Source organism: Macrotis lagotis, chromosome 1 (assembly GCF_037893015.1).
Source record: "Macrotis lagotis isolate mMagLag1 chromosome 1, bilby.v1.9.chrom.fasta, whole genome shotgun sequence".
NCBI classification, from domain to species: Eukaryota; Metazoa; Chordata; class Mammalia; order Peramelemorphia; family Peramelidae; genus Macrotis; species Macrotis lagotis.
Window position 1 is genome coordinate 49,357,958 of NC_133658.1, and position 288,358 is coordinate 49,646,315.

The 288,358-nt window shown below is 40.4% G+C and overlaps 10 protein-coding genes and 1 pseudogene across 20 annotated transcripts in view; 6 read left to right on the forward strand and 5 right to left on the reverse strand.

Moving 5' to 3' along the window:
* The first annotated feature begins 14,828 nt into the window (after positions 1-14,828).
* Positions 14,829-35,401, forward strand: TERF2 (telomeric repeat binding factor 2). Of its 4 annotated transcripts, none has more exons than XM_074200438.1 (10): positions 14,829-15,099; positions 15,184-15,279; positions 16,846-16,976; positions 23,508-23,594; positions 24,151-24,297; positions 26,179-26,405; positions 27,158-27,547; positions 32,807-32,892; positions 33,371-33,414; positions 34,298-35,401. In XM_074200438.1, the coding sequence occupies exons 1-10, from the start codon at positions 14,844-14,846 to the stop codon at positions 34,454-34,456; spliced, it is 1,623 nt and encodes a 540-aa protein (XP_074056539.1). In that variant the 5' UTR covers positions 14,829-14,843; the 3' UTR covers positions 34,457-35,401. The 4 variants fall into 4 exon arrangements, with proteins under 4 accessions (XP_074056539.1, XP_074056549.1, XP_074056555.1 ...); XM_074200448.1 differs by having other exon boundaries at positions 27,158-27,582; positions 34,298-34,432; XM_074200459.1 differs by having other exon boundaries at positions 14,893-14,912; positions 34,298-35,396.
* A 151-nt stretch (positions 35,402-35,552) lies between these two features.
* Positions 35,553-46,902, forward strand: TMED6 (transmembrane p24 trafficking protein 6). The gene is made up of 4 exons (XM_074200468.1): positions 35,553-37,831; positions 42,740-42,866; positions 44,454-44,608; positions 45,279-46,902. The coding sequence occupies exons 1-4, from the start codon at positions 37,619-37,621 to the stop codon at positions 45,510-45,512; spliced, it is 729 nt and encodes a 242-aa protein (XP_074056569.1). The 5' UTR covers positions 35,553-37,618; the 3' UTR covers positions 45,513-46,902.
* On the reverse strand, positions 41,740-51,401 carry NIP7 (nucleolar pre-rRNA processing protein NIP7). The gene is made up of 5 exons (XM_074200480.1): positions 51,290-51,401; positions 50,867-50,953; positions 50,537-50,675; positions 48,207-48,347; positions 41,740-47,684 (listed from the first exon to the last, which is right to left on the reverse strand). Exons 1-5 carry the CDS (start codon positions 51,343-51,345, stop codon positions 47,565-47,567), a joined length of 543 nt encoding a protein of 180 aa, XP_074056581.1. The 5' UTR covers positions 51,346-51,401; the 3' UTR covers positions 41,740-47,564.
* A 206-nt stretch (positions 51,402-51,607) lies between these two features.
* COG8 (component of oligomeric golgi complex 8) lies at positions 51,608-62,873 on the forward strand. 2 transcript variants are annotated; one of them, XM_074200499.1, is made up of 6 exons: positions 51,608-52,011; positions 52,712-52,919; positions 54,022-54,846; positions 55,733-55,901; positions 56,788-56,964; positions 61,829-62,873. In XM_074200499.1, the coding sequence occupies exons 1-6, from the start codon at positions 51,623-51,625 to the stop codon at positions 61,984-61,986; spliced, it is 1,926 nt and encodes a 641-aa protein (XP_074056600.1). In that variant the 5' UTR covers positions 51,608-51,622; the 3' UTR covers positions 61,987-62,873. The 2 variants fall into 2 exon arrangements, with proteins under 2 accessions (XP_074056600.1, XP_074056592.1); XM_074200491.1 differs by lacking the exon at positions 61,829-62,873 and having other exon boundaries at positions 56,788-57,437.
* A 3,320-nt stretch (positions 62,874-66,193) lies between these two features.
* On the reverse strand, positions 66,194-75,997 carry VPS4A (vacuolar protein sorting 4 homolog A). 2 transcript variants are annotated; one of them, XM_074200511.1, is made up of 12 exons: positions 75,130-75,233; positions 73,872-73,983; positions 73,620-73,767; positions 72,408-72,469; positions 72,205-72,324; positions 71,622-71,778; positions 71,336-71,484; positions 70,300-70,381; positions 68,873-69,092; positions 67,558-67,698; positions 66,971-67,067; positions 66,194-66,512 (listed from the first exon to the last, which is right to left on the reverse strand). In XM_074200511.1, exons 1-12 carry the CDS (start codon positions 75,148-75,150, stop codon positions 66,502-66,504), a joined length of 1,320 nt encoding a protein of 439 aa, XP_074056612.1. In that variant the 5' UTR covers positions 75,151-75,233; the 3' UTR covers positions 66,194-66,501. The 2 variants fall into 2 exon arrangements, with proteins under 2 accessions (XP_074056612.1, XP_074056605.1); XM_074200504.1 differs by lacking the exon at positions 75,130-75,233 and adding an exon at positions 75,761-75,997 and having other exon boundaries at positions 66,194-67,067.
* An 8,475-nt stretch (positions 75,998-84,472) lies between these two features.
* Positions 84,473-211,881, reverse strand: SNTB2 (syntrophin beta 2). The gene is made up of 7 exons (XM_074200518.1): positions 211,294-211,881; positions 140,461-140,674; positions 114,020-114,230; positions 107,897-108,039; positions 98,001-98,197; positions 95,395-95,579; positions 84,473-84,671 (listed from the first exon to the last, which is right to left on the reverse strand). Exons 1-7 carry the CDS (start codon positions 211,841-211,843, stop codon positions 84,579-84,581), a joined length of 1,593 nt encoding a protein of 530 aa, XP_074056619.1. The 5' UTR covers positions 211,844-211,881; the 3' UTR covers positions 84,473-84,578.
* Positions 211,882-223,733: 11,852 nt separating this feature from the next.
* On the forward strand, positions 223,734-224,238 carry LOC141506316 (5-formyltetrahydrofolate cyclo-ligase pseudogene; annotated as a pseudogene).
* Positions 224,239-232,906: 8,668 nt separating this feature from the next.
* Positions 232,907-268,159, reverse strand: UTP4 (UTP4 small subunit processome component). 3 transcript variants are annotated; one of them, XM_074200540.1, is made up of 16 exons: positions 267,978-268,159; positions 265,871-266,031; positions 257,566-257,757; positions 256,785-256,869; positions 256,188-256,277; positions 254,983-255,194; positions 251,567-251,830; positions 249,313-249,409; positions 247,947-248,011; positions 245,662-245,784; positions 244,503-244,659; positions 238,169-238,275; positions 237,224-237,319; positions 236,348-236,533; positions 234,965-235,075; positions 232,907-233,360 (listed from the first exon to the last, which is right to left on the reverse strand). In XM_074200540.1, the coding sequence occupies exons 1-16, from the start codon at positions 268,102-268,104 to the stop codon at positions 233,244-233,246; spliced, it is 2,190 nt and encodes a 729-aa protein (XP_074056641.1). In that variant the 5' UTR covers positions 268,105-268,159; the 3' UTR covers positions 232,907-233,243. The 3 variants fall into 3 exon arrangements, with proteins under 3 accessions (XP_074056641.1, XP_074056659.1, XP_074056651.1); XM_074200558.1 differs by having other exon boundaries at positions 267,959-268,040; XM_074200550.1 differs by lacking the exon at positions 267,978-268,159 and adding an exon at positions 267,475-267,557.
* Positions 268,004-275,027, forward strand: CHTF8 (chromosome transmission fidelity factor 8). 3 transcript variants are annotated; one of them, XM_074200584.1, is made up of 6 exons: positions 268,009-268,109; positions 268,719-268,852; positions 270,175-270,283; positions 273,978-274,036; positions 274,299-274,416; positions 274,791-275,027. In XM_074200584.1, the coding sequence occupies exons 4-6, from the start codon at positions 274,014-274,016 to the stop codon at positions 275,013-275,015; spliced, it is 366 nt and encodes a 121-aa protein (XP_074056685.1). In that variant the 5' UTR covers positions 268,009-268,109; positions 268,719-268,852; positions 270,175-270,283; positions 273,978-274,013; the 3' UTR covers positions 275,016-275,027. The 3 variants fall into 3 exon arrangements, with proteins under 3 accessions (XP_074056672.1, XP_074056685.1, XP_074056682.1); XM_074200581.1 differs by lacking the exon at positions 268,719-268,852; XM_074200571.1 differs by lacking the exons at positions 268,719-268,852; positions 270,175-270,283 and having other exon boundaries at positions 268,004-268,109.
* DERPC (DERPC proline and glycine rich nuclear protein) lies at positions 275,012-280,815 on the forward strand. The gene has a single exon (XM_074200528.1). It carries the CDS (start codon positions 275,012-275,014, stop codon positions 277,364-277,366), a length of 2,355 nt encoding a protein of 784 aa, XP_074056629.1. The 3' UTR covers positions 277,367-280,815.
* Positions 280,816-280,891: 76 nt separating this feature from the next.
* Positions 280,892-288,358, reverse strand: part of HAS3 (hyaluronan synthase 3) — an 8,724-nt gene continuing 1,257 nt past the window's right edge. The window contains exons 2-4 of one of the 2 annotated variants that reach the window (XM_074200603.1): positions 287,289-287,909; positions 282,985-283,086; positions 280,892-281,915 (exon numbers count right to left, since the gene is read on the reverse strand). In XM_074200603.1, coding sequence (XP_074056704.1) covers positions 280,992-281,915; positions 282,985-283,086; positions 287,289-287,909 — 1,647 coding nt within the window. In that variant the 3' untranslated portion in view covers positions 280,892-280,991. Of the gene's footprint in view, positions 281,916-282,984; positions 283,087-287,288; positions 287,979-288,358 lie in introns of those variants that run through there. The other variant, XM_074200595.1, reaches the window with a different exon arrangement.

Here is a 288,358-nt window from a genome sequence, read left to right on the forward strand (position 1 = left end):
AAGAGTTCACAAACTAATGTGGGAAAAACAAACAAACAAATATATATGGTTATCAGTACATATATATGTATATGTAATGTATGTGTAGTGGTAAGGAATTTCATTGTTGATGCCTTAGTTCAACAGTGGCAAAAAAAACTTGTTTTAAAAGAAGTAAAACAGGGGCAGCTAGGTGTCGAAGTGGCCCTGGAGTCAGGAGGACTTGAGTTCAAATTTGACCTCAGACACTTAATACTTATTTAGCTGTATGACCTTGGGCAAGCCACATAACCCACTGTCTTGCCAAAAAAAAAAAAAGTTAAACACCCAGTGTGGTGGCACATGCCTGTAATCCCTGCTGCTAGGGAGAATGAGTTTCATACATCAGTAGACTCATTCAATCAAGTATTTGCATTACGTTCCACAAAAGTATGGTAAGTCTCTAAGGAGCCAACCAACCAATTGGTTAACAGAGGAGGCAAACTATCTGGGGTCTGAAACAGAGAAGGTCAAAGTTCTCATTAGTAGTAAGATTGGTCCATGAGTAGCCCCTTTACTAGTCTGGGTAGAGAGCTAGGGAGTCCAGTCTCAAGGAAAAGAATAGTAGTGTTGCATGCATAGATCACCAAAAATGGTGTCTTCTACATGAGGAACAAGAAATTTGAAGAATGAATACACATTCTGCATTAGTCTCTCATGAGTTGGAAGTAGCCTTTTTTTTCCCATTGGCTTCATAGCCTTAACTATCTGCATCCTAAAACTATCTGATTAAAACACAGTCTATGGGCAGCTAGGTGGCACAGTGGACAGAGCACTGTCTCTGGAGTCAGGAGTACCTGAGTTCAAATCTAGCCTCAGACACTTAATAATTACCTAGCTGTGTGGCCTTGGGCAAGCCACTTAACCCCATTTGCCTTGCAAAAATCTAAAAAAACAAACAAACAAACAAAAAAACCACAGTCTAGTTCTTTATCCAGGAATAGACATAGCTAGGAATTACATCATGAGGTAAGAAGGAAGGGCCTGAAGTCTACCTTTCCTATCCTTTTAGTTCATGTGACCCTAAGGCTTGAGTGTTAGGCCTGTTTCATATATCCTTCTCAGTTCTAGATTCAAGGAGCAGAATCTTCCATCCGAAAGCTTGAAACATGGGATGTTACAGTCATCCTAGAAGGAAAATCCTGAGAAACCAGGATCCTGGGATGTTAGTCGCAGAGAGCTTTAAACTTGAAGTTGGTGAGACAAATACTTTTTGGTGTCTTTTTTAAGTCAAATTGTATTTTATGTGACTCCATTTGAAGTTTTTTGGGTAAGATATTGATTTGCCATTTCCCTCTCCCACTAATTTTATAGATGAGAAAACTGAGGCAAACAGGGTTAAGGGATTTGCCCATGCTCACCCAGCTAGTTAGTGTCTGAGTCCAGATTAAACTCAGAAAGATGAGTCTTCTCCACTCCAGATCTAACTTGATGCTGAGGAAATTGCTGGTGCCATCATAAAGATGAGAGTTCTTGACAATCCCTGAATGTAGAAAAGCTCAAAATTTTTATTTTAGAAGCCTGCAAAATTCAGAGATTAAAATTTTTCCTGAAGAGATAAAAAACTGCTTGAAGACAGACTGAATAACAAAAGTCTAGATGAGCGTGCGTGCCTAAGGGAAAGAGCTGGCTAGGATTAGACTCCACTGAGTCTGATCACATGGAGCTGAGACCATACATAGTTCTCCAGTGGCACTGACATGAGTTCTAGCTTAGAGAGAAAAAGTGGCCATTCTGCAAAGAAGAAAAGAGAGGAAAGAAAAGAGAAAGGGCGCTCCACTCTGTAAGACCTTGCTTAAATGTATTTCCAAAGTAGGTTGGAAAAGGATGGTGCTTGGGAAATGGCTTAACACCTGGCTCCAGGTATTCTCTAATATGTATACCACAGGGGTGGCCCCCCAAAGTGCGGCTAAGACAGTACTCATTGCACATGGGTGGCATTCTATGTACTAGTGTTTCCTATCCTAAAGGGTATGACCTTCAAGTACAATATGACCATTTCCTGTGCCCTGCTTCATATTGAATCACCTAGCTGCCCTTTATTAGCTGCTTTACAATTGAGGAAGCTGAGGGAGATTAAATGACTTGAGCATGGTCACACAGCTAGTAAGTATCTGAGGTTAGTCTTGAACTCAGGTCTTTCTGACTCCTGGACCATTGCTTTGTGCATTGTAGCATCACCTAGTTCCTGCCAAGGGATACAGAATCTATAGACTTTATATAGACTATAAATACTTTTATTCACCTATTTCATGAAGTGACAAAGAGTTTTCATAAGGGACAAAATACAATTTAAATATCTAAAAATTTAATATATTTATAAACACATTTTAAGTAAAAAAGAAAGATACTTCTACAAGACAGAAGAATTACAGTTTGATAGAATGAGAAATTGACCTTAAACAAAATAAAACTGATGGAATCTCCAAACACTTTCATTAATAAAAACATTTTAAAAATTAACTAATTCAAAAAAATTCATAAACACAAATTCATCAATATGTTTCAAGTATACTCAAAAGGAACAAGAAACAGAGCTACACTATTACAGCCCAGTTATGTGCAGAAACATATCTTGCCATCTCTGCTCATATATTCAGAACTCAAGCAGACTGGAAAAACAGAGTTGATGGTTTCTGAGAATATATTCATTGCATACAGGAATCAGATAGCTTTCTACATTATTTCAGAACCTAATCTGTGTGAAAAGATCCTATCAGACCCCAAAACCTATCGAGACCTGCATATGAGATGTGGATATGAGGACAATATCATGTGAATTCTAGCCTGCTCCTGGTATGGGATCCTTCAACTACACTAAAATGAAATAAAACATAACTGCCTCTAGGAAAAGCATTCTTAATCTAAGGTCCATGGTCCCTTAGAATCCACATATAAATTTCACAGGTTCTGTGCACTTGGATGGGAAAAAACTACATCATTATTTTCATTGTCCTTTTGTTTTCTTTTGTAATCCTCTGAAATTTAGTTTTGTATATTTAACAAACTTATACTGAGAAAGAGTCCCTAGGTTTCACCAATCTACCAATGTGGTCCATGATATAAAAGGGGCCAAAAAACCTCAGATGTATGATAAAATGCATACAGTTTAGAATGACAGACTGAATTTAATAATGACATTTAATATTAAGTGCAATGTTTGTGTTCAAAGAAAAAGGTACAAACAAGATGGAAGCAGTGTGGCAAAACAAGACCATAGGAAGTAAGAGTTGGAAGAGCTCTTAGATCATCTAATTTTGGTGTTCTTAACCTAGGAATCATGGAGAAATTTCAAGGGTTCTATGAACTTGGGCAGGGAAAAAAATCTATTTTCCTTAACCTTTGGTTTCCTCTATAATCTTTTATATTTCATTTTCTGCATTCAACCACTTCTGAGAAGTGGCTCATAGGTTTCACCAATTTGGTAGTTAAGGGTTCCGTGACACGAAAAGGGTCAAGAATCCCCAATCTTGGATAAAATATAAACTCTTCACCTTGACATTTAAAACTTTCTTCATCTAGTAGCAACTGCCTACTATTCCAGGCTTATGTCATAATATTCCTCTTCCAGCCAAACTGGTCTTTACAGAAAAAGCTAGTCCCATCTCATGCCTGTATGCAATCTTGTCTTGTTCCCCATTCTTTCTAGAATCCTCGTTTATTTGTTGTGTCATTCCTACAGGAAGCCTTTCGTTACTTATTTCTTTCTCCTCAATTTGTCATTTTATAATTGTCCATAGTATAAAATTGTATCACCACCTCCACTAGAATATCAGCTCTTTGGGAGCAGAAATTGTTTTTGCTTTGGTTTAGCACCTTAACAAAGACTAGTTCGATTGAATTAATAATGGCAAAAAAAAAAAGAAAAGAAAAAAAAAGAAAAGAAAAATACCACCTTAGCTCCCTGAGAGATCCCTTCTTCTGACTTGTTTTGAAATGCAAAAAACTTGTATTTATTCATTCAACAGAGAGTTATATTGAGTGTAAATATTTGCTTAGTCCAGTCCTCCGTGCAAAAGCAGTGTATTGTGATAATATAAAGATGAACCAGACACGGTCTCTGCCCTTGAGGATCGAAGGCATAACATTTGGTACAGTACAAACTGAACTTGTGATGACTGGCTTAAGTTTGAGACTTAATGAATATATAATATTTTCCTGTCTGTTAATAGTTTTCCAAAATTATATTTAGATAATGAATGATTTTCTTAATCTTCTTTAGATTCAGAAATTTAAAAAATTTTTTTCATTAAGAAGATAGTACATTTCAGTCTTTAAATTTGTATATCTCTGTCTATCCTCAACCTTTCTCCATTCCTGGCAAAACAATTTACAAATTAGAAAAACATCTCAGAAACCACTTCTAAATTTTGAATTTTGCCAGTGGTCTATGCCAAGGTGAGATGGAAAAGTAAGTAAGGTCTCATTATATAATCCGAGGAGACCAAAGGAAGCCTTGTTGTGGCTTTTTATGTCTTTTTTTTTTTGTCCAGTCAGTAGAAGGCAATGGTGGTACATTCAGATGTTAACCCAAAATAGTTTCATTAGTGATATATTATTTTTAAAGCCACAGACTGGAAGTTGCACCATGGAATTCCAAAGATTTTTTTTGAAAGATGAAGATGCCCTTTTAAATATAAATACATATATATCTATATCTATCTATATAGATATAGATATATAATAAAAAGATCAAAATCAAACATTAAAATAAAATTTTAAAAGTAAACATTAATTTAAAGCTGTTTTTGGCAAATAGAAGCTGCTTTCCAGAGCACCTGGGCCTTTGATAGTCATGGGAAACTCCAGGTCTCCTTAATCAGAGCAGAGGGAAAGAGCTAGATTCCAGATGTCACTATCTTCACATTAATTAAAAGAATCATTTGTATCATTTATGTAAGATAAAAGAGGCATTTAGAGTAAGGAAGGAAATTAGATCAATCTTTATGCACATAAACTTTATTGTTGTTTGTAAGAGACTTACCAGCTCCTTCCTAAATCTGCATCAGTGTCATGGATTGACAGGAGAAAGTGTTTTGGGAAGTTGAATTTCCTTTCCTGAATTATTTGACCATCTCATTCTGATCAAATAAGACAGAACTCAACATTTGGAACCAAGTTGATTAAAAAGGATTCCTAAAACATAATTTTGAACTTCTTTTTCTTTCTCCTTTGGGTTGCCTTTTCATGTTATTATAATATAGAAAGTATTTGAAATTGCATACTGGTTTGTTGTTTTGCTTATTTATAGAAAAAATGGAAGGTAGCCAGGACTGTTGGAGAAAGATAGAAATTCTTTCTCCCTTAATGAAGTGAGAGAATGCCTCTTCTTCCCTGAAAGTTTTGTAGAATCCTGGATCAAATGAACTTCAGAGGCTATCTTATCTAAGTCCCTCATTTTACAGAGGAATAGACTGAGGTCCAAGTTAAGTGATTTACCCAGGGCCACACCAGCAGTAAGAAGTGGCAGAACCTGAATACTTAGATACTTCTATTCCTCCTATCAGGGCAGTTAGGTGGTACAGTGGATAGAGCACTGGCCTTGGATTCAGGAAGATGGAAGTTTGAATCTGGCCTCAGATATATGACATTTACTAACTGTGTTACTTTGGGCAAGTCACTTAACCCTGATCACCCTGAAACCTGATTTATATCTGGACACTGGACCCAAATGGCTCTGGAGGAGAAAGTAAAGTTGATGACTTAGCCAAGTATCCCTCCTCACTCAAATCTAATTCACATGCTTGTCATATTATTCTTCCTATCGTGTTCAGTCAGGTATAAATGCAACTGGTTTATAATCAATCTCTTTTATATCCTGACATGTTTTACTTTGAGATTGCTAAATCTTTGTTCTAGGGGAAAAAAATGCCTCAAACTCCCTATATCATCAGGATAAAAGGTGACATATTTTATATGAGAAAGGTGTGGGAAATTATAAAGAAAAAGTATAAATTACTATGTTTCATGTTACATTTGATGTCACAATTTATGACTTGTGTGTTTCATTGAGCAAAATAACACTTGAAATCCTGTAATCATTCAACATAAATGTGTTTCATTTTGGTATCCAACCCATAGACTTAATTCCCTCTGGCAATCTACCTAAGGTAAAGAACAAGAACCCACTAGAATTTTGTCATAATTTTCACAGTGAAACTGGTTTTAAGACTTGCTTCTGGATCTTATTAGAGGTAGAAGTACTTTTAAAATCATTTTTTGATATTTTAAATATATCTTTCTATTAAAAAGAAAAAAGAAGAACCCCTTTTGAGTCTTTGGTAACAGATTAAAAACCGGGCATTTTCTTCCAAGGTGGTGCAGTGGTTTCAGACCTGAAGTCAGGTCTTCCCCAGTTCAAACCTGGCCTAAGATACTTTTACCTGTGACCCAGCTGACCCAAGTTTTCTCATCTATACCTGCATTGGTCTGGTCAGTTACAGTTGGATACCCTGTCACATGACACTAATATAGTGAAGTCATTTTGGTCTTCTAGAACTAAGTCCAATGATCAATTGACTGATAAATATTATAGCTAATAAATGATATATTGATTTCTTGTAATTGATAATTATATGTAATATTTTTAAAGGTTCATAGACCCCAGGTTAAAAGACCCATGATCTAATCTAATTCTTCAATTAATAAAATGAGGAAATTGGAGCCCAAGTGACTTGTGCAAGGTTATCCAGTTAAGGAGTATTCTCTTCTTTATCCATTCGTATTTTCTGTTGACTTTCACTTCACCAAAGACAATTGGTTCAGGAGGGATGTCCTCAGAGGTAATCAATTGACAACCTAAAAAATTAAAATATTATCGATTTCAAATTTTATGATATTGTTTAGTGCTCCTGAAGTAGAGGAAATATTGAAAAAATATGTTGATTTCCATTCCATTGCTGCCTAGCACCTCAACTTCTAATGAAACATGAATGCTTTAAGCTTCTTTTCCAAACTCACGCCAAACTTTCCCACAGAAACTGAGTACTAAGATGGTGAGAATCACCTCAACCTCTTCTGGGATGTAAATCCATTGAGGTGATGAGAATTGTTTCAACCCTCTTTCCCCAACTCCACCCTTATCCTTTTCCCAGCATGGTACTACATATGCTGCTCTCCCATAAAACCTGGCCTTTGTCCCTGATACTGGGCTGTTATCAACGCAGTTGCAAGCATCCTGCAGCTGTTCCTAATTTCTCTTCCTTATAATGCTTTCCTTCTTTATGCTTCTTTTTTGTGGCTGATGTAGCAGCAGCTGCTGTTGCTGCTCTGTTGCTCCTGCTAACTGTCCTTTTACTCACCCTCCCCAGGAAATCAGCCCACTGCCTATATTCTCTCTCTACTTTATTTTCTGCTAACCACAATAATATGTAATTAAACCTTTTTGCCCCTAAACTCTCCTGGGCCAGAGCTGGTTCTTTAGTGAATTCATCACATATTTGAACCCCAAACTAGACTACTCCAAAACTTTTTTTTTAGGTTTGTTTTTTTTTGGCAAGGCAAATGGGGTTAAGTGGCTTGCCCAAGGCCACACAGCTAGGTAATTATTAAATGTCTGAGACCAGATTTGAACCCAGGTACTCATGACTCCAAGGCCGGTGCTTTATCCACTATGCCACCTAGCCGTCCCTACTCCAAAACCTTTTAAACAACATTTTTCATCTCATTTTAGAAAAAAGTATTTATTTTTAACATTACAATAGTCATGTGTAAAAGTAAATGTGACCCCCCCATGCAAAAAAAAAAAAGAAAAAAAGGAAAACCTCAAGGTTTCCTCTTTTAACCTGACTATTCTTTCCCAGCTTGTAACTACCAATATGGCTCCATGTGGCTGGATCTATGCTGAGCTCAGTTTCCTTCCTTCCTTTTTTCTCTTAAGCACTTTAGCCTTTTTAACCTCAACTTCTGCTAAATGGCCAGTCCTTTAGGTAGCTCACTATCTTGCTGCCTCTCTGTCGAGTTTAACCTGTGAATTATTTGTGGTCACCTGTAAACTTTATGTAGTAACTTGTGAAGTTTCTGTAATAATGTGAACTTTGCAGTAATCAATGAATTAAAATCTAAGCCTTTCTTACCTTCCTGAGTCAGATAGCTGATGAGTTATTCATCCCAAACAAAATCATAGGTCAATCTTTAAGCCCCCCCTTTCCCTAAGGGCATTATCCTGTCATAAATATCATATTGACATTCTCACTGTTAACGATACAAATTAATGGAAATAAGATTCTTATGTTCTCCCTTAGAGAGGAAAAGAGGGTCAACAAAGTGGATTTCATTGGGTGACCTGGGTTAGGAGAATGGGGAAAAACTGCAAGTGACAGAAAGACCTGGGTTCAAATTTTTCTACTCTCCTTCAGCAATGTTGCCATGGGCTAATCAACCAACAACTCTGCACCTCAGTTTCCTCATTTTTAAAGTAGAGATAATGGCAGTGTTGTGGAATGCTGATTGTTTGATTATCCACTGTGAAGAATCAGAGAGAGAGAGAGAGAGAGAGACAGAGAGAGAGAGAGAGAGACAGAGAGAGAGACAGAGAGAGAGAGAAAAGAGCAGGTAGCCATGAGGCTTGGCTTAACCAGGCCACATGGTTATGTCCATGGTGCTCCATGTGGATTAAGGGAGAGTCAGAGGAAGTCTCATCCTTCTCAATGGGGGGCCAGAAGAAGCAAGAGAGTTGAAGATTCCAGTTAAATACAGAACAGAGGGTGGTGCTTGGGGAGTGGTCTTTCACCTTGGAGCCAGGTAACCCCCCCAAGGGCAAGCCATGTATTGGTCCTTCCTGTCCTTTCAACACATCATTTCCTGTCCACAAGGTTAGGTGAAAAGGAAAATGGGGGATAAGATACAAACAACAGGGTCAAGGGGAGACCAGATACAATCAACAGTGTCCAAGGGAGGCAGACTTCACCATTTAACAAATTTTGTTTTTGCTACATTCACAATTCATTTTATCACCAGTAGTACCAACCTCAAAGGATAATGGTGAAAGTTAAATGATATTAGCTATACTTGGTGTTTTACAAACTTTAAAGCATATAAATGGCAGCTACAGTTGTTACTAAGTAGAGAAATTCTATAAAGAGTTTGGCAAGATTTTACACATCAAGTCAACATATAAATATCCAAAAGGATGTTGGAACATAGGGATTAGCCTCCATAGCCCAGTTGTCTCTGGAAAGAAGGAATGATCAGAAGGATACTGCCTTTAGTCTCCCAATAAAAAAGATTCAAGTACAGAAAAAGCCAGTGTTTCCTTTGGAAAGCCTCTATTATGGCCAGAATAATATGGATCCCTTCCACTTATGTTGGGGCTAAGTGAAGGTCCTGCAGAAACCTAGCCCTAGAAGCATACATGAAAAGAAGGATCTGGACTGTAGAGAATGAAAGGAAGTCAAAGGGTCATAGATTATTCAAACGTCTAGAACATGACTATAATTAAATATATTTCTTTGAGGAATTAAAGCAAGCATTATGGGAGAGATTTAAATATATATTTACATACACATTTATAAACATCTAAATATATTTGTATAAACATTTACAAAAATTTTCTGCTGTGGAGGAATTTATCATCTAAAGATAAAATAGCATGAAGAAGTTTAAGATATAACACACAAATATACAACCATATACAAATAATGATGAACAAATATCATGCCAACTTAGTATGAAATAGATGCTGAAAAAAGGAATGATCAGGATGGGGTAGGGTTAATCAAGGAAGAGTTTTCTGCAGGGTTTTGAACAAAAAGAAAATAGGGGCAAGCTGGACAATGCCAGGTGAGAGGAACTGCATATTTTTATAGCAAAGGCATTGGAGCAGTCATGTGTGGGGCATGTTAAATTTCCCTAACTGGAAGAGAGACTCTGTGTTAGAGAATAATAATAAACAAAATTGGGGAAAAGGGAAGTTGGTAGTAAGGCAAGAAAACATTAAATTTAAAACTGCAGCTAAAGTTTATTGAAATATTAATAAGTGAAATTCATTGAAGGGATCAAAATCCATTCCCCAGTAGAGAATAGCTCAAAGGATACTAACATACAGTTTCCAAAAGAATTACAATCAAATGAATGAATGATCCTAATTACTAATAGTAAAGGAAATGCAAATAAAAATAGCTGACTTTTCACCTTCACCTTAGTGAATTGGCTAAACTAATAGAAGCAACGTTGGAGGACCCACAGAAAGATAGGTATGCAGTGGTGTCAAACTCAGATAGAAATGGAGGCCATTAGGTCATACATAAGTAACCTTGTGAGTCAAATACTGACTTAATTTAAAAATGTATTACTATCTATGTTTCATTGTATTTTTATTTATTTATTTATTAAATGTTTCCCGATTATATCTGAGTCTGGTTCAGACCACACTTGGGAGTGTTGCAAGGGCTTCCCTTGTGCCCCATATTTGACACCTCTGCATTAATGTACTGTTTCCAGAGCTGTGAATTGACCCAACCATTCCAAAAGACAATTTGGAATTAAGATAAGAAAATAAGGAATGCCCTTTGATCAGTGATCCCACTACTAAGGAGATCAGTGATGCAAAGAAAGGTTTCATATCCACCAAATATTCAAGGCAGCGTATCTTGTAACTGAGAATCTGAATAAAACAAATAGATGTCATTTATTTGGAAATGGCTAAGTAGATTATGGTCCAAGGATATGATGGGATATTTCTGTCCTAAAAGAAAACAATAAATATAATGAATATAGACAAGTATGATAAAACATATGAACTGATACAAGAGGAAGTAAACAAAACCAGAAAAAGAATATAGGCAATGACTTCCAAGATAAAAGTGAAAAAACAATATAAAAATTGTGAAATTATAATGACCATGATTGATCCTAAAGAAGAGACAAGAGAATGTACTTCCCTCCCTCTCTTCATTATTTGCAAAGGTGGTAGACTATGAATATTGAACATTTCACCTATAATATTAGGCTTAGTTGATATTTTGGCAAAATGTGTTGAGCTGGTTTTTTCCCCTCTGACCTTTGTTATAAGCAATAACTCTCTAAGGGGAGATGAGGATAGAATAAGAAATGTATTGTAAAAGAAGAAATTAATAATTTTAAAGCAATAAATTTATAGCGTAGAAAGGAAGGAGAATATATTGAATTCAATCCCAGGGTAGAGGACACATTTGATGGAAATTTCAGTCATTTTTAGTCATGTTTGATTCTTCATAACCCCACTTAGGGTTTTCTTGGCAAAGATACTGAAGTAATTTGCCATTTCCTTCTCCATTTTATTTTACAGATGAGGAAACAGAAAAAAAACAAGGTTAAGAGATTTTTCTCAGGGTCACACAGCTAGTAAGGGTCTGAGGTCAGATTTGAATTCAAGAAAATGTCTTCTTGACTTCAGGACTAGTATCCTAACTACTGTACCACCTAGCTGCCCTATGGTAGAGAATAAGAGATATCAAGACTAGAAAAGCTGTGTGTTTGTGTGTGTGTGTGTGTGTGTGTGTGTGTGTGTGTGTGTGTGTGTGTGTGAGCTAGAGCAAGAAATACTAAAGAACAACTATTTTAACTCATTTTTCAGGCAAAAAAACAGATTCACAGATAATCAGGTGTAGGCCTAAACCTGGTTAGAATGATAGTTAATAGCATTCTCTTCAAGCTATTAAAGAATAGTTACAATGATACTTCTTTAGGAGGAAAAGTGAAAAGTGAGATCAACTGAAACACCTTTATGTGAACACCTGGACTTAGTAATTTTTGTATGATTAGTAATGAAAGTTCTGTACAATGTTGGCACTGAAAGTCAGTGGAAAACTTTATATTCTTAGAGGATTCCTGGGTCAAGATTTTCAAAAAGAAAATCAAGATTTTCAAAAAGAAAATAGGAAGAAGCCGGAAGGCCAAGAGTTCTGCATACTCCTGGATGAATCAAAGGCTTGCTGATCTACTCCAATCTTTCTGAGGAAGAACTGGGCAAACAAGAACCAGGAGAATGTCTATGGTTAAAGATTAACTTGTGCTTATTTCTCCATAACTGCGTCTTGTTTAATTTGGCTTGAGCATGGAGAGATTCTTTCGTAAGCCTCTGTGTGTAACGACTAAACAGCAGACAGTATGACCTTTACACACGAGCTAATAAACTTTTAAAACTTGGATGCTTCTTCTTTTCTCCATCCGTGAAATGAATAAGTGGTGAGATGTATTCTTCTGTTCTGTGGAGGGACACACTGACAATAACTGCCTTTCAAACAAAAATTCCATCTTGCCATAAAGAACATAGCTTTTTTTTTTTGCCCAAATGAAGTCTGCAAAGATACTGGAGGTCCTTTGAGTAGCTGGTCTACTTTGACCCTGTCTAGGATTTGTTTCTACTTGCAGAAACTTAGTAATGTTTATCAAGAAGGACAGGCAGAGGAAATACTTTGTTAAAAAACAAGAATCTGATCCCACTTAAAACTCTGTAGTCATGGCTTTCTCTCTCATCTCTGATCTTGGTATTTTGCACAGGAAGTAAAAATAACAATATTAAGTTTGCTTTACCCTAGAGAATCCATAGTTGATTTTCCATTGCCCCCTGCTGGATATTTTAGTCTTTCAGGTTAAATTTAAAAAAAAAAAATCAACGGCAAACAGTGCTCAATTTGTTTTCAATGAAATCTGGATGTCTGAATCATAAAGGCGAAGGGTTTTATTAGAAAAGGGCTCAGATGCCTATGTTTCTGTTTCCAAGTATAATCTAAATTAGACTTGACTGGAAGGACAAAAGTAACTGTATCCTAATCTACAAGCCCTCAGTCAGCAAGCAGTAGTGAAGGAGCTACTACTACAGGGCAGGAAGCTAGACAGAAGCCTAGCTCCTGTATTTAGGACAGTGCATAGGGTGTGGAAGGTAGGTGTAGACTCCCACTCCCAGGGGTGGGTAGCCAGGATATTACTGATTTGAGTTTAAATTGAAGCAAGGGCTGGGAAAGAAGTCAGGGTGTGGGTGAAACTAAAGAATCCAGCTTGTCCCAAGGGTCAGAAATAACTCGGGCCCAGCCCTAAATTCAGCAAAACAGACATATATTCCAGAGTTTAGCAAAATTTGTAGCCAGCAGTTACTGTTAGCTTTTTTCTTATCACAAACTACTTAATGTCTTATGAAAGCCCTAAACCTCAAAGACCTTGTAATTAAAGAATATTTGTTTTATTTCTTGTTCAGTCTTGGCAAAGGTAGCGAAGCGGTTTACAATCTCCTCATTTTACAGATGAGTTGAGCAAACAGGCTTAAAGAGGTAGGAAGAGTCTGAGACTGGAACTCAGGAAGATGGGGACCCCGGCTTCAGGCCGGGCGCTCTCTGGCACTATGGTGCCATCTAGCTTTCTAGTTGACAATACGAACAGTCACCACTCAGCTACTCTAAGCTAGTTTTCAGTTGGTTGTTACAGGTGCGAAGTGAATCTATCTGTCTAATTGTAGTGGGCTGTGGAGCGAGAGGTTGAAGGGGAGGGTTATTTGGTTTTTACTTCTGGCTTTATAAGAAATAAGGGGTTTGGGGCAGCTAGGTGGCACAGTGGATAGAGCACCGGCCCTGGAGTCAGGAGGACCTGAGTTCAAATGTGAGCTCAGACACTTAATTACCTAGCTGTGTGGCCTTGGGCAGCTTAACCCCATTGCCTTGCAAAAAATAATAATAATAATAATAATAAAACGACAGAAAATATAGGTTAGATAGGAAATTTTTATCATTTGCCATTCTAGCAAAGACCACCCCAAACTGAGAGAGATCAGAAAACTGATACAGCCACAAGGGGAGGGGGACAAAATATGTATGACAAGATGAGACAAAACCTTATTTGATATCAGAGAGAATCCTCATCCCTCTACCAAACTATGTGTTTTTCGGAGGCTTACTGAATAGTCTGCTTCCAGACACCCCTAGCTGTGACCCTTGGCAAGCCCCTGAATGCTTTCCTCATCTGTAAAAGGAAGTGAAGAAGGAAATGACAAGTCACTTCACTATTTTTGCCAAGAAAACCCTAAACAGAGTCGTGAAGAATTGGCCGTTACTGAGATAACTGAACCTTAAAAAAAATACACAAAACAAGGAAGGCTTTGATGCAGTAAATGTAAGACTCGAGCTGAAGCACCAGCGGATGTGCCAGGGGTGCGGAAACCCGCTCTGCCAAGGAGGAGGGGCTGCCGGGGAGGGAGGCCGCCCTGGCACGGCGGGCGCCGCCGGTGCCAGCCGCCTCTGCCCGCCGCCAAGGGCAGCTCCGACTCGGACTTGCCTAGCTTAGGAGCCAAAGGGAACCGCTCGGTTTGGGTTTAGCTTTATGCACGGCGGTGGGGCCACGCGGCTGGGGAAGCATTAAGTGTCTGAGGCCGCGTTTGAACTCGGGTCCTCCTGACTCCGGGGCCGGGGCTCTGTCTGTGCGCGGGAGGCACTCGCTGAGGGCCAAGCGGGGCCACCGGGAGCCGCAGGCCGAGGGCAGGGCCCTGGTCGCGGGCAGGACCGGGGAGGAGGCGCGCGGGCGGCCCGGAGCGTCGCACGTCTCCTAAGCGAGGAAGCGCTAGGCCTCAGGAGGCCCGAGGAGGCCGGGACTTCAAGTCCCAGCAAGCTCCGCGGCTCGGGTGACCCGGAAGGATGACGGAGCCGGGGAGGGACGCGCAGTTCTCCCCCCCCCCCGCCCCGGAAGCCGTCGGGGCCCGACGGCACTTGCGCCGCTCCCGGGGCGGGGGCGGGCCCGAGGGCGCCACTTCCGGCCCCCGGGGCGGGCGTTTTTGACGTCACTGCCGGCGGAGGCGCTGGCGGGCGGGCGGCGCGCGGGCGCGGGACCTGGCCGCATCGCCTTCGCCGGGCCGAGCCGCGATGCCAGGGGGGAGCGGGGGCAGCCACGATGGGCACGGGCAGGCCGCGAGCCGGAGGCCGTCGCGCAAGGTGGGGCGGGCCCGGCGCGGGCGCCATGAGGCGGGCCTGGGCCGAGACGCGGAGCGGGGGGCGGGCGAGGCGCGGCTGGAGGAGGCGGTGAACTCCTGGGTGCTCAAGTTCTACTTCCACGAGGCGCTGCGGGCCTTTCGGGGCGGCCGCTACGCGGACTTCCGGCAGATCCGGGACATCATGCAGGGTGAGGCGGGGGGCGGGGCGGGGGCCGGGCCGGGCCGGGCGGGGCGGGGCGGCCCCGTTAGCCCCGCACGCTCTTGTTTTGCAGCTCTGCTCGTGAGGCCCCTGGGGAAGGAGCACACCATCTCCCGGCTGCTCCGCATCATGCAGTGTCTGTCGCGGATAGAAGAGGGGGAGAATTTGGGTATGGGGAGTTTCTTCCTTCTGGGTCTTTCCTGGGAAGCGGAGCATACCGGAGACTCAGTGAGCTCTCATCTGCTCCCAGTTTTCAGATGTAGATTTTAGCCCCCCCCCCTGCTCTGTTTCTCCAGTCACCATTCTGGTGATGGTGATAAGGAGAAACAGACTTAAAATGGGTTTTGGGGGGTTTATTTTCAGATTCCCATTCTAGCCCTTCTGCCCACTCCTCCCTCCCCTGAGAAAGCAAGAAACACAAAACGCCCTTCTACCTTGTTATGAATCGTGTCCAGATTCACTTCCTCCAGGTGACCCAGGCCTACAAAAACGTCTCCACCTGCTCTGCATCTCCTGTCGAATCAGGTGGTGCAGAAATGGAAATTGAGGCACCACGTTGGAAGCAGCAATTTATTGACAAAGCGTCAATTTTGCTAGTAGTAAGTAGGGCCTAGCTTGCTCAAGTAAACTAAGACCTTGACCGGAAAATACAGCCTTCTTTTATAAACAGAAAGAGTCCCCAGAAAAAAAAAAGTGACCATTTCTTAGTTAGGAAAAACAATATGATTGGCTCCAAAGCCTGCAGTATCCTAAGTCACAAAAGTCACAATGTGGATTACTTGGTCTTTTGGTTGCTAGCAACAATGTCTCCTTCCATCCTCTGCTGTCTGGACCGCTTAATTGATAAGAGCCCATCTGCTTATTAGTGGAACCAGAGATAAGACTTCCTTGTTGAGGAGTGCTTCTCAGGAAAGCTAAATTTCTGACCCTAAGAGAGAATTTCCACTAATTGTCCAAACACAGCCGGCAGTGTACAGTTGTCAGATTTTCTTCCATTAAAGGTGATTTATAGGGAAACTGTACTCTTAGACTTAAGAAAAAAGACTTCTTCAGGTAAAGCGTTTTTAATAGGGAAAGGGAACTTTGACATTTAATTTAGAGAAGATAACTTTTGAATTTGTGAAAATCTGAACTGAAGTTAAAGTCAGTTATGCAGAAGGGAAATATAGAATCAATTATAGAATAAAAGCAGTCAGTGAAAATCAATTTGATTTTCTCAGTGTGTTTCATCTTGATTCCTTTGAAATTATGGTTGATTATTGCGTTAGTCATATAGTTTCTAAGTCTTTCAAAGTTGAATAGACCAAGTTTTGAAGTGTGATCTTAGTTTGCTGTTTTTGACACTAGCAACTGTGTGTTTTGAAATGAAATTCAGAATTTCATCGCAAACTGACTCTAGCCTCTACCTTGGGGGGCTGGGGTTCAGGTTTTACCTTTGTATAAAAAAAGTCCATATGGATACTGGAATTAACTGAAATCCTTGAGGCATGTGTTTTCAATATTTCTTTGGTATTAATGGACTGTCAACATTGAACTACGACTAAATTTTCTGAACAATCTTCTTCCAACAAATGGTTGATTTCCAGCAGTTAAATTCCATGTGTGCTTCCCATATTTATTTGCTTTGACTCTAGCACAAGCCAGCAATATAACCAGTAAATATGATTTCTTTAGAAGCTTAGTTTGCAGAGCCATAGAAAATAGCTGTAAGTGAAAATGTTTCTCTTTATCCTAGACTGTTCCTTTGATATGGAGGCTGAACTCACACCTCTGGAATCAGCTATCAATGTGCTGGAGACCATTAAAACGGAATTTACTCTCACAGAGGCAGTGGTAGAATCCAGTAGAAAACTGGTCAAGGAGGCTGTAAGGATCAATTTCTCCTTTCATTTATTTTTTTAACATGAATTTTTTTGCAAATATATTGAGATTTCATAGAGTAGATGAATTCAGTCTTTTGGAATTGGGTAGAAGAGACTTGGGTTATTTTTGGTGTAAAAATAACTCCCCTTTCCCTCCAACCTCCACCTACTCCCCATGCCAATAGTCACAGGCAGCCACCTCCTCCCCTTTCTAAGACTTAGCTTGTCCCTGACAAGGAGAGGCCCTAGACAGGTCCAAGGCATTTTGCCTGTGGAGTTGACTTTACAGAGACTAGATAAGGTGTGGCTCTTCATATAAGCTCAGATCTTGTCAGAGGGACCCTATTATTGGCAAAAGCTGCTTGATTCTCACTTCTGTGCAGAGAAAAGAGGCCAAGGATTTCTGGGACTTCAATTTTTTTGTAGCCAGGACTTGTGCTTTTCTCAGCAAAGGGAGTTCCCTCTACCATTGCAGATTGGCCTGTTCTGCAGTTTTTGAAGAATTAGCCTGGGTTCTTGTGGTTAAAGGACCCTGGCAACCTCTTAGAATTTGATCACCTGGGGGGGGGGGGGGGCTGGGAGCAGCTAGCAGCTAGAATGGTGCACTGGTCTTGGGAGTCAGGAGGATCTGAATTCAAATGTGGCCTCAGACAATTACCTAGCTGTGTGCACTGAATGCCATTGCCTTGCAAAAACCAAAATTAAAAAAAAGAATTTGATTATCCTCCCTCAAATTTTAGGGAATATTATCATTTTGACTCCCAATTTTTGGGGGTGGGGTTTGTGAGTCAATTGAGTTTAAGTGACTTGCCCAAGATCACACAAGTAAGCAAGTATCAAGTTTCTGAGGCCGGATTTGAACTTAGGTCCTCCTGACTCCAGGACCAGTGTACCATTCTAGCTGCTCCCAGCCCCAGTACTCTATCCACTGCTTCTGGCTCCCAGTTTTGATAGAAGGGTGCTCCTCTTTCACGATAGTTTATCTGAAATGAAACATTACCCTGGAGATGATAGCAGAACAAAGGAGGCTAGAGATTTGCAAAAGAACTAAGGTGAGTTGGTGAGATTGGAATTGGAGAGATGTGGGATAACCTGCCATTAGAATAATAATAATAATAATAATAATAATTTACAGATTATATAACTTTTTTAAGATTTACAAAGCACTTTATAGTAACTCATTTTTATCTTTACTATATCTCTGGAAATGAGGATCATATAAGTCACCATATATATGAAGAAAATGAAACTAGAGATTAGGTAACTTGCCTATGTCTTATGGGTAGACTCTAGGGTAGGATTTAAATCCAGGTCTTCCTCATTCCCAAGTCCATGATACTCTCTGATGAGCCATTCTACTCTTGAAACTGGTTAATAGCAGAATGGATGAAGATGGTTGAAGGGATACAGCAATCAAAGGTTAGAAAGGGACTCTAGAAAGTGAAAAAAACTCCTTTAGGCAGAGTATAGAGAGATGTCAATTTATTCAAGTGGAGTTGACCAAAGGTTAGGAACCCGTGATGAGATGGCTCAGTGGATAGAGCACTGGCCCTGGAGTCAGGAAAACCTGAGTTCAAATATGGCCTCAGACACTTAACAATTACCTAGCTGTGTGGCCTTGGGCAAGCCACTGAAACCCATTGCCTTGCAAAAAAAAAAAAACCCCTAAAAAAAGAAAAAGGAAGGAACCTATGATGATAGTTGGTTCAATGAAAGGTGAGACTCCCAAAAGAGGAAACAACATGCACTAGAACCAAGATTCATATGCTCCTCTAAAATAAGCAAGGTTTATTTTCAGGGAATGGGAAATGCCTAAGATTTTTCCCTGGTCCTCCACAATCAGTATAACTATTCACTACTCAGGTGAAGAGATATTCTAGGTACTTTTTGAGCCCACTCTACCCATCCTTTCTCCTGCTCCATAAAGTTTTAAAAGTCCCTAGATCTGATGAATTTTAACTTTCTTCAAAAACCCCCAGTAGTCCATCAAAAGCTTATAAGTAAAAAGTCAGTCTGGCTGTTACTGGTTGTTTGATCAGGTAGCACATGGGTTAAGCAGTGGAACATCTACTGCCACCACCCTGCCCCTCCCCCCATCTCTTACTGACATTTTTATATTTCATTGGACCAGAAAGGGGCCCTTCCTCCTATACTACAGTAAATAATTTTCTATTTTCCTTGCAAGTCCCCATATACCCTGCCATCCTCAGAATATTCTGAGCCTCTGCCTTCCTTGATTCCTTTGGGGAATACGATTAGAGGAGGGAGGAACCAGCACACAATTCTGACTTATCTCCAGGGAAGCTTGTTCTAGATGAACCATATGGGTCCTTCTAGTACATGAGAGACAGCTGCTGACACCAGGACTGAGACACAACAAGAGCCCACACCTTGAGAACTTTGTGTCTCTAGAAGGTTTTAATGTCAAGCCCACCCAGCCCCTGGGTACCAGTCAGGAAATCAATTTAGTGTAGATCAACCTTATATACTGAGTGGTACTCAGAGGGTCAGAAGAGATCTCAAGAGGTCAGAAAGATGACCTCATCTAACCAGAATCCCCTCTGTGGCCCAGCCAACAAGTAGTCCACTGGTCTCTGGCTTTGGGGGGGGGGGGGATCCACCAGCTCTTGAGATAGCCCATTCCATGTTCTGACAGCTCTGAATATTACAAAGGTTTTTTTCTTGCATTAAGCCAAAATTTGGGGTTTTTTGCACTTTTCATTCTTTTGTTTCTATCTTTGCTCTTGAAGGCCAAGCTAAATTTGTCTATTTTTTCCATATGCCTCATATTTAAAAAGAGTAATTTTAGATTGAAGTAGGATGGAGGTTGGGACCAAGACTGAGAATATTAAAATAGTTTAGGAAGGTAAGAATAGGATACCTGGGAAAGAGAGTGACCTAACAAATTGTTGAAGAAATGGGGAGGACAGGACACAGAAAAATTTGGAAGACCCTCATTAAGCTTAACAGATAGGTATGAAATTGTCTATATTTGACCTAATTTACCTGTTCTCGAAATAGTGTGAACCCGAAAACTTCTTTTTAGTCTATGTTGCCATCTCTTTGTGCTGTCTTACAATGGACATTGTTGGGGAAAGGGATAATGGGAATGAAAAAAGGGTTCTCTTTGATGTGACAAGGAACAGTCAGCCAAGAAAGGACCTAAGAACCCAGATAGGGAGGTTTCTGTTTAGGGATATCCAGTCGCTTTGTTCTGGATTTTAACAGCTATTACAAGAATTCAGATTTAACTTTACTTAAAAATATTCTGCGTTGACTCCCATTTTGCCTCCATTTTATGTGTTTTAAATCTAGGACTAGAATTTTTCTTTATATTGACTTTAATCTTCTCTCTGTTCTTGAATGCAGTGGGTCCACTCCTTCTAAAGCTGCCCTTTCCCATGTAGAGTCTTCGAACCAGGGATTTTGGAGGAATCCTAGAAGATAATACCTCCAGTCTCTATCTGTTAAAGGAATCCTCTCTACAGTGTCCCCAATCAAAACTGTCTCATTCTTAACAAAGTATCTTGGTAACCTGAAATCAGAGAAGCTGATGACTTGAAGGGCACTAAATGAATTGTTCTACAAGCTGCTAATCACTTTGTCCAGATTAGCTTTCTATCCTTAACCTTTCAAGGCACACTTCTCTTTATTGGGTTTTCTTTGGAGAGGGAGGATGCCACGAAGATTATTTTCCTTTTCATGAATAAAATGTTTCTGAAAGTGGAGGGATAAAAGTGAAAAAAAGAAAATTTCTGAAAAAATGCCAAATGAGAAGCAATGGCTATTTTAAGAAATTCCATTGTGGGAATTCTGATGGGGAGTGTTAACAGTTAAGTTCATAGTACACATTTTTGAGACAAGTTTCTTTCCAAAAAAAAAAAACCTGGAGTCTCTTCTGTGCTCTCAAGCTTCAGTACTGCTTGAATACTTAAAAAAAAATGATGTTTATGCTCTGCAAGAATCTGCTTTTCAGGGGTGGCTAGGTGGTGCAGTGGATAGAGCACTGGCCCTGGAGTCAGGAATACCTGAGTTCAAATCCGGACTCAGACACTTAATAATTACCTAGCTACGTGGCCTTGGGCAAGCCACTTAACCCCATTGCCTTGCAAAAACCTAAAAATAAAAAGAGAATATGCTTTTCAGTATTGGGACCTGAATATACCTAAAATTTCTTTATACCTAGACTGATTATGTCATTCACTTTGCTACCATTTGCCTTTTTACCATTTTTGCTTGGCATTTACTTTTCATTTCCATTTTTTTCTTAAACTACATCTAGAAACTTAGTCATATTTTCCTTGTTTTGACTTTTTAGATAATCTGGTAAAAGATGGCATTTTAATTATTTTTTATTTATTTTTTGGTTTTTTTAGGAGTTATGCAGAAGGTAATGAGTATTTGGAGTACTTTCCTAAGAGAAAACATTTCTTAGGTGACAATACTGCTTCAGAATACAAATCATGAAGACAATCAACAGCACATTAAATGGTTATTTCTAAAGCTGCTGCATACTGTATTCCTTTTAGTGGATGAACCTCAGCCTTCTCAAACTAGTGGCTTGCTGCTAGGTTAGCCAACTGAAGCTTGTACCATCTAATTATAGAGCTTTTCAGAAACATTGAGTGAAGTAGAGGGGAAGGAGGTTCTATAAGGAAAAATTCCTTTCAAAGTCTTTTTTTAAGCCCTCTGTAAATGAAAATGAGATAGGAATGGAACATGCATACCTAAATTATATTTTAACATAGTTGTAAAGTTGCTATAAAAATTGGGAAAAGCATCAATTTGGGGCAGCTAGATAGATCACTAGCTCTGGAGTAAGGAAGACCTGAGTCCAAAATAGGCCTCAGATGTATGCTATTTTAATCCTGATTGCCTCCTCTTCACCACCACTCCCCCCCCCAAAAAAAAGCTGCAACTTTTTTGGAATAGCTAATAAGTCCAGTAGCAGTATTGCTCTATCCTTAGTAATTGTGCTTTCATAAGCTCATATTGGTATTTGAGAAGCCACAGAGTCCTTAACTTAGCATTGCCTTTGTAGAATATGATTATGCACATGTAATAATCTGAATAAGGCAGCTTGGTGATGCAGTGGATAGAGCACTCACCTTGGAGTCATGTGGACAGGAGTTCAAATTCAGCCTCAGACACTTGTCATTTAGAAACTGTATGACCTTGGGTAAGTCACTTAAGCCTAAGTCACTTAACCCATCTAAGACCATTTCTAGTCATCTTGATTCCTATCTGGCCACTGGACTCAGATGGCTCTGGAGGAGAAAGTATGGCTGGTGACTTAGCACAGTCCGCCCTCACATCTAATTTATGTGCTTGTTATGGTATTGTCTCCCCGATGTCATGGTCTTCTTTGAAAATGAAGGACAAATATCATTATCAGTAATCTGATTGTTGTTAGTAGTTTTTATTGACAGCAAATTTTGGCATGTTTAGAATAACAAGAAGATTTGATACTACCATTTTCCTTTTGCCCCCATGTAGCTGGGCAAAGAGCCTAGAGAAGATTGAATGAACTAGGTTTTCAGAAATGACATTTCTTAAAACTTTTTCTTTTGGGGTTATATACCTCCTAGAATCAGCATGTTAGAGGGGAACTCAGTGATCTTGACTGAACTTTTCTGACTTCTTTCTTAGTTCTTTTACTTCTGGAATTTGGGGCTCATAAAACAATTCAGTGAGTTAACACAAATTCACATTTTTTAAATGTTCTCTTTCATTTTACTGGATTATCCTAGAAGCTTTAAATTTTCATCTAATTTTTAGTTTCATTGATAGATGTCAATGTACTTCTATGTACTTAGGACCTGTTCTTTAAAATAAGCACCTTTGTTTCTATTAGAGCTCCTTGGTCCTCTTAGTTTGATACTTGTGGGAATAGTCACGTTTCATGTTGATAAAACTGCATTTGTTTCATTTTTGTTCTTTGCATCTCTAGAACTGAGGTTCTTTTGGAGTTAGTATGTTCATAGAAATTTGACTCATTTTAAATAAAAATGTCTATAAGTCTTTCCTGGGTCTAACTTGTAGAAGTCTGTGACTTTTTAATAACTTTTCAAAATGATAATGGAATATCTGTTCATCACTCCAAATTATATCAAAATTTAATAAAACTTGTGGCCTTTAAAGGGAACTGAGATAATAATTTCTTGAAATTAGGAGTGAGCTACTTGAAACAACCTCCCTTAAAGGGAGGATAGATGACTCAAATTGGCCTTGTTGATAATAATCCTACGGATCAGTTTTCTCCTTTCATCCTATTAGGAAAATTCACAATAATTTGCAAAGGTACTAATGGTTAAAAGTTTAGGATGGAAGAACCTTTCCTTTGTGGATTGGATTAAGTTGCTTGCTGTGGGCTGGCAATAATTATTCATGTTATTCAGGATTTCCTTTTATAAGGAATTCATTGATCTGTGGAAAGAGCTGTTGAGTGAAAACTTTAATTTCACTTCATTATAGTATGTTCAGTTTATATTCTGATTAAATTTATTGTTATTAAAGCAGTTCATCCCTTTTCTAGGCTGTCATCATTTGTATCAAAAACAAAGAATTTGAGAAGGCTTCAAAAATTTTGAAAAAACATATGTCCAAGGATCCTACAACTCAGGTAAATTTATTCTGGATTTGCAATGACTTGAGTTCCTCTTATTTTTTTGTGAGAAGCAGATAAAGACCAACCCCTCTGCTTGGAGAGTAGCTCCTTAGTCAGTGCCTGTTATATATATGTAAAACATGGTGATCAAGGCTAGGAAATGTAAAATGAAAAATAAAGGCTGTCCAAAGGTTACCCTGTCATGTGGTAGACTTACCTCGATCCCTTACTTTCCCCTACCTTTGTAACTATTGCCTGGATATGGGGGAAGACAATTGTTTCTAATTTACTTTAGCACCACAATTTTGTTCAGATGTTGACCATAGATTTAAGACATTCATGACAGGGAAGTTTGGTGGAGGGGATGTCAGTTCAGTATTCTTTTACCAAAAATCCAAGTGATGTCATACTTTTTCTTTTATCATTTAAGGTTTTCTTTTGCCATGTGGCGAATAATATCTTTATTGTGGTTATTTTTGTTGTTATAATGTTATTTCTTCAAGTCTCTTATAATTGGATTTTTCGCTAGTTGTCCATTTTTCATTGTTGTAAATAATGGTGTCTTATTCAGAAATTGAGAAATGATCTGCTGGGCATTATCCGAGAAAGGAACGTCGCACATCCAGTGATTCAGAACTTTTCCTATGAGACCTTCCAGCAGAAAATGTTGAGATTCCTGGAAAGCCACATGGATGATGCTGAGCCTTATCTCCTCACGGTATGTAAGTCCCCTCACACAGTGGATTTGGACATAAAGATTCTAAAGTGATAGGTACTTCTTTTCCTGTTGTGTATGTTTTGTTAACTTATAAAGATTCAGAGACATAAATATAGCTTCTTTAAGTGCCCCAGAGTTATTCTTCTCAGTCTTTTTCTTATTTTGTTGTATGGAGTCTATTTGTGGTGTTTATTAAATCAAGGGTGATAGTTGAACAGAGTGTTTTGAAAAGAGATGTAATTTGGGAGAGGCTTTAGAAGAAGGATAAGAGCTTGGTAGATGTAAAATGAGAGTGTTTAAAAGCCTGTGACTGTTAAAAAGTGCAGCCCCAAGTAGAAAGCAGCCAAGTCAAGGTTTATTTTGCCAGGGGCAAAGTAAGCAGGATCAGGCCTACCGAGAGAAGTAAAATGCAAAGTAGGAACTTAGAGGACCTTGGAACTCAGAGTAAGGCAGTTGCATTTGATAAGGTGATTGTTTACAGTAGAGATAGAAGTTGAAGCTTTTCGATTTGGATTTTTACTAGATTTTTGAAATAGTAATTTTAAAAATCTTGCATTTGCTAATACAGTGTCCCAGTGTGGTTGATTTGTACATCACATGGCCAGGGTTTGTTTTTTCTTTTAGATCTTTCTAACCAATTTGAAATGTTGATAGAGCTGGCATCAGCAAATTTCTATGATAAGCCTTCCTTTCTTGCTGCCACACCACTCCTGTTTATCTTCTGTGTATTCCAGATAGCTGGAATTTTAAAAAAATAAAAATTCATAGTCATTTTTATACTATTGGTGAAATGTTGGAATGGAATGTTAACAGTATAGATGGGGTGGTTTTTTATTTATTTATTTATTTATTTTGGTTTTTGCAAGGCAATGGGGTTAAGTGGCTTGCCCAAGGCCACACAGCTAGGTAATTATTAAGTGTCTGAGGCCTGATTTGAACTCAAGTACTCCTGACTCCAGGGCCAGTTTTCTCTCCACTGTGCCACCTAGCCACCCTGATGGTTTTTCTTTTCTTTGTAATACTATACACTTTACAGATCAATGGACCCAAAATTTTAAGGCCCAAGTTATTTTGTTCTTATGGTAAATATTTAAAGCTAGATGGAAATAGAGGAAGCCATAGATTGGAGTTAGAGCAGGGGTAGCCAACCCAAGGTTTTGCCATTACCTTCATAGGTAATGCAAGTGTGAAGAAAAAGAAATTTTCAGTGAAAAAAATCAATTACAGTAAAGATAAAATATATATCCATACATACACATAGACACAGTAGTTTTTCCTTTCTCCAGTAAAACACATTCCAAATTTTGTATACAAATGAATCAATGGATGGATGATTTAAATATTTGTCAGCTCCATTCAAACTATTCCCCAGGAAACATTGTGGCCCTTTGACACTTGTGAATTCTGACTCCTATCTTGGGTTAGGTTGACTACCCCTGAGTTAGAGACTCTTCATTAGGGACATGGTTGGAAATATGGAGAGGAGAAGCAGATCGAACAGACATGGAGGAAGAGCCTATAGGATTTGGCAACCAAGAGTGAACAACATTTGAAATATAAACCCAAAGTGTAAAGGTAATTAACATCACTGAAATCGGATCCTCTTTTCTAGTATCAGAACAGTTCTACTTAGTTTTTAAAATTGTGAGCTCTTTTTATCATTATTACTTTGTTTTGTGAAGGGAAAACATAAATTTGGGCAATATCTTGAAACAGCTCTTCCCTTCTCCCCCCCCCCCCCCCCCCCCCCACTGGCTTCTACTGACTTTAAGTTTGAGGTTTTTCAAGAGAACTCTTTCCATAATGAGAGTGTTGATTGTTAGGAAACAGGAAATTAATGGAACTTTGTAGAGGACTTTCTAATTATACTCTCCTTCCAAGATCGCAAAGAGAGCTTTGAAATCTGAGTCTTCGTCATCATCTGCTTCTGCTACTGTTACTGCCATGGCTAGCACATCTGCTGTGGGCACCGTGGCCTCGGCTCCCACTGCCAGTGCCACAGCTAATGCAATTACTGCTGTTCCTGTGGGTGAAGGTCCTGGGAATAGGAAGGAAGACAAACAACCTGTCCTGGAGCCCATGGAGAAGCCACTGAGAGAGCCCACAAGGTAGGAAATATTTCCCTTTGAATGAAATGTCTGTGGAATGGTGACAGTTGGAAGTGCAATAGCAAGTGCTTATTCACTTCTCCAATAGCTTAATTAACAAATTATTTATGGAAAGGAATCTCTTCTGTTTTTGAATGAGGTAGGAGTGAATTGATTTGTTCAAAATCCTATGACTAGTTCAGTTGGAAAAGGGGGTTTAACCATGCTTTCTGAACCTTTTCCTTGCCTTTTCTGCTCTCCCGTGCCATTTCTCAGATATTCAGAGAGGGCGGAAATTAAATGTGTGTAAACTCACTGATGAAATCAGTTAATAGATTTAAGCATGTGTCACTCTAGGTTGACATATTCAGATAGTATTTAATGTTGTTTTAACATAAATCTTATTGGTGTTAAATTGGCATACAAATTTGAGTCATTTTTCTTGTGGTCTCCTCTCCATAGGGGAAGGAGCAGAAGAGGAGAAATTCTGGAAAGAAGACCACAGACTCAGTTTTTTTTTTTACTTGCTTTCCTCTTTGTTATAGTCATTCTATTTTCTCTTATCAGTTTGAAAGAAAGCCTCTGTTTTGTGATTAGGTATGGAGTGTGCAAAAACATTTTTGAAAATGTTTAGACCTCACCTTTGCTGCGGTGACTTTGTCCAGTTTGGGGCACCATTACTGGGGGAGGACATAGATGTTTGGGTTGAGAGAGTAGCAAGCATCTATGACACTGACCTTCTGTTGTCAAAGTTTTCTTTGTTTTATTTTTAGACAGTTACCTGAAAGTCCTTCCATGTTTGGGATTTCGACTCTGAAAAGAGCATTTAAGAGCCTTTCTGATTCACAAGACCCTGAAATGAGTTTCATGAAATTGGACCAGAAGGATATTACTATTCCCAGTCCAGTGTGCCCTTCATCAACCCTCAAAAACAAGAGACAGAGACAGGATGAAAGTTCTCCCTCAGAGTCTACGGATAACTCTGAACTGCAGCCCAAGAACAAGAGCATGACAATAAGCAGACTGGTTTTGGAGCATGACAGCCAGGGAAGTGAGCAGAGTGACAGCCCAGACTCCTCCCAGGAAACTGTTGTGTCTTCTGCTTCTAACTCCACAGTCCTGAAGCTGCACAACCAGCCCCTGTCTGGAGAGAAGAGTCATAAGTACGAAGATGGTCTTGGCAGTCATTGTTTGGTTGGTTGGTTGTCTTAGTGTGGTTATTACTTTAATCGATGAAGTAGCTCATCTAAATTAAGTTATGAAAACTTGGTGTTAAGCTACTCCTAGAGCAAAACTCAGAACTGGGGATCTTCACCTGTAAAAGGGGCCCAAGAGGCATCCTAGGGCAGGAATGAGAACAGATACATCCCCCAACTGATTTCCCAATGGTTTCATTTTAGTGACCCAGCTGAAGCTATTTATTTCGAACCATTTAATTTTAAAGCAGTTTGTTTTAAGGAGACTTATAATTCCATTTTTTCCCCCAAAAAAGAGAATCCTTGAAGTCCCATGCTCATTGCATATATTTGAGGCTCTTAATCTTTCAACAAAAACTAAATATTAAGCAGTGTACCTACCTAATCTGACATCTAATGACTTTTGCGGTTTACCCCAGATGCCTTTCCAGCTTGAGTACCTTCCACTGCTCTGTACTAACTCTTAGTTGCTGCTAAACTTGATTTGGTCACCTTTTCTGGAATCTCAGTCCTTTTAGGGGGTCTGTATTTTTGCTCATGCTGTTCCCTCTCTAGCCACCCTATCTTTAGATTTCAAAACCATGTATGTGGACAAGAAAATAAGAAACTATCTATCTAAGCCTTCAAAATCTGTTCAAATCCCACTCTTTCTTTGAATGCTTTCTTAAAGATAGCTTTTTTTGGGGGGGGGGGGGGGGTTGCAAGGCAAATGGCGTTAAATGGCTTGCCCAAGGCCACACAGCTAGGTAATTATTAAATGTCTGAGACCGAATTTGAAGCCAGGTACTCCTGACTCCAGGGCTGGTGCTTTATCCACTGTGCCACCTAGCTGCCCCTAAAGATAGCTCTTAACTAAAAGTGAGTTCCCCTTCTGAACTTCATTTTCAAAATGCTGTTTCCCTCTGAATCTGCTTTACATAAAACCTAAATGTCATAAAAATTGGTGTCATTTCAGTGTATATTTTTCTTTTCAGGGACATCACATTTTTAGGGTTTGCCTTGTGTAGTTACTGGTGTATAAGATCTGTTTACTTAGGGTATAAATTACTATATGTCATTCTTTTTTTTTTTTTGCAAGCCAATGGGGTTGTGACCTGCCCAAGGTCACACAGCTAGGCAATTCTTGAATGTCAGAAGTCAGATTAGAACTCAGGTCCTCCTGACTCCAGGGCCGAGGCTCTAGCCACCTTGCCACCTAGCTGCCCCATATGTCATAATTCTTAAAAGATATCTTATGATTTCTTGGTATCTTGTATAAGCAGTGGAGTCAAAATGAAATAGAAACAAATACTTGCTCCCACATATTTATATAATCATGAATTCACATTAGCTTTATTATATTTCACTTCTATTTGTTAAACATTTTCCAATTATATTTTAATTGGATTCCTGAGCATTGGGAACTACCCGATACGATTGAGCCCTCTGCTCTGCAGCACTTGTTGTAGAGATGTACCTATATTAGGGCTGCAGAATGTATTTGTTAAATGAAAGTGATTTCTATCTTCAAGTTTATTGTCTGCTTAGAGTCACCAAACATGGTGACATTACAAAAAAATAAAATAAAGATGCAAGCCAGATGTTTGACCTCACCAATAAGCCCATAAGAGGGATTACTGACTAGAGGTGACATTGGTCAGGGAAGGTTCCATGAAAAAAGTAATGAGGAAAAGTGGGCTTTTGCAGACTCCCAACATTTGAGAATTGGAAAGGGCCTCAGCAGCTGACTGCCACTGCTTGAAGACCCCACCCACCCACCCATTTGAGTCAGCCCATTCCACTCCTCTAAGCTCAAACAACATAGCTTATTTCTCCTGATCTCTCCTTCATGGCAGTTCTGTAAGTACTTTAGCTTCACTGTCCTTCTCAAAGTCTTCTTTTATCCAGTAGTCATAGGCCCAGTTCCTTCAACCAATCCTCATGTGACATAGGCTCAAAGCCCTTTGCCAACCTAGTTTCCTTTCTCCAGACATGCCTTAACCTGAAGGGAACACCACTCCAGATGAGGGCTGACCATGGCAGAGAATGCTGTGTCTACACTTTTTCCCCCTCTTTGTAAGGGATACCTTTAAGGCAGCCTGAGATAGCATTAATTTTTTTGGCTGAGGATATCATACATTTGAGTTTGGAACCCACTAAAATCCTCAGATTTGTTTTCAGATTTCCTCATTAGAAGTGGTGAAGTGGGTTCTTTTTTGTCGTTCAAGGACAAGGCTACATTTATCCTTATTGAATTTTATTCTTTACAATTCAGTCCAGTGCTCTAATCATCAAGATCTTTTTGGATTCTTCCTTCCAGTAACCCCTAACTTTGTGTTATCACTAAAATTAATAAACATAACCATGTCTGCCTTTTCCCCTATCTTTGACAAAAATGTTTAGAGCAAAGCCCAAGCATAGATGCCTGGGGTAATCTGCTGGAGATCTGTCATATCAACACTGAACAGTCAACCTCAACGTTTTGGATCTGCCTTTCAGACCTTTGCTGAATTCATCTACTGGTTTTATTGTCTAATCCACAAAGACTACTTTGAGTGTGAAATTATCAGAAGTTTTACTAGTATCTACTTTCAGCTAGATCTGCAGTATTCCTCTCTTAGTAAGAAAAAAATTGAGGTTCACCTGGCTTGCATGACTTGTTCTTGATGAAGCCATACTTCAACTGAACTAGTTCTTGAAGAGTTAGAAAATGAGATGGAAGAGCATTATTTTAGCTGAGAGAATGGCAGAAGCAAATATATTCAGACAGTAATCACATGGTCCGTTTTAGAGAAGAAGATTTAAGTAACTTGACCACCATAAATGCTGGGAGCAGTTTAACCTAAGCTACCTGATAATAAAATGTCCTAGTCAAAATGGCAGTGCTCAAAAACCAAGAGGTCAAACCATGTCTGAGCAAAAGTGCTCTTTGCCACATACCAAGGAAGTAGTCATCTAGCGTTGGAGGAAGACCTGAGAAGGGAAAGCTCAAGTCTTTCCCAAGGCAAGTCATTCCACTTGATAACTCTGATTGTCAGAAACCTTCCTCTTTGCAACTCTCTCCTACTTCTCCTATTTCTGCCTTCTGGAGTTAATCAGAACTAGTCTGAAACCCCTTTTATGTGACAACCTTTCAAAGACTTGGCAGTTATCTTTCATCTCTGAGACTTTTCTTCCTTCCCCAGGCTAAAAAAATCCCTCAACCCTTTTGCCAGTCTTAATATAGCATGAATTTGCAGTCTTGAGGTCTGTCACTCTCTGGGTTACTTCTAAAATGTGGCACCCAATAAAATATGGTTTGGCTAGGGCAGAGGACAAAGGAACCATGGTTTCCCTGTTTCTCAGTGCAGCAGTGATATCCAGTGCTATATTATACCTTTGACTGTTGAACTTACAGTCTATTAAAAAAACAAGATTTTTTTCTCCAGATAATTGCTTTCTACCTATTTCCAAATCTTTATGATTTATGAAGTTGATTTTTATGAATGTATGAATCCTGATGCAGCTGCCCTTAAGAATCAATTGATCCAAATCACTGTTAAAAATATTAAACAGCACAGGGCCATGTGCAGTTCTGAGGGAGCCCTTCACTGAAACTTTTTTAAGTTGGCATTGAATGATTGAGATAGGATCCATTCCAGATCTGTGGATAGTGGATACTACAAGTGTTAGTAGGGTTTTTTTAGTTTTTTTTGCAAGGTAATGGGATTAAGTGACTTGCCCAAGGTCACACAACTAGGTAATTATTGTCTGAGGCTGGATTTGAACTCAGGTTCTCCTGGCTGCAGGGCTAGTACTTTATTCACTGTGTCAACTAGCTTCCCCTTTGTAAGATTTTCAGTTCAAAATTTTACCGTGAATATTAGTAGTTTTATCTAACCTTCATTGACCACAAGAAGATGAGAAACTTTGTCAAATTCTTGGCATGTTTTAGATTTGCCATTGTTTCCCACATTTTGTGTTTTGTACAATCCAGATTGATTTTAGCATTCTCTTGAGTTAGCAATCTAGTAACCTTTTCAAAAAAGCACAGTAGGTTAGTCTGGCATGACTTATTTTTGGTGAAACCATGCCATGCTAGCCTGAGGTTACTGTTCCCCGCCAACATTATCCTGTAGTTTTGCAGCATCTTCCATTGGATATTTGAAAACTGCAAACTGACTTGTCAATCATTTTTGCTTAGTGTCTGAAAAAACTTTTTTTAAAAAGAATTTTAGAGGAGGAAAATAGCCAACAACTTGATTTTTGAGGGTTTAAGATACATTTTGAAGGATGGGTAGCATTGGACTATCCAAGTTTTGAATGGCAGCCTAATCAGGGAGAAGAGTATGAGCAGAAATTCCTAGTTCTGTACAAAGCATCCGTATTTCCACTGTCTTGGTAAAATTTTACTATGGACCACTCCGATCTATATAACTTCTTGAGATATTTTCATGTTTGCTTTGTAAAACAGCATCAGATGCTTTTGTAATGCAATATGATTATCCTTTTGTTTGCTGTTTATTCTCAAAGTAGTTGTGGTTAATTTAATTAGTGGTTAATTACTGACTACTTAGTAAAATAACTAAGAACTCAGGTTCCTAGAGATGATACATATTTTTTAAAAAATTGTAATTAGGAAAACACCAAATATTATTTTTCTTCAAGCATCCTTTAACATTACTCTTAACAAGAATTTCAGGTCTAGATAGTGGATCTGTTGGTAAAACTCTGGGTTTCAGAGTATGCTTTCTGTCCCTATGACTTAGGTGGGAATGCCACCTTAACAAATACTAGTTTAGAGACTCTGCTACTGAACTAAACTCCAGACCAAGGAGGTTAACCAAAGGGTAAACCATAATCCTGGCACCAGGGCACCAGTGCTTTATTTTGTTGACATCGTGAGGAGAGTAGTCTTTAATAGACTTTAAGGTTTTAATGGACATAGGTTGTGATTTGTGTTTATTTTTTTACAAAGGGTTTTTGCTTTTAGGTTTTTGCAAGGCAATGGGGTTAAGTGGCTTGCCCAAGGCCACACAGCTAGGTAATTATTAAGTGTCTGAGGTTGGATTTGAACTCAGGTCCTCCTGACTCCAGGGACGGTGCTCTATCCACTGCGCCTCCTAGCCACCCCAGCAAAGGGGTTTTTCTGTCCTTGATATATTGTCTTTAAAGTCCATTAATGTTTGTGTAATTTGCGTAGTGGATAGGTTTCTTTAGATTTAATCACTATGTTATACCTACATATATTTTTGGGCTTTCCTTCAGAGTACACAAAGACAAATGGAACAGCTCCAATGGGCTTGAAGAAAGAGATTCCTGGTTGGAGGAGGAGGAACTCTTTCATGTCCAGGGTAAGTATGCAAAAACATCCTCGCACACAGTATGTGTATCTATGATTTCTTCATGCATGAAGGATACTGACATCTTTGACTTTGATCTTCACTTCTGACTGCCATCCTTCAGGCCTGTTTTTTATACTGTGAATCATAAAACACTAATTTAGAAATTTCATTTTTTTATAACCTCTCAATAAAAATCTGCTACTTTAAATTTTCTCCTGGTCTTCTGTTAGATGGTTTTTGAATATGCTTTTGTTCGATTGATAGGACTAATAACAAAATAAAGCTTGGTGTTATTAAAAAGGACAGATGGACTTGTCCAACTCTGACAGCCTTCACTGTTTTAACAGACTTTGTAAAAGGCTCCATTTTCATCCATTTGAACTAAGGACCCCTTTTTGTTCCTTTTGGGCTCTTTATTCTGTCTGTTGGCTTTGGTTTGTATAGTGAAAACTGGATGTAAATGAGTTTCCTTTTTGTTTTGCAACAGGATCAGATGGAAACAATATTTCAGTCACTGGAGCAAAAAAGCAGGTAATATAGACTATAGAATCTTCCTTTAAAAATGTAACTGGGGGTGGCTAGGTGTTAGGATGTAGAGGATGATATGAAAAGTATCTGCAAATTTTAGTATTTCATAATTAGAAACTTTTTTGAAAAGATGAAATAACCTGACCTCAGATGATATAACTAAAGGGGCAGGTATTCTTCAGAAGGAAAATTGAGGGTCTCTTTTTTTTTTTAAGTTTTTGCAGGATGATGGGGTTAAGTGACTTGCTCAAGATCACACAGCTAAGTATTACATGTTTGAGGCCATATTTGAACTCGGGGTCTCCTGACTCCAGGACTGGTGCTCTATCCACTGCACCACCTAGTTGCCCCTCCTTGTATTTTCTGAGCCTACTGTTTTGCATAGTGCCTGTCAAAGCATAGGCACTTCATAAGTATTTATTGATTAAATATTGAGTCAGGAGGCACTATGTATATGTCACTTGGTCACAGAAAGCTCATCATGAGGTGTTTTTTTTGTTTTGACTTTTAAAATTATAGGAAGTAGAGCTGCTTAAATTTAGGGGAAGTTTGTGGCATTGTTTCAGCTTATACTGATGACTTGTTTCTTAAATGGAGAAAAGATCTTTAGAAGCTGGCAGTGCCATTGGGAAGCAATTTCTAAATAAATAATAACTGAAAATTGTTATTTCATTAATAATTTAATTTAACTGTGCTTTTAAAATACCATAGTATTGAAAGCTTTTAAAATGATTGTACATTTTGCCCTTTCTTAGTAGTTTCAGTGTCAACAAAAAAAATTTTCTAGGAGCTTTTATTTATCTTCTTTGGTGCTTTGAGCATCCTGTTAGAATTTCTCAGGAGACAGATTATGAGAAGTCTCTCTTTTTTTTTTTTTTTTTTTCAGAAATGGACTGTGCAAGAGAGTGAGTGGGTCAAGGCTGGAGTGAAAAAATATGGAGAAGGAAACTGGGCTGCTATTTCCAAAAATTTCCCTTTTGTTAACCGAACAGCTGTGATGATCAAGGACCGCTGGAGGACCATGAAAAAACTGGGAATGAACTGAAAATTTCTTTTCTTTTCTCAGAATTAATAGGGGCATGTTTTCAAATAGTTGCCCTCTATTCCATGCTTTCTTTCATAAATTGGACTGGGTTGATGAGTTTGGGGCAACTGGCTTCTTTAGTTGTAGAGGTCTTTGTCCTGTTTTATATGCTGTCAGAAAGCATCCGGAGTTAAGGAGGAGAGCCCCAACCCGGCCTTCTACATGGGAATGACTGAGATTCATAGTTTGGGGATGACCAGGAGGTTGCCAGCTACTGTGTTCTCTTGTGGCTTCAATCAGAACTGAAAACCCCCACCAGTCAGTAGAAATGGACCCCCAAGTAAGAGTGGAATTGCCATCCTGAAGTTAGAATTGTGAATATTATTTTGAATAAATTGGTCCTAGGAAGAGTTTTGAGCTGAAGCCAAGGCAAGGAGCATCCTCTATGATGAGCCCAGGTGGAAGAGAGTTGTTTGTGTCATGGAGAAAGAAAGTCTTCACCAGTTGTGATTCTCACCAGATCCTAAACTGCTCTGTTCTGTGCCAGAGAGGCTTTGAGCCTTGATTCTCACGTGACTGAACTGGTGTGGGGTTTTTCTTTTTGTAAAATTGTGTGTTGTAGGTGAGCTTAAGTCTTTTCCCTTCTACTCTGGATCCTGGAAGCTTTAAAGAAGCCTGAATATAGCCCTTAGTTCTGTTCTTAGTTTGTGAAATGTTTGCAGCTGCTTGATTCCCCTCGTTGTGCTTTTAAAGGTTGGTGTGTTGTCACGCTGGAGCTCACCACTCCTTCTGGCTCCTTCCATATTATTTTGTGCTTGCTGTCTCTCAGACACCCTTGAGGAAAGGCCTAAAAGGTCTCTTTTTAGACACAACTTTCAGTAAATGTTTTCTGTAATTTTTTTTAAAAGATGAGTATTAATTATTGTCTATTACTTGTAGCATTCTTCATTAAAATACTGTTTCCCTCACAGTTGTATGTAGATGTTCAGTAGCATAGGTTGTGGTTAAGAAACAAAGGGCTTGGGGCGGCTAGGTGGCGTAGTGGATAAAGCACCGGCCCTGGAGTCAGGAGTACCTGGGTTTAAATCCAGTCTCAGACTGTGTGGCCTTGGGCAAGCTACTTAACCCCATTTTGCCTTGCAAAAACCTGAAAAAGAAAAGAAACAAAGGGCTTGTATGAAATGATGCTCTCTGCAGTTTCTTCATTTATTCATGCCTTTGGACTGAAGAACGTACCTTTTCTCCCCTCCAAGTTTATGGAGGGAGGAATCCTATCTAAGTTAACTTCATTTTTGTGGACTCAAGAGCCTTCCTCATGCTAGGGCCTTAACAGAAGGTTTAAAGGAAGGGACTATTCCCTAACCTCTCATTCTGAGTAGATTCATTTCTTAGAATTATCTAGCTCAATTTGGCCCAGTCTCTTAGCTTTTGAATCTGCTAACTCAAATATTTTTAGATGGAAGCAGCCCTCGTTCTCCCATTTTCCATAGGGATGTGTCTTCAATGCATAGACAAGGCAGGTGTCCATTTTGCCCAAAATGTGCTTGTCATTTAACACTTTAAAAACATTTTTATTAAGTATTCACTATGTCAGCAAATTTTTATTAAGTATCTGCTATTGTTATAGGCACCATGCTAAGTAGCAAAAATTCAAAGGAAGTCAAGAAACAGTCCATGCTCTCAAGGAGCTCACAATCAAAAGAAAGAGACAATACAAAAAATGGTACTTTGGCTAAAACTTGAAGTGATAGATATGAGAAGGGAGACATCCAGGAAGAATTCACAAGGGCATGGACCAGCAAGGAGGCTGGGTGTCATTGGATCACAGTCCATAGCAAGGAGTAATGTAAATCTGGAAAGGTAGGAGGGGGCTGTATAATGAAGGGCTAAAGACAAGGAACTTGCCAAATTTTTTAAAAAAGAATCCTTGTGCTCTGGGACCTTCTAGTCTACTGGGGAGATATTACATGTGTTGTACAAATAAGTAAATAAAAAAGCCATTTCAGGAGAGCATTAACCAGGAGAATCAGGAAAGGCTTGGGGCATGGTACCTGAGTGGAGTCTCAGAGGAAGGCAGAAATTCTAAAAATTAGTGGTAGGAAAGGGGGTGCATTTTTGGCAAAGAAAGGGAAGACCCACTTATTGCTCAAAAATCCATATTGTCTAGATTTACCCTTGTTTTGAACAAGTGAAATGCTGGCATTTCCATGAGGGCTGGAGAAAGCTGACATGTTTCAGTGGCTGAAACAGAAATGAGCAGATTGAGGCTGTAAATTCTGGTTTTAGATATGAGGATGAACCGATATGAGCACATGGAAACCTTTGGTAATTAAATAGTAGACTTGTTATCTAACATAATTGCCTCCTTAGCCAATAACAGTCTTTTTTTTTTTAAGTTAGCCCAACCTGAGATATAGGTAATGCATACATTGCTACTACCCTTATTTTACAGATGAGGAAATGAGGCAAACAGGGTTAAGTAACTTGCCCAGGGATACAGCTGGTAAGAGTCTGAAACCAGATATGAACACAAGAAGATGAATCTTTCTGACTCCAAGCCAGCTTCCCTAGTCAATCATGGATATGAAGCAACTTATCTTTAAAGCCAGCCCAATTGTTATTCCCTACAGAGTACTTTCATTTACTCTAGCAGTGGGGTAGAAGCATATCACAACAATTTCAGAGATCTATACGGGGTCTCAAATCATCTTTTAGGTGTCCCAATTCCTTTAGTAGTTGAAGTTTGGACCCAGGAAAGCAAAGAAGTGGTTTGGATAAGAACTGAGGTTTGAACTCCTCTTTAAACAGGCTGTTTTAAATAGAAAGTATACGCAAAAAAAACTTATTTATTCATTTACTTAGGCATTAAACTCTAAATTTACTCATAGTTGCCCAAGTAAGTTGAAATAAAATCTTAGTTTGCAAAAGATGGATGGCAGTATCCTTTTTCCAGTATACAATACTTAAAATAATTTTCTTAAAACAAAAATTCAAAAGAACTAAGCCAGTCATTACTGTGTCTCATACTTGAGACAATATGCATAACCCAAGGTTCCTCAACATGTGGGGAACTAAAATTGGCAAAGAAGGCAAGAGTGGAGTTAATCATTACCCCAACTCTAGCCAAAACTGATTGTCCCTGCTGTTCTCCAAGCAAAGCGTTTGGATTCTGGAGGAAGCAGCATGTCTCCTTGGTTCTTTGTGGTTGTGGTAGCATTCGTGAAGCTGGTGCTGCTTGCCAGAGGACAGAAGACAGAGCCCTTAGGTGGCCTTGGTGGCCAACCACTTTTCCGTGGAGCAGATCGCTATGATTTTGCCATCATGGTCCCACCAGGAGGGACGGAATGCTTCTGGCAGTTTGCCCACCAAAGTGGATACTTTTACTTCAGTTACGAGGTAAAGAAGGAGCTTCCCTTGCAAAGTAGAGGCTTTTGTTATTCTTTTAGAGGGAGGCTACTTTCCATTCATTCCACTACTACTTACTAGCCTGGCACCTCATTCTGATTGGTGTCCTCAGTAAAAAGATTATTCATCACACCAGTAGTGAGGCTGAACATATGGCATTAAGGGTGAAGGCATAAATCTTTCTTCATAGAAAGGAATCCGATTTCCCTGTTTACTTCTTTCCTTTACCTTAGGATGTTTTTAAATGTACTCAGATATCACCAGTGGAAAGATTCAACCATACTCAATTGTTTCATGGAATGTGTCATACAGATCCCCCAGTTTCATGTAATGAAATCATCTGAGACTTGCTGATTTTAGGATGGTGCTAGCATTCAAATGGTTGGAAAGAAAAATTTGATGGAAGACTCCGATCAAGTAAGCTGAGTTACTGAAGGAACAACAGTAACAGCTGAGACTTATAATGTTTAAAGGTTCAAAAACACTTTTACACACGTTAACTCATTTAATTCTACTCTGTGAGTTGGCTCTAGCCCGAATTCCCATTTAACCTATGAGGACACTGACTCTCAGAGGTTAAATGCCTAGGACGTGTGAGTCAGAAAGCATCCAAAGCACCGGACAATTTCAACTTGAAGTAGTCTTATAAGGCCACATATACAAGGGTCTGAGTAAATTTATAATTGTCTAATCCAAGGATCTTCAAGCCAGGGCCCAGCTACCTGTTTGTACAGATGGTGAGCTAAGAAGAGATTTTTACATCTTAAAATACAACTCTTTATTTGTAGACTCCTAGTTCTATTCCAGTATAGTTACTGCTGCATTTCCTTAGTTACCTTATTTTTGAAACCTGTTGCTTCCCAACTCCTGTTTGCAAAACAACAGGCTATGTAAATCTAAATTCATGCTCACATACCTTGAGATATTCAATCTTTAGCGCATTTATCACAGATATGTGTAATCCCAAAAGATACATTACTCTGCATGGGAGCTCACCTTGTACCTCCCTAGAGCACAAGTTGTCCATGATGTACTTTCTATAGACATGGGCTATCAAACAGCAAAGTCAAATAGTGCGAGTCTCACATTTGAACTTAGATAATGTAATTCAAGAACATTCCGGCAAGGACAAAACAAAAAATTATACATCTAGCCTGATACATAGTTGCAATTTTAGTTAGGCCATTTCCTGCCCTGTTTTATATCAAGACGTGTCATAAGAGGCTAACTCAATTCCATATCCTCTTAAGACATTTCAGTGTCAGTGGAGCACTGGGCATGGAATCAGATGACCTGGATTAAAATTCCATCTCAGATATTTATAAACTGTGTGATTGAGAGGTAAGTCATTTAACTTAAGTTTTCTCATTTGTAAAATGGATCCAATAATTCCTGTCTTCCTGCATTAATGGAGAATTAGAAAGGTTCCAGGTACAAAGATCCAGTATAAGGAAACAGTAAAGCAAACCAGCTCTAGTAAAGGAATATTCAATATGAAGTATGTAGTAAGGATGGTGAAAATAAGTCAGGTCCCCTGGAACCCCAGATGTAATTGGGTACGTCCTGTTGTCCCATAAAATGGGACAACGCCCCCCCCCCCCCGAAAAAAAAAAAACTCTAGTTGGTTTTCATAGGGTTCTTTTGTGGCAAGGTTCTCATGTGTAGGAACAGGCGATGGGGGAAGGGAGCAAGGAGCCTGGATCTGGAGATTGGTGCCAATTCATACTAATGGGAAGGAAGATTCATGGGGAACTGGTAGCTAGTCGATATTCAATCTCCCTTACCTATGGTGAGAAAGGAGGTTAAGGCTAATATTTCTAACAATTTACTACTATCTGACAGTGACTGAGGGATTTTTGATATCTGGGGCTTTTTTAGGTGAGGTAAAAAGGGTACTGCTTAGGTCATAATTATTTCATGAGGGAGGTGGGTTGTGAAGAAAGCCCTCCGCAAATGTATATAGATAAATACTGTATAAATATATTACTGCCAAGAATTCTTCTGAAAGAATAACTCTTAAACACCTGACCTAATTTCTCAGTCCACTCACCCACCCACCTCAAACTCTCATATATTCCTCCACCTCAGAACTGGTCAAGATCATAGGGCGGCTAGGTGGAGTAGTGGATAAAGCACCAGCCCTGGAGTCAGGAGTACCTGGGTTCAAATCTGACCTCAGACACTTAATAATTACCTAGCCATGTGGCCTTGGGCAAGCCGCTTAACCCCCTTGCCTTGGAAAAAAAAAATCTTGACCTACAAGAATTCAACTTTGAAGATCCTCTTCCCTTCACAATCTTGACCCTATAATTAAAAGACAATCATCAGTCCTTTTACTCAAACTCCAAAGAAGTTGATCTCTTTAAGCTCCTCTCCATTACTGCTTAGTTGTGAAAAGGAAATTTAGACATGAGATGATGTGCACTCTAGATCTGAAGAAAGCAGATTTCAATGAGTCAGAATAAAGATAAATAGCATCTCATGGACTAAAGTATATAACAGGAAAAAGTTAACTGAGAAGGAAAAGAAGACATTCAGAAGACACAAGGAAAATTCCAATGAGAAAAAAAAATGAGTTTTGTCAGAAGAAAATTAAGTGATTTTTAAAAAGAAATTTATAGAAGATGTAATTAAGACCAAGTTAATTGGGTAAATATAAAGTCATGGCACAGTATTTTATAGTAGCATCAAAGTAAGTCAATCAACATTTATTAAATTACTACCTTGTGTCAGACCTGGCTATGCTGTCACCTAAGTAATTTGCATCTTCCCTAGGGAATGTGACTGCAGAGGTTAGACCAGGAAGATAGCAATCATTGTCTAGAGCCACCTCTTTAGAAATACAGAAAACTTGAAAGTTCCCCAGACTGAGATGTTCCTGAAGTCCTGTAATAACTCAATGTCCCAATAAAGCAGAAGCAGGATATATATCCAGATGTTCCCACCACCAGTGTGCATAGAACTTGACCCAACATAAACTTCAAAGCAGGAAGTTGGTTGGTAGAATAAAAGGGGGGGAAAAATGTCACCATAAAAAGCTTTAAAGTGACAAGAGATGCTCAAGATACAAACCCAGAGGAGAACGATTTCCAAATATCTACAAGAAAAGCTCCCAAAACACAATATGGGCTTAAGTGCAAATAGAATTGCTGGAAAAAGATGAAAATTTGTATTTTTTAAGTTTAAAAAAAAGCGTTTTGTTTTTTTTATTTTTTTATACAAATGAAATTAGCACTAGAGGAGGGAAATGGAAAATAAATGAGAGTTTTATAAAAAAGAATTGTAAAGGAAATAGCTTGGCACAAGGGAAGCAAAACCTTACCTGAAAATTACTTTCTGGAAATTACAATGGACTAAAAAAAAAAATGACTCCATGATTCAAAATAAATTCTTTTTTTTTTCAATTTAATATTTTCCACCCATTACATGTAAAAAATTTTAAAATTAGAATTTTTTAAATTTTGAATTCCAAATTCATTCTTGCTCCCTTCCCTCCCACTTTTCAGAGGACAAGCAATTTGATAGAGTTATGCATGTGCAGTCATGCAAAACATTTCCATATTAGTAATGTTGTGAAAGAAAACACAGACCAAACTCCCCCCCCCCCCCCGGCCAAGAAAAATAATGAAAATTTAAAAATGCTTGGATCTGTAGTCAAATGCTGTCAGGTCTTTTTCTGGAGATGGGTGGCATTTTTCATCATTAGTATTTTAGAATTGTCTTAGAGCATTGAGACAAAAGAAACATTAAAATGAAGTCAAAAGACTGAAAAAAACTAGAAAATATAAGATATTTTATTACAATCTGGAAAACAGATTAAGAAGACAATTTAAGAATGCTGTGATCAAAATGAAAAGTAATCTGGATATTTTATGTCACAAAATCATGTAAATTTTGCCCAGTTCTCTTAGAACAGAGGAAAGTATAAATAGAAATATTCCACTGCTTGCTTCCTGAAAAAAAATTCCAAATAAAAACTCACAGAAACATTATATCCAAAATTCAGTTTCCAGGTCAAAGAAAAAAAATGCTGCAAGCAGCCAGAAATAATTTAAATACTGAGGAATTACAATCAGGATCACACATGATTTAGCAGTCACCAGTATAAAAGGACTGGAGAGCTTAGAATCTGATATTTGTTTAATGCAAAAGATATGTTTACAAGAAAGAATAACTTAATCAGCAAAGAGAAGAGAGGAAAAAAGAAAGACGTTTAATGAACAGAGCAGGGGTTGGCAAACTATGGGCTCCAGGTCAAATCTATTTGGAGGCACCCTGTTTCCCAGCAAGCTGGTTGTGAGCTGAGCTTAGCAGAACAAGTCTCTAACTCTGGATGAACTCACCTTCTGGATGACCTTAGTCACAACAAAATCACAGAATTGTTTCACCCCAGCGGTCAGATGGTCTCTGAGCTTGGATCAATAGGAAGTCCTGCTATCAATCACACTTGCTACATTGTTAGTCACCTCCATTGTCAGGGCTGCCTAGTTCACTTGCACAACCCTTAAGGATAAATAGGTCTCCCCACACTACCTTGGGTCCCTCCCTTTAAGGGGCTCTGGCACATTTTTTTTACTTACAAATCATTTTCTTCACTCTGAAATTAATTCAATAAGATGGGCCCTATTTTGAAGATACCTAATGAAATTGGCCCAAATGCACAGTGTTTGTAAGTTAAAAACTACTGATCCCCTCGGAGTGGTATGCATTTGGTCATTCTGGGATCTCCACATCTTTTCACTGCTGAGTGTTATAAATCACATCAATTCAGCATTCATTTTGTGCTCATTCTACTCCAAGACTGTGCTAGGTGTTGGTGATAGAAAGCCAAAAATGAAGATTCAAAGTTTTTAAGTTTACAGCTAGATATTACTCTTCCTGTTCTACATATCTTGGCAGGTTCAGCGGACAATGGGACTTTCACACGGTCGTCATGTTGCTGCCACTGCACATACTCCAAAAGGTTTTCTCATTGATAAATCCCAGGATAACCGAGGCCAGATCAATTTTTCTACTAAAGAGACAGGTATGTGTTCAGCAATGTAGTAGCTCCCTATTCAGTTCTACAATTTATCATCTTGGTCTGTGGTTTCTAGAGTTCTGTAAACTATCTAGGAAGATATTGGATTGTCTTCCTTTTTTTCCCCTAGAATGCTAGGGAAATGGCAAGTTAATTAATTAATTAATTTATTTGTTTTTAGGTTTTTACAAGACAAATGGGGTTAAGTGGCTTACCCAAGGCCACACAGCTAGGTAATTATTAAGTGTCTGAGGCTGGATTTGAAACTCAGGTACTCCTGACTCCAGGGCAATGCTCTATTCACTGTGCCACCTAGCCAGTGCCCCACAAGTTCATTTAAACATTAAGTTTTGCAAGGCACTAGGGATAATAGTATTGAAAGCATTAGATACTTGGAAGGAAATATGGACTCCTCATGTCCATAAACCTGTGAGCAGCTGTCTCCCATGAACTAAGGTTTTTTTTCCTTATCCCTTAAAATTTCATAGATACCATTGTGAAAAGGGAGCTGTCCATTGGTCATATCTAAGTGTAGTAGAAACTAAAGCAAAGAATGAGACATCTCATTCCCCATCCTCAAGGAGCTTACATTCTATGGAGAGATTTACTGTCATGAATAAATACAAAATATACAAGGCAATTTCAGGTAAACTTGTGATTTCAGTCATTGATAACTCTGCATGACCCCATTGGGTTTTCTTGGCAAAAGTACTGGCTTGATTTGCTGTTTCCTTCTCCAGCTCATTTGTCAGAAGAGGATACTGAAGCAAACAGGGTAAGGGTGAAGTGATTTAACCAGGGTCCAATAATTAGTATGTGTTTAAGGAATGATTTGAGTCTTCCTGACTCAGGCCCTGCAGGCTAGCCACTAGGTGGATACCATAACCACTAGATAGGCCTGAGTCAGGAAGATCCAAGTTCAAATTCATGCTTCTGTAGGTAGCACTCAAAAAGGAGTCTTGAAGGAATATAGTTCTAAAAAGCTGATGTGAGGGTTTTTCCCATAGGAAAGTAGGTATAGAAGACTAGTTATGCAAATGTATGAAGATGGAGAAAGTCCATCTCTGAAATTAAGGTAAGAAACAAAAGATCTTCTTAACTCGGCAAAATGCATGGCTCAAAAAAATAGGTCAATCTATTCAAGAGACAAACTAGGACTAAAGCATTCACTTTGTGCTAATCCTCAGGATACAAAGAAACATCCTCCAGTAACTCATAATCTAAATGGAAGAGACTTGTGTGTATACCTACAAAATAAACAGGATAAATTGGAGTTAATTTCAGAGAGAAGGGAGTTTAATTAAATAAATGGTAATTATGTATTACTGAAAAAGGAGAGGTAGAAGGAAACTCTTGGTCAGAGGCAGTTACTGTAACCAGTAGAAATACTATTTCACTTTAGGGAGGTTTAGTATATGGAATTACATCAGCAAGTGAATTCGATTTTTTTTTTCTTTAGGTAACTTAAAAGAGCTTTGTATTAAGTATAGCAAATTAAGAGTCAGGGAACTGGGGGAGGTAAAGATATGAAAACCTTCCTTGAGTAGTGTTTGGGATACTGAAAATTCAATATTCATTTGGGAACTTCTACAGGTTTTTACCAGCTTTGTCTGAGCAATCAACACAACCATTTTGGTTCTGTTCAAGTGTATCTCAATTTTGGAATCTTTTATGAGGGGGCTGACATGGAGAATAATCAGAAAAATGAGGAGAGACAAAAACTGAATGATACCCTGGATGCCATTGAGGTAATGGATGCTCTATGTATTGAGAGGGAAACTGCTCATGAACTCATTTTTTCCATAAAGGAAAAAGAGATTGGAAATGAAACCTAGAGAAAGGATGACAGAAAATGATGGTTAAAGAAGCCTTGTGGACAAGGTCTAGAATAGGATAGCTACTCAATTTTGAATTCTCCCTCAACCTTAACAGTAAATGCGAAAGAGACAGCTATTTGGGAGAGAAGTCTTTGCTTTAATCAGTATAAAAAGAGTGTTATTTATTTCCAAATTCATTGGTTTCTACAAAGCAGATGCATCACAGTAAAAGTAACAAGCAAGTCAGCAGACTTAGATTGTACCCTTGGTGGGCAAATCAAATGATCTCCCTAGGTTTTGGTTTCTTCATCGATCAAATCAAGGGTGAATTCTCATGAACTGGGCCTTCGCCAGATTTAAAATTATTCATGTGAACAGTCTCCAGAAGGCAGTGTAAATATGTATTTTTGAAGTACTTAACAGAAGATTTAGGCTTTTGATATTGGTTTAACTTGTTATATAATCAGCCTAAACATTCCCTGAACAAATCGCCCCCAAAAGCCTAAAAAAATAACAATAGAGGATGTTTGCTTCACAATGGTGAATACTGAGGTACACCTATAAGAACTCTCCTTTACTTTTTCATTTTCTTTCTCCATAGGAGAGTACACGAAAAGTCCAGATAAATATCTTTCACATGTGGAGATACTACAATTTTGCCCGCATGAGGAAAGGCTCTGACTTTTTCATTCTCCAATCAAACTATAACTATGTGAATTGGTGGTCAACAGCCCAGAGTGTAGTTATAGTCCTTTCTGGGATCCTGCAATTGTATTTCCTGAAGAGGCTCTTCATTGCTCCCCAAGTCACAGAAACAAAAAAGCCAAGGTGCTAAACACTAGAACTATAGGTCTTGCCTCCCCCCCCTCTGCTTTTTTTTCCCCCAGGGCTCATCAAATCAGTTTTATGGAAGTTACAGAAATCAACCATGCATCTACACTAAATTAAAAATAAAACATTGTCATTGCTCAAAAGGACCATCAGCAGTAGTAAAAATAAATACATTCAGAATTATTATTTGACTTTAGGTGACTCCATATGTCCTTAAAAAGTTTGTTCTAAACAGAGCTAATAACTATTTCCATAAGTTCTACTGAACAAATAACTAAAGGATTTTTATCTAGGGCCTAAAGGTCTTTGGAGTTGGGGGGAGGAGGCTGATAGGAGATAGAAAAATCTTAAACAGGAGAGTTAATGATGTTTGAGAACAAAAGCTGGCAGGAGATGGATCACAGCCAATATTAAGTGAAAATAAATAAAGATCTTATCAGTCAGAAAACATTTTATACTTCTATAAATGACATCTTCTGAATTAAAGCTAAGATTTGCAAAGCAATAATCTAGCTAAAATGTGAGCCAGCCCTTCTATAGCTTTATACAAATTAAGTGCTCAAATAAAAAAATCATCAAATCCAAAGGATGAAGGGGACAGATAAGCGGATAGGAATTACTAATATCAGAGCTCTTGGCAAAGACCTTTTGTTCAGCTTAGTTAAGAATTGGCAAAGAATTTTTCTAAAATGTCACTGGAAAAAAGTCTTGGTTATACAGTAAAAGTCACAAGACCTTTATTTAGCCCAACTATTATTGTCCTGGGCATTCTAAAGATTAAAACAAACCAAAAACAGAAGTAGGATTTCTCAACAGGTGCAATATCTACTTGGCCCTTAGCTTCAAAGAAGTTTACTAGATGGAGAGACAAGCATCTCATCCTATTTTTAATACCCAATGGTGTTTGTCAGCAACACATGAATTTAATAATGCAATTACACTTAGTTTCTTTTTTTTGTTCTTGCTTTTTTGGGGTTTTTTTTGCAAGGCAATGGGGTTAAGCGACTTGCCCAAGGCCACACAGCTAGATAATTATTCAGTGTCTGAAGCCACATTTGAACACAGGTCCTCCTAACTCCAAAGCCAGTACTCTATCCACAGCGCCACCTAGCTGCATGAGATTTACACTTATTTTCAAGAAACTCCTAATCTTATTAGTAGTTTACCCTTTCCATATAAACAACCATTAGTTGGACACTAGGAGCAACAGCAGAAAAGATATCATGGAAAACAGAGACTGAAAAATAAATGTGAATTCTGCATGATCACCCTCCTCAGTGTGGTGTCTGGTGTCCTTACTTCACTGCGGGGGCAATCTGTGTGCATTGTATGTAATAAACCTTAGGGAAACATGTAGTACCTATTTTGTCTAATGCCATTAAATTCATATAAGGTTACACCGAAAAGCACTCTTCCTAGAAAGTCATGTTATGGAGGTTGTGCCCTCTTCTTGAAAAGGAAATAAAGTCTTTTTTAAAAAAAAAGACAGGAAAGTATTTAATCATCACTCGCTAAGATAAGAGCTATAAGAGTTATACTTGTCCTTAGATCTAAAAAATATCAGGATTTATATCAAGGAGTAAGAAGAGACTTCATCTGCATAAAAAAATTTAATCAGTATTAAATAAAAAAGGCTCCACTTTGTTACTAAACAAAGCATTCACCCTGCAGCTGCTTGTAATGATAGCTCCTATTTAACCTCACTTTTGCTTCAAGTCCTTTCTCTCTAATTTGATCCTCACAACAACTCTATGAGGATGAGGCAGGTGGATCCAGTGAAGTCATTTGCACAGGATCACCTTGTTACTAAGGGTCTGAGATGAGATCAATCATTCAAGGTTTATTAAGCGCCCACTATGAGGTGGGTTCTAGGCAAAGCCCTGGATTCAAACCCCTTCTGACTTCAAGTCCAGTGTTTGATGCAGGATGGCCTAGGACCTCTGCCACAGAAGAGAAATGTATTCACAGGTCATGGTGTGAGGTCAGTAAAAGTGTGTGTTTGTAGTTCAGCCACTCCAACAAGAAAAATAAACGTATCTTAAGTTCATAAAATGAATTAAATCAGAGTGTCTTCATGGCGCACATATTCCCCAATGTCCGCTTGGTGAAACACAACAATTGCCATGGGGTCCACCTTCCTGCAGTCCTGGGTGGACTTGGCTGCCACACCGAAACCCTGGAGATCCAACAGAAAGGACAATGATTCACGAGGTACTGACCATAACCAATCATCTCCCACATTTCATGTCCTAGTGTTTATTCATGTGGATATACCCTGTGAGATACAACCCTTTACATTTAGTGGTTTTATAAATGGCATTGACCCCAAAGTTCCCAATCTTGCTCCAACTGGTTGTTAAGGTTGTTAATGAGTTCTCTGAACTTAAATCAAGACAGGTCCTCAGAAAGTTTGCTGGTGGGGCCATATCGGAAGCCTTTCAAAGTCAGGAAAAACCTGCCATAAATTATGTTTCTCTGACATGGTCTCTGAGAACTCAGTGTCACTTCTATGTCACAAGAAAGCAATACTGTAGTACTTGGGTAGAAGCCAAATCCCAAATGTTGGCATTATTTTTGTCTTACATGAAAACTTAACCAGTACCGTAAGACAATACCCCTAAATTATTCTTGCATGTATAAAGGAAATAATTTTATTTCCCTTTAAAAAGAACTAATGCACTTAACTACTTCTACTCACCAAAGGGACATCTGCCATGGAGTACACCACCAGTCCCTGATATTGATTGGTATTTTCTGTGATTCGACCCAGGCCAGACTTTAACACGTGGTTCCCATACAAGAATGATTGCTCTGCTCCAGGCTTCACCCATACTTTATACTATGAGAAAGAAAATTCATCTAAATATGATAGACAACCAGTATTTATGTTTACATCCCAATAGTTGTACCAACTGCTAGCTAGGGACTTATTTTTGTTTTGATGGAATTTTAAAAAGAAAGAGGGGCACATGGAGAAGTGAAAGTCCCTACAAGCTTAATTTTCTCCTGTTTCACCAGGATTAGTAATGAGAAAATACTTTCCTTAGTTATGAGGTCAAAAGTTATTAGAACATCTGAAACCCTTGTAAAAAGATATGTCTACTAAACAATGCTCAACCCATTTGAATTCCAAGAAGTCAAATTCTTCTTGTGATTTCAGTTTTGATGATGCTTGCTGTTTATTTTTTATTTGGAGTTTTTTTTTGGCAAGGCCAAGGCCACACAGCTAGGTAATTATTAAGTGTCCGAGGCTGGATTGAACTCAGGTACTCCTGACTCCAGGGCCGGTGCTCTATCAACTGAACCACCTAGTCACCCTCCTTGCCATGTGTTCTTTTTTTTAGGTTTTTTTTTTTTGCAAGGCAAATGGGGTTAAGTGGCTTGCCCAAGGCCACACAGCTAGGTAATTATTAAGTGTCTGAGACCGGATTTGAACCCAGGTACTCCTGACTCCAAGGCCGGTACTTTATCCCCTACACCACCTAGCCGCCCCACCATTTGTTCTTGAAGAAGACTATGAAATCAGGAAGCAAGTCATGACAAGCACGTGAACTAGATTTGAGTAAAGGGAGTGATGTACTAGGTCACCAGCTCACTTTCTTCTCTGGAGTCACCTGGGTCCAGTGGTCAAATATGAATCAGGATGACTGAAAATGGCCCAGAATGTGAATCAATTCAGGGTTATAATTTCACTTATAAAAAATTAGTGTGTTTTCTCATGATGTAGGTTAAATGAGGCATTACTATCCATATTCCATAAACATTGCAATGTGACCTACCAAATTTTGGAGGAATGATCAACTATTAAAAAAAAACCTAATGTATTATTAGCTTACTACATATTAGTAGATGAAGGGAGGGGGCAGCTAGGAGGTGTAGTGGATAGAGCACCGGCCCTGGAGTCAGGAGTACCTGGGTTCAAATCCGGTCTCAGACATCTAATAATTACCTAAGTGTGTAACCTTGGGCAAGTTAATTAACCCCATTACCATGTTAAAAAATAAAAGAACTGCAAATGATTTTGATTCATTACCATTACTACTGTTTTCAAAATTTCCAGCAATAATAACGTATAAATTTTTGTAACCCTTCAAATCAGAACAGGTTTTGAATAAATTATAAAATGATTTTTAAAAAAAGGACAACAAAAAATCCTGAAAATCTGCCATGAAGAAACTCTGAAGAACAAAGGTCTGAGTATAATCTATTTATTAGCAAATCTATCAATCACCAACAGATGTTAGTGCCCTCTCAGGGACCAAAGGGACAACTGTTGGTACAAGAGTGTCACGTAATCATTCCAGGCCTCAGTTTCCTCATCTGTAAAACTAGGGGAGTTTGACTCAGTGGTCCTAAGGTCCTATGGAATGAGTTTCCCTTGTATTTATTGTGGTATTGGAGAGAACATTCAGTTGCCTGTGGACCGACCAGATGGTACCTACTGTGTCAACTACAGTCAGATCAGCTTTTTATAAAGTTTGGGGATTCTATAAGGTCAAATGCTGCAAACTAAATTAAGACTGTGATTGGTCTATAACAAAGAAAAAGGGCATAGTATTAGTCAACATTCTCTGCAAAGTCCCATGACAGATATACCAGGCCCCATATCAGAAAGACCCTGTGCTAGGAAAACTATCTCCTGATGAGTCTGAATCATCCTCTAACCATTTCCCTTATCTCCCTCAGTCTTAAGATTTAAGTTCATAACTATGCTGCTTAAAGCCTATAGTATTTGTAAGTCAATTATGATTCATAGTTATTAATTTTAGTGATTAATTAAAAACTCCTAACAATTATCAAGCAGCGATCGACAATCAGGTTCACACCAAAAGCGATCTTCCCTCCTCGTTCAGGATTTAAGGCGTCCATCAGAGATCATCTCCTCCAAGACCCTGGCTTTACAGCTTAAGGAAAGCCAAAGCCAAAGCATTTCCCAGTACACTAGGATGGCCAGGGCCGCTCATGCACTCACAGCTGGATGCTTGAGACCTCAAGTATAATCTCAAGCCTGAAACAGGCTGAGCTTACCTTTGCATAAGGGGCCAGGTAATCCAGGGCAGTGATGTGCAGTCTGAACTTCTGGGTCTTGGTGAATTTCCCAAAGCAGGTCCCCAGAGATACCAACTTCTCCCGGGCGATATTCACTGCCAGTTTAAGAATCTTTTCACTGGGAAAAAAATAATAATAATAATAATAATATTTTAAAAAAGAATCTTCTCGCTGGAAAAAATAATAATAATTAAAAGAAAAAAAAGAACCTTCTCACTGGTGGGCAAAGTATGCAAACGGGTGCTCTCAGTCTCCCAGACACCCCCCCATCCCCTACCCCAACCCAATTTTTCTTCCAGAACTACTCACCTGACATAGTAGACTCTATCTTTATGGAGTCGGAAACAGTAGGTGCCATCTGGTCGGTCCACAAGCAGCTGAATGTTCTCTCCAATACTGCAATAAATACAAAGAGAAGCTCAATCCAGAGGACCTCGGGGCCACTGAGTCAAGCTCCCCTAGTTTTACAGATGAGGAAACCGAGGCCTGGCATGATTAAGTGTTGGAACCTTCCTGACCCCTCCCCAGCACTGCAGTCCTGGGGCACCTGTTTCATTTTATAGGCAATCCGTCCATCAATCAGCATTTATGAAGTGCCTACTGTGTTCCAAGCACGTACACTAATTAAGCGTTTGCTGTGCCTGGCTACAAAGCCGGGAGAGACAGCCCCGCCCTCGGGACACCACGATGCCCAGCCCACCCCCCACCCCACCCCCAACATCCAGGGCTCACTATTTGGAGAGCTTCTGGAACAGGGTGCGGGTCTCCTCCTCGGTCAGGGGCCGCATCTCGCTGGCCCAGGTGGAAGCCAAGCCGCACGCGCCCGGCCAGCCGGAAACGGAAGTGCCTCCTCCTCCCCGTCCACGTTTTCATTGGCCGCGGCCCTAACTCGTCCCGCCTTAACCGGGGTTCCCCGGCCGCCTTCCCCCAGGAACCATAGAGGCTGGGAGGACTTCGCCCTAGACGGGCACCGAGCTGAAGGAGGAAGCATAGAGACTTCCGGAAGGAACGTTCGTTCGTCGGTACTTCCGCCGGAAGGGAGGCGGAGACCCCGGAAGCGCCGGCATGGCGGCGGTGGCGGCGGCCGGCGGAGCCGCAGGGGCCGCGGGGGCGGCGGCGGCGGCGGCGCTGGGCGAGGTGGAGGACGAGGGCCTTCTGGCCTCGCTCTTCCGAGACCGCTTCCCGGAGGGCCAGTGGCGCGAGCGGCCCGACGTGGGGCGCTACCTGCGCGAGCTGAGCGGCTCGGGGCTGGAGCGGCTGCGGCGGGAGCCCGAGCGGCTGGCGGAGGAGCGGGCGCAGCTGCTGCAGCAGACGCGGGACTTGGCCTTCGCCAACTACAAGACCTTCATCCGCGGCGCCGAGTGCACGGAGCGCATCCACCGCCTGTTCGGGGACGTGGAGGCCGCCCTGAGCCGCCTGCTGGGCCGCCTGCCCGGCTTCCAGCAGAGCTGCCGGTGCGGGGGAGGGGAGCCCGGGCCCGCCCGGCTTCCCGCGCCGCTGGGGGGGCAGCCGGGCCGTGTTTGTACAGCTCGGTTTGCCGGCTAAAGAATGTCAAATAACAGACCGGGTGCTGCCCCCCGCGCCCGTTCTGTGGGGGGTTGGGGCTCCCCGTGAGGAACGAAGCCGCGTTCTATGTTAGCGGGGCGAGGCGCTTCATTCCGCAGGACTGGAGGGAGCTGCCGAGTGCCGCCGCCCGGACCAAAGCGAAGCGAAGCGGAAGGAGCGGCGGGGGGGGAGGAGGGTTATTAGCTCTGTGAAGGGCGGGGAAACAGGGCGGCCAGGTGGTGCAGTGCGCAGAGCACCGGCCCTGGAGTCAGGAGGACCCGAGTTCAAATCCGGCCTCAGACACTTCATAATGACCTAGCCACACAGGCCTTGGGCAAGCCACCGAACCCCATTGCCTTGCAAAAACCTAAAAAAAAAGGGGGGGGAACAGAAGAGGTGGCGATTTGTCTGGCATTAGTTAGCATTTTGGTTCACCTTTCCCCAGCCTCCTGATTCCAAGAGGACCACCTCTACTAAAGCCTGTGCTGGCACTTCCTGTGGATGTTAAAAGAAAATCTGAGCTTGAGAGAAAATGTGAAGTAATTGGGCAGCCACTCGATTATCATTTGAAGCTTTGAACTCATGTATTTATCCTTTGATTTGCAATAGGAACTTTGTGAAGGATGCTGAAGAGATTGGTTCCAATCGCCATATGAATACCCTGACACTGAACAGGCACACAGAGATCTTGGAAATCTTGGAGATTCCTCAGTTAATGGACACCTGTGTTCGAAATAACTACTATGAGGAGGCTCTTGAGCTTGCAGCCTATGTGCGCAGACTGGAAAGAAAATATTCTACCATCCCTGTTATCCAGGTATCACCACTGTTTTCTTAAGCTTGCCAAATTGGGACTCAGGTGTCTGATATTCTTTCCCTACTATCTCTCTGCGCATGGAAACCCCTTAGTCTGATACTTTATATTAACGTAATTATATGTTATCATGAGAAATAATCTGGAGCACAAATTGCAATTTGGCTTTACTTGCAATCTAGTTTCAATTTAGTTTCATAATTTCACAAAGCATAGGAATCAGTCAACAAACATGTAAGTGTTGGCTGCATGCAAAATACTCTTAGAACCTGGAGTAGGTATAAGTTAAGACACAAGCTTTACTCTCAAGGTGCTTCCATAAGATGTCAGTAAGGTAACTTTTTTCCCCCCATTTTTGCAAGGCAGTGGGGTCAAGTGACTTGCCCAGGGTCACACAGCTAGGTAAGCATTAAGTGTCTGAGGGCAGATTTGAACTCAAGTCTTTCTTACTTCAGGGCCAACGTTTTATCCACTTTGCCACCTAGCTGCCCAAGATATCTCTTATTACAAGATGCATCATCAGGGACTTAAAAAAGTGAAGCCTTTCAAGGCCTGAGGAAGAAGATTGTAATTACCCTGGGAGATCAGAAGACTTCTTGACATCTTTGGACTTGAGTTTTAAAGTATAGAGAGTAGTACAGATTAGTGACCATTGACCTGACTGTGCTCCAAACATAGAAAGCCACCTTCACCAGGGCTCTGGGGCATGGGTACATCATCTTTCTTCAGGTAGTGAAGCATTTCTGATTTGGACAGAACAAAGAGCTTGTGGATGCTCAAAAGATGGGTGAGCAGGTACTAGATTGTGGAAGCCTTTGAATGCCATCCAGATAAAGAAGTTTGATAAAACTTTCCTACTTCGGCATGATCATGTTTTGTGAGGGAGAAGCAGTGTGGTGTGTGAATAGAGAGCCATCCTTGCAATTGTAAAAACCTGGGTTGAGTGACCTCTGCCCCTAGGCCACCCATTAACATAAGTAGATCTCAGTCTTTATTGTTGCTAGAAAAAGATGTTTAACAGGAGTTCCCCATTCCAATGAAATCACACATGCCCAGTCTTTTAAAAAAGTCTCATGATTCTACTCACTATTTCTACAACTTGCAGGGCATTGTTAATGAGGTCCGTCAATCTATGCAACTGATGCTCAGCCAGCTGATTCAGCAACTTCGAACCAATATCCAGCTCCCTGCCTGTCTCCGAGTCATCGGCTATCTTCGTCGAATGGATATTTTCACAGAGGCTGAATTGCGAATTAAGTTCCTACAGGCCCGAGATGCGTGGCTGCGTTCTATCCTGACCTCCATTCCCAGTGAGGATCCTTATTTTCATATCACCAAGACTATCGAGGCATGTCGTGTCCACCTTTTTGACATCATTACACAGTATCGTGCCATTTTCTCTGATGAGGATCCATTGCTGCCACCAGTTGCTGGGGAACCATCAGTGAATGAGAGTGCCATCTTTCACGGCTGGGTGTTGCAGAAGGTTTCGCAGTTTCTGCAGGTTCTGGAGAGTGACCTTCAGCGTGAAGGTGGTGGCCGCCTGGACTCACTTCTTGGCCAGTGCATGTACTTTGGGCTCTCCTTCAGCCGAGTAGGGGCTGATTTTAGGGGCCAGCTTGCACCTGTGTTCCAGCAGGTTGCTTTGAACACTTTCAAGAAAGCAGTTCAAGAAGGTGTGGAGAAGTTTCAGGATGAAATGAATTCCTATACTCTTATTTCTGCTCCTGCTGCGCTGCGGAGTGCAATTCCTCCTGCTGTCCCTGTGACTCAGCCTGGAACCTTGCAGCCCCCCATGGGACTGTTAGACTTTCCACCCCTGGCTTGTTTCCTCAACAACATTCTGGTTGCATTCAATGATTTGCGTCTCTGTTGTCCTGTGGCTCTGGCTCAGAATGTGACTACTTCTTTAGAGGATGCCCTTGTCAAGGTGGGGAAATACCAAGAATCACAGTAGAATCTTTTTTAGGGATGAATTAGGATGTTTAGCAAGTCTCTCCTCCCCTTTTCTCCTTTTACATTCCCCTTTTTTTCCAGCCATATTTTATTTGTAGATAATTTATAATTTATTTGTAGATAATAGCTTTATAAAATAGTCATGAGCAAGATTCTAATTGACATCTCTGGGCTACTGGCCAGCCCTCTGAAATGAAGGTGGTTTCTGAACTGTCATATTAACTCCTGGTTGAATACTAATTTTATTATCATGGTGGTACTGTTTCCTGGAACTTTTTTCTTTTTTTTTTTTATACATACTTTTTCTAGCACTGTACTCTTTATTTTCCTTACCCTCTTGTTTCAGTTTCGGTGTTTCCTTTTGCTCTCCAGAGTGTGAGTAACCAGAGAATACAGCCAGACCTAGGGTAATGAGTTATAGCTAAAAATAAGCTTTTCTCTAGACTACAGTAAGAGGATTTAGAGCTTAGATAGAAACTTTGACCATGGGTTGGTTCATCCCGTAGAGCCAGTTGTGGTGAGGAGGAAAAAGAAAGCAAAACTCAGTAGGAAACGTGTTTTATTCTTTCTTTCCTTCTTTGGGATCATTTTAGTTTGGGCTTCTATTTTATCTGCATACGGTTGATTGATTTCATTGGCATTTAATTCTGTGCTGCTAAGAGAGCAGCAAATCAAGGAGAGATTGGGTGATTTCAGGAATATGATGATTTGGAACTTGAATATTAAATACAGGTTTTAAAGGAATTTTCTATCTCTAAGCTTGTCTTTTGTGTTGTATCTAAGAGCACAGCAACTTAGGACTTGGCAGTACTTGGAGAATGTGCCACATATGATTAAAGAGAGCTTTGTTTGTGTTTAAGGTAACAAAAATAATATTGGCCTTTCACCGGGCAGAAGAGGCAGCCTTCAGTAGCCAGGAACAAGAGCTCTTCGTCCAGTTCTGCACCGTTTTCCTGGAAGACTTAGTTCCTTACCTAAATCGCTGCCTTCAGGTCCTTTTCCCACCAACCCAGATAGCACAGATTTTGGGTAAGAGATTGAGAACAGTGCCTTTCTATACCTGACCTGTTTTGGTTTTATTTATTCCTTTTTTGTTCTTATCTGAAGAATAGGATCCATTTCTACTGAGTGACAAGAAAACATGACTCCACTAGCAGTTTCAAGACTAGCATGTCTCTGTGTTCACTTTTTCCTTGTAATCAATTCAGTTATTCCATTCTGATCCGGCTGGATGACTGACTGGTTCAGCTCTGCCAGAGTTATTTATCATTTATAGCCCAGAGGTCATTCTTGAATTCTTATCACAAAGGATGCTTTTTTCTTATATGATACCACATAGGCAGATGGAGTGAGCCTTTATTAAGCTTTTACCATGTGCTCGGTATTGTGCTAAGATTACATATACAACCAAAAATAAATATAGTCCCTGTCAAGGAGCTTTTTTTTTTAAGATAGATTTTATTGGGGTGGCTAGGTGGCGCAGTGGATAGAGCACTGGCCCTGGAGTCAGGAGTACCTGAGTTCAAATCTGGCCTTAGACACTCGATTACCTAGCTGTGTGGCCTTGGGGCAAGCCACTTAATCCCATTTGCCTTGCAAAAACCTAAAAAAAAAAATTCTGACGAATCAAGGGCTGGTCCAGGTTTGATGAGGTACTTACTCAAATGAAGAAACTGCTGCTTGGAAAAGGAGGAGACTGCAGGTGGAGAATTGCCAGCATCAGAAGGCTACTAGGGGGTAGAGAAGTCATTCAGAGAGTCCCTGAGCTGATGTATCTAAAGATGTTAATCATGTGTCTTACAGCTTCTCTGTGGGAAGATATTCTTTGTTTAACTTTGAGTAATTTTTCTTTTTTCTTTTTTTCTCCTTTTCCCACCTCTGTCACTTTTTTTTTTGGCTCTGCCTTTTGAACCAGGTGTTCCACCCACTCAACTCTCCAAGTTTGGAAACCTTGGACATGTCAACATCCAAGTCATCCAGGAGCCCTTGGCTTTTATCTTGCCAAAGAGAGAGGCAGTTTTCCTATTGGATGACAAAGGACTGGAACAAGAGATCATAGCTCCAGCTTTGAAAGTTACAGAACAGGAACCCAGTCTGGCATCTGTTCCTGAAGCTTCCCTAGAGAATACAGAAGAAAAAAATGCCTCGGAGGAACCTTTGCCATCTGAACCTCCTTCAGCTGGGACCTAGAGCACTAGTTCTACTCCTTAAACATTTGCAGTCTCAGACCGGTGCCTGCTGGAGTCAATGATTTCTTGATGGATACACAACTGCAAGACTCAGTATGATCTCCAAGCTCTGTCTGACCCTGTCCTGCAACTTGAACCCTTTTACTCAGAATCTGGGTACAGGGATTTTATAGGAAGAAGTTGTGTCAACAGCACTTTGACTGGACCCCATTGACTTTTTAGGATTGAATTTACTCCTAAGAGGCCTGTGGTCTTTTTTTTGAGACAATCTCTGAGAAAGTGATATAAAAGTAAACACACACTAAAGGGAAGTCATGGAATAACTCTGAGTTTAAGAAAAGATAAAGATATATAATAATAAATAATGAATATTTTAGCTATCGTGACTGATTTATTCAGTACACCTTTGCTGCTCTTACTAAGAATAGCTAACATCAGGATAATGCTAGTACTTTACATACAGCATTTGAAATATCATTTGGTCTTTACAGAAGTCCTGTGAGATAGGTGGTGTTACTTTCCCTGTTCTACACCTGAAGAAAGCTTTCTGGCTCAGCTTAGGTCACTTAAGTTAGTAAGTGCCTGAGGCAGGATTTTGCCTTCTGTCCACTGGGATCCCTAGCTACCCTTTCTTAAGTGAATAAGCTTGTAAAATGAGGATGAACTAGATCAGGGATTATTAACCTTTTGTCTGTGTATCCTGGCTCTTTTTAGGAGTCAGATAACTTTTTAAATGCTTGAAAAAAGATGCATAGGATGACAAAGGAAACCAATTATATTTAAACATGTCATTAAAATAATTCTTAAAAAACGGGCACACAAATATAATCAGTGCAACCATAATTAGGATAGTGGAAAACTAAAAAACATAATAAATTGCTCTGATAAAAGTGATTACTCAAATATACAAAATAGATAAAAATAAATAACTGATAAATGGTTAAGGGATGCAAACAGGCAGTTTTCAGAGAAAAAAAATCAAAACTGGCTGTAGTCATGAATAATGATCTAAATCATGAATAGTTACAGGAACAAATTAAAACTAAAGTACCATTTTGCACCCATCAATTGAGAAACATGGTAGAAAGAAAGTGACAGATGCTACAGAACACGGAGAAACAGGTCCCCCACGGTGAATAGAGCCCTGGGCCTACATGGAGGCAGGCTTGCCTTCAGAGCTAACCGCAGACACTTAGGCAAGTCACTCAGTCTTGTTTGCTTGAGTTTCATCTTTAAAATAAATAACAAACCACTCAGCTCTCTTGTGGTGGCAAAAACTTGTAAGTTGAGATGTCAGTCCATTGGGGAATGGCTGAACAGTTGAGGTATATATGGTGATGAATCACTAAGAATTCCTATAAGAAGTGGAATTAGATTGTTTCAGGAAAATCTAGTTAGAGTTATGGTGATCCAAAAAGAAATGGGCAGTTGTATATGCAAGACAATGAGCCAAGATAATTCCAAAGGGCCCACAAGGGACAGAATGTTGACTCATTTGTGGGATAAAAATCCATTTTAAAAAAATATGGACTCCTCTGAGCAAAAAAGTTTATTTGGGCTTTTGTCGGGAAAAGGGCACCCCGAGTCTCATAAAGGTAGTGAACATCCAGGAGCCGCCCTGAGGTGACGGTCACGTGAGAGGATATGGCCCAGCGCCATTCCCTCCCCAGCCCCCTCTTGCAACCTGACTGGTTAAGGTTTTTGGAGTTACAATCTGTATGTGAAAAATCTACCCGGTGACAAAAGAGATTAAAAGGTTTTCATAAAATATATCGCAAGATTTCTAATGGCCTGTTAAACGAATTCATGTCTGAGTAGGCTGTACTAGCCCTTATCAGGCCCGAGGTCCCTCCTCCGGAAGTGTTACCCCATTTCCCTCCCCGACAGAATCAAGCAGGGTCTGTGTGGAAGCAGAGTCGGGAAGGCGGCTGACTGGCCGTGCGAGGCCTGTCCCCCGCCCCTGAGTCCAGGGGTCAGACTCGCCTCTGTTTTCATGGTTTTTAACCCGGAGAGGACTTCGCCAGGAGTATTAACTCACTAACCAACTCAAGTAAAAAATGCGGCACAATGGGGCGGCTGGGTGGCGCGGTGCGAAGAGCCCCGGCCCTGGAGTCAGGAGTCCTTGAGTTCAAATCCGACCTCAGACACTTGATGAGAGGTGTGTGGCCTTGGGCGAGCCACTGAACCCCATTGCCTTGAAAAATCTAAAAAAAAAAATATACAGCACAAGCGCACAGCGACCGGATGTAGCACCGCCCGAGTTCTCCCAGCAGCCCCAGCGCACCTCGGGGCTCCAGGCTGGGGCATCCGGAAAGCGTTGGCAAACTACAGCTCCCGGCATCCTCGGCGGCGGAAGCGGAAGCCCGGCGGCGGCGCAGGCCCGCCCGCGCGCTCACAAGGCCATGGGGCGGCCGTGGGAGAAGCTGCTGGCGCTGGCGCGGGGCTGCGGCGGCGGCGGCGGCGCGGCGCCCTGCGTCGCCGACCCCTGGATCGCCGGCCCCGCGCTGCGCCGCCCCTGGCCCCGCGCCCTGCGGCGCCGCCTGCTGGGGCCGCCGCGGCCGCCCTACGAGCACGTGTGCCAGGCCGGCGACCCCGCGCTGCGCACGCCGGCGCGGCCCCTGGAGCCGGAGCGCCTGGCCGGGCCCGACGCGCAGGCGCTGATCGCGCGGCTGGTGCGGGTGATGCGCGCGCACGGCGCCGTGGGGCTGAGCGCGCCGCAGCTGGGGCTGGCGCTGCAGGTGCTGGTCCTGGAGGTGCCCGAGCGCCTGCTCCGCGCCTGCCCGGCCGCCGTGCGCCAGGCGCGCCGCATGGCCCCCTGCCCGCTGCGCGTGCTCGTCAACCCGCGCCTGCGCGTGCTCGACCCCCGGCTCGACTCGTTCCCCGAGGGCTGCCTCAGCCTGGCGGGCTTCGTGGCCTGCGTGCCGCGCTGCCGGGAGGTGCGGGTGGAAGGTGCGGCCCGGGGGCGGCCGGGGGGTGCGGCCGTGGAAGGTGCGGCCCGGGGGCGGCGGGGGGGGCGGGGGGCGGCCGGGAGGTGCGGGTGGAAGGTGCGGCCCGGGGGGCGGCGGGGCCGGGAGGTGCGGCCCGGGGGGCGGCGGGGCCGCGGGGCCGGGTTTGAACTCGGGTCCTCCCGACCGCATTTCGTTCATGAATACCTTTGACACGCTTGAGCTTTTGGTCTTTCACATGACTTGATTTTTTTCTTAGCTCTATAAAGTCTTTTTGTTGGTAGTTTGGTGCCATGAAAACTGCGATTCCTTAGCAGCCGCACATTAGCATGAATTCAGTCAGCCGATGAGCAAGCTCTCCTTAGAAGGTCCCGAAAGATGGGGTGTTGCCTGGTGCGCTTTGGGGAAGACGCCCCCATCAGGGGCTGCCCGGCTGGGCAGCTGGACAGGGGGCTTTGCTAACGGACACCCCCGAGTACTTCGGAGCAGAGGGTCTTCAGACCTTGTGAATTATGGGCCCCTGCAGCTCTCTGAACACATTCCTCCAGGGTGTCCTTGGCTTCACAGATCGCCTGCCTGCAGGACCTGAGCCCCCGTCCTGCCCCCGCTGCGCAATGCCATGGACTTCAATAAAAGAAAAGGAAAGGGCGGCTAGGTGGCACAGTGGCTACAGCACCGGCCCTGGAGTCAGGAGGACCTGAGTTCAAATGCGACCTCAGACACTTAATCATGACCCAGCCGTGTGGCCTTGGGCAAGTCACTTAACCCCATTGCCTTGCAAAAACCTAAAAAAAAAATTAAAGGAGAAAGAAAAGCAGAAAATTTAAAAAAATGAGCTAACAAATGGCTAGAATTTCTAAGAGCACTTTAAGACCAAGGAAGTGTAATTACATGTGTAATTGCATTTGATCTCTGTGAGGTTGCAGTAGTTATTAATTCCCATTTATCAATTGAGATAATCCATGTATAGAGCACTGCAACCCTTAAAGTGGTATATAAAGGCTAGTTACTATTTATTGAAACTGAGGCAGAGAAGTGACAAGCCTGGCAGCTGACGAAAGTAATAAAGGTGAGCTGGGTCCTCCCTTGCCCCCCTCCATTTGGGGGATCACCTACTCCTGGTCAGGCACAGCCCCACTTTGGAGACTGCAGCACCTGGAAATAGAGAAGAGAAAGGAAGGCATGGAGAAAGATGAGTCGGGGTCACTCACCAAACACAGGGCTCAACCTGCTCCCTTTTGTGTACTCTTCGAGGCACGCCCTTGGCTGTTGCTCCTTGGGGTACAGCTTGCACATGGAACAGAAATCCAAACATTCTACCATTCAAGGTTCTACCTGAGGTCAAAAAAATGAAATCTTGGACCTATCTTGAACTGCTCAGTCTCAGTAGGTCAGAACATGGAGAGAAAGGAAAATATCTAAGGATTCTATAGATTAGGGTTCTAAGCTGACAGATACACCTGCCTTTAGCTCCAAATGTTGGGGTGTTGGTAGCTAGGTAGACATAGGTAGACTGGAGGAAGAACGAAAGAGAAGCTGCTTGGAAAGTGAGACAGGTAGCTTTCCCATCCCCCAACTGCTTTGAGTCCAAGAATCTCAACTATCACAGATGGGAACGGGGGCTGAATAAGGATGGGGAAGAACTGTAGCAATTCCTGTGGGCATAATGGGAACTTTTTTTTCCCCTGAATTAAAATACCACTTTAGTCAATAAAGAGAATAGGGGAGACCCTTAACTAGGATGGAAGAAAGGAGAATAAGCCTGGTGGGAGATGGAGAAATACAGTGCTTGTTTTCAACAGTGCAATGTATTTCTTTGCAGCACTGAACGAAAATGGAGAACCTGTGGTGTGGCAGGCCAGTGGGTGGCTTGCCAGGATTGTTCAGCATGAGATGGATCACTTGCAAGGTTGTCTCTTCATCGACAAAATGGACAGCAAGACTTTTACAAATGTGCGGTGGATGGAAGTCAACGACTGAAGTCCTCATCTCCAGAGTGAATTCTGAAAAAGCATCTTCCAGAAGCTAGAACTTCAGGCCATAAATGATGTGCTTGGCTTATGTTCAGCTGATCACAACAATTAGTCATTTTTGTACTGACTCTAGAAGCATGTCTACTGAAATTTGTGCCATGGGCAAAATGTTTGACCTCCACTTTGAAAAAGGATAATTATTGCTGGGAGATATATAATAAAAGAGGTAACATAGTGTATTAAAGAATTAACCTTGGACCAGGAAAACTTGGGTGTTGAGTCTTGGCTGATGAGTTTCACAGTAGCTGTTTGACCAGAAAAGAGTCTCAAACATTTAAAACCTTTAAGCTGAGAGATACATTGCCTGTAGGCTTCAGTGGAGGGACTTTCCACTTTGGGAGCTCCCCAGATATAAAATTACAATCCCAAACAAGAAAATAAAGATATTGAGTGGACAATACGTTTCCTGGAAATGAGCAGCTAAACACATACAAACACACACACACACTGCAACTATCATTGCCTATTGCATGATTTTTACAAGTACTATAAAGCCAAAGGCCCAAAATGGTAATAACCATAAACAACCTCAGAGCATATTGCAGATAACAAATGCCTGAATAACCACTTTAGCTCTCATGTTCTCCTGTGGGGAAACCTACTCTCAGTCATAGGATTTTTAAATACTTTTTACATTTATCAGAGGGGCTACCTGGGATAAGATGGAAGAGTTAACTAGTTACGATGAGATTTTACAATAAAGTTATTTTTTCCTTCTCTCAAATGGAGATGAGAAAGAAAATGTTTATAGCAGTGTTGCACAATAAGGGATAAAATCATTAGTTTGGGCATTATTCTGTAAAGCAGAATTTCTTAAGGTTACTGTTTTGGGCCCCTTTTTTTTCAGAATGCTTTTTTAAAAACTACTTGGAAAAACCAGTTCCATTGAAATAGTTATTTTTTGGTAGAGCCTTTCCCACTATTATTGGTGCTTGTTAAGCAGTTTCCTGAGAAGGGAAGGGTACTGGGACTGGAAACAGGTGATCTGCCCACCAAGATCTGCCACTTGATTGCACTCATTTTTATATTTGAGTTGAATGTAAGTTTTTTCCCAAGAAAAAGGACTCTGATATAAGATTGAACTGCTTGAGAGAAAGATAAGAGTGTGTTGGATCTACGAGTGGGGCCCACCTAGGACATGCTTGAGACACTCTCAGCTCCAGATCAAACTGCACAAAGGAAGTGGACCTTGTGGTCCTGGCTCCCAGTCGGATTCTTAACGACAAACTCCCTGCATCTTTTGTATTGGTTCCTAATTTGGCTGTTGGGCTGCTTTGTGAAGTTTTCATCCTTTAGCATCAACCCTAGGATACTAAAACTCAGAAGCCTTCCTTATTCTGCTCTTTCACTTATGGCATTTTTGTTTTTGGAGGACGAGTTGGGGGGGGGTGATCCTTTTTTTTTTCTTTTGACAAGGCAATGGGATTAAGGGCTTGCCCAAGGGCACACAGCTAGGTAATTATTGTTTGAGGCTGGATTTGAACTCAGGTACTCCTGACTCTAGGGTCAGTGCTCTATCCACTGCGCCACCTAGCCGCCCCCAAGAGGGCGATCCTTTTCCCAACAAATATGGCTTAATGTTGACTGTTCAACTAGTCAGACCTCAGGGCAGATCCCAGATCTATGTTAGTTCACTTCATAACCTCAGTTTCTTTATCTTTAGATTGAATGACATACCTCAAGATGGTTATGAAAACAATGTTTTGCAAACCTAGTACCATCTAGATGTGAAATATAATCTAGAGAGGGTCAAAGTCCAGAGAAATCAGCATTTCTCACTTCCTCCTTTAGCTTATAGAGCCTTTAGTAAATCTTGAGTAGGGACTCAAATGCTGCACTACCTTATATTAGTTGTTGGAAGCTTTTCACCATATAGGTCTATGAGGTGGGCAGTCAGGTTCGACCTAATGTTTGCAGACATGGTTTAGATAAAAGTTGGTATAGGCCGTGTGGTTCATGTTATTTTTCAGCATATAACTATGACTTGTCTTTCTCCTGGAAGATTGGCCTATATTCAAGCCATTAGAGCTTAAAGATGCCAAGCCATTGGTCAGGCAGAACTGAATCCTTTCCCCCCTCCCCCCACTGCCTTCATCCTTTCCTTAAGGAGGCTCTACAGTTTTTCTCAAGAGTGAGCAGTGACCTTAGTTGATGGCTACTCTTTTCAAGTAAATGAGCACAGCCAGTGCCCAAGTAAGAAGGGGGAACAGGTTGTACGTGCACTAGGAGCTCCCTGGAAGACTGCCATTCAATGGGTTTGTCCCTGGAGAGGTGCAGTCAGGTGCAATAAACTAGGGTGTTGCAGTGTATCACTGATTTTGGGGAAGAAAGGAAGGGTAGAGAATTTGTAATGCTCACTGGAATGTGGTGGTGTCATCATGGCCAGACAAAGATTGGTAAACTCTAATGACCAATCCAGAGGGTGGTTGAATAGGATGTGCAGGAAGGGTGGAGTGTGCTCATCTTTCATTCCATTAGGTATGGCCTTGATTTGCAAAGCTAATATTCAGAGACTGAACATTACAGAGTTAGTGCTACTACCAGAAAAGAGTTGTCACAAAGTACAAAGACACCATTCTCCTTTCCTCTGTAAGCATTCCAATAGTCCTTGCAATAATGGGTCTCCATGACCCCAAGGGCAAATATTTTCATTTGCCAAAATAGTTTTCCCCAGCTTTATGTTTGGATCTGACAGTAGTCCTAGAAACTGGAAAGGCAGCCCAATGTGGAATGCTAATTTAGAATCAAAGCCATGTCCTTGGAAGAATGGAGAATATAAGAGGAAGAGGCTATGATGTAACTGATGAATCCCAGACTATTTTATGGAATGAAATCTTTTGAATACAGAATCAGATATATTAAAGTGAGATGGCAAATGGGCAACCATTATCTTTTCCTCAAAAATGTTTAAAGGTCAGTGTTTAAGCTAAGGATTAAACAGCCAGGTTAAAGACAGGTAGCAAGAGCATCCCAAAGAAACGGTTAACCACTGGAGAATACAACTGAGATAATCCTAAAACAGATTTGCTTATGCTTTAGGAATGCCACTGGCTCAAAGTCAAAAGCAAGGAGGACTCTTCCAATCTAAGAAAGCTGCAGTAGGTGCTATCAGGAGGAGGAAACCATAGAAAGGGATTAGAACCCAAACGACAAACTTCAGGCACTGAGGAGTCCTCCAGCCCCATCTTCGGTCTCAGTGTTTACAAAAGTAAGCAGGCAGTGGCAAATCCGTGTCCCAGTGAGGCTATCTAGGACATCTGGTCCATCCGGCTGTGAGGGCTGTCTCTCAGCTGCTGCACTAGTGTCTAGTTAGAGGATTTATCAAGAGGCCATTTAAAGAGGTAAGTATCTAGTTTATAATTGTCAAGATTATTCCTCTACACTCAACCCCTGAGCCAGATTCAACTTGTAGAGGCCACGTAGCCAAACCAAGGCTTAAGAACTCCCTCTAACTAACAGATAGGTGTTAGTGATAAATTAATTTTATTACTCATAATAATATAACATCAATAAACTGATATATTATAAAATATGCATGAATAAATATTTGCTAAACTGAATTGTTTAATCTTTCACGAACCTTGACCCTTTGGGGAGACAGTCTTTTCCAAGTTTTAGATGGCTCTAATTATAAGTTTTTTTCCTTATAAAATAATGTTTCCCTGTCTCACCCACTATCTCATTTTGCCCAAAGGAACCACCAGATCTAAACTAGCTCTTTAGGATTTCATATTTGTGACAATTTCCTATTTCCATTATTTGGATTTTAAATGGAATATCGAAATCCCTTTATATAAGATCAAGAGGCTGGAAAAATACACCTTACATTTAAGACATTATACTCCCTGTAAATAAAAATCAAAAATACACCAGTGCCAGATAACATACTCTTATAATCTTTTGACTGGGGGCACCTCAGTCCAAGAATACCAAAAACAAAAAACCTAAAAACTCCAATCTGAGAATAGCAGATGTTGAAGAATGATTCTTAGCACGGAAGCTAGGGTGAGCCTCCTGACAATGATCCCAGTGCCTCCCACCCTCAACATCTATTTCGTAGAGAATTGATTACTCAACAGTTGTTTGCTGGAAGTAGAGAACAGCTTACCAGTAGCTTCAAGGAAGCGATAGAGACATGAGATCACTCAGGTGGCTCAGGACGGGAAAAAGGTTTATTAGGCCATTTCCAGGAGAGGGACTCTTAAGTGCAGCAACACTTCTGTTCCCCCAGGCAGAAGGAGGAAAAGGCATCTGTGAAAAATGGGCCAACAGTCTTCACTACAGACCTAATTTATTTTGACTTGAATAGATTTTCATTTGCAGAAGTCACATCCTTCTCCTGCACAGAAGAAACAAGTCCATGTATTCTAGCTCAAAGTGACACCGGCAAGATTCCTGACGATCTTGGGAAATTTTTTAGGTCGAGGAGCCAAAGGGCTTCAGATGGCCTTTTCTCAAGAGCCTAGGACACGGCTAAAAAGAGAAAGGAGGAGGAAAGGGCTGGCTGAGCTGACCACTGCAGGAATGGGATCATTCCACTCCCTGAAGCTTTTGGGTGATTTTATTTTTATTTATAAACAAGACAAAAATCCAAGCAGCATTAATTTAGAATAATTACAAAAAAAAAGTTAAAAAAAAACCAGAAGACAGGGAGAGTCAGGGAAAAGGAGTAGGGAGCATTTGGAAAGGAGGAAACATGTAGAACCCAGGCTCCATCATGTACCAGCTGTGTTCCAGTGTCTCTGAGGCTGTAGGAGAAGCCCATCCTCCTTGCTTCCCAGCTGGTCGCCAGACAGCAAAGTGGATTCTGTTGTGACTCTGGAATTAGCCCCATGGGGCCCTGTCTGGCTGCTGGCATGGGGAGAGGAAGTGCTGTGGACTTCCCCTGGTCAACCTCCCCCCTCACCATCACCCCAACAGAAGCTTTTAACCTTCCTGTCCAAAGTCCTCTGAGAATTTCTTCACTTTCAGAAGGTCTTCTGTATTGACAGTGGGTCGGGTGGTGGCCAGAGACCGAAGCATGTCTGACTGCAAAGGAAAAAGAGGTAGCTGGGACCAGGGCCTGAGCTAGAGAGGTCTGCCCCAGGTGCCATCTTTTATGCTGATAATGTTTTCAGGACTAAGTGAATTGGAGTTTGTCTCCTGGGATAGGAAGGTATCTTGCCTCTTACCTTCATACTATATTATGAAGTTATTCTTGGACCCAGCCATGAAATCATATGCCTGCCTGAGTGGTGACCAGGCACAGTAGGCAGTGGTAAAGCTAGCTAATCAAGCTAACAAATATTTTGTTGAATATCTACTGTAGACAAAGTCAAACCCCTCATCTCAAACTCAATATTTTTCAGACTTCTGATTATCAATAAAGAGAAAAAACTGCACTGTCTCACCACAGTGAGATCCTTTATTGCGTAAGCCAGAAGGACCTATGGGGCTAACACCACAAAAAGTGGTTTGGTGTTTTCTTAGAAGAGGGCAGTGAAATGAGGACTTTGTACTTTGGCTATCATCTATTTACCATGCACACCACAGGCTCCAACAGCTTGTCACTGGGTACATCCATCCAAGTCATCTCAATGGCTCCAGGGTCTCCTGGAGAGCAGGGGGTCAGAAGATCATCTATCATGACTCCAGGGTTGGTGCGAGAAGGGCCCCGGACCTGGAAACAACCAAAGACATAAGGGGCCTAGACCAACTGGCCCATCAAGACATAGTCTTCTGTAGATTCTGGCTGGGCAGAATAAAAAGTTCTCTGAGAAATATTTGGGGGTGGGAAGATGCTAAACAATAATTCTAAGGTAATATTGGTTGTGTTTGACATTGCTAAACTTGTCGAGTCTTTCAGAGAGATCAGATTCATGGGAAAGTTATGCTGTCTAATTAAACTAGGTGAAAGAGTAGACACTGAGGAATCTGTGAGCTAATATTTAGGGGCTGGCACAGCACAGTGGAAACAAACTCAGCACTGAGAGTCCAGAAGGGTTCAAGTATGAATTAGCTAGGTGAGCTCAGTAAATCATTTAACCTCTCTATCCACTGTGCCACCTAGCCACCCCCCAATAGTTTATTTTGTAAAAAAGTTACTTAACATTTTTTTTAATTAGTGAATATCCCTATTTTGTCTTTCCAATTTTTTTTTTTTTTTTTGCTAGGCAGTGTGGTTAAGTGGCTTGCCCAAGGCCACACAGCTAGGTAACTATTAAGTGTCTGAGTCCAGATTTGAACTCAGGTCCTCCTGACTCCAGGGCCGGTGCTCTATCCACTGTGCCACCTAGCCACCCCTCCAATTTATTTCCATTGAAAAAGAAGAACTCTTTGTAACCAAAAAACATGCCTAGTAAGCAAAATGACTTCCTGTGTCCAAAAACTGTTTCCTTCTGAAGCCTAAGTGCATCCCTCACCTCTGTTCAGTGCTGACTTCCTGAATGATCTCCTAGGTCAAAGTAAGCTGGGGTAGGGGGTAGGGGGTCTGTACTGTGGAGGGAGCCCCAGTAACTCTCAGGTTGGTAACAATTTTACTCTCCTACTCTTAAATCTTCCCTTCCCTCCCTGTTTTAATACCAGCCTCCTTCATCCCAATCCACCAAATCTCCAGACTCAGGAAGTTCCATCAGCTATTTTTCCTTAACCAATCACTGATGTCCCAGTATGTCTCTTAAAATGACAAGGAACTGAAACCCACTTCAAGATGGTTCTACTCCTGGATCTAGAGATGGGGTCATCAGACGCCTACACTCTACTCTCCTTGAAGAGCAGGAACCAAGAAGCCAAAGAGCTTACAAAAAGGAAGCTTACAAAGCTCCCCCTGCCATGTGTGCTGCTGATCACCCTACCTTTTTGAAGTGGGTTGCTGACTGCACTTTTCGCACAGGCTGCATGAGAGAATCCCGCACAATGATGCTAATGTCTGCTCCTGAGTAGCCATCTGTCTTACGGGCTAGCTCAAGGATGTTGGCCTCAGTGAGGCTATGTGGGGTATTCCCGAGATGTAGTCGAAACATCTGAGTCCGGGCTGCTTCCTCAGGCAGTGGGATGTAAATTCGTTTTTCAAACCTAGAGAGTTAAGCAAAGAGAATATGGGAGCTATATAAGTTTAAAAGACTATGGAGGTTCCATCAAGAATCTCCCCAACTCCTTAAACATAGATATCAGGGTAAAAAGGCTGGCCATTCAAGGCCATCAGTGCCACATTACTTACTACATCTAACAAAAGTATATAATTGACATTACCCCAAGAGAACCTATGTGGGGAGATGGGAAGAAAGGAGAGAGATTCTGATTGGTGGATTCATTCTAAAGGAAAGAGAACAACAAATGAATTATTCTATAGCGTAGGAGTTCTTAACATGGGCTTCACAGATCTAGTCCATAGATAGATTTCAAGGGGTTTGTGAACTGGAATATATCTTGATAATTATATTTCAATATAATTAAATTCCTCTGTAATTTTGTGCATTTAAAAATATGATTTGAGGAGCTCATCAGCTTCCCCAAACTGTGAAGGGGAACCTGACCAAAAAACAGTTATGAATCCTTACTATTGGAGCTGATGAATTCCAAGGTGTGACCCCGCCCCCCCCCATCAAGTGCTGAGCCTGGCCAAGTCAACACAGAAAAATTGCAAGCAATATATTGTGATGGAACACTATTGTTCTATTAGAAACCATGAGGGATGGGAATTCAGGGAAGCCTGGAGGGATTTGCATGAACTGATGCTCAGTGAGATGAGCAGAACCAGAAGAACACTGAACACCCTAACAGCAACATGGGGGTGATGATCAACCTTGATGGATTTGTTCATCCATCAGTACAACTATCAGGACAATTTTGGGCTGTCTGCAATGGGGAATACCATCTGTATCCAGATAAAGAACCGTGGAGTTTGAACAAAGAACAAATACTTATCTTTAATTTAAAAAAACCCTATTATCTTATTATGTAATTTTGCTATGTCTTATACTTTATTTTTTTTTCCTTTAGGATATGATTTCTCTCTCATCACATTCAGCTTAGATCAATGCATACCATGGAAACAGTGTAAAGACTAACAGACTGCCTTCTGTGGGGGGGGAGAAGGAAGCAAAATTAAGGGAAAAATTGTAAAATTCAAAATAAATAAAAAAATATTGTGATTAACTATGCAGGCTATGACCACAGAGACAAAGGTGGCTGGTTACTGTACAGCTGACAATGGAATGGACTATAAATTTAGGAGCTAGTAGTAACTAGATGGGTTATTCCAGTGAAATAGGAGTCATACCTCCTCCTAATGGCTGAATCCAACACCCATGGGATGTTTGTAGCGCCCAGGACCAAGGTGCCATCATTGTTGTTTCCGACCCCTATGTAAAAGAGACGAAAAAAGCTGACCAAGCTAACACGACCACCACTAGCCATCGTCTTTGGGAAAGGAGCCTAGGGGCTTTGAGCTGGTGTAAGCCAAAGACTCCATTGGGGAAACACCGATTACTAGGGCCTCCTGAAGTGAGAATAGGCTTGTCTGGGGTACAGGCAAAGAACAACAGAGGTCAAGCAAGGATGGTCAAGGCAAGGTCAAGGCTTCTCAGAAGGAATGCAAAAGACACAACTGGGTGTACTCTCATGTCTTCCTGAACAACCAGTCAGACAAGGTTCTACAGCTCCTTCAAAGTACTGGTAACTTTAGCCCTGCAAATTAAAGAAAACTAAGGAGCGAACAGAGAAGAGGCAGGAGAACTGGGCAAAAAGGGAAAGAAAAGATTTGTGTTAAACCATGTGGATGGCCTAGGGAGGTCTATGTGTGCTGAAAAAGCTGGCAGTGATCAACTGGCAGGTGTGGACATCCCCATGAACCAGGGTGCTGCTCCAGCCAAACTTCAAGGTCCAACTTCTCCATGACCAGCCTGGGCTGGCACCTTGGGCCACTGGCACAGGGATCTTGATGTATTTGGGGGGGGGGGGGGGGGGCGGAGTCCACTGAGACATCCAGATGGTTTCCACCAGAAGTCTGCTTGTGGAGGGCTCAGCAGCATTTTTGCCGGCAGTTTTGACCATGCATTCCAGGCTCACACCTGGTGGATGGGCCCTCTGTCCCATCTTGTCCAGGGTGCAAGTGTGTTTGGGGGTGAAGATTCTGAGGCATAAAGGCCAAGGAGCAAAGACACAGGGATTCAGGGTGGGTCAGCTCTGGGCCAGAGAAGGCCAAGTTCTGCTGCTGCTCTACAGCTCCGGGCAGCCCCTTCCCCACACCCTCAGAACCTCCCCTATAAAATGAAGACGCTGCATGAGGTGACCTCCAGGCTCCTTTCAGCACTCACCCTGCATCTGGACCAGGAACTCAGTCTTGATCCTCCGGGCAGCCTCGCTCTCATTCTCATTTCGAGATCCACAGAGAGAATCCACTTCATCGATGAAGATGATGGAGGGTTTGTGCTGCCTGGCTAACTCAAAGAGGTTTTTGACGAGCCTGTGATGAAAAGCCGGGAGCTTTTCAGCTGAGCCATGACTGCCCTTATTCACCCCAGGTGTCTCCAACCCCCAATGGCTCCACTGGCAGAGGGAGGCCCAGCGCTCAGAGCGGGTGTGGCCTGACTGCTAACTTACTTCTCACTCTCCCCCAGCCATTTGGACATCAGATCTGAGGAGGACACAGAGAAGAAGGTGGAGTTGTTGGCTTCTGTTGCCACAGCCTTTGCCAGATAAGATTTTCCTGTGCCAGGGGGTCCAAAGAGCAGGATCCCTCTCCAGGGGGTCCGCTTGCCTACAAGAGGAAATGAAAAACTAGTGGGTGAGCAGCAAAAGATTCTGGATCAGACAACTAGGCAGCTAACGCTGAAGCTGAGACCTTTTGCCCTGTGCTTTTTGGATGACCTCTGGCCATCTCTAGCTCACACAGTGACAAAGCCTGCTGACACTGTTCTTGTGGATGAGGTGGACCTGAAGTCAGGGCACTACCCATCTGTGGGATCAGCATCTTTCTCATCGAGGCTCTAGCGAATGAGAGATGCCAGGCCGCAAGGGAACTAATGCTCAGCAGCCTCTAGTCATGTGTCCTCATTCTAACTGACAGACCACAGGACTCATGGGGTCTCTGGTCTCCTAGAAGAATGAGAAATAGTTTTCATCTCATCTGGGGAACTTTCAACTTTAATTTTGCTATTTTGGGCTGAATAAGTTCAACCCTCACCTGTGAACAAGTGTGGGAATTTAATTGGTAGGATGACTGCCTCTTTGAGAGCTTCCTTGGCTCCTTCCAGTCCAGCCACATCGCTCCATCGAATGTTGGGCTTCTCCATGACGATGGCCCCTACAACAAGAAGGCAGCGTTCCCTGAGAAGAGGGCCCACCAAAGGCCTGAGGGGATAACCACTGGGGTCTCATACCACTTACCCATCAGCTGTTCTTGCAGTTTCTTTTTCTCTGGATTCTCTTCTTCACTGTCACTGTCACTTCTGTGGAAATGAAACAGGCAGTCACAACCTGATACTTCATGTTGGCAGCAAGAGGTTCGAGGCAAGCAAGGTCCAATGCCTGGCTTCTGGTGGGCAAGAAAAGGGATCATCTTCTGAGGATACAGAGCAATCCATTGGCAATGCCATGAGGGACTGCATCAGTGGCACCTCCCACCAAAGGCCTGTGGGAGCTTTTGTGGGCACAGCCTACAGATTTTTTTTTTCTGTCACAAAAAAGGAAGTTATTGGGGCAGCTAGGTGGTGCAGTATATGGAGCACCGGCCCTGGAGTCAGGAGGATCTGAGCTCAAATCCGACCTCAAACACTTAATAATTGCCTTGCTGACCTTGGGCAAGTCACTTAACCCCATTGCCTTAAATAAACAAAATTTTGAAAAAAAGAAGAGAAAGGAAAGCTATCCAATGCATCCTCCTAAGGAGGAGCCCATTTGTAAAATCAAAATGCTCTTCAGTTGTCCAAGACACAAAATAATAATAGCCAGCATTAACACCAAGCTCTAACATTCAGGAAGCACTTTACATGCATTATCTCTTGTAAACGACACAAAAGCCCTAGGGAATAGGTAATGCAGGATTATTGCCCCCATTTTACAGATGAGGGCACAAGCTCAGAGAGGGACTGACAAGTGCTGGTCAGCTGGTCAGTGCAGTGACACAGCAAATCTCCGAGGTCTTCCCAACTCAAGCCTGGGGTTCTCCCTACTATCCTCTGCTGCCCCTTGAGAGCTCTCCCTACCATGGACAAATGTCATTATAGAGAATTCAAACCCTGTTGCACAATCTTGTCCTCTGGGAACAAGGCGGGTTCCTGGGTCTGGTCCCTTCCTCTCAGAGCACCCACCCTCCCTTTCAAATCACATCTGCTCATGACAATGGGTTTTCTACACAGAGAATCTCCCTCTCCCTGGGACGCCACCTGCTAACTGCTTCTCTTACTGTGATCTGTGAAACTTCAGCTGGCATTCGAGAGGCAGGTTCTCCATAAATCCAGGTATATTTTATTAGAGCATTCAAATTAAATTAATTATGTAATTTTATTAGATGACCACACAGGAAAAGGAAATCTGTTCTTGGAGTCTGGAGAGTCTTTTGTTGTGGCTGATTCAGCCCCTCTGGATAAAGCCACTCACCCCTTGCTGTCATTTGGAGCCTCTTTCACTGGCTTTTTGCTTTGCTTGTCCTTATTCCTTAAATAATCCTTCAGCTTCTCAGCCCGGTCCAGGTACTGCATACACTTTCCTCGGATGCTCTCCTTCGCTTTGTCACTGTGCGCCTCATCTGTGAAAGGGGTGGCCCCCCCAAAAAAGGCCCATTTAGCCTTGGGGGTTACCTCCTTTTTGTGGGAGGTGCCCACAGTGACTCAGGGCCCCACCCAGACTCACATTTGATTGCATGTAGGAAATATTCCACAGCATGTTGGTAGAGCCGCAATGCCTCCTCATAGTTCTTGGCTTTGTCCTCCTCTGTCGCCTTCGTCACCAGATCGATGGCTTTCTGGAAAGACAACATGGCACAGGGCTCCCAAAGAGCTCCTGAAAGCACTCAGTCACGGGCAGCAGGAAGACACTGGAGCCAATGAGCTCGGGCTGACTTGTTTGTTTGTCCTGGGCCACGAGAGCCAACCACTTCCCAGTGGTCACACAGACAGGCTTTAAAAGGAGGCATTAAGAGAGAGTCCTCCCTTCTGCACAATAAGCACACAGGGAACAGGCATTTCGCACTCACTCTCCTCTCTGGACTCCGGCAGGAGGCATGAGCTTCTGTCCAGACTAGAGGGAGAAGTCACTGTTGTTATTTGGACATTTTCATCCACCGCCCAAAGGAAAGTGGCCGCCAACGGTGGAGCTCCCCTGACCCTTGACTCCATGAAGGATGAGGGCCAGAGGTCAGAAACAAGTGGACAGAAGATGCTCTGAGATTCAGAGAGGCTCTGGCTCCTTCTAGGCCTCACTCTTTTGAGTTCAAGGAAATTTGGGGCAATTCTATTGGCTCCCCTGAACTGGCTTCCTCTGGAATAAGGGTGGGAATAGTTCTAATATTGACTTTAATAGGCAAGAACACGAGAAGTGTCTTTCTGTTTGAAAGCCACAACATGGGGGCGGCCAGTGGACAGAGCACCGCCCTGGAGTCTGGAGGACCTGGGTTCAAATCCGGTCTCAGACACTTCATAATGACCTGACTGTGCGGCCTCGGGCAAGCCACTGCCTGGCAAAAAAAAAAACCTTAAAAAAAAAGGCACAAGTGAAAAGCACAATTTCCAGGGAGCCGCGGCTCTTCTCCCCGCCCTCAAAATGGGGTTCTGCGGCCCTGGGCTCCGGACTATAAGCGGCGGGAAGGCGGCCCGGCCCGGGGAGGCTGCGGCTCGCGGGGGCCCCGCGGCCCGGCCTGAGCCCCGGGCCGGGCCGCGGGTGGGGCCAGGGCCAGTTCCACGGAGCCCCCCCCCCCCCCGCCACGGGTGGGCGTGGCCCGGGGCGTGGCAAGGGAGCCCCCGTGACCTTGGGGCAGGTCGCCCCTCCGCGGCCTCAGTTTCCCCGTCAGCGGCGCGGGGGCCCTCCCGGGCGGCCCCGGCCCCGGCCCGGCCCGGCCCCGGCCCCGCTCCCGCTCCCGGCCCCGCTCCCCCGCCGGCCCCGCGGCCGGTACCTGCAGAGTGGAAGTTGTCATTTCATCTCCCGGCGGCCCCGCGGCCCCGGCGCTGGCTGCGGCCTCGGTGCGGGCCCTGCGGGAGGCGGGCGGGGCCCGGCGGCGCGGCCTGGGCTGGGCTCGGCGCGGCCTGGGCTCCGCAGCCACCGCGAGCGGACGAGGCGGGAGGGAGCGGCGAGAGGGGCGGCGCGGCCTAGAGCGGCCCGGCGCGGGGACGGCCCGCCCCCTAGCGGCGGCGCCCGGAACCGCCCAGGCGCCCGGCGTCCCGGGGCGAGCAGGGCCGGGCGGGGCGGGGAGGGCGGGGCGGGGCCGGGCGGCCGGGCGGGGCGGGGCGAGCGGGGCCGGGCGAGCAGGGCCGGGCCGGCCGGGCGGGGCGGGGCGAGCGGGGCCGGGCGGCCGGGCCGGGAATCCAGGGCAGCAGGACCCGCGGGAGGCGGGTTGGGGCAGTCCGAGACGGCGCCCGGAGGGAGAGCCTTGCAGACCGGGGCCGGCCCCGCGGATATGGAGCGGGGAAGGGATGCTCGAGAGCAAGAGGCGAATTTATTTAAAAAAACAAAAAAGCGCTGCATGGTGCATTTCTTCCCTTTTTCTTTTAAACTTCAAACTGCACGTGACTTCTGGGATACCCTACCTGGGCGTGCAACATGAAGGACGGACCTGGCGACATGCGCGGGAGGCCGGGCCCGGAGGCGCGGCGGGGCCGGACAGCAGCAGCCCCGAGGCTGCAAGGAGAGGCGCCCGAGGACGTGAGAGAAGCGGGAAGGACGAGGGGAGCTCGGCGGGGCGGACGGGCCGGGACACTGACGCAGTGACTGTGACTGTGACTGGGAAGCTGCGGGGATACTGCTACTGCTACTGCCTCGTCAGTTACTGTTACTATGGCGACCGGCCGGGATTCTGTTACTGTTACTGCCCGTTCTATTGCTATGGGGACCTGAGCGGATACTGTAACTGCCTCCGGGGGCGGGGCCGGCCTCTGGGGCCCTAAGCAGGCCAGGTGGGGTCCCCTCACTGGGACCCCTCACTCTCTGAGCCCAAAGACAGGGCTTCCTTGGGTGGCCGCGTGTTAAAGTACATTGGATTTTCCCTACAAGCTGTGTGTGAACTGAATCAACGGACCCGTCTATTATTACTCTTAGTGCTTATAATAGCTAATATTTCTAGAGGTAGGCTGGTCACTAAATGAAGTTGCTCCCTCCTTTTGTCTCTGCAGTCATTTTTATGAACTTACCACATTTTAGCGCTTTGATTTGCCTTGTTTCTTAATTGCCTATGTTAGTCACAGTAAGCTCAAGTTTAGGCCGAGGCAAGTACATTTTTCAAACATATCGCCTGAGGATAGCTTATCACCAAAGGAAGAAATAGGTCTGGATTAAAAGAGTTCAGGATACTCTTCAAAGTAAATGATTTTCACTTAAGCGATTTTCAACTATCCCTATTTCTTTTTAACATTTCAGAAAAAATAAACCGGCTTTTGGCCTTTAATTTGCATGGAAACAGATGGATCAAGTAATTTAGCTTCTATTTTCAGGAAGTGCTGTACGACCAGGACAAGAACGTATCAGCTCATTAAAATTAACTGGGAACATGTGGTGGTTCTAAATCCAGAGCTAGTATTTGAAGCGGGTAATAATTCAGTTATTTTGTAAGATAAAATCCTGAAGGTAAGAAACAAGCACATCTAAAAGCAAAATTTTTTATTATTTACAATATAAAGGTTACAAAGGTGTATATGTATTTAAGTCACACATTTTCATTGTAATGTACAATGCTATATAGTTCATATGCAACTCAAGAAAAGTGTTGTCCGTGTATCCACATTTATAGTGTACATATAAAGCTTTCCTGGGATTGTTAAGAACACAATACTGCCCTGTTTTCCGTGAATATTTTGATTTGGTAGTCTAGACCAGCAAGAAAATCCAAGATAAACGAAGTCTTTTTAAAATACAGAACAGAGATTTATAATTTTTTTAAAAGGATATACTCTTGATTCTTCCTAGCAGTATTATTACGATGTTCTAAGTCCCACTATTTAAAAATCACCAGGAACAATATGAGAGAGGGTGGAGGGGAGAGGGAGAAGGGGGGGGAAGGGGGAAGAAAAAGGGGGGGGAGCCAGAATTTGCACAGATATTAGCCAAAACAGGACATTTTAGGTAGTGGTTTTCACAGGTTATTTCCCCAAATTCCTTAGGTTGATGTTACCAAAAAGATTAGCTGTTGCTTATCCTGTTGTAATCATTGTGTAAATATAACATTGGTGCCATTTATTACAGCAAGAACTACCAAAATGGCTCTTTCCAAAGGACAAATTTGCTAAGGGAAACAACAGTGAGTGGTGATACTAAATGGGAAACATTTTAAAAATCTCATCCATATTCCTGCCTTCTAATAGGGTAACTATATAAATATGAAAAGTCTAACAATCCATTTAAATTAAAAAATGGATAAATGATATGTTTCCCAGGCTATGGATCGCAGACACCTAAATATACACATCCCAATTATATATAACAGAGAAAACCGAGATCTCCAAGGTTGTGTCTAATGGAAAGAACAAGACATCGAAGCAATGATCGACTTTCGCGTACAGTTCTAGCAAACCTGAAACTAACATACTCAAAAACAAAGGGTTAAGAGCCAATATGACTTTGGAGTACTATACCATGAAGAGGACTATTTTTTGTGAATACACCTGAGGCTCATTCATTTAAAAACTTGATATATATTATGAGGTCAGAGGAAAATGCAGTTTTAACTCAATAAGGCATTTTATATAGAAAAGGGCTTTGGTTGGATGAAAGTTTTTTGATAAATTAAAGAATTTCTTATCTCTTCTCAAGTAGTTGCTAAAAAAAAAGACATTTCTCTAAGTTTCCTACTCCATTTTGATCAATCACTAAGGAAGCATTTTCTTTGCAAATAAGGAGCTATTGAAAGGGATGTCAGTCTGGGAATTTATATAACAGCACCATTTAGCAAAATGTTGACCATTGGAACAAAGAGTAAGCAAATTTAATTCTGCTCTATGTGATTAAGAGAATCTCTCTTCTCTCCCCATCTCTTTCATCTTCACAGTTCTTCATTCACGAAAAACAGAACTTGCTTTGTTTGGTCACATCTTATTTAGGAGATGAAATTCCATAATATGTCACATCAAGCTTTTCCTTCTTCTGGTAGGAAAGAAAAAATGAATTTATACTATCTTAGAGTTGGAAGGAACCCCAGAAAGTCATCTAATGCAATCCCTCTCCAAAGACTCCAAAAAGCAGCCACACTTCTACTACAAGTCTAATACTGGATGGAAATTCTTAAGTTTTTTTCCTCTTCTATGATTAACATAATGTCCTTTAAAGTGCTCAGATGCTCACCCTCATTTTCATGGCATTGATAGTCTTTTCTCAGAGCCCAAGAATCACATCAGATCTTTTTTTGGTCTGGTTTGCCAGCATACCCAATTAGTAAAAAATGGAAAAATACTTTGGTAACAATCTGAGGTGAAGTCCTTAAAACCTACTGCATTTAAAAAAAAAAGGCATGATTTAGTTGGGCATGAACTAGATTTGTTGACAAGTTTGGCTTCTTTTGAAAGCCCCAAAGCACAAAATGCAGAACAGTGGATTGTAGGCACTTAAATGCTTGGTGAATGAACATTCTTTCTCACTAGAGTAGAAGCTTACGTCCAGTTTTAGCCAACACATTTTTAGACAAGTTGAGTTATGTTTAATATGGTACATTACTGGTAACTATGTTCTTTAAACAGCAAGCACCAGATGTTATCTGTAAAAAGGCACATATAACCAAGACATCAAAAGCAGGACAGCTGGAAAACAAGGAAAAAATGTTTCCAGTTCAATAACTCAAGAAGTTCATGAGCAGGGTAGGGTACTGTAGATTACCAGACAACAAAGTTAAATTTCACCAATTCTGAAATAAAAACATCACATCTAAAAATATTCTTTAAAAGTTAAAACATATAAATAACTTGTTAATATATATATAAGGAATCTCACTTGGGTTTAAAAAAATCAGATTCAAAAGTATAAAACGGGCAAAGTATGGTTAGAAATTTGTTTGACAAAATACCTAGGGAAATTTATTGGACTTTATGGAAAGCCAAGGAGAGTCAACACTTTAGCTACAATATCAATAACGTGATCTTAGACTGCATTGGGAGAGGGGGGAGGGCAGAGAAAGGAGGAAGGTCCAACTGCCTACCCTGTACAACAGCTCCATCAGATCATGTGGGGATATCCAGCTTTTGGTAAAACTAAAAAAGTGGAAAATATTGAGGGGAGGGCAACTGGGATGACGATCAGCATTGAAACTGTGCTATGAGAGGATTTGTGAAAGAACAGGAAAAAGTTTAGCCTGGAAAGGAAAAGACTTGGAGGAAACTATTGAGCTAACTTTGAATTATCTGAGACAGGATTTTCCTGTGGAAGAAGAAACAGACTCGTTTTATGACCCCCCAAAAGGAAGAACAATAAATAATGGGCAAAATTTGCAAAGAGGCAGGGTTAGGCTTGGTGCAAGAAGTAACTTTGTCAGATAAGAACCTTTCAGAAGTGGAATGAATTGCCTCAGGTTCTTGGGCAAAGACAGGATGACCACTTGTAGGGTGTGTCACAGAGGGAATTCTTGGTCAGGTATGGCCAAGGTTGGATGTTGGAGGAATCCTCCAACTGAGTCAATAGGGGCACAAGTAAAGCAATTGAACCTGCAACACCAGGAACAAAAGCCAAACTCAACTTTGGTGGGAAAAGACTTCTCTACATAAAATAAATCTCTTTAACATTGTTAGGTAAGCAATGTGGGTTTTTATGGATTGTGTGGTTTTAGAAAAAAATTAGCAAAAAAAGGAAAGAAAACATATTAGTATCTTGGATCATCCAATGAAAGTAATACTTTCATGTACCTAGTTCTAGGCTACCAGGCAAAAGATGGTGCTAACAAAAATGGGGACATCAAATGATGAATTCTTACACTTCCTATACTAGGGTGGTGGTGGGAAGGAAAGGAATAAATATTATCTAAATTTAACTGAAAAATACTCGACATCAGTGATTGAATATAAGGTCTTGCCAAAGATCGGTCTGCAGTAGGGTAATAGGTCATGTTTAACCTAAAATATAGTTTAAGCAAAGCCTTAAGTTCTAAAGAAGTCCTCATTTTATAGAAATTAGAATTTCTCAGATGTAAGCAGCTTTAGAACCAAAGAATTTTGGCATTTAACTTTTCATTTAATACAGAATTCATTAGCAACCTTTGGCCTTCCTACTTGACAGATCAAATGTAGTTTCATTCAGCATTGGCAGCAACATAAAATATATGTGGGACATTTATACTATTCATTTTAAATGTTACCTAAAATCAATAGTTTTATAGCCACCAAAATTAAGACATTAACATAATTCAGCTTACATGTCAGAACTAAGAGTAAAAAACAAAACACAGAGAAAGTGCGTAAGTCTACATGTCTACCCCAGAGCCTAAAGAATGTTTAATCCTTTAAACAGGTAGGGTTTTGAAGATAATTTGCATAGCAGCTTACAAGGTAGTTTGCAGGTCAAAGTAACATGCATATAAATTATTCCAGAGGATCTGAAGATTTTTTGAAGAAAAAAAATTTATCAGATCTTTTCTTAAATGTAGTCACACTTCCTTGTCAGTGAAAACCATTTCTAGCAAAAGCTAATTTTTCTGGGAGAAACATGACCTTATTAATTTCCACATTGATTTTTATTTAAAAAAACAGGAAAAATATGATTTGGCAACTGAGTGCAAATTCAAATAACAGGTGAGATCTGTTATTAGTATACACCTTACAGAATTAATAGAGTGATATGAATAGCCTGTAACAGCTCTAATTATTTGCTATTTAAAGGTAGACTATTTTAAAAAATAGAAATGTAACAAACAAGGAATTCCATAGTCTACTTCCTGCCTAGGCAGGAAGTTTTTGGAATCATAAAGTTCTTGAGAGTGCAGAGAATATGAACGGATAATATGAATCAAGATGATATTCCACGTTTTAAAAGTGCTCAAAGATGGCTTTTGAAGACTTGAATGGCCTTTAGAACAATATTCTGTATATGTGCACAAAGCCAGCATTTGACCTCTCATTTCTGGGGTCTACTGGGCAGTTACATATAATTACAATTATAATTATTCCAATAAATACATGAAAAGAAACATACTTATCTATATAATGCTAGATTTTAAACTAATTTTCAGAATGAGTTCTATTTGATGATCTTAAAAGGAACTGTTTTCCTTTTACAAAAAGATAGCTGTTCCTACCTTTCAGTTTTTTTTTCTTTATAAGAAGCCAGGGTGAGTGAGGACAGAAGGGTATGGAGAAAAAAAAGAGAAAGAAAGGGTTAGGGGAAGAAAAGAGCAGACCCTCTCACCAACCAGTGGCTTATAAACTCAAATCACATGAACATGGGGAGGGGTGAGATGGGGAACAGAAAACCTCCAATCCCCCTACCCCCCTTGCATAGGAGTGTGAACAAGAAGTATCTGATACCCGGGGTTCCCTTTAAGCCCCACCTATAGAGAGCACCGAGTGTTTTTCACAAATCTCATCAAAAATGAGAAGGGAATGAAGTCACCTGGCTGTTGGTCAGAGACAGGCAACAATACTTTCTTTTCAAACAATTTGCCATATTTGGTGAATTTAATTGGAAACATTCATCCAGGCTGAATCTTTATAAAGCACTCCAGTGGTGGGCTAGGGATCTCAGCAATCATACCCTGGTCACCCATGAGTGGATGACTCTAAAAGTGTCTTAATGGGTGCAGCCCATGAAGGACTTCTAAGAGTGGATGATGTCTTGCACATGGGCTTCTGATCCATTTCTATTTCAAGGTGAAATGATCTAATCAAAACCCTTTGATCTCTAATGCTTTTATTGTGAGTAGCCCAAACTGGGGGGAATAAAAAAATCACAATTTTAATCCCAACTTAGTGAAGGATGGATGAGGGACGATGGTTTTTCTTATTCTCACTTACATTTTACCCTGTACAAAATCTTCTGAAGAAGAAGGGTGAAGCAGGTGGTTTCCAGACATTTCCATGATTATATTTCTTGCTGGCTCAGGCTTTTTTTTTGGTTTGTTTTAAAGAAGAATACATAAAAAAATCTCCATAGCAAAGCAGGAATCTAAGGACTATTGGGGAAATTTCAGTCTGTAAAATTAAACTTCTGTTCACCTTGAAAAACAGGGGTCCAACATAATGATATTTGGATTGTGTAGAAATTTGATAGCTCTTGTGGAAAAGAGTCATGCTCCTAGATTTGACTCAACCAAGTGCTAGCATTCTGCTCTAAGATATGACCTGGCATCTTTTAAAAAAAATCCCTAGTCACCAAGATTTTTCAAATATGATTTGAGATGGAAAAAATATTTAAAAGACCAATTTGACCTGCAAATTTCCATTTTAAGATGAGTCTATAGATTTTGAAAATAAATTTTATAAATGACTCCATTTTGCCTTTAGCTTTGTGTCTCTGCAGTTCAAGTAGGGAAAACAACTTAGCCTTCAGAAATTCCATGGATCTGGGACAAGAGAACAAGGACCCCCTCCCTCCTTCCAATCACATGAGGACTGTGCAAGAGCAGAGTCAGTTTATGGACAAAGGCAAGGCAGCAGTCTAGGGGAAGAGATAGCCTGTGCTTGCTCAGGAGACCATCACTCACCTGCTCACTACTGGGATCCTTCATAGGATCCTTACAATAAGAACCTGTTGCAGACCTGCCCTTTTTAACTAAGTCAACAAAATCAACACCCAGGCAAGTTGTGTGCCTCCAGTGTTGCTTTCCTTTCAAATTTGGGGTGACTGGTCTAACTCAAATGTCAGGCATAGTCTATTTTTAACATTTTCCATAAATGTAGCTGTGTTAAGATTAGGGGAAGAAAGGGATTTACAATGCTACAAACCCAATAACCTTGTTTGTTCCATTGCCTTAGAGTAATGTTAAGAATACTTCAGCTGTACGAGAACTTCACTGCATCTACTGGGCTGTGAGACAACACTGGGTCTTGACATTGATAAAGATTATTGATTTTTTCCCATATCATTTTGTGGGCGATAAACCAGCCCATATATTGCAGAACCTGCATTGAAATCAAAAGGTCTGAAGGGATTGCTGATAGCATTTGTGCAAATGGGCTGATTGTTCCTCCAAAATTCACTTTGAAACAGGACAGTGACCCTTCTAAATTTGTCTATAGAAGCTTTCCGCCTGCCAAAAGTACAGATATGGAAGCTCATCTTAATGAAGCATCTTTAAAACTGGGATGTCCTTTCTTTAATGGAGGTTGTAATATTCAACTACATCTGACCCATCTTGACCAAAGGCACATTTGGTAGGCCATTAAAAAATGGCTTTGTATAAAATAAAGATCTTCTTTTAAAATCAGTCTCATACCATAACATCCTCTGGTTCCTTCTAAAAACATTAATTAGGAAAAACAAACATGTCAAAACTGAAATGAGTAGATATTTCCTGGTAATACCCTGGTCTCCAACATTTTTTCTGCTAGGTGCTAGTTGAAAATATATGGTGGGGGCAGCTAGGTGACGCAGTGGATAGAGCCCTGGCCCTGGAGACAGGAGGACCTGAGTTCAAATCCATTCTCAAATACTTAATAATTGCCTAGCTTTGTGACCTTGGGCAAGTCACTTAACCCCATTGCCTTAAATTTAAAAAAAGGCTTAAAAATATATGGTGAACTAAATCGACATTTCACAGGTTTTATGCTATAAAGTAAACACTTTTGAGTGATAAAACTCGGTAAATTGGATGACGATGACAGTGGTGGGGACACAGCAACAGCATCATGACAGAGAGAGGAGACACCCCCACCATGGGGAGCTCGCAATGGAGGTTTCACATGAAAAGAGGTGATGGCAAACTTCTGCCAAAGCTTCAGAGCCCCTAAAGTGGCCCACAACCTGCTTGCAAGTACAGAGTGGGGAGAGCTGGCAAGCACAGATGTTGGGTGCTAGCCCAGGCAACAAATCAAGCCCATGGAACTCAAGAACAAAGGAAATGTCTCTCCATCATTTGCTCCTATTTGCAAAGTAGAACCATGGCCCCACCCTATCATGGAAGAAGAAAGACAAACACAGATGATGAACACAGAGAATAAACAGAAAATAGCTCCTCATTCTACAGTCATGGAAGTCATGCCTCTCTCTCCCTAACTAGGGAGAGGCCTCAGGGAGAACACAGAAATTCCTGCATGTGGTGGGTGGCTCATCATCACGGGAGGTTCTCTGATCTTGGTTTTGGGTCAGCAGTGACTGCAGGTCCTTGTCAAGGCACTGATGCTGTAGGAGAGAGCAAAAGAAGCAGCTTTCTTTTGTGCTTTTATTATTTTCTTCTGAGGCGGAAGCCCTCCTTGTGATGCTCAGAGCTTGGTGGCCTTGGGCTCACACCAGCAGGCCCATGCGCGTGACTTTGGCTGACAGGAAGGTGTGCAGCACAAAAACAATTGGCTTGGGGCAGGAATGCAGATCCAAGGTCTGTGGGGAAAGCACAAGAATGGGTCAGTACTCTGGGCAGAGGAAGCACAATATTTTACACAAGCTATTTAGAGTCAGCCCTGTGGGAAGGCATTCCTCACTCCCATCTCCACCAGCTACTCAAGAGCCCCGCCTCTCATCAGTGGTTAGCTCAAAGGCCCTTGGAAAAGTGTCCCCTCTTGGACCAGTTTATGACTAAGGAAGAAACAGAGAACATCACCAAAAACAAACTAGATGATTTCGATTAAATTAAAAAGCTTTTTCACAGATAAAACCACTGTAACCAAAATCAAAACAAATGTAGTAAATTGGGAAACAATCGTTACAACTAATGATTGTGACAAAGGACTCATTTCTAAAATATATGGAGAACTGAGTCAAATTTTCAAAAACACAAGCCATGCCCCAATTGACAAATTGTCAAAGGATATGCAAAGGCAATTTACAGATGAGGAGATCAAAGCAATCCATAGCCATATGAAAAATTGCTCTAAATTATTACTTATTAGAGAAATGCAAATTAAAGCTTCTATGAGGTACCACCTCACACCTCTCAGACTGGCCAATATGACCAGAAAGGATAATGATCATTGTTGGAAAGGTTGTGGGAAATCTGGGACACTATTACATTGTTGATGGAGCTGTGACCTCATCTAGCCTTTCTGGAGAGAAATTTGGAACTACACCCAAAGGGCTATAAAAATGTGTATACCTTTTGATCCAGCAATACCACTACTGGGTCTATACCCTGAAGAGATGATGAAAAAAGGGTAAAAACATCACATGAACAAAAATATTTATAGCAGTCCTGTTTGTGGTGGCAAAGAATTGGAAATCAAGTAAATGTCCTTCAATTGGGGAATGGCTTAGCAAACTGTGGTATATCTATGTCATGGAACACTATTGTTCTATTAGAAACCAGGAGGGACGGGAATTCAGGGAAGCCTGGAGGGATTTGCATGACCTGATGCTGAGTGAGATGAACAGAACTGTACACCCTAACAACAACATGGGGGTGATGATCAACCTTGATGGACTTGCTCATTCCATGAGTGCAACAATCAGGAACAATTTGGGGCTGTATGCAATGGAGAATACCATCTGTATCCAGATAAAGTGTTGAATAAAGTTCAAGGACTATTTCCTTTAATTTAGAAAAAAAACCAGATACCTTATTGTATGATCTTGTTATCTCTTATACTTTTTGTTTCTTCCTTAAGGATATGATTTCTTTCTCATTACACTCAATTTGGATCAATGTACAACATGGAAACAAAGTAAAGACTGACATTGCTTTCTATGGGGATGGGGTGGGGGGAGGAAAGTAATTTCCCATGGGGGGAAAAATTGTAAAACTCAAATAAAATCTGCAATGAAAGAAAAAAAAGAAAGAAAAGTGTCCCCTCTCTCCTCAAAATCTTCTTTCTTAAAATGCCCTTTCACTCTCATCACACTATTTCAAACTTTATTTACCTGTGTTTGTGTGTGTGTGTGTGTGTGTGTGTGTGTGTGTGTGTGTGTGTGTGTTTGTGTGTATGTAAGATATTCTCTCAACAGAGAGAGCTGTTTGGGACAAAGACTGCCCTTTCTCATTTTTCTATTCCCAGTACCTACCACAATGCCTTGCTTGACAAACATTTGCTGAATATTTTTTTTTTTTAGGTTTTTGCAAGGCAAATGGGGTTAAGTGGCTTGCCCAAGGCCACACAGCTAGGTAATTATTAAGTGTCTGAGGCCAGATTTGAACTCAGGTTCTCCTGACTACAGGGCCAGTGCTCTATCCACTGTGCCACCTAGCTGAATATTTTTTGCTGATATGGAATTTGATTTAGATAAAGATGGCCCCAATGATGGAATAGGTTAATATCTGATTTTATCTAATCAGGGTTTCCACTTTTTAATTTTTGGGATAAATGGGGGGACAGATGATTTTTACTATACATAAAAAAGTAAGAAATACCCTGAAATTTCTGAAATTACTTTTTTTAAAAAATTGATATTCTATTTTTCCAGATAGTTATGGGAGTTTTTCAACATTTATTCATATGAATATGCTTATTTTTAAGTTATATAATTTCCTTCCACCCTTCCTTCCCACCTCCTTCCCCTCAGCAATGAACAGTCAGGTGAATATTGTATATAGACATTTGTGTTAAATATGTTTACAGATTAGTCATTTTTGGTATGAGGAATTGGTATATTAAGAAAAAGAGAAAATCATGAGTTAGAAAAGAAATACATTTTTAAAAAGTGAATGTAGTATTCATCAGATTCAGAAGGTTTTCTGGTTTGTTTTGTTTTTCTTCCTCTGGATGGGGATAGCAATGTCCATAGTTGGTCTTCTAAGGTTGTGCTAACTCTCAGAACTGCTGAGAGGAGCTGCATTCTTCAAGGTTGATCAGCTCACAATGTTGTTAATGTGTAGAATGTTCTCTTGGTTCTGCTCCCTTCACTCAGCATCAGATCCTGTAATTCATTCCATACTTCTCTAGAGTTGACAATTTATGGTTTCTTATAAAACAATAATATTCCATAACATTCATATACCATAATTTGTTCAACCATTCTCCAATTGATGGACATTCCCTCAATTTCCAATTCTTTGCCACTACAAAAAGAGCTGTGATGAATATTTTGGAACATGTGGGACTTTCCTCATTTTTTATGATTTCTTCTGGATAAAGGTCTAATACTGAAATTTCTGGGTCAAAGGGTATGATCAGTTTTACTGATCTTTGGGCATAGTTCCATATAGCTCTCCAGAATGCTTGGATCAGAAACTACTCTAGTCTTGACCTTTAGTTTACTTAGGAACCATAGAAAATTTAAATGAAAATAAAGTTTTTTCCCCCTTTTTTTGTCTTTTTTTTAAGGTTTTGTTTTGTTTTTTTTTTGCAAGGCAGTGGGGTTAAGTGGCTTGCCCACGGCCACACAGCTAGGTAATTATTAAGTGTCTGAGGCCGGATTTGAACTCAGGTACTCCTGACTCAAGGGCTAGTGTTCTACCCATTGCACCACCTAGCCGCCCCTTTTTCTTGGAGGGCAGATATGTACAAAAAAATTTATAACCGCTCTTTTTATAGTTAACACTACTCGTGGTGTGTGCCTGTTGATTGGGGAATGACTAAGTAAATTATAATTTACAATTACAAAGAATATTTTTGTACAATAAGAACTGATAACATGTACAGTTTCATTGGAAATGGGGAATATTTTTATGACCTGATACATACTGAATCTCTATAATTACAACCTTTCTTCTTCCTTAGTTTCTGACAAAGAGGCTACCTTTCCCTTTCTAAGGCCATGCCTTGATTTTATCTCTTCCTGTCTTCTCTATCAACTTGCATTCTCCATCCTCTTCTACCTCTTCCTATCTACTGGTTCCTTTCCTATTGCATTCAAACATAGCAAGTCTTTGTAAATCACTAGACTCTATCCTTTTAGTCCTTCATTCTACATCCCTCCCCTCTTCCTGATATAAATTCCTTGAAAAAGCTGTCCATACGTTCATCCCACTTCTTATCCTTTTGCTGATTCCTCAAATCTTTGCAATATGCTTCAAACTTCATCACTCAACTGAAATGGCTTTCTCCAGTCACCAATGATTCCTCAGTTGTCAAGTATGATAGTGTTTTCTTAGGCCTTGACCTTCCCAACACAGTTTGTACATGTGATACTATTGATTGCTCTCTCCTCTCTGGGCTTCCCAAGGTCTTTTTTGCTGGCTCATCATTCATATAATGCTCTTCAGTTGAGGGTGTTCTCTATATTCAGTCTCTACCTCTTCCCTAATACCTTTTTTTTTTTTAGGTTTTTGTAAGGCAAATGGGGTTAAGTGGCTTGCCCAAGGCCACACAGCTAGGTAATTATTAAGTGTCTGAGCCCGGATTTGAACCCAGGTACTCCTGACTCCAGGGCTGGTGTTCTATCCACTGCACCACCTAGCTGCCCCTCTAATACCTTTATTATCGTTGTGGACTTAGTGATCATCTGTATTGCAAATTATCACCTCTTCTCTCACACACATATAACCTTACTCTCTCTCCCAAATTTAGAGGTTGTTATCACATCATCAGTTACCTGTTCACTATTTCAAAATGGATGTTCCGGAGGGATCTCAAGCTCAGCATGTCCAAAACTGAACTTATCTTTCCTCTCAAACTTTCCTCTCTTCTTCCAAACCTCCCTAATTTTCTTCAAGGTCTCACCATCTGTCCAATTGCCCAATTTGCCATTATTCATTCCTCTTTCTCTCACCCCACTTATCCAGGCAGTTGTCACATCTTGCTGGATCTGCCTCCACAACATTCTTCTATTTTAACTCTTCTTTCTATTCAAATAGCTGTCACCTTAGTTCAAGATTTTTCCACAGAGATGGCTGCTAACAGCCTCCTAATCAATCTTCCTGCCTCATCTCTCATTACTGCAATTCATATCAAACAATGGAATTTTCCCTAAATCCCAAAACCATGTCACTTCCCTAATCAATAAACTGCATCAGGTTCCTACTAATTGTGGGCTAGAATGTCCATTTATTGGTTTAGCTACCAGAGCCCTTCAAAATATAATCTCAATAGGAAGTTTATCCCTATAGAAGAACTGTAGAATAGTAGGCAGAATTCGACTTGAGCCCTGGAAGACCCAAGATCAAGGCCCACTTGTGATACATACAGGCCTTTTGACTCTGGGTGGTTAATTAACATTAGCTCTCAGGGTTCAAGGCGGTTCCTGGCCTACATGGCAGAGTGAGCTTCCTCCTTAGGGAGCTCGCTACAGCAATAAAGTCACAAACAGTGCCTAGCCTTCTGTTCCCCTTGGAGTTCAAGGATTCACTGCTTCGCCTCAATTTTGCCATGAAGAACCAGCTGATGGTCTGTGAACAAGGCTGTGCATTTACTTCTGAAACATCTAACTCCAAGTGGCTTTGGAGTCCTCCAACTTCCATTTTGTTCCTCCAAGGGAAAATGTCTCTGTTTCCTTATCCATCCACAGACAGAAGGCACGTGAGAAATCATGTCACGCTGTGTGGGCATAGCCCTCGAACTATTTTCATTCAAAGCAGAGTTACCTTAGCAACTAAATTACTAAATCTCAACTGCCCCTCTTAACAGATTGACAATATTAGCACCAGCTATAGTATAATTTTTTTGTTAAAGGGCCACAGGCATAAGTATTCAGTAGAAAACTTTTGTCAAAAACTTGTTTCTTTTTACTTTTTTGAAGTAAAATTTATTTTAACTTCCACTGACAAGCATAGGTAATCAAATACATAAACAAGAACATAAGAAAAATTAGAAAAGAGGAAGGTAAAACTGAAATGGACATTTAAAATATATTGGCCATTTCAGTTTACCTTGGTAGGTTTCAGCTTATCTCCAAAGATAGAAGCTAAAATGGACAATTGTGATTATGTAAAATCAAAAAGGTTTTTCACAACAAAAAAACAGTGCTGCAAAATTTAGCAAATTGAGGGGAAGGGAATCTTTGCAGCAAGTTTCTTTGAGAAAGGTCTCATTTCCAAAATAAATATGTAATTAATTTATAAAAGAGCCATCCCTAATAGATAATCAAAAGATAGGAAGAGACAGTTCTCAAAGGAAGTCATCCAAAATATAAATAGCTTTGTGTAAAATACTCCAAATCATTAATAGAGAAACACAAATTGAAGCAACTTTGAGGTTCCAGTCCATACTCATTAGACTGGCAAAGGTAACAAAAAAGTAAAGGTGACAAAGAATGGTTCAGAGAAAATGGGCACATTTATTGTGTTCTGTGGGTGGTGGTTCAGAGTAATTGGTCCACCCATATTGCAAATCAGTTTGGAACTATGACCCCAAAGTTACTAAATTATGAATAGTTTGACCCAGAGCTACCATAACCACTACAGTATACACTGCAGTATATACGAAGAAGAGGAAAGAGGAAATTAATCTATATGTTCAAAAATATTTGTAGAAGTTCTTTTTCTGGTGGCCTCAAATCAGAAACTAAAGGAATGGATGCCCATAGAAAATGACTAAACAAATTATGTATATGAGTGGAACGAAAATGCCATAATAAATAATGAACTGGACAGTTTCTGAGCAAAGTGGGATACCCAATTAACTGTTGCAGAGTGAAGACCTCAGAGCTAAGAGAACAATTTATAAAATGAAAACAACTTTATGGAGGAAAACAAGGTTGGTGTTCAATTCAGTGATAAATCATGAATCCAATGGAAGATGAAAGACTCCATTTGCCTACTCTGGGTGAAGTTAATAGCATTTCATTAACATACTTTGTTGTAAGTGTTGTACTGCCACAGAAAGTGCTTCTATGAAAGGCATTCTTTCTTTGTCCTCCTTGGAGGATTGGCCCAGTAAGAAATTCATTGGATCAAAGGAGATGAACAGGTAAGTGGCTTGTATTGCATGACTGTTTTCTAGAGTAGATACAGGAACCCCTAGTTCTAAAAATCTCAGCTATTATTCTATTTTATTATCTTTGCCATTTTAAAATATATGAATTGTTTTCAGTAATTTAAGCAATTTTCATGACATTGTAAACTGTTTCCATCTTTTGATTACTTACCTATCAAAGTAATAAATGTAATATATTATAAATGCTTATTGATGAACTGGCTAACTGAAGAATGGCTAGTAAGTCTTATATATTTGTGTCAATTTCCTATATAGTTTGGATATTCTACCTATCACAGACAGATGATGATATTGATTTTGTTTATGCAAAAGTTGCTTAATTTTATGAAACTAAAACTATTTTAGCTTTTATTAACTCTAAGGTAAAGAATTTTCCCCTTTGTCAAGAATTATAAAAAGAAACAAACAAGAATTGCTTTGGCCTTTTAAACTGCATCTTTTTTTTTAGTTTTTTTATTTATTTAAGGCAATGGAGTTAAGAGTAACTTGCCCAAGGTCACACAGTTAGGCAATTATAAAGTGTCTGAGGCCATATTTGAACTCAGGTGCTCCTGACTCCGGGACTGGTGCTCTATCCACTGTGCCACCTAGCTGCCCCTAAGTTTTAGCCTTTTAGAGTAACGTGACCTTTTATGATGTTTGTCCTTCATTCTCAAAGAGAACTATAACCATCAGGAAGTGATGCTATGACAAGCACGTGAATTGAATTTGAGTGATGGGGCGCTATGCTAAGTCACAAGCCTCACTTTCTCTTCTGGAGCCATCTTGGTCCAGTGGCCAGATATGGATCAGGACAACTGGCGATGGCAAGGACACACAATTAACAAATGTCAAGTAGCTGAGGTCGAATTTGAACTAAGGTCCTCCTGATTCCAAGGCTGGTGGTCTATCCACTGTAACACCTAGTTGCCCTTAATATATGATCTTTTATACTAAGATGGCAAAGTTTATTGTACTATAAAGTTTAAGATTGCCCCCTTGAACCAAATTTCTTGAAATGTTTTTCATTTTTTCCCAACAATTCTTACTAAATAAGAAATCCTTCCTCTCATCTCCATCCTTAGTTTGTTCTGTGCTTTACTGAATCTAGGATCATCCTTTACAGTAGGTTATAGAGTCTTGCTTATCCTCTTCAACTGAGCTATTTTTCTTTTTGTTATTGTTTTATTTTGTCATGTCTGATTCTCCTTCCCTCCTTTGAGGATTTCTTGGCAAAGACCCTGGAGTGGTTTGCCATTTTCTTCTCCAATTCATTTTAAAGCTGAGGTAAGAAGAAACAGGGTTAAATGACTTGCCAAGGGACACACAGCTGGTTGGTTCTTGTCCTTCATCATTGAAGAAGACCAAAATGACATCACAATGTTTGAGACAAATTACAGTTTGTCCAACTGGGACTGACCAGACCAATAAGAGCTTGTAATGCTCTACCACAAGTTGGGACAAATAGTCTATACTCTAAACTTACATGTCATGTTTCCTTTGAGCTGCTTCCATTCTGCCTTCCTCATAGAGTGCAGCCCCTTCAATGATGAGGGCATGCCATGCTGGGTGGTCCTGTGCCAGTGTCTCTCAAATTATACAATCAGTTTTAAAGTTCTTCAATGAAACCTTCAGGGTGTCTCTGTCTCACTGCTTCTAACCCCCTTGTGAGTGCTTGCCCTGTTTGAGTTCTCCTTAAAATAGTTTTTTGGGCAAGCATACATCTGATATTTTAACAATGTGTCCAGTCTATCATACTTGCACTCTCTGAAGTAATGTTGGAATGCTAGGCAGTTTAGCTCAAGAAAGGACCTCAGTGTCCCATATTTTATTCTGCCAGGTGATCTTCAGAATCTTCCTGAGACAATTTAAATGGAAATGATTCAGTTTCCTGACCAGGTTCCACAGGCATAGAGCAATGAGGTCAACACAATGGCTCTTGTAGACCTTCTTTCTTTTGGAGTCTCCCAAATCCTGAACTAGCTCTGGCAATGCGAGTGTCAACCTCACTGTCAATGTGTACCTCCAGGGAAGAACACTGCCAAGGTAAGTGAATTTATACATAGTACTCAAAATTTCTCCATTTGCTGTAACTGATGGTCCCCCATATGGATGGTGTGGTGCTGGCCTTTGGAGCACTTGGGTTTTCTTGGTGCTAATTGTTAGACCAAAATGGGCACAATCAGCAGAGAATCGACCCATACTTTGTTGCATCTCAGCTTCAGAGGCTGAACTGAAGGCACAACCATCTGCAAACAGAAGATCATGCACTAACTCATTCAACTTTGGTCTTGGCTTGTAGCTTTTTCCAGTTGAAGAATTTGCCATCAGTGTGGTAGTTGACCTTGAGGTCATTGAAGACATTTGATAACATATCTGAAAACATCATGCTAAAAGTATGGGAGCAAGACCACAGCTGTATTTTACTCCATTGATTTACTCTGGGACATCTCAAAAGCATTATCCACTATCCAGAACCCAGGCATGCATGCCCTCATAGAACAGAGTTACAATACTGATAAATAACCACATTTTGACATAATTTTCCATAAACCCTTGTGACTAATGGTATCAAAGGCCTTGGTCAGATCTACAAATGTTGTACAGACTTCTGTTCTGTTTCTGGCATTTTTCCTGGAGGTGTCAGGTAGCAAACACCATATCAAATGTTCCTTGACCCTTTCTGAAGCCACACTGGTTTACAGGAAGGTGACCAACTTTGGGTGAAAGATCAATCTATTGAGAAGGACTCTGGCAAGAATCTTACCAGACTAAAAGAGAAATACCTTGTGATTGTCACAGGACAATCTAATCCTTTATCTTTGTAGAGATGGACAATGGAGGCATCTTTGAATTCATTCCATATAATTTGGAAACTTTCAGTCAGTTTTCGGGTGAGCATTGGACCCTCATCTTGTAGATCTCAGCTGGAATAGAATCATCACCAGGTGCTTTGCCACATGAAAGGAGCCTAATGGCATTCAGAACCTCTTCATCAGTTGGAACTTCAGCTAGGGCCTGATTGACTTCAACTTGAGGTAAAGTGTCAATGGCTTCTGCACTGAATGATGATGGTCTGTTAAGAACACTATGTAAGTATTCAGCCCATCTCTCAAGGATTAAGTCCCTATCATTAATCATTGTAGATCCATCAGCACAGAGTAGCTGAGATGTACCATATACCTTTAGACCTAAATAGCTTTCAGGGCATCATAAAAGCATTTTTGATTTATTACTGTCTACATAAAATTGAATTTCATCTGCCTTCTTACTAAGCCAATAATCCTGTATCTCTCTAAACTTTGCTTGGACTTTTCTTTTAATGGAATTAAATGATGCCTTCTTAGAAATGGATGAACTATCATTTTTTCATTTAGTAGCTTCTGTATTCCTCATCATTTTCATCAAACCAGTCTTGGTGTTTGAGAGTGTTCTGGCGCAGATGAACAAATACATTGTTTACCAGATCTCTGAAAGTTGCCCATTCCTTCTGTGTTGGCTCAGTTTTCCCTCCTATTTAGCAACAAACCATCCCCACTCAGAGAGACATTCTAATCTCTTGATGTTAATTCTTCTAGTAGTCATTTTGCTTTGGAGCCTCTGCTTTGGTTGAATGTGAATATTTATTGGGGAAGATGAGTACTTGTGATCAGTCCAACACTGTGCACCACACATTGCCTTTTTCACTCTGTCATCCTGTTTGTCTCTTCTCCTTGTGCTAAGAGGGTTAGTTTTATTGCTTCTAGGTAAAAGGAAGACAGTGTTTGTGATGAGAAGGTCATGAGATGCACAAGTCTTCAGCAGAAGCAATTGCTGTTGCTGTTTCCAACTCCATTCTTCCCAAGAACTCCCTGCCATGTCTGGTAATGAGTCTATTCTAGCATTAAAGTCACTCAGAATTATTATTATTAAGCTTGTCCTTTTTTGGTACATTAATGACAAATGTCTCTAAGTCTTCATAAAATTTTTCTTAAAATTCATCATGGTGGGAGTATAGGCACTGATGATGGTGGCATGGCGTTTTTCTAGAAGTGGAAATCTCATTGCACTGAGCCTGTCACTCACTCACAGTTAGTAAGGGTCTGAGGTCAGATTTGAATTCATGGACAAGAGTCTTCCTAATTTCAAGTCCAGGGTTCTATCCACTGCACCACCTAGCTGCTCATTTTTTATTAAATCAGTTCTAGATAGTTTTTTGTGATTAATACTTCATAATATAATTTGACATCTGGTCATCTAGACTCACATTATGCCCACCTTATCTTCACTATTTTCTTCAAGATTTTAGAACTTTTAAACATAATTTTCCCAATCCTGCTTACCAGTTCTCCCTCAGGGCCACCAAAATCCAGGTATAGATTTCTGATACCATCATCAGCAGACATTTTTAATTTTTCAAAGGGGTATCGATATAACACACTACCAGGACCGCCTCCTTCTCTGGAAATCGTGAACCCATTCTCATAATGCACCGTGAGTCTTACTTCTTGGCCATTCATTATGCAACCTGTATAAAAATAGGTATAAAAGCACCATTAGGAGGTTTTATATGTTGTACTATCAAATGCTGGAAAATTCTTCTGATCTGGAGTGAGAAGGCTGACATATTCTCAAACCTCAGTGAATCACTGCTTACTTGAGATCTACCCATGGAGGCCTCATTTTGGGCACTGACTTCTCTAGTGATACGAAAAGAGACCTCCATATTCTCCTTGACATATGAGTCAATTCAAAATTATTAAACATTAAACAAGTGCTAGCAGTCCACGGCCTCAAGGAATTAATACTATAACTTGGGAAACCTGATATAAATATGAAATAAAAAATGAAAGTAAATATATACATCAAAATGAATGACAGTGCAATAGGATAACAGAATAGAGATATGGAGTTAAAATCACAGGCAAAGACGTGTGGAAGAAGGCAGCTTTTGCTGGTCTATGAAAGAGGAGAGGTCCTTGATATGTTAGTCAATCCACAAACATTTTCTAAGTGTCTACTATGCTATATAAACCACTGTAGTAAACACTGAACATACAAAGAAAGGCAAAAGACAGTCTCTTCCCTCAAGCAGCTTACAATATAATATAGGAGATATTATGAAAACAAATACATACAGTAAACTAACCATAGGATACAGAAGGAGGGCTCCAGAAATGAGAAGGGTTGGAAAATTTTCCTATGGAAGGCAGGACTTTAGTTAGGATTTAATGAAGTCAAGAAGTGGAAATGAGGAGAGAGAGCAAAGCATGCATGATGGAAAGAAGCCATTGAAAAACTGCAGAGTTGAGGAATGGAGTATTTTGTGTGAAGAACAGCAAGGAGGTCACAGAGAGAGAGAGAGAGAGAGAGAGAGAGAGAGAGAGAGAGAGAGATGGTTGAATGGAAGATGGATTGAGGAGGAAGAAATGAGGCAGGCAGACATCCTCCTCCTGAATCCCCAATAGATTATTGCAATAATCCAGGTGTGAGCAGATGAGGGTCTGTATTAGAGAGATGGCAGTGTCAAAAGAGAGAAGGGGGAATATTCAAGAGATGTTTCAAAGTGAAATCCAACACTTTGGATATTGGAGGGGCAGGGAGAGGTAGTAAGGAATCTAGGACTACTCCCCTGATTGTAAATCCAGGAAACTGGAATGGTGCTGCCCTTTAGTGATAGAAAAGGGAATAAGAAAGTAGGAAAAGGTCTAGGGGGAAAAATGAGTTGAATTCTGGAAATGCTTAGTAAAAGATGTCAACAGAATATCCAGTTGGATCTGTGATACTGGAGGTCAGCAGAGAATTTAGGACAGAATAAGCAGATTTGATAATAATCTACAAAGAATGGAATCCACCAGGATCCAAGAGATCACCAAATGAATCACAGGGGGAGAAAAAGAGTTGGTAGTTGGTAAATAACAAAGCTGAGGATGGAAATTAAATCTCTAGATTCCAAGTACAGGGAAGCACCTTTTTCACTGTACTGCTAGGCTACTTTATCCATAGGTCACCTACATAGCATTTACATGGGTATGTCTGTGTGGGTCATTTTAGCAGTCTACACTATTGACATTAGGCCTAAGAAAACATCTGGCATAAGGAAATTATAAACGAAGTACTTATTGAAATGAAATCCCTTTCAATGTTTTATCTACAGCTGCACCCTTAGGACCCCTAGAGCCTTGTATTTCCCTTGCAGATGAACCCTTATGTGTTTCATTTCCCCCATGATGAATGTGGTCAGTCCACTACTATCTTGATTTTTAAATCTGTATCCATGGCACTTATCTTGATGTTTTGTACATAGCAAGTATTTAATAAACATAGACCTTCACACAAACATAAATCATTTTTAAAGTAAAACTTTCTTTCTTTGAACTTAACCACTAGGGGGAGCTTAAGCCAGATCCTCGTGACTTTTCTCCTCAAAGAACCCTTGAAAGCTCATTGGAATATTTTTTTAGTGAGTACTAGATTGAAGAGTTCCTTTTTTAAAAATCTGACATTCTGAATTCTTTATGTCCCCACAGCCATCTGGCTTGGCAGATGGTACCATTTTAAAGATTCCTATACAACATTTATATTAAAAAATCCTCCACCCAGGGATAAATGAATTTCAATGTTCAGTAAAGTAACCCAGTAAAGATTGTAAGGGTAATTAATGATGGCACATAAATAAAATATTAATATAAAGTTTTATAATAAATATTTACCCATGGGTATGCATGCAGGTATCTATGGAGCTTGGAGAAGCAACTCTATAGGCAATTTTATTTACATGTTTATTTCCAATATCACCTCCTCAAGCTGCCAAGATGCTGACAGTTTCAAGTACTAATGAAGAACATATTTCTGCACACACTGTAGACAATGACATTAGCTCAAGTGAAAGAGGGAAAGCATACTAATATCTACTGAATGACTATTGGAAATGAAACATGAGTGGTACCTAATGAGACTTCCTTGATCAATTCGGCTGCGGCATGGCAACCTTGTACAATAACCCGGGTCCAAGTCGACAAATCCCGATGTGTCTCAACCCTGAACATGTGCATCTCAATACCCTGTCGCGAGCCTGTCCTGGTGGCAAAGGTAAGGTCAGATCCAAGAGATGGCGACCTGCATCCCGAGCCCGAGTGTACCAACCTGGGGGCAGAGAACACAGTCCTGGTGAGCATCAAAAAGGAGCACATGAGCCAGTATGGGATTAGACACTGCAATGAGGGCTACACAAACAAGAGCTTGAAGGATGGATGAGATTCACATGGGTGGGAAAGAGGGTAGAGAAGAATTTGGATAAAACAAGGCAGAAAAAAAAACAACTAGAAAGTTTGGTCTGGCTGATAGAACAGAGTATGAGAAAAGATAATGGTGGAAACATGGTCAGCTTCAATAGCTAAGCCTTTACCCTCTCTGCCTTCCTTCTTTCCTTCCCAGAGTTTGATAACTCCAATAGAGGGAGTATGGTACAGTGAAATTAAAAAAAAAAAAAAACAGTGGAAATTGAGTCAGAGAACTTGTGTTCAAATCCTACTCATGATACTTCCTAGCCTTGAGACCATGGGCCTCAGTTTCTTTATGTGGAAATGAGAGGGATGGCTCAGCTGGCTCTAAAGCATCCCTCCAGTTCTCTATCCATTCTACTGCCCTATGGCTTCATTCAGGGTGAGGAATTGAGTCCATCTCTCCTCTAAAATTCTCTGTAAATGAAAATAAATGGAAGGGAGAGAAGGAAGGACCTTTGAAAAGTGTTTTGAGAGAAGGGTCCCAAATGATTCAAGATCCTTCTGTCCCAGAGTCTATATTGGGGAAAAAAATACCGGTTACTGAGATATCCATGTCTTTATTTAGTCCTATGGGAGTTATATTACTTACAATGAGAAAAAATGATTTATTATTTCTTAAGGTGAAAAATTTCTCATAGTGTCTGAAGAATGAGTTTTTTGTGCTCCAACTGAATTTCATGCTCACCAATTAACAATACATTTGTCATAATTGATTATGTCAGAACTTGTAAAGGACATTAGCAAGGAGGGATCAAAGTTCTTTCCTACCTTAAATTGGGATAAGGAATTTGTGTCCTTAACACATATATTATATATCATGGATGTTTCACACTCAAATCATCCAACCAGGACTCAATTTGTCTTTTTTGAAAATTTACAAATAGTGCATTCAAGTTTATTTTGCATTGAGAATTCAATGCCACCAGAGGATATAACTAGGAGATAATTTGGAGAAGGAATGATCCCTGTTGGGAGTTGAGGCAAATAAAACAAAGAATGGAAACGGAAGTAAAATAGAAAATAATCACAGTGAGAAGCCCTACCAGTACAAAATCTCAAATCTTTTCATGTTGCCTGCTCTGGTCAAAACACAGAAATAAAGCCTGAGGCAAGAAGAGAATTTCAATAACAAAAATCCCAAAATATGTACCATTTAGAATTTATGATAGGAAAATATTTGTTGGAGAGAAAAATGTGCAAGAACTTGTCAAGTACTGAGTACTAATACAATATATTAAAAAAATACCCCCAATGAAAACCAAGAATGGACTACACATGTTAAACCCACCCCCACCCCCCACAAGAAATGCTCTTTTCACCCAGATCATTGAGCTTTTCATTTCAGGAAAGCCCTTGAATCTAGTCAGTTTTCACTATGCCTTCCCTACTGAAACTATTATTTTATTTTATTCATTTATTTATTTATTCATTCATCTGCTCATTTATTTATTTATTTGCTTATTTATTTGTTTATTTTGGTTTTTGCAAGGCAAATAGGGTTAAGTGACTTGCCCAAGGCCATACAGCTAGGTAATTATTAAGTGTCTGAGACCGGATTTGAACCCAGGTACTCCTGACACCAAGCCCAGTGCTTTATCCATTACGCCACCTAGCCGCCCCATTGAAACAGTATTATTTTAAAAGTATTTTATACTACCTCTAATCCAACATGCATGTTTAAAATTCCTATTACTCATAAAAGACAGACTGGGCAGGCTCTGGGAATTGTTCAGTTGTCTTTTTCAGTTATGTCCTATTTAAGGTTTTCTTGACAAAGATACTAGAGTGGCTTGTCATTTGCTTCTCCAGCTCATTTTACAGATGAGGAAACTGAGGTAAGTAATTGTCCAGGGTCACACAGATGGTAAATGTCTGAGGGTCAGATTTGAACTCAAAAAGATGAATCTTCCTGACTTCAGTTCAGATACTCTATCCATGGCACCACTTAGCTGCACTGCCCTGGCTTCAGAAATTCAAAGACATTGAAAAATCATCCTCCTATAAGCAACTTTCATAATCCGGGGGGGAAACAATATGCAAATAATTAATTATACTCATGATAATTTTTTTCAAAGTCAATTTTATTTTACTTTCTGTTTCAAATTCTCTCTTTTTCACTCCCCTTAAGAAGACAAGAAAAACCAAATCCATTATAAAATATGTTTAGCTAAGCAAAACAAAATCAAGCATTAGCCATGACCAGAAAAAGAGAAAGAAAATAAGATATGCATCAATCTGCATCCCGAGTCTATCAGCTCTGATGGATAGCATGTTTCCTGATAAGCACCTCTACAGTGGTGGTAGGTCATGGTATCGATCAGTTACAAGGCTTTCAAAGCTGATTATCTTTATTAAAATATTGATGCTGGTGTATAAATTGCTCTCCTACTTCTTAATTCACTTTGCACCAATTTACACTTACTTCACTTTGCATCAATTCATACAAGTCCTCCCAGGGTTTTCTGAAAGTATCGCTTTTGTCATTTCTTAGAGCACAATAGTATTCCATCACAACCATACACCATAAATTGTGCGGCCATTCCCTAGTAGAAGGGCATCCCCTATGCTCAGTCACTCAAAGTCCAAATAAACCATGAGACGTGCATATATAGAGATATCTCCACCTCAAATATTCATTCAAGGCTGTTTGTGCTCAACCTCAAGTAGAACCCTCCAAAATCATATTCGTTTGGCCCACCCCACTTGGCCACACTTACATTGATCCCAATATTGTGATGCCATTTTGGTGGTTCTCTTTGAGCACAAGGGCTTTGCTAACACAAAAAGGGGCATGACAAATATTTCAGTATATATGGGTCCTTTTCCTGTGATCTCAATCCTAGGAGTCATGCTGCTGGGTCAAAAAAGTATACAGAAAAGAATTTGAGAAGGATGAGAGAAGGCACTAGCACTGAACTTTGAAGATGATCCCAGAGTGCATTTCAGGAATTGAGGACAGTTTATGCAAAAGTACAAAGGCAGGAGATAGAACCCCAAGTTGAGAGAACAGAAACAAGCCAGTTAGATTAGTGTATATAGAAGGGAATAATGGGCTACTCTTGGAAATGTAGACTGGAGCCAGATGAAAGGCCAAAATATATTGAATTTAAGATGCCAACATTTTTTCCAGACTGGATTCTATTAAAAAATCTTGTTAGGAAATAGGTTTCTGAAAGGAAGGAAAAAATGCAGGTCATAACTTCATAAAAGAATTACAGATTGAATGGGAAAAATGATCTTGGACTGTGTATAATATGTGGTCTCCACCTGCTCTTTCTTTCCTTCCTATAGTAAAATAAGCAAGATGCTAGAAGGGCAAAGATGAATGCAAAGTTCAACTCCCTGTGTAGCTAGAGTTAGTGTTGGTTCGGGTACTTGACCCAATGTAAAAAAGCAGCTTCCTCTAGCTGCTTCCTCTACCAGTTGCTTTAGCTAAGAGAGGGAAAAAAATTCTTCTGATTTATTCGAAGACAACTATGTCATCTAGACATAAATCAACTCAGCAAGAGCTAAATTAAGTATTGTTTGAGCTTGTGTGGGTGATCGAGATAGAATCCAGAGGTTGGAAGAATAACTGGATATATTCTACCATATTCAGCTAGACTCTAATCCCAAATCAGATATTAAAAAATAGTGAGTCTGGGAGAAGTTTTTCCTACAGATTCAATTGTGGAATGTTTGGCATAAGGAATTTAATTCAACCCATCTGTAAGACTCTTGCTGAACAGCAACTGGTTATCGGCCACTGACAAAGCTACACCTTCCAAGGGAATAGACACACTAGCTGAGGATTAGGTGTGAAGAGAGCCTGCAACCACAGAAAAACAGAAGCAAAACTTCTCTGGGTTTCCATGTTGTAAAATGGCTATATATTGTTTTACTCCCCCCAACCAAAGCTTGGAGGAAAAACCTACAAAACCCACATCTTGAGCCTACAGAGCAAGTCATCTCCAGCCCTTATAAAATTGGTGTGTCTGTTTTCCTGGTTCCACTGTCCATTTGACTTGATTCTCAGGAACTGCTTATAAAAGAAGATTTCTTTTTTTACTTTTAAGTTTTGTATAATTTCTCAGGCTAAAATATCAGCTTAAAAAAAAAAAACAGAAAACAGACAACCTGTGTTCACAGATCTTCCACATATAATACAATGTAAGTAGCAATACCTCGGATATATCACAAAAGAGGATCATCTATCTTCTCAAACTAGTCAATGTTTGATGAGGCAGGGAAAGACAATGTATTTTGTGGACTGGTAAGGTCATTTTTTTTCCTTCCTTATTTATACCCTTAATGCTGCCTGCTTTCTAATCATCTTATCATACATTAGATACTGTCCCAAAGTATTGGAAAAAGGAGAATGAGTGCATTGCAAATTTCAAAGCCTTCTCTTTCTTCTGCTATAGATCCCAGAAACTTTGACCACCCTCAAACAAGTCATGGATTTTCATTTTCTAGCCCTTCTTTCAAGGGTCATCATGATGTCTCTTTCCCAGGTCATCTACTATCCCTATTCTTGACTCAAGAATATAGCTCTCCTTTACATTTCTTCCTTAAGTGAATGATAGGGATAGAGAACATAATAAGAACAGAAATGCATGTAGCATGTTGAAGTTTTACATAACATTTTACATACATCCTTTTATTTGAGTATCACAACAATACACTGGCGGTAGGTACTGCAAGTATTAATATCTCCATTTTACAGATGAGAAGACCGAGGCTCAGAAATGTTAGCTTGCCCAAGGTCACAGTTAGTATCACATGAGGGGCTCTGAACCCATGTCTTCTTGCTTTTCTACATTATAACTTAAATCTTTGGTTCAATGATCCATATAGCCATGTTAGAGGCTTATTGATAATGAAAATGTCAAAATAGGCCATATCTATGAAATCAATCTACCTGTACTGCAACAAGTTTCAAAATGAGCAGAATTTACTGACTTTGATGATATTTAATAATTTAAGAAAGTTCACTGGCTCACATCAAATTTTCTGGTTGCCTATATTGTGTTATATACTTATACTGAGTCATGAGGGCTTCAGAAATAAACTACAGTCCCTCATTCCTGACCCTCAAGGTGGCTCCCCAAATCCCCTCTCCCAAAGGGGGAGAATTAAAGTACTTCAAAATACAGCAAGAATTGTTCTTTTATCTCATGCCCATTCTATGAAATGTCTCCATTTCCTCCTTCTGGTTCTGTTTATTAGCAACAAGATTTTCAGAATGCTTACTGCTTTAGATGATTCTTTAGTTTACCTGAGACAGGTTTTAGCCCCCCTTAGAGAACAGGCATACTTCCACATTTACTCTTAAACTTGCAAATAAAATCTAGTCTAGCAATGTATACACAATTAAGACACTACTTCAATACAGAAGTCTAGTATGTTTGGGTTACTGCTTTCATTCATTTCCCTAAAGAATTATAATTACTGTACCGGGTTTCTGGAAGGCTTTATGGGATTTGGTCAGAAGGTAATATATCTTTCAAAGAAGAAGCACAGGAATTCATTAATGATTAACTATTCCCTATAGAAATAGCCCCCATGTGTCAGGCGACAAGTCTTAGGTAGCAGGAGAATAGTAAATGAAGGAGGGATCTCATTTGTCTGAGGCATGCACATTCTTTGTACAAGCTGAGTTCCTGGCAACTCCTCTTGCATGCACAATGTATGCATCTTGCTTTATAAATAATGGTGCCAACCTCAAAAGCTATACTCCAACCAAATTTTGCCATTGAGAGGCTCTGCTATTCTAAAAAGGTTCTAGGGGCAGCTAGGTGGTGCACTGGATGGAGAGAGCACTGGTCTTGGAGTCAGGAGTATCTGAGTTCAAATCCGGAATCAAACACTTAATAATTCCTAGCTGTATGACCTTGGGCAAGTCAATTAACCCCAATGCCTTGCAAAAAAAAATTCAAAATAAAAAGATTCTGCACAAAGTGACCAAACACTCAATACTTATTCTTCAGTTTGTCCTTTTCATTTCATATAAAACCATCCCAAATCTCTATGAGCTTCTAACCCTCCCTCCTCCATCTGTACCTTAGGATAAATCTCTCAAAACAATGACATTGAGCACGTCTATCTACCAAATTATTTTAGAGAGGGTTTGACTTTTAATAAAGTTGGATTAACAAGTATACCTGAGACATAGCAACAAGTGGATATATATATTCTAGTTTAGCCATATTTGAATATTATCATTTAAGAAACTTTAGCATTCATTCTTTAATCAACAAATGGTCAAAGAACATAAACAGGCAGTTTTGTTTGTTTGTTTAGGTTTTTGCAAGGCAAATGGAGTTAAGTAGCTTGCCCAAGGCCACACAGCTAGGTAATTACTAAGTGTCTGAGACCAGATTTGAACCCAGGTACTCCTGACTCCAGGGCTGGTGCTTTATCCACTGCACCACCTAGCCACCCCAACAGGCAGTTTTCAGAGGAAGAAATAAAAGCTATTAATAGTCATAGGAAAAATTTCTGGAAATCATAAGCCATTAGAGAAATTTAAATTAAAATAATCCCAAGGAACCAACTCACACCTATCAGAATGGCAAAGCTGACAAAAAAAAAATTACAAATGCTGGAGGGTCTGTGGGAAAAATAGGCACATTAATTTGCTGGTGATGGAGTTGTGAACTGATCCAGCAATTTGGGAAAGAAATTTTTAAATTGTGCTCCCCAAGCTGTTAAACTGTATGTAACCTTTAGTTTGGAAACATTACAAAATATTGATCTATGTCTAAAAATGATAAAAGAAAAAGGAGAAAATATCCTATGTATTTTATCAGCTCTTTTTGTGGTGGCAAAGAATTGGAAACAGAGTAAGCATCCAACCTATTGGGGAAAGAATGACTGAGCAAGCAATGTGATGTAATACTATTGTGCAGTAAGGAATGATGAAGGGACTGGTTTCAGAAAAACCTGAGAAAACTGTATGAACTTATGTAAATAAAATGAAATGAACAGAACCAAGAGAACAATTTATACAATAACAACAGTATTGCAGTGGCAAAAAGCTTTGAAATTAAATAACCAACCAAAATTCTATAGGGCTCATGATAAAACATGCTACCCAGCTCCAGACAGAGAAGTGATGGATGCAGTGCAAAGTAAGGCACGTTTTCTTTTTGTGGACATGGGTCAATACAGGAATTTGTTTTGCTTGACTAAACATGTCTCTAAGGGTTTTACTTGCTTTCTCAATGAGGGGAGAAGAAGGTGAGATAGTGAGAATGGGGATCTGAAAATAAAATTGAATTTTTTTATTTTAAAGAAGAATGCAATAAAAAACCAGCAGTTCTATGATAAGTGATTAATTGGACACCTTCTTTATTCCACTCAATATTTATCAATTTATTATGTTTCCATACAGGTAGTGATTATAAATTCTGTTTACCAGGCCCCAGAGCTGTGAATTAAAGATTGTAAGTTTACTTGCTTAATCATAGGGAGCTAACTTAGAGGATCTCCATCCCTGTTTTTCCTTGTTATGTTAACCAAAGCCAAAATCTGCCCTTTGTTCTCAAAGAGGATCATGACATCAGGGAGGGAACTGGATTTGGGTGAGGGGGACTGTGCTAAATTAATGGCTTCCTATATCTTCCAATTAAAACCCCTCACTCTAACAGGAAGCCTTTCTCAACCCCTCTTAATTTTAACCACCTTCCCTCTCTTATTAATTCCTATTAATTCTGTGTATAGCTTATTTGTACATGTGTTTGTTGACTCCCATTACATTAGACTGGGAGCTCCATGAGAGCATTAATTGCCTTTGTCTTTTTATATTTCCAATGCTTGACAGAGTACCTAGGTCACAGTAGATACTTAATAAATGTTTGGTGACTGGTTGATATTATCAAAAATACATTAATTTCGGAGGTTAGTACATGTTTCACCAATTTAGAATTTGTCTTGGAAAGGACCATAAAGGTCACCCATACCTAATCAAGGAAAACATTTAGGGGGAGCTAGGTGGCACAGTGGATAAAGCACCAGCCCTAGAGTCAGGAGGACCTGAGTTCAAATTTGACCTTAGACATTTAATAATTACCTAGCTGTGTGGCCTTGGGCAAATCACTTAACCCCATTGCCTTGCTAAATAAATAAATAAATAAGCAAATAAATAAACAAACAAACAAATAAATAAATAAATTCAAGTCAAGAAAAACGTTTACAGAAATTGGGAATTTAATCACATAAAGAGGTAGCCCATTCTCATTTTAGCCAGTTCTTAAGTTTTTCTAACTGTAGTTCTGCCATCTGAGACAAAGAACATTTGTAGTTATTCTTCTATCTTAAAATATCTGAAGAAAACTATCCTGCCCTCCTTCTAATTCTTTCCCTCCTTTTCATGTTAAAACACCTCTAATTCTACACTCTTTATTTCTATTAATGCAGTAGAACAGTGGCACCTTCTTTTAGCCTTTGGATTTTGCTGACCTGCTTCTGGTTCCCTTAGCCCCTGGGGTCTGGTCCTTCCTCCTTTACCAGGGTTCTCTCCCCTCTCCCCTCCATGTTTCTACTGTGGGGATGAGGGGAGACAGGGTGCCTGTCTAATTTCATCAAGATATTAAGTACTATGATACTAAGACCCTAGAGAAAAGGGGCATCTGAGATTGTGAAGACAGTCTGAGGTACACTTCATCAGAGGAGACCATGGACCCTTTAATAGACTGATATATAGATCTATATATCTATATAGATATATGGATCTGTATAGAGATATCTATCTATCTATCTAGCTATCTGTATCAGAGTTCTGTCTCAATTTTGTTTATTGTAGGCTGGGGGATTTTGGATCTCACAATTCTCAAGGCTTCATCTCCCAGAACATCTTGTTGGTTTACTTTATTTATTTATTTACTTTAGATTTTTCAAGGCAAATGGGGTTAAGTGGCTTGCTCAAGGCCACACAGCTAGGTAATTATTAAGTATCTGAGGTCGGATTTGAACTCAGGTCCTCCTGACTCCAAGGCCAGTGCTCTATCCACTGCGACACCTAGCCGCTCCCTTGTTGGTTTTTACTCACAATGAAGCCAATGTTTATCTTGTGCTTTCATCATTCAACCTGATGTCTATCAAAATTTCAGTGGTTTTCCAGTCACAGAAAATAAAATAATGATCACTTCATTCATTCATCTAGGTGACTCAGACAATTCTTAAAAGTAAAGTTGTTGGGGCGGCTAGGTGGCACAGTGGATAAAGCAATGTCCCTGGAGTCAGGAGCGCCTGGGTTCAAATCCGGTGTCAGACACTTAATAATTACCTAGCTGTGTGGCCTTGGGCAAGCCACTTAACCCCATTTGCTTTACAAAAAAAAACCCTAAAAAAAAAAGTACAGTTGTTCTTAAAAATTTAATGAATAGTGGATCCCTTCAAGATTAGGCAGAAGTTTATTTCACCCTAAAAATGCCAGGAAAGACAGAAGTGCATTGCCTGAAACAGGCTCCGTAATATGATTGATAGAGGTAAAGAGTCAAACTTTTGTTTAAAACTGCCAGACCAGTTACTTTAAAAGGCAAGGATGGCACTAAAATTCATCATGCAGGTATCTTACCGGGTAGCAATGAGAGGGTAGCTATGACAAGGGGATGCCCAGGCATCCCTGGTCCAAGGCATATAATCATAGAGCAGTAAATCCTTTTCAGTCACAGCCATGAGGATGGGTCTCCATTGCTGCCTTCCACCATCTAGTTTTGCCTAAAACAGCAAGATAAATGGATTGTTAAGTGGTAAAATAGAGAAAGAGGAACAGCCTATATGGCTTATATTACTGGTAAATAGTCCTATGGGAAATTTTTTTTTAATTAAAAAAAAAGATCAGAGGGAAAAAAACAAACCTATCTTAAAAAGAAACCTGGGGGTGGCTAGGTGGCATGGGGGGGGCGGCTAGGTGGCACAGTGAATAGAGCACCAGCCTTGGAGTCAGGAGGACCTGAGTTCAAATCCAACTTCAGACACTTAATAATTACCTAGCCATGTGGTCTTGGGCAAGCCACTTAACCCCATTGCCTTGAAAAATTAAAAAAAAAAAGAAAAAAGAAACCTGAAGGTGTAAAGAAAATTGGGAAGAGGGAATACCATAAAGCTGTCAATCTCCACCATGATTTGATGGTCATTCCTTTTCCTTGGCCCTAAAATCTGTGATTTCCACAAAGTATTTTGTGAAATGGAATACTGTTTCCTGTTTCTCCTAAGAATTTCATACACAGTAGCCCTTCACTAAAGTGTGGTAATCCAGTACTAATACTGGAATGTTTGAGGACGAGACAGAGTATTTTCTATACCAACAGATACACAAAACCCCATCATTAAAGAAACCTATAATCTGAACTTCTGCAAAGGGTTCCAAAGTACATTCTGGGAAGATAATGTTCCTTTATCAGCTAAAAAATTATTATATATTCACTCACATGTGGTGTCATTATTTTTGAAGAGCTTTAAAAATGTCATAACCCTGTATATTAAGAAATTTATCCTTATCAAAGGTCAAAGAATAAATAGTAAGGAAACCATGCAGGAAAAGTTCAGCATACAAAGAAAAAGAGTACTAGATTAGGATTCAGAAGTCCCAACTTTGCCATATATTACTAGGGTGATCTTGGGTAAAAAACTTAAAATCTCTTGGGTCTCAATTTCTTCATCTGTAAAATAAAAGGATTGGACAAAATGATTGCTAAGATCCAATTCACTGATCCTCTGCTAATTTTACTATTCAGGTTCTCACCTTCTCAGCAGGAGACTATAATAACTATTAATAGCAGAATATATAAGAAAAGTTAAATTGGTATATCTGTAGCTGGATATCATAAAGAGGCTTTAAACTCAATATACAAAATGGAACTCATTGTCTTAACTCTCTAAATTGTCATTTCTTCAATTTTCTTGACTTCTGTAACCTCATTATATTCCTTGACCCATCTTATGGTTTTCTTTCTTTTTTCCTTAATCCTAATTCCTCATACTGAAAATGATTAATCTGTAAAAACATGCTAAATACAAATATGTTTGTACAATATTCGCCTGACTCTTCACCAAAGGGAGTAGGAAGAGAGGGTGGAAGGAAATCATGTAATTTAAAAACATGCATTTGCATGTGGATGAATGTTGAAAAGCTTTCATATCATGTATTTGGAAAAATAAAAAATGTCAATTAAGAAAAAGAAGCTACTAATAATAAAGAAGCAGAAAGTTTAGGATATTATATTCAAAGAGTCAGAGGTATAGAGTTATAACCAAGAATAAATGAAAAAAGCTGAATATAATCTACAGGGGGATAAAAAAAAAATGTACCTTTATTGAAATCAAGGACTTCTATAAGTATATCTAAAGAAAAGACAAGAGCTGTATAGAAACTTTGAAGTGCAAACACGATAGTCAAGATAAATGACAAACAGGAACGGGCAATCATAAAGCTAAATTAGGCCAAACTGCTTGCATTTTAACACAAGGAGTTGATACACGGGTCCCCTCTAACATCTCCTAATTAGAGTCGAGGTCTGGGAATGGTCATTATATCATGATGATCTTAAAACAAAAAGAAGGTAAAGGAAGCGGAAAATGAATCTATAAGGGAAAGATTAGAAAAATTATATCACAAATAAGATATGCAAGTGTAAATCAATACAAACTCAGAGAAGAAAATCACAGGTGACACTTGACACAGACATACACAACATAGAACTGGGATCAGAAATACATTTCACTCAACAGGGAAATGGGAAGGAAAGAAATTCAAGTCGAGATCTGGAAGGGTGGTAGATGCTTTGCACATTGAAAGCATGTCATAAGCATTTTATTGAACCATTCATTAATACAATTTTACATTGGAGACTACTTATACCCACAAGATATGAATGAAACAATATAAGCTAAAGAGAGAGACTGCACAGATGAAAGGAATCACAAGAAGAATCAGTAGTTGGACTAATGATAGGAAGGAAACCCAACATGAGAAAGAGAATTCAGTTGCTAAGAGTTGTGTTCCTGTTACAAGAGGAAGGACCCAAAAATGTCCAATAAAAACATCCCCTAGAGATGCAAAAAGGCTTGACAACCCATGGGTGCTCCCTTCTGCATCACATTCTTTAGGACAGGGGCAGTGAAACTCTGGTCCATAGGCTGTATTGTTCTGGCACTACCACAGCAACTGCAGGTGTGACTCAAAATTCAATGAATTTAGGAACTTTTTAGTGGGGAATTAATTAAATGTTTGACCAAATATAGCCCATGAATGATACTATAAATATCCAAAGGGTCTTTGGCAGAAAAAAAGGTTCGCTACCCCTGATTTAAAAGTTCACTTATCAATAACTATTATGACTGACACAGTAATGTCAAAATTTAGCAACTACACAATGACAATGAAAACCAAAAGAGAGCTCCAGGATCCTCTGGAAATAAACATAAACTGATATAAGTAAATAAACAACCTTTCACAAGACACTAAATCTGGGCATCATACTTGATGCCCAGAAAATTTTATTTTAAAACATGTGCTATATGTTATTGATATTATATTGTTTACCTTCTCAATGGATGTGGGGGGGGGGGCTGGAAAAAGGATAGAATTTGAACTCAAAATTTTTAAAATTAAATGTTAAAAATAATCAATTAAACACATATAACAAGTAATTGTTAGCTTAATACTGTACCATGCAAAGATGACTTGACAATAAACAGAAAACAATCAGTGTGACTCTCAAGGAAGCTGACCTGGGGTTGACCAGATAGGAAAAAAACACAGTAAGCCACGAGGCCTTGCTAAAGCAGGCCAGGGTCAGGGGCTGTGTCTGGGGCACAGGCTACATAGGAATTCAGGAGAAGGAGGAGCCTGGCCCAGGTCTTCAGCCTCCCTGGAAGCTTTATGCACTGCCACCTCAGGAACAACAGAAAGTTGACAGAGGTCTTTGGAAAGCAGAAGAGGGGACACTGACTAATCCAAAAGGAAGCAGAGAAGGAACCAAGTATACTCAATACCTCCCAAGACTGATGGGACCTCCTTTGGCAGAATAGGCATGCCAGTTCACACTGCTTAGGCTAAGATTAAGTTTCACTCTTTGGGAAAATGATTGACCCAAGTTAGCCTGGATTTCAAAATCCTTACTAGGCTGGCCCTTTGTAAATGAATGCACCAAACCAGAAACTTTGTCAAGACTGGTTGGATGCAAATCTGCAAAGTTCAGGAGAGCACTGAGACCCAATTCCATACCATTAGGGTTTCCTAACACAGAACTAATGAAAGGGTTAGCTTGGTGGTGCAGTGGATAGAGCACTGGCCCTGGAGACAGGAAGATCTGAGTTTAATCCAGCCTCAGATACTTGCCATTTACTAGCTGTGTGACCTTGGGCAAGTCACTTAAACCCATTGCCTTGGGGCAAGAAGGAAAGAATATGGAAAAAGGGAATAATATTCCCATCCATTATCTAGGGGAGCACAGACAGGACTGATTATATTTAAGCCCCAAATGAAGCTGTTTCTAAGCAGTTTAATTCATTCAGGGTCAACCAGTTCCCACAAACAATAAAGGAAACACTTAGGATGCAAAGAAACTGAAGACATACTGCAGACCAGGTCATGGCCATAAATAAAAACTACTGACAAGCTTCAAGAAAGGCAGCAATCATTTCATCTCTCTTGACCACAATGAAAAATATAAAGTCTGTCTATTACACTATAACATTTTCCAAATGTTACCACCTGAGTCAAAGAAACATATTTCACGTTATAGAAAAAAAGTTTCCAGATTAGGAGCTATTTAGTGTTCAATGGCCTTAAAATGATCAGAACCTAAAGAAAGTTGTTGTGACTAGATTTAAGCTAGGTCTTACTTCAATTACCAGTTAATTGACAGTACAGGTTTTTTTTTTATTTTTATTTTTTTAGGTTTTTGCAAGGCAATTGGGGTTAAGTGGCTTGCCCAAAGCCACACAGCTAGGTAATTATTAAGTGTCTGAAACCGGATTTGAACCCAGGTACTCCTGACTCCAAGGCTGGTGCTTTATCCACTATGCCACCTAGCCGCCCCTGACAATAAAGTTTTAAAATGCATTTTGTTCTGTGAAATATGATAAAGAAAATTTTTTCAGGCTGCAACAACAAATGTCATCATATAGGCTAAAAGAAAGGAAGTGAGCTAAAGGGGTGAACAGCCCTGAGATCTTTACCCTGACTACTGAATCCTGAGATGACACTGATAAATGAATAAACTCCAAGAAGTGTTATGATGATTATTTCCCTCAACCCTCTTTGAAAAACAGCTCACAGGGTCATGAATTTATAGCTGATGGGTCTTCGGAGGTCATCTCATTCAATCTCACATACAAGATTAGTAATTGGAGACCTGGAGAGACTTGCCCAACTTGTCTGGCTAGTATATAGCACACAGATCATCTGACTCTAAATTCCAAGTTATTTCCACCACATCCACTATTTATAAAAAAAAAAAAAGTTTTTGGTTTTTATGTCAGAGTTGCTTCCCACATTCTCCTCCAGAATTCTACATGTTCATCACTTCTCATTGAATGATAATATCATATTACAGTCACAAGTTGCATTTTCCTCCATTTTCTAATCAATGGGAAACCATTATGATTATAGTTCCTTGTGACCGTAAGAGATGCTGCAAATATTTTGGTATATGAGTGTAAATGTATGTAGATATAGGAATGTGTGATGTTTGTCCTTTATTCTCTAAGAGAATCATCAGGGGAGGTGATACCATGACAAACACATGAATTGGATTTGAGTGGGAGGGGGGTGCTGTGTTAAGGCTCTAGCTTCACTTTCTCCTTCAGAATCATTTGGGTCCAGCGGTCAAATATGAATCAGGATGACTGGAGATGGTTCTAGATGCAAGGCAGTCAAGGTTACATGACCAAGGTCACACAGCTAGTAAGAGTCAAGTGTCTGAGGTTGGATTCGACCCCCCCATCCTTCTGACTTAAAGGCCAGTGGCACCACCTAGCTGAATGTGTATACATGTGTATAAACACACACACACACACACACACACAGTCTGTCAGAGTCTGTTTTTGACTTTCTTGGGGTATATGGTAGGATTTGCTAGACCAATGGTTATGAATAATTTAGTCACTTTTTCCCCCTACACAATTACCAAATGAAAAAATCTAGAATGACTGAACAACTTTGCTGCTCAGTCAATAGTCCATCATTGTTCCCATATTTTACATAGAATAAGGTGAAATCTCAGGATTTAAAAAAATATACATTTCTCTGTCAATAATTTAATTTTAATTTTATAATTTTTTTCAAATTGTTTATATCCTTTAATCATCTATCTATTGGGAAATGGCTCTTGAGATTATATATTTTTGACAATTCCCTATTTTGGATTATCAAGTTTTTATTGATATGTGATACAAATAATCTCCCCCCACTTTGACTGGTCTTTGAGTATTAATAAGGCTTCATTTACCTCTTTTTAATCTTCTGGCAGAAATGGAAATACACATGAAACAGAAAAAAGGCAGATTATTAGAGATAGAGAAGAAATCAAGAATCCAAATAATCTCAAACTCAACAAATCATTCCTTGAATAACTAATGTTTGACCTTAATGTAAATTACCAGAGATACTTGGAATAGAATATTTTAAAATCCTAAGCCTGGATAAGAAAGTTCTATATTAATAAACACATTGTCTCACATCTCAGCATACCTGTTCTGCCAGCCAGGCAATGTGTTTGACCTCCTTGCTGCCTCCTGCTGTACAGGTAGCACCAAGCATGGTATTGAGTTCAGCCAACACCTGTGGAAGTAGAGCCATGATGTTGGTGTGGATAGCTATGAACCATGAGTGGGCAGTTGCCGTGTCCTTGCAGCGAAGGATCAAAGTATTTCTGCTATCAGGAGAATGGAGTTCTATTAATCTGCATGAAGAAAGAAACAACAAAAAAAAAAAAAAGAGAGAAGTAAATCAGAGGGTTAACAAGCATGAGAAGATCTAATTTAAACAACCCTGATATTCTTAGAACTGAGAGATACTATCTCCTGATTCCCCCAAGGGGCCTTTTCTCAGAAAACCCACATGTGCAAAATCAAATATTCAAAAGAGCAACTATAAATATTGTTTCAGTTATTCATAATGCTGCTTCTGTTGGGGGGAGCCAATAGGAAAGGGTATAATATTGTTTATATTTCTATTTATTATGTAATATTGCCCCAGCCTTTCTAGATGTAAAAAGTTTACCTTCCCAAACTTATAGGTATGTTGTAAACAATGATGTAATGCTTTCAAAATATTTACAAAACTTACCAAGTGCAATACCAAATAGGCAACATAATTTTCCTTTTGTGAAACAATCTAGTAATATTTTCTAATCTTAGGGATCTTTTTTTAAAAATTCATTATTTTTAAGACTAAAAAAATTTTTGAATTCCAAATTCTCTTTCCCTCCAGGCCCTTCCCCACTCAGTTGAGAAGGCAAATAACAAATCATTTATACATGATGATGTATATCCTTCATTCACAAAGATGACCATGACATCAAGGAAGTGATGCCATGAAAAGAAATGAACTGGATTTGAGTGAGGGGATGCTGTGCTAAGTCACCAGCTTCACTTTCTCTTCTAGAGGGTCCAGTGGTCAGATATGAATCAGTTTGACAGGAGATGGTCCTGAATGTGAGGCAGTCAGGGTAAAGTGACTTGTCCAAGGTCACATAGCTAAGTTAATATCTGAGGCTGGATTCAAACTTCTATCCTCCTGACTCCAAGGTCAGTGCTCTATCTATTGTACCACCTAACTGCCCTATCATTTATACATAGGAAATCATGCAAGACATATTTTTGCATTAGCTACGTTGGCAAAGAAAAATTATTTGGTGATAGTTTTAAGTCATGGAATACCATTGATTAAATATTTTAACAAGCTATTAAAAATGGAAAAGTAACAAGCAAAGTGTCCACTGTGCTATGAACGCTTTTCTCAACCAGCCAATATGATGTAATCTCTATCATAGATTATCTAAATGCTTTTAATTAAATCAAACTATTTCCAGATCAATTTAAAAATTCTGTGAATTATGTTCACATTTTGGACAAAGCTCCTTCCTAGAGGAGCTTAAGTTTCAAATAAATGAAGAGCCAGGAGGCAGCTAGGTGGCACAGTGGATAGAGCACCGGCCCTGGAGTCAGGATGACCTGAGTTCAAATCTGACCTCAGACACTTACTAATTACCTAGTTGTGTAACCTTGGACAAGTCACTTAACTCTATTGCCTTGCCAAAAAAAAAAAAATCCCCAAAATAAATAAATAAATAAATGAAGAGCTAAAAATCAAAGGCAATAATGCATTCTTGCACTTGTTTACGCATCTTTCTAAAGGGAACAAGAAAGCTCAAGGCCAAACCCTCTACCTGGGTTCTCAGTCTTCTTGTCCCTAGAAGAATTTCTCCTCTTTTCTCTCTCATCTTTAAACTCTTCCTATTTACTGGCTCTTTTCCTGTGAATGACAAACATGTCCAGTTCTATCTTTCCTTCCCATCCTGGAATAATCCTTTTCTCTGAATGATAACTAGGAATATTTTTGTTAGTAGAAAGCAGCTGGAAGGTACATCAATGGTATTTCTGCCACATTTATATTTGTACCAGAAGGGGCAAACACATCCTCCCATCTTTGAGTTGGAGGGGAGAAAGTTGAGGCCTACAAAAAGCACTGGGGTCAAAGGATGCTGGGAGTTGGAGTCCAAGCCAAGAATGTTAGGTCAAGTGGGGGGTTAGACAGTGAAGGATGCACCCTAAAGGAGCCCCCTTAGATGTGGGTGCCTTGAGACCAAGCCCACATGGGAATTATAGCTTGGCCTATACCTGACTGACCTTGTCATTTCTCCTCCTCAAGCTATTGTTTTAGAAATCACTATCTTTTTCAAAGGTCTTCCCTCAGTTTTCCTCTTTTTCTCTGCAGATAATATTTCATGCTATTGAACACCAGGTTCCTCCCTCAACATCTCTGATACTGATCTCTCCTGGTCTTCCTTCTACCTATAAGATGATCATCTAGCTCCCATTCTGGCCCCTCCTCTTAATAAAAGTTCATTGAGTCCCAGGGACAAGATGGTGGAGAGAAGACAGGCACTGTCTTAAAAATTTTTTAATTTTTTTTTTTATTAAAGACATTATTTGAGTTTTACAATTTTCCTCACAATCTTAATTCCTTCCCCCTATGCCACCACGGAAAGCAATCTGTCAATCTTTACTTTGTTTCCATGTTGTACACATTGATGCAAATTGGGTGTGATGAGAGAGAAATCATATCCTTAAGGAACAGTCAAGAAGTCTAAGAGGTAACAAGATAAGACAATAAGATATCTATTTTTTTTTCTAAATTAAAGGGAATAGCCCTTGAACTTTGTTCAAACTCCACAGCTCCTTATCTGGATACAGATGGCACTCTCCTTTGCAGACAGCCCAAAATTTTTCCCAATTGTTGCACTGATGGAATGAGCGAGTCCTTCAAGGTTGAACACCACTCCCATGTTGCTGTTAGGGTGTACAGTGTTTTTCTGGTTCTGCTCATCTCACTCAGCATCAGTTCATACAAATCTCTCCAGGTTTCCCTGAATTCCCATCCCTCCTGATTTCTAATAGAACAATAGTGTTCCATGACATACATATACCACAGTTTGCTAAGCCATTCCCCAATAGAAGGACATTTACTGGATTTCCAGTTCTTTGCCACCACAAACAGGGATGCTATAAATATTCTTGTACAAGTAATGTTTTTACCCTTTTTCCTCATCTCTTCAGAGTATAGACCCAGTAGTGGTATTGCTGGGTCAAAGGGTATGCACATTTTTGTTGCCCTTTGGGCATAGTTCCAAATAGCTCTCCAGAAGGGTTGGATGAGTTCACAGCTCCACCGACAGTGTAACAGTGTACCAGATTTCCCACAACCCTTCCAACAATGATCATTATCCTTTCTGGTCATATTGGCCAATCTGAGAGGTGTGAGGTGGTACCTCAGAGAAGCTTTAATTTGCATTTCTCTAATAATTAATGATTTACAGCAATTTTTCATATGGTTATAGATTGCTTTGATCTCCTCATCTGTAAATTGCCTTTGCATATCATTTGACCATTTTGAAAGAAACCTCTTTAAAGAAACTCGATCAACAAAACCCAGAAAAAGAAGCTAGGAAAACAACACCTACTAACAAGGTCAGTCTCAGGGGACTGTGGGTGAACCAGGAGAGGAGACCAGAGAATCAGTGCAGGGATGGGGGGGTTGGGGAGAAGCCAAAGGATCACACTAGAGACCTTGGTGAGAGGTGTTAACCTCAAAGAGGTGTTAGCCTCAGAGACTTTGGTGAGAGGCCAGCAGACCTCAGAATTTTTTGTCCAGGGGGAGAGGAGGTCTGCAGCCTGGAAATCTTCCAGTTCAGTGCCAGACTTGAACTCCATACTTTTGGAGCATTCTTCCAGTAACAAAAGGTGGGCCCCGCCCCATACCCTCAAGTACAGGTGTGGACTAAGGAGCCCACTCAGCTGAAAGGGAGATTGGCTTCCAGACCATTGTTCAAGGTCAACTCAGACCCTGCTGCCCCTCCTCCCTCCCTCCAGGATTGGGAGAGGGCTTCAATGACTCCAGAGAGAGCAACCAGCGCCCCCAACTGGCAGGCCCTTGGAATTACTAAGCCAAGTGAACAAAGCCTCTAGAATCTTCAAAAGCAAACCTCTGAGAGCCAATCCCCACCCCAACACAAGATCCTAGAAAAATGAAGAAAAACCAGTGAAAAGGGGGACCCATGGAGAAATACTTAGAAGAACCAAATTTTAACCTAGAGAGATCTAGCACTTCTGAGGAGAATATGAATTGGTCTCCAGCCCAGAAAGACTTCCTTGAGTAAATCAGGAAGGATATTAAAAATCAACTGGAAAAGTTGGGAAAAGAAACTCAAGAGAAAATTAACAAGAGCAAATTAACATCTCACACCAAGAAAACAAAATATTGGAAAATACAATTGGACAACTGGACAATTGGACAAATACAAAAAGAAAATAATTCTCTCAAATTCTCAATTGGGCAAATGCAAAAAGAAAATAATTCTCTCAAATCATCAATTGGGCAAATGGAAAACTCCTTCTCTAAAAAAAAGAATGGAATCTGTGGAAACTAATGACGTCATGAAATAGCAAGATTCTGTTAAACAAAACCAAAAGATCGAAAAAATAGAATAAAATGTAAAATACCTCATCGGCAAAACTACTGATCTTGAGAACCAATTGACAAAGGACAACCTGAGAATTATAGGACTTCCTGAAAACATTGAAGAGAAAAAAATCCTGGACTTAATATTACAGGATTTAGTGATGGAAAACTGCCCTGATATCATGGAACCAGAGGGTAATATAGTTATCAAAAGAATATATTGATCCCCTCCGGAAAGAGATCCTAAAATGAAAACACCAAGAAATATTGTGGCCAAATTCCAGAACTATCAGATAAAAGAGAAAATCTGGCAAGCAGCCAGAAAGAAACAATTTAAATACCAAGGAGTCACAGTAAGGATTACACAGGACCTGGCTGCAGTAATATTAAGGGAGCAAAGGGCCTGGAATGAGATATTCCGAAGAGTAAGGGAGCTTGGAATGCAGCCAAGAATCCACTATCTAGCCAAGCTGAGCCTTCTCTTCCAGGGGAAAAGATGGACATTTAATGAACTGGGAAACTTCCAACATTTCCTGATGAAAAGACCAGAGCTAAATAGAAAATTTGGACATCAAACAGGAGGCTCAAGAGACACATGAAAAGGTAAAAGGTAAAAACAATACCACCTTAAAAAGGGGGAACAGTAAGGAGATGGAAGAATGGAGGAGAATGAATGGGGCAAATCTCATTACACCAAGAGGTACAAAAGACCTATTGTAATAGAAGGGAAGAAGGGAGAGGATAAGAACCACCTGAATCTTCATTTCATCACACTTGGCTTAAAGTTAACTTACACACATTACGTTCAGTTAAGGAACTCATCTTACCTTTCAAGTAAGAAAAGGGGAAAAGGGGAGGAGGGATGTGGAAGGGAGAAAAGGGGAAACTAACAGAAAGAAAGGAAGAAGGGGAAAAGGGAAAGGGGGAAATAAAAGGAGGGGGGGCTGATATAGGAGGGCAAACACACTGAAGGTGGTGGTATTCAGAAACAAAACACTAGGGAATAACAATAAAGGGGGAAAAGGGGAAATACAAACAGAAGGAATATATCATGGAGGGCAATAAAGAGTTAGTAATTATAACTTTGAATGTGAACAGGATGAACTTTCCCTTAAAATGTAAGTGAATAGCAGAATGGATTAAAAAACAGAATGCTACAATATGCTGCTTACAAGAAACTCATTTGAAGTGAAGAGATATATACAGAATAAAAGTAAAAGGTTGGAGCAAAATGTATTTTGCTTCAGCTGAAGTGAAAAAAGTAGGGGTTGCAATCCTTATCTCAGACAAAGCAGCTGCAAAAAAAATAGATATCATTAAAAGAGATAAGAAAGGGAACTATATCCTCCTAAAAGGTACCATAGTCAATAAAGTAATTTCAATACTAAATGTGTATAAGACCAAAGGTATAGTATCCAAAATCTTAGAGAAGAAGTTGAAAGAGCTACAGGAAGACATAGACTGAAAAACCCTATCAGTGGGAATTGCTTAACAAACTGTGGTATATGTATGTCATAGAATACTATTGTTCTATTAGAAACCAAGAGAGATGGGAATTTAGGGAAGCATGGGAGGATTTGCATAAACTGATGCTAAGTGAGATGAGCAGAACCAGAAAAACATTGTACACCCTGATGGCGGCATGAGGGTGATGATCAACCTTGATGGACTTGCTCATTCCATCAGTGCAACAAATGGGAACAATTTGGGGCTGTCTGCGATGGAGAATACCATCTGTATCCAGAGAAAGAATTGTTGAGCTTAAACAAAGATCAAAGACTATTACCTTTAATTTAGAAAAAAAAAGTTATCTTATTATGTAATTTTTCTATCTCTTATACTTTATTTTTCCTCCTTAAGGATATGATTTCATTTCATTACATTCAACTTAGATCAATGTACACCATAGAAACAATGTAAAGACTAACAGATTGCCTTCTGTGGGGGGTGGAGAGGGAGGGAAGCAAAATTAGGGGGAAAATTGTAAAACTCAAAATAAATAAAATCTTAAGAAGAAATAAAAGTTCATTGATTGGCTTAGAACACAATTCTTTCTCTTCTCTACTCTAACATTTAGAAACCCTACTTTCTTCTAAATATTCCAGGTGATAGAGGGAGAGCTAACCCTCCTCACTCCTCCCACTAATCTTTCTATTTTGTGTTAACTCTTGATAGAATGATAACTCACATCATATCATACTTTACATAAGGCACTACATAAGCCTTACGTAAGACTAGTCAAGTATTTTATAACTTTTACTTCATTTGAGATGTACAACAACCCTGGGAGCTATCTCTATTTTGTTATAGTTATTGTTCAGTCATTTCTCAATTGTGTCTGACTCTTCATGATCTTATTTCGGGTTTTCTTGGTAGATACATTGAAGTGATTTGCTATTTACTTCTTCAAATAGAAGAGGAAACTGAGGTAGACAAGGTAATATGACTTGCCCAGGGTCACAGAGTTAGTAGTCAGTGTGCAAGGCCAAATTTGAAAACAGGAAAATAAGCCTTTCTGATCCCAGGACCTTCCATTGCACTACCTAGCCACCCTGTTTAGCCAAGAGGAAATGGGGCTCAGAGAGGCTTCAGGACAGCTGCTAAGAGACTTTCAGGCTCCAAGTCCAGCCCCCCACATGGCCTCTAAGCTCCCGAGAGCAAGGGCTATTTCAGTTTTGTTCTCCTGTATGGATCACATTGCAGTGTGTAGAACATGGAAGGTGTCTAATTAATGCTTTTTGACTGAGAGGTTGATCTTAACATGTCCAAAATGAAACTCATCCCCTTTTCTATCAAACATGTGTCTCCTTCACAAGTAAGTTCCTCATCCCTCTCCTTGCTTCTCCCCATTGTTTCTCCACTGGACCATCCTCCTTTCCATCTCCTTCCCTCTACCCATCCAACCACTACCCTAGTTCCTCTCAACTGACCAGGACTACAAAATAGACCCCATTTGAGCTCCTGCATTGAGTCTTTCCCTCCTCCAACTTGTCTTTCAAGCAGGGGTTCAAGAATCTTGCTAAAGCATAGATCTGCCATTTTTGTCTTCTACTCAAAAACTGTTAGTGATTGTGGAAGAAAATACAAATTCCTAAACCTGATATTTAAGGTTTTTCAGTCCAACCCCAGTTTTCCTTTCGAGCCTTATTTCATGTTCTACCCCTCCATGTATTCCATATTCTAACCAGAGTGGCCTTGTAAACCATCTGACAATTCTTCCTTATTTTTGCTTTTTGGTATTCCTAAAGGACCAGCTCAGATACTCCCTATTCTGTGAAGCTGGTGCACTCCAAGCTCTCTGGGGTGTATTTTGGATGCCCAGCACCTAGGACAATGAAGTACACAGTAGGCAGTGCATAAAGATCTGCTGAATTGAATGTAATCTAGCCACAAAGCCTAAAGAAGGAAAGGCCACACAAAGCAGATATTAAATACAAGGTCCACCATAGGAAAAATTGAACCAACTATCCAAACCGAGAAAGTTATAGAGTAGTAAAAATGGTTCAAAAAGCCTGGATACTATTACAAGAAGCTTCTCAAGCTCTTCTTCACAATCTGTTCCCTTATCTGAAAGAAATCTGTGTTGTGGATCTGAAGCAAATCAGTGCAATTTTAGCAGCTGTCATGTAGCCTCTTTGAGCCCCATTTCCTGTTGGCTAAACTACAGCAGCTAGGTAGTGCGATAGAAGGTCCTGGGATCAGGAAGGCTTATTTTGCTGTTTTCAAATTTAGAGAAAAGTAAGATCTTACACTTTGGGGTTCAAAAAAAAATCACTTTCCTAAGTTCAAGATGGCAACCACAGTGAATACAACACTTTGAGATGTGTAATTCTAGAGATATGTTAATGTTTGCTGAAGTTTCCTCAAGTATAAAATGGGATAATTAAAGCACTTCCCTCCCAGAATTATTGTGAGGATCAAATGAGTTAATATTTGTAAAGTGCTGATCAGAGTATCTGGTCTACAATAGGTGTTATATACATGCTAGCTGCTGGGACAGCTAGGTGGCACAATAGATAGAACACTGGACATGAGTTCAAATCCAACCTCAGACACTTAATAATTACCTAGCTATGTAACCTTGGATGAGTCATTTAACCCCATTGCCTTGCAAAAAAAAATTTAAAAAATGTTTAAATGCTAGTTGCTGTTGCTATTGCTATTATTATTAGATGAGAGGAAAAATGACAACACAGAAGAGAAAAGGGCATTATATCAAATTCCTTTTCTAAGGCAAACATGATCCTTATACCAAACCCATAAGAAGGATAAAGTAAAAGAGAACCACTCCCAACTTCACTGAGTATTGATAGAAAACATTTAAAGGACATTTTTAACAAATAGAATACCATAATGCAACCAAAAAAATTGTTCATTATGACCCCACTTGAATTTATAGTAGGGTTACAAATATAATTCAATATCTGGAATATAATTAGCATAGCTCAATACAGTAATAGTTGAATCCACAAAAGCTACATCATCAACAGATGAAAGAAAAACATGACAAAATACAAGACACATTTGTGTCAAAAATGTTAAAAAGTATAAAAATGAAAAGACTTTTCCTTAAAGAAGATCAAAAGCATTGGTCTAAAACCAAGGGGAGTGACCATTATTTTTAAGGAAGAAACATTGAAAATATTCCTGTTGAGATCAAAGTAGGATGTTCACTGTCTTCATTATTATTTGACCTAGTACTTGAAATGCTAGCTACATCAGAAAGATAAGAAAATTAGGAGAAAAGCAAACAGGAGGCAAAATTATCCCTATGTATAGGCAACATAATGGTTTACTTAGAAATTTTAAAGAATCAGCAATGATAACAAAAACTAGTTAGTTGAGGCAACAATTTCTGCAAGGTAACAGTACACAAATAAATCCAGGTCTTAATAATTTTCCAGAATATTAACAATAGAAGCCATGGGGAAAGATCAGAAAAACATCATTAAAAGAACTACAAAATACATAAAATATCTGTGAAGTATTTTATTAAGAATACAAAGAACTAATGCCATCAATATAAGTAAACAATATTTACAGAAATCTAAATAATAATCTAAGATAATTGGAGAAATCCTCAACCCTTCACATGTCATGGACAAGGGAGGCCTGGGCATCACCTTCTTGCCAGAAATAAAGAGGGGAAAACAAGCATGAGCAATTCAATAAAAAGAGCCAGCACATCAGTGGAATCTAAGAGGATGCACAAGAACAAAGTCTCAAAAGAAGAAACACATATTATCAACAGGCATATGAGAAGATCATCAAAATCACTAGAGAAATACGAATTAAAAGAACTCTGAAATAGCACTTCACACCTGTCAAATTGGTGGCAATGATGATAAAAGATGGAAAAAATCCATGTTGGAAGAGCTGTGGGGAGTCAGGCACATTAATTCACTGTTTAATAGAACTGTGAATTGGTATAAATAACAGTTCTAGAAATATATTTGAAATTATGTGAGAAGAGTTATGACTTTATACCATATAATTCAATAGTCCCAATACTAGGTTAATATTTCAAAGTAGTCAATGTCAAAAAAGAAAGGTTTTACTTGTACCAAAATATAGCAGCTCTATTTGAAACAGCAAGATGTCAGAAACAAATGATGGACCAAAAGACAGAAAAATGGCTGAACAAATTGTTGTATTTGAATGGAAGGAAATGATAAATATGAAGAAATCAGAGAAACAGAGGAAGATCCGCTAAGATCTACTGGCAAAGAAAAAGCAGAGGTAATAGAAGAATATATTCAACTTCAACAATGTCAATGAAGATAATACTGAAAGGCAAAAATACCTAGGTCACATATAAAGGACATTATTAGTTCTTTATTACTGAGGCCAAAACACAAATCCTTTCTTTTTTACAAATGGCAGTTACAAAAGAGGAGAGGCAACATGTCCAGGTTGCCAGAATTATTTCATTCAGTAGCTTTGCTTAATGATTTTACTTTTTATGGGAAGATACTAACTCTAGTGGTGGTTGTGGGCAAGGGCAAAATCTATCAATATATTTTTCCAAAAGCAAAGTAAGTATGTGAATGACTGGTTCTGATATATAAAATCTATATTACCGGGAGCAAGAATATTGCTTAACTTTACTTCAGATTTTTAATCTGTACTCTCCCAAAAGCAGTCTACCTTCATTATTGCCACCTCAAGAAATACAACATCACCAAGATTGCTTCAACTTTGGTATCAAGCTAGATTAGTGCTCTCATATTGCCTACCCTCTGAGTGGAAGGTTAGGGGATAGAACAAAGAGCTCCCCCCAAATTACCAGATAAAGAAGGCTCAGCTACAGTCTTCAGATTCTACTCCCCACTCATCATACCTCCAAGATGAGTACCCTCTCCTCTCTGATCTTTTGCGCATTGTCATCCTTAATCAGGCAGTAAGTTCCATGAGGAAAGAGATAATCTTGGCTTTTTTTATTTGCATTCCTGTTGTCATTTCTCCTTTCAAAAAGGATTATTGACATCACAGATTTTGAATGAACAAGACTTAAGTGAGTTGCATAAACTTGTCATTATCCATCTATTCCCACCAGGGAAAGACTAAAAGAAGTCCAATAAGTGGAGCAATATTAATCAATTAATTAATACTCTTATTAAATATCCACACTGTACCAGACCCTGGGCTAACAAAGAACTTCCCTGAGATCAACAAAAAGCATTTATCACACTGAGTTGAAGGGCACAAGCTCTAACTTGAGCATAACAATCTAAAGTCTGGTCTTCCAGAGGTCTTGAGGCAATGGGCTAGACTGAGGCTTGGGGAGAAAATAGGCTTCACATAAAAAGGTTTGTGCCCTAAGACAGATGGCCCGCTTGCTGCTCCTGGACCCACTTCCCAACTTGTAAGCATTTTCATCAGTTGTCCCCCAAACCTGGAATTTTCTTCTTCCCCATCTTTGCCTCTTTCCTTCAAGTCTCAGGTAAAATCCTACCTTTTCCAAGAAGACTTTTCCAATCTACCTAGATCATTAGGTCATGCCTCCTGAGATTTTCTCTAGTTTATCCTATTATATCTTATTTGTACATGGTAGTTTCCCTGTAGTCTCCCCTTTTCGAGGAAGACTTCCCTGAGGACAGGGTTGCTGTCTCCTTTTCATCTCTGTAGGAGTGTGGCTATTGTTGACTATGGATGGGGGGCAATCTTTAGGAAACAGAGGAATCAGAGAATGTTTCTTATGGAGATGGGGCTTGGGTCTCTCTTTAAAAGTATGGAGGAAAACTTCTTTGTTTAAGAAGCATTATATTGTTTTAAATTTAAAAGTCTAACCTTTAACTTAATGCCATTTGGATTTATATTATACTCTTAATTATTCTTATTCTCGTTTTATTCCTTTCATCAGTAAATCTTCTTGTATTATTGCTACTGTTGATAGAACTTTTTTTGTTGTTTTTCCCAAGGCAGTGGGGTTAAGAGACTTGCCCAAAGTCACACAGCTAGGTAATCGCTAAGTCTCCCAAAGAAGTCTAAGTCCCCCCCCAAAGAAACATTTCTTAAAGGTTTGATCAGCAGGGGGCAGCTAGTTGAAGCAATGGATAGAGCACTGGCCCTGGAGTCAGGAAGACCTGAGTTCAAATCTGACCTCAGACTTTAAAAATTACCTAGCTGTGTGACCTTGGGCAAGTCACTTAACCTCACTACCTTGCAAAAAACCAAACTAATTAAAAAAAATAAAACTTACATTCCTTAAAGGAAAGGTTTATAGTTTATATATAAAGAATATAATTTACATAAAGAAAATGTAGTCAATTGTATCATCAATAAAATGCAAAGCTGTTCCCTTTTTTTATGAATAAGAAACATGAGCACATGGTTGATGAGCTAAGAAATGTACATGTTATCCAGAACAACCAGTCTTTTTGCTTATCAAATGAGTTCATCTTTTTCATTTATGATACTAGCAATTTAGTTTTCTTCTTTTTTTTTAAATCAAATTAACCAGAGGTTTGTTCATTTTATTGGGTTTTTTCCCCAAAAACCAACTCTTGGTTTTATTTATTAGTTCAATTGTTTTCTTGCTTTCAATTTTATTAATGTCTCCTTTAATTTTTAGGTTTTTAATTTGTTCTTTCTCTAATTTTTTTAGTTGATTTCCTCTTTCTCTTCTTATCAAATGAGAAGGCAAACATTTTAAGATTCAGTCATTTGTTGTCCAGAAGTTTCCTTTGAAAAGCTCTCCTGGTTTCCTCAATAACTATAAGAACAATTTCCTATCACTGCTAATGGAAAGTAAATCATGTCCTATCTTCTTCAGGAGTATCAAGAATACATGTTTCACATATTTAATATCTCTAAAAATGAACTGACAAATTGTTCATCTCCTTGGGTGCTTAGCATAGCTGAGTCATGGTGAAGACATACAGTCCTGACCTTGATACAGAAATCTGAGCTCTTACATCTTTTGTAGGATGATTTATTTCCACTTGATTGGTTTGGCATTGGATAACTAGCTTGACATCCTTCACATAAATGCTCAAAATTCAGGCACGAACTTATGTCAAGAAATCTCTTCACCCCTCCCACTGACCTACTTGGTACTAAATATAGGCATCAGTTTATCCTTTTTTTTTCAGATCAAACAAAGTTATTGAAAAGGTTATAACTGACTGCAGTAAGCAGAAGAAGGGGATATGTAAGAATTTTGTTCTTATCAGTCATTCTGCTGTGTTTGCCTCTTCTGACCCTGTAGCCCATAGCACATCTTTGTTGTCCATGTAGTTTTCTTGGCAAAGATACCAGAGTGCTTTGCCATTTCCTTCTCTAGTGGATTAAGGTAAACAGAGGTTAAGTGATTTGCCCAGGGTCACAGAGCTAATATTATCCAAGGCCACATTTGAACTCAGGTCTTTTGACCTTCCAGACTCCAGACTCAACTACCTACCTAGTTACTTTCTATGAAATAACTAAAATGATGTTTAAAAAGTTGCATTAAAAGGTATCTGAACTATGATTAGTTGCAATGACAAACAGCAATCGAAACATCTATCTGCCCCCCCAATAATGTGGGGCACCATGGGAGCAAAATGTGGCCAAGGCTGTGAGACAACAGTATTTCCTCAGTCAGTTTTGCCTAATTGTTTACCTATTTACAAAGGAGGGTGGTAAGTGGAAAATGTTATTGTTCAGTCATGTCCGATTCTTCAAGACTCCATTTGTGGTTTTCTTGGCAAAGATACTAGAGTGGTTTGCCAATTCCTTCTCCAGTTCCTCTTATACATGAGGAAACTGAGGCCAGGTTCACACAACTGGTAAATATCAATCATTTCCCAGAGCTCTATTCACAGAACCCTCTAGCTCCTGGGAAATGATTGATTTGTAAAAATAATAACTTTTGAATATATATAACTTTGAATAGTTAATATCCCCTAAGGCAGATTTCAGTTAATGTGACATAAATTCTAGATTCCCCAGATATTAGGAATCTCAATAATTAATTAGCATTAAGAATGGTACAAAAACAGTTGGTTAAATGTCTGATCAAACTGTTCAGAAGTGCATGATTATGGGGGGGGGGGGGCTAATAGGAAATGAAAACCATTTTCCTAGGCAGATTCCCAATTATTCATTTTTAAAAGTTTAAGGAAAAGGATCTTGAGTTAAAAAATTTAATTACATAAAATACAAAGGTTCCTTCCTGAATTCAATGGATCATCTCTGGACTGACACTAGGACCCAGCAGATTCTTTCTTCTAGAATGCAGCTCAAGTATTGGTGGAGAATCTCAGAAAAGTCTCTTTTTTTAAAATAGTCTACCACTGTTTTAAAAGCACAGCTCAAATGAAAACCCTGCTAATAAATTCACTGTGGCAGTCTGCCAATCATCGCCGAGGCCCATAGGAGAGCAAGAGAAAGAAAACGTGGAAGAGAGCCACAGCCTAAGCAGTATTGGCTTTGGGCCAAACCGCTGGGAATTTTCTGTGAATTGTCATTCCATCTGATCAGATGAATCAAGTTGTGGTCTAGGTAGCCCAGAGCACAGAGCCCCCAAAGTTTAGCCACTCTGGAGTGCTGTATTTTCTTTGGCCTCCCAGACTCTTCTACAACATTTATTTAATCAATTAAAGACAAAAGCTGAGTCTAGTGGCTAGACTGGGAAGTTAACATTTCCCCTTAGTTTATCTGTGGCACAAAGCCCAAATTATCTTTTGCATGGAAAGTATCCAGGAAGAAGATTATTGAGGCATCCTGTCCACACCCAAAGAAAACAGCACTGCATTTCCAAAAGGCAGTTGTATGAGAACACCATGTTCCTTCTGAACTATACAGAATACTAAATAAATATACATTGCCCTCAAGAGTCATTGGCAAAAGATACAGCTCCATTTTCTCTTAAATGATTCTCTCAATGCCAGAGTTAGCTTACACTTTCCTAATGAGAAGCCCTTGTTAAAAGTGGTTTAGAGGCACATTATAGTAGTCTTGAGAACTAAAATTAGAGTGGGAACCACAGAAAATTGGAAGAAACCCCTCATTTGCCTGAATGATATGTTTGAGATTGAGGAAGTAGAACCATCGGAATAAGAATAAAGGAAATTAAAAAAAAAAACAAATCCCAGGTCCCACATTTAATCACAATATAAGTGATAGCAGGAAAAGCAAGGTTACAGAATAGTTCTTGTGGAGAAAAAAAAGACTAGGGGCTCGGAGTGGACCTCCAAGCTCACAGAACGAACAAGGTGGCATAGCACCTCCAGAGCAGGAATCAGAATCCATTACCCTCTCTGCTTGGCCCAACCAGGCCATCCCCACATGTCCCACTGGCCAAGTCAGAGCTGGCTGGACTGAGGCCATGAGGAAGGGAAAGCAGCAGCAGGTGAGGGGGACGGTGAGGATGAAAGGGCAGGACAGGGAGAAGCAGGATGACTAAGTGAAGGAAAAGTGATATTTAGTCCACAGCAGTGAATCACCCTCTTCCAGGATTGGACCGCTGCCTGTCTGAGGGAGATGATCAGATTCTTACATTGTGGCCCAGCAGGCACCACTAGGGAGAAGAGTATAAGCTGCAAAATGGCAGATTTGAGCTCCATCACAATGAGGAAGAACTCTCTGAAAGAAGAGAGTGTTTGCCCAGTGGCCTCCAAGCAGAGGCCTCTGGCTGTGACTTCTCAGGAGACCTTCCTGACCTTGGGAACCACTGAGATCCCTAAATAGTGTAAGATTATTGGAAAAAAGACCTTAGGCCCAAGAGTAAATAGGAGGGCAGTCAGGTAGCACAGTGTACAGAATGCTGGACCTGGAGTCAGGAAAACATGAGGTCAAATTTGACTTCTGATATTTCCTGTGTGATCCTACACAAGTTACTTAACCCCTTCTGCCTCAAGTTTTTTTTTTATCCATAAAATGAGAAGGAAATGGGAAAGCACTCCATTATCTTTGCCAAGAAAACTCCATGGACAGTATTGATATGCTATAGTCTATGGGGAAATAAAGCATTAAATACATTGAAATGACTGAATATAGAAAATAGATTCAGTTGTTTCTGTTTCAAATGCTGACCACAGTAGAGCAGGCAATGGGTACAGACAGAAGAACATGCAGGAAAAAATGTTGGATTTGGAATCAGGAGATAATCAGATTTGAATCCAGTTCATGACAAGGATGTGACAAAAGCAAATTATAGCTAAAGTCTTGGATTCCTCATCTGCAAAATGGTCTAAAATCACCTTCCTCAGAGGGCTTTGCCCCCTTAGCAAGGATACTTGTAAACAAGTGAATTGGATTTGAATGAGGGGTGTGCTGTGCTATGTCACCAGTCCTACTTTCTCCTCCAGAGCCATCTGGGTCCAGTGGCCAGATATGGATAGACAATTGGAGATGATCCAGGATTCAAGGTAATCAGGATTAAGTGACTTGCTCAAGGATACACAGCTAAGTAAATATTACGTGTCTGAGTTCACATTTGAACTCAGGTCCTCCTGACTCCAGGGCTGGTGCTCTATCTACTGTACCACCTAGTTGCCCCCTGGTAAGAACTCATAACCCCTTGTCCCCTATCAATAAGACAATAATTCCCTGCCTTAGCCAGAAAAGATTAAGTCTCTGAGCTACAGCATGTACTTCATCTTCTTGTATCTTTAAAAGTTTACCCTCCCCTTAGTTTGGGAGACCAGTGGCTGGTCTTGAATTGGAGATAACTTGAATTTTGAATTGTTTTGAGGGATGACCTGCATCTTGAACCTCGATAGCAAAGTTCAAAAGAAATTTTATAAGGTACAATAAAAAGTCACCTATTATTGTTATTAATGTTATTATCAGCCTCAGCATCTAAGACCATCTAAGAATATCTCCTCCCCAAGATTTTAAGAGATCAAATTTCTAAACAGTAATATGGTTAATTATATAGAACTGATGCTAATGAATGTCCTGATGACAGATGACCTGCTAAAACCTGTCTCTTTTCACTGTTCCTACTTGAATTGGGTTGCTCCCCAAGGTTTTACCTTTAACAGCTGCACTTATCATCAGGCTCCCCCCCACCTTGTTTTAAACACACCTGAGATTTAAGCTGCAGTGCCTGTGGAAGCCTCCAAACCAGCTCATACCTGAGGTCAAATGGGACTTATATTTATTTACTCTGAACCTCAGAGAAAGGATTCTCTTCCCAAAGTGCTCAATGTGATTCTGTAACTTTTCATTTGTCTCAAAGTACAGATTTAATCATGATGTCTCTCTCTCTTGGCTCAAGAAATTTAAGTGGCTCACAATTGCCCTTTGGATGAAATAAAAACTCCTATGGCTGTGGCTCCCCTTCACACTGTGCCTGTCCTCACCTCTATGGGGGGGGGGGCACTCCCTTCTCCTTCCTCCTCTCCACCTCTCAGAATTCCTGGCTCTAGTTCTTTCTCCTACTGGAAACCTCTTGGGATTCCTTTAGTTCTCAATATTTGCAGATTCCTCTAAAGAACCTGTCTAGATTTCACTGTTTTCATGCTCTATCTCCCCAGTTCCCTGAAGGCAGGACCTGTTGTTATTTTGATTTTATATCCATAGTCCTTGCACAGAGTACAAGTTTAAAAATGCTTGTTTGATTGGAAAATAAATGATATTAATTTTACAGAGGGAAAAATAAGTCAATAGAGAAATTATATGACTTGTTATTCTGGGTTGGACATGACTCAGACCAATTGCTTGATAATTTATTTTATGGTAAGTTATTCAATAGTTCAAAAAAGAAAATGATAACATTAGCAGCAGCACACAGCATTTCCATAAGACTTTAAGGTTTGCAAAGTGATTTACAAATATTATCTCATCTTACAGATGAGGAAACTGAGGCAGAGAGTAATTTTTGAAGTCTCGATCAGGTCTGAGCCCAAGTTTAAACTCAAGTCTAGCAGGCTGCCTACAATACCTCCTAGTATTTGTAAAAGATACTCCACTCCAAATAATTTTGGTTTGTTGGATATTCCAAGTTTTTGTCCTTATTGGAAGACAGATAATACCAGAGGTTTTAGCCTTAAGGAAGAGCCTCAGAATAAGGTTGACCAACAATTTATTAATATTTCTCTAATTCATGACCTTCTGAGGTTTGTTGAATCAAAGGGTCCAGATCCCAATGTAGGCTTGGGGGGCAAAGGGAGAAGTGGGGGCAAGAGGGAGGCCCCCTGTTTTACAATTGCTAATTGACTTGATTAGGTATCTAAGTGAAAGGAGTCTCACCCACACCTTGGTTTATAGGATTTGATCTAAAGGAGGCTTTCTGAAATGGGAAAATTTCCAGTCACTTGTTACAGAAATATGAGTTTAAAATTTATTCACTTCTGATGTGGCCTTAGTGGGAGGACACATCACAGGAGAGAATCTCCCCCTTTGGCACCTGTCACAATCAATCAGGACAAGCCTCCAAGGTCCAGCCTCCCCACACCCAGGTCTTCCTGGCTACTCCATACTCAGGCAAGGGGGCAAAAAGCCAGATCCCTCAATTTCCTGAGCTAAGTTTATCAACTGTCTCCGTAAGGACAACCCACTCACACCCCACTCTGCATGGGGGAAGGGCTCAGCTAAGGAACCCACCACATTCAGAGCAGCTTGATAGCCCTCTACTACATAGAGTACCAGGCCTAGAGTCAGGAAGACTCATCTTCCAGAGTTCAAATCCAGTCACACACACTTAACTAGCTGGGTGACTCTGGGCAAGTCCTTTAATCCCACTGCCTGGGTTTCCTCAACTGGAGAAGGAAATGCAAATCACTCCAGCATCTCTGCCAAAGAAAACTCCAAACGGGGTCATGCAAAGTTGGATATGACTGAAAAGAGAGAACATAAGGTCAATGTAAAGCACTTTAACTCTGTTACTGGTATACCCTGACCTTAGGTATTCCAAGAATCCTAATACAGACAGAAGAAAAAACTAAAACAGAAAAAAGGCAAAACAAAATAAACAATAATCACTGAAGAGGGGAAGGACTTCCTGGGGGACTGGGAGACTGCCCTCCTCCAGACCTCTCCATAGTGTCCCTTCCATCCCCTGCTCCTTGTCTGCCCAGTGAGATGGGGTAAACTTCTTGAGGACAGGGCCTCCTTGGGCCTTTTCTTGTATCTCCAACACTTTGTAGATGCTTCATAGAGGTTTACTGACTCACTGAATCTGAGAGAATACCAGGCAGGACTGAGACTTAGGTTTACATGTGGTGGGTGATCCTAAATCTTGAAGTTCACAGTAGATCTTTCAATATAATAAGGAACCTATAAGCAGAAACAGCATCTGGAACATCATTTCATGCAGAATCACTGACCCCGATTCTAGGTCAAGGAGAAATGCTCTGTACTAATCCCTGTCTCTGGTGTTCACTGGTTGCCACCAGTAGATACCCTTCTCCAGGAGCCCTGTGATAAGAGGTAGGATGGGATTCAAAAATCTTTACTCCATGAGAGGACCCAGGGGCAGGGGCCCTGCACTCCTTCTTCTGGAGGATCTTTATGTCCCTCATGTTGCCAAGCAGCAAACTCCCTCCCAACAGTGCCACACCTTGGTCATTCAAGCATTAACCAGGTAGGAGATCATTTGATACTTGTAGGAATCAATGGGACACTCTAGTCCCACAATTCTGTCTACTGCCCCCAGCTAACACCCCTGGATACACATCTGGGCCGACTCAGACCACTCTGCCAGTTCATCTGTGACTCATGTGTCAGGGCAGGGCGGATGTGACTGCTGGAGCCTGACCTGGGGCAGTATGTGACTGGAGTCCTGGGGTCCAGGGGCTTCACTCCACAGAAGGATGAAGCAAGTCTCAAGGGCTTTGCTTTGGCTTGTGGCCTGACTGTCCTTCGTGAAGGGAGAAAGACACACCCAAACCAAGCCAGAAACTCCCCTAAGCATTTTTGCAGGTGGCTGGCAAATATTCCCATGGCCTGAACTCTTTCTCACCTTGAGAGAGAGAGAGAAGAAAATAGAGGAAAGAGAGAATAAGAGAGGAGAAACTGAGGAAAAGAGAGAATTACAGTTTATAGTTCACAATTTTAAATTTTTTATGGCATCCCTGCAAGGCCTCCAATAATTAAGTGGGGATATATTTGGTACATTTGTTCTTTGTCTCAGTTTTTGAAAATTTAATGTGGGTAGAGCACTGGCCTTGAAGTCAGGAGCACAGGAATTCAAATCCAGCCTCAGATACTTGACACTTATTAGCTGTGTGACCTTGGGCAACTCATTTAATCCTGACTGCCTTGCACCCGGGGCCCATCTTCAGTTGTCCTGATTCCAATCTGGCCATTGAACCCAGATGGCTTTAGAGAAGAAAGTGAAGCTGGTGATCTAGAAACCCCCCCACACCCCGCCCCTCCCCTCCCCTCATTCAAATCTAATTCATGTGTTTGGTGTGACATCATCTCCCTAATGTCATGGTCTTCTTCAAGAACAAAGGATAAACATCATCATCGTGATGTTAAGTGTCTTCCTCAATTATTAGCACCACAAAATAATGACAGAATCCTTGTGGCAAAATCCTTGTGATTAGTCTCTCATATTCCAAATTAGAAAATCAAAACAGTTTCTATGGCACAAAGTTTAGACAATCCTAAGGTTCCAGGCATTTCCTTAGGTTAGCATTCTTTGTTGTATGGAAAGAGTTCCTCAGGGATTGGTATAGTCCATATAAGATTAGGCCCTAGTTGAGTTACATAGTCTTTTTCCAAAATCCATTTGAATCTAGTTATGGGAGGGCATTTTTTTCAGGAGATTTCTCCAGAGGCAAATGGGTGCTACCAATTATTAGCCTTGGGAGCCTATTTAATTCCTACAGAATTTGTCCTTTTTGAAAGAAGAGTACATTTCTTTCTCAAGCCTAAAAAAACGAAGTCCCTCCAGACTGCTTCCAAAGTAAATTGAGTTCAGAAAAGATCATCTAGGGCAAATATAGGAGTACAAATTATCAGAAGGTAAAAGGTCCCCAAAAAGCAGGAGGCCCTAAGACACAGTTTATAGCAATTCTCTTTAAGGAATGGCTTGTAAGTACAAGAAGGACATTATTCTCTTCATGCTGAAGAGAATATTCTAATATTCCAGGATCAGGGAAGAACCAAGAAGCATCATTTCTACTGGATCACCAAAACCAATGAGAAGAACAAGACTCACTTTTTATTGGCACCTCCCTTTCCCCATTTCAATAAACCCATTATGTTACAATCTCACAAGATTACACCAAAAATTGTATCCTGGGTCTGACTCAGGAACAAGTCCCTTTGCAAGTTAAGGCTCTAGATGAGATCACTGAACCTTACTCCCAGACAAGGACTTCACAGAACCCTACCCCCAGGTACAAGAAAAGTCCCTATCAGCAAAACAATAAATCCCTGCCCAAGGCTGAAAGGATAAAGTTTTTGAGTTTCTGCTCCTCATATATATGTCCTAAATTACCTCATCTTTGCTCTTTGAGCTAGTGACCCCTCCCCTATCTATATGTCCCTTATGACCTCATCCCCTTTCTAAACTGACCTTGTTGATGATATTATTCCTTCATTCTCAAAGAAGACCATGACATCAAGGAGATGATAGCATGACAGGCATGTGAATTTTATTTGAGTGGGGGGAGGGGGGCAGCTGTGCTAAGTTACAGCCTCACTGTCTCCTCCAGAGATCCTCTGGATTCAGTAGCCTGATATGGATCAGGAAGACTGGAGATGGAGATGAATGCGAGGCAATCAGGGTTGACTTGCCTAATATCACATAGCTAGTATGTCAAGTGTTTCCTATCTTCCTGATTCCAAGGCCAGTGCTCTATCCACTGTGCCACCTGGCTGCCATGAGTTGGCCTTACATTAACACAGACCTCCAGGTCAACTCAAAATCTTTAAAACTCCTTGAGATCCATTTATATACCCCCACTCCCATCTCATAGTTTAGACCCACCCTTCGTCCTTACTCCCATTTCATTGTTCAGGGTTGTTGCAACTACTTGAAATCCACCCAACCCATACTCACAATCCATGTCTACCTTATTGATACCGCTTGAAGACATGGAACTGACTAGTCCATGTGTTACCCACTCTTAATTCTTCCCTGGCATCATTCGAACTCCTTCTTCCCCAGATCAGACACCAGGCCATCCTTTAAAAGTCTAGCCTTGTTCTATTAGCCTTTGAACTTTCTTAATGATGATGGATGATTGATTCAGTGTAAGTGAAAAACTCACAAAGCATTTGAAGAAAAGCTTAGATTTTAATTCACTATGTGAGGAATGTAGGGTATTTGGCTTCCACAGAATGTAATGGGAGATTGTTGGTTTACATTACAAAGACTGAGGTCTGTCTGGCAAGTGTGTGAGTGTATGATAAAAGAATTGACCCCGACCTGATCAGACTTGAGATTAGATCAGGCCTACCTATCTGGTTCTGAGTTGACCTAGGGTCCTTGTCCTTTGTGCCCACTCAAGGAGGTCCATGTGTTTTACTGTTCACTGCCCTGTGTTCATTACTATAATGAGCAGGGTGGGGAAATTATATTGAAGTGAATGTCCCGATTAGATTGGGACCCTGACCAATGATTGGCACAAAGGGGAGGAACAAACCTTTCAAATGGCATATTAGACTGTACATTGTCATAATTCACTGTCTTTTCTCACTAGGAGAGATGGCCCTTCTCTGTAAAGAAGAGAAGTTAATAAAAGCTATTTTAATCACTATGAATAAGTATTTATAATTATGAGTCATTGATTACAACAGGTTACTACAAAGTTCACAGGTTACTACATAAAATTCACAGGGAGTTCACAGGCTAAGTTCTCTGAAGAAGAAGCAAGATAGTAGGCTACTTAAAGGACAAAAATTGAAGTTAGAAAAGGTTAACAAGCTTAAAGGGGAAAAGATATATAGATCCAACCACATGGAGCTGGGTCATATTAGTAGTTATAAGTTGGGAAAAGAGGCGAAGAGATAAAAAGCTTAGAACATAGATCTAGCCACATGGAGCTGGGTTCCAAATTGTTCCAGTCACATGGCTTGACCAGGCCGGTCTGTGGTTAATCACCTGACTCCAGGTATTCTCCAATGCTTCTGCCCCAGGAGAGGTCCCCAAGGAGAGGCTAAGATGGTACTCACCAAGCATGAGTGGCATTCTATGTACTACTACTACCCAGCTAAGCCTTCTCCTGACCCAGAGGGCATGATAAAATATCCAATGGGGCTTAGGAAATGGAGATGGAATGGAGAGCACCCTCCATAAACCCAGAGAAGCCTTGAAAGACCACAGCATTCCCTCTGCGCCCTGCTTCATAAGGAATTCCACTAGTTTCCCAAACAGTTCCCAATTTCTAAACACTCTTGTAACTGTGCTTACTTTCCTTCTTTACTTTGCTGTTCCTTATCCCCCCTCAGGGGATCAGCTCAGAAGCAATAACATTGCCTTTACTTTCTCTCTTACATTTCTTTAAGAATACCTAGTCTAGGGGTGGCTAGGTGGCACAGTGGATAGAGCACCAGCCCTAGAGTCGGGAATCTTTGAGTTCAAATCCTCCCTCAGACACACTAATTACCTAGCTGTGTGGCCTTGGGCAAGCCACTTAACCTCATTTGCCTTGCAAAAATCTAAAAAAAAAAAATATCTAGCTCTCAAATTTGGAACTATGCCCAAAGAGCAACAAAAATTCCATTTGATCCAGCAATACCACTACTGGGTCTATACCCTGAAGAGATGATGAAAAAGTTGTAAAAACATCACTTGTTCAAAAATATTCATAGCAGCCCTGTTTGTGGTGGCAAAGAATTGGAAATCAAGTAAATTTCCTTCAATCGGGGAATGGCTCAGCAAACTGTGGTATATGTATGACATGGAACAATATTGTTCTATTAGAAACCAGGAGGAATGGGAATTCAGGGAAGCCTGGAGGGATTTGCATGAACTGATGCTGAATGAGATGAGCAGAACCAGAAAAACACTGCACATCCTAACAGCAACATGGGGGCGATGATCAACCCTGATGGACTTGCTCATTCCATCAGTGCAACAATCAGGGACAATTTGAGGTTGTCTGTAATGGAGAATACCATCTGTATCCAGAGAAAGAATTGTGGAGTTTGAACAAAGACCAAGGACCATTAACTTTAATTTAGGGAAAAAACCTGATATCTTATTGTATGATCTTGCTCTTATACTTTATGTTTCTTCTTTAAGGATATGATTTCTCACTCATCACATTCAATTTGGATCAATGTATATTATAGAAACAATGTATATTATGGAAACAATGTAAAGACTGGCAAATTGCCTTCTGTGGGGGGTGGGAAGTAAGATTGGGGAAAAATTGTAAAACTTAAAAATAAAATCTTTAAAAAAAAAAGAATATCTAGCTCTCATATTGCTTAATTTCTTAACATCTTGTTACTTTTAACCACAGTAATATGTAATAAACTTTCATGTCCATAAACCTCTAAGTCAGGTAAGAATCTAAATGTGAAAGTCATTCTCAATTTTCTTTTTTTTTCTTATTAGGTTTTTTTTGCAAGGCAATGGAGTTAAGTGACTTGCCCAAGGCCACACAGCTAGGTAATTATTAAGTGTCTGAGACTGGATTTGACTCCTGACTACAGGGCCAGTGCTCTATCCACTGCACCACCTAGCCACCCCCATTCTCAACTTTTTTAAAAATTCGGCAGTCTAGGGGCAGCTAGGTGGTGCAGAGGATAGAGCAACCACCCTGGAATCAGGAGGACCTGAGTTCAAATTCAACCTCAGACACCTAATAAAAACCTAGCTGTATGACCTTGGGCAAGTCACTTAACCCCACTTCCTGGCCAAAAAAAAAAGAATTTGGCACTCTTTCCTGCCTTCATCAGCTCCAACTCCATATTGGAACAAAATGAGAAGGACACTTGTTAGTCATTCACGGATAACATAAAAAAATTTACTTGGACAAAGCAAGAGGAGGCTGGCTATTCAACTATGCTAAGCAAAGAAGACATCTGGAATAGATTGAAGGAAGCTCCTTTGTTTACCTCACTTATCATATCTATCAATTGAAGACACCTGCTCCTCGAATTCCTGCCCCGAGTCCTCATGGCTGTGTTGGACTCAAACTGGGTCTGAGTCCTTAGTCCCTTGGACCAAACAAATCTTTAGGAATATCTCAGTATCTTTAAAGGAAAAACTAGGCAGCTAGTTGTGGATATAGTACGAGGCTTTGAGACAGCAACACTGGAGTTTGAATCTTGCTATGAACACTTACTAACTGTGTGAATCTGTGATGGTCACTTAAAGTCTCTTAGCCTCAGTTTGCTTTCTGCAAAGTAAGCATAATAATGGCACCTAACTGAAAATCATGAGATACTCTATGTAAAGCACTTTGCAAAACTTGAAGTATTAAATAAAAATTAGATGATGATTATTATTATTGTTATTATTATCAACCTCATTAACAAGAATATATTACTTGTAAAAGTATAATAATAATAATAATAATGAGTTTTTCAAAACTATACTCCTGGTAAAAAGGCTGATTTCTTTTAGCCTTCACTTTATACTCAGTAAGAAGTCATTGACTAACTCCCCCATGTGGGAAGACTTGACCTGCCCTCAGGATGCTTAAAGTCCAGGAATAGAATAATTAATCAGATAGTACTGCTTAAGGATGATAGTCTCTGAGGAGCAACTGGGTAACTTAAGATTGTCTGAACAGCCTTCATTATAAAACCACCGAGGTTAATGCTTTCCTCTATCCTTTGTTTTTGGATAAATATGCCCCTGTCTCTCTCAGTTCTGGATGATCATTTTGGACAGATGGCCTCTACCTACAAGTAATAGAAAATCCCAGAGAATAACTTCATGTCTAACCTATATTTTCTGTCATTAAGGTTTACAATTTTTAGGGTTCAAACTCCTACAATGGTTGGAATACAAAGTCATTATTTAATTTCAAACCCCTAAACCAGTGGTTCTGAATCTTTTGGGATCATAGATCCTTTGACAATATGAAGAAGACTATAGACTTCTCAGAATGAGGTTTTTAAGTTACATAAAGGCTAAGATACTGACTGATGGATAAGCATAAAACAACACAGTAAGTAAGTCATCAGGCAGTTTGAGTGCCAAGTCCTGGAATCAGGAATAATAGAGTTCACTTCTGACCTCAGACACTTACTAGCAGTGTGACCCTGAGCAAGTCACTGAACCCTATTTGACTCAGTTTCTTCCTCTATCAAATGAACTGGAGAAGGAAATGGTAAACCACTCCAGTATCATTGCCAAGAAAACCTCAACGGAGTCAGAAAGAGTCAAACATACCTGAACAACAAATGAGGTCATTAGACTGGTATAAGTGATTCAAGTTTAAGAAGAATATAAAATATATGTAAATATGAATAACAATTATGGGAGTTTAGACCCCTCTTCTGTGAAGGATAACTCAAAGTAACAAATCAGCAGCTTAGCCCCCTACTTGCCTCCAGTATTACAAAGTCTTAAGTATTCTGTTGTTCACCAATCACATCCCTCTCACCTGTTCTCCAGATCTGGCATACTCAGGTTCCTGGTAGCAAAACACATTTTGAGAGGGATGACCTTCCTGTCCTTGATGCCATGCTGGTGTTTGGGAGAGCCAGAGTCCTCGCTGCCACTAAAGCTTGGTGACTGGGGGGCAAACCCTTCCCAGGGCAGATCAGATACCAAGGATGGCTTCTTGATATACGGTGTCACCTCCCGGATGAACTTGACTATGAACAAAATCAGGATAGAAAAGTAAATTAGTCCTTTTGCAACTTCTAAAAGTGAACAATTGGAAAATAACCATGTTCTTACATTCTTTATAATAAGTGGCATGTCATTCTCAGGACATGGAAGGAGACATTTTAAAAATAGAAACCTGGGGGGGGAGAAAAACAATTACATAACTTTATTAAATGCTTAAATGGAATAGCAAGTTATACATAATAGATATGCAGTTTAATGTGCAATTTAAAAATTTTTACTGTTATAGAAATGCTTGTTTATCTCAGAAATTAAATATAAAAATATAAGCTATATATTTTTTATTTTACTGTAGAAATGTTTATTTTATCCAATAAATTAAAAATAAAATAAAAACTACATAAATATAAAAGTATAAGCTTAAATTATGTACTATTATAAAATGATAATTTCATTTCTCTGCATAAGAAACATGCCCTATGCCTTTATTTCTCAAGGAACAGATTGTGCAAAGATGTAAGGAGATAAAATCTTCATGCCCCAGGAACTAGACAAGTTGAGGGAACTTTATCTCAAATCATATTAAAATCAAAAACAAACAGCTGGACTCAGTTCAATCAAACTCATAAGAATCAATGCCTGATTACTCCACTAAGAGTCATAAATGTTGCATCAGCATCTCCTTGGCCTCTGGCCCCTAACATTTCAATAGAGGCAGACCATTAGCAACATTCTAGGAAGTAAAGGAAAAACCATAAAAAATAGGTATATCAATAATGTACAATATATGAAAAACATCAAATACTGTTATTTTCACCCACTTCCTTGTTTTCAAAGTGTGCAGAAACTAAAAAAAATTAGGATATTTCTAAAATTTTATATATATAATATAACATATATTATATATATATATATATATATATAGAGAGAGAGAGAGAGAGAGAGTCTTATCACTTCAAATATGAATATCTAGGGAAGAGGTTGCAAGTTTTAGCTGTGGTCAGCAAAAGCAAGGATATTGTTTTATAAGTTACATGACAAGATGTGCTGAAATTAAATATGATACAGAAAAAAAAGCTGAAGCTAGCAATTTGGGGAGACTATTGGTGTTTTGTGCTTCCCTATATCCTAATTCTTTCTGGGTGGGGAGAGCAAAGGGCTTAATTTAACTCCTTTGAGACACCAAAGAAAATCAAAAAAATAAACTAGGCCCAGTACCCATAAAGATGTCTTTTTCAGGGTTAAATCTAACTTTGTTCTTTACGAGGCTGACTCAGGACTTTTACGGCCTGTCTTAACCTTGTACTTTCAAGATGATTCCATGATGAGGACTCTGGCAACAATAACCAAATTTCCAGTTACTGCCAAAAGCTGATAGGGTGATTTTTAACATTCTGGTCATTTCAAACAATTTCTACCATGAAAGCTACACCAACTACTATAATTGTGGTTCAAATATCCCCCAAAGGAGTCTGGATCTACTCTGAAATCCATTTGATTCCAAATAGCTTATTAAGCTGGATACAAAAACCACTGTGAACTGACAATTTGGATGATTAACAAACACTATTTCTTTGGTGGATTCTTTAAGAGGGCAATAGCTACCCTATGTTGGCCATATCCAGACCAATAGTTATGGACAACTCTGGTCTGGTGGCAGGGAGCCATGTTTTGTATGCCACTTGGCAAAAAGCTGAGTCCATTTTCAAAAAACATAAAAGTATATGAGAATTCCTACAAGCCTCTTCAAGGAATTCAAAGAAGTCCAGTTCTTCATGACCCTATAGGGGTTTTTGTGGCAGATTAATGAACGATTTTCATTTCCTTCTCCAGCTCAATTTGACAAATGAGGAAAGTCAGGCAAACAGATCTAAGTGACTTACCCAATATCACACAATTCGTAAGTTTTTGAAGCCGGGTCTGAACTCAAGAAGATGATTCTTCCTGATTCCAGGCCTGGTGCTTTAGAGAAGGCCTATAGCTATATTTCTGTTGTAAAAGTGGGCCTCAATAAATAAATAAATGAATAAATGAATGAATAAATAAATAAATAACAGATAGATAGATAGATTTTTAAAAAGGTGGGCCTCATTCTGGATATATAGCTAACTTGAGGTAAATACAATAAAGTCAGCAGCTTTCCCCTACTGCATCACATTTTTAGTTAAATTGGGTGTGGGAAGGGAGAGGAGAGTTTATAAAGGGAAAAATTATTGCACTACAACATTAGTAAAATCTTCTCTTCCCCAATTTAACTAAATACTGGCCTAGGAAGAATTTTAGGAGTTTCAAAGATAATGCACTGAGAAGTTTTTTCTCCCCCTTTTCCCAGAAAACTTTCAATGCCTACCTCCTCAAATTTCATCTCTAAAGGATCATTGACAGTAATTACCTGTCCACTCAAGAGCAAGAACAAACACCTAGTAAAGACTTGCTATAATGATGCCCTCAGGGTCCCTGCCATGGGACTACCATCATAACACTGTACTTTAGATGCTTAAATAATTAAAGCCTCCTGGATGCAGTTCAAGACAAGCCTAGATAATAAAGAATTCTACTCCACAATGCAAACAAAAACACTGATGTTCCAGAATATTAATGGTGTATCTTGGTTTGGTGAAAAAACCCCCAACATGATTCACTTCTCAATCCTGTATGATCTGGCTCCCCAAGACATAAAAACTGAAGTGTCTCTCTTCAAAGGGAACAGTGATCTCTTAATTGCCACATAGAATGGGTTTTTCCCAGCTCTCATCCTCGTACTCCCTGCGGCCTTTGACACTGAGTCTGACCCTTCTGTCTCTGACTATTTTTGAGGGATCTTCATGTTTCTATAACTGTGGGTGTTACTTCAGGGCTCTTTTTTTTTACCCAGTGACCTCATCCATATCCATGGATTTAATGAATTATCATTTCTCTACACCTGACTCCAAGGTCTACAAATCTGGCTTTTTTCTCTCTCCCAAGATGTAGTCCTGGATCACAGACTGCCCGCCAGATGTCCTAGAGACATCTCCAATTCAATGCATCCAAAACAGAACTTAATACTTCCACCCCAACTCACCCCTCTTCAGGGGTCCAACATTCCAGGTTACACCATCCACATCACCCCCAATCCCTCATTCTCGGATACCCCACATGGTTCATCAGTGGCCCGATCTGTCACTCCTACTTTCTCATTCTCACATCTGTTCCCTTCATCCCACTCTAGGCTGGGTCACTGGCACAGCTCCCCTCCCAATTCATTGCCCTCCCTCAGTCCCTTTCCTCTTCGGTTCTTCCTATGCACAGCTGCCAAAGGGATTTTTCTAAAGAGCTGGCCTGACTTCTGTCATGCCTCTAAAGAAGGGTTCTCCAAGGCCTCTAGATAGAATACAGACTACTGAATTTAGCTTTCAAAGCCCTCCTCAGCCTGGGTCCAATCCATCCTTCCAGGATTTTTGACCTTATTCTCTTTCACCCAGGGCTACATTCCTGCCAAACCAGCCTACTTGTTCAGTTCAAGTGCCAGCTCTGGAATGAGGCCTTTCCTGACTTACCCTGAGCTGCCTGAGGGAATCCCTTAGCATTAATTTAGAGGTACTGAATATTACTATTTCTCCAGGTAAATCATAAGCTTCCCGAGGGCAGAAATAATATTATTTTGCCATATCCTTACAATAATTGCTAATAATAACTAATACTTATATAGAACTATTATCTCATTTATCTTCATAGCAACTCTGGGAGGTTGGCACCATTCTTATCCCCTTTTTACAGATAAGGAAACAGAGGCAAACAGAGGAGAAGCAATTTGCACAATTAGGAAATATCTAAGTCTAGATCGGCACTTAAGTTGTCCAGACTCCAGGCCCACCTCAGCACCTCTAATTTAGAACCATTCCATGTGCTTTACATCCTTGATGTCCCCAGAATTCTTGGAGAACAAAAGACAAACAACAATGCCACCTACCCAGCTCCAATGGCCTACTACACAGTAGCACTTAATAAATAAGTTGAATTTGTCATCACTCACAACAAATCAGGAAGCAGAACAAATAAAGGGGCTTCTGTGGGGAAGCAGCAATTCCTATTTTTCCTACTGCTTATCTTGAAATACCACATATAACATGCAACTTAAGTTTTCCTAACAGCAGAATGAAAAAGTGAGCCTGAAAACTCAGTCACAAGGAATGGCTTTTATTTGAATGTTGATGGTAACTATATTCCCTGGAAAGAAAGAATATCACAGAGAGATCTAGTAGAAGAGGAGAAAAATCATTTGGTCAGAGCTCCAGCATCTTCTCTGGTCCCTTCCAGAGGGGCTAAAAAAAGGACCCAGAAATCAAGAGACAAACCAGGAGAGAATGGTTCTTTAAGCAAGCTCCAAACAGTAGCTACTGAACCTTTCCATTCACTCAGCCAAGGCCCAGTTGCTATCAAACTGATGGGCCCAATTAGTTTTTCAACTTAAACAAACAATAAAAATAGTCTTCTCTTCACATCAAGGGAGGACAGAAGGGCAAGCAGAACTGGACAAGAAATCATCTACTACCTTCCCCTCTTATATACTAGGAAACTAAAAAGGGAGGACAAATAGCTTGCCCAAAATCACTTACTTTACAGGTGGCAGAAACCTCAGAGTGGGCAAGAGATAGATGATGGAAAATAAAGTTTAAATCAGGTTTAATGTTAAGTTACAGCCTGGGGATAGAATGAGAGGTGGGCATTTTCCATGTAAAGGCTCTATACAGCAAAGGTTATTAAGCCCACAGCTGGCAAAACTACTGAAGCCCAATCGGAATAAAAGCTAATTGGTAACTTCAACAAAAACAAAGACACAATACAATCTAAATGATGCTAATCTATGGTTTGGCCTGCAAGGATCCATTTCTATTTGAGTTTGACACCACTGCTAAATAGAATTAAGAAAACAAAAGTGAGAATGGTTTGACCTGAATCTGTCCCAAGTAGTAGGGAATTGATTATGGATGTTAGGGTTTCTCTACAATTTTTCCTTGGATACTTCAGTAAGGCATAGAGGTGATTGTGAGTCCTTGGAAGCTATGTCAGGGGTGGACAAGTTTTACAAGATTCTACCATGTTGGGTGGCTAGGTGGCACAGTGGATAGAGCACCACCTTGGAGTCAGGAGTACCTGGATTCAGATCTGAGCTCAGACACTTACTAATTACCTAGTCGTGTGGCCTTAGGCAAGCTACTTAACCCCATTGCCTTGCAAAAACTAAAAAGAAAAAGAAAAAAAAAGATTCTACCATGTTAGGAAAGATCTAATTATGTTCCTAGCAACAGACTGATTTTAGAGCTATTCTACATAAGGATAATAAGATTCATCTCCAAAAGGTTGGCCACCCAAATACAAATCCCTTGACCACAGCAAAAAAGAAAACAAGGAGAATAACAAGTCTTTCTGTAGTGATAATGACAAAGTGGTGGGAATCAGAAATTATGCTATCTATAAGTATTAACAACTGTGGGGTCTTTAGATTTAAGAACTTTGACCAGTGACCATTAAGGAGACAAACTACTGGAGGCAGAATGGACCATGCGGGTGGGCTTAGGGTTAAGACATCTGATTTCACATCCTGACTCAAGCATGTCTTTGTTGTGTGTTTTGGGCAAATCACTTAAATTCTCAGCTTCAGTTTCCTCATCTGTAAAGTGGAATTAACAATAGTACTCACCTCAAAGGGTTGTTGGGAGGATAAAATGAGATAATTTATGTAGCTTGTTTTACAAACCTCAAAAGCACCATTATTATTATAAATTAAATCAGAAAACAGAAGTTGCAACTAAACAGAAGGAAAAGTTCACATTTAGAGAGAAAAATACTGCAATTGGTGGACTGAGTTTTCTTGCTGTACATTCAAATACACGAAACATCCTTTCTGGGATACTTGATCATCTAACACTTCTGTGTACAGGATGAAATATTTGCAAAAAAGACCGTTAGGAAAATAATTTCAGCTTCTGTATGTTGCAAAATCCTACAAGAATTCAATAAAGACCATCAAAATTAAATCAAAATATTCTCTGAAGAGCAGCTAGGTGATGCAGTGGATAGAGCACCGGCCCTGGAGTCAGGAATACCTGGGTTCAAATCCAGTCTCGGACACTTCATAATTACCTAGCCGTGTGGCTTTGGGCAAGCCACTTAACCCTGTTGCAAAGCAAAGCAAAAAGCAAAAAACAACAAAAAATTCTTTGATCTTACATGACATAAATGTAAAGATAAACTAGGCAAGGTCAATGAAAAACATGGTGGGAAAATGTGGTTCAGTGGTAAATGAGAGACCTAAAACTTGAAGACTATTACATAGTGTTGCCCTATAGCTCAAGAATACTTTATTCAAGAAAAGAATCCATAAGGAGCATAACACCTTAAAAAAAGAAACTGACCATATTTTATTTGTTTATTTATTTTTTTTAGATTTCTGCAAGGCAAATGGGGTTAAGTGGCTTGCCCAAAGCCACACAGCTAGGTAATTATGAAGTGTCCGAGACTGGATTTGAACCCAGGTATTCCTGACTCCAGGGCCGGTGCTCTATCCACTGCGCCACCTAGCCGCCCCTGACCATATTTTAATAGACAGGAAATGATTCATTTCTGATGTGGAAGTCATTCCAAAATCAACTGTCTCTGTATAATAAAACCACTGGCTTGCAAGAGCAAATAGAAAAATATTTTTAAAATATTCTTCTAGTTAAGAATGAAATAAGAATCTGAGTCGTAGTGGTAGTATAATAAAGAGTGCACTGGGCCTGAACCAGAAAGATCTGAATCCAAATCTAGATCCTTACAAGGTGCATGACCTTGGACAAAGCGCTTAGTCTCTGCCTCAGTTTCCTCAACTATAAAATAGAATTAATAATAGCATCTACCCTACAAGGTTGTAATGAGGCACAAATGAAATTATATTTGTAAAGCCCCAAGTACCTGGTATATAATAAGCATATATTAAATGTTGAATGATTGAGGAAAACATATGAGATTCAGTGAAAACCACTGCAACTTGACCTATTTAAACAAATTACTTATGCCAAATATTGGGAAATGGAAAGGGCATTAACTATAACAGCAATAATTTCATACAGAAATGTAATGAATGTAACCAGTTGTCATAACAAGAAGAAATGCATAAGTACAATACATAGAAAGGATATTGGATTTTGAGCAAAAGTCTGAATCCTGGCTCTGGGACTTCGGTTAAGTTACTTACCTTCCCTAGATTGAGTTTCATCTGTGAAAAAGAGAGGGTTCAACTATATAGATGATCTTGAAGAAATGGGCAAAAATTTTGTCCTGAGAGTCTAGGGGAAAATATCTCCCCAGTAATCATAACTTTAGAGGTCAAAGAAATAATATCTGCAGAATGGTAGAAACTAAAACAAGACTGAATTCAGTTTCAAAGGGAGGCAACCTCTCTATCTTGGGTTCCACTTAAACATTCTGAAGAGAACGAAGTGTGCAGTCCCACAAGATGATCTGCTGAGATTCACTAGAGGGAAACACTCTCAACCAGAACAGACCTGATCTTGGGCACCAAGGTTAGCAAGCTATAGCTACATCCTGTCCCTATTGCTCAAACGTCCAAATAAGGAATGTGCCTGAGTAGTCTCACCTGATAGGTTCCTTTTGGTGTCTGCCCTAAAGCTGGAGAAAACCCTGAATATGTGTGTAGCTAGCGCCTTCTGTTCTGGGGAGTTACTAGCCACCTGGCAACTGACCATCTGCCCATGCTAATTAAATTTTTATCTTCTAGTGTGCGCCTCTTGATTTATTGACAAAAAAAGAAAGACCTAGATGGGGGAAATCATTCTCAAGGAAGGTTCTAGGTCCTCTAGACTGAGAAATTTCCTAAAAACTACTACAATTTAAGTTCAGCCCTACATCTTTGATCTTATGAAAGGTATAAAAGACCACCTTAATCAGGAAAATTTGATGACTTGCCAGGAGAGCTATGGCAGTCAAAGTCAATCAATTCAGAAAAATCAATACAGAAAAGAATGGTAAAGGATTATGTTACATCATTACATCAACCCCTAAGACTCCAAGAAGTGGGGGATGGGTAGGGGAAGGGAGAAAGTTGAAAGAAAGCTTCAGGGGCGCCTAGGTGGTGTAATGGATAAAGCACTGGCCCTGGAGTCAGGAGTACCTGAGTTCAAATCCAGTCTCAGACACTTAATAATTACCTAGCTGTGTGGCCTTGGGCAAGCCACTTAACCCCGTTTGCCTTTCAAAAACCAAAGAAATAAAAAAAAAAGCTTGACAATGTGGGTGCTCATCAATTGGAAAATGGCTAAACAAACCTGGTAGATAAATTTAGTAGAATATTATTGTGCAATTTGCAAACAACAAACAGCCAACTCTGTAGAATAGATAACTTCATAAGCTTTTTGTGTATGTGATTCTATGAGTTGAAATGAGTTTTATCATTAAGTTTGGCCTTATTGTTAACCCTTGACCTTACATGGGTGGCAAGTCACAGGTTGTCATTTGTTAGTCTAACTTTACTCTTGTGTCCTCATTAGCACATTTCATTTTCTGGTTAAAACATTTGAGATATTTTTACATGCAGTTATTGGGTTTGTGGGTTGTTGTGAGGATCAAATGAAATGATGTAAGCTGCTTTGCTACTCTCAAAACCGACCTATGTAAATGTCAATTATTATTAATACACTTAAAAGTACTATGATGCAACATGAATTTCAACATGGGCATCATAAAAATTTTTAAACATACTCCCACTAGCATTGGGCTGTGCTCCGAATTCAGTTGCATAGACTTCATATTCATAAGCCAAGCTCAACAAAGATCTGACTTGATACCACTCAAATTTCTAAGTTTGCACCTCCAAGTTCTATAAAGGTAATGGCTGTAAAATGTTATTCAAATATTAGATGCTATCTTATTCTCAAAAGCAAAAGAATTATGCAGTCAATAATTTTTCTGTGGGGCTGATAGTTCCAAAGGGGCAGGAAGATGGTACAGTGAATAGAGCTTTGCATCTGGAGTCTGGAAGACTTATCTTCATGAGTTCAAAGCCAGCCTCAGACACTAGCTGTGTGATCTTGGGCAAGTCACTTAATCCTGGTTTGCCTCAGTTTCCTCACCTGTAAAATTAACTAGAGAAAGAAATGGCAAAACCACTCTAGTATCTTTGCCAAGAAAATCCCAAATGGGATCATGAAGAGTCAGACCCAATGGAAACTACTGAACAACAGTTCTTCCAGAATGCCTCATCTCTGGATTTATTGCCAACACAAGCTGAAGGAGTCTTTCTCCAAAGCCACAACCACCTCTCTCCTGTCTATCACAAGATGACCAATAATTAATTGGCTTTTTTGTTGGATCAGGTTTTTTTTAACCATCTCATTTTACATTTTTAAGAACTCTTCATGCAAATAAAGCAGGTGCACGAAGCAGCACTTAGATTTCGTTAGACCCTATGGAATATGAATCTATTCTGGTGCTTAAAATAAAGTTTCCTGTTTGCTTGCAATTTTTAACACAGTTAATGACTCTTCTTTCTTTCTTTATTTCAGTCCAAACTCTGATCAAGCACACAAAAGCAGAAGAAATGTTTTTCTTCTGTGTGCTCAAGTTACTAGTGGATCAGAATCAAGACCTAAGATTTCTTTTAAACTAGAATGTGCTGGGGCAGCTAGGCAGTGCAGTGAATAGAGCACCAGCCCTGGAGTCAGGAGTACCGGAGTTCAAATCCGGCCTCAGACACTTAATAATTACCTAGCCGTGCGGCCTTGGGCAAGCCACTTAACCCCATTGCCTTGCAAAAAAAAAAAAAAAAGAAAAGAAAAGAAAAAAACTTTAAAAAAAACTAGAATGTGCCATGCCCCCCAACCAGAAATGAGGTGACTTGGAGTCAGGAGGACCTAAGTTCAAATCCAGCCTCAGACACTTAATAATTGCCTAGCTGTGTGACCTTGGGCAAGTCACCTAACCCTTCATTGCCTTGCAAAAACTTTAAAAAAAGTAAAAAAAAAAAGAAAGGTGACCTTTGACACTGGTATCCAGCAGATGTAAAGACAGAAATTGTAAAATTTTTAAAAATTGTAAAATAAAAAAAGAAATTGTAAAAAAATTATTTCTAATGATGAATTTATATATCCTGGCAAAATATATATATTTTTTGCAACATGACACAGTTTCAGTTGGATATCTACTATTGTATAATACTTGCAAAATAGCTTCATACATACACAAAGAAAGAACAAGTTATATATATATTATATATAATATATATATATTACATATATATGAGTAATTTGGGGTTTTTTGGACTATATTGGGTATCATTTTTCCCCTAGTAGTAGGGGATCCTTACCTATTAATCTTACATGGTTAGGTTTCTATGGTTCATATAAAATATGAACATTTCTTGAATAAATGCAAAAAGTGGGGGCTTTTGGCATTTCCCTTCAAAATTTCACATAACAGTTTTGTCACTTTCTTTCAAAAATATTTCTAAAATTTTCTCTTAGATCAAAAATCACTGAACAATAAACTATCATTGTGAAAAACAGCAGACTATTTCAAATTATTAGTCTAAATTATCCCCTGGGGCCTAATGCTACCATAGAAAGTGTTTCAAAATATATATATGGAACATCTCAAGACCTAATATTCTATAGTCAGCAGCAACTCTCCTCATCTTTATCTCCATTTCGAAGAAAATACCAGCCACATGATGGGGAACACTGACAATAGGCTTCAAAGATATAGGGAAGCTGTGTGACCTTGGACAAGCCAATAACCCCATTGCCTTGCAAAAACCAAAAACCAAACATAGGAAAACAACAAAATATAGGGAAGGGACCCTTCAAGTAGTTAGTATATCTTTCACAATCCCCTTTTGCTCACATTGGGGGAAAACAATAAAAAAAAAAATAGAACATTGACAGGCATGGGACAAAACTGTGTCAGGTGGAGGACTAAAGAAGGAAGAAGCTCCCTATCCAAAGGGGGGGGGGGGGGGGAATGAGGGTTACTTAACAGTGTGAGAAAAGAACTTTCCATTTGTTTCTCTTGGTAGTCCAAACTTCAAGAACAACACAACAGTTTAAATTAAGGACAGTTGCTAGCCTCAGCCAACCATCTGTTCTTACAGGTAGAAAAGGAGGTTACCATAAGTTAAAAGGATACTTCCTACTTGAAATGGATCTATGGAGCCCCTATTTATTACAACAAATTGTCTCCCCTTCCATAATAACCTGAAATATCCCACCTTCAAAAGACCCTGAAATAATTATGTCAAGAAACCTAAAAAGCATCTAACTTAATTAAATTGTTTTAAACACTAGTAAAAAAAATAGGTATTTTTGTAATTTATTTTTAGGAAACTTAGGGGCCTAGAATAAACAGCAATTAACATTATTTATATACATGTTTCAAAGTCCTTCTCTAGGAAACTGTGGGTTTAGGTTTCTTTTTCAATATACCAAAGGGGAAGGTAGTTTAAAAAAAGACACAATCTACTCGTAAGTGTGATCTTTTTAGTTGAGATCTCTCTTCCTTCTTTAGTCACCACCTCTTCTCAGATATCCAAATATCAAAATTAATCATTAAAACCAGTCTCTCTCTTTCATTTCTGAATGTCCCCCCCATCTGTGATAAAGTCTTTGAAAGAAGCAGTTTTTCAGATGAAATGTTATCAATGGGTACAACTGTAACCATATTACAAGACTTAAAAAAAAATTGATTTTTGTAATGTCATAAAAATGGAAACATATTATGAAAAGTCAGTATATTACATATATATATACATGTCAACTAAATTCTCAAGTGGAAAATGTCTATATTCCTCTCGTTTATTAAAATTGCCAACAGAGGGGATGGCTAGGTGATGCAGTGGATAGAGCACTGGCCCTGGAGTCAGGAGGACCTGAGTTCAAATCTCACGTCAGATACTTAGCTGTGTGGCCTTGGGCAAGGCACTTAACCCCATTGCCTTGCAAAAAAAATGCCAATAGAAAAGATCACAAAAATTTCTGATTTAAGTTTTCAATCAGTAAATTTATCTCATATCAAGTACAGTAGGACTAGGAAAAGATTACCAGATTAAGACATCTCATCTTTATGCATTGATATATTGTTTATAAATGCAAAAAAGCCTTTCCCCTCTATTAGAAAAAATTATAGTAGTTCCAACAAACACAAAAACTGTATGTGAAATTCTAACATAAATGGTATGTATCCTGGTTTAGTTGGCTAAACTTGATGATTTGTTTTGGAACAACAGTGACCCAAGAAATAAACTATAGAGGGAAATACAATATTAACTGAACACAATAGATGCGTTCAAAGGGTCAGCAAACACTCCTTCCTGAACATCCAGCTGGAGTCACCCCTGAGGAATGAAAAGGATATCCAAGTTTCCATATCTTTAACACTTTGTAATTATTTTTTAGTGTACAAAAGAAATGCTGTTAGTTGTTGCCAGGGCTTTGTTGTCTTTAGGGATTTTCTGACCAATTTGGCAGAACTAGTTAGGCTCAGAGGAGAAGGAAGAATACAAAGGTCCCTTTTCAAACTTATTCCCCTCTTCAATTCTCTTTCAAGACAGAAAAATTCAGAAACAATTTTTTTAGATGTTATTAGAGTCTCAACAAATGCAAAAATTTTTTAAAAAAAACCCTATTGCTCTAAATCATTAATTAGAGAAATGAAAATTAAATCATCTCTCTGAGGTACCACCTCATATGTCTCAGACTGGTCAATATAACCAGAAAGGACAATGATCATTGTTGGAAGGGTTGTGGGAAATTTGGGACAATAATACATGGTTGGTAGAGCTATGAACTCATCCAATGTTTCTGGAAAGCAGTCTGGAACTACACCCAAAGAGCAACAAAAATGTGCATACCCTTTGATCCAGCAACACCACTACTGGGTCTATACCCTGAAGAGGTATTGAAAAAGGATAAAAACGTCACTTGTACAAAAATATTCATAGCAACCCTGGGTGGCAAAGAATTGGAAATCAAGTAAATGTCCTTCAATCGGGGAATGGCTTAGCAAACTGTGGTCTATGTATGTCATGGAACACTATTGTTCTATTAGAAACCAGGAGGGATGGGAATTCAGGGAAGCCTGGAGGGATTTGCATGAACTGATGCTGAGTGAGATGAGCAAACCATAAAAACACTGTATACCCTAACAGCAACATGAAGGTGATGTTAACCTTGATGGACTTGCTCATTCCATCAGTGCAACAATCAGGGACAATTTGGGGCTGTCTGCAATGGAGAATACCATCTGTATCCAGAGAAAGAACTCTGGAGTTTGAACAAAGACCAAGGACTATTACCTTTAATGCATTTATTTATTTATTTATTTATTCATTCATTCATTCATTTATTTATTTATTTGTTGTTTGTTCGTTTATTTATTTGTTTATTTATTTATTTTTTAGGTTTTTGCAAGGCAAATGGGGTTGAGTGGCTTGCCCAAGGCCACAGGGCTAGGTAATTATCAAGTGTCTGAGACCAGATTTGAACCCAGGTACTCCTGACTCCAAGGCTGTTGCTTTATCCACTACGCCACCTAGCCACCACCTAGCCGCCCCCTATTACCTTTAGTTTAGAAAAAAAAAATCTGATATCTTATTGTCTAATCTTGCCATCTCTTTTACTTTATGTTTCTTCCTTAAGGATATGATTTCTCTCTCATCACATTCAATTTGGATCAATGTATACCATGGAAACAATGTAAAGACTGACAAATTGCCTTCTGTGGGGGGTGGGGGGAAGGAAGGAAGATTAGGGGAAAATTGTAAAACTCAAAATAAATAAAATCTTTTTTTTTAAAGGATTTTGTAAGGCAAATGGGGATAAAAGTGGCTTGCAAAAGGCCACACAGCTAGGTAATTATTAGGTGTCTGAGGCTGCATTTGAACTCAGGTACTCTTGACTCCAGGGCCGGTGCTCTATCCACTACACCACCTAGCCGCCCCTAAATAAAAATCTTTTTTTTTTAAACCCTACTATGAGCAAGATGCTGGGCTGGGTCCTGAAAAAAAAAAGACGATCACCACCAACACCAACACCAACACCAACACCAACACCACCACCAACACCACCACCACCACAGAAAATTAAAAAAAAATAAATGCTCCAGACTTCCTGAAGTTTACTTTCCAGTGGACAAAAAACCCAATTTGACAGATAAAAGAATTAAGCAGGGGCAGTGATGCAGTAAATAGAGTACCGGCCCTGGAGTCAGGAAGACCTGAGTTCAAATTTGACCTCATACACTTAATAATTACTTAGCTCTGTGATCTGGAACAAATCATTTAACCCCCATTGCCTTGCAAAAAAAAAAAATAAGGTGAAGACCAAATCCATCAATGGTATCAAAAGAATCATTTATAAAAACATGTTATCATTTTATTCAAATTCTTTGATGGGATTCGCCATAACAATTTTAAAATAGATATATAACTATTAATGATTATATCCAAAAAATCAGAAGATTATTTAAAATTAGAGCTATAAGAGGCAAATTTTTTAAGCTAAACATAGATTAGAAAAGATAATCAAAGATAAAGGATCATTTCAATTATGTGAAATTGTGCCAGGTCTTAAAGAAATTATATACTGGAAAAAATCTTGATCTGCTGAGTATAACACTGAGATTAATACATCAGAAGGGAAAGCAATTGGTGGGGGAAAACATCTTTATGCCAAATATCTCTGATAAAATTCTTGTCTTTAAGTAGACTACTAATAGAAATTAGAGATCAAAAGCCATTCCCCAAAAGTTAAGTAGTCAAAAGATATGAACAAATGGTTCACACCATTAACAATCATATGAAAGAATGTGCCAAATCATTAAGAAGAAAAATCAAAATTAAAACAACTCTGAAGTACTAAGGGGCGGCTAGGTGGCGCAGTGGATAAAGCACTAGCCCTGGAGTCAGGAGTACCTGGGTTCAAATCCGGTCTCAGACACTTAATAATGACCTAGCTGTGTGGCCTTGGGCAAGCCACTTAACCTCGTTTGCCTTGCAAAAAACCTAAAAAAAAAAGTAATTGGGGGAAGAATACAGAAGTACTGTTGGTGGAGTTATGAATTGGTTCAACTATTCTGGAGAGCAATTTGGAACTATGCTCAAAATTTTGACTGTAAAACAGTGTATATCCTTTGACCCAATAAAAACACTAAGTCTGTAATCCAAAAAAAGTAAAAAAAAAGAAAAATAAAAGGAAAAGGACATAGATGTAAAAAATATTTGAAGCAGTTATTTTGTGGTGGCAAAGAACTGAAAACTGATGGGATGTGATCAACTAGAGAATATCTGAATGAGATGTGGCATATGAGTGGGAAGGAATACTATTACTGTGCCACACAAAATGAAGAGCAAGATGATTTCAGAAAAACTTAGAAAGAGTTACATGAACTAATGCAAAGTAAAGTGAGCTTCAGAACAGGAGAATGTAGTACAAGATAACAGCAATAATCAGTTGTGAATGCCTTAGCTATTTCTCAGTAACATAGAGATCTAAGACAATTCCAAAGAAATTATGAAGAAAAATGTAATCTACCTCCAGAAAAAGAAAGGATAAAGTCCAAATGAGTCAAAGTATATATATTTTTCATTTTCTTGATCAGTTTTCTTTTATAATATGACAGCTATAGAAAGGTTTTCCATGCCTACACAAATATAACCTTTATCAAATTGCTTGCCTTCTCAATTTAGGGAAGGGGAAGGAAGAAAATTTGGAACTCAAATTAAAAAAATAAAAATTAATTTTTAATTGGAAATATTATTTAATTAGAAAAATGTTTCAAAATTTAAAAAAAGAAAAATTACTCTCTTCAACTTGCTGATCTCTTCTTCCCAAAAAGATACTACATTCCTGATCACCTTCCCCAGAGCTGGAGTACTACATACACCTCTGTGTGTGTGTGTGTGTTTCTTTCTTTCTCAGAACATGTTGTATCCTTTCAGCAGAAGGACTGAGGGCAATGTCTGTCACTGTATCCCCAACACTTAGCACAGTGCTTGTTTAGCAGATATCATGGTTATAATACATTTTACATAAATATTTATATAGGAATCAACTGATATAACATCTCAAGCTTCCTTTTGAAGTTATGGAATGAGAATTTACCATATTCTACTTCTAGAACATTCTAATTTTTAGGAAATATTTCCTTGTATCTGGTCTGAAGCCAAGAAGAACAAGTCCTGAGTACTACAACTCTTCAAAGACTTAAACTCACTATCATGTCCCTCTGTTCCAGGCTAAAGGGCTCTTTCCTTCAACCAGTTCTCTGAAATTATCTCCAAACTTTCACTTTCCCAGGTGCCCTCCTCTGGATATTCTAACCTCTCAGTGTCCATTCTCAATCTGGAAGATATGGGTCTCAATGTTGCCTAAAATCACATCGTAATTTTCTGCCTGCCATACTGGATGGCTGTCTTCAACCTAGTTACATGGCCTCCAGGCTGCTTCTCAAACAAGAACTTTCAGCTCCAGGTATTTTTTCTGGCTGTCCCCCACTCCACTCCTGGAATGCTCTCCCTTCTTATCTCCACCTATTAACTTCTTTAGCTGTCTTTAAGTCCCCACTAAAGTCCCATTTTTACAGCATCTTTCCTGGTCCCTCTTAATTCCAATGCCTTTCATCTGTTTTGCCTATAAATTAAACATCTATAAACAGATGTGAGCTTCTTGAGGGCAAGAAGTTGTTTTTACTTCTTTTTATCTTTAGAACTTAGGATATCTGTACACAGTCAGTGCTTAATAAGTGCTTATTGATTGGCTGACTCACTGACTTTGCAGTTCACTAAAGTCCCCAAATGGTCTTCAAAAAAATTAATATTTGTTTATAAATATACTGCTTGTTTGTATCTATTTATATTTGCAACTATCATCTTATTCTCCTAGATGAAATGATAATCACACCATGTATGACAATAAATGGAAAACCAAATTCAGATTTCAGGAATAGGAAAATATGGACTTAATGGTATAAATATGAATGTTATATGAGAGCCTCATGGACCAACACAATATTAGAACTTGAGTTGGGGAGGTTATATTTTATTCATGACTGATTATACTTAATTATAGGCCTTTAAAAAAGTTGTCTAACCTCCTTCTACTTCAGATAATTTTCTAAAACATAGATAAATGCTTAATTTCACTTGTTTGACCTACCTACTTTCCCAAGACAATATAGGTTAAGACCCAAAATGGTAGACTAGAGTACAAAGGAGTAATGAAAAAATCAAAATGCAGGCTTATGGTAGTCACTGGCCTCTGTTGTCTTCTCCTCCACTACTGTAACTTCTAGATACCTTGGGTTTCTCATTTGAAAACAAGGGAGACAAGACTAAATATCTCCTATGATTCTCCTTCCCAGGTCTATGCCCTATGATCTTCACCTTTCATTAACTTCAGAGTGGAAGGTGAGGAAAAGTGTTTCTGGAATAGCAGAGAAATAACTTACTATGGCGACTAGTCCCTCCTCTGCTGTCTCAAAATTTCCAATAGAAAGACCTAGGGATATGTATGACATTTCAAATAGAAGGCCACGGCTTTCATATGTTATCATTCCCTCAAAACTTAAGAGGTCCACCTAGTCAAGGAAAGCCTCAGGAAGAGTGAGCTTTTCATCTAAACACCGGGGATTAGGCATACTGGAATTCAGAAGAATGATTACAGTGCACTTTCAAGTCTGACCTATATATATCTCCCAGGACTATTGTGAGGATTAATGAGATAAGGCTCACAAAGTACACTGAGCTCTTTAAAGGAAAAGTACTCCTATTTAAATACAGTTTCCAGAACTAGCAACTCAATGTTAACAATACTACAAAGAAGGTCAAAGTCAGTTTTAAATGCTTATTGAAAAATGACTTTTTTTATTTTAACACTATAAAGCTAAGAGAACCCTACAAACACCTAAATTTAATCTGTTATGTTAGCTTTTACTTTTTTTATATTTTTTATTGTATTTACTTTATTTATAATAAAGACTCAGGCATCTCATTCATCCTTAGGAATGAAAATGATTCTCCTTTTACAGGGAGACTTTAGTGTTGCCATACCAATATAAAAAAAAAGAGACTAAAGTGAAGAAATCACTTTCAAGGCTACTAGGTGACCAAAATTCCATTATTTAAGAAATTTTGCCTATAGAATTTCTTTCAGCAAGGGGAGGAGAAAAAAAGAAAAGGAAAGTTGCCCTAGGTAGGTTGTGGCTTTCAAGGAAAACAGCTCCAAACTCCTTTTATTTACCTTCAAGGTTTATTGATTGAATACAAACCACTGGTGGTATATCGACTCTCACAAGCAATAAGGAGACCAGTAGTAATCTCCTGCACTTGCCCCGCGGGGGTCAATGTTGGTTCTAACTCCAAGGAATGAAGATGTTCATATTACGATCTTGGGAAACCAGCCAGGCTAACCACAAGTTAACAATGACCACAAGTAAACTGGACAAGAATATATACAAGGAGGGGAAGCTAGGTGGCGCAGTGGATAAAGCACCAACCCTGGAGTCAGGAGTACCTGGGTTCAAATGGGATCTCAGACACTTAATAATTACCTAGCTGTGTGGCCTTGGGCAAGCCACTTAACCCCATCTGCCTTGCAAAAACCTAAAAAATAAATAAATGAAAATAGATAAATAAATAAATAATGTGTGCAGGGGGTGGTAAAGTTCTTTTGAGGATTAGGCGTTGTACCTTGGACTCATCAGTTTACTCTGTTTCTGACTTAATATTTTCTTTCACCTTTTCTAGATGAAGGTACCTAGACTAACTAGGATAGCATGATAGAAACAGAGGAAAGAATTGTGAAAAATCAATAGAGCTGTCTACAGGTTAATGTACTAACGTAGGAATGGGTCAAATGAGAAAGCAGAGGCACATAAGTAATGCAAACAAAATCCTGCAAAGAGCTAGGACTCATCAGCCTCTGTTCCTCATTTCCTTACTTGACTTCTCTAGGCCTTATCACAAGTCCTAGCTTTTGAAGGCGTTCATTCAATGATACAATCAGCGCACACTGAAGAAGAAAGAAATGGCATTGGCTGATCATGTCGCTCCTTCAAGGATAACCAAAGTGACATAAAAGGTGAGTGAACCACATGTTTTTAAAAGTCTCTTTTTCTTAACTAAATTTGAGGTCTACCAGCACTGACTAAAAGCACAAAATTTACCCAAAAGTTTCAACTAAAAACATAGAAATGTGTTATCAAAAGAAAGTTAAAGAGGATTTCATTTTTTGTTTATTGGTTGTCAAAGAATTAATCACCTGATGGTTACCTTCCAAGCTAGTAATGTGAGCCTTTCTACCCTTAAGTAAGCCAGTCCTCTCTAAAAGCAAAGCTACTCTGTCATTGGGCCAGCAATAGAAGCCTTTTCAGATTGAATGGAAATGTGTACTCCAGCATAGTATCTGAGAAATCAGGGTCATGGGGCTGAGCCAAGATGGCAGAGTGAAGGCAGCATTTCCCAGAAACTCCTTCCCCCCCAAAACTCCAAAAGCCAACAAATTATGACTCTAGCCTAAATTCAGAGGGGCAGAAGCCACAGAAAGACTGAGTGATACATTTCCCCAGTTCAAGATAACTTAGAAATTCTGTGGGAAAACTGTGTTTCACCAAGACCAGGGGTTGGAAAAAAGCTGCAGTCACAGCGCAGTCCAGGGATCACCAGCAACATCTTGAAGGGACTGTGAGACAATTCTGCTAGACCAGAATGAGTGTGGAGTAAGGAGCACCAGCCACAGAACCTGCAGCAAGAATGGGGAGAAACCAGCCTACACCTCCAGAGCACAGCCCACAGACAGTAAGGGGGTCAGGGGAGACTATAGAAATCTCTCTGCTCTCCCTGGGGCAGAACTCTGCTATTTGACCACACTCAGACCCAGGTTGCAGTTTGGCCTTCTGTACTAAGATAGCAGGGCCCTCCTCAAAGCTCCGGGGCAGAGGGGAGCACCTGTGGTCATCTACATATAAAAGCACAGGCAAGAGAGCATAAAATCTTGGAGGAATAAAGGTCCCAGTGGGGTGTCCCAAACTCCCCCCCAAAGCAGGTGTCTAGTAATACTCAATATCTCAGGAAGCACCCCAAACCAGGCACAGGCTAGAGATATGAGTAAACAGAGGGAAAGTTGAGAAAATCTTTGCCTATGATCCCAAGAATCCTCCTCAATTTGAAGATGAGGAAGTACAAGCTCCTGCATCTAAAGACTCCATGAAAAATGGAAGTTGGGCTCAGGCTATGACAGAGCTCAAAAAAGATTTTGAAAATCAAGTTAGGGAGACAAAAGAAAAATTGGGAAAAGAAATGAGAGAGATGCAGGAAAAACATGAAAAAGACGTCAGCAGCTTAGTCAAAGAGATCCAAAAAATGCTGAAGAAAATAACATGGTAAAAACTAGCATAGGTCAAATGGACAAAACAGTTCAAAAAGTTATTGAGAAGAATGCTTTAAAAAGCAGAATTGGCCAGATGGAAAAGGAGATAAGAAAGTTCTCTGAGGAAAACAAATCCTTCAGATGTAGAATGGAGCTAAAGGAAGCTGATGACTTTATGAGAAGTCAAAACACAATACTTCAACACCAAAAGAATGAAAAATTAGAAGAAAATGTGAAACATCACATTGAAAAAAACAACTGATCTGGAAAACAGATTCAGGAAAGATAATTTAAAAATTACTGGGATACCTGAAAGCCATGATCAAGAAAGAGCCTTGACCTATTTTTAAAGATATCCTACAGGAAAATAGCCCTGATATCCTAGAAGCAAAGGGTAAAGTAGAAATTGAGAGAATCCACCAATCTCCCCCAGAAAGAAATCCAAATAAAAACCTCCAGGAATATTATAGCCAAGTTCCAGAACTCCCACGTCAAAGAGAAAATATTACAAGCAACCAGGACACAATTCAAACATTGTGGAGCTGCAGTCAGGATCACACAGAATTTAGCAGCAACTACATTAAGGGCTCGTAAGGCTTGGAATATAATATTCCAGAAGGCAAAAGAGCTTGGAACACAATGGAGAATCAATTGCCCAGAAAAACTGAACATCCTCTTCCAGGGGAAAAGACGGGACTTTCAATGAACCAGGGGAATTTCAAAAGTTCCTTTCAAAAGTTCCTTCAAACTTTCTATTCAGCTCTGGTCATTTCAAAATGACCAGAGCTGAATAGAAAGTTTGACCTTCAAATACTGGATTCAGGTGAAGCATAGAGAGCGGAGAAGGGTAAAATATGAGGGACTTAATGATAATGAACTGCATGTATTCCTGTATAGAAAAATGATGCTGATGATACTCATAAGAAACTTCTTGTTTGATAGAGCAGGTAGAAGGAGCTTATATAGATGAAGCACAGGAGAGAGCTGAAGATATAATATATTGTAAGGATGGAGTCAATGGCTAAAAGGGAAATGCACTGGGAGTAAGGGAAAGGAGAGGTGAAACAGGCTAAGATATTTTGTATAAAAGGTTTTTGTTTTACAATGAGCTTTTGCAATGACATGGAAGGGGGGGAAGGTGAGGAGGAATGAGGGAACCTTCACTCTCATCAGAAATGACTCAGAGAGGAAACAGCATACAAAGTATACTCAATAGGGTATAGACATCTAGGGTAAAAAGAGGGGGTGAAGGGGGGTGATAGAGGAGAGGGTAGATCATAGGAGAGAATAGTCAGATATAACATTTTCTTTTTCACTTCTTGCAAGGTGCTGGGATTGGTTGGCCTGTCCAGAACCACGGGGCCAGGTGGTTGCTGGGTCTCAGGGGTGGTATGTGGGCTCGGGGCCTCTTGGCCCCAGGGCCAGGGATCAGTCTGCTGCACCACTCAGCTACCCTACTGCACATTTTAGAAGAGGGACAGAGTGAGAGGAGAGAGAAAATATAATATACGGTAGTGGGGAGAAATGGATGGAGGGAATTACAATCAGTAACAGCAGTGCAAAAATATAGAAGTAACTTTTATGATGGACTTATGATAAAGAATGTGATCCACCTGAGACAGAGCTGAGGTATCAGAACACAGAATGAAACACAATTTTTTCTCTTTCATTTACTTTATTTCTCATGAGGTTCTATATTTCTTGGAGGGAACGGGTATTATGTTTACTCTTAAACAAGAATAATTTAGTAGTGTATAAAAAAATCACTTGTACAAAAATAATCATAGCAGCTCTGTTTGTGGTGTCAAAGAACTGGAAATTAATGTAAACATCCTTCAATTGGGGAATGGCTTAACAAAATGTGATATATATATGTATGTATGTGATGAAACACTATTGTTCTTTTAGAAGCCAGGAAGGATGGGAACTCAGGAAGCCCAGAAAGATTTGCATGGACTGATACTGAGCGAAATGAGTAGAACCAGAGGAACATTATGCACCCTGGCATCAACATGGGGGTGATGATCAACTTTGATGGACTTGCTCATTCTATTAGTGCAATAATCAGGCACAATACTTCATTTTTCTTCCTTAAGGAAATGATTTCTCTCTCACCACATTCAACTTGGATCAATGTATACCATGGAAACAATATAAAGACCAACAGACTGCCTTCTGTGGGGGGTGGGAGGAGGGAAGCAAGATTGGGGGAAAAATTATAAAAAATTAAAAATTAAAAAATAGAAATTAAAAAAAGGATTCTTATTTTGCAAAAAAAAGAAAGAAATCAGGGTCACTTCTGTGCCACAATGAGGCATTTCAGTAATATTTTCAAAGTATCTTCTATAGGTCATGGTAAGGTTCTATAAGAGATAGACAAATTTTAAAAAATCAGTCTTTCAATACAAGAAACATATTCTAGAAAATCATACTGCAATGATAGAAAAATCGAGTATATGGGGCGGCTAGGTGGCGCAATGTATAGAGTACTGGCCCTGGAGTCAGGAGGACCTGAGTTCAAATATGACCTCAGACATTTAATAATTACCTAGCTGTGTGGCCTTGGGTAAGTCACTTAACTCCATTGTCTTAGCAGAAAAAAAATAAAGTTCATACTTCAGTAATTTCACTTTAACATGGAAAAATAGGAAAAATGGTGGCAAAGAATTGGACATTGAGGAGATGTCTATTAGTTGGAGAATTGGCTGAACAGGTTGTAGGTGCACATTTATAGCAACATTTTGTGATGGTTAACTATGATAGACTTAGTTCCTCTCAACAGTTCAATGAGCAAAGACAATTCTAAAAGCCTAGTGGAAAATGCCATCCACATCCAGAGGAAAAAACTATGGCGTCTCAATACAGATCAAAGCATTATTTATACTTTTCAAAATTTGTTTTATTTTTTCTCTCATGTTTTTCCCCTTTTGTTCTTATTCTCCTCACAACATGACTAATATGGAAATATGTTAAACATGATTGCACATGTATAATCTATATCAGATTACTCACTATCATGAGGAGGGAAGAGAAAAGGAAAAATGTGAAACTCAAAATATTACTGAAAACTAGTTTTACATATAATTGAAAAAAAATTACTTTCTTATTAAAAAAAGTAAAAAACAAGTTGTGATATTATTTTGATGGAATATACTTGTGTTATAAGAAATGTGAAGCAGGATGTCTCAGAAAAGCCTGGAAAGACTTAAATGAACTGATGCAAGCTGAAGTGAATAGAACTAGGAGAACACTGTATCCAATAACAATAATTGTAACAAGAGTCAACTGTGAACGATTTAGCTACTTTAATAAAGACAACAATCCATGACAATTCCAAAGAACTCATGATGAACAATTCTGTACACTTACAGAGAGAAAACTAAAGAACTCTGAGTGAAGATTAAAGCATACTTTTTCACTTTATATTTTTGTCTTTTTTGGCAATGGTACTAATATGGAATCATGTTTTGCATGATATCACATATATGATAAGTATATTTCTCATCTTTCTTAATTGGTAAGAGAGGGACTAAAAAGAGATTTGAAAATCACAGTTTCTGAAGATTAAAAATTAATAAGAAGATGGTGGCGTGAAGGCAGCATTCCTGGACAACTCTGACCCCCCCAAACCCCCAAAAAACAAACAAATGAGGCTCTAGCCAAAATTTAGTGGGGCAGAACCCACAGAAAGACTGAGTGATACATTTTCCCAGTCCAAGATAACTTAGAAGTTCCATGGGAAAGATGTGTTCCACCAAGACCTGGGGTGGGAAAAAAAGCCACTGCGCAGCCCAGCCCAGCTCAGCAAAGCCCAGTCCAGCCCAGCCCACAGATCACCCACAACAGCTTGAAGGGGAGAGGAGAGAACTCTGCTGCACCTGGGTGAGTGTGGAGTGAGGAGCACCGACAACAGAACCTGCAGCAAGAATCGGGAGAAAGCATCCTGCACCCCCAGAGAAGGTGTTAAGGGAAGTCTGCAGAGATCTCTCTGCTCTTCCTGGGGCAGGACTCTGCTGTTTGCCTACACTCAGACCCAGGGTGCAGTTTGTGCTTCCATACTAAAATAGCAGGATCCCGCCTTATAGCCTCAGGGCAGAGGGCAGTGCTGTGGTAATCTACATATCAAAGCAAGGGCTAGAGAGCTTAAGACCTTGGAAGAATAAAGGTCCCAGTGGGGTGTCCCCCCCAAAAAAAAAACCCAAAGCCTTGGAAGTGCTGTAAATTAGCCTTGGGCTGAGGAAACGAGTAAACAACAGAAAAAGGAGGATCTGACCATAGAGAATTACCTGTCATATAGAAGATCAAAAGACATACTCTGATGATGACAAAATCGAAGCTTCTGTATCCAAAACCTCCAAGAGAAATAGAAAATGGGCTCCGACTGTGGATGAGCTCAAAAAAAAAAAAAAAAGACTTTGAAAAGCAATTCAGGGAGGTGGAGGAAAAATTGGGAGGAGAAATGAGAGCAATGTGGAAAAATCATAAAACCAAATCAAAAGCTTGGTGAAAGAAATACAAAAAAATACTGAAGAAAATAATATGTTAAAAACCAGTTTAGGCCTAATGGAAAAAGCAAAACAAAAGGCAAATGAGGAGAAGAATGCCTTAAAAAGCAGAATTGGCCAGCTGGAAAAGGAGATAAAAAAGTTCTCTGAAGAAAGTAACTCCTTCAAATGCAAAATGAAACTAAAGGAAGCTGATGACTTTGCAAGAAATCAGAAGAGGGGGGCAGCTAGGTGGCAGTAGATAAAGCAGCAGCCCTGGAGTCAGGAGTACCTGGGTTCAAATTCGGTCTCAAACACTTAATAATTACCTAGCTGTGTGGCCTTGGGCAAGCCACTTAACCCCATTTGCCTTGCAAAAACCTTAAAAAAAAAAGAAAAGAAATCAGGAAGAAATAAAACTCTTCCAAAAAAGCCAAAAATCAGAAGAAAATGTTAAATATCTCACTGTAAAAACAACTGACCTTGAAAACAGATCCAGAAGAAATAATCTGAAAATTATTGGACTATCTGAAAGCCACGACCAGGAAAAGAGCCTAAACTTCCTTTTTCAAGAAATAACACAGCAAAATTGCCCTGAGATCCTAGATGGGTAAAATAGAAATTGAGAGAATTCACTGGTCACCCCCCTGAAAGGGATCTCAAAAGAAAAACTTCCAGGAATATTATAGCCAAATTTCAAAACTCCCAAATCAAAGAGAAAATTCTAAAAGCTGCCAGAAACAGATAATTCAACTTCTGTGGCTCCATAATCAAGATTACATAGGATCTGGCAACATCTACATTAAGGGCTCGCAGGGATTGGAATATGATATTCCAGAAGGCAAAAGATCTTGGTTTACAACCAAGAATCAATCACCCAGGGAAAAAGATGGATTTTCAATGCAACAGGGGACTTTCAAACTTTCCTAATGAGATGACCAGAGCTGAACAGAAAGTTTGATCTCCAAGTACAGGACTCTGGTGAACCATAGAGGGAGTGGAAGAGAGGAACTAACTATGAGGAACTTAATGATATTGAACTGTTTGTATTCCTACATGGGAAGAAGATACTGATAACTCATATGAACTTTCTCATTTATAAGAGCCGTTAGAAGGAGCATATATAGACAGAGCACAGGAAGGAGTGGAATATAATGGTATGATGTGGTAAAGGGATGGAGTCAATGAGCGATGGGGGAAAAGTATTGGAAGGAAGGAAAAGGAAATGAAGAAGCTGAGAGATTTCACATAAGAGTCAAAAAAAAGCTTTTTCAATGGGGGGGGCAAGGCGGAATTGAGTGAGCCTTCATTCTCATCGGAAATAGCTCAGGGAGGAAATGGCATACACACTTAATAGGGTGAGGAAATCTGTCTTGCCCTGGAGAATGATGGGAGGAAAGGGACAGGATGAGGGGAAATGGTGGGAGGGAAGGGGGGAATAAGTGACAGAAGAGAGAGAAGATCAAGGGAGAGGGTACTCAGATGCAACACGCTTTTGGACAGGGCCAAGACGAAAGGAGAGAAAGCATAGAATAAATAAGAGTGGGGAGGAATAGAGTGGAGGTACAACTATAATAGCAACTGTGGGAAAAATATTGAAGCAACTTCTCTGGTGGATTTATGAAAAAGAAAGGAACTCACCCCAGAAACAGAGCCAGTGGAATCTGAACACAGACTGAAGTACAATTTTTTGTTCTCTCTCTCTCTATTCTTGAGGTTTCCCATCTTCTTGGGGGGGGTGGTTATGTTTATTCTTATGTTTACACTTATAACATTCAAATTACATCAATGTATGGCATGGAAACAATGTAGAGACTGTCAGACAGCCTTCTGTGAGGGGGGAAGGGAGAAGGGTGAAAATTTGTATAATTCAGAGCCTTGAAAAAAATGATGGGTACAATTTACTATTGTACACAATTGGAAAACAAAGTGTTTAAAAAAATAATAAGAATAAAGTACCCACTTAGCAATAAAAAAAGCAGGGAAAACATGATTAAATGGCATTGCATTTCCCTGTATTTAAAAGTCAGTAAGTCATCCCAAAACTGCATTAATATTTGTAGTTGGTTGCTGTGCTTCATGCTTGAAAAGGATCAAAATGGCATTACTATGCTGGAATCAAGATACCACCTCTCCATCTTAGACTGATCAGATCAATATGAGCTCAGAAAGTTCTAAATTTGCATATTTTATATTTCTTTTGAGCTATTGCAATTCTGCTTTGTTCACAGAGTATAGCATCTTCCCTGATGCCAGCCTGGCATGCTGGACCCCATGCTAGGGTCTCCCATGTCACACAATCAATTACAAAGTCCTTCTTCTGACCTCCTCGTGAGCACCTGCCTTGAGTGAGTTCTCTGTAAAACAGTCTTTCAGACAAAGCCACATTTGACATTTGAACAACACGACCAGTCCATTGAGTTGCACTCTCTGCAGTAGAATTTGAATGTGGCTCAGGAAAGAACCTCATTATCTGGGATCTCCTGCCAGGTGATCTTTAGAATCTTCCTAAGACAATTCCAATGGAAGTGATTCAGTTTTCTGGCATATTGCTGGTATACTGTCATAGTAGACTATTAACATCACAAGCATACAACAGTGAGGTCAGCATGACAGCTCTGTAGGCCTCAAGTGTGGTAGTCAGTCTAATATCTCTTTTCTCCCATAATTTTCTTTGGAGCTTCCCAAACACACCGGGTTAGCTCTGGAAACGAGTGCATCAACCTTATCATCTCTGTGTACATCCTGAAGTGAATACTGTCCTTGGACAAGTGAACTTATTCACAACATTCAAAATTTCTCCTCTGATGGTTGCATATGTGGAAAGAGTGACAAACTTCTGGTGAACTAGCTAGGGAAGAATCTCTGTTTTCTTAGTGCTAACGTTAGCCCAAAATTAGCACAGCGACAGAGAACAATCCATATTTCACTGCATCTCAGCCTCAGAGGCTGCATTGAGTGTGCAAATCATCTGTGAGCAAAGAAAGTTACATATCATGCTTTCCTTCATTTTAGTCTTGGCTTGTGGCCTTTTCAAGTTAAATAATTTACCTAAGTGTAGAAGCTGACCTTGATGGACTTTCATCAGAATTGAAGATATTCTACAACATTGCTGAAAATATTATGCATGATAGCAAGCCCATTTCACTCCACTGGTGACTGAGAAAGCTCAAAAGCATTGTCAATTATACAGAGCTCCTACAAACTTGCCATCATGGAACTGATGTTTAACTGATGTCGCCAAGCAGTAAATACCATTTATCAACTGCTCTTTGGCCCTCCCTGTAGCCACACTAGCTCTTAACCTCTTCGAAGTTAAGGATCAGCCTATAAGGAGGACTCTGGCAAGAATCTGACACGCAATAACTAAGAAAGAGGGAGGGAGAGAGAGGAAAAGAGGGAGAGGGGGAGAGGAAGACAGAAAGACATACACCTCTGAGATTGCCACAGGACAACATATTTCTCTTTCCTTTATTTGTGGTCAACATGTAAAAGTATATTAAGAGACTCCCCTTACCCACAAAGGTCCTTGTCTCCTCTTCAGGTTATATAATAAAAGTGACTGTTAGGCCATAACTTTAACCTAAAGTCCTTGATCTAATTTGAATAAGAAAACTTTCCAAAACATTCTAGCACTGAAATCTTGCAGTTTCTAAGAGTCTTCCCTGCTTGTGATAGTAAATACCATTCACATTCAGAGAAGGAAGGGAGGAAGGGAGGGAGAAAAATGTGAAACTCAAAAACCTTATTAAAAAAAGATTGTTGAAAACTATCTTTACATGTAGCTAGAAAAATTAATTACTAATTAAAATTTTAAAAAGTCTTCCCTGAAAATAATTTTAAAAAGGGACAGAACATTTTGATTTGTTCATTTGATAGGACCTCTGATCAAGTGTAAAGAAGAATCCTTGGAGGAAGAAGGATTTAATGATTTAGCAAAACAAAAATTAAGAAGTCAAGTCAATCTTCTATATGATAAATTAAAATTGTTTCCTGAACTCTGCTACTCCGTTTTTACCTGATTGAGGAATTTTGCCTTTTGCTTGTTTGTAAATAAAATTATACAGTAATTTTTAATGGCAATAGCTTGTAACAGAGATTTATCACAGGTCTGAAGAAAATCTGTTCTTTTTTAGATTTCTCACCCTTTAAGGAGAGATGCCTAAAATTAGAATGATTTAATGAATTAATTTCATCTTGGGAAGATTTGTGCTCAAAACCAGAATTTGGAATTTTTCTTCCACACATATAGTACAACAGGGAACAAAAGCATTTCTGAGGTTGTCAGGACCACTGAATAAAGAACGCAGGGTTTCCTTGATAAACAAAACCCTCTAAGGTTTTTTTTCTGGCTATATAATACTATTTTACTAATTTTCTTTTAAAATCATTAAAAGACCTTAAAATACATAGACCTATAATAATTTAATTTTTCTTCTTTTATCCTGGGAAAACTTTAAAATACAAAAAACTAAAATATCAACCTTGGAGAGGGAAGTGATCAAGACCATAGCAAAGGTCTTCAAAATTGTGCAATATGCATAAAATACCTCATTTTACCCCTTATTAATCATTTCACAGTTCTCTCCCTAGTTGAGAAACCTTAAAATAAACTTGTCTAGGCTCTCTAGCAGGGAAGGATAATTAGGCTTAGAGAAAATGTAAATATTTTTATTCTTTCAATTACTTTTTTTTCCCTAGAAAATTTAACAGCTAATTGTAAGCTAGAGACAAGGAAGGGCTAATTAGAATGCTCTTAATTTTTTTTTATTCAAGAATGGTCTATTAGAGCTTCTGAAAGAGCTACAAAAAAGGCAGATCTTTGGTCTCTAGTAAAAAAAGAACCCTAGAAGAGATAAATTGATCATTTAAAAAAATTCATTTTTGCTGTATTAACTTAACCTTTATCCTCTTTCATTCATTCTCACTTTTCACTAATTCTTTTCCATTCCCACTACCCCTCCCATTCCCCTGCTTCCTTCCAGTCCCAACCTACACGATGTCTAAATGAACTAACATTTGTGGTTCTCTCACAAAAGGAAGTCATCTCCAACTATAATATAAGTTTCCATAAACTTTGGGGGCTTGTAAAACCCTCTCATCTGTCATCATGTTGTACTAGTCCAGGGGTTAAAACATCTAAATTCTAACTAATCCTAACACTAACTCTGCAAATAATTAATAGTATGAACTTAGGCTTTATGACTTAACCTCTCTCTAGCCTGAGTTTGCTCATCTGTAGAATGAGTGGAGGGGAATAAATTCAATGTTATCTAAAAGATCTTTTGGGGGCAGCTAGGTGGTTCAGTGGATTGTGCACTGACCCTGGAGTCCGGAGGACCTGAGTTCAAATCCAGCCTCATACCCTTAATAATTACCTAGCTGTGTGATCTTGGACAATTCACTTAACCCCAATGCCTTGCAACAAAAGACCTTTTAAATCATTCTATGATCCTTGAAGAATTAAACTTCCATAGTCTTCTTCCTAGACCTCATACATTCCCTGGGAGGAATTCTCTCTAGTTCCAGAAACAGTCATACCTAAAAATCTGACAAAGTTAATATAAGAAATTACCACAGTGATACTTGAGGAAAATAGTTAAATTCAGTAAAAATATTTAAATTTACTACTTTATAACCACAAAAGGGTTCAGTATCATCAAGTCAACATCAAAAATTTTATGCCTAGTAAGATTTTTGAAATATTTGAAATCTAAACTATCCATCTGAGATTAGATTTGGTCACAAAATAGGCCACTTGAATTGAGCTGTTGCCAAAGTGTTTGGCTCGAATTGCATAGTCTTTCTTTGTCCTTCAAAGGAATTAAATGTAGAAGCCACAAAGACTAACTTCAAGCAATCAAAATGCCCTCCCTATATAATGAAACCAAAGGAGACCATCCATACTCTGCCATATGTGGTTACGGAATAGTACATAGAAAAGTAGCACAAACTCAAGAGAAAGGGAGGAAAAAAACCTTCATAAAACTAATCATAACAAATGAAAATAAGAAACTTAATTTCTTTTTGTTACAAATTTTTCTTGCTTTTCCTTCTCTCTGCCCCTCCCCAATAAAACTTTTTTTTAAGAAATAAAAACTAAAATCCTCAAAATAAAAAAGGCTTATCATCAAATAAATCGGGTGATTAAGGGCTCATCATGATGTTGTCATTGTTTATATATATATAACAGATTGATCCCTTTTTCCCTTTCTTTGGGAAGGCAGCTAAGTGGTACTGGCCTTGGAATCAAAAAGACGGGAGTTCAAATCCAGCCTCAGACACTTGACATTTACTAGCTGTGTGACCTTGAGCAAGTTACTTAATCATGATTGCCTCAAATCCAGGACCATCTCTAGTTGTGCTGATTCATATCTGGCCATTGGACCCAGATGGCTCTGGGATAGAAAGTGAAGTTGGTGACAGCACAGGAGCTCCTCACTCAAATTCAATTAATGTGCATGTCATGGTATCACTTCCCTGACGTTGTGGTCTTTTTTGAGAATGAAGGACAAGGGGCAGCTAGGTGTTGCAGTGGATAAAGCACCGGCCCTGGATTCAGGAGTACCTGGGTTCAAATCTGGTCTCAGACACTTAATAATTACCTAGCTGTGTGGCGACAAACATCATGAGTGGTGGTATCACTGGGTCAAAAGATACACAGAATTTAGTAAATTTGGGGGCACAATTCCAAACTGCTTTCTTGGATGACTAGACCAATTCACAGGCCCATCGACAATGCACTACTGTACCTTCCCCTATAGGCCTTCCACCATTTGCCATTTTCCTCTTTATCATCTTTGCCAATCAGATGGGTGTCTCTTAAGCCAACTAAAAAAAAAAAAAGCAAAAGCCAGTCCCTAATCTCAAATTTACAATCTAATGGGGAAGATAAAATGTAAATGTATATAATAAGATATGTTCAAGAGAAATTGAAAATAAGAAAGGGAAGGCACTAGCTATAAGGGTAACCTTCTTGAAGAAGATAGATATTTCCTGAGAGCCCATGGAAGCTAGGATGGGGAGGAGATGAAGGGGGGGGGGGGGTTCAGGAGTCGGGGAGAATGACAACTCGTGAAAATTTCCAGAACTGGGAGATGGAGTATCATGTTTGAGGAACAAAAGAGAGTCAGTGTTATTAGATCATAGAAAATGTAATGGAATGGAGGGTGAAGTGGGGGAGGGTCGGGGTCAGGGAAGCAGCATGGGGTACAAAGTCTAAGACTGTAGACAGGAAAGGGCCAGCCCACAAAAGGTCTTATAAGTCAAACAGGATTTTATATTTGATCCTGGAGGCAACAATAGACTACTGGAGCTGAATAAATAGGAGGGGTAGCATGGTCAGAATGTTACTTTAGAAAGATCAATTTGACAGCTCAGTAGAGCATGGCCAGGAGTGGGGAGAGACTTGAGGAATGGTGACCAAGGTTGTTTTACTAATCCAAGGGAAAAAGTGATAAGTACCTGTACCAGTCTGGTGGCAAGTATCTCAAAGGAGAGAAGGAGGTATATATGAGAGACTTTAAAAAAAAAAGCACCAAAGCCTTTAATTTGCATTTCTCTAATTATTAGTGATTTGAAACATTTTTTGTGATTTTTGATAGCTTAGATTTTTTCCTTTGACAACTGCTTATTTATATCTTTTGACCATCTGAACTGAATTACTTAGGGGTTGTGGCAGTTTATAGAGGTCAGCCCAATATTAGATTTAAAATCATTGAGCAATAGATCATGATGGAAAATCCCAAGTGCCTTATTTTTTAAGTACATATCACTTAAATTCATGGGGATTTGGGATGAAAGGGGGCAACTGGAATTTTGATTTTTATCAGTTTTAGGGAATTCCCTAATTAAAAACTCCCTTCATCATTACAGAAAGGCAACTCATCTTGGAGGACTGGCTGAGTAAGTATTAGGAGGTCCATTGGCTTACCCATGTCAGCCACATGTCTCATGGCTACAGGTCAGGAACACCTTCCTGACTCTAAGACCTGACCTTTATCCAGTATACTATGCCACTTCTTAACTGAACTCATAGAAAAGCTAATAATAATGACTATCATTTATATAGCATGTTTTATATGCCAGTTTCCCATTTGATCCTTACAATAACCCTGGGTGCTATTATTATCCTCATCTCCCATATAGATGGGGAAACTGAGGCAGACAGTGGTTAAGTGACATGCCCAGGGACCAAAAGCTAGTGTCTGAAGATAGACTTGAACTCAGGTCTTCTCTATCCACTATGCTACCTATTTGACAAGTGGCTTCCCTGAATTGGATTTGAGTGCGGGGGAGCTGTGCTGGGCCACCAGCTTCATTTTCTCCTCCAGAGCCGTCTGGGTCCAATGGCCAAATTAGAATCAAAACAACTGGAGACAGCGCTGGATTGTGGTAGCTAGATGGTGCAGTGGACAGAGAACTGACCTTGGAATCGGGAGATTGGGAGTTCAAATCCAGCCTCTGACACTTCTAACTGTGTGACCATGGGCAGGTTACTTAACTCCAGGGCCCTCTCCAGTCATACTGATTCACATCTGACCACTGGACCCAGATGGTTTGGAGGAGAAACTGAAATTGGTGACTTAACACAGCCCTCACTCAAAAAAAAATCCAATTCATGTGCTTATCATGGCATCACCTTCCTGATATGGTGGTGTTCTTCAAAAATGAAAGGCAACCATTATTATTATTATTATTATTATTATTATTATTATTATTATTATTATTATTATTATTACTATTAAGTGGTTTCCTTCAAAGAAAAAAAGAATTACAGGGGGGGAAAAATGGTAATTTCAGCAAATAATTTTTCCCCCATTCACAAAGTAGCCAGTCTCTCCTTCCTGCTAAAATAATCAGATGTACCTTAAACTCACTAAGAAAGTATAAGAGAAGAAAAAAGTCTTCTTTTGGTTTGATAAAACATATTCTTTGGTACTGCCTAAAAGAAAACAAACAAATTCAAAGCCATTAAAACCTGATCAGACAATACTGGAAGGGATGTGGGAAATCTGAGACACTAATACATTGTTGGTGAAGCTGTAAACTCCTCCAATCTTTCTGTAGTGCAATTTGGAATTATGCCCAAAGGGCAACAAAAATGTGCATACCCTTTGATTCAGCCAATACCACTACTGGGTCTATACCCTGAAGAGATCATGAAAAAGGGTAAAAATCATTTGTACAAAAATATTCATAGCAGCCCTGTCTGTGGTGGCAAAGAATTGGAAACTGAGTGAATGTCCATCAACTGGGAAATGGCTTAACAAATTGTGGTATGTTATGTTATGGTTAGTATGTCATGGAACACTACTGTCCTATTAGAAACCAGGAGGGATGGGAATTCAGGGAAGCCTTGAGGGATTTGCATGAACTGATGCTGAGTGAGATGAGCAGAACCAGAAAAACCCTGTACACCCTAACAGCAACACGGGAGTGATGATCAACCTTGATGGACTTGCTCATTCCATCAGTGCAACAATAAGGCACAATTTGGGGGTATCTGTTATGGAGAATGTCCTCTGTACATATAGAGAAAGAACTGTGGAATTCAAACAAAGACCAAAGACCTTTAATTTAAAAAAACAAATATGTTATCTTATGTAATTTTGCTATCTCTTATATTTTGTTTCTTCCTAAAGGATATGATTTCTCTCTCATCACATTTAACTTAGATCAATGTATACCATGGAAACGATGTAAAGACTAACAGACTGCCTTCTGTGGGGGTGAGGGGTGGAAGGAGGGAAGTGAGATTGGGGGAAAATTGTAAAATTAAAAATAAAGTTTAAAAAATAAAAAACCTAATCATAAATGATAACCATATAAAATAATTAAAACACAGAACCCTTTGTGAAATTAAAAAATAAGCAAATTCTTATTATTTTTTCCTGGTCCCAGCATATATCATGCCTTAAAAAAAAAAAAAGTACAAATTTGCTTCTATGTCAATAGAACTTTTTTTTTATATTTTTGCAAGGCAATAGGGTTAAGTGGCTTGCCCAAGGTCACACAGCTAGGTATTTATTAAGTGTCTGAGGCCAGATTTGAACTCAGGTCCTCCTGACTCCAGGGCTAGTAGTCTATCCACTGCACCACCTAGCCACCCCATATGTCATATATGTTATATTTAAGCACATAAGACTTTGATAGGGGGGTGGCTTCTTAGATAAGACATGTAAAGAGGTCCCCTAAACTTGCATTTGTACTTGGCTTAAGGAGTTCTGGCACACATGTTCTTTTTGCTTTCTCTTGTAATAAAATAAGTTACTACTCATGTCTTGTAGAGCATGACTGTTGGGTGATATACACAATCATATCTGGTTCTGCTTTATTCCAATAATATCTTCTCAACTAACCTGAGAAAAATGAATATGAAGTGTCACATGATAGAAAACTTTCTTCATCTTCCTTAGTCTTTTTCATTCTTTTATTTATTCAAAAACTTTCTCTCGTGCCTCAGAAAATAAAAGTAATGAATGTCAAATGGGTTCAATAAGGATAATTAATAATCTACAGAATTTCACAAGGTGGTGTGGCAAATAAGATAATAACACATAAAACACAACAACATTTGCAATGTTCTAGCTATTGCTTTCAACAAGAACACTCTGGGTGCCTGCTGACAGTATCTTTCTCCCCTTTTCACTTTGTGTGTGTGTGTGTGTGTGTGTGCGTGTGTGTGTGTGTGTGTGTGTGTGTGTGTGTGTGCGCGCGCTGTTTTCCCCTATTAGACTGAAAGCTCCTTGAGGGTAAGGGCTGTCTTTTTTTTTTACATCTTTTTTGCAAGGCAATGGGGTTAAGTGACTTGCCCAAGGCCACACAGCTAGATAATTATTAAGTGTCTGAGGCCAAATTTGAACTCAAGTACTCCTGACTCCAGGGCCAGTGCTCTATCCACTGCGCCACCTAGCTGCCCCATGGGCTGTCTTTTTGAAATTTATTTTTGTCTCTAGGTACAGTAGACACTTAATAAACCCATATTGTATTGTGTCTACTCTGTGCAAGGTACAATACCAAAAATTGCTATTCCATACCTCCAGGTACAGGATCTTTATTTTAGATGAAAATAAAATAAAATAAAAAGTTGGTCCTAATCCTGACCTCTAGAAGCTTCAAATATAATAAGAGAAAAATGAGCTCTTTGCCATGCTGTGCCATTTTCAATATCAATCTTGGCTCTGCTCCTGTAGCAATTTAGCAACCTCTAAAGCCACAAAGCATTTAAAATTGCTAAGATATTGCAGTTTTAGGTTTCATTTATCCAATTCAAATATATTTGCTACGTTAAGAGATTTCTTTCAAATAGCTTACAAGAAAATTCTACATTGCCCTCCCTAAAACATTCTGTCAACAATCATAAATCAATTTCTGTCAACAAGAAAGACTTGTAGGATAAAAGCTAGACATACCATAAATGGTAAGATTTCTGATGGTGATAATGCTGATAGAAGGGAGAGTTTGTATCTTGTTCTTGAAGGACTGTTTGCACAAGATCCAAAGGAGGAAATGTTTAATTTCACAATGTTTTTTGAATGTCAAAAGATAATTTGTTTTGCTAAGTGAACAAGAATGTATTAAGTCCCTTCTCTGTAACAGGCAGTAAGCTAGATGCTAGAAATAAAAAGAAAGGCAAAAAAGACAGCCCGTCCTGCTCTTACGGACCTCACAATCTCTAATAGGGGAGACAGCGTGTAAACAACTATGTAACACAAGATGTAGAGAGAATAAATTAGAGAGGATTTTCAAGAGAAAGCTTCTCCCCCAAAGGGGGGAATTTTAGTTGAGATTTGAAGGAAATTAGGGAATCCAGGAGACTGAATTGAGGTAGGAGATTTTTCTAGGCATATGAGTTTCTTGTGTGCCAGTATTAATGGATCAGAGAATATTGGAGGGGAGGCCATGTAAAAAGACTGAAGAACCCAGATAACTGAGGTTTTCATATTTGATACTGGAGCCACTTGAGTTTATTGAATGGAGATGACATGATCATACCTCTGTTTTAGAAAATCACTCTGGATGCTGAGTAGAGAATGGACTGGAGTGGGAGGGAAACAATTGTAGCTAACAGACCAACCAACAGCTTATTGCAAAAGTCTAGGCAGAAGAGCTAAAGGCCTGCACCAGAATAGTGGCAATGTCTGAAGAGAGAATTGGAACAAATATAAGATGTTGAGAAGATAGAATCTGCAAGACTTGGCAAGAGATTGAATAGAAGATGTTGGAAATGGGGTAAAATATTAGAACTGTAAAAATCAACATAAGAATAACTTCTGTGGATAAATATTTGACAATGCATGCATCAATAATTGTTATTTATAGTTAGCAATATATAATTATACATGTTTGTAATTCTGAAAATAGTTTGTTTGTAGGAGGCAAATATTTACATATACATTTGGGTAGGATTTGTCAATATTTAACTGGTATAAACATTACTTCTAGGTCTGTATCCCAAAGAGATGAAAAAGAAAAGGAAAAGAACCTATATGTACAAAAATATTTATAACAGCTCTATTAATGGTGTCAAAGAATTGGAAATTCAGGGCATACCTACCAATTGGAAATGGCAAACATGCTGAGGTATATGATTGGGATGGAATACTATTATGCTGTTATAATAAATGATGAGGGGCTGTTAGGTGGTGCAGTGGATAAAGCACCGGCCCTGGAGTCAGGAGTACCTGGGTTCAAATCCGGTCTCAAACACTTAATAATTACCTAGCTGTGTGGCCTTGGGCAAGCCACTTAACCCCATTTGCCTAGCAAAAACTTTAAAAAAAAGAAAAGAAAAGAAAAGAAAGAAATGATGAGCAAGATAGACTGAGAAAAACTTAGAAAGATATTCACTGATACAAAGTGAAATGAGCAGAATCGGGAAAACAATGAACATAGTAATAGCAATAATTATGATAAGCAACTGTAAATGACTTAGCTTTTCTCAGCAATACAATGATCCAAGATAATTCCAAAGAACTCAAGATGAAAAATGCTCTCTAGACAAAGAACTAATGGAGTCTGACTGCAGATGGAAGCATACTTATTTTAAACTTTATTTTCTTGAGATGTTTTTTGTTCTGTGTTTTCTTTCATTACATGACTAACATGGAGATAGATTTTTGTATCACTTGCACATGTATAACCTATATCAAACTGCTCACCTTATCAACTGGGGGGGTTGGGGGAAGAAAGGGAGAGAGAGAATTTGGAACCCAAAATTTTTTTTAAAAAAATGTTAAAAATTATTTTTGCATATATAATGGAGGAAAAAAATTTTAAATATTTAACTGACATGATGGATAAAGGGAAAACACTGGAGACAAGAAGAGTGAGTTCAAGTCTTACCTCTTTCTATCATGCCCAAGTTGACAGACCATTGCCTAGTCACTTAACCTTCAATATTAATATTGGCTCTGCTCTAAAACAACTGTGTAATATTTATAAATAATATTTATAAGACTATAAATTATAGTAGTTTATCTGAAAAGATGGGAAGAAATCTTCAAATCAATAAAATCCCAAGTCTGGACAAAAAGAAGGTGCTCTGAGGTGAATTATACATTTTTTCAAACAATGTGTCTTTATTATACATATTAATAGTTTGATCTCAAACAATCAATGAAGTAACCTTTTACAAGTCTCATTTTCATGGACTCTAAAGGATCGGGTTAGACTAAGAGATTGCAAATCCTTTCCAATTCTACTTTATTCTCACTCTTCATAAAATATTTTAATCTGGCTTCCTACCTTGTCATTGCATTGAAACTGTTCTCATCACTCACTAATGATCTCATAGTGGCCAAATCCAGTGGCCTTTTCTCAATTCTCCTTTTCCTTGACCTCTACAGCTTTGACACCATCCATCACCTTCTTAATAGTCTTGGGACTCCTCTCTCCTGATTCTCCTCCTATCTATCTGACCATTCCTTCTCTGGATCCTTTTCTAGATCACATCCTCTAACTTCCCCTCAGATTTCTGTCCTTCTCTTCTCCCTCTAGACTACTTCCCTTGGGGATTTCATCAGCTTCCAGATCTGTTTGCTAAGGATTCTCAGTACCACCTTTCCTGTCCCAATATCTCCAACCACCTTTCAGACATTTCAAATGGGATGTCTAGTAGACAGCTTAACTCAATATGTTTAAAACAGAATTCATTATCTTCCCCCCCCCCCCAAGTCCTTCCCATGCCCACCTTCCCTATTATCATAGAGGGCAACACCATCTTCCCAGTCACTAAGGCTCATGACCTAGAAAGTCATCCTGGACTACTCATCATTTCTCACCCCCCACTCTTTCCTAGTTGTTGCCACTTGTTCTCACTTCTGTAGTATCTTTTTTTTTTTCTAAACATTGACAGACTTTATTGTGGGGGGGCTCCCCCTGGGACCCCACCTTTTAAATAAAAAAAGTGCATAGAAAAGAAGGGATTTAGAAACCTTTGTACAATATATCTACATCCTGGACCCTGCAGGCAGGTGATAACTGGAGGGCAGGCAGGGCTCCCTGGGGACAGGACAGTGCAAGGGGAGGAGGGCCTCACACTCCCAGGGTGAGGGTGAAATAAGATGGCAAAGTATGTGGGTGGGGTCTGTAGTATCTTTCAAATACCCCACCTTCTCTCCTCTGACAGGGTCCCCACTCTGTTACAGACCTACATCACCTCAGCCCCTAGACTTCTGCTCTAGCCTGCTGGTGGGTCTGTCAGCCTCAAGTCTCCTACTGCAATCCATCCTCTCTTACACTCTCCCCTACTCAACAAATGCTAGTGGGTTCCCCAAACCTTCAAAGCATTCAAAGTCTTATGTAATAGTCCTCCTCCTAACTTTCCACACTTTTGACACCTTACCACCCCCCCCCCCCACACACACACACATTTTGATCCAGTAACACTGACCTTCTGGCTGTTGGCAAATAAGTCACTAGTCTCTCAGCTCTAGAAATTCTCTCTGGCCACCCCTCATGTCTGAAACACTCTCTTCTCACCTCTGCCTACTGGCTTCCTTTTTTATTCCCACTAAAATCCCCTCTTTTATAGGAAGCCTGTCCTTACCCCCTATTAATTCCAGGGCCTTCCCCTGTAAATTATTTCCTACTTAGGCTATATATAGCTTGTTTTCTAGATAATTTGTTTGGATGTTGTCTCCCCCATTAGCTAGTAATCTCCTTGAGGGCAGGGACTGTTTTTTGCCTCTTTTTGTATCTCTAGCACTTAATATAGTAGGCACTTAATAAGTGCTTACTGATTCCACTGCTGTAACTCTGGCTTCTGGCCTACAGTTTTTGCATAAAAATATCTTCACTGTTTAAGAAAAGGATTGAGTCAACCACCAAGTTGTTTGGGGGAAGGGGAAAGGAGGGCATCAGTTAGCCCTAGAACTTGAAAGAGAAACTTTCTTTTCCTTCCTATTTTGAGAGAAGAGATGTCGGGAAGAGGCAGACATGAAGAGGAACTGGAGCCTCCAGTCCCTGATTTACAGCCTAATTCCCTAGAGACTTCAGAGAATTTCCCCTTGGGTTAAGGTCAGGAATCCTCTCTGGATTGAGCTGAGACCTTTCCTTCCTAATGGGACAGCACATTTATTCTATGTATTGTTTGGCATATTTCACTGCTTCTCTGATTTGTTTGCTATTTGAATGAATAATTTATTCAATATTCACATTTTAGGATGGTCTTCAGTTTAACTAGTATTTAGTGAACAAGATTCAGTTATATAAACCTTCCTTCTTTAAAAGGAAAGTTTGCAGAAAAGGAATTTAAATGTAATAAAAAATAATTTCCCCTAGAATATGGGGGTGGTGTTTAGAAAAAGAATGAGGCAAAAAATACATTTAGGGAACAGTTAGGGAATAGTGGATAGAGCCCTGGGCTTGGAATCCATAGATTCATCAATTCAAATCTGGCCTGAGACACTCACCAGCTATGTGACCCCGGGCACTGGGACATTTTATCCTGTTTGCTTCCATTTCTTCATTTGTAAAATGAACTAGAGAAGTAAATGACAAGCCACTCCAGTATCTTTGCCCAGAAAACCCCAAATGGAGTGTCATAAAGAGTTGAATAAGACTGAAGAACATCAACAAAAAGATTTAATTCTAGTCTACTGTATTGGGTAGCTTTGGATTAAAATAATCAAAATTGTAAAACCTCAAAGAATGTCTTTCATGAAAATATAGCAAATTCATCATAACCAAAGCTTATAGGAAAAAATGGAAAGATATTATGTTTTGTCCAAATGATATTTTATGGAAAGATGACTTAAATAATGATCTCTAAACCAACAACAACAACAACAAAAGGTTGGGAACCAAAAAGAGGGTTATATGTGGAACTTCAGCAGAAAGACAAAGGGGTTTTTTTAAATCAAAAAAAGCAAGATTTCTTTTCATGAAACACTGAGGGGCACTAATAAAAATCAATAAAAACTTGTTACTTTTCATAAAATAAAACTGGATCATATAACCTCTTGACTCCTTTTTTTCTTTCAAAGAGTTGAAGCTAATCATTATTTTCTAAGGAGTCTGCCATGTAATGGGGTACAGTCTATGAAATCTAAGGGTACCAGATGGAATTTAATTATAAGGAATTTAAGGGAGCCAAGGAAAGAGGAAGAAACAATTAGGCAAAATGGTAAAATGGTCACACCCAAATTTAATAACTCAAAGAAGAGTAGAAGGAAAATGGAATGAGGAATTTTTATTCTCTCTTCCTAGAACTCTACATCTCTCCTGTTTAGTTCAGATAAGAAATCCTACAAACCCAGCTTTTTCTTTTCTTTTTTCTTTTTTGAGGGGGCAGGGGAGGAAAAGAGCAAGCCTAAGGGAGTAGGTGAGAAAGAAGTTCTTTCAGAACTACACAGTGAGGAATTTGGCTCTGCATTTGAGGTCTCCTCAATAGCTAGGAGACTCCACTCTGGAAAGCTAGCAATTTTGGTACATGAATGTTTGAGGGAAAAACTGAAGAATGCAATAATGAGACCTCCCAAGGCATGAGTATGTAAATAATTTAACCATATACAAATGATACATCAGTAACATAGAGTTCCTAAAATAAATAATTTTTATCCTTTTTCCACAACTGAATACAGACCAACAGTCAGACCAGCAATTTGAATTAAGTAGAGGAGTAATTTGATGCCAAGAAGTTGTGGTAAACTGAAGAGTGGAAAAATACTTGCTTATGTCACAGACTACCCAACTGAGACAGATTAATGAATGGGCCCATGTTGCCCATTTCCCTACCTTGGCAGGTCAACTGAAAAAAAGAACTTGCTCTAGTTTGAAAATCACTATTTTTAAGGAAATCTCAAGAATTCACACAGCCTAAGTCTGCAGTAGGTTCATTCAGACTTTAGGAAGAAAATATTAACTTAAGCCTTTTTCTAAAAAACAAAATAAAACATTATCAGGTATCGGCTGGCAATCCAAGTCCCAGACTTAAATTTCCTCATCTTTAAAATAACATGCTGTGAGGAGCAACTAGGTGGTGTAGTGGATAGAGCCCTGGAATTAGAGGACCTGAGTTCAAATCAGACCACAGACACTTGATAATTACCTACCTGTGTGACCTTGGGCAAGTCACTTAACCCCATTGTCTTGCAAAAACAAACAAAAAAAATAGTAGTGCAATGTGCATTTGTAAATGTAAATATGTTAGAATTTAACTATTCCTATGTGTATATGTATGCATATGTATACGAGTGTATAAGTCTGCATGCATAAACATGTTAGACTTTACCCACTCCTGTATGCATACATGTCTGTGTATATGCATAGGTAGGTATATATGTGTGTGTGTCTATACATATACAGGTTAGATTTTGCCCATTCCTCCATTGTGTGTGTGTGTGTGTGTGTGTGTGTGTGTGTGTGTGTGTATGAAGTCAAACTTTTTAAAATTTAAAGTCTCACCATTTTAGACAAAGGAGAACTAGACAAAGGTACTGATACTCATCTCATAACCAGTGCAAAATTCCTGAGCACATCCAAGAACATCATAAAAGCAAAAGTAACCCAATAACACACAAACCCCAGTTCTGTTTGTCCATACATCAATAAGAATGGGGGAGTGATCCCTGATCTCTAGCTGTTAAGAATCTTAGTCAATAATAGCAACTATTGATATAAAATTTACAAAACACTTTTAAAATATTTCATTTGATTCTCACAATACTTCCAGAGGAAGGTGTGATTATCACTCCTATTTTGCAAATGGGAAGCCCAAGGTTAGGATTTGAATTCCTGACTCCAGGGCCATCACTCTCCACTGGGTCATCTAGCTTACCAAAACAATTGTTAGTCCTGTCTGACTCTTTGTGGCCCAATTTGGAGTTTTCTTGGCAGAGTTACTGGAATGATTTGTCATTTCCTTCCCCAGGTAAGGAAATCGAGGCAAACAGAATTGAGTGACTTGCTCTGAGTCACATAACTAGTAAGTGACTGAGCCAGGATTTGAACTCAGGAAGATGATTCTTTCTTGACTTCAGACCTTCTACTTTATTCACTGTGCCACCTAGCTACTCCATATAAATGGATAATGTTTACTTTTTTTACATCAATTGATGACTGAATTTTAGGTTAAATAGAAAACTAACACAGGAACTTGGAGAGAATTTAAAAGGGAATGGGGAGAGGGGAGGTAGAAAAAGGTAGAGGCTAAAACTACAATTATTGAAAATAATGACTGTATATATATATTTGTTCATGAACGTATGAACGTGTTCTGTGTGCAGTATGACAGAAATCACATGTATTATTGGAAGTTCCTTTATTTGTGCTATTTTGTATATTGTATACTTGTTTCTCACTGCAACAATTAGAAAGATGGGATATTGGCAGAGAAATATGATCTCAGTGAAGCTACTTAGGATCCTGAATGTAAAGCTAAGGAAAGTCCCTTGACCCTGCTTCTAGCCTATCCCCAGCAGCTATCATCCCAGGAAACAAGCCCTGGGGGGATGTAACCAGGGATCTAACTGGGCACTGGACACCTTCCCTGGTAATCACAGCTGCTAAATGATTAGTATCACCACCAAAATCTCTGGTACTGTCAACTGGCTCCAAGTCAGAAACAGGCATGGTTTTCAGTGGAAATGATATTAAAAGAAGACAAATGAAAAGTCAAGGAGGACTTGTGAAGAATTTACAGTGTACCAGACACCATGCTAAACAAAGAAAGGCAAGAAACAAGACAAAAAAACACCACCCTGTCCCCACCTCTCCAGGAATGTACAGTCCATTGATGAGGTTTGTCCTTCCTTCTCAAATAAGACCACATCAGGGAGGTGATGCCATGACAACAAGCACATGAATTGGATTTGAGTGAGGGGGTCAGTCTCACTTTCTCCTCCAGAGCATCTGAGTCCAGTTACCAGATAAAAAAACTAGGGAAAAGCTGTTTACAGAAAATGAGGCTTTGGCTAAGAGGAAGTAGAGGAAGAGGGAAAGAATTCTAGGCCTAGGACAGGGGAAAACACAGGAATGAGGTGATAGATTGCCTTGTATCAGGAATGGCACCCTATGAACCATGGGATCATTCCATCTGACTTGCACATCCTGGAGATGCGAAGCATCCACCATTAGAATATGACATCCTAAGGGACAGTTAGATATCTTAGTGGATAGAGCATTAGCCCTAGAGTCAGGAGAAACTGAGTTCAAATGAGATTCAACATATTTAGAGCTGTGTAACCCTAAGCAAATCACTTAATCCTATAGCCTACAAAAAACAAACAAAAAAGACCATTGGCTCCTAGAAGATAAGGCAGTCAGATTTTGAAGTCCCAGAGCTTAGCCCAGTGCTTCACATAAAACAGGTGCTTAATAAATACCCACTCATTTAATTCATTCATTGCAGTTCTCACTCCTGTGATCTTATAAATAGATGTGGCTACAAAGTGACCAGGGATTATCTATAGTCCTTGGTCAGAATCTAGGTTCAACATTTGGAGGTTCCTGAATTACTCTCTAATATCAAACAAATCTATTTTGGTTACATTCTACTTGAAATAGCAAAGAATAAATTAATTCCACAAATATAGCTCATTGCCACAGATATGTTCATGACAATGAAGATAGAAGAAAAGTAAGGTGTTTATTAGAGAAGTCCACCTGGGAGACCTTGGGGACAGATGGTACATCTCTTATCTCTTCCTACCTTTTTCCCTGGACCCCCCCCCCCCCAGCTGCTATGGTCTTCCTCTCTCAGATTACCTCCCATTGATCACATGGACCTGGCTACTTCTGTGGCCTTCCCATTAACAATGTGAGTTTGCCCAGGACTATCTGGGCCTTATTTCATAATCCCAGCTCTCATCAGGTGTTGGTTCATAGGAAGCTTTAAATCAATGCTAGTTAATCTTACTTGTGTCTGGACTATAGGCCTTGATTTTGGAGACTACATTCCCACCTCAGCAAGAATTATCAACAGGAAGTAGAAAAGATAAGAGGGCACTTTGGGGCAATTTGCTCACCATTGTGGTATTTTCAAACAAAGTAGTCTGGTGACCTTTGCTCTGATTTAAAAGGTTTTAATACTTATTTAGGACCTTGCTTCCCTCCTGGCTTCTAACCCTTCTGCTGCCCTAAAACCAACACCATAGAAACTGAATCAAACCCCCCACACATCCCAGAGTTTTGTTTCCTTAGCTAGGAGGAGCTGATCCAGATCTCCTAGGTCTCTGCCAACTCTTCAATCTTGAGTCTAAGAGCTTGTCAACTTACAAATGATAAATTTACAGTAATTATTCAGATGTTTTCATCTCAAAAATATTTAAAACATGTATTTTTTTCCTTTTTTAAAAAAATTTTTAGTTGAAGAAAAGAAGTAAGCAGGACTAAGAAGATTAACATTCCTTTCAGCTTCACTCACCATAATGTAAACCCAAGAGCCCAAGGAATTAGAAATTGTCCCTCCCCTCAAAAAACTCCCAATTGTACTGGTTTTATTTAAGAATTAATGGGGCGGCTAGGCAGCGAAGTGGACAAAGCACTGGCCCTGGAGTCAGGAGTACCTGGGTTCAAATCTGATCTCAGACACTTAATAATTACCTAGCTGTGTGGCCTTGGGCAAGCCACTTAACCCCATTTGCCTTGAAAAAGAATTAATTTGTCTAAATGGATGAAATAAAACATTTGCTTAAGCAATATTAAATGACTTCTTACCCATGCCTTCACATGGGCCTAGCTTACCTTGTTTCTATTATACATTGCTTATCTATTACCCAAATCAAAAAATTACTCTCTTATAGGTATATAATATACAGAAGCAAACAAATATCCCATCTTTTGGGGCAATGGCTCTATTCTACAAAAACTGCTGGTAAAACTAGAAAGTAGTCTGGCAGAAATTGGATATAGATCAATATCTCATACATATAATAAGATAAGCTCTAAATAGATACATAACTTAAGACTTAAATAAACAGTGATATCACAAGTTGGTGAAGCAAGAAAGAAATTATCAATCAAATCTATGGCAAAGGGAAGTGACTATGACCAAAGATAGAATGAAATTACAGAAAGTAAGAGGGACAATTTTGTTATTTTGACATAAAATTTGACAATTTGACATAAAATTAAACAGCTTTTGAACTAATGCTACTAAAATTAAAAGAGAAACAGGTAAATGGGAGAAAATCTTTGTAGTGAGTTTCTCTGACAAAAGTCTTATTTCTAAAATATATGGAGAACAGATTCAAATTTATAAGAATAAGAATCATACTCTAACTGATAAGTGGTTCAAGGATATGATACTAGCTGTGTAATCCTGGGCAAGCCACTTAAGTTTCCTTATCTGTAAAATGTCAATAATAGCACTTCCCTCACAGGATTGTTTCGAGGATCAAATGAGGATGTAAATGTGAAGCCCTTAGCATAATGCACACTATCACACAGCAAACTCTAAAGAAAGGAGGAAGAAATCCACGCTATTAATAGTCATATGAAAATATGCTCCAAATTACTAGTAGAGAACTGAATGTTAAAATAACTCTGAGCTTCAAATTCACACCCATCAAATTCGATCAATCAATAAAACATTTATTAAGTTCCTAAAATGTGCCAGACTGAGCTAAGAGCTGGGAATACAAAAAAGATGCATTACAGTCTTTGCCCTCAAAGAACTTGAAATCCAAATGGGGGAAGCCAAGGAAACAAATATGCATAAATAAGCTAGCTACAGGACAAGGCAGCAGTCTAGATGAGCAGGGAGGCATTAGAAGGAAGAGTGTCTAGGAAAGACTTCCTGTGGAATACAGAACTGTCCTCAGGAGTTCAAGTCCCACCTCAGACACTTAGTAGCTGTGGACCCTGAGCAAGTCACATAGCCTTTGTCTCATTCTTCTCATCTGTAAAATGGGGATAAGAATAGCTCACACCTTCCAGTTGGTTGTAAGGATCAATTAAGATACTAGTTGTAAAACAATCAGCACAGTACCTGAGCCACAGTCCTGTAAATGTTAGCTATTATTATTAGCTGGGACTCCAAGAAAGTCAGAGAAATCAATAGGAAGATGCCAGGAGGGAAGGCAATCCAGGCAGAGGACAGCCACAGAAAACTGAGGAAGTGAAGATCTTTTCATTTATCAGCTAGGAGCCAGTGTCACTGGAATGAAGAGGAATGTGGAAGAAGACTGAAAACAAAGAAGGGGACTTTGAAGAACCAAAGATTTTGGTTTTGGTCCTGGAGGGGACAGGGAACCACGAAAAGTTTACTGAGTGGGGATGATGACGGTGGTGGGGTGACAGTCACACCTGTACTTCAGGAAAATCACTGTGGTGGCCAGGGGAATGGACTGGAGTCAGTAGAAACTTAAGGCAGGCAGACCTTGTGTAAGATTGGCAATGACTGATGATGGATGCCAGCAGGTGGGAAAACAGGTTCACAATGCACTGTTGGTAGAACTGTGAAGGAGTCCAGTCCTTCTGTAAAGCAATGTGGTACCACAATCCAAAAGCTGCTACTATATCTTTATCCTCAAAGAGATCAAAGAAAAAAGGCCCATATGTACAAAAATATTTATAGCAGCTCTTTTTGTGGTGGCAAAGAATTGGCAGCTGAGAGAATGCCTATCAACTGGGGAATGGTTACATAAGCTATATGGTGTGCACATATGTTTGTCTGTATGTATCTATGTATCTATGTATGAGTGTAGATGTGATTAGAATACTTAAAAATGAAGGAATCACTTCACAGAAACCTGGGAAGACTTTTATGAACTGAAGCAGACTAAAGTGAGAAGAACCAAGAGAACAATTTTATATAAGCAACAACAATATTGTAAAGACAAACAAATCTGAAAGACAAACACCTACAATTCCAGAGGACTCACAATGAAACGTACTACCTGGCTTCTGACAGAGTGGTGTATTCAAGAGTACAAATTGAGTATATTATCTTTTTTTGGACATAACCATGTAGAAATTTGCTTTGCTTGACTATTCATGCCTGTTTTTTCTTGGTATTTTGATTTTCTTTCAATTGGGGAAGAACAAGTATGGAATGAAGAAAATGTAGATATGAAAATAAAATTTAATTCTAGAAAAATTATTCTCACTTTTGAATTTGTCATTCTATATTTTAAAAGCATTTAAAAAAATCCATCCCTCTAAAGATCAATGGGCAAAGGATAAGAATAAAGTCCATGAAAACTGGAAATAATTAAAAAAAAGTTGTCAAGAGTCAATGTTGGGAGGGGTTATGGGAAGAAAGACCTAATACACTTACAGTTGGTGGAATTGTAAAGTGGTCCTATCATTCTGGATTTCAGCTTCTAGTTCTGCATATGAGTAAACTGGGCAGCCTGTTGACTGAGCAATTCTACTTTTGAATATTTTCTCCAACAAAGTTCAAAATAGAAACAGATTCAAAATAGACCAAAATATTCTTAGTAGCATTTCTGTGGTAGCAAAGAAATGGAAATAAGGTATGCGCCCATTTACTTGGAGAGTGGGTAAAAAAAAAAAGAGTAGTTAAGCGAGGAAAAACAGGAAGAATTCACAAGATAGGAAGATTTATATGTATTGATACAGAGTAAAATGAGTAGAACCAAAACAACGGTATTCATCATGACCTACAACAATGTCAATTTAGGTTGGGGGTTTTTTAGGGTTTTGTTTTTTTTTGGTAAGGCAAATGGGGTTAAGTGGCTTGGCCAAGGCCACACAGCTAGGTAATTATTAAGTGTCTGAGACCGGATTTGAAAACAATGTCAATTTAAAAAATCACTAAAAGGAAATTGAGTTTTGGGTAATGGCCGGGAGAAGATCATAAGAAATATTTCTCCCTCCCTGAGGTAGAGAAATAGGGGAACTACTAAGGCCAAGGGTCAGACAAAGTTTCTAAATCAGATGTTTTTGCTTAATTGCTTCTCTTTGTCTAGATCAGGGGTGTCCAACCTTTTAGCTCTTCTGGCAGTAACACCCACAAAAACTTGTCAAGGACTATAAGCTTTTGTTGGATGATAGGGCCCAGAAGAGTTAAAAGGTTAGACACCCTGGTAGAAAAAGGGTACAGTTTGGAGATGGCTTGCAAATAACTGAGCTTACAAAGTCAAAATGCATCAATTCCTAAAAAATAAAAAAAAAGACAATGGGTTAAGTGGCTTGCCTAAGGTCACACAGCTAGATAATTATTAAGTATCAGAGGATGTATTTGAACTCAGATCCTCCTGACTCCAGGGCCAGTGCTTTATCTACCACCTAGCTGCCCTAATAAAACAATTTTTCAAAATAGTTGATTTTGTAGTAAAAAAAAAAAGTAGCTAGCAAGCAACAGGATAAAAGTAAGGGTTCTTAACCCAGATCACTAAAGTTATTAAATCAATATCACCAATAAAATCTTTCATGAGGAAACATTTTAATTAGAAAGTCCTATATTTAGTTCTCAAAGGAAAGTAGGTGACGTAAGAGAAATCTTCCCACTATCATAGAAAATTATAAATTTTGTTACCAGTCTGACAAATTAATCACTAATAAATACTCCAACTGTCATATTAAAATCCCAATGCATCATATCTGTAAATGAGCATTCAGCTCATCATGCACCCTAAAAACGGATTCCTAGGCTCTGTCCTCTGCCCCTGGAACAGGACTCTGGGGTTCTGACCACATTCAGATCCTCATTGCAGTCTAGGCCCCCCATAGAACAGCAGGGACCCCCAAAACCTCAGCCCCGTGGCAGAGGGAGGCACATATGGTCATTCATAGACCAGGAGGGAGGACAGAGCCTCACACACTGAGACCCTTGTGGGAGTGTTCCAAAAGGTCAGGAAGCACCCCAAAACCAGGCTAAGACTGGGAAAATGAGCAAGCAGAGAAACAAGAGGAACACCATTGAGAAATATTTTGCCTGTGAGCCCAAGAAGGACCAAAACACTCAGTCTGAAGATGAGGAAGCACAAGCCCCTGCATCTAAAGACTCCAAGAAAAACAGAAATTGGGCTCAGGCTATGACAGAGCTCAAAAAAGACTTTGAAAATCAAATAAGGGAGTTAGAAGAAAAACTGGGAAAAGAAATGAGAGGATGCAGGAAAAACATGAAAATGAAGTCAGCAGCCTAGTCAAGGAAATCCAAAAAAATGCTGAAGAAAATAGCATGCAAAAAACCAGCTTAGGTCAAAGTTATTGAGGTCAAAAAGTTACTGAGGCGAAGAATGCTTTAAAAAGCAGAATTGGCCAGATGGAAAGAGATAACAAAGCTCTCTGAAGAAAACAAATCCTTCAGACAAAGAATAGAACTCAGGGAGATTGATGAATTTACGAGAAACCAGGACTCAATACTTCAAAACCAAAAGAATGAAAAATTACAAGAAAATGTGAAACATCTCATTGAAAAAACAACTGATATGGAAAACAGATTAAGGAAAGATAATTTAAAAATTATTGGAATACCTGAAAGTCATGATCAGGAAGAGACCCTTGACATCATTTTCAAAGAATTACTACAGGAAAATTGCCCTGATATCCTAGAAGCAGAGGGCAAAATAGAAATGGAGAGAATCCACAGATCCCCCTGAAAGAGATCCCAAAAAACCAACCCCCAGGAATATTATAGCCAAGTTCCAGAACTCCCAAGTCAAAGAGAAAATATTACAAGCAGCCAGAAGGACACAGTTCAAATATCGTGGAGCTGCAGTCAGGATCACACAGGACTTAGCAGCAACTACATTAAAAGCTCGAAGGGCTTGGAATAGAATATACCAGAAGACAAAAGAACTTAGAATGCAACCGAGAATCAACTACCCAGCAAAACTGAATGTCCTCTTCCAGGGAAAAAGATGGACTTTCAATGAACCAGGGGAATTTCAAGTGTTCCTGTTGGAATGGCCAGAGCTGAACAGAAGGTTTGATTCTCAAATACAGGACTCAGGTGAAGCATAGAGATTGGAGGAGAAGGGGAAAATATGAGGGACTTAATGATGACTTAACTGCATGTATTCCTGCATAGAAAAATGACACTGATAATACTCATATGAACCTTCTCAGTTAATAGAACAGGTAGAAGGAGCTTTTATAGATGAAGCACAGGAGAAAGCTGAATTTGAAGATAAAATATGGTGTAAAAATGGAGTCAATAGAAAAAAGGGAAATGGAATGGAAGAAAAAGGAGAGGGGGGAATAGGCCAAGATATTTCATATAATAAGATTTTTCTTTATTACAATGAGCTATTGCAATGATTTGGAAGGGGGGAAGGCAAGAGGGAATGAGGGAATCTTTGCTCTCATCAGAGGTGGCGAGGAGAGGAAACAGCATATATACTCAATGGGGTACAGACATCTGGAGTAAGAAGGGGGGGGACAGGGGGAAGGGGGGTGATGTGAGTGATGGAGGAGAAGATGGACCATGGCGGGAGAGTGGTCAGATATAACACATTTTCTCTTTTACTTATTACAAGGGTCTGGGATTGGATGGCCTGCCCAGGACCATAGGGCCAGGTGGATTCTGGGCCTAAGGGGTGGTATGGGGGCTCAGGGCCTCTTGGCCCCAGGACCAGGGATCTCTCTGCTGCGCCACTCAGTGACCCTACAGCAGAGTCAGAGTGAAAGGAGAGAGAAAATATAGTACATGGTAGTGGAGAAATACAAAAGGAGGGAGTTGTGATCAGCAATGGCAATGGTGGAAAAATATGGAAGTAACTTTTGTGATGGACTTATCATAAAGAATGTGATCCACCCATGACAGAGTTGGTGGTGTTGGAACAGAGACTGAAGCACATTTTTTATTATTATTATTTTTTGGGGGTGCAGGGCAAATGGGGCTGGGTGGCCTGCCTCGGGCCGCATAGCAGGGTGAGGCCAGATTCGGACCCTGATGCTCCTGGCTCAAGGGCCAGTGCTCTGTCCACCACCCAGCTGCCCCTACTATTGTTACTATTTTATTTTACTTTAGGTCTTTTTTTTTCTTTTTTTGCTTTATGCAGGGTAGTGGGGTTGGGGTGGCTTGCATGTCACACAGCTGGGTGATTGTTGGGTATATGGAGCCAGATATAGGCTTAGGTACTCCTGGCTCCAGGGCTGGTGCTCTGTCCACTGCGCAACCTGGTCATACCTACAATTATTACTATTATTTTTTAATTTTAATTTTAATTTTTTTTCTCTCCCCTTTACTTTATTGCTCAAGTGAGTCTATATTTTTTGGGGGAAGGGGGTATTTTGTTTATGCTTAAACAAGAATATTTTATTAATGTATTAAAAAATTGTACAAAATGAGAATAAATATTAAATTTAAAAAAACTGATTCACAGAATACCTGTAAAATGATAGAGTCCTTATTGGAAATGGTCTCTAAAATAGATATAAGTTTTTTCATTCCAAGAATAAAGCATCCCATAACTACTTCCTCATCACTAGATGCCCCCTAATTGAAGTTCTTTTGAAGAGAGGCCCATACTGGTTGTCTATTTTGCCTAGCCCATAGGGGTTTCTCTGCAGCTTGGGACCACTCTTCCTAGACCTTAATCCCAGTTTCACAAGGAAGTCCCCCAAATACTTCATGGCTACTTCCAAATCTTCCCCAATCCAAATAATTTTAGTTCCTTCCAATGCTTTCTTCCTACAGTGTGATATTCCCCTCCTTCCTTTAAAGGCTAGCCTCAGGAGCTGCCTCCTCTATTAGGCCCTCCCTTCACCCCAGGTGGCACTTATTTTGGGTTTGACTTTTCTATGGAAGGGCTGTTTCCCTTTAGTGGAACATTGGCTCCTTGAAGGGAAGAATTGTCTCATTCTTTTCTCTGGCATGGCAGGAATGACTTGGATTACCTGGGGAATCATCCAGAGGCCCTTGGACCTCTGGAGTGCCCTCTCAGACATACCATCTGGATCTGAATTCAGGGCTCAGATGGAGTCTGACTTGACATGAGTACAGGAAGTTGAATCTTAGAGAAAAACAAAGACGCAATATGTGACAGGCCATCTCTCTTGTTACCACGTAAATGCTTTGACAAGGACAAGAACTGTGTAAGCTTCTTTTCTTGGCACTAATACAGTGACTGGCACAAACCAAAGGGATTAATAAAAGCTTATTGACTGATGGAGGGCAGTAAAATTTCCAGTTTGTTTTCGACTCCCCAGAGCCTTAGCCCAGAACCTATCACTTAGGGAGTTACTAATAATGCTGGTTGATTATGTGAACATCAGAACAGGACTTGAAATTTGAAATATATACTATATTACAACAAAGTAAAGAACTTTTACAGCAAAGTGACACAGTGCCCAAAATGCTGGACTTGGAGTCAAGATGACCTGAGTTCAAATCCAGCCCCAGACATTTACTTGCTGTACAACCCAGGCAATTCACCTAACCCTGTTTTCTTCGGTTTCCTCATCTGTAAAATGAGATTGAGAAGGCAATGGCAAACCACTCCAGTGTCTTTGCCAAGAAAACCCCAAATAGAGTTATGAAGACTAAATGACTAAAATGACTGAACAACCAACAAAATAATTAACATCACTTAGAAATATCTTTGAAGGTGTTCTATGGCTTTTCCTTTGTATCCCTTTTTAATTAGCTGTTAAATTAGGCCACTTGAGTAAGGATATGGTCTATCGGGACTTTGTTTCCTATTTCTTTCCTAGAGGGCAGAAGTAGGAACAATGAGTCGGAAGTTACTAAGAGGCCAACACTGGCCTAATGTAGTCAAGTCAAAAAGCACTGATTAGGAGGGTTCCAAGTTGCCAGACACCATGTTAAGAGCCGAAGAAGAAAACATTTTAACAAAAAGAGCTATTTCCAAGGAAATGGGGTACCTCAGAGGAGAGACCCCCTTGGAGGCCTTCAGGTTCCAGTTAGAGAACCACTTTTTGTTGACTGTGTTAGAGAGGAAATTATTTTTGTCAGACTTCTGGTGGACTGGACAATCACTGCTATCCAGTTCTGAAGTTCTATAATTCTTTTGTTGTGTCCTCTCAAGTAACTACCAGTGTTCAGCAGATAGCATTCAATGTATAAAGCTGACTACATCCACCTATTTTCAGTCTCCCCATCTGCCAGCTCTTTCCCTAATGATCACAAACATGTCTGGATCTTTCCTCACCCTTAAAACACCTTCACCTGATCCTGCCTTCCTCTCAAGCTGGCATTCTGTCTTCCCTCCCTTTCAAAACTCATAGAAAAAGCTCTTTACAATAATGGCCTCCACTTGTTCTCTTATTTCTCTATTCCATTACAAAATGAAGTCTCTAAAGCCACAATCATTTCTTAAAATTTTCAATTCAATGAACATTTATTAAGCACCCATTATGCACCACACTATGCTAAACACTGGGCAAATAAAAACAGTCCCAGCCCTCAAAGAGCTTACAGTCTAAAGGAGGAAGAGTGGGAGGGAGGGGTGCTGAGTGGAGCACCTTAGTCCAAGTGGATCGGCAGTAGGAAACACAAATTCTCTGAGCTTTATGGACCCTTATCCAGCTGACTTCTTTGCAGCCCCCCCACACCCCTTCCTAGATACCATTTCCTTTTTCAGTCTTCTTTGCTGGAACCCCCTCCTAGGCCCAATGACTATAGTCTTATCTGTCAGCATGGTCAATGGCGGTCTCTGTGGTGCCCTATACTCTCATCTTGAAACTAGACCTCCAGTTCCCTACTGCCCCAATACCCAATACCTCAACTGGATGTCCAGAGGTGCTTCAAACTTAAAATGTATCAAATGAACAAATTCTCTTTCCTCCCCAACCCCTTCTTCCACCCTCTTTCTAACTTGTCTCCTTCCCTTAAGGGCCCCATCACTTTTCCACTTGCCTACACTGGCTCGGCACCCCACCCTCCCCTCAACTTTGTCAGTGTTAAGTTTTATCAAGTCTACTTCCCCAGTATGTCTGCCTCTCATTCATTTCCTCCTCTTTATTCATTCCTACTGACATCATTTAACTCCAAGCCCTCATCAGCCCCTCATCAGGGTGACTAGCTGCCACTGGATAGTGAATGGAGGCAGGAGGACCTGAGTTCAAATCCAGCCTCAGACACTCAGATACTTTACTAGCTGTGTGACCTTGGGTCACTTCACCCTGACTGCCTCACATACAGGGCCATCTCTAGTCATCCTGATTCATAACTGGTCACTGAACCCAGATGGCACTGGAGAAGAAAGTAAGGCTGGAGCCCCCCTCCCCACCCACCCAACCCAATTCATGTGCTTGCCAAGGCATCACCTCCCTGGTTTTCTTCAAGAACAAAGGACAAACATCATCATCAACTAGTCTCCCTACATCCAGACACCATTTTCCAATCTATCTTCCACACAGTTCACAAACTGATACTCCTAAAGCACAAATCTGACTGATCCTATCATTCCCCTGCTCTAGAAGCTTCTGTGATCTCTACAAAAAAACTCCTGTTTGTCTTTTAAATGATGGCCTTTCACAATCTGGTTCCAACCCACCTTTTCAGGCTTTTTGTACACCTCCCTCCTTCATATCCTCTTATTTTCCAAACAATCTGGTCTAAAATGCTATTATTAGCTGCATGTTACATAAATACACTGTTTTTCATATGTATTGCCATTAGTACTGATTCACTTTTTTATAAAGCCTTGGAAGGGAGAAGTAACAAGCAAAGACTTCTCACTTAACAGAAATTACCATAAATAACTAAAAAACCCAGAATAAAAAAGTTGAAAGAAAAAAAGGATGTTAGACAGTAGCGGGACTCAGCTGGTTTGCCCAGTTCACGACATTTGAAATCAGAGTTCTCTCTAAGGTGCGCACCTGGGCAGCCACCCAATATGGAAATAACAAATTTACATTCCTTACTCTTTTTTTTTTAGGTTTTTGCAGGTAATGGAGTTAAGTGGCTTATCCAAGGCCACTGAGGTTGGATTTGAACTCAGGTTCTCCTGACTCCAGGGCCAGTGCTCTAGCCACCTAGCTGTCCCTCCTTACTCTTTTTTAATGTTCATCTGTGCAAGCGACTGTAATAATGTTCATTCCATCCATAGGTGAAAATTGAAGGAACCATGCTTGTAATATTTATTTCTTAAAACTCATTATACCTTTGATGAAATACTACATTTTAATTCCCTTTTGTACTTCAGTAAATAAACCAGGAGATGAGAAGCTGTCATTTGTTTCCATTTTGTGTTATGCCCCAAATTATGAGTGCACTGGTATTCCCTGAACAATGAAACCAATAGGAAGCTGGGACACAATGAACCAACTGAAATCCAGATTCAAGGGTTATCTTATCACCCATTTCAAAGCCATAGAAGTAGAAGGAAGAAAAGAGAATAGGTAGAATGAGTTTTGGTTCTGCATATGTTCCAATGTTGGCTGCTGTGGCCATGTGGCACCTTTCACTCCATAAGGATATGTTTGTTTTTGCTGTGAGTAATAAAACATAATCTAGTTTTGTATACTTCTTTCATTGTTCTTATTTGAGTAACAAATGCATGAAATATTAAACTACCTTCTGGTATATCTTTTTGTACTTAAAATGATTATAAGGGAAGAGAACTGGTTGCTAATTTATTTGAATGCCACCATTGGATGTAGACAGTCCAAATAAAAATGATAACAGGGGCAGCTAGGTGGCGCAGTGGATAGAGCACCGGCCCTGGAGTCAGAAGGACCTGAGTTCAAATCTTACCTCAGACACTTAATTGCCTTAGCTGTGTGACCTTGGTCAAGTTACTCTTAACCTCATTGTCTTAAATTAAAAAAAAAAAAGATAAAAAAGAGGGCAAATTAGTGTAATACATATTCCTTAACTTAAGGAAGTCATATTCTGAAATAGTATAGTAATATTGTTACATAGTTGTAAAACTACCCAAGGCTGATATGGAAATATAACTCTGAACAAGTTCCACACATTATACAGTGTTCAAGAAAGCTAGACAGCACACTTGCATTCCTGACTAAAGTAAATGTCTTCTGGTCATGTGTCAATCATTAGCATTTTTCCTATACAGAATGATTTAGCTAAATGGCATTTTTAACTAGAGGGCAAACTCCATGAAGGCATTACAAGTCCAATTTCCACATCACAAGACATTTCCTCAGAAAGGTGGCCTCAGAGGGCACTCAGGGAAAAGCTTACAAGAGATAAGCATCGTGAAACTCTGACGAAATATCTGGGCACAGAACTGAAATCAATTTGCTATGGTTTTGTACATATGATATACCTCATCTTTAACTATGTATGACTCATCCATGTTCTTCCCTGGGCAAAGTCAAAGACATTTGCTTGAAGCTATCTGCTCATTTTTGAAGAAGCCATAGTTTGCACAGGATTTAGACATAAAGGGTGATACCATAAGCCAATTAGGAGAACAAAAAATAGTCTCTCTGGCAGATCTATGGAGAGGGGAGGAGTTTATGCAGTAATGAGATAAAGAACAACAAATTGCAAAATGGATAATTCTGACTACATTAAATAGAAATGTGTTGGCACAAATAAAATCAAAACAACCAAAAGTAGAGAGAATGCAGAAAGCTGGGAAACAATTTTCACAACTAGCATTTCTAAAATATATAGAGAACTGAGTCAAATTTATAAGAATACAAGTCATTTGCTAACTGATAAATGGTCAAAGAAGAACAGGCAGTTTTCAAATGAAAAAAATTAAATCTATCTACAGTCATATTAAAAAATGCTCCAAATCATTACTAATCAGAGAAATACAAATGAAAACAACTCTTAGGTACCACCTTACACCTATCAGACTGACCAAAAATGTCAAAAAAGAAAAATAATGTTGGAGAGGATGTGGGAAAACTGGGACACTGTTGGTGAAGTTGGGAACTGGATCCAACCATTCTGGAGAACATGTTAGAACCGTGCATATCCTTTTGATCCAGCCATACCACTATGACTAGGTCTATATCCCAAAGAAATCATACAAAATTATGTACAAAAATATTCATAGCAGCTCTCTTTGTAGTAGCAAAGAATTAGAGAGGATGCCCATCAATTGAGGAATGGCTGAACAAAATATAGTATATGAATGCTATGGAGTACTACTGTTCTATAAGAAATCACAAGTGGACTGGGTCTATATCCTGAAGAGATCATGAAAAAGGGCAAAAATCCCACATGAACAAAAATATTCATAGCAGCTCTGTTTGTAGTGGCAAAGAACTGGAAATTGAGGGGATGTCCATCAATTGGGGAGTGGCTGAACACATTGTGGTAGATAGATGAAAGAAAAAGAAAGAAACAAAGAACACTATTGTTCCATAAGAAATCATGAGGGATGGGATTTCAGAAAAGCCTAGAAAGACTTGCATGAATTGACACTGAGTGAGATGAGCAGAACCAAATGAACATTATACACCTTAACAACAATGGACTTGCTCATTCTATCAGTGTAATAATTAGGGACAATTTTAGGGTATCTGTGATGGAGAATACCATCTATATCCAGAGAAAGAATTGTGGAGTGTTTAAACAAAGACCAAAGATTATTACCTTCAATATTTTTAAAAAGTTGTCTTATGTACCACATAATTTTTCTATCTCTAATATTTTATTTTTTCCTCAAGGATATGTTTTTTCTCTCAACACACTTTTGATCAATGCATAGCATGGAAACAATGTAAAGATTATCAGACAGCCTTTTGTGGGGGGTAAGAGGGAGGGAAGGGAAGGAGGGAGAAAAATTGTAAAAATAATTTATAGAAAAAAATGATTGATAGAAACTACCATTGTATGTAATTGGAAAACAAAATATTTATATAATTTTAAAAAAGAATCACGAGTGGCCAGATTTTTAAAAAGCCTGGAAAGACTTGCATGAACAGAGGCTGAGTGAAATGAGCAAAACAGGAGAACATTGTACACATTAATAGCAACATTGTGAGATGATCAACTATGATGGACTCAACTCTTCTTGGCAGTTCTGTGATGCCATCCACATCCACAGAAAAATTATGGAGTTTGAATGCAAAGCATACTATATTCACTTTTTAAAACTTCTTTTATGTTTTTTCCTTTTTTTCCTCATGGTCCCCCCCCCCCTTAGGTCTAATCTTCTTTCACAACATGACTAATACGGAAATATCTTTAACATGATTGTACATGTAAAACCTATAGCAAATTTTTCACTGTCATGGGGAGGGGGTTGGGAAGGGAGGATAGTAGAAAAATGTGCAAATTAAAAACTTAAAAAATGAATGTTAAAAAACTATCTTTATGTGTAATTGGGGAAAAATTAAAAATACATTTTAAAAAAAGCATAGTTTTGAAGTCAAAGATATTGTAAACCAAGGATTTGACTATCATTTACTGAGATGATGACCAAAGTCTGTCTTCAATTACTGTCACAATCAGGTAGATAGAATTACACATAGAGACAGAGTCTCTATGATGAAACCAAATTGCATATAGGCTTTTCTTCTCAACTTCTCCATTTCTATCAAGGGGAATATTCTTATCTCCCAGCTTGAAATTCTTAAAGTCATTCCATAGCTAATCATTCACCCAATTCAGACCTTCATTAACCCATGTGTAACTATCTACCTGATAGTGACAATGAGAGCACTTTGTAAATCTTAAAGTATTATATAAAGATCTGCTTTTTAATAAGGCAGACCTAGTAGAATAAATTCTGGGCCTGGGGCTAAGAAGATTTGAATTCTGGAGTCAGGAGTACCTGGGTTCAAATCCGACCTCAGATACTTAATAATTACCTAGCCGTGTGGCCTTGGGCAAGCCACTTAACCCCAATGCCTTGAAAAATCTTAAAAAAAAAAAAAAAGGTTTTGAATTCAAATCTAGCCTTAAACCCTAGCTGACTGACCCTGGGCAAGTTACTTAACCTCTCTATGCCTCAGTTTCCTCAACTGTAAAATGTTTGTTGCTAATAGCACACCTAAATTCTAAAGTTGTGAGGATCAAATAGGATATATTTTGTAAAGCCCTTAGTACACAGTAGGTGCTTTATAAATGCTATTGATTATTGTAGCTGGTTTATTATTTATTATTATTGTGTCCTGAGGGCCCAAGACAATGCTATAAATACACACACACATATATATGTACACATACACACACACAAAGGCACAGTACCATAGCTGTTTTTCCCAAAATATTCCTCACATCCTGTCACTGCTTGATCAAAAACTTCAACAATTTCCCATTAATAAAGCATCAAGTTCCAAGTAGCTTTCCAGGGGTTGAAGACCCTTTGAAATCTGGCTGTCTTATATCATGTCAGTCTAATAACAATGCCTCCTGTCCTACATTTGGCCACTTGGTTACATGTCCCTCTCACTCCTGCTTTCACTTAGATTGCTCAGCCTTACCTGGAATCCTTCACTTACTAAAATCCTACTCATCTTTTAAGACCTAAATCAATCTTGTTTTCTCCATGAAGCCTTGTCAGGTGGCAAATACCTGAATTTCTTTCACAAGTATAGCCACAATCATATGATTTAAGACTTAAGGGGTTTTTTTCCCTTTTCATCTGCATTTTTTCCCATCCCCCTCTTTGCTAATTAATAATAACAAATAATACTCAATAAACATTCAGGAGATCTGAGATAGTCCAAGCACTATCATGACTTTGGTTTATAGTGAAGATGGATGAAACCTGGCTATTCAGGTTCCTACTTTTGATACTACCAGTGACATTGAACAATTCACTTAAACCTATCTGAAGGTCAGACTATTCTCTAAGACCTGCCTACTTCATATAAGGACTTCCCCAGGTCCTTTAATTTGGGCCTTGCCTTCCATATCCTTTAAAGGAGGATCTCAACTATTTAATTGGAAAAAGACAGGTTTTGTTTATTCAATAAATCAATAAAGAAATCTTTATTAACTCCTAACTATATGACTTTAACTGTGCTAAACACTGGAGAGTGGGTCATAGAGAGCAGGGCATAACTGAACAACCACCACCATCACTACCAAGCCAATGATAACCATTAACCCTTGATGAAATAAAATAACAGCAATTTTATGATAGGAAAAGAACAGTCTTAAACTTCCCAACTTCCATCTTTCCCTGTTTTCCTACAGACAGAACTGTCTCTCTTCTGACATCAATTTTGTTTTTAATTAAGTAAATGGAGTGCAAGAAAAGATCCATGTTGAAAAAACAAGCCTCAAAATATTTCTTTATACAGGTTCCAAGGTAACATCACAAAAGTAGTCTTTATTTCCAGAAGATGTCTAAGGATATCATCTACTAGAATTTCTTCATTTTACAGACAAGCAAACTAAGGCTCAGAAAGGATGAAGTTTTGCCCAAGAGACAAGAGAGGTGACATTCAAATCTAGGCCTTTCATTTCTGAATACTTTGCTCTTCCTCCTTCACCTCAGATAGGCAACAGGGTGTCCCAGGAGGATAGAACACTGCCTCAGGGATCTACTAGCTATGGAAGCCTGAGAAAGACCCATAAACCAGTGCCTAAACTCAGTTTCTTCCTCTGTAAAATGGGGATAATAGAAGCACCTACCTCACAGGATTATTTCGAGGATCAAATGATATAATATTTGCAAATCCTAAAATACTATATAATACAAACTATTAATATTTAAAAAGTTAATTTTTAAAAAAATCTTTATAAAAACATACCTGTTAATCTATTTGGGAAAAATTACATAAATTAAAATAACTAATAGCATTGTTGATTTTTTTTAGTTGTTTTTTTTACAAGGCAGTGGGGTAAAGTGACTTGCCCAAGGTCACATAGCTAAGGCAATTATTATGTGTCTGAGACCATATTTGAACTCAGGTCCTCCTGACTCCAGGGCCCATACTCTATTCACTGTGCCACCTAGCTGTCCCCTAGCATTGTTTATTTTTAAAATTGGACCTTTGTAAAACATTTAACTGAAATAATGTTATTACAAAAATCTAAAGTAAAACTTTTTTTGATTTATTAATTCACTTTGGGAAAAATGTGGTGCTAAATCACCTCTGATTTTGCAATGTGGTAAACTTCAGCAATATTTGACAGCAATCAAGTAGAAATAAAACAACACTAAAATATAGGTTTCACTGATCACAGTGGGTAGGAGTGGGAGGATCTGTATGAATGAATAAAACACCAACAGAAAATTGATTATTTCATGTGTAGTGTAAGTATGATCAAGTATGCCAAGGAGTTTGGATTAACTGCCACTTTCAGATTCAAGTTCCTTTTCTCCTTTTTCTGTCTTTCTTATTAGTTGGTTAGGAAATTCTCCTACAATCCAACCAAGCTTATGCTATTGTCCTGAATTCCCAACATCATTTTTCCATATTTTTCTTTGATGTCTCTTTTTTCATCTCAATATTCAGAAGCAGGTGAAGCCTTGGACTTCCCAAGGAATGTGAAGTTATGGGGAGGCTAGGTGGCGCAGTGGATAAAGCATCGGCCCTGGAGTCAGGAGTACCTGGGTTCAAATCCAGTCTCAGACACTTAATAATTACCTAGCTGTGTAGCCTTAGGCAAGCCACTTAACCCCATTTGCCTTGCAAAAACCTTAAAAAAAAAAAAAAGAATGTAAATTTATTTTTATTTTCACTCCAAGGAACATTATCACTGATAGAGAGGCCTGTAAATAGAAATTAAAAATAAAACCAAAACTTTTGTTTACAACCCTCCTCCAGAAGTGACTAGGGTGACTTTTTGTTTTTATAATGATATGAAACTGAATTATAGATATAAATGAATCTATTCAATGTTGTGCTCTAGTCAAGTGCCATAGATGCCTTGTGTGTGAAAATTAAGGGGTATCCAGGTAGTAGATCAGAAACCTTATGAGGTTGATATAGCTAATTCAGTCAAACAGCATTCACAGTAGACCGACCTGTCTTAAAAGTAGACCAAAGCATTCTCTGGGAAGGTCGAGGTACCTTATACAAATAAACATGGGTATAAAGCAGTCTAGTTGAGGTTTCCTCTATGGCTAAAAACATCAGTACTTTGAGGTGATATTGGAAAAAAAATCACTACTCATCCAAAAACTTTTTAGTTACTTATTTTAGAATAAATGGGCTTATTTGTCATTCCCTACATAATGCTGCCCTGATTATGTGATATTATATTTTAATATATTATACTATGTTGTTAAAACCTTGTTTTAATATTATTCAATCTAATTATAACTCTTAAACAACTAATTTTTATAAATATATACTGTATTTTCCAAGGGTCATTTAGGTATCAAAGAACCTAAGCAGAATCTCAAACTAGGCCAACTAAGGCAACAGGTTCTCAGCTGATTCACTTATAAAATGAAAGGGTTGGCCTAGGAAGATCCTTAAAAGTTTGTATAGCTCTAAATTTACAGTCCTATGAATGATTGTAAGGTAGGTGTATGCTGGTAGAAAACTTATCAAATCTATTGAAGGCAGTATATATAAGTGATTTGGGGAGGCAACTCAATAAAAAATTTGAGTTCACCTTCATCAGCATTCTTGCACTGTGATCTAGTACAAGCCATTTCATTTTTAGCCCTAATTCTAATATTCATTCTACAAAGGTCATTGTTGTTCAGTTGGGTCTGACTCTTCAGGTTTTCTTGGCATAGATTCTGGAGTGGTTATCTGAGATAACTTCAGTGAAATGACTTGCCCAGAGTCACACAGCTAAGTGTCTGAGGCTAGATTTGAACTCAGTCTTCCTGATCCAGACTCAGTGTTCTAGCCACTGTTATCACCTAACTACCCTAAACATCAAACATTAGATAAATATAAAAAATGGACAATGTCTTGGTTAATTCTCCCTTTGAATGCTACCTTTCTCTTAAACAGCTAAAATCAGGGAATAAACTTCAGCTCACAGGTCCCTGATTTCAACTACAGGAAAAAAGATACTGAACATTCCCATACAGAAGGGGTGGGGAACCTTTTTCTGCCAAGGGCAAGCTACTTGGATATTTATAACATCATTCATGGGCTATATTTGGCCAAACATTTCATTAATTCAACCTGAAAAAAGTTATTAGATTTACTGAATTTAGACTCCCTGTCATAGAGGAATGAGTGGTGATGGTAGGGATAGTGTTTGAAATTGTGTAATTGGGACAGCTAGGTGGCACAGTGGATAAAGCACCAGCCCTGGAGTCAGGGGTACCTGGGTTCAAATTCGGTCTCAGACACTTAATAATTACCTAGCCCTGTGGCCTTGGGCAAGCCACTTAACCCCATTGCCTTGCAAACCCCCCCCAAAAAAAAAAATTGTGTAATTACCCTAGCAGAATTTATCAGTGTGCTGTCACTTAGGGTAGTATTTTTCAAACTTTGAAAAATGTATGACACAGTGATACCTCTCTTAGGCATATACCCCAAAAAAGATGAAAGAAAAGACTCAATGTATAAAAATATCCATAGTCGCTCCAGTGACCACATATTAGAAAATGATCGTCTATGACTATAATGGAATGTTGTTGCACTGTAAGAAATGACAGAAAGGAAGGATTCGAAGAAACCTGGGAGTTCTCACTGAATTATTATTAACACAATGACCAAGACCAGGAGAATGCTGATGAGACACGGTACTGGACAGAGAGGTACTGACAGTGCGGAATGGAACACTTATTTTCAGACATAGTTGTGCATGACTGCATACTATAACAAGATTAGGAGGGAAAAGTGAGGGAATGTTGGAGGACTTTGGGTGGGAGATCAGTCCCACAGTAAAGAGAATGGGGAAAGAATGAGGGAGCATTGAAAGCCATTAGGGCGGTTGCTGTTTGGAGACAGCCCCACAACAAGAGGAGGATGGGATTTGACTACTCATCCTTTAGAGTCAGGTCACAAGACCCTTGGAGGGCTCTATTCTCCAACTTGTTCTAGGGATAGAATGTTCAATTTGGAATCAATAAGACTTGGGTTCAAATCTCATTCCTAAAACCAGAGGCAACTTAATTACTCTGAAACTCAATTTTTACCTACCTTATCCAGCTGTTGTGAGATCAAATAATATAAAGTCTTAAACTTTATTTTTTTCCTTTAATAGTATTTTATTTTTCCTAACTACAGATAAAGACAATTTATAACATTCATTTTTTTATAAAATTTTGAGTTCCAAGTTTTCTCCCTCCTTCACTCTTCCCTAAGATGGTAAGAAATTTGATATAGGTTATATGTTCTCTGCAAACATATAAAAAATATTTTATTTTATTACCAACATTACTGATAATAATGTCTGCTAACTTCAAACTATCTCCAGTAGTTTTGAGGTTTTGATAGTCTGCAACAGTGACCACTGAATACTGCACAAGTTGCACATAAATAATTGAAGATTCTATTTGTTGAGCCACAACTCCTGAATCTCCTCTAATTGGAGGATAGAATTAGACAGTGGAAAAGCACTTTCCAAACCTCCAAGCCAGCCATTTCTTCTCCATTCCCCAAGTGCTGCACTCACTGAGAGACATTAACAACTCTAGCTTAAAAAAGTTGAGGTCTTCCATGGCATCCAGGGTCATCACCAGACATACTGATTCATAGCTGGCCATTGAACCCAGGTGGTTCAGAGAACAAAGTGAGGCTGGTGTCTTTGCACAGCAGTCCCTCATTTAAATCTAATTCCTTGCATGTCATGGCAATACCTTGCTGAAGTCATTGGTCTTGGTTGTCTTTGAGAACAAAGGACTTTGCACTTCCGGATCATTCTGGAGGAACCAGGTTCCTTCCCAACCCCCTCAATTTTTCAGTATGTTTGTTTTGACTAAAAGCCCCTTGAGGTTAGGGACTATCTTTCTTTTCAGTATTTGTATTGCCAGCACATAGCTCAGTCAGTGCCTAGTATATAGCAGACATTTAATAAGTACTGACTACCTGAATGATTAATTATGTATTCCTCTCCATTAAGTTCTCCAATGTTCAGCCAAACTGACTTGCTTGCTAGTTCCTCTGCTCATGCCATCTCACATCTCTTAGCTTTTGAAAGGCCTTGCTCCTTCCTCATAAAATTTCCAGCTTCTGTCAAGGTTCAGCACAGGTGTTAGCTCCTATAGGAAGCCTTTCCCCAGCTGCTACTATGTCTGGGGCAGCCAGGTGGTGCAGTGGGAAGAGTATCAGCCTTGGAGTCAGGAGGACCTGAGTTCAAATCAGTCCTGGAAATTTAATAATTGCCTAGTTGTGTGACTTTGGGTAAGTTACTTAACGCCATTGCCTTAAATAAAATTTTTTAAAAAATTTACTGAGTCTACATACATAGGTTCTTTCTTTCAAAGTGAACTCCTTGAGGTCAGGAACTATTTTGTTGACTTTATAGTCTTAATACATACCACAGTATCTTACAAAGTAGGGATTTAATAAATGCTTGATGTCTATAAGTTATGGCTGCATATTTACATAAATTCAATAGGAAACAAAAACTCTGCCTGAGTCACCAAAAAAGTCATTTTATCCTGTTAAATAATATTGAAGAAAAAGTTATCTAATTCCACTAGTACACACACGTACAAACAAGATTAACCCAAAGGCGGGATCACTTGATTTCATAAGAAGGGCACATTATGTTTTCCACTTTTCCCAATGTACTCTTTCCCAAAAAAGCATAATCACATTTGGGAACAATTCAAAAACACTTTGCCAGAGTCATCTCTAACTTCTAGTTTGTTGGCTAGTCTCTTTCCCCTTACTTTTTCTTTCTACAATTCTCTAGAGTGGAATGCTCTCCTGACTCTCTTGTCTTATTATCACTTCTTTGAGATTGGGCTCAAGATTCAACTCTTCCAAAAAGCTTTCCTTGAATGATTATCCTCAAACTCTCACGATCATTCCATGTGTTGTTTTTCCTTCAGTACCTAGATTTACAGTTCTCACAAAATAATCCTGTATTTTGTTTCCAACTAGATTATAAGTAAATACTTTACATCTTTTCATTGGTCATAGTACAATGCTGTGCACAAAGTACAAAGTTGGCACCCAAGAAATACTGAGTGACTTGAATGAAATCAGAAAGTGAAATTAAAAAATAACCTCAAGTGCCAACCTCTACATGAGGCCTTCCTTGATCCCCACCACTCAAAATTGTTTTACATTTATCTGTGAGGATATTTTCTTCCCCAGTAAACTATAAGCTCCTAGAGAGTAGAGACTGTTTTTCGCTTTGAATCCCCGGTATCCTGTACAGTATGCATTCAGTAGGTGCTTAATAAATACCTGTTCAATCAATTAATAAAAAGATAAACTCAAATATTTCAAAATGAACTGTTTCTTTAAAATCACCACCATGTTCTCTTCCACACACACACTACCCTCTCTCCTTGGAAGCAGGGGTTCTTTTTTGTGTGTCACTGACTCCTTTGACACTCTGGTTAAGTCTATGGATTCCTTTAAAGAATGTTTTTAAATATATAAAATAAAAAAATATAAGATTATGGAGAAAATTAATTATATGGGTATAAAGATGTATTTTTTCCCATTCAAGTTCACAAAATTAATAAAATCTATCCACAGACCCTTAAAGATCCCTACTTAAAGAATCATTCCACTTTTTCCTTGTTTTTGAAGCATGCCAGATTTTTTCCTAATCTAGTCCTGTGATTTTATCGGTGGGGGAGGGTACAGAAATGGAAATTCTCTCCCCCTATGCAAATCTGCAATTTAGACATAACAAATCTTAGACCACTGAGAAATTAAATGACTTGTTCATGGTCATACAATTAGTTGGTGTCAGAGGGATGACTTGAATCTAGGTCTTCCTTATACCCAGGGGGCCTTCTATTTTTTGTACATGCTACTTCTGAATTCCAAAGAAAATTTAACATCCCTAAAACTATATGAAAGTCAATCTCAGTATTAGAAGGCTATTTAATCCCATAACTGAATCAAAACACCCTCCACTTCATGACTACTAGTGATCATGTGGCCAGATTTATGTTGGACTAAGCTTTTCTTCTCTCCCCCCCCCCCCCCTTTCTGGGCTCTGTGCCTTTTCCCTTTCTCTTTTTTCCCCTTAAGTTTTTTCCTATGTTGTTTCCAGGCTTACAACTAAATTCTTTCCTAGGTCTATGTTATTTCTGTGAACTTTTCAGGATTGTAAAATAAAATAAATCCTGAGCTTTTCCAAAAAAAAAACAATTAGGAAGTTTTCCTTTAGATCAGGCCTAAATTTGTTTCTCTGTATATTCTACCCACATCTCCTGGTTTTGCTTTCTGGAATAAGTCTTCTAGATGACAGACCTTCAAATACTTATACAGACTTGTACATATACCATCTTTATTTCTTTCAGAGGATCTTCTAAAGGTGAGCTCTCAAGACCCTTGACCTTTTTGATGGCCTTACTCTGGTTGCTGTACAGTTTGCTTGTCAATAAATATGTTCTTCCCTAAAAGATGTGGTACCCAGAATTGATCACAACACTCTTAAATGACATCTGAGTAGAACAGAGTGGATAGTCAGATTCCCCATTTTCGGGACAAGATACTTCTTTTGATATACTGCAAAACCACATGCTATGATTGAACCGATGACTCATTTTGAACTTCTTAAATCTTACTTTCACAAGTTTTATGCAGTCTACTGACTGTACTCATTTGGTTCCATTCACACTATATTTGCATGACACATGACACTGTGGATCAACATAAATCAATGTATGTAAATAAAGAATAAGGATAATGATTAGACAAACAAGTGATTTTGTTGTTTTAGAAAACTTCAGTTAACTAGCTTCATCTCCTAGAACAGATCATCACCTTTGTGATTTGCCTTCTTAGGTGAATTGCCTAGAGCACCGGGGAGTTAAAGTCACATTGAAAAGGGTCAGCGAAGAACTATGTCAGGTTTTCTAGGCTTTGGGGACCAGCTCTCTAGCTACTAGTTCTCATGGGTACAGTTAAGAAAGTATAATTTTGAATTTCCAGTCTACCGCTGTATTTTGTTTTCTAGCTTTTAAGTTGTTTAAAAAGCCAGTCTGCGATTGGCACCAGACTTTAGCAAACTGAACCAAAAGGGCCAAACTCGAGACACCTCTAAACCAAGGCTCATTAATGGGCCTTTTCAGCCTTCTGCCTTCAATGAAGAGCTGTAATCTTTTGGACTATTGTTAAGAGTCGAGGGTGGGTTAAATTCCCATAAATTAATCAGCATTTTGGTGAAGTGCCCAAACCTACTGCGGGCACATTTTTAAAAGACCCATCTAGGGAAGTAAGGAGCAAGAAAAGCAGGCGGCGGCCGCCGGGAACTTCTCCGGTTCAATCCGATAGGTGTCACACAAGGGGAAAGCCGAGCCTTAACAAATGATGGAAGAGCGGCCCGCGGACACGTTCAGAAGTTCCCGTCTTGCCCCAAATTAAGCTGAATTCAGCCCTGCTGGGACAGGAACCGCTTCAGCTCGCGCTGAGCTCTTCCAGCGAGTCATCGAGGTTCTCCCAAACGCCAAGCGGGCGGGCAGACACCTACCTGACCAGGTGGCAGGAGGTCCGCCCGGGCGGGAGTTCTCGGGGAGACAAGCGGGGGGCCCTGGCGGCCATGTGCCCTCGGGTAGCGGCGCCCCGGCTGCCCCGGGCCCCGGCCCAAGGCCCCGCGAGCCTCCCGGGGCCCGGGCCCGTCGCTCTGCGCAGCCCCCGCTCTCCAGCCGCACCCCCTTGTCAGTTCCCTGCCCCGCGGCTCGCCCCGCGGCTCGGTCGGTGCCTGCCGGCGCCCGAGCCGGCCTCCCCGGCCCCACTCTGTGTCCTGGCCGGCCCCCCGAGTCCCGTCCGGCCGCTCCGGCGCCCGAGCCGGCCTCCCCGGCCCCACTCTGTGTCCTGGCCGGCCCCCCGAGTCCCGTCCCGGCCGCTCCGGCGCCCGAGCCCGCCTCCCCGGCCCCACTCTGTGTCCTGGCCGGCCCCCCGAGTCCCGTCCGGCCGCTCCGGAGCCCGAGCCCGCCTCCCCGGTCCCCAGAGTCCCGTCCCAGCCGCTCCGGAGCCCGAGCCGGCCTCCCCGGCCCCCCGAGTCCCGTCCCAGCCGCTCCGGAGCCCGAGCCCGCCTCCCCGGCCCCCCGAGTCCCGTCCCAGCCGCTCCGGCGCCCGAGCCGGCCTCCCCGGCCCCACTCTGTGTCCTGGCCGGCCCCCCGAGCCCCGTCCCGCCCGGTCCCGCGCCCGAGCCGGCCTCCCCGGCCCCGCTTCTCTGTCCTAGCCGGCCCCCCGAGTCCCATCCCGCCCGGTCCCGCGCCCGAGCCCGCCTCCCCGGCCCCCCGAGTCCCGTCCCAGCCGCTCCGGCGCCCGAGCCGGCCTCCCCGGCCCCACTCTGTGTCCTGGCCGGCCCCCCGAGTCCCGCCCGCCCGGTCCCGCGCCCGAGCCCGGCCTCCCCGGCCCCCCGAGTCCCGCCCGCCCGGTCCCGCGCCCGAGCCCGGCCTCCCCGGCCTCCCCGGCCTCCCCGGCCTCCCCGGCCCCACTCACCCTCCAGCAGCACCTCCTTGCCGGCTCGCTTCAGCGCCTGCACGGCCTGGTCATGGGTGGCCTGGCGCAGGTCGGTGCCGTTCACCGACAGGATGGCGTCGCCCAGCCGCAGCGAGCGGCTCTGGTCGGCCGCCAGCCCCGGGAAGATCTTGGAGATGAGGATGGGCATCCGGTTCTCGCGGCCGCCCTTGATGCTGATGCCCAGGCCGCCCGCCTCTTGCTTCACCACCCGCACGCGCCGCACGGGCGGGGAGCCCCCGGCGGCGGCGGCCCCGGGCGGGCTGGGCGGGCCCAGGCCGCGGCTCGGGCTGCCGGGCAGCGAGTCCCCGCCGCTGCCGCTGCCGCTGCCGCTGCCCCCGCCGCCGCCGCCGCCGTTGGGCAGGCCGTTGAAGGCGGCCAGCGCCGGCCCCAGCGGCGGGTCCGCCTCGGCCGCCGCGTCCCCGGTCAGGCTCAGGCTCTCGCCGCTCAGCTCGGCCACCACCCGCACCCAGCGCTCCCGCAGCAGCAGCTCCACCAGGCCCGCCTTGGTGGCCCTGGTCCACACCGCCATGGCCGGCCCGGTCCCGCCGCCGCCGCCGCCGCCGAGGCCAGCCTCGTCCCGACCGGGAGTCCCGGCGCTTCCCCCTTCCCGCCCGCGGGGGCGAGGCCCCGCCCCCCGGCCCCGGCATCCATTATTCATGAGCGGCCCCGCCCCCTGCCCGCGGGGGCGGGGCCGCTTCCGGGAAGGGCGCGGGGCGGGGCGGGGCGGCGGTGGGGGCGGGCACCCGGGAGGGGCGGGGGCCGAGGGGGGCAGGGGGGAGGGGCGGGGGCCTAGGACCCGGACTGCCGGAGCTAGGGCAGCTTAGAACACACCACTTAGAACACTCTGAAGTCAGCTTGGCCGAACTTCAAGTTCAGCATTCAGATTCAACTTCAGAACCTGGAAAATAATTGCTCTGAGCTCTAGTTGTCTCCTCCGCCTCGACCAAAAATTTGTTCAATTTTTTTTTTGTGGTTTTTGTAAGGCAGTGAGTGGGGTTAAAGTGACTTGCCCAAGGTCACACAGCTGTGTCCCAGGCTGGATTTGAACTCAGGTCTTCCTGACTCCAGGGCTGGTGCTGTATTCCACTGCACCACCTAGCATAAGACACTTTAATTTGACCCATTTCTGCCAGATGTCTCAATAAATGCAACTAGGAATAATTAAAATTTTCTCTAGTAATCGCTGTATTGGCCCTGAAATTGGGTGGCATGGGCCTCCAGGTCCTGCAAGCTTCTTTCTAAGCTCAAAGGGTTTGGTCCATATATGAAAGATCTCTAGAGGCCTCTAGCACCAGAGGTGAGGTTCACACATTTCCCACAGATCCCCAGGGTGCAATAATTAATTTTTGCATAGGTGAATTGAGATTGAAAAAAAAATCATGTCCACATGCCAATCCCTGCAGACATCAAAGGATCTAGGAACCAATGGGAAGACCAGAAGGTTCTGTGTCTTATTTTTGTTAGCTTAGAAGACTCCAGAGCAGGGCAGCTAGGAAGCCCAGTGCATGGAGTACCTCAGACACATAGCGCTTTACCTACTTGTGTGATCTTGGGCAAGTCACTTAACCCTATTGCCTTGAGAGAAAAAAAAGACTACTCCAGAGGTCTGTATTCCCTTCACCAGTACAGAATTCTCCTGTGACTTTTGTAGACTTCAGGAGTTGTCAGAAAAACAGAGACTCAATGAATAGACTAAGAGGTAGAATGTGAACCTACATCTTCATGATTGTTCAAGAAAATGAGACAAGGGGCGGTTAGGTGACACAATGGATAGAGCACCAGCCCTAGAGTTAGGAGTACCCAAGTTCAAATTCAGGCTCTAACACTTAATTAATAATTACCTAGCTGTGTGGCCTTGAGCAAGCCACTTAACCCCATTGCCTTGCAAAAACTAAAAAAACAAAAACAAACCAAAAAAAGCAATTGAGGCAATCAGCAGTTAAGTGACTTGCCCAGGGTCATATTTCTAGCAAATATTTGAGTCTAGATTTCAACTGGGGTCTCCCTGATTCCAGACCCAGGGCTCTAAGAATCCTTGGTACCACTTATCTTCTTAATGTCTCTAAGAAGAGTTAATTTTATTTTATTTGTTTTTTAAAATATTTTATTAGTTTTCCACTTATATACAATAGTAGTTTCTACCTGTCATTTTTGTAAGGCTTTGAATTTTGCAATTTCCCCCCCCACCCTCTCTTCCCTCCCCCCATTCCCCCATAGAAGGCAGTCTGATAATCTTTATATGTTTCCATGCTATACCTTGATTGAAATTGTGTTGAGAGAGAAATCATATCCTGGGGAAAATAAAATATTAGAGACAGCAAATTTATGTTGTACATAAGACACTTTAAAAAAAATAGAAACTAATAGACTTTGGTCTTTGTTGAAACTTCACAGCTCTTTCTCTGGATACAGGTGGTATTCTCCATACAGGCACTCTGAAATTGTCCCTTATTATTGCATTGATGGAATGAGCAAGTCCATCAAGGTTGATCTTCACCCCCATGTTGCTGTTAGGGTGTACAATGTTCTTCTGGTTCTGCTCATCTCACTCAGCATCAGTTCATGCAAGTCTTTCCAGGCTTCTCTGAAATCCTATGCCTCTTGTTTTTTTTTTAAGGTTTTTGCAAAGCAAATGGGGTTAAGTGGCTTGACCAAGGCTGCACAGCTAATTATCAAGTGTCTCAGATGGGATTTGAACTAAGGTACTCCTGACTCCAGGGCCGGTGCTTTATCCACTGAGCCACCTAGCCTCCCCTGCCTCTTGGTTTCTAATAGAACAATAGTGTTCCATAACATACATATGCCACAATTTGTTCAGTCATTCTCCAATCTTGTTTTTTTGGTTTTTTGTTCTGTAAGGAATGGGGTTAAATGACTTGCCCAAGGACACACAGCGAATTATTTAGTGTCTGAGGCTGGATTTGAACTCAGGTCCTCCTGACTCCAAGGATGATGCTTTTCCACTCTTCCACTTCCACCTGGCTGTCCCCAGCCATTCCCCAATTGATGGATAGTCACTCAATTTCCAGTTCTTTGCTATCACAAACAGGGCTGCCATGAATAGATTTGTACAAGTAAAGTTTTTATCCTTTTTCATGATCTAGAAAAGTTAATTTTTTAAAAAAGTCAAAGGTTATCAATATATGCTATATATTAAATAATTCATAGTACATGTCTTACTAAAAATCATAGTAGGATTTATTGCAAAAAGGCATGATTTTCCAAGTTGCAAATGTCAACAAAACTAAAGAAACCAGACTTAACCTAAATCCACTGCAAAGGTTTCCAGCAGGTTTAGATATGCCCAATGGTCCTGTTATAGCCTAGAATTACACACACACACACACACACACACACACACACACACACACTCATACATTTTTGGTTTTGCTCTAATTTAGCAGGGTAAAAACTTTAGAAGTCCATTTAAATCTCTGGAAAGCTATATGAAGAGCAAGAGGGAAAATTATATAAAATTAGATGTAGAGAGAAAATGTTAGTATTCAAATGGTTTGAGATGTTTCCTCTCTTTTTAAAAAATATTTTTTAGAATTCCCTTTGAAGGATAACACAAGATTTAGTAGTGTCTACATTAAGGGCCTGGAGGGCTTGGATTTAATATTCCAGAAGGCAAAGGTGTTGAGTCCCTTTTCCGAACTTGAGCTCGCTTAACCTTCCCTAGGCAAGCATTGAAGGGATGGGAGACAAGGAAGACAAGTTCTCCCTTTGTACATCAAGGTCTCCATCAAGATCTCCAAGTATTCCAAAATACAAGTCTTAAATATCCTCCCCAGTCCCTGGTCCACTCCCACTCCCTAGGCACTTATTAAAACAAAGCTCTGGTGCTCAAGGACACCAGGTGAAGATAGTTTACAGTGCTCCCACACACAGCAATCCCTAACACAAAGGAGCTTAGATTACAACCAAGAATCAACTACCAAGCAAAACTAAACATACTCTTTCAGGGGAAAAGATGGACATTCAATTAAATAGGAGACTTTCAAACTTTCCTGGTGAAATGATCAGAGCTGAACAGAAAGTTTGATCTTCAGGTACAGGACTCAGGTGAAGCATAGGAAGGGTAAATTATGAGGGACTTGAAGATGGTGAACTGCTTGTATTCCTGCACGGAAAGAGGATACTGATAACTCATATGAACCTTCTTATTTATTAAAGCTGTTAGAAGGAGCATATATGGGCAAGGCACAGGAGGGAATTAAATTAGAAGGTATAGGATATTAAAAAGATGGAGTCAATGGGTGAGAAAGGAATGTACTGGGAGAAAGGAAAAGGAGAGGTAGAATAGGGTAACTTATTTCACAGTGAAACAAAAGGTAAAAAAAAACCTTTTACAGTGGAGTGGAGGAAGTAGGAAGGTAAGGGGGAGTGAATGAGCATTCATTCTTAATAGTTCAGAGAGGAAATACCATACACACTCAATTGGGTATAGAAATCTATCTTACACCAGAGGAAAATAGAAGAGGAAAGGGGGAGTGGAGAGGGGTTGTAAGTGATAGAAGAGAGGGTTGTCAGATATAACACACTCGAGGAGGGACAGGGTGAAAGGAGAGATAATAGAATTAATGGAGATGGGGGGAATAGGATGAAGGAAAATACAGCTAGTGAAAGCAACTGTGGAATAAATATTGAAACAATTTCTCCGATGGTGATAAAGAATGCTATCCATCCCAAACAAAAAGTTGAGGGTGTCTGAATACAGACTGAAAGCACAATTTTTTTTCTCACTTTATTTTTCTTGAGTTTTCTCTTTCTTGGGTGTGGGCGGATTATGTTTACTTTTACAACATGACTATTGTAGTAATGTGTTTCATGAGTCCACATTTTTAACTTACACTGAGTAACTTGCTTTCTCAATGTGGGAGTGGGGTGGGAAGAAGGGAGAGAATTTAAACTGAAGGTTTTGAAAGTAAATGTTGAAACTTGCTTTTGAATGTAGCTAGGATAAAAAAAAAGAAATACAAAAAATTAAGAAAAGAACACAGATGAAACTTCCCCCCCCCCAAAAAAAAAAGAGACAAAGACAATCAAGGATTCTTTCTATGATTTAAAATTTAGAATTTACTTAAAGTACTAATAGAGATCTCCAGTTTAACATGGTCATATGCTTTTTGTTTATCTTCTACAAAGAAATGTTTGTCTTTGCTGATATTTGTCAAATTCATAATAAAATAAGGAAATTTGTTTTTAAGTATAAAGAGCTAAAAAAACTGCCCACAATAAATCAGTGAAGCTGTATTTTGACAATATGGGCCTTTGCTTCTGAGGGAAATTTGGAGTCATTTAAAGGAACTTTTTAATTACCTGAAAATAATTTCTTCTTCTTCCTAATTCTGGGATGAAGCTATTGTCCCATATGAATTATATGGATAGTCAAACTAGACTCTTCTGGGCTTAATATGCCCAGAATTGTATCATCTGCAAACCTGACCAGATGGAGGATATCACTATCCACAAAGAATAACTCTTCAGCTTGGTCTCTACTGAGGCTCTCCTTCATCGGAGTGGCATTTGTTAGTCATTTGTTCCATACCTCTCCTGATGTTTTGATCAGAATATCATTGAATAAGGTTATTTCAATTATGACAAAGAATCTTTTTTACAGTTATTTTATTTAAAAATTTATTTTCTATATATATTCATATATTTGATTTGATTTCCAATTATAAACAATAGCAGTTTCTACCTATCATTTTTTGGAAGGTTTTGAATTTTACAATTTTTGCCCCACTCCTACCCCGCCCCCCAAAGGCAATTTGATAATCTTTACATTGTTTCCTTCCATGCTATGCATTGATCAAAACTGAACATGTTGAGAGAAAAAAACATATCCTTGAGGAAGAAGTAAAATATTAGAGATAGCAAAATTATGTACTACATAAGACAACTTTTTTTTTAGATTTTTTTTTTCAAGGCAATGGGGTTAAGTGGCTTCCCCAAGGCCACATGGCTAGGTCATTATTAAGTGTCTGAGGTCGGATTTGAACCCAGGTACTCCTGACTCCAAGGCCAGTGCTCTATTCACTGCACCACCTAGCCGCCCAAGACAACTTTTTAAAAAAAAATTGAAAGTAATAATCTTTGGTCTTAGTTTAAACTCCACAGTTCCTTCTCTGGATACAGATCTCCATTGCAGATACCCCCAAATTGTCCCTGATTATTACTCTGAGGGAATGAGCAAGTCCATTAAGGTTGATCATCGCCCCCATGGTGCTATATAACAAAAAATCTTGCATGATATTGAGGTATTGATGAAAAATCCCTTTTTTTGAGGAAATGCCTGGAAGGTTCTCTATTCAATAAAATGTTTTCCATAATTGACATGCAATAAGCATAGTGGAAGTTTGCATTCTATATATCTTTCAGACAATTACATGATAGAAGTTCTTTGATTCAGAATTACTTGCTAGTTGGTCCCTACCAAAATTCTCTCTGATTATGTACTTAAATGTATGTATAGATGATTCTCATTAAAAAAAATTAAACTCAAAAATATGATTAAAAAATAATTCCCTATGAAATTTCAGTTTCAAATATAGCCATATTGGTAAAAACTTTAGCATTGCACTCAATATCTTCCATAATTTGAACCCAGTCTTCCCTTTTGGCCTTTCCTCCCCACTATTTTCTTAAATGAACCTGTTAAACTGGTTTAATTCATCATCCCTTTAAAGCTGCCTTTACTTTTTCTGCCTCAAAGTCCCCTCTAAAATGTTTACTTCCCTCTTGTGACCCTAGAAATCCTACCCAACCTTAAAGGTTTGGTTTAAATTCTACCTTCTTCTTTAAACTGACCTGAACTGGTGGAACTTAAAGAGATCTAAAAATCTAACTTTACATGAAAGTGAGTTATCCACTTTCTACTCCAAGAAGACTACAAAAATCTAATGAGTTAGTGTGAGAATTAGCGCTAGAATGCAGGCTTCATTTGGGAGGCTGATGAGTTTTCCCACCTTATAATTCCCAGCTGCAATCCTTCTTTCCTCTGACCTTCAAGAACATTTAATTTTAGGAACATTTATGAATCACCAAGCAGTTCAAGAGAAGATTAAAGGAAGAGTTTAGCAGTCTATTCCTTCAATGAGCTTGGATTCACTTGTCTCTATCCCTCATTTCACAGTTGTTATTTATTAGCTTTTCTGATTGTCCCAGCTTGTGTTTCTGCTCAAATTGGAATCTCATTTCCCACCTGGCTGAACTCCATTGGAACTTCTCTGATTTTCCACCATGCTCCAGGGGACCTGATCTTTGGGAAGATTCATCATTCTACAAGATCATATCAGCCAACCTTGGTACTCACATCCCATCACTACTCTCCACTCAGGAGACACCTATCTCATTTTCCACTTGGCTGCATTACTTTTAAATTTCTGACTTTTTCACTCCCCCACTCAACTTTTCAGATTCATTTTGTGGGTTTCCCCCATTAGACTGTTAAGCCCTTAAGGGCTGGAACTTTTTTATTCGTATACCTAGGGTTTGGCACAGAATTTAATAAATGTTTACTCATTATTGACTAAATAATTCTAGAACATTTTGTTTATATCTCTCTTTGGGAGTCTAAGGGGTTATTTACCTTTACGCACTTGGTATTTTATTCATCTATTTACATGTTGAAGATCCTCATTTGAACTGAAAATTCCTGAGGGAGGGGCCTTCATTTTTTATCTTTATATAATAATATAAAAATATTAAATATCATTCACATGGAGCTTTCCATACTGTCCATATAAAAACTTGTGAGTAGGTAGAAGTATTATTCTAGTTTTAGAATAGGACCCTGAGATTCAGAGAAGTTAATTGACCTAATAGTATTAGTAGTAATAAGGTAGATGAGAACAATTTCTTCTAATAGTCATAAAGGCAGCTGAAGCAGATATTATGGAGTGCTTAGAAGTTGGTTAGACATCGAAGATGTCAGCATCTTGAACCATCACTGGTTGTCATGACTCTCTTGCCCCGGAAAATGAGAACTATAAAAGAAAGAGTGAGACCGAGGACTTCATGAAATTCTGTCTCACTTCAATCCAGTTTACACAGTATTCAAAAGACACCCATTCAACTTTACCATTCCTATCTCAAAGACAGAAGCAGTAGGTGAGGATGCACTGGGAACAATAATCACAATCCTGTACATAGGCAGCCCAGGTCATAGGAAGACTGGAAGCAGTCTTGGGATTTGGCAGCCCCCGGGGTGTCTCAGCAGCCCTTTTTAAGATTAGCACTACTCATCTCCTGGTGTGAGGAAGAGGCTAGAAAATGTACCCTAAAAACTGTCTATTAACCCAACCCTAACCTGATTACCCCAGCAGGTGGAGATTCCATCCTGTGATCAAAAAATCTGAGCCCTATACTAGCATGAAAGTCACCTAGAATTATAAGTTTGTCCTCTTTTGGTACATTGATGATTACGGTCTCCACTCATCATCAGTGCATGGAATGTGCACACATTCAAAGACAACACAAAATTCAATAGACCTAAAAAAGCTCTTAATGCAAGAGAACTCAGCAGATATCATATCCAAATAATAGCCCTAAGTGAAACAAGACCAGCAAATGAAGGACAAATTCCTAAAGTGGGAACTGGATACATGTTTTTCTGCAGTGGCCACAGTAAAGGGGAGTCCTGTGAAGCTGGGATAGATTTTACAATCAAAACTAATGTAGTCAACAAGCCGGAATGCCTACCAAAAGGAGTGAACAACAGGCTCATGACAATGAGATTGCCACTTGTAGGAAAATGCCACACTACTATCAGTGCCTATGTTGCTCCCATGAAGAACACTGATGAAGCCAAAGAAAAAGTTTGTGAAGACCTGGAGACCCTAATCATCAATGTACCAAAAGAGGACAAACATAATTCTGGGTGACTTTAATGTTAGCATAGGGCTCAGATTACCAGATATGGCAGGGAGTCCTTGGGAGAAATAGAGTTGGAAACAGCAACAACAATGGTCACCTACTACTGAAGACTTGTACACCTCATGAGCTTCTCCTCACAAACACTATCTTCCATTTCCTGTAGCAAACATTGGTATCTAATAGAATACATGATTGTAAGGAGAGGAGACAGAATGTAAGAGTGAAAAAGGGCCATGTGCGGTACAGAATGCTGGACTGTTTACAGACTCATCCTCTCCAAGCTAAATATTCACATTCAACCAAATCAGTAATCCCAAGGAAAAATGACTACTAGAAGAATTAAAGTCAAGAAAATAGAGTGCTTCTTTGAGAGAACAGTTTGTTGTTAACTCAGAGGGAAAGTTGAGCCAACACCCAACTGGCAACAGTGGAGCAGAAAAAAGAGCAGCTCTCAAAGATCTGGTGTCACAGAACTGTATTTCCTCATCTGGGTCAGAACACTTACAAACATCAAGACTGATTTGAAGAAAATGATGGGGAAATATAGAAGCTGCTAAATGAAAAAAGGAGAACTCCACAAGCTTTAACAGCAGGATAGCTCATTCATTTCTAAGAAGGCAGCATTTAATTCCACCAAAAGTCAAGTCCAAGTGAAGCTTAGAGAGATTCAGGATTCTTGACTCATTAAGAAGTCAGATGAAATCCACTTTTATACAGATAGTATCCAAAGTGTTTTCTATGATGCCCTGAAAGCAATTTATGGGCCAAAACTATATGATGCATCAGCAATACTCAGTGCTGATAGGGTCACATTGATTAGTGATAGGAACAAGATCCTAGAGAGATGGACTGAACACTTCCATAGTGGTCTTATCAGACTCATCAATTAATGCAGAAGCCATTGACAATGACATTCAAATTGACAATTGACAATGACTTCAAATTGAAGTCAATCTAACCCTAGCTGAAGTTCCTTCAAAGAAGAGGTTTTGAATGCCATTAGGCTCCTTTCATGTGGCAAAGCATCTGCTGCTGATTCTATTTCAGCTGAGATCTACAAGGTGGCGGTGTCCAATGCTCATATAAAAGCTGACTGATATTTTCCAGGTTATATAGCATGAGTTTGTTATCCCCCTAAAATTCAAGAATGCCTCCATCATCCATCTCTATAAAGGGAATAGATTGTCCTGTGAAAATCACAGTGTATTTGTCTTTTAGTCATTACTTGTAAGATTCTTGCCAGAGCTCTTCTCAAAAGGCTGATCCTCCATCTGGAAGATGGTCACCTCCCTGAGAGGCAATGTGGCTTTAGAAAGAGTCAAGAAACAGTTGATATGATGTTTGCTGCCCAACAACTCTGGGAGAAATGCCAGGAACAGAACAGAGGTCTGTACACAATGTTTGTAGATTTGACCAAGGCCTTTGATAACTGTCAATTGTGAGGGTTTATGGGAAATTATGTCAAGGTTTGGTTGCCTGGAGAATTCATCAGTATTATATGTCAGTTCCATGATGGCATGCTTGCCTGGATTCTAGATAGTGGATGATACTCTTGAGATTTCCTGGTCACCAGGAAAACAAGGCTGTGTCCTTCCTTGCTCCCCTGCTTTTTAGCATGATGTTTTCAGCTATGTTATCAAAAGCCTTCACTGAGGATGAACACATCATCAAGTTCAGCTACCATACTGATGGTAAATTCTCCAACTACAAAAGGCTACAAGCCAAGACCAAAGTAGAATGAGTGTTGGTGCATGATCTTTTGTTTGCAGATAACTGTGCACTCAATGCAGCCTGTAAAACTGAGATGTAACAAAGTATGGATCGATTCTGTGCCACATGTGCTAATTTTGGCTTAACAGCATCAAGAAAACACAGGTGCTCCATCAGCCAGCACCACAATATCCATTTGTAGAATCATCAGTTACAGCAAATGGAGAAGTTTTGAATACTATGGACAAGTTCACTTACCTTGGCAGTGTCCTTTCCAGGGAGGTTCACATTGACAACAAGGTTGACACACACACATTGCCAGAGCTGGCTCAGTATTTGGGAGGCTCCAAAAAGAAAGTGTAGGAGGGAAGGGGTATTAGATTGACTATCAAACTGAAGGTCTACAAAGCCATTGTGCTGACCTAATGGCTATATGTCTGTGAAACCTGGACAGTCTACCAGTGTCATGTCAGGAAATTTAAATTTAAATTTAAACTTCCATTTAAATTCTTAGGAAGATTATGGAGATCACAGGAGAAGATAGCAGACACTGAGGTCCTTTCTTGAGCTAAACTGCCTAGTATTCCAACATTACCACAGAGAGTGCAGCTACCATGGCCTGAAAACAAAGTTAGAGTTTCCCAAAAAGACTGTTTTATGGAGAATCCACACAGGGAAAGTGCTCACCATGGTGTCAGAAGAAACAAAACAGGGATACTCTCAAGGTCTCTCTTCAAAATTTTTTTTTTAATTTAAGGCAGCAGGATTAAATGACTTGCACAAGCTCACATAGCTAGGCAATTATTAAGTGTCTGAGGTCAGATTTGAACTCAGGCCCTCCTGACTCCAGGGCCAATGCTCTATCCACTGCACCATCTAGCTGCCCTTCAAGGTCACTTTTAAGAACTTTGGAATTGATTGTACAACTTGGCACAGGATCACCCTCATCAGTGAGGGTGCTGCACTCTATGAGGAAGGAGAATTGAAGCAACTCAAAGGAAATATGACATACCTAAGTTTAGAGTAAACACAGAGGTTCACGTGGCCTATTTGTGCCCCATCTGTGGAAGAGCATTGCGAACTTGTGTTGGTCTGATCAACCACAGTGGGATATACTGTAACTCATCTCTAATATGGTGATGTCATTTTGAACTTCGTCAATAACAAAGGACAAGAACCAACCAATAACATGATGATATCAATGACTGTGCTAAGTGCTTTACAAATAGCTCATTTATTCCTTACAACTACTCTGAAGTTGGTGATGTCACTGTCTCCATTTTACAGTTGAGGAAAGTGAGGCAAACAGGGTTAAGTATTTTTCTCTGGATCACACAGCTAATAAATGTCTGAGGTCAAATTTCAACGAAATCCTCCTGATTTCAGATCCAATGCTTTATCCATTGAGCTGAATACACAGCTTCTGCTTCCAATTCGTTCAAATTCTACTCAATGACCTTAGTACTATGGCTTTCATATTAGAGAATAAATATGTCAGATGGAATTACTGTTATTTTTTTCCATGGGTCTTATGATTAGTTGGACAACATTCTTGAGGGCAGAGATTCTTTCTATTTCTTCATATGGGAATTCACCATAGCATCTAGCACATCACAGGATCATAGATTTAGAACTGGAAGGGATTTTAGGAGTTATCAGGCCCAACCCTCCCATTTAAAAAAGATGAAGAAAATGAAGTCCTAAATGGTGAAGTCAATTAATCAACATGCAAATATTTATTAAACACTTATTAGGGCCTGGTTTGTACTCCAACATGGCAGCATAATTTGTGGGCAGAGATGAAGTAGTGATTGCCTGAAAGGCTCTGACAATCCCATTTGCTGACAGAGAAGGTGATTGTTTGTAGTAAATTTCAAGAGACAGAATTTCAATCTTTCTGAGCATGCAGGATGAAATTGAGACAGAAGGAATTATCAAGGATGTTTTATCCTGCTATACAAATTCAAGAGTGACTATATGGATATGGTTGTTATTTTTAGTGGAAGAAATTTTTTCACTTCCCAAAACTTTCTGGAAGATTCATCAGTTCAGTGAGTATTTGACTTTGTCAACAGGGGTGGGGGTTGAGGTGGGGTGGAATAAGGATCTCATTTTCATGCCAGGTCTTGGATTTGACAAACAAGCAACTGCTTTGGAAGGGGGAAAGGATACTATGACACCTACCAGAAGCAGTGCTTGAAGCACCAAGAAAGAAAACCTTATGTGATTGCTTTGGCTTTCAAAGAGCAGATCTGTAGTTTGCTGCCAGTCAGAGAAAATGATATGTGAATAGATGAAGTTCTTTTAGAAGACAAACTTTGTAGCTCCCAATGACAATCCTGTGGAATGATCTGGATATTGTTCTAGAGTAAAATAAAATACATTTCTTTTTTCTTTATTCAAAAATCATTTGCAACTCTGTCCTTACATTACTAAGAACTGGATTGACTGTGGTGTTGGTGTAATTAGGAAGGATTTAAGGGGCAGCTAGGTAATTCAGTAGATAGAACAGTGATTTTTGGAATCAGGAGGATCTGAGTTCAAATACGACCTCAGACACTTGATACTTACTAGCTGTGGGACCTTGGGCAAGTCACTTAATCCCATTGCCCCACAAAAATGAAAAAAAAAAAAGCTTAGAGTTTACTGTGAAATAGTAGTGAAAAATCTTTAGCAATGTGAAATATAAAATATTAGTTAAAAGTGAACATTTCATTTGGTAATTTTTCTTCCTAATTTCCTGTGATAAAAATGACAATTTTATATCTACTTTATAAATTATGAATGAGATTCAATGGTTCAACTTGCATGATGAAAATAATTTAAATATATTTAGAAAAAGGATTGTACTGCATTGTAATTTGTCCTTCAATGACTCTGCTTCAATCCCTAGACACAGAGGAAGGTTTGGCAAATATAGTTGCTTTCTTGATGTTTGTTTCTGGTTCAGACTTTAGAGAGGGCAAATGATGCTCAGCATGACTTTATAAATCTTTTTCATTGTTCATCCAATCTGAAATTTTGGGTTATAAACTTCATAGCTTTTGTGGGCTAAAGTCATAAAAGTATGCAACAGATATTGCTTACTGGTTTTGCAGTCTTATCCAATAATTTTCCATGATTAATCTCTAAATGATTTATTATAAAGAAAGCTACCTATTACCATTGTTTTTCCAATTATATATAATAGTAGTTTCCACCTCATTTTTTGGTAAGGTTTTGAATTTTATACTTTCTTTTTCCTCCCACCTTTCCTTCCCTCTCCTCTCTCCACCCAGAAAAGACAATCTGATAATCTTTATAGCAACCTTAAATTCTAATGCCATGGTTTGATGTTGTATGGATTGATTATAAATTATTTGGGGTTTCTGACTTGGAAATAAAATTTGCTTTAGGTTGAAAGTTGACCAATAGGGGAGGCTAGGGGGCGCAATGGATAAAGCACTGGCCCTGGAGTCAGGAGTACCTGAGTTCAAACCTGAACTCAGACACTTAATAATAATTACCTAGCTGTGTGGCCTTGGGCAAGCCACTTAACCCCATTGCCTTGCAAAAAAAAAAAAAAAAGAAAGAAAAAAAGCAAGTTGACCAATGTCTTTTTACCTGGGAAATAAAATTTTTGCTGATTGTGTAATAATTTTTAAATGACATTATTTGAATAATTTGTTCATAGAGGATATATGTGATTTGAGACTTCAAGAAAGTTAAGGAGGCTACAAAGAATGAAGGAAAAAAGGTAGAAGTTACAATGGAGGGGTAGGAAGTGGAGAGGGGAGTTATTTTTGGGCCATAAAAGCAAATATTATATTCATTTTGGAAAAGAAAATCTAACACTATTTGATAGTTTGAAATATTTAAACTATGAGTTTAAATATTGTAATTATAAAATTTCAATACAGGTGTTTTTAAAAATAATTAAACCACTGTCGGATAACTTTAGGCTACAGATTGAATCTGAATTTTTCATTGTTGCCTTAATCTTGGGTGAGGTTTTTTTTGGCATATGAATATTTAGGGTTTTTTTTTAAATGTGAAACCATGAATTTATTACTTATAGTTCACAATAAAAAGAATGAAAATGATAAATCAAAGGTGTTAGTTTCAAAGCTAAAAACAACCACCCTCCACTTATTAAACAGGCATTTTGGTCAGGTTCCAAAACAAATTGATATAGTCTTGATTCTCAATGTAACCTGTCTAAGGTAACAGCTAGAAAGTGGCAATACTAGAATATGAATCTGGGTCCTCTGATTCCAAATTTGGCCCTCATTCCACTTCAAAGATATTTGTTAGTGGATGAAATCCAGTATTTACTAACTATTTAAGAAATACTTATGAAGAAGTGTTAGGAAAGAAACTTACACAAAATGTAAAAATAAACTAAGACTAGTAACTCAGTAGAAATCACCTTTATTGGCCCTGGGTTATGATAATAACATTTAAAATGAAAAAAAAATACATTTGCTTGTCTCTCTTTTTTTAGAAACAATGACAGTAGTTTAAGTATACTTTGGTTCAGAGCCATTTTTTTCATTCATCTTTCTTTGAAAAGGAAATCTTGGCTCTATTTCCAATAACCTATCATTTAAGTCAATATCGACTCAACTGCACTCACCCTAAGTCTTCATAATTTCCTATGATGTGTCAGGAACATAAAAGAATTATATCTTTTAAAATAAGGAGATTAGAAGAAAAGAATTCAGGAATCCTTTCATGGATCTAAAATATTAGGATCTACCTAACCAGTGTATAACTTTCCTGAGAGTAGGAATTTTTTCTTTTTTACATTCCCAGAAATGTTGTATCCAGTAAGCTTTAAGGAGACAACTGAGTTTAGCAAAAAGACAGTTGATCTTGTACAGCCAAGAGAACTGGGCTCAAATATTCTCTTTGACACTTATTATGATATTCAGCTTCTTTGAGACTTTATCTAAAAAAATAGTTGTTACCTCACAGGATTTTTGTGTCAAAAGTATTAGAAACACATGTTTTAAATTTTTAATTCATGCTTCTTGTTATGAATAGAGTACTAGATTCGTGAAGGAATATCTCCCATCTGAGTTCCACTTGGACAATAAGGAACTGTATGACCATGGATGAATCATTTAGCTTCTCAGACAACTCCCTAAGATAAGTGATATGAATGATTGCCATTAAAGGTTCTGAGGACTGGACTAGACTGGATGTTACCAGGATCAGTAAACCATGGGATTTATTGAAGTATTGCTTTTTTTCTCTTCAAGCAGAAAGCTGTACTTTTATCTGGGAAGGAGACTTTACCATAAAAAAAAACCCATTTGATCCTATACATCGATGGCAATGGCCAAATTAATTTTGGTGACAAACAGCCCTTGGCCAAAATGTGTTTTATGCTGCCAAAAACCTGTCAAAAGAAGGAGTTGGAGGATTTGGGGCTGGCTCCAAGATTCGAATGTTATGCAATTCTTTAAGGAAGGAGGGCCCCCGGCAAAATTACAACTCTGAGCCAGCCTGAAGGTCACTGCCATGGAGGAGGGCTGCTACAAAGAGAGAACAAAAAAGCAGACCAGAATAATCATTACTAAGGATGCCAAAGGAGGAAACATGGCTTAAAAGATAACACAGCAACAGCCTATATTGAGAAACTGTAGTTGAGGAAGAAGATAAATTATGGTAACAAAGAATGAAACTCAGTTACCTCTTTCAACTATTAGCACTTACAACTTTACCAGATAGAAAATGTTCTGAAAAGATTTATTTTCTTTTGTAGATTTTAATTGGTACTTCTGCCCTTTATGAACCCATAGAAAGTACTTTTAAAATAAATCTATATAAGGTATTTTTTTTGCTTTAGCTGATGCAAGCACATTTTTGATTCACCCCATCAAAATAATTCACTGTCCATCCAAAGCCCACAAAGGAAAAAAAAATGGATTAACCATCCCATACATTTTGACCATGAAATGCCACATCTGCTTACCACATTTCTAATGAGAAACAGCTGGTTATAGTTAGCTTTGTAGAACTGTGACTTTTTCTATTAACCAAAAAATTAAAAACAGCAACAATAATAATTGCTAATGGTACTTTTGGGTTTGTAAACAACCCAGTGAGTATTATCATTTCCATTTTACAGATGAGGCAATTGAGGCTGAGAGAAATTAAGTGACTTGCCCAGGGTCACAGCTAGCAAGCATCTTAGGCAGGATTCAAATTCAGATCCTTCAGTCTCCAAGTGAAGTGCTCTAATCACTATGCTTTAAGTGGAGGAAACATAAATGAGTGGAGATTCTTTTGGGAGTCAATGGAATGATGGTCATTCATGGTTGGTCACTGACCTACAACTAGGTTAAAAATTAAATCCCATCCCTGTCTCCCAACCTAGGGTCCTGGAATCAGTCAAATTCCTTCACTCTTTTCTTTCCCATATTCAGAGACCAAATCATGTTGATTCTCTTTCAGGAATATTGTTAGGTTCCTGGTTAAGGCTTTAGCCTTAGCTTCTCCATAGTCTCCTACCTGATCATCCATTTTTTGTCTACTTTACTGAATCTTCACCTAGGTCATATCCACTCACCATTGATCAATTATCGTTTCTATACGGATGATTGTCAGATCCACTGTTGCTATTCAGTCTTTTCAGTCTGATGAAAATCATTCATGATTCCCTTTGGGGTTTTCTTGACAAAGATACTGAAGTGGTTTGCTATTTCCTTCTCCAGCTCATTCTACAGATGAGGAAACTGAGATGAACAAGGTTAAATGACTGTTGTCTGAGCCTTGATTTGAACTCAGGAAGATGAGTCTTAAGTCCAGGTCTGGTGCTTTGTATACGCTATGGTGCCACCTAGCTGTCCCTGATCTACCTTTGTTCACCTCTATTCTCACCTCTCCAACTGCCCCTAGGATACCTAAAACTACAGTTCCAGTAGATATTTTCAATTCAGCATATCCAAAGAGGAATGCATTATCTTTCCTCCCAGTTCCCCAACCTAACTTTCCAATTATTGTTGAGGACACCATCATCCTCACAGTCACTCAAGATTACAAACCTTGGTGTAATCCTCTAACTCAGAGCTATGCAAATTTACTTTTAAGTTTTTATTGAAAGAACAGACAATATACTTTGATTTACCATTTTGGTGAGAGCTTGGCGGTAGCTCGGCTTTATTTACAAAGCATTTAATAAATGCATGGGGGCTGCATTTTGGACAGCCCTGCTAACTCATCCTCCATTAGCCAATCTGTTGCCAAGGCTTGTCATTCAAAACATCTTTTATATACACACCCTTCTCTCCTCTGCCACTAATGTGTAGTGTCCAAGGCATTTTCTTGGCAGGGGAATGGTTTGCTATTTCCTTCTCTGGTGGATTAAGGTAGAGGTTTAAGTGACTTGCCCAGGATCACACAGCTACTAAGTTTCTGAGGCTTGATTTGAACTCAGGTCTTCCTGATTTCAGGTCCAGAGCTCTATCCAGAGTTATCTAGCTGTCCCTCAGCAGCTATCCTATAATATAATTATACATATTATATTAAAAGCTAGTTATTATACAGACATTCAAATTTTAGTACTCAACTACTTCTCCCACAAACAGGAGAATTTTACTATCCTTTCTCCTTCAACCTTAAGATTCAGGGCAGAACAAAGTTGTAAGATAAATATCTTGTGTTCAACTAAATCTTAACCACCAAAATCACCTATGGATGACCTTTAACTAAGCCAACTGTTATCGTTTTTCACATTATGATTTCTTAAACCAAATTCTCTTCTACCAGCTCTCCTCCGAACTATTCCTCTTCCCCTGATCCTTGAAAATTCCCTTCGATCCATAGCCCTTCCATGAAATTTTTCCAGATGGAACCCAATTGTTTCTACTTACCATTACTCAGGCAAACTATCTCTGTCCTTGACCTTTTCTAGTTTCCCAAATATGAGGTACTTATGTGCAATAGACTAAAAAAATACTAAAATTTGAATGTCTCTGTAATAATTAGCTTTTAAGGAATAGAATGGAGACATCCATGGAGCTAATATCTTATGTACCAAATTCAAATGCTGAGACTGTCCCTGAAATACTTTTTCTAGGCTAATGTTTCTTGAATGCTCCTTTTTCTCTGGGTACTGAAGAAATTCAGTACCACTCCCAGTAAGCTTTCAAATGGAAAATTGCTGCTTGTTCAGATGAACGATTCCTGTCTACTCTAGCTTGACTAAAATTGGGGTTGTTCTTGGTCTCTTTGATGTGAACTGCATGAATTAATGTCGGTATGGAAACTAATTAGGGTTTTAATATGTGTAAAGTATTGTGTTAGTGATACTCTGAAGGAGATCACATTCAATGTCTGAAACATTATATTACACTACCTCTTAAATTACACTATCACTTAAAATACAGAAGAAAAAGAAGGAAAAAAGACAATTTCAAAATTTTAAAGTTAGAAAATGAAAGGCACCAAGAAATTCAAGACTCATCTATTTATCTTAATGACTTATCTTCTGTACCAGGTAAAACTAGCAATATGAAAAGCATAAAAAATTAAAAAGGAAATGAAAAACCAAAAATACACTTTAAACAAACCACAAAAGTATGTATTTCCCCTCAAACAGCTTATTCCTATTGCATAGAGGTTTGCCTATGCTTCCTCCGGGTTACCTAAGAAATATTATAAGCTTCCTTTGTATTCCATTATCTGCTTTAGGAAGGATTTCAAGGTCTAGAACTGCTGCTTCTCACCTTCTAGAAGGAAGTCATAAATCATTAAATGGAGGAAAAGCTTGTTTGCCCCATTATTTACAATGGAAATAAATGCCTTAATTGCTTGCAAAGAACACTGAACCTGGTTTCAGCAGCACTGTCTAATCTATTTATCCTGATTCTTTCCCTGTGAAGCCAGAAAACCAAATCATCCTCATCCAAGTCACTGTTATCTAAATAAGAAAATCTTTTCAACTTGAGACAGACATTTACAACTTCAAGAATTAGGCTGAGTTTTGGCATTCAAGAATCAAACTGAGATTAAAATCACTAAATTTTACTTTCAACCCTTTTCTGTAGCAGGTGTGGTGGCAGCAGGTGACTTGATATGTAACAGATTTACCTTCCTTTCTAGGGCACAATCCCGTACTCATTAGTGATGCTGAACTTAGGCTACAATCATGCAAACTAACATAGGAAACATGTGTAACCCAGGGCTGTAGCATGACTCTTCCAAGGCTTTGTTTACTTCTAAGTTTATTATAGGATGAATCAGGATGATCAAAGCCCTGAAACATTGAAGCTGGCAGGCACCTCAGGGAATTCTATGATCCAAGACACATCTGAATGGGAACCCCTTCACACCATCAAATGAAGATCCTATAGGTACAGCCCTTAGCAAAGGGTTTATCCCATAGTAGGTGCTTAATACCTATTCCTTTCTATGATAGTGATTAGCTGTCACCTCCCTTCAGTGATTAGCTACCTCCTGAGTCAGTTCTAAGTTTGGGAAAACACTGCCAAACCCAGGGATGGAGAATTATTCAGATATAAAGAAATGACAGCTGGGTGCCTCAGTGAATAGAGGGCCAGACCTAGAATCAAGGTCTATGTCCAAATCTGGCCTCAGACACTGACTGTGTGAACCATAGCATGTCACTGAATCCTTTCTGTCTCATTTTGCTCATGTCAAACGAGTTGGAGAAGGAACTGGCAAACTACTGCAGTATCTCTGCCAAGAAAATCCCACATGAGACCACAAAGAGTTGGTCACGATTGAACATAAAGAAAAAAAAAAAGCTTTTTTTCCCCATGAACCATAAAGAGACAATTGATGCTTGTCCTTCATTCTTGAAGAAGACTATGTATGGCACAAGGGAGATGATGCTATGACAAGCACATGAACTGGAGTGGAATGAGGGAGACTGTGCTGCTCCAGAGACATCTGGGTCTAGTGGCCAGATATGGCTCAGGATGACTGGAGATGACCCAGAATTTGAGGCAATCAGGATTAAATGACTTGCCCAAGATCACACAACTAAGTATTAGATGTCTGAGGTCACATTTAAACTCAGGTTCTAACTCCGGGGCTAGTACTCTATCCACTGCACCTGGGTGCCTCCTCTCCCCACCCCCACCCCCACCTCAAAGAGAAAATTGTCAAATGGAGACAACTACCACTGGAAAATTTAAGTGGGCAAGAGCAAATTTCATTGTACTTGATGACAAAGGACACTAGATCTCTTTGCTCTTCCCAAACTGATGATGTTTTCCTGATCTCTGGATTTGTGTTACTAGGCTTGAATATGGGGCCCACCTCACTTTTAGCTACATCCCACACAAGGATAGTCAATGTGTATTCTTTCCAGAACAGAACCCTAAGGCAAGCTTCACACAGCATGACCATCTAAAATTTTTTCAGCATGACACCACCCAATGGTGTCATTAAGAAAACTCACACTCCTGGCCCTATGGTGGAATAGATTTCACAGATGCTTTTTTAGCAGGCGAAGTACAGAACAGAAATCTATTTGCTCAATTCAAATTACTAGGGATATTCATTTTCTAGGTAGGAGAATAAATCCAAGTGAGCAGGTTGCCAGCACTTTGGGAATAAGAAGTCAGACCAGACAGAGTAGAGAAACAGTAAAAACTGAAATAAATGTCCTGTTTTCTCTACCTAATGCTCCTGCCCCTCCTCCCAAATCTTTGGTCTCTATCCAAAGTTTCTTTGAAACTCTGCTGGTAAATGAATGAGGAAACACTGTTACAGAACTGAATTCCCAAAGAAATGTTCATTCACTGCCATTTAAAGTTAACAGTTGTCTATCTGGAGACCAGAAACATTCATTTTCAGAAAAAGCACATTTTGTCAATTTGAGAACTGAAACCAAACATGGGCCCCCTGGAGCAGCACTAGCCTGTGTTAAGCAAGCACCAGTGAGCAAATGCATCCCTTTGTACAGAAGGATTCAGATGCAGAAAGAAGGACCAGGATTTTGAAGATAAAGCAGCTGAGAGTCAATAGAGAGAGGAGGAGGGTTGGCTCTTTGCAGTTTCCACCTTTATTTAAGACCAGAGGCATCTCTTTTCGGGAGGGAAGGTGGGGCCAGAATAGGCAGGTGGCTTGTGGCTCTTTGGTACTTCATCATGACCACAGGCACCTTGTTTGGAGCTCAGTTCATTTCCACTGCACTTGAGCACACTGACCGTCATGACTTGAGGCTCCAGGTATTAAGTCTTGACCCTGTCTTCTGGCAGCTAAGAAATGAGGGCAAATAACATCTTGATGGCATAGCCCTAATGAATAACTTTGTTTTATTATCATGATTTTTAGAAAAAGAACAAGTCAGCCAGTTGAGGGAAGGAAACACACAACTCCATTTAAGTTCCAAATTTCTTCCGTTTGATGGGTGGTGGAAGTTGAGCAATGATGTCTTCCAAAGGCCGTTCCACTGCCACCAATGTGTCTTCATCCAAAAGGTCCATGAAGATGAGAGGCTACAAGTCAGAGAGAGAGGACAGTGAACCCACTAGAAAGCTCCCACCAATCCTCACTGGTACTCAGCCCAGTCTGAAAAGAGTCTGATCTGGCAAACCAGATCAAAGCTCCATGAAAAAAACTCACACCAGTACTAAAATAGAGAGAACTACACTGAGCTCTGGGGCATCTATTTACCATCCAGGAATGATTATGCTTTAAGCCAGTGTCTAAGACACAGTTCTTCAGTATTAGGCAGATTTGAATCAAGTTGATGGCACAGTTGACAGAGGTTGGGCCTGAAGTCAGACACCAGTCATATGACCTGAGTGAGTCACTTTACCTCTGCCTGTTTCCTCAACTGTAAAATGGGGATAAGAATGGCCTCAGCCTACCAGGGTCAAATGAGAGAATATTTGTAAAATGCTTAGCACAAAGGATCTGATTGCCACTTCTCTTCCCTCTACACTGCCAATATACACAAAGGCTAAGCTAATCAGAATCTCTGAATCTGTCTCCTAAGGCCTAAAACAGAGTCTAAAGATGAACAGAAACAGCATTCAGAAAATGTGCTGAGGGTGAATTCAAAGGCCTCTGGCTTACATCCAGTTCTCTACCTGAGTGACTTTGGCAAAGTCAATTAATCTTTCTGGGCTGGTGCCCTTGTCTGTAAAATTACAGAACTAGACAGTCTCTAAGGTCTTTCTCAGCATCAAATCTAGGATCCCAAGAGAATATGTATATTAGAGGAAATTAAATTTTAACACAGGGAAAAAAAATGCATCTTATCTGAGCTATCATGAGCCTTGGTGGAGGTGCAGAGAGGGAAGTTCTTAACTTTCTGGGGTGGTGGGGTGGGGAGAGATCTAACATTCTTTTTCAGTTTTTATAGAAACATTGATGATGACTGGTCTCAAGAGTAAACCTCTTCCCGCATTTGAAATGAAATCAAGGCAGGGGTGTTGTTTTCCTTTGGCAGGGGCTACTTAACTCTTCCACTTGCCAACATAAGAGTAGTACAGAAGAGGTACATACCTGGTGCCCTCACTCTTTTTCTTACTACTAGAGTTCACTACAGACCTCTAAAAGATTCCTTTTTTCTGTCCCAGAGACCCAAATTATAAAAGGGCTTCATTAAGATTTTCAAGGCTTTTGGATGCAAAGTCTACAAAACATTTAATTCAAGGCTTTGAAGCATGACCTTTAGAAACCAAAAATAAATTTCTGATGCTCTTCAAGATATTTTAAAAGGAGAGGATAGACTGAATAACCTTGGATAGTTCCTTCTGTCTGAAGAAATAAATTCATTATAACCCTGAAATGCTAAGGCCTTTGAATAGTGCATCAGGAGTTCTGTTGCCTGGACTTCAGTATCTTTATTTTCTTCATAAGAATTACATGGAGTGGGACAGCTAGGTGGTGCAGTGGATAGAACACTGGCCCTGGAGTCAGAAGAGCTGCATTCAAATCCAGTCTCAGACACTTAATACATAGCTGTGTGACCCTGGGCAAGTCACATAACCCCACTGCCTTGTAAATGACAAACAAGAAAATAGAATAACACGGAGTTCATTAAATCCTTAGAGTGCCAGCCTTAAATCAATAGCATGGAAGATTCTCTCACCTGAAATTTCTTAGAGATCTTGAAAGCATGGGCATGGCGCCTCCTGACATTTTTAGATGCCTCCCTTAAGGAAAGCTGATTGAATAAAGGAGTTTTATCATCTGGCAGTGGCTAAACAGGAGGGAAAAAAAGCAATACATTTAAAACCTTCAATATTCTTGGGTTTCTGCTAGTCATTTCCTGTCCAGGCCATGCAAGCCCATATTTTCCTGTGACCATGCTGAATTTAAATATCCCAACTTTCATTTTCTGCTTCTATTGAAAAGGAGTTCTCACCCCTCTTCCCAGGCATGCACAAGCCATGAGTGAAGACTTGAGGTAAAGAAGAATGTGCTTGATCCCAGCAGTCAGATCAAAAGTCAGCTCTGCTGGTGATACTCTGTCCCAGTTCAGGCTCTGCACCCAAGATCTGGCCCGGCTTCAGCGAGTCTAGGCCCCACCACATGGTGCTGGACACCCTAGAAGATGCCTTCTGGCCAAGCAAATGAAATTCCACCCTCTGACTTCCTTGGGAAATAGCTCTGTCTAGTGTGCGGAAGTGATGGGCCTGGAACCAATTCTCCGGAAACATCATCTGGGCTATCTTACAAAGAGGCAAGCAGGTGGGAGGAGTCCTTCCTGTATCACTCATCTCTCAGAAGGCACTTGTCAGCTAGCTCTCCCACACGGAGAACTTTCACCAGCCCGATGAGGCAGGTCCCTTGTATAAACTGTAGTGAATAACTTGTTTTTAGCCATCTGCTTCCCCCATGTTCCACACACCCCCATGTTCACAGATACAACAAAAGCATTGCTATGTGTTATAATGTGCTTTGAGCTCATATGACAAGTGCTATTTGTAGAACACAGGGCTGTGGGGAAGGTGCCTACCAAAGAAAAGCTTATAGCAGTCGGATGATTCAAAGCAGCAGCTGGCTAAGATTAAAGAACATTACATCCCACCTAAACCCTGATAAAGCAAAAGAGCATTCTCTGAGGTAGGTTTTACTCAGCTATTACAGCCACTTGCCTCCCATTAACAATGCCTGGGGAGGAGGGCCATTCTATCTTTCAACACAAGCGGCCAAAACTCCAGTCATGCAGACCATCATTGAGGGTCATCTCAGGCCAAGTGGATCTTTGAAACTTCCCCAAGAAGTTAAACAATGCAACACTGATCTGGTCTGTCTCATTAAGTAGCCAGTTCAGCCAAAATAAAAAAACAAAAACAAAAAAACCCCAAACCCCTCACATTGACTTGGCACATATTCACAACAATCCCATGGAGTAATTATTGCATCTAGGAAAAGCTAACTCATTCTGTTCCCCTTTTTTAAAGTTAGCCAGAGCTGTTTAGCTCTTCCTGAAGGAAGAAAGGGCCTCAGGCAGTTGTGAGGGGCTCACCATGGACTTGTCAATGATGCAGAACATGTAGGTATCATGAAGAAGGATGTGTGTGGGTCTCTTGGGATGAAACGTGATATGTGTTATGGGGGTATCTCTTTCTAGCCAGTGATAGTGAAGTCCGTGCTTCTGAACTTTCCGGCTCCAATCTGTATACTGTTTTTGAGGTATGCTGAATTCAAAGATCTAGTAAAGAGTAGGAGAAGAAAAATAAAAATTACCACTGTTCTAAAGAATGTCCTGAAGAGCTTTTATAATCTCAAGTGCAAAACATAAAGAACTCAGATACTCTGTAAAGTCAAGTCATGGGAGTTAGACCAGGATTTCTCAAAATAATTTGATGATGGACACCAAGTCAGAGTATTTAAAAAAAGATTTCATAAGTGCATGGGAAATGTGATGAAAAGGGGTACATCAGGCTTGGAGCTTTGCATTGGTAAGTGTGAGATAGGATAAGATCACTTTGCTCCATTTCTGCTTCAGCTGTTTTATCATTGACAGAGACATAGAAAGGTTAAATCACCACGCTCATGTCACAGTATTGAAAGTATCATGTAGGTAGCCCTTTCTACCACACTGATTCTTGAGCAGAGGATCATGAGAACTCTCTGGTTTCTGCTGCATTGCTCCAAGCCTTGCCATGACATATAAGAAGTCAGCAAAATGGATTTTGTCTAATATGCCACCAATTGTCTGGGGATGGACAGTGACATTGGGATTATCTACCACTCAGGTATCCTGTCAGCATAACAACTTGGCTAGTCACAGAACCTGGGACCTTAGCCACCCTCTTTCCAAGGATGCAGAAAAGCATCTATTATTATTGCCAGTTTCCTGCCCTCCCCCAAGATCAGGGAAGCAGAAGCATTTTCCCACCTGTTGGTCTGCATGAGCAATCACCAGGTTGTTGGTATCAGGAGCGATGGCCAGGGCTGTCACTGGGAAATTGTAAGCAGGCACTGTGCAGTGAGGCTGAGGAAGACAGAGAGGACAAGGCAGAGGGCTACATGAATTCCTTGCTCTCTTACTGTTGTGAAATCCCTTCCTGGATTCTATGTGTAGACTATACATGCTTGGGAGAGCATCAGTCATAGGCTGAATACTAAGCATTGAAATAATAATAATAATAATAATGATAATAATGATAATAATAACTAATGTTTGTCCTTCATTTTCAAAGACCACAATATCAGGGAGGTGATGCCATGAAAAGCACATGAATTGGATTTGAGTGAGAGGGAGCCTGTGCTAAGTCATCAGTCTTACTTTCTCCTCCAGAGCATTTGGGTCCAGTGGCCAGATATGGATCAGGACGACTGGAAATAGCCCAGGATGTGAGGCAATTGTTAAGTGACTTGCCCAAGGTCACACAGCAAGTAAATGGCAAGTGTCTGAGGTTGGATTTGAACTCCCATCCTCCTGAATCCAAGGCCAGTGCTCTATCTACTGTACCACCTAGCTGCCCCTATAAATAAAATATGGTTGAAAAAAGGGGAATGTCAAAGGGGGAAAGACATCCCAACATGTGGACATACCAACTTGCAACTTATGGTTTGACTTGTTACTGAATTCTGAACCACAGAGGTTATGTGGGAGTTGTAAACAGAGTTGACCTCTGAGTCAGGAAGACCTACCTGAGTTCAAGCCCCACTTCTGACAAATACTGATCCTGGGCAAGTACTAATTTGCTCAGGGTTCCCAGGCAACCAACCACCAAGACTTCTAAGTTGCAGACCAGCCGCACTGGTACAGGAAGCCTCTTAGACCAATGAAATCTTAGACAAAAAAAAAAAAAAAAAAAAAAAAAAATCTTGAATCTACCTTAAGATGCTTCAAATCATAGATATTGACTCCAGTACTCATGCCTGCTGCAGCCAACCAATTCCCATCAGGGCTCACTGCTAGGAGAGAGACAGCCTCTACGGTTCCTGCAAGAAGAAAAAAACTTGATGGAATCTATCACCTCCCCAGTGAACTCTACTCCCAGCATGATTCAAAATTTATTTCTAGGAAACATTTCATTTTTTGCTAACTTTGCAAATGAACCCTCAAAGCTGGCCAGTCTACTTCCTCTCACACTATCAGAATGAGACAAGACAAACTGACTTATTGGGCAGAGTCAAATGATGCTGGCTATGGTGGCTTGGGGACCAAGCTTGTGTGTATCACTGTGAAGTACACAAATTATAAAAATGCAAATTATCATTTTAACCAAGTCTTTAAACTCCTTTCCTACTTTTTTTTAAACTTTATTTTATTTATTATTTTGTTTTAGGCAATGGGGTTAAGTGACTTGCCCAAGATCACACAGATAATTATTAAGTGTCTGAGGTCAAATTTGAACTCAGGTCCTCCTGACTCCAGGGTCAGTGCTCTATCCACTGTGCCACCTAGCTGCCCTCCCCCATCATTTTTTTTAATGAATAGTATTAAACAAGTATTAAATTCAACTGATTTGAATTACTGTTATTCTGTGATTTAAATCATGTCTATTTGTGGATTTTCTTGGCCTGGTTTGCCTTTTCCTTCTCCAGCTCATTTTACAGATAAGGAAACTGAGGTAGACAGGGTGAAGTGTTTGCCTAGGGGGTCACACTGCCAGTGAGTGTTGGAGGCCCATGGCGCTATGCACCATGGCACCACCTAGTGGCCCTGACATGAACGGGCCCTTGATTCAACCTTATACAGTAAATACAAAGGCTCTACTTCCTTCTCAGGACTGTGTTAGGACAATGAAATAGAAGACTGAATTGTACATGAATTAGATCTATAATGCAAAGTATCAGCTATCAAGCAGAAATCTCAACAATGCTTTAGAATTTTAAAGAGAGGTTAAGGATGGTCAATTTATGAAGATACCTCCTGGAGGGAGAACCTGCTGGGTCAATGGAGTAGTGGGGGGGGGGGGGGGGGCGCAGCCCAAAGTCAAGATGGCAGAATGAAGACAGGAATTCCCAGAAATTCTCCTCCACCACTCCATTTCAAATGATGACTTTAACTAAAATCTAGAGTGGTGGAACTCACACAGACTGTGTGAAACAATTTTCCCTCGCAAGACAACTTGGAAGATGCGTGGGAAAGGTCTGTTCCACTGGGTTGGCAAGGGCCTTAGTAAAGCCCAGGCTGGAGGAACCAGCCCCAACCATCCAGGGACAGCCCACAGGGAGCCTGAGTCCTGGGATGCGTGGCGGGGGTGGGGTGGGGTGGGTTTCCAGACCTCTTGGGATGACCAAGGACAATGTGAAAAGTGAGCAGGAGTCCAGACCAGTCTAGGCCTCAGTGTAGCCCTGGTCCCAGAAACCTGGAGAGCCGCCCAACAGCTGCTTCCAGAGTCCTCAGTCTGAAGACAATAAAGGGGCCAGGGGAGACTGCAGAGGTCTCTCTGTTATCCCTGGGACAGGACTCTGCTGCTTTGCCCATATCAGATCCAGGTTGCAGTCTGGGGCCCCCACACTGCCACAGGGGAAAAGGGACCCTCCTCACAGTTCCAGGGAAGGGAGTGCTTGTGGTCATCCACAGACCAAAGCACAGGCAAGAAAGCAGTCAGAGCCTCTCATAAGACCTAGAAGGAACTGAGGTCCAGGGGGAGGGAAAGGTCCCCCAAAACCCTCAAAAACTTGGGAAGTGCATCCTGTACCCTAGAAGCAGATTCCCACCATAACAAGAATTAAAATCAAGTCACAGGCTGGGGAAATGAAAAAAACAAAAGAAGAAAAACAACCTGACCATAAACAATTACTTTGGTCTCATGGAGGATCAAACTACATACTCAGAAGATACTGAAGAAAATAATAACTTCAAAAGTAGTTTGGGTCAAATGGAAAAAGTAGTCCAAAAGGTGAATGAGAAGAATACCTTAAAAAGCAGAATTGGTCAGATGGAAAAGATTAAAAAAGCTCTCTAAAGAAAATAATTCCTTCAAATGTTAGAATGGAGCTAAGGGAAGCTGATGACTTTGTGAGAAATCAAGAAACTATAAAACAAAACTAAAAGAATGAAAAAACTAGAAGGAAATGTGAAATATCTCACTGAAAAAAACAACTCACCAGATCCAGGAAAGATAATTTAAAAATTATTGGGCTACCTGAAAATAATGACCAGGAGGAGCCTAGACTTGATTTTTCAAGAAATTCTCCAGGAAAATTTCCCTGATATTCTTGAAGCAGAGGGTAAAATAGAAATTGAAAGAATCCACTGATCACTTCCTGAAAGAGATCCCAAAATAAAAACATCCAGGAATATCATAATCAAATTCTAGAACTCCCAAAGTCAACTAACTTATGAATCATCTACTACTAACCTTGTAGGGAATGTTGGAAATTTTAATTATAGCATTGCCTATTAACTTGATACACAGTGTTACAAGAACATGTTTATTTGAAAATGAAATGAACCCCCCCTTTTCTTAGATTTTTCAAGGCAATGGTGTTAAGTAGTTTGCCCAAGGCCACATGGCAGGGTAATTATTAAGTGTCTGAGGTTGGATTTGAACCCAGGTACTCCTGACTCCAAGGTCGGTGCTCTATCCACTGTGCTACCTAGCTGCCCCTGAAACCCATTATTAAAGATGCCACAAAGCATGGAGAACAACTCTATAATATTATACTCTTATATAGCTTATTATTTTCATCTACATAATATTCAGATTTTTTCTTCATTAAAGCGTTTGATGTGTGTAATATGGAAAATTATTCACTTAAAAAGCTATTTTCAGTTTCTTATGTAAAATCAACTTAAGCATCCCAAATAGTAGATGATTTCTCTTTAGCTGCTATTATGTTTTTAATTTCTTTCTTCCATTTTATTGTTATTCTAAATAAGAATTATTTAGAATAAATAAGTTAAAAAAAGAGGGGTGGGAGAGCTCTTTTAGAGAAACTAACAAAGGAATAATTTTATTGAACTGTAAGTGAGAAGGGTTTCTCCTGTCCTGGCAACATATGGCCTCTGAAATCTGGAAGAAACACTTCTACAGAGTGTCCATAACTCTCTACAAGCTCTGATTCTAGCCATACTGCACAGGATTCCACAGGACTTGAAATCTGCTCAGGCAGGCCACATAGCCCCTCTCTTCAGCTCCAGGGCCAGGACTACTCCTACAGGAACCCTTCCTGATCCTATCTGCTGGGACTTTGTTCTTTTTTCCCCCAAGTTGTTTTATTTATTTATTTCCACCCCCCCCCCCCAAGGCAATGGGGTTAAGCAGCTTGCCCAAGGTCACATAGCTTGGTAATTATTAAGTGTCTGAGGCCGTATTTGAACTCAGGGACTCCTGACCCCAGGGCCAATGCTCTATTCACTGTGCCACCTGGCTGCCCCTGGGCCTTCCTTCTTAAATGACATTTTACTACTACCTTGCACATGTGTGCACACACTCCCTCCCCTCTATGAGTAAGAATTGTTTCACTCATTTACCTGTGTTGTGCACAGCAGACAGTTAACATTCAGAACTCTTCCCAATCTAGTTTGCCTCCACTGATCCTTACTCTTCACAGACTGTCCCCATCAGCCAAAGAAATCCTCTCCTTCTTCCTCCAACCCCTTCTTGCTGCCTAATCCCTTTTTGGCCAAAATGTGCTCTCTTCTTGGAATCCTTTCTTTCCTTCAAAACTTTGGTGCTAAATAAAAGCAGCATGGGCCATCTAGGTGGCACAGCAGATAGAACACCAGCCCTGGAGTCAGGAGGACCTGAGTTCAAATACGGCCTCAGACACTTAATAATTACCAAGCTATGTGACCCTGGGCAAGACATTTAATCCCACTGCCTTGCAAAAACCAATGAATGAATGAATGAATGAATAAATAAAACCAAAGCAATTAAGATTTGTTGGAAACAGAAATTTGGGATAAAATTTTTCCAGTTAGTGTTTTTGATAAAGGACTCATTTCTAAAATATATAGAAAACTAAATTAAATTTATAAAAAATATAATCACTCCCCAATTGATAGACAGGTCAATATGACAAAAAGTTTCATAAGGAAGAAAGAGAACATTAGAGATGGCAAAATTATGTAATACATAAGACAACTTTTTTTTTTTAAATTTAAGATAATGAACTTTGGTCTTTGTTTAAACTCTGTAATTCCTTTTCTGGATTCAGATGGTATTCTCCATCATGGATCCCCTAAAACTGTTCCTGATTATTGCACTGATGGAGTGAGCAAGTCCATCAAGGTTGATCACCACCCCATGTTATGGTTAAGGTGTATAATGTTCTTCTGGTTCTGTTCAACTTACTCAGTATCAATTCATACAACTCTTTCCAAGCTTTTCTGAAATCCCATCCCTCATGATTTCTTTTAGATTATGTTCCATCACATACATTCACATACTACAATTTGTTCAGTTATTCCCCAAATGATTAATCTAGTCATTCTGGATAGCAATTTGGAAGTTTACCCAAAGGGCAATAAAAGTATGCCTACCCTCTGATCCAGTAATACCACTATTGTTTCCCAAAGAAATAATATGTACAAAAAATATTTATGCAGTCCTCTTTGCAGAGGTAAAGAATTGGAATTTGAGAGGATGCCCATCAAATGGGGAATGGATGAAGAAGCTATGGTATAAGAATGTCATAGAGTACTACTGTTCTGTAAGAAATCATGAGTGGTGATGGACTTGTTCATTTTAGCAGAACAATAATCAAAGGCAATTTTAAGGGACTTGTGATAGAAAAGACTATCTGTATCCAGAAAAAGGAACTGTGGAGTTTAAATGAAGATCAAAGCTTATTATCTTTAATTTTTAAAAGTTGTCTTATGTACTATGTCATTTTGTCCTCTCTAATGTTTTCTTTCTTCCTTTTGGATCTGATTTTTCTCTCACAACACATTCAGTATCGATCTATGCTTAGCATGGTTACAAATGTAAAGCCTATACTAGATTGCTTTCTGTTAGGAGGAGAAGGGAAGGGAAAGGAGGGAGGGAGGGAGAAAAATGTGGAACTCAAAATCTTACCAAAAAAATGAATGTTGAAAATTATCTTTGCATGTAGTTGAAATAATAAATGAATAAATTTAAGTTTGGGGAAAAAAAAACAAAAAAGAAAAAACACTCTGGTACATACTTTTGTTTCCTATCTCTAATGTTTTCCTCTGAACACACCTTGTACTTACTGTATAAATATGTATACACACACACACATGCACCCCATGAGGACAGGTACTATGTGTTTTCATATGTCTACTATCTAGTTCATGATAAGCACATGTTGATTAGGAAACAGGAAGAAATCACTCACAGGTGGTTTAAATTAGAAAGCGGTCTTAAGGAATTGTGAGAAATAAGGCTGGGTTGCTAAAGGTTTTGTGCTTGGTTGGCACATCCTCAGCTATCTTCCAGTAGTAGATTGACTGAATGGAGGCAGTGGGAGCCACTTTAGATTCACTAGCCCCACTGAAGTACCTAAGGCAAAATATGGACAAAGAACATGGAGCTGAGGAAGAAAATCAAGGCATCTCCATCATCCACAAACTGGATAATCAGAGCTATGATCTACCACTACCTCCCTTTGGTTTAAACCATGGCAGCAGGAGGTTGCTCCCTTTATGGCCAGTACGGTAGACCATGAGAATACCTCCATTGCCACCTCTACACCCAGGGAAACTGGACTACCCATAAAGAATCAAGCTCCTATCATCTGGCAGATTTCCTTTCCTGTTCTGACAATATATATACTAGCATGTCCTGCTCAGTGTGTGAAGTAGGAGGTGGGTGGAGAATGAAAGACTTACTTCAGGAGGATGGAGCCCAACAAAGCTGGTGATACTACCATACCATATGTTTTCCTCCTAGACTTAAGTTAACTAATGAGTGTACCAGTTTAGAAATAAAAACAATACACAAAAAAATAACCCTTACAGTAATGTGAAGGAAAAGTTCTGCATCAACTTAACTTTTCCTCTGCCCAAAATATGGAAGGAAAAAACCCAATGAAGAATGAGTAGATGGGGGAAAAACTGTAGAATTTGTCAGATTCACTTTTCATTTGGCATAAATCTCTGACTTTCTAAACTGCAACCATCTGGGTGTGTGTTAAGGGGATGAATCAGGGTGTGGCACACAACATCTGGGACAGTGAGGAATGGAAATGGGACAAATCCTGGATGATGATGCTCAAGTCAACAATACAAGCCAGCAATCAATCCTCACCTGAATGAGGATGGAAGGTATGCAGGTGTTTCAAGGTCCCATCTAACAGATGAATCACATGGAGAGAACCTTGATTTGATGCCACGAACAATTTTGTGGAGTCCGTAGAGAACAAAATCTGGATGGCAGAACCCAGGAACTTGGGCACTTTAGAAACCTTATAGTAGGCAAAAAAAAAGTCACGAGTCAGCAGAACATTCTCTAGTAGAATTTCCATATCAGAAATGACTTTAAAAGAAAAATCCTACTACCATTAAATGAAGCCAAGGCTTTAAGATTCCCACCATGCACCTTGCTGAGTTGAGGCGCATAGTATATGCTACAGCCTTAGAGTCGTCCATAGAATCCATACTGGTTCTCCTTCAACTCTGTGAGCAAATACTACACCTAAGAGCCAGAAGACCTGGTTGAGAGTCTCGGCTTCACAACTCACTTGTGTCTAGACTAGGAGTTCTCAACCTAGAGTCTATGAAGTTTTAAAAAATATTTTGAGTACTGTATTTAAATAGAATCAGTTCCTTTGTACTCTCATGCATTTTGTGCATTTAAAAACATCATTCTGATGAATAGGGCTCATGATATAAAAATGTGAGGAACCCCTGTGCAGAATGGTCTTGGGCCCATCACCACATATGGCAGAGTACGTACTGTGGGTTCAGGACTGAATGAATGAAATATCATTTCATATTCTTACTAAGAGCCAGGATCATCATTACAGAGCTAGGATGGAACTCTCAGGAATCCTTTCAAGGCAAACAGCGTTTATTAAGCAGCTACTGTCTTCTCTTCGGAGAGATGAGAAGGCTAAGGCCCAGGGAGTTAAGGGCTTGACCATAACTTCCGGCTTCCTGTCACTTAGTCCCAGGCCTTCTGACTCCAAGAGGGGACCCTTTCCACTGTTTTTCTTGGCTTCCCGTAATAGTATTTGTGCCCCATTTTCTATCATAGGCAGATTGTAAGAATAAATGAGGAGTGTGAAGCTTTTTTACAAATGAAGAGGATTGATAATGATGAAGAGGGAAGATTAGGAGAGCCTCAAGGGACTTCTCCAGACCGCAGATGCCTAGTATTTTTTGTGTGGTGAAGCACAGAGAAAAGTCCAAGATGTGAGTTTGGGGAATTCTTCTGAGGCAAGAACGCTGAGTTGCCCCTTACTTACCCTTTTGATGTTCACACTGTTATTTTCATAATTCATTCGATAGAGGTAGAACCTAGAAGCTGTTGAATAGGCTATCCAACTTCCACAGGAGGAAATACAGCTGCAACCAATGTTCTCAGGACCCTGAGAATGCAAGAGTCAGAGTTGAGATTAAATAAAAGCAGCAGTACAGGTTATCAGTCAACACCAATAAAAGAGTCGACGTAGTCTGGGTCAAGAATTCAAAAGCAAAAAAGAAAACCAGGGCCTGAAAATCCCTGCATGTTCCACCAATGCTGGTATCCAACAAAACACAGTGCCTTCTCTGATTCAGGAAAAAGGTTGTAGAGGTAGCTGGGGGTGGTTTCTTTCTCACTAGAGGTATTCAGAAGCAGTCAATACCACAGGTTTATACTGAAGGAATTCCAGTAGGAGAGGGGATGCCTGTTCAGTAAGGGTTAGATTAGATGAGGCCTCAAATTCCTTCCAACCCTGAAATTCTCCCATTTTTGTTTTTGTGACTAATTTTGCTTTAAAGAATGACAGTGTCTTCCATAAATATAATACACTCAATCATTTGCTTCATCAGTTCAACAAACTGAATTAAATGTCTTTCAACAAGCAACTACTAAACAGGTCTCTAGGCCAGAGCTGGGCATGCTGAGCTTAAATTGTGAGAGGTGGGGCAGCTAGGTGGTGCAGTGGATAAAGCACAGGTCCTGGAGTCAGGAGGACCTGAGTTCAAATTTGACTTCAGACACTTAATGATTACCTAGCTGTGTGTTCTCGGGCAAACCTCTTAATCCCATTTGCCTTGCAAAAACCTAAAAAAATGAATGGGGGGGGGGGGGCTTTGAGGGGAGTGAAGAAGGAGAGGAAGGGGATTGGAAACACTAGGAACAAAAACACAATTTACACAAAAATAAATGCCAGGAACAGGGACTGAGCAGTGGGGGATAGAGAGGACTGCACCTGGGACCAGAAAGGTTTTATGGAGAAAGTGGAGATGAATGACCACTTTGAGAAGCAACAAGGAATTCTACTGTGAGTTCTGGTGGGACAAGAAGGCATCCCAGTCATGGGGAACAATCAGTGCTAAGGTGTGGAAGTCAGAGATGAAAAGTTTTGAGAACTCACTTTGTTAGCTGTGTGGAAAGGGCCTAAACTGGGGGTTGAGGTGGTTTGAAGAGAGGTAAAGTCATGGATCTAAAGGGTATTGTGGAGGGAGAAACAAGATGAGTGAATGAATGAAGGACCCATTAATGAGAGAGTCAAGAAACTACAAGGTTGAAAACCAGCATAACTGGGAGAACAAAAATAGGCAAGCAGGAGTATAATGAGTCAGAGTGTGAGAACAAGACCTATGACCTCCCAGTTAATATAAGCTTCCATTTAAATGAATGGAAACAGCAAAGAAACTCTTAGCTATCCCATGAGAAATCTTGTATATGACCCACAGTGACTCTGGCACCAGGCTTTCTTTATATTGTTTCGGCATAAAATCTGGACAAAGTGGGGTGAGGAATCCACCAGGGCCCTGGGTTCTCCTGTGGCTATGGCCTGTTCTTGTGAGTAAATTCGCTAACGAATCCAAAAAACCCTAAACAAAACCACAAAGATAGCGGAGAGGAAAAGGTGAGCATATCCATAGAATGGATGTGGGTTACAAATGATAATCCAAAAAGATGAAAACCAAGAAAAAGCAAAGGCATCAAACCCCAGACAAGAAATTATTCAGGAAAACAGGACATTCAACAGGAAAGAGGTTTCAGAGAGCTTAGAAAGGGTGAGGACCAAGGAGGGGCCCTTACATTTCCCAGCAGTTTTAATCAATGATGAGCTCAGAAGCAGACTGCAAAGGAATGAGAAGGGAGGAGAGGAAACAAAGCCTCCAGGTCTAGAGAGAAAAGACACACATGATGAGTAGGTGCAAAGGAGAATTTTTTTCAGGATGGAGGCCAATTGAGCATGTTTTCAGGTTGCAGGGAAAATGCCCACAGAAATAATAAACATCAGAGAGAGAGAGAGAGAATGATTATGGGTGCTTTCTGCTGGAGGAGATGGGAGAGCACAGGACAGATGTAAGCAAGCTGGCTCTGGTGTACAACACTGTCAAAGAAAAATAGTTAAAGTACAACTCCTGTCAAGTAAAATGACTGTGTGTAGATGTCATTCAGTAAGTATTTGTTGGATGAACTGGTGAATCAATAAATGAATTACAGCTGAAGTGAGGTGATTTCAGAATAGGAATTCAAAATCCCACTCTATATTTTGGCTCTCTGCATTAAACTGAAATTGCTTCTTACCTTTTTTTTGAGCTGGAGCAAATGTTCTGCATTTCTAGAGAGTGGAAGGATGTCCTCATTCTTTCCTGGAATAAGAAATCTCACTAAGCATTTCCCTCTTGATGAAGCTATTCCCCCCACAGGACAAAAGAACACTTTTCCCTCTAAAACTACTTTACTATTTATCCTTAACAGAGTGGGATGAGGCCCATGGAAAACCAGGCAGCTGTTTGGCCGGCTGGCTGGCTAATGGCTAGCTAGCTAACTCACAATCTCCTGGGAGTGAGGGAGAGGGAAGTCTTTCAGCTCTGCTCTGGCCCCTATCCCAGTCAATCATACATTTAAACAACTCCACCCCATGATCTTGTAGCATGAGAATTTACTAGACCCGACAGCAGAGTGGAAGCAGACTGAGTCTGTTCTCTCACTTCTTACTTGCCCAGTGAGGAACCTAAATAATAATGGAGACTTCTACAACTCTGGGAGGTTTGTCGGCTTTACAGATGAGATTCTGAAAGCTTAATGAATTTGCCCAGATCATCTTGCTAGTGTCTGAAAGCAGAACCTACAACTCGGGTCTTCTGACTCCAATTCCTTTGTTCTCACCAATTACAAAGGGTATTGATTAGAAAGTCAGAACAACTAAGAACCCCTGTTGTGGCTCCCCAGCAATCTGCACAACACAAGCTAAGGCACTTTCAGGTTAGGTCTCTCCTTTATAAAAGGAGGTAGCTTCCTTTGAGCTTAAGCTTCTGGTCTATGTTGCCTCTTCTTCAAGTTTCCATTTTTTTTTTTATTATTTTTTTTAAGGTTTTTGCAAGCCAAATGGGGTTAAAGTGGCTTGCCCAAGGATGCACAGCTAAGTAATTAGTAAGTGTCTCAGGCCGGATTTGAACTCGGGTATTCCTGATTCCAAGGCTGGTGCTCTATCCACTGTGCCACCTAGCCACCCCTAGTTTCAGTTTCTTAATCTGTAAAGGAGAGAGCTAGACCAGGCGATGTCCTGGTGACCTTATGTATACAGACACTCTACTCTATTTGCTTAACGACAACAGGATCAAAATGTGGTCAAACTAGAGTGGGTGTCTATGCCAGCTCCTTGACCCTAGCCTGGACTATGGCTCAAGAGGGACAAATCACAGATACTGAGTTTCCTGAAAAGTGTAAATGATCCCTAGACAGACCTAAAGCTGTGAGCAGCTCTTCCTGTGAGTAGGCTCTTTGGGGGCCAAGACATGGGGCTAAGAGTAGGATTTTGTAGAAACCCCAAAAGCTATAGTCAGTTTTCAGATCATCCCAATTGTCATTTTCTCTCCATGATGCTGATTTCAGCATTTTTCTCCATGGTGTCTATAACTTATTCCCAGGAAGATGATTCTCAGCTCACCAGCTGCATCAGTGGCTCCCAACCGCCAAAGTTCTAAGCATTGAGGAAACTGGAAGAGGAGGAGTTGCATCTTCTTAGCAGAGGAGATGAGACGCCGCTGTAGCCAAGGAACAATCAGCGCCAAAGGTTAGCTCTTTGGATTTGCCACATACAAACTTAAGAAAAACATCTTAGTACATTATATAAAGTTGGAACAAAACTGCTTTAACATATCATCATGTTTTTCCTTTTTGCTCAATTCAACTTTTCCTCAAAACAGAATAATGCAATTAAGAGAGAAATTGAACTAAAGAAAAGAAATATTGGAATGTGCAGCTGAAAAGACATAACACTGGTTTTGGAGTCAAGAATTTCAAGCTTGGCTCTGTGGCTTCTCAGGTGTTGATGTGACCTGCTCTGGGCCTAATGATCGACATTGTCTCTTCCAACTCTATTAAGCCTGAATCTACAAAGGAGAGAAAAATGCCTTCCTATACACTTCTATAGTATGGATCATAAGAACAGAGTATTAATTTAGCTGAAGAGAAATAGTTGATTATCATTAATTGATAATCAAGTGAGATACTTTGTAATAAAAAAGGCCCACAGACTAAAGACAAAAGATCTTTGATGTCACCATAAATAATCAAATTTTTTAACAATCTTAATAACAAATAGTGACATATCTCAAAGAGAGGAAGATGTCAAAAGTTCTGAAAGAATAGATGATATTTATTATCTTATAAAATGGTAACTGAGAAGACAATAGCAACTTCCAATCCATATGTCTAACTTTTAAATGTCGAAAAAGTTTTTGTAGGCATAGACATAGACTATTTGGGCTGAAAAACAGTGAAAGGAACAAGAGGACTTGCAGAAAATTTTCTATGGTAGATACATTTTCACTGTCACCCAATTGACTGAAGGACAAGGGAAGCAAGATTCCATTATTTTATCATTTATTCATTACAAAGAAGCAATTGATTTGATAAAAACAAAACTGTGCCCTATAGGTTCTTCTCCAAGTTTTCCACATAACTACAATTCCTTAGAAGATAGTTAACAAGGGTCAGCAATTTGCTGATCATCACCCATTAGGAGTGGCCAAAAAAAAGTGAGACATGATGTCAAAGTTCTCCACATGCTATCTAAAGTCTGAATGGAAGAGAAAGTCCCGAAATGCACCTGTCAGAAGATGGCATTTTACTAAGGATCAAACCTAGAATGCTCCAGGATCTCCTCTATGAGATCTCTAAAGAAAAAAATCCAAGTCAATGAAGAGTGCTCTAGGAGGAGTTGGGGACCCAAAATTTAAGAAGAGGAGTAGGAGCTGGATTCCACCTGGAAAACTGCCCAAGCTGACCCCTGAAAAAAAAAAGCCCAATCTTTTCCTAGTGATGCTACATGTCTACAAATTATGGAACACCAGCAACCTCTTGAAAAATAGCCATTTATTAAATAGCTAATTTGTGCAAAGAATCAGCATTGATGGAGCCCAGCATGTCAAACTGGCTGATAATAGTGTTAGTTTGACTGAACTGCTTTTCTCTGACTCCTTCTTCCTGGATGATTCTCTAAGTGTAGGAGGGGGAGGGTAAGTTTGGGAATTATGGTGATGCAAAAACAATGTACTGATAAAACGTTATTTTATAATGGAAAGATGCATGATCTCTAGTCACTGACTTTCAAGCAAGCAGTCCTACAGCAATGGCGCAAAAACAATGTACTGATAAAACGTTATTTTATAATGGAAAGATGCATGATCTCTAGTCACTGACTTTCAAGCAAGCAGTCCTACAGCAATGGCACAGGAGACACCACTGATGATTGTGTCTCTGAAGGAAGAGATGGGGTAGTCCTGTACCCAGAGCCAAAAGCTAAGAAAGAGCCTGAGGACAACATTCCAAGCCCTACAGGAAAGCTTCCAGCACACTGCATATGTCTTGTCTTCTACAGAAGGTTGAGGGAAGGATATGGACAAGGACGGCACAAGAGAAAGTGCAATGAGCCACAAGCTCCATCAATGGAACACAGAACTTTCAATGTAAAACTTCATTATCACAACCAGAAATGAAAAGCACAAAAGTTTTTTTTAAAAAGTCTCTTACAAGGCAGCTAGATGGTACAGTAGATAGAGCACCAGCCCTGGAGTCAAGAGTACCTGAGTTCAAATCTGGTCTCAGACACTTAATAATTACCTAGCTGTGTGGCCTTGGGGCAAGCCACTTAACTCCATTTGCCTTGCAAAAACTAAAAGAAAAAAAAAGTCTCTTACATGTGGGAAGGTGATTTTCCGCAGTGCAGAGTCATAGTTCTTGACCTCCACTTTTTCCATGAGGGGGCGGATCACTAGATGGGCATCCACACCTCCGGAGATCAGTGCAGTGGGGCTGTGAGCCACAGAGCGCACATCATGTGTGTGATGCTGGAAGGGCTTTGTTCTCACCCACTGGCTCTGTTTGCCGTCCGACCTTGAAGGGATCAGTTGGAAATGGAATATGGTCCCCTCAGCTGTGCCTACAACCATGCTGTCTTCTTTCTGAGAAAGAAAGATAGAGAAACTAAGTCAGTATGGGCTTGAGAAAGCTCACTGTCAACTGGTCATTTTTAGTTGGGGTCATTCTAGCTCAGGACTTTGTTTATGCTGTCTGTCTTTGGTGTTCACTCATTAATTTGATCACACCTGTTGATGTCATAAGAGAAAAGAGCTGGGTCTGTAGAGAGGCTTAGGAGCCTCCTGGATGGTCTTCAGGCCTCATGGTCAGGGAGACCCTGCTGGAAGCATATGCATCAAGACTTCATTATGCAGTGTCAAGTTATAGCAGAAGAGGAGGAGGAGGAAGAGCCAATGTCAATTGCATCAGTGGGTTAGCTATAGATTGATATCACCATGCCCCCTGCTGGCCAACCACGCAGAAGCCTTATGGGTTTCCCCACAGCCGTTACCTGTAGAAGTCCGAACAGCGGCCTTTGCCAGAGAGCAGGAGGAGAAGCCCTATATGTCTTATGGAGTAATCCACTGCTGTCAAGGACCACTCTGCAAACTGCTAGGAGGCCTGGCTCGGCCACCCTGCTCTAACCCTCCTCCACAGAGCAGTCCTCTTACCAACTAGAACCATTCTTTCTTCTTTGCCATGAGGAAGTGGACCAGTGACTTGCAACAAATCAAGGTGAATTTCACAAGGTGAATTCACAAGGTACAGTAAATCATGAGTCCCTAAAGTTTTGAAGACTGTAGGTATGTTGGGTGTCACCTGACAGCAGCAAACAAGTGGGAAGTCAGCTATTCTTCACTAGCTGTGCAGCTTCTTCCAAGTCATTCAAACACGAGAGCCTTAGTTTCCTCCCCTGTAAAATGAGGAACTGTACTAGATGACCCCCTCCCACCCTACAGGGGGCTTCTCTTTTATACATCTTGGGAAAGGGAAAATGAATGTTGGGGTAGGTTGTAACTGTAAAAGATTGAAAAAGGAACGGCTAGGTGGCGTAGTGGATAAAGCACGGGTCCTGGAGTCAGGAGTACCTGGGTTCAAATCTGGTCTCAGACACATAATAATTATCTAGCTGTGTGGCCTTGGGCAAGCCACTTAACCCCATTTGCCTTACAAAAAAACCTAAAATAAAAAAATTTGAAATCCCTGAGTGTAGAAAGAAAATCCAAGAGCCAAGCAAAGCTGGACCAAAGCTGCACCAGCATCCGCAGTGGAGTCTCAAAGATTAGCAGCAATCTCATGCTTGCCTTCAAAATCACAAATAAGGGATTTGAGTATTTATTCTCATTTCTTTTTCCTGCTCAAAACTCTCCAACTACTCCCTGAAAGCACTCAGCTACCTTTCTTTTTTCTACTGCCAGAGAGCTGTCAGGGTGGTCTCTCCTGGCTCTCCAAGCCTGCCTCCCAGGGTTGGCAGGTAGAAGACCTGGGTCCCAAGGGCCAGCTTGGACACTTTCTGAGAACTTAAGGCAGCTTCCCTCACCCTCCTGACCCTTAGTCTCCTCATGTGTAAAATTGGGGCTTCTTGCCCCAACAGCCCCACCAGATTGTTGTAAGAAGTGACCCAATGTCACATAAAGCAGAGTATAAACCAGAAAATATTCTGTAAATAAGTTATTCCCAAGAGAGGGGTACACCCCCCCCCCCCAAGAGGCTGAGGTTTTCTAAAGCTCATTTTTCTGAGAAGGGGCAGAGACTGACAAAAATCAGAGAGGGGGGAGCCTAGTGATCAGCTTCCATCAGTTCATGCCCTCCCTTCTGGCTGCCCTTTACAGTTCCTCAGCATCTGGCAATCAGGGACCATGAACCTGGTGGGAAGGCCAGCCACCAGTCTCAGTGAGAAGCAAAGCTTCTGCATAAAACCAAGAACTGTCAGGGACCTTTCTAAGAAGCTGGTTTTTCACTACTCCCTGTCTCTGGCTTTTGTGGGAAGCCTTCCCTAATTCCAGTGCCCTCCCTCCAGACCTTAGGTTCTATTTATTTGTGTACAGCTTGCTTTGTATATATTTGTTTGTTCCTTCACTCCTCCCCCATTAGATTGTAAGCTCCTTGAGGGCAGGGACAGGCTTTTGCTTTTGTTTGCTCCCTGGTGCTTACTCTATAGGGCCTAACACATCTGTGAGGACTCTTCAGTCATGTCAGTTGTTTCAACTCTTCCTGACTTCATTTGGTTATTCTTGGCGAAGATACTGGAGTAGTCTGCCATTTCTATAGCAGGCACTTATTAAATGTTTAATGATTGATTGACTTTTCAAACCAATATAATGGAGGGTCTGAAAAACAAATAACTTGGAAAAGACTGTGAAACTCCAAAAGGGAAAAAGCTTGAAAGTAGCAAATGAGAAGTACAGAAGTGTGGAAGGCTAAATTACACTTCAGGGCAAGTGATGTACTGAGTTAATACCACTTAATTTCAAAGGTCAAAAGAGCTTTAAAATTGATTCTGTCCAATCCAATCCTCTCATTTTGTGAATGGATGGGCCCAGATAAACATTTGCTCAAGTTTCTTTCTTAACACAAATCTGCTCAAATAAAATTTAAACAAGAGAAAACACCATTTTAAAAGTCATCCTTTCACAGCAAAGACAGGAGATGGTAAATGAGGAATCAGTTCTCCCAGGGAACCTCCAGGATTCTAGACCTTCCAAGAGCAGTCCAAATCTGCTTACTATTGCAGGGTCTAAGAGACTCCCCAGTTCACATGGAGTGAGGCAGAGGAGGTTAACATCAATCCTGGATGTACTTTCCTAGGCACATCCTTCCAAACCATACTTAAAACCAAGAGACTCAATACTGGTAACATCATCTTATATAATACACTATCTAGTTTTCTTCTTGTAATCCTCAACAGCAAGTTTGTTAACAAGCCAATTTTGAGGACATCATTGCTAGTCATCTATTCTGACTACATAGTAAGCATCATTCTCAGTGTGGAGATCCCTGCCCTTATGAAGCTTACAATCTAATTGGGGGACAGGAAATACTATACCACAGCCAGGGAGAGCACTAGGTGGGAAAAATTTTCACTCTCATACCAATGCTGTGAGGTTGGTAATAAATATTGTTATATAATCTTTCAGATGAAGAACTGAGGCTCTAAGAGGTCAGACTCAAAGTCCAGCATTGCTCCCATTGTGCTGCACTTGAGATACAACACAAAGAATGAACACACAAGCTGTGAATAAAGGGATGCACTCACCTCTGATACAGCTATGGACAGCACATCAGAACTGGAGAGGGGGTGGGTCTGCATGAGGGTACCAGTCTCAGAGTCCCAGAACTGTACCATTCCAGCCGAATCTGCGCTCACAACGGTCCCATCTGATAGGAAGGCCACCCCCCAGACAATGCACCTGCGCCGATGGGAGCCTGGATGCCTCTTGCCCATTAACATCTTCTGGGTAGTGCTGCCTGAAAAATGAGCATACCAAGACAGTTGGAGGTGAAACGCCAAGTCCTCTGCTGTTCTTCAGTTTGGTGAAAAGCCTGTACTTAATAATTAAGCACAGTCCCCAGAAACAAATGCTCTTTACATACATATCTTCTTCGATCCTGACCATAGCCATGTATGGTCAGACAAGTAAGAATGATTATTCCCATTTTACAGATGAAGAGGATGAGGCTCAGCGAGCACAATGGACTTGTCTCAAGTCCCCCAGCTAGTAGACTACAGAGCCAGCTCTTCTGGCTGACTTCAAAGTCCAGTGCTCTTCCCTTTAATGCCCCCGAAAGGAAACGCTCAATGAACTAGTTCTCTGGGTCCAGTCTGGAAAGTGACTGTGCCCCACTAAAAGCCTGAGATAAATGGGAATAAATCACAACAAAACTTATAAGCTGCTTTTAAAACAGCTGCTAAAAAGACTAAAGGGAAGCTAAATTAAAAAGGTCCTCAAAAATGATTTATTCCAAATCCTCAAATTTCTAATGCAAATCCTAAAAGATTTTTGAGTGTTTTCCTGTTTAAAGAATTTTTTTTTTCAAATTCAGCCTCAGACACTTAATAATTATTTAGCTGTGTGACCTTGGGCAAGCCACTTAACCCTGTTGCCTTGCAAAAACAACAAAAAATTTTTCCCTTCTTTTTAAAATCCCATTGATTCCCCAGGCCACAACAGAAAAGAAAGTCAAGTAAAACAAGTCTATCGTATTTGAAAAGTCTGCTTCATTTCATACCTTCAAGTCCCATCACTCTACCACTTTACCCCATCACATCTACTCAAGGAGCTTACAATCTAATGGGAGAGGAGTGGAGGAGCAAACAAATATATACAAAGCAAGACATACCAACAAACTTTTGAAAGCACATTGGGTCACAGCATTCATTAGCTTGGAAACCTTTTCATAAAAGCCCCAAACCCTGATCCAATACATGAGATGCACAAACTGAACTGAGAACAACAATACCTGATTTGACATCAAGCACAGCAACGTAGTCTATGGATCCAGCTGCAATGTGAGTACCAGATGGATGCCAGCTTAATGAGAGTACTCGACCTGGCAGTTACAGAATTTAAAAAAAAAAAAGGTTTACAAATAAACAGCAACAAGTCCCATAGAGTTTCTTACTACGTTATACCACCTTTCCCTTACTCCCCTATATTCTAGCATATTCTAGAACTACAGATACAACAGAACTCTGCGTCTTCAGAATATATACTATGCTAAGCCTTGAGTGGTGAACATCTAATATTACTGACTGAGGAATCCTGAAGAGAATGTCATATATTCTAGTCCTTATCTATTAAGAGATGTCTCTAAAGCAATAAATCACTTACCTACATGACACACTATAAGCTAGCGCTTTTAAAATACCTTGATTTGTTTTCAAGAGTAATCTTAGGCTTTTTGGTTTTGGATTTGTTTTTCTGGACAAGGAGACTTGGCATGGATAGTCTGGAACATCCAAGGCAGACAGATAAAATGTCTATTGTGACAAACAAAAAAGCAGCACAACTTCCTGGAGAGTTCACTCATTGTACTGACCCCTAAAATGCCCTTTACCTTTCTGTCGTTCTAAAGTTCGTTCAAGTTGGATTTTGTCTGGGGTGACTTGGAACAGCTTCACAGACCCATCCTCACAGCCTATCTGTTAGGGGGGGTAAAAAAGATGAACATAAATGCTAAAGTTTTTTTTTTTTTTAAAAGAAAGACATTTTCAAAGAGGGAGAACCCTGGAGTCAGAAAACCATACCCTAGTAAGCTAAAAAAAAGCTCAATAGTAGTCTAAAGAGACATGTTACAATGATAAAGAGAGGCCACATCAAACCTATGCTAGAAACCCATCATTTACTGAGATTTCATTCAGAGCAAAGCATAACAGGCGGGCTGCTGGCTGAATCAACACACTGGTCTTAGAGTCAGGAAGAACTTGGGTTCAAATCCTTACCCCTCGTTCCATGTCCTGGATAAACCTTAACCTCCTATTTAACCAGATGGGAAACTACTGACAACCACATGAAAGAATGTTCCACACCAGTAATCAAAGGAGAAAGGCTCAAGTAAACATCCCTGAGGCTTTACTTCCCCCACTTCTACCTGTTAAAGATGACAAGGCCTCCTAACGCCCCCTGGTGGAGTTGTGACTTACTCCAAGCATTTTGGAGAATGGTCCAGCATAAATATCAAGTTAACAAATTAGATGTACTCCACAATCTCACTGATATCACCACTGGTGAAATCCCAAAGAGGCCAAAGAAGTACAGAAGAAAACTTCAATGAGCCTAAAGAACCCTACATCTGTACTAATATATATACACTCCCCTCTTTCCCCTCAAACACTAACCGCAAGGTAAGAGCCACTTGGGTCAGCAGCAATGCTCCAAATGGGACCACCAAAGCCATCCACAGAATACTTGACACAAAGCTCTTCCAAGTCATACTCAATAATGTCACCATTGAGACCAGCACTGAAGAGCCGCTGTCCTTTTGCCCAGCACAGAGCTTCTGTGGATCGACCCTCATGGCCTGGGAAAAACTACAAAACACAGAAATACTTTATTCAGTTGTGAAATCACCATCATCATATATTAGTACATATTGAATAATCAGAGAATACGTTGAATTTATATTACAACCCAAAACAAATGAAAGTTTGATTCTAAAAATATTTGGATGTTTTAGTTTTGTTTTTATTAGCATATGTTAAGCAAGGTGGTGGCATATGGAACTGGTTCCTGAGTCAGGAAAGTCTGGCTTAGATTTCTGCCTGAGAGGTCCCTGGCTCCATGATCATAGAAGATCTCCCGAATTCTTAGCACTTCGATGTCTTTACATGGCAACACAGGTGCCTGATTGTCCCTCCATTAAAAAAAAAAGAGGTGTCAGTTCTGATTCAGAGAGGTTCACTAGGTATTCAAAAAACCAAATTGCAAAAAAGAATTAACAAGTCCTTAGGGTTAGTTTGGTGGGTGAGAAATGAGTATAATTGGCTTCAAGGTCTGGGGCAGAGGTTCAAGTCAAATCAAAGATTTAAACAGCATCTTATTAAAATCTCAAAGTGTTCCTATTTATTCTCACATCCTCAGGTGTGTGAAGTAAAAGATAGGTCTATTTCCTAATTTTCCTAGGGGGAGACTGAGGCACATACAGGAGATTAAGTGACCTATCCAAAGACAGCTAGGTCTTCTGCCTGTCAAATCTTTCCTCTTTCTACCAGGATAGGAAAGTCACTTTTAAAAGTCCTGAATGCTTTTAGTGGGACTAAGGAATATCTTTATGGGTGTTGCTGACCTAGACAGGTAAGAAAATTAAAGGTGATGAATCAATCAGCAAATTCTTCCCTATGTACTCAGTACTGTGCTCAGCACTGGGGATACAAAAAAAAAGCAAAAACAGTCCTAGCCCTCAAGGATTTTACACTTTTTTTTTTTAGGTTTTTGCAAGGCAATGGGGTTAAGTGGCTTGCCACCTAGCAGGCCCTGGTTTTACATTCTAATGGTAACTGTATAAAAACAAATAGGTAAATGCAAAGTAGTTGAAAGTAGCCAAAGCAGGGGCGGCTAGGTGGCCCAGTGGATAAAGCACGGCCCTGGAGTCAGGAGTACCTGGGTTCAAATCCGGCCTCAGGCACTTCATAATTACCTAGCTGCGTGGCCTTGGGCAAGCCACTTAACCCCATTTGCCTTGCAAAAAAAAAAAAAGTAGCCAAAGCAAGTGGAAAGTTCGGCCCGATGGGACAGATCAGCAAAGATCTGCTAGAAGGGGTAGTTTTGCCAAGGAGACAACTGATGGAATAAAGGAGGTGGGAGGTGTTGAGGACACAATGGAGGGCTGTGGCCACATGCAAATGATGTTGGGGACAAAAGATGTGATAACTGGTTGGGCATGAAAAGCAAAGGTGAGTGAGGAGCTGAGGTTTAGAACTTTCTAAGTGATAGGAATGATGATGGCACCTGTATAATCATGAGATAATTCAGAAGAGAAGAAAGTTGGGAAGGGAACATAATAAGTTTTATTTTGGACATGATTACTTTGAGATACCCACTGGGGCATCCAGTTTAAAAATGTCCAAAAGGGAGTTGGTGATATAACACTAGAGACCCAGAGATGAACCAAGACTGGATAAATAGACCTGGAAACTATGTGCATAAAAGAGATAATAATCACTAGTATTTAAACAACACTTTATGGTTTACAAAGCACTTTACATTTATGCTTTCATTTCTGACAATAAACCAGGGAGATGGACCCTATTGCATTTTTACAATGAGGAAGACAGAGGTTATCTGACTTGTCTAAGGCCCCAAAGACGTTAAGTATCTAAAGTACTCAGTTCTTTCTGACACAAGTCCAACACTGTTCACTGACCCTATTGGGAGCTCAAGTTGTCTTGGGCTGGAAAAGTGTCTTTTTGTGGGTTCTGCCATTCTAGAAATTGCCTATAGTCATTATTTAAACCTATCTGGAGTAGTCTGAGGGAGAGGTTATGAGAACTCCTGCCTAAGGACAGACTAATTTTTTTTATTTTAGTTTTTGCAAGGCAATGGAGTTAAGTGACTTGCCCAAAGTCACACAGCTAGTGTATGAGGCCGAATTTGAACACAGGTCCTCCTGACTCCAGGGCTGGTGCTCTATCCATTGCACCACCTAACTGCCCCTGGATAGACTAATTTTTTGCAAGGCAATGGGATTAAGTGACTTGCCCAAGGCCACGCAGCTAGGTAATTATTAAGTGTCTCAGGCCAGATTTGAACTCAGGTACTCCTGACTCCAGGACCAGTGCTCTATCCACTGTGCCACCTAGCTGCCCTGATAGACTAATTTTTAAAAAATATTTAATTGAAACATTTAAAATGAAAATAAATTAGCTAGCATAAAGAAAAGGAGAGGTAAGAGCAGAGAAGAGGAAAAACATGGAGAAAAATACATGACAAAGAGAAGACAGGTTCTTCAGAAGCTAATTCAATTAAGTTCACCACTTTTAAATACTTTCCAATTACTGGGCCAACAGCTTCTACACTAAACTATTCTGCCTCTCAAATCTTCCTTTTTCTTGCTATGGTCCCAATAACAGTCTAGGACAGATCCTTTCTCAGAATCATGTTGTTAAATGTATAAAATAAAATACATAAGATTATAAAAAAACTCATTCTATTGAAATAAAATCATCAAAATATCTTTTTAGAAATTCATAAAGGGGCAGCCTTCTAAAAATCAACACCAAAAACAACCAAAAAAGGTTCTATCAATAGACTATCAAACCTCAGTCTTGGCAATTCTATCATTGCCAAATGGGACATCAGAATCAACCTGTAAGCCCTAATTTCAGAGAAGAGAAAGTTGAAACCCAGAAAGGGCAAGTCAGTCAGCCTCATGTCCATCTGAATGGTCAGTGCTAAAATCAGGGATAAAGTTCCGACCTCTAGACTACAAGTCCATGACTCTCCTTTCCATTATACTATCTCCCAGCATGGCCAGAGATTACACAGCCAAGATGGGGAGGGAAGAAGAGGGGAAATTCCCTCCAGGAATGAGAAACAATTCATGCCTTCTCATCTTATATGATTCTTATCAATGACCTTTGAGACTCACACAATAAGTCATCTAGAAAATGAACTAGGAGCCTTCCTTTTTAACAGTTAACAAACATCAGACCATCACCCAGCTAGCTGTCTGTCATCACTCATTTTCCATTGAATAACTCTGCCAAGTCAAGTCTAATGTGCCAGGTACAGTGCCCCTTCTCTGACCACTTGGTCCTGTTTTTCCATCACCGACCCTCCACTTCTTCATCTTCACCTCATCCTTCTATATGTTCATCCTTTCTTGTGCTCCCAGTTCCTCACCTCTGTTTCTACCTTGCATATATGTGTCATCTTCCCCCTTTGATTCCTTTGTTCCTCTACCTTTCAAGTGTGCTTGCATTCACTGAATATGCTCCAACCTAAGTTGTGAACACAGTTTAATACACATTCCCTTTCTCTAATTTCAGTAGATCTATCACTGCTGCAGGGCAAGCCTTTCATTCTTCTTTAAGAGTTTACATCCCACACTCCTCAGCAGCTGTTTCAAACCTTCTCTCCTCCAGGGCATGATGGCTCAGCTGAGGACCCAACTCCTTACTTATAAAGTGACATAGACAGTGAACTTCCTGGCCTCTGGTATTTCCCACCTTAGTTATCTTCTAGTCCTCTCAGGGAAGTTAACAGGTCTTCTAACCTCTGTAGGAAGTACCAGCCTCTCCAATCCAGCCAGTTCCTCCATTCTCATTCAGGCCACTAGCATCTCTCCCTTGGGCTACAAAAATAGCATCATAATTGGATATCTCTTTTCCAGTCTCCTCCCTCTCCACTATCTTAGAGGGCAAAGGAACCATCCTTGTCAGCTGAGACGCCCACTGCCTGGACTCTTCCAGTTGGGCTTCTTTTTTCTCTTCAATGTCTTCAAATGAGGGGAGCTAGCTTTTTATCCCCACCCCCAGTAGAATCTAACTTAAGCTCCCAAGGGCAAGGACTACTTCATTTTGGTCTTTGCATTCCTAGAGTCAACTGTGCACACAGTAAGCGCTTAGGAAACATTTGCCAAATTCAGAGGGATGCCTGTAACAAAGGCCAAACATCAACACTTCTTGCTCACTCTAAGATGGTAACACACCATGGCTTACTTATGTCCCCTAGGTGTTCTGTTTCCCCTGCACCCACTCCCTCAGTCCCTGGCCACTGTTGCCTCCCCCTGGGGTCCCACTACTCAACAGACATCTAGACACTCAAGCCGAGAGGGCACATTCTGGGTGGTGTTCCTGCGCCCACAAGGTTCACCCAAATAGGCGACCAGTCCAATCTTTTTAACATTGACTCTAGCCAGGGGTCCCTGGGTTATAATTTGCTAACAAGTGATAAATGTGAAAAAGAAATGGCTCTTTTGTCCCTGATGTTCTTTCTAGGCTTTGGCCCTGATAACATTCTCCTTATAAATTGTGCCCCATAAGGCAAAAGCAGGAGCCTCCTGGTTGTTCTAGTTTTAATAGCCCCAAACGAGGGACTTGTGAAAGGTTTTGGTCTCTTTAGTCTAGTGAGACCACAAGGTATAGCATATGCTTATTACAGTGGAAAGTGACTTCCTTTTTTGGGAAACGAGAAATGTTTAATTTACTTAGTATTTTATCTTCAATTTTAAAAAGTTGTCTTATGTATTTTTCCTAATATTTTTTTCCCCTTTTCAATTTGATTTTTCTTTTACAACATGATAAACATGGATATATATTTAACACAGTTATAAATGTATAGCCTATAATTTGATTGCTTTTTATCAGGAGAGGGGAGGGAAGGAGAAAAATGTGAAACTCAAAACCTTCTAGAAAAATAACCGCTGAAAACTATATGTGCATGCAGTTGAGAAAATAAATGCATTTATTTGGTATTGGGGTGGAGCCAAGATGTCAGAATGGAGGCAAGAGTTCTCAGAAGCTTTCCTCCAGACCAGTCCAAATGCCTTAAAATTATGACACTTACTAAAGTCAGAAGTGGTAGAACCCACAGAAAGATTGAGTGAAACAATTTTCTGGTCCAAGACAACTTAGAAGAACAGTGGGAAGGGTCTGTTCCACTGGGTTGGAAAGGACTGCATAGCAGCATGGGCTGCAATGTACCATGGTGAACCAATTCCAGTCATCCAGGAACAGCCCATGGGATGCCTGGGTCCCCAGGGACACCTCGGTCCATGGCAGGGGGGTGATTTCCAGACTTCTTAGCCCAGGGATTGGCAACAACTTAGAAGGCCAACAGGAAAACTGCCACATCAGAGAAAGTCTCAGTGCAGCCCTGATCCCCAGAAATTGGCAGAGCCGTCTAGCAGCAGCTTCCAAAGTCCTCAGTTCATAGACAGGAAGAGGGTCAGGAAAGATTGAAGAGGTCTTTCTGCTATCCTTGGGACAGGACTCTGCTGCTTTGCCCAAACTCAGATCCAAGTTGCAGTTTGGGATTCCACACTGCCATAGCAGAACAGGGAACCTCCTCAGTTCTAGTACAGAGGGGAGTGCTTGTGGTCATCCACAGACCAGAACAGTCAGAGCCCATCATAAGACCTTGAAGGAACTGAGATCAGGGTGGGGTCCCCAAAATCCCTCAAAAGCTTGGGAAAAGTATGTCCTTCACCCTGGAAGCAGATTCCCACCTTAACAAAGAGTTAAAATCAAGTCATAGGCTGGGGAAACGAACAAACAAAAGAAGAAAAAGAATCTGGCTATAGATAATTTGGTCCCATGGAGGATCAAAATATACATTTGGAAAATGACAAAGTCAAAGCTTCTATATCCAGAGCCTCCAAGAAAAAAATAGGAATTGGTCTCAGGCTATGTAGGAGCTCAAAAAAGACTGAAAAGCAAGTAAGGGAGGGTAAAGGAAAAATTGCTAAGAGAAATGAGAACAATGAGGAAAAATCATGAAAACCAAGTCAGCAGCTTGGTGAAGGAGATACAAGTAATCATTGAAAGAAAAATAACATCTTAAAAACCAGTTTAGGTCAAATGGAAAAAGTAGTCCAAAAAAGTAGTCCAAAAAAGTGAATGAGGAGAAGAATGGCCTTAAAAAGCAGAAATGATCAGATGGAAAAGGAGATAAAAAACCTCTCTGAAGAAAATAATTCCTTCAAATGTAGAATGGAGCTAAGGGAAGCTGATGACTCTGTGAGAAATCAATAAACAATAAAACAAAACTAAGAGAATGAAAAAAACAGTAGAAAATGTGAAATATCTCACTGGAAAAATAACTGACCTGGAAAACAGATCCAAGAGAGATAATTTAAAATTATTGGGCTACCTGAAAGTCATGACCAGAAAAAGAGTCTAGACTTGATTTTTTAAGAAATTCTCTAGGAAAACTGCCCTGACATTCTAGAAGCAGATGATAAATAGAAATTGAAAGAATCCATTGATCACATTCTGAAAGAGATCCCAAAATAAAAAACTATCAGGAATATTAGTCAAATTCCAGAATTCCCAAGCCAAAGAGAAAATATTACAAGCAGTCAGAAAGAAACAATTATTATAGTGCTACAGTCAGGATTACACAACACAGCTTCTTCATTAAGGGCTCATAGGGCTTAGAATATGATATTCCAGAAGACAAAAGAGCTTGGATTACAACCAAGAATTAACTTCCCAACAAAACTGATTTTTTTTCAGTGGAAAAGATGGACACTCAATGAAATAGAGGACTTTCAAGCTTTCCTGTTGAAATGACCAGAACTGAACAGAAAGTTTGATCTTCAAGTGCAGGACTCAGGTGAAGCATAGAGTTGGCTGGAAAGGACAAATCATGAGGGATTTAATGATGTTGAACTGCGTGTATTCCTCCATGGGAAGATGATACTCAGGAGGGAGCTGAATATGAAGGTATAATATATACATTATAAAGATGGAGTTAATAGGTAAGAAAGGAATGTATTGGGAGAAAGGGAAAGGAGAGATAGAGTGAGCTAAATTATTTCACTTAAAAATGCAAGAAAAAAGCTTTACAATAGGGTGGAAGAAGGGACGGTGAAAGGGAATGAATGAGCCTTCATTCTCATCAGAAATGACTCAGAGAGGAAATATAAATATATATATGAATATATATATATGAATATATATATATATATATATGAATGAGGATGTAGAGGAATAGATTGGAGGGAAATGCAGCTAGTAATAGCAATTGTGGGAAAAAAAATTGAACAATTTCTGTGATGAAGAATGCAATCCATATCAGAGACAGAGCTGATAGTTTCTTAACACAGACTGAAGTACACTTTTTCCCCTCTAAATTTATTTTTCTTGAGGCTTCTCTATCTATCTTTGTGGGGAGAGAGAGGCTTATGTTTACTTTTATAACAAGACTACTGTATTAATGTGAAAGTAAATAAATTTTTTTTTGTTTTTTGCAAGGCAACCGGGGTTAAGTGGCTTGCCCAAGGCCACACAGCTAGATAATTAGTGCCACCTAGCCGCCCCTGAAAATAAATAAGTTTTTTAAAAAAATTTATTTAGTAGGGGCAGTAGGGTGGTGCAGTGGATAAAGCACCCGCCCTGGAGTCAGGAGGACTTGAGTCCAAATCTGGCCTCAAACATTTAATAATTACCTAGCTGTGTGACTTTGGGCAAGTCATCTAACCCCACTGGCCTTACAAAAAGCAAAAACAAAAAAACAAAAAATTTATTTAATATTTCATTTTCTCCCATTACATATAAGAATAATCTTTAACATTCTTTTTAAAAACTCAGAATTGAAAATTTTCTTCCTTTTTTTTTGCCTTAACCCCTCTCATTAAAACAGCAAGGAATTTGCTATCGCTTTTAAATGTGTAGACATGCAATACATTTCCATAAGTCATGTTGTGAAATAAAACATAGGTCCCTTCCCACCAAAAAAAGAAACCTCAAGAAAAATAAAGTTAAAAAAAAAGGATGCTTCATTCTGTATCTTCTTCCCTGGGGATGGATAGCATTCTTTATCTAAGTGGAGAAGATGACTTCTTAAGGGAATAGAGTAGAGTAGAGTGGAGACTCCTCTAAAGGGAAGCCCTAGATTTGCTTTCCCCCCTTCCCTCTCAGGACCTCAGGTCCCTTATCCACAAAGGGAAGTGGTCAGCCCAGATGACCCCAGCAGACTGACCTTTTCTTGAAAACTGTTGGCTGCCAGGTTGTAGATCTCAACTGTCCCATCAGTGCGGGAAACTGCCAGCCTGTTGGACTCATGATTGTATGCCACACATCGGATCCCCACGGGAATATAGTTGAAGAAACGCACCCGATGAACCTTAAATTCACCCATTCCTGTAGGCAGAAGAGACTCCTTATTAAAAGCCCCTGCTCAGGGGTCCTGTTCCTTTCCTCTATTCAGTGCGCCTCCTCACCTGGGGTGAAGGGGGGATCATTTCTGAATGTTGAGCTTCTAGAAAGTGGGGACAGTCTTTTACCTTTCTGTGCATCCCTCAACAGTCCCTATCACCCAGCAAGCATTTGATAAGTAAATGCTGACTGACTGACCTAGCCAATGACCAGTTTCTACAATATCCTCATGGGCTGAAGGAAGGACCAAACAGCAAGTAGTTGCAAAGAGCCTACTATGCTCCGGGAAGAGAGAGACAGAGTGTGGCTTACATTAAACTGGCACAGGGGGTCAGAGACCATGTGGGCAACATGAGAACAGAAAAATAATCTATCCAACTTGCAAAGGAAATACAAAGTAGCCTCTGGGGCAGGAGCAGGGAGAGCTGAGAAGTGAAGGTGAGGGGTGGCTAGGTGGCTCAGTGGGTAGAGCACCGGTCCTGGAGTCAGGAGGACCTGAGTTCAAATCCGGCCTCAGATGCTTAATCATGACCTAGCTGTATGACCTTGGGCAAGCCACTTAACCCCATTTGCCTTGCAAAAAAAGCCTAAAAAAAAAGTGAAGGTGAGGGGGCAGAACATGCCAGGATGGTGCTCAACTTAAAGACTAGGAAACAAAGGATCAAAGGTAAACCACCTGGTCCAGAGTAGTGTGGCTAGGAAGGTGGGACTGTCCTGACCCTTAACTTAAGGAGATGGAGGATGCCGGGGATCCAGGTTCAAATCCTGCCTCTGAGCCTCTTCTCAGTCACCAGAGAATCCAGTTTGGATTTCTGAATCTGAAATTCACCTGAATTTTGGGGGAATTACACTAATAGGACTTTTGAGCTCCTGGAGTTGTGGTGAAGAAAGACACGGGCCAGCCGCGTGGGGTGGCGGGCGGTGCTGAAACTCTTACAGAAAGCCCAATGCTGCAAGCTCCCGCCTAACGGGAGACACAAAAACCCACTCCAAACCCACTCGTACACGGTGGAAGTTCTAGGTCAAGGGCAGCTCAGGTGGGGCGGGGGCGCTGCCCCTGCTATTTGCACCCACGTTCAGGAGTGCCAGGGGCAGAGGGCACGGGCGGACGGCGGCAGGCCGGATTTCATTCTGGGGGTTCGGGGGGCTGGGCACCAAGCCGGGTGGGGGTCTCCCTGCTCACTGCCTGCGGCCCCGGGGCGCCGGCTAGCAGGGGGCCAGCGTTTTCCCGGGCCTCGGTTTCCCCACCTGTCAAAGGGGCTCCAGGCGGCACCCCGGGGCAGTCCCGGGCGCCGGGGCCGCCTTGCTGGGGCGACCCCGGCCCAGCCGCTGCCCGCCGGCGCCTCCCGGCTCCAGCCCACGCCCCTCGGGGGGCGCCCGGTCCGAGGGGGCTCCCGCCGCCCCCACCCGCCCCCGGCCCGCACTCACCCGGGATCCTCCGCCGGCCTTCTCCGGCCCCTTCTCCCGGGTTCTGGGCCGCGGGTGCCGGGTTCTGGGCCCCGGGTGCGGGGTTCTGGGCCGCGGGTGCCGGGTTCTGGGCCCCGGGTGCGGGGTTCTGGGCCGCGGGTGCCGGGTTCTGGGCCGCGGGTGCCCGGTTCTGGGCCCCGGGTGCGGGGTTCTGGGCCCCGGGTGCGGGGTTCTGGGCCCCGGGTGCGGGGTTCTGGGCCCCGGGTGCCGGGTTCTGGGCCGCGGGTGCCGGGTTCTGGGCCCCGGGTGCCGGGTTCTGGGCCCCGGGTGCCGGGTTCTGGGCCCCGGGTGCGGGGTTCTGGGCCCCGGGTGCGGGGTTCTGGGCCGCGGGTGCGGGGTTCTGGGCCCCGGGTGCCGGGTTCTGGGTCCCGGGTTCTGGGCCGCCTCCCGCGCCGGGAAAATGAGTTTGTGCGGCGCTCCCTTCCCCCACCCTTCGACCTCGTACCACGTGCGCGCACTCTGACCCCGGAAGCAGTCGCGGGCCCCACGGAGCCGGAAGTGCGCAGACGGTGTTAGCGGCGGCGGACGGCGGCGGCGGGAGGTTCGGTTGTCGCCCGTTGGCCGCGAGGCGCCGCGTTCGGCGGCCGCCATTGCAGGTCAGGCCCCGGGCGGGGAGTGCGGGAGGCGGAGCGGAAGGGGCCCGGGAGGCGCGGGCCGGGGCTGCGGCGGGGAGGCGGGGAGGCGGGGGCCGGCGGCCCGGGCCGGGCGGCCGGCGCGGGAAGAATGGCGGGCTCGGGCGGCGGGAGGGGCCGGGCGGGGGCGGGGCGCGGCCGAGGCGCGGGGCCGCGCGGGCGGGAGCCGGGGCCGAGCGGCGGCACGTGCGGCGGGGCGGCGCAGGCCGCGTGATGGAGGCCCGGGGCGCCGCGGGGGAGGGGCGGGAGCCCCCGGCGGCGGGAAGCGCCGCGCAGCCGCCCCCACGGACAAAGTTCCGAGACCCGGCCTGCCGCGTGAGCGCCGACTCCCGAGGGGGAGGGGCCGGGCCCGACCGGAAGCGGATCGGAGCCCGGCACCGGCGCCGGGGCATGCCCGGAGCAGCCCCGGCCGGCCCGACCCCGGCCCGAGGCAGTCTGGCCGGACTACGGCCAGGCCCGTCTAACCTCCCCTCCCCCAAAGACCCTTTCTTACCTCGTCCCGAAACTACTGCGAACCGAACGTGGTGCCTAATAAATGGAATAATTGTAAGGAAAGCTCTTGGCGCATCTCAGCTGTTGAGGACGTTTCCAGAGAAAACCAAATAAGTACCGGGGCAGCTAGAGGGCACAGTGGACGGAGCGCGGACCCTGGACCCGGAGGAGGACCTGAGTTCAAATGTGACTTATTAGCGCATGACCTTGGGCAAGTTAGTTTACCTCTTTATCCCTCGAAAATGGAAAAAAAAAAGGATTAAATTCACTTGGTTCTTCCAGTCACAGTTCGATATTGAGTCAACAATAATTTGTTTTATATATATATATATATCAATTCAGAACTACAAAATTGGAGTGTTTTCTACCAGATTTGTATTCTAATCTAAGCCAAGATTTTTTATATCATGAAGTTTGTAGGGAAAGCTTTGGAAAGAGTTGAAAACATTGACTTTACAAATCATCGAAATTTAAAGCTGTTATTAGGGAAAGAGATACCTAAGAACAAAGGGAATGAAGGATTAGCATTCGAATAATTAAATAAATTAAGCAAAATAGCCACAAAGTAGTTCCTTTTTTAAAATTTTGGTTTTTGTAATTACACAAAACCCTTGTCTAGGTATTTTAAATAAATTGTTTTCTGACTTTGGGTATAGCCCCTTTTCCTCCAGGGCATTCTTATTAATTAACTTTGAGTGCCTGATAAGTCGTTTGTTTATTTTTGCAAGGCAGTGAGGTTAAGTGGCTTGCCCAAGGCCACACAGCCAGGAAATTATTAAGTGTCTGAGGCTGGATTTGAACTCTGATTCCAGAACGGGTGCTCTATTCACTGCACCACCTAGCTGTCCCTGATAAATTATTCTTGATGAATTTATCTACGTGGATCTCATTTTTATTTTTGAGTTCTCCGTTTAAAAAACAGGAATCTGAGGTTTATAAAGATTTAAGGATTTACCTAAAATCAAAGCCCACCAATAAACTGAACAATCCACCTTGTCCAAAGAAACAATGGACTGGATCCTTAATTTATGTAATAATGGAACCGTTTTCTATAATAGCTTCCTAAGGTTTTTCAAATGGAATTTCAAGTGCAATTTTCCAGGATTAACTATCAGGAAAGGTTTGGTATTTTGGCAACCAGGAAAAATAAGTACAACAGTCCTGATGGTTGCAAAGAATCTCCTCAAGTGATTGCATATATTCATATTCACATGTGATCTGATGTTTGAAAGTATAATTATGTAAAATAAGGCATAAAATAAAGTTAGGGAGAAATGTAAAGTATCATGTTTTCAAAAGTATCAAAGTTCATTGTCATTACCCTTACCCATATACCCCCAAATCTTTATTTCCTTTTTTAAAAAACAGCAGTTTCTACAACTGCCTTCTGTTAATACAATTTCATCTTACTAGAGCTAGATTTGAATGGGTTTAACTTTTTATAGCTGGTTCAGGGTCTAAAAACTAAGGTAGTCTTATCAAAACTGAATTGCCACTTTAATGATATTAGATTTATACTTCCTAATTACTTTTGTAGGGAAAAATCGATTGAAGTGGATTTCAGGAGCACTTCCATTGACCTGCTTTTAATTCAATTGCATAACAATGGACCTGTATGATTAGTACTTCAAATTTTACTTTGAAAGGTATCCTTGCTCTTTTCATCTACATTTCTGTATACATCAAATTTTAGAATTTCAAGACCAGTCTCTTAATTTTTCTAGATTGAATAATGTTTGAAATATATATAGTTTGGGATTTAGAAATCTTTTTGCCAATCACTAGTGTTCATTGTGAAGGCTATTTACCTGTATTCTATTCTCTATGCTTTTTCTTTAGCAGCAGAAATGTCTAAATAATACATTCCTCTTAACCTCCCTGACTAGAGGAACAGATCGAGTCCCTTTTGTTCCTCACCCCTCCCCGGTCATTCTATCCCAGATAATAAATGAGCCATAAGCTTGGTCTACCCAAACCCTGATGATTAAAATTTCTGTAGTCTTGAGGGATAGTCTTAGAATATATATCTTTGACAGCTAATTAAACATATCCTATTCTGGGAAATAGACTGTATATATACATAGAAATATTCCCGTGTTGGACATGGGACACAGTAACGTCTGTGCCCTGTTTTAGATTAGCTGGAATACCCAAGCCAAGTTTCAGCTTTTAGTATTAATTTTGCTGGAACAGCAAAAGAAGATATGCACTTTCAGACATTCTTCTGTGACAGTGGTAGATAGAAAGTAAAGGACTTGAGTGTTGTGCCAGAATGTACCCATCACAATACCACTTATCTTTCCAGTCATGAGCTAGTAAGGACCAAACATGTCTGCAGAATTGCACACTAGAATCTCAGTATGTTTACATGCTGCAATGTGTACTACCTATATAACCCTGACCAAGTCTTTAAATCTCTGAACCTCAGGTTTCTCATATGTTCAAGGAAAAATTTCTTAGATGATCTCAGAAATTAGAAATTCATTAAAAATGTTGCTTTTCTGGCCCTAAATCCTATGGTTCCTTTTGCTTTCTTTTGAATACAAATGTAATGTGAAGTTAGCCTTTCAGAACAGATGTTTGATTGATTTCTGTGCTATACATTCAGTGAAGTTGTTTTTAGTTGATAGTTAATAGATTGAAGTTCTTGTCTACCCCTTACCCTGATCCATTTAATGACTTCTGAGGAAATCACCAATGTTATCCCCTAATTAGCAATGGTTAGAAATTGTTTTTCTTGGGTTTCCATTCTTTGCCAAGAAGTTGAAGGGTATAGCACAAGGTGTGCTAATGTTATCTTAAATGCTTGTTCATAATCTAATTAAACATACACATTTGCCCATCAGGAACTGATTTTTGTCCCATTAGGACTCCATTGATACCCAAGAATTGCTGGTAGCCATATATTCTGAACCAGAATCTTGTCATATGGTCTGACAAAGACTAATTCACCATTTTTGTTAAGTAGTCAACTTTGAAATCAGTCCGGAACCAGAAATCTGAGAAATAGAATTGCCTTATGTGACTGCAAATATTAGCTCCTGCTTTTTGAATTGAAAAAACTAAGTAGAATTTTTAGGAGAAAGTTCTTTTGCATTACCTCCTGAGTACCCTGCTGTTTCTTTTCTGATTTAGGTAAAAAAAAAAAATCACATCGGTCATCTGGATGATGGAATAAATTAGAATCCTAACCCTAGAGTCAGAAAGACCTGGGTTCAAATTTGACTTCAAACACTAGCAGTGTGACTCTGGCTGAGCCATTTAATTTCTGCCTCAGTTTTCTCATTTGTAAAAATATTAGCACCACACAGGGTGGTACTGAGGATCAAATGACTTAACAGTTGAAAAGCTCCTTGTCACCAAAGCATACACAATATAAATTATTATTAACTACCTTTTATAAACATAGGTTTTGATTAATCCAGGAACTATAGGGAACTCATCCCCTTGTACCCCCCCCAAAAAAAGTAATTTACATGTAGACCTTCCAGCTGTTTAATCTGATTTTAATTTGTGACTAAATTTTTCCAATTTCCACAAATTTATTTGCATTTAGGGAGGTGAAATTCTCTGTAATTTATAGAAATGGGTTGGGGTGTTTTGGAAATAATTGCTTTTCAAACCTGGAAAGTTATTTTAGGACTGGCATTGCTATTTTCTTGTCTTTTAATTGCTTTAAAATCTCCTAATCCTATTGATTAACTGTCTCATAGTTTCCTTGGTTCCTCAGAAATTCTAGTTTTAGTTGAAGACCCAGTCTGATTCTCTAATGTGTTGTAGTGAAAAGAAAGATGGACTATGAATAACAGTGTCACCAGGGCAAACCATTTATCTTCTCAACCTCAGTTTTCTTTAAAAAAAATTTTTTTTCCCATTACATGTTTTCAGCATTCATCCATTTGCAGATTTATGAGTTCCACATTTTTCTACTTCACTCCCTTCTCCCCATGGCAGCCAATAATCTGGTAAAAGTTATACATTTATAATTGTGTTTTATATATTTCCATTTTAGTTATATTGGGAAAGAGGAATTGGAACTAAGAGGAACAACCCTGAGAAAGAAAAAAAAACTTTTATAAAAGAAATTTTAAAAAGTGAACATAATCTGTATGTTTGCTCTGCATTTAGACTCCTCCTCCATAGTGGGTATTAATTTTTTCTGGATGTGGATGTCATTTTCTGTAACTGGTCTCAGGATTGTCTTTGATCACTGAATTGTGTCCATCATAAGTTGATCCATCTCTCAATGCTGCCATTAATGTGTACAGTATTGTCCTGGTTCTGCCCACTTCTCTCAGCATCAGTTCATACAAGCCTTTTCAGGCTTTTTTCTAAGGCCTGATTGCTCATAATTTCTTATAGAATAATAGTATTCCATCACATGCATATGTTCAGCCATTCTCCAGTTGATGGGCATCCCCTCAATTCCCAATTTTTTGCCAATTACAAAAAAGAGCTCTTAAATATTTTTCCACATGTGAGTCTTTTCCTCTTTTTTGGTGTTTTTCTTGGGTTATAAATCTAGAGGTATTTATTGTTGGATCAGAAAGTATGTACAGTTTTAATGCCCTTTGGGCATAGTTCCAGATTGCTCTCTACAATATCACTCAGTTTTTCTATTGTATAGCAAGAAAATAATACTTAAAAACTACATGTTTTATAAGATGGTTATAAACCAAAGTAGCATTAGTAATTTTTCCCCATTATACTTTCATCTGATTCTTGTGTTAATGTCTACACCTAAAAATTCCTTCTTATGATGCTTTTACTCTCATGTTGTAACTTGAAATCTAATGAAATATCATGAGGTCTTGAATTTTATGTACTGCTTTCTCCTTAGTTGCATAAACATATGTCAAGATTTTAGAAGTTTAAATTTTTTTTAACTCTTCCAATATCAAGCCCAATAAGCAAATGAATCCCATGTGTGATGATCAGGACCTCCGCTTCAAAATATGTAGTTTATTCTCATTGTCATTTAAACTTTCTCTTGAACAGTATGCAAATTTGCCACAAGGTGACACTGTTGTATAAAACAAATCTCAGTATAAGTCCCTTTTCTGTTGGAAATAATATGATCCTTTAGATAGGGTGAGTGCCTAAAACATTCACCAGAAGGCACAGAATGATACCAAGGACATTTTCTTGGCTTAACTTTTGGTGGAGACCTTTTTTTGTTTCAAAATAATCTTTAGTGATTGGGCAGGGGAAGGAAGTTAATGTAAGTTTACATTGTGTCCCTGGAAAAAAGCAATGGGGAAATTGAAAAAAGTTAATCTGTTTGGCAAAGAAGAAAATATCAGAATGTCTTTATGTAAATTTTTCCCTTTCTTTTCTCAGCTTTTCTTCAGTTTGCTTTTCTGAGAGAAAAGGCTGATGGTGCAAATTGTGATTTCCAGGTGAGTGAATCCATCTTGATATCTTTTCTTCATTGTAGGGTAAATAGTTGGGGATGGATAAATTGGCTGTTTTTCTGGAAGAGCTAAGATCCCAGAGTGCATCTGCGCAGATCCTTGCATTTCAACCTTTAGTTCAGTGCCTAACACTACCCACTTGACAAATAAACTTAATCAAAAAAGAATGGCTGAGCCTTTTATGGGTGGTATACTGCCCATCCTTCACCCCTCAAAAATATTGTAACCACCAGCCCTTTGCTTGCAGTGCTGGGGCTGGAGGCTTGGCAGAATGGGTGCTGATGGAGCTACAGGGGGAGATCGAGGCTCGCTACAGCACTGGATTAGCCGGAAACCTCCTGGGAGACCTACATTACACCACCGAGGTGAGGGGGCTTTCCTTACCCTGCCTAACGCCTCAGAAAATCAAGCCACAGTATGGTGGCCCTCCCAGAATCCAGAGTGGGGACTGCCCTAAGGTTTGTTATGTGAGGTCTGGCTAATGTCCTCAGGAATCCAGTCACGCTCCTCCTCCCCTACCTCTGAAACATCAGAGAAGTTTTATTTTGGGGTAACTGGAGACATTATATTTCTAAAAAAATGGAAAATAGAATTTTCTTATGACTGGGCAATGCATAGGGGGAGGGTCAAAAGAGCTAAGGCAATGGAAGGACCTGAACAGGGTGATGGGGATGCTGAGCTTTATCTTGTCCCAAACCTCAGGTATCTTGTTTTGTTTTTGTTTTTGTTTTCCTTAAAGGGAATTCCTGTGCTGATTGTGGGGCATCATATCCTCTATGGGAAAATTATCCAACTGGAGAAGCCATTTGCTGTCCTGGTAAAAAGTGGTTCTGAGGAACCGGAATGTGATGAAAGTGGCAGACGTACAGCAACTCGGTACCTAGCAAAAGCACTGATAAAGAGCAAGATTCTCTTCAAAACTCGCCCTAAACCCATCATCACCAACGTTCCCAAGAAAGTATGAAAGAACCAAGGATTTTTTCCAGAGAGCGGCCAACTCCCTGGACTCGTGCCCCATTTCCACCCCGAGGACGGATAGACAGCTCCCTGGGCTCACCAATGGCTCCTGTTTTGAATGCAGGCAACACAATGGGGGTAAACCCTGATCCTTTTCTTTTAGCCAGCGTTCTTGGTGGAAATCTGACTCGATTCCCAACTGGCCCTCTTGCCAGAAATCCAGCTCCTTTCCCAAAGCCATCTGGCTCATTGGCCTCATGTCCGCCTTCCTTCCCAGCTGGTGCCCGAGACTCAAATGTGGTTCCTTTTCCAAGGGGGATGAATCCTCCAAGCACAACCTCAGTACCTTTTCCAAGGTCAGGTGGCCCACTTGGCTCAGGTCTAAACCCTAGAGCAGGCATTGCCACTGGTACAGGTCCTATGTCTAACCCTAGGCCAGGTGGACTCACGGGTACAGGTCCTATGTCTAACCCTAGGCCAGGTGGACTCACGGGCACAGGTCCTATGCCTAACCCTAGGCCAGGTGGACCCACAGGCCCAGGTCCTATGTCCAACCCTAGGCCAGGTGGACTCACAGGCCCAGGTCCTATGTCTAACCCTAGACCAGGTGGACCCACTAACACAGGTCCTATGTCTAACCCAAGGGCAAGTGGTCTTCTGGGTGCAGGTCTTGACCCCAGAGCAGGTGGTCTGGGCTCTGGTCCTGGACCTGACCTGAGAACAGGGGGTTCTCTAGGCACAGGTCTTGGCCCAAACCTAAGGACAGGTGGCCTTATGGGGACAGGCTCTGGTCCTGACCCTAGAGGAAGTGGGTTCTTGGGTTCTGCTGGTCCTGGTCCCAATTCTAGAATGAGTGGCATGGGCACAGGCAGCCTGGGTGCAGGTGGCCTGGGAGCAGGTGGCCTGGGAGCAAGCGGCCTGGGAGCAGGCAGTGTTGGCACCAGCAGTGTTGGTGCAGGTGGCCTGGGAACCAGTGGCCTCGGCGCAGGTGGCCTGGGAACTGGCAGCCTAGGTGCAGGTGGCTTGGGAGCCGGTGGCCTGGGTGCAAGTGGCCTAGGAGCTGGAGGCCTGGGTGCAGGTGGCCTGGGAGCTGGCGGACTAGGAGCTGGTGGACTAGGAGCCAGCGGAGTGGGAGCCGGTGGCCTGGGAGCCGGCGGGGTAGGAGCCAGTGGCCTGGGCTCTGGTGGCTTGGGAGCTGGTGGCCTGGGTGCTGGCGGCCTGGGCTCCAGTGGCCTGGGTGCAGGAGGCCTGAGTACAGGCCCAGGTCCAGGCCCAGGTCTCAACCTAAGAACAAGTGGTTTCTCTAACACAGGGCATATCCCAGATCCAAGGGCAAGTGGATTTCTGGGCACAGGCCTTGGTCCTAACTCTAGAGTTAGTCTAGGCACAGGTCCTGGTCCTAACCCAAGAGCAGGTGCCCCGGGACCAGGCCCTGGTCTAAACCCAAGAGTAGGTCTGGGAACAGGCCAGGGCCCAAATCTGGATCCCAGGGCAGGTGGTCTCTTGGGATCAGGAGCTGGTCCCAATTTGAGAGCTGCTGGTATCATAGGCACAGGATCTGGTCTTGATTTGAGAGCGTCCGGATCTCTAGGTATGGATCTTGCTCCCATTTTGAGGGCAGCTGGCCTCCTTGGAGCAAATTCAGCCCCTTTCTCGCAGTCATCTGGAAATATGGGTCCAAATCCATCTTCTATGACAAGAGCAACAGGTCCTATAGGCCCAAACTCGGGTCCTGGTTCTAGGATGGTGGGCCTTCCAGGTCCAAGTTCCTCTCCTATGCCCAGGGCTGCTGGCCCCCTAGGTCCTAATTCAACTCCTTTCTCAAGGCCAACAGGCCCCTTAGGTGTAAATTCAACTCCCTTTCCAAGGGGGACAAATCCTGCAGGCTTGAACCCAGCTACATTTTCCCAGTCCACCAGCTCAAACCAATCTACCTTTCCACGTTCCACTGGTCTTCAGGCATCCAGTACTGCAATTTTTCCACGGTCATCTGGCCCCCTGGGCCCAAATCCAGCTAACTTCCCGAGATCAGCTGGACTGCAAGGCCCAAGTCCAGCTACTTTCCCAAGATCCAGTGGCCCACTAGGTCCTAGTCAAGTCTCTTTCCCAAGGTCTGCTGCTGGTTCACTGGGTCCCACACCAGCAAGTGCCCCAGGCTTAAACCCAGCTCCTTTTCCAAGACCATCCGGTGGTCCCCTGGGTATAAATCCATCTTTTTCTAGGGTCAACGGCCCCATATTAAAGACTGTGGTACCATTTCCCAGGAGCGGAGGAAGCCTTTCAGGCCCTGGTCCAACTTTTCCTAGACCAGGAGGCCCATTGGCTGCAATGTACTCAAATGGAATGCTGCCGCCCTAGACCACCTCCCTCCCGCCTAGGCTACATTGGCTGCAAGGCACCACAGCTCTGGGCAGGATGGAGAGAGTTGTGTCCTGAAGGCCACGGTGAGGCTCGACTTGATGGCCATTTCTTTTCCACGGCTTATTTCTCCAATGAAGATGGAGTCTTCACTTTGTGAGACAAGGACTCTGGCAGGCATGCTCAACCCTAAGGATGGGGGAAAAGACTCCCGGGGTCCTGTAGCCTGTGGTGCTTTCTCACTGCTTTGTGCCGAGTTCTCTTTCTTACTCATTTCTTGGATTGTTCTCCTGGACTTTTCCTCAGGGATGCATAGGCCTGCCAGTCCCAGCTCATTCTGTACCACCATCTTCCCTACCAGAGAATCCCATGTAGCTGCTTTTGTTCATTGTGTTCCAGTTTCAAACATTACTCAGTAACTTTGTATAGAGCAGCTCTGACTGGATAGTGCTTTTCAGTTCTAAGTAAAGCTTATTTCTTTTATGTCACAAACTGGACATTGGCCACCTCTGGAATTCACAGGAGGCCAAAGTTGTGAAGCAGCTTCTCGCCTGCCCTTCTCGCTACTGTTACTCCCAATCAAAGAACCTCAAGATTTTGAATTGATGTTGGCTCTGGGACCTGGGGGTGGGGGAATGGGAAGATGGGAGGCAAGGGGGGGAGGGGAATAATCACTGCTTTTCAGCCTGATATGAAGGCATTGTTGGTGTTTCATTCTACAATATATCATTTCTTACTGTTTCTTTAATAAATGGGATGGGAGGTTGCTGATTTTGAGCCCATTTTGTTACCTGGCCCAGGGGGAAGGAACCTCACACCCATGAATTTTAATGTTTTAGCTCAAGTTGGCCAAGAGCCTACCTTCTTTTCTGTGTAGCTTGTCTAGCTTCTTTTGCTGCAGGAATCGGAAAGCTTCAGTTTGTCTTCACAGCTGGAGCTTTCTTACTGATAATTTATCAAGGATTTTGACCCGAATTACCACCTGAGGTCCCATTTGTACATAACATCTTTAATGTTGTTCTGGGCTAAGTGCACAATCACCTTTGGACAGTTTTGTCAGTTAAATTGACTGAGTTTCTGTTGGAAATTATCTGGGAAAATGGTTGGATGGCAAATAAACCAGAAAGATGGAAGTTAAATTTCAATTCTTATTCACTTAAAGACTCAAACAGTGTCAAGCACAGCGAACCTTTGTAGATTACAGTCATGTCATGTGATGTATTGAACCGTGTATTCACTGGCATGCCTGTCTTGTAGCCCTATCTTGTTTTCCAGGTTTGGGTCTTCCTGGTAGATATCTACATTTTTACATTGAGTAACACAGGGAACGAGAGCTAAAGAAACAAGACCGCTGTTCTGTGCAAATTTTATTTTGACAAATACATCAGTATAAAAATTTTGACCTTTCTAAAAAGTGAAAAAAATGCAGGTAAAAAATAAATACATTTACAAATCATTGTAGAAATAAGTAAATATAAAAGATCAGAAAAACCCTAAATTCCTCATTAAAATGGGATTTGAGAGAAAAACCAAATGTTTTCATTAATATATAAAGTCTCTTCCCTTGCCTGAAGTAGGGATACAGCAGATGATGTTTGGTTTTGTGTGTTTTACAGAAAATATAAAAAAATAACTTATAAAAACCAGTTGAGGTTGAAAGTTGTGAGCCTACTTATCTGCCTCTGCTCCTTTTCTATCTGGGAGTCTGGTAACAGTAGCAGGATTAGAGAAGTCTAATGGTAAGACAGCTAGGAAAGATGTTCCTTAACCATCTCACTTGAAGTTAAATTGAGAAAAGTAAGCCCTTAGTTAAGTCTGAACCTTGCATTGGCTGGCTAGATTTTCTCCATTAAATAGAACTCAAAATAGTTGGCTTCTTAGCTAGGAAAAGCTCAGAAGGAACTAGAGACATTACCTCTGGCCTCTTCCTCATCTTTGATGGTCTGGCCTGGTATTAGTAGTGCCTTCCAGGAAGTATAGGGTCTCTGTTATGCAGTGATTGCTGGCAGCACCCAGAAGACAGGCATTTGAAAAGCACCATAATTTGACCTGGTTGCCATTGGATGGAGCACATTTCGTTCCTTGCAGAAAGTAGCAGGTGTTCTATAGACTTTTTCCTAATCATTTTCCTTTTGATTGTTAGTTACTGGTGCAGTAGTGCAGATTAAGGTCATCGCCACCGTCTCACTAAACATTGATAGTCAAGCCAGATGAATTAAATGTCCACATTAAGAATTGAGATATGATTATTGATGAAATGTTGGCAAGAGATGGGACAAGAACCTTAGGAACTAGGGAAACCCCATTTCCTAATTTTTGTGTGACCCAGAAATAATGCAAAGCAAATTAAAAAGCTGACAATTTTGAAACTTTGTTGCAAGAAAGCTGAAAATATTCCCTGGGGAATAGGATGAAACCCACATTTGGGCATAAGTGACAACTAAGAGACAAGAATTGCACCTGTAAGCTAATCAGTTGATTGTAGAATCTAGGTTGTGGCACAGACAAAAGACTGAATTACACATAAAAGACTAGCTTGCTGGCATCAACCTGAAATTCAAGTCTTAAGATTCATAAGCATGCCCTTTGTCACCCCAAAGAGTTAACTACCTGTCTCAGGCACCTCTTTGAGACCTCTGGCAACAATGTTGAATTAGAGGAGTGGTTATTCAGCTAGAAATTGTGACCTCTGATGGATCTAAAATATTCTCATAAATCCCAAGCTTTAAATTATAATTTCTGAAGCTCTGGCATTTGGAAAAAGCAAAGAATGGTGGTTGTCATGGTCTCCAAACTCATCTTTGGGCTCGAGTAAAGGAAATTAAGGTGCCTACATCCTACCTTTCCAAGGTTGTTTGGTTACTGGCCAAAACAGACCAGCTGATGAGATCTGTGACCCTGACAACAAGCAACAGCAGCTCTTAGACCATTCCTAATCCCAAACTCCATCCATTGCATTCCTATAGTTCATTGTGGCCTTGTAGCATATTAAAACAACGGAAGTGACTGACATGTACCTTCTACCTGGTATAACAGTGGAAGCTTTTAGTCCCTGCTGGTTTGGTTCACTTTCACCATCCTCAGGCCTGTTCCCTGATGCCCAGAGGCCAGCCTACTTAGGACAATCTTATCAATCTGGTGACTGGAAATGTAGGCAGTGACCCCGCTGGGTTTGCTTTCAGGCAGAACTAGTATAATGCACCAAGAAGCTGCTACGTGGAGGCCATCCTTCAATGTGCTTATGGTACACAGTGCTCTGGATTACTCCAGGGCCTCAGGGAAAGGAAACAATCTCCAGAGTCCATTGTCAGTAGGCAGAGGCAGAAAGTCTAGAAACATGGGACGCTGGCCTCGGTCTCCAAGGAATCTGGTGATAGTTTCATTTGAATCCATGATCTATGTAATAGGATGGTTGCTCCAGGCCACCCTGCAGGTCAAACTCCTTTGCACTGAAACTTGTCCTTTGGACAACAGTTAAGAAAATAAGGACACAGTACTCCCTCCCACCCGCCCTCCCGACCCATTTCCTTTTCTCAAAGTGGTAGTCAAGTTTAACTTGACTTACCCTTCCCCTCCCTGGCCCATTGCACTTTTCCCGCATTGCTCAAAGAGCTGCCCTTGCTGGTCACACCTCAGCAAATGCCAAGCTGTATTGCTCAGGCTTTCTTCCACAACGTCGGGCAATGATGGCCAAGTACAGCATGAGGAGTGCTATCCAATAGCAGGCATATAAGATGGCCCCAGATACTAGAAAGGCCAGCTCTGTCTCACTGAATAAGTCCTGGGAATAAGCTGTGTAGGCCAGCCCTCCCAGAAGGACTGCTACCCAAATGGACACAGGGATGAGGCCAATAAAGTTCACAACAATAGTTTTTCGGCCTGAAGTGCCCCACCCAGATTTGTTGATGGTGGCAATGGCAAAGATCTTGGCTGGCAGGAGGCTGGACATGTAAAGGAGAGAGTAAAGGGACATGAATATCATTTCTGCATTGCCCCGAAGAAAGCAAGCATAAGTAGCTTTGATGATGCCCACAAGCTGCACCGTTAGCAAGAAGAGAAGGATGTTCCAGACACGGCCCCGATAGAACAACTGGATGACCGTAGCAATAAGAAAGAAGGGAAAGAAACCTGTCACTACGGACTCGTAGGTCATCCAGAGGTGGTGCTTATGGAACCACAGGGAATTGTAGAGCCACTCCCGGAAGTAAGACTTGCTCCAGCGGGTCTGTTGGTTGAGCCAACGGAGGTACTTTGTAGGTGTCTCTGTGAGGCACTTTGAGCGTGCGGTATATTTAGTCTGGTAGCCAAGGCTCAAAACTCGATTGGTAAGGTGCCGGTCATCTCCAAAGCTACACTTGCTGCCCAGAAATTTCTGGTGGTACCAATTTTCCAGGAATTGCTGAAGAAGGCTGTTCCGATACATGCCTAAGGGCCCACTTATGCACTGAACGCACCCAAAATAGGACTGGCAGGCCCTTTCCACATTAAAGGCCATCCAGTATCGTACACTACTCAAGAAGGAGATCCAGGAGTCATATTTGTTGAGGATCTAAAAAGAAATGAGAGAACTCTTGTTAGCTTACATGCATTCTCCATTTCTCGGTCAACTAGAGGCAACAGACAAAAACATCTGGTTCTTTCTGGCATTCCTGGGTTTTTCTAATCTAAAGCACCTCTAAATCTTTGTGCTACATAGAACAGTATAGGGAATAAAGGAGACGTTGCTGAAGAGCTACTCTGGTTCTTCAAGGAAAATTCCAGCTTCCAGTTCTTTGCTGGCTAGTGAAGAAAAACTTGAGGATGGCATCCAGTTCCAACTCCACCTGCTATTTGCCACTCTGCTTACTGGCTTCAAACTTAGTCATCATATTATCGACTGGTAAAAGCCAGCACCTTGTTTTGAGGAGATAATAAATGATAGTCATAACAGACTGTTAAAGTAAATTGTTTCTAGGGAACCTAGAATGTGCTCTCCCTCCTCATCTCTGCCACCTGGCTTCCCTGACTTCAAATTCCAGTTAAAATCCCCCTTTCTGCAGCAAGCCTTTCCTAGTTGCCCCTAATCCTTGTGCCTTCTACAAATTATCTGCCTTTATTCTGGATCTCTTTTGCTTGCACAGAGTATTTTACATGTCTCTCGTCCCCTATTAGAACACATGGGACTACAGTCTTGTCTTTTATAAACTCCCCAGGCCTTAAGGGAAGTATTTGGCACATGATAGTTGCTTCCTGAGGCACCAACAATGTTCTGCCCAAGACGCTTCTCTTGGCTTTTCTCAACACATGGTACCTCTTAGAAGAGAATCTGGACTGAATGGGGGATCCTTAGAATTCTTTAGTCCACAAAGGGAATCCCCCAAAGAGAATGTCTGAGTTTCTGGAAGAGTTGCCCAAGGAGAGGAGATTCTCACATCTTAAAAAATAACCACTGACCTCCTCAGAAGACCCGATTGTCAAGTAGTGCAACCATTCCCCGTTGGAATCCTTAAGTCTTGTCTATCCACAGCTACCCAAGTTAGCCACACAACCCCGAGCCCAGGGCTTCACTCTGGCCACATCAAATGAAAAATAAGATATGCCAAGAGGGCATCCCTCAGAAATCCCTAAATATGTCTTACTTGGACATCTCCCCCGACTCCACCCACTCGGGGATCCTCCTCCAGAACTTGAAGCATTTCCACAGTACATGCTGGATCCAGCACTGTGTCAGAGTCGCACACCTGATGGAATAAGCACACGGTCAGCACCTCTTGGGCCTGGGCCCCAGGCAGGCCCTTTGGTCATTTACCATACTTCTCTGCAACACTCTTCCACCCTCCCTGCTGTACCATTTGGCAATGGGGTGAGAGATAGGTTAAGGAAGGATTCTAGGTCTCATTGGCAATATCTGGTTTTAAATTATTTACCTGATGCCATGAACAAAGAGATCTAAGCCAAATGTAAAGAATGTGGTGAGGTAGTCACCATGTGGGGAAAGAAGGTCATTAGGATTTGGGCTCTAGGTTACACACTAAACAGGCCTACAGTGAGGAGCCCTCTTTATGGCTACTGGGTAAGAACCTCGAAGGTGAGGGGAAAATACTCAGCATGAGAGGCGGCTTTCTCTGTAAAACAGCCCCTTCATTGGGCAGCTAGGTGGCGCAGTGGATAAAGCACTGGCCCTGGAGTCAGGAATACCTGAGTTCAAATGTGGCCTCAGACACTTAATAACCTAGCTGCGTGGCCTTGGGAAGCCACTTAACCCTATTGCCTTGCAAAAACCTAACCCCCCCCCAAAAAAAAAACCCAGCCCCTTTATGTCCAAAATTTTATTTTATTTTTGGAGGGGGGGAACCAGGTGTCTAGGAAGAGATCGTGTGACAAACAGTGACTGTCCAGTCCACTTCTCAGATTTCCAAGGAAACCGTCTTTGTCATATCACCTCCCGTAGGGCCTAATATTTCTATACCAGGAGCTTACAAAAAGGGATGTTCAATAAGTTTGGCAGTTCAGATAGGTCCAATCACAAGCGGCTAGAGCAACTTAGAGCAGGATATAAGAGGTTATAGCTACCAAAGCCAATTCCCAAACCATAGTGTCTGCATGTGAGCTCAGAGCTTCAAAGAAACCAAGACCTATTGAAGAAAGGCCCTGAAGGAGGTGATGGCTCTCAGGTGTCAGGGGCTTAGCAGGAAATGCCTAAATCCTTGAGACCTGTCAGGCCAGCCCAGTGTTCTTTTAGGTTTTTCCAGACCAAAAAATAAAAGATAGCTGTGTAATTTGTAGTCCTAGGAATAATTTGATGCTGATGAGACCAAATCCAAAGATTATTTTTACCACACATACTCTTTTGCCTTTTATTCTTGGATTCCACTTCTTAGAATCCTGTGATTGGGCGGCATGCCAGAACCACTTGAAGGGCAGCTGCCATAGCCTTCTCTTGTTATTTCTAAACTGTGCCTATGACTGAAACCCACGAACCTTATCTTGAGAAGTTAAATTGAGATTATTATCTAAAACTAAAAGCATCTATTAAATGATAACTGTGGGTAAAGCATTCCCAAAGCAGAGTTCTCCCAAGAAGCTCACATTCTTAATGGGAGAGGGAATGCAGGGGAAGGTTTCACCTGTAAACCAGACAGAAAAGACCTGTAGTCATAGGACCCCTTGGGTTAGAGAAGACTTGGCAATGGCCACTTAATCTAATTCATTTCTAGAAGCCAAAGTATAAGATCATCATCCTTCACCCTTAGGGTCTCGGCTACCTGTGCCTCTCCCAACTTCCATCAGGTCCACGTTCTTAGGACCAGAGACCAGTCTTCACACTTCACACTTAGTTTCTACAGAAGCAGAAGGGCACAGTTTGAAATAAGAGAATTCACTGACAGATCTTGAATTTCAAACCAGAATGGAAAAAAATTTACCTAGAGATACATTTTTAAAATTTCACTTCCTTAAACATTAATATTAACTAACATTTATATTGTATTTGCTGTGGGTCAGATAGTGTGCTAAGCATTTCACAATTATTATCTCATATGATCCACATACGACCTAGGAAGTAGATGCTGTTATTATCCCTGTTTTACAGATGAAATTGAGGCAAAGAGAAGTGACTTGCACAGGGTCACCCAGTTAGGAAGCACCCGAGGCATATTTGAGCTGTCATGTGCTATGTCCAGAAACATGAGTGACTAGAGCATACCCTGAATAAAAAACTTGCACTAGAGACACTGGCATACGTTAAATAGCCCAAGAGTGGCTTGTTGGAACTACAAGTCCTCTATGGCTCATTCAGAATAAAAGGAGAGGGGCAGCTAGGTGGCGCAGTGCATAGAGCACTGGCCCTGGAGTCAGGAGGACCTGAGTTCAAATCCAGCCTCAGACACTTAATAATTACCTAGCTGTGTGGCCTTGGGAAGCCACTTAACCCCACTGCCTTGCCCCTAAAAACTTAAAAATGATGGCAGAATAAAAGGAGAGTCTGGGTAATCCACAAATGGAACAATCCAAAACATGCTCACAACCTCAATTCCAGAGGAATCTCCCAAACTAATAAGAGGTTCCCAGATTTTTCCTCTCTGAACTCTGATACCTTGAAGAATTCATTCATTCCTACTTTCTTCTTTATTCTATTTCAAACAATTTCCTACTGTCAACTTTCCTAAAAGGATTTATTCCTGGATCAATAAAGATACCAAGGTAAGAAGCAGCTTTTCTGAACTTCAGAGGTTACGGTGTGATTCTCTCCCCCTCTGGGAAGAGACAGGAATTGAAATCTTGGGCGAGGCAGAAGGATGCACCTGTTTCAAATCCTGCGTGATATACATCACATCCACAACTCATCAGAAGCAATTATCCTTTGCTGTTTCTGCCTTCAGGCAGTTATCCCACAGCAATAAAAATGGAAGGAAAATAAGCACCTGGGACACAGCCACTCATTGACCCAACAAAACACACAGGAAACAAGATTTCTTTTTAACTAGTTTTCTTTTAGGAATTGGAGGCCTCAAAGAGGAAGTGGCGTGTGGGCGCAAGAATAACATGGATCAGTTATATTTCTAAAGAAACCTGCAACCAAAGCAGCACGGTTCTATTTGAAATTCTGGATTCCTGGGCCGGGGGGTGGGGGGGAGGAAGAGCAGTATGAAAAATTCTAACGTGAACTTTTCCAAACCCAACTTCCCTTTCGGAAAGGCAAGGTTTAAACCCCAAAACAGAGAAACTGGAGACTTGTGAATAGTTCATTTGCATTTAGCAAATATTTACTAAAGACCCACCAGATGATCCGATGTCAGCCCTTACATCTCTTAGATAGGATAACTTAATTAATTTTATAAAAACAGATCCTTGGTGGAGCCCTTCCTTTAGTGAACATGTGCATTATCTAAAACTCTGAATTAATAACACCCTCGATCAGTAAATAGTGAGTCCACCAAAACGACCAGGATAGTGCCATGACATTAAGTTCCAGAGTGATCTCTTCAGCCTCAGCTTCCCCAAGTGTAAAGGAGTATTCTCCCCATTTCATAGGGAAACACTGGACATTTCCCCACTATTCTTTACCCATTACTAACTGGGAATGGGACCACAATGGATTACCTTCTGAGCAAAGGTCTCCTAGGGGAGACCTTACAGACATTATTGGGGGAAGAATGGTGGTTTTGGAGTCAGAGGATCTGGATTTAAATTCTGTCCCTGCAATTTATTAACATTTGTTAGGTTTCTACTGTGTGCCAGACCCTGGGAAGTCACACTTAGCCTGTCCTGGGAGGGAGTTGGCCCAGGTATTATCTAAACTTCCCTCCAGCTCTAGCTTCTGTGAGCCTCTGGCCAGACCATTTAGAGGCACAGGGACATTGAGCCCAAAGCCAGGAGGTCCTGAGTTCAAATCCTGCTCCACACATTTACTTAGTGTCAGACTTAGTGTGGCCACCTTTGGCTTAGTGCACCACATTCAGGGTTCCCAAACTTCAGCAATCCACTAGCCTTGGTTTCTAAAGCAGCAGGAACCAATAAATCCAGGGCAGGAGGTAGAGGCTCAGAATGGTAAGGAATTAAGTGAACGTTAGATGATTATGTCCTGGGGAACTAACTTGGTGAAGGGCTGAATCCTGAAGTAGCACGACGGTGAAGCTAAGAAAGAGTTGGGTTGGGATCCTGGAAGGCAAGTTCAAACCCAGTGTGCCTCTGGGTAAATCACTGAACCTTTCTGTCTCAGTTTCTTCAACCATAAAATGAGGACAATAATAGCACCTACTTTCCAGGGTTTTAAGAATCAAATAAAATAATATTGTAAAGCTCTCCCAGTCTGTAATAGATGCTCTAGAAATGCTTATTCCCCTTCCAACCTTCATTTGTTGGGTAACTCCTCCAGGTTTCCCTCCCCTTTCCCCCAATCAGCCAAATTGATTTTGGGGTTTCCTCCCGACTGCTCACATACCTGAATGTAATCCACAGAGTCGCCGAGGGCTTTGAAGGCTGTGTACATCACCTCTCGCTTGCCACCCCACTTCTGCATGATACAGGAGAAGGTGCTGCCTCGAACCACTTCCTGGACACGGCCCATCCCCTCCTTCAGACTGTCCTCTGACTCGCCCTCTCCCACATCGTGGAAGTTGCTCTGCCAGATGAAGTAGCCTGTCTGTTCCGAGCCCAGCACCTCATGGAAGATGTCCAGCATGTAAGTGTCCTCCTGCCTATTGCCATCCACCACCATCACCACCTTCAGGTTGGGGAAGGAGATGCGCTGGGCAGACCGGAGGCACTTGCGCAGGTAATCTGGGTCCTCCTGGTAGGCAGCAATGCAGAGAGCAACAGATGGGGTCAGCTTCAGGGGCTGCCCTCCTCGCTGCATGCGCCGATGCTCCAAGAAGGCAAAAAGGCTCTGGATGAGGAGGTGCAGGCCCAGAATGGCACCGTACAGGCCAAAGGAGAGGTAGTGTTTCTCTGTGTGGATGAACTGGTAGCCAGTCACGTATGCAGCCAGGATTCCCCCTAGGACAGCCAGGGCAAAGAAGCTGGTGCCCACTACTCGCAGGGCTGTGCTCAGGTGGACGGGCATCTGTCCAAAGAGAAAGGAAGGGTAAAAAAAGTCAACTTTTTTTTCCAAGTTTGAATCTACCATAGGCTGGAAGTGCAAGAGCCCTTCACGGGCCAGATTCCATGACTGATTGGCATGGGAGCTTTGCCCTGCTCTGCTTCCTATCAATGTAGGTTCACCCCACCTTAGGCAGCCTGCTGCCCCCCCACTTCTGGGCATTCACTGAGTTGGTGCCAGACTTAGCGTGGGCACCTTTGGCTTAGTGCACCATAGCTCAGGGCTCCCAAACTTCAGCAATCCACTAGCCTTGGCCTCCCCAGCAGCAGGAATTACAGGTGTGCCCTGCCAGGACAAACAGAAAGTACCCACTGGGTGCCAGGCTGTGCATTAAACTCCGGTGATACAAAAATCACTGCCCTGAAAGAACTCCCCTTCTCACAATGGAGACAACAAGCAGCTAAGTGTATAGG

What these genes read in the sequence shown, in the direction of transcription:
- NIP7 (XM_074200480.1), bottom strand. Translation starts at nt 51,345, where the DNA reads ATGCGGCCCCTGACCGAGGAGGAGACCCGCACCCTGTTCCAGAAGCTC. An exon ending in TTCCAGAAGCTCTCCAAATA is followed by an intron (nt 50,954 to 51,289) that starts GTGAGCCCTGGA and finishes TATTTATTGCAG; the next exon opens with TATTGGAGAGAACATTCAGC. An exon ending in CCATGGCAGATGTCCCTTTG is followed by an intron (nt 47,685 to 48,206) that starts GTGAGTAGAAGT and finishes TTGGATCTCCAG; the next exon opens with GGTTTCGGTGTGGCAGCCAA.
- COG8 (XM_074200499.1), top strand. Translation starts at nt 51,623, where the DNA reads ATGGCGGCGGTGGCGGCGGCCGGCGGAGCCGCAGGGGCCGCGGGGGCG. An exon ending in TAGAGGATGCCCTTGTCAAG is followed by an intron (nt 54,847 to 55,732) that starts GTGGGGAAATAC and finishes TTTGTGTTTAAG; the next exon opens with GTAACAAAAATAATATTGGC. An exon ending in CCAGATAGCACAGATTTTGG is followed by an intron (nt 55,902 to 56,787) that starts GTAAGAGATTGA and finishes CTTTTGAACCAG; the next exon opens with GTGTTCCACCCACTCAACTC.
- DERPC (XM_074200528.1), top strand. Translation starts at nt 275,012, where the DNA reads ATGAAAGAACCAAGGATTTTTTCCAGAGAGCGGCCAACTCCCTGGACT.
- VPS4A (XM_074200504.1), bottom strand. Translation starts at nt 75,796, where the DNA reads ATGTCGCCAGGTCCGTCCTTCATGTTGCACGCCCAG. An exon ending in ACTGCAAGAACAGCTGATGG is followed by an intron (nt 72,325 to 72,407) that starts GTAAGTGGTATG and finishes TTCTTGTTGTAG; the next exon opens with GGGCCATCGTCATGGAGAAG. An exon ending in GTTCCTGGTCCAGATGCAGG is followed by an intron (nt 70,382 to 71,335) that starts GTGAGTGCTGAA and finishes TCTTTTACATAG; the next exon opens with GGGTCGGAAACAACAATGAT.
- SNTB2 (XM_074200518.1), bottom strand. Translation starts at nt 211,843, where the DNA reads ATGGCGGTGTGGACCAGGGCCACCAAGGCGGGCCTGGTGGAGCTGCTG. An exon ending in CAAGGAGGTGCTGCTGGAGG is followed by an intron (nt 140,675 to 211,293) that starts GTGAGTGGGGCC and finishes TTTTGTTCATAG; the next exon opens with TCAAGTTCATCCGGGAGGTG. An exon ending in TACCCTCTCATTGCTACCCG is followed by an intron (nt 98,198 to 107,896) that starts GTAAGATACCTG and finishes CTCTGCCCCCAG; the next exon opens with GTTGGTACACTCGGGCTCGG.
- TMED6 (XM_074200468.1), top strand. Translation starts at nt 37,619, where the DNA reads ATGTCTCCTTGGTTCTTTGTGGTTGTGGTAGCATTCGTGAAGCTGGTG. An exon ending in ACTTTTACTTCAGTTACGAG is followed by an intron (nt 37,832 to 42,739) that starts GTAAAGAAGGAG and finishes ATATCTTGGCAG; the next exon opens with GTTCAGCGGACAATGGGACT. An exon ending in TTTTTCTACTAAAGAGACAG is followed by an intron (nt 42,867 to 44,453) that starts GTATGTGTTCAG and finishes GAACTTCTACAG; the next exon opens with GTTTTTACCAGCTTTGTCTG.
- CHTF8 (XM_074200571.1), top strand. Translation starts at nt 274,014, where the DNA reads ATGGTGCAAATTGTGATTTCCAG. An exon ending in GTGCAAATTGTGATTTCCAG is followed by an intron (nt 274,037 to 274,298) that starts GTGAGTGAATCC and finishes CTTTGCTTGCAG; the next exon opens with TGCTGGGGCTGGAGGCTTGG. An exon ending in ACCTACATTACACCACCGAG is followed by an intron (nt 274,417 to 274,790) that starts GTGAGGGGGCTT and finishes TTTTCCTTAAAG; the next exon opens with GGAATTCCTGTGCTGATTGT.
- TERF2 (XM_074200438.1), top strand. Translation starts at nt 14,844, where the DNA reads ATGCCAGGGGGGAGCGGGGGCAGCCACGATGGGCACGGGCAGGCCGCG. An exon ending in AGAAGAGGGGGAGAATTTGG is followed by an intron (nt 15,280 to 16,845) that starts GTATGGGGAGTT and finishes TCTTTATCCTAG; the next exon opens with ACTGTTCCTTTGATATGGAG. An exon ending in CCAAGGATCCTACAACTCAG is followed by an intron (nt 23,595 to 24,150) that starts GTAAATTTATTC and finishes TGTCTTATTCAG; the next exon opens with AAATTGAGAAATGATCTGCT.
- UTP4 (XM_074200540.1), bottom strand. Translation starts at nt 268,104, where the DNA reads ATGGCGGCCGCCGAACGCGGCGCCTCGCGGCCAACGGGCGACAACCGA. An exon ending in TGTGCTTGATGTCAAATCAG is followed by an intron (nt 255,195 to 256,187) that starts GTATTGTTGTTC and finishes CTCATTTTTCAG; the next exon opens with GCAGCACTACCCAGAAGATG. An exon ending in TACCTTCCATCCTCATTCAG is followed by an intron (nt 238,276 to 244,502) that starts GTGAGGATTGAT and finishes TTCTTCTTGCAG; the next exon opens with GAACCGTAGAGGCTGTCTCT.